General features: G+C 37.2%; 28 protein-coding genes and 1 long non-coding RNA gene across 83 annotated transcripts; 14 read left to right on the top strand and 15 right to left on the bottom strand.

Annotated features, from left to right (window-relative positions):
• Positions 1-3751: 3751 nt before the first annotated feature.
• Positions 3752-15627, bottom strand: LOC110845887 (guanine nucleotide-binding protein G(I)/G(S)/G(T) subunit beta-1). Of its 7 annotated transcripts, none has more exons than XM_035849742.1 (20): positions 15457-15627; positions 15282-15364; positions 11890-12288; positions 8980-9071; positions 8866-8905; positions 8732-8780; positions 8582-8638; positions 8375-8496; positions 8225-8273; positions 8075-8139; positions 7820-7882; positions 7607-7666; positions 7157-7239; positions 7006-7077; positions 6877-6894; positions 6728-6794; positions 6497-6537; positions 6334-6351; positions 6184-6256; positions 3752-6073 (listed from the first exon to the last, which is right to left on the bottom strand). In XM_035849742.1, the coding sequence occupies exons 4-20, from the start codon at positions 9034-9036 to the stop codon at positions 5967-5969; spliced, it is 1041 nt and encodes a 346-aa protein (XP_035705635.1). In that variant the 5' UTR covers positions 9037-9071; positions 11890-12288; positions 15282-15364; positions 15457-15627; the 3' UTR covers positions 3752-5966. The 7 variants fall into 7 exon arrangements, with proteins under 7 accessions (XP_035705635.1, XP_035705637.1, XP_035705634.1 ...); XM_035849744.1 differs by lacking the exon at positions 15457-15627 and having other exon boundaries at positions 11890-11991; positions 12092-12288; positions 15282-15437; XM_035849741.1 differs by lacking the exon at positions 15457-15627 and having other exon boundaries at positions 15282-15437.
• A 113-nt stretch (positions 15628-15740) lies between these two features.
• LOC110845884 (transcription initiation factor TFIID subunit 10b) lies at positions 15741-16929 on the top strand. Its single transcript, XM_022092424.2, has 3 exons — positions 15741-15887; positions 15996-16338; positions 16415-16929. The coding sequence occupies exons 2-3, from the start codon at positions 16003-16005 to the stop codon at positions 16682-16684; spliced, it is 606 nt and encodes a 201-aa protein (XP_021948116.1). The 5' UTR covers positions 15741-15887; positions 15996-16002; the 3' UTR covers positions 16685-16929.
• On the bottom strand, positions 16798-18888 carry LOC110846963 (cytochrome P450 2C15). The gene is made up of 7 exons (XM_022093799.2): positions 18769-18888; positions 18564-18687; positions 18351-18463; positions 18006-18282; positions 17663-17925; positions 17420-17597; positions 16798-17353 (listed from the first exon to the last, which is right to left on the bottom strand). The coding sequence occupies exons 1-7, from the start codon at positions 18866-18868 to the stop codon at positions 16906-16908; spliced, it is 1503 nt and encodes a 500-aa protein (XP_021949491.2). The 5' UTR covers positions 18869-18888; the 3' UTR covers positions 16798-16905.
• A 141-nt stretch (positions 18889-19029) lies between these two features.
• Positions 19030-20637, bottom strand: LOC110845921 (cytochrome c). Its single transcript, XM_022092478.2, has 2 exons — positions 19419-20637; positions 19030-19329 (listed from the first exon to the last, which is right to left on the bottom strand). The coding sequence occupies exons 1-2, from the start codon at positions 19567-19569 to the stop codon at positions 19160-19162; spliced, it is 321 nt and encodes a 106-aa protein (XP_021948170.1). The 5' UTR covers positions 19570-20637; the 3' UTR covers positions 19030-19159.
• Positions 20638-20926: 289 nt separating this feature from the next.
• LOC110846962 lies at positions 20927-23424 on the bottom strand. The gene is made up of 4 exons (XM_022093798.2): positions 22887-23424; positions 21442-22771; positions 21206-21339; positions 20927-21144 (listed from the first exon to the last, which is right to left on the bottom strand). The coding sequence occupies exons 1-4, from the start codon at positions 22917-22919 to the stop codon at positions 20962-20964; spliced, it is 1680 nt and encodes a 559-aa protein (XP_021949490.1). The 5' UTR covers positions 22920-23424; the 3' UTR covers positions 20927-20961.
• Positions 23425-23588: 164 nt separating this feature from the next.
• LOC110845930 (methionine synthase reductase) lies at positions 23589-27704 on the top strand. Its single transcript, XM_022092487.2, has 12 exons — positions 23589-23734; positions 24682-24878; positions 25007-25067; positions 25135-25227; positions 25320-25415; positions 25593-25609; positions 25691-26023; positions 26095-26325; positions 26420-27002; positions 27089-27291; positions 27362-27500; positions 27565-27704. Exons 2-12 carry the CDS (start codon positions 24714-24716, stop codon positions 27642-27644), a joined length of 2001 nt encoding a protein of 666 aa, XP_021948179.1. The 5' UTR covers positions 23589-23734; positions 24682-24713; the 3' UTR covers positions 27645-27704.
• Positions 27705-27872: 168 nt separating this feature from the next.
• LOC110845951 (DNA-directed RNA polymerase I subunit RPA2) lies at positions 27873-33510 on the top strand. 2 transcript variants are annotated; one of them, XM_022092509.2, is made up of 22 exons: positions 27873-28188; positions 28256-28393; positions 28485-28679; positions 28769-29008; positions 29105-29277; positions 29359-29511; positions 29589-29715; positions 29821-29947; positions 30014-30127; positions 30209-30337; positions 30408-30685; positions 30770-30964; positions 31079-31186; positions 31325-31501; positions 31579-31704; positions 31919-32025; positions 32097-32238; positions 32309-32367; positions 32488-32585; positions 32642-32767; positions 32849-32958; positions 33060-33510. In XM_022092509.2, exons 1-22 carry the CDS (start codon positions 28018-28020, stop codon positions 33462-33464), a joined length of 3498 nt encoding a protein of 1165 aa, XP_021948201.1. In that variant the 5' UTR covers positions 27873-28017; the 3' UTR covers positions 33465-33510. The 2 variants fall into 2 exon arrangements, with proteins under 2 accessions (XP_021948201.1, XP_035705824.1); XM_035849931.1 differs by lacking the exon at positions 30770-30964.
• On the bottom strand, positions 33511-36389 carry LOC110845955 (cytochrome c). The gene is made up of 5 exons (XM_022092515.2): positions 36251-36389; positions 35515-35611; positions 34278-34385; positions 34120-34182; positions 33511-33955 (listed from the first exon to the last, which is right to left on the bottom strand). The coding sequence occupies exons 2-5, from the start codon at positions 35585-35587 to the stop codon at positions 33873-33875; spliced, it is 327 nt and encodes a 108-aa protein (XP_021948207.1). The 5' UTR covers positions 35588-35611; positions 36251-36389; the 3' UTR covers positions 33511-33872.
• Positions 36390-36397: 8 nt separating this feature from the next.
• On the top strand, positions 36398-46153 carry LOC110845952 (methylmalonyl-CoA mutase, mitochondrial). The gene is made up of 22 exons (XM_022092510.2): positions 36398-36598; positions 36902-37062; positions 37133-37199; positions 37275-37460; positions 37539-37628; positions 37707-37728; positions 37799-37914; positions 37980-38002; positions 40416-40473; positions 40531-40680; positions 40755-40999; positions 41090-41169; positions 41239-41340; positions 41521-41592; positions 41670-41932; positions 42071-42166; positions 42237-42323; positions 42397-42425; positions 42524-42561; positions 42795-42893; positions 45695-45805; positions 45882-46153. Exons 1-22 carry the CDS (start codon positions 36542-36544, stop codon positions 45962-45964), a joined length of 2235 nt encoding a protein of 744 aa, XP_021948202.1. The 5' UTR covers positions 36398-36541; the 3' UTR covers positions 45965-46153.
• Positions 37933-40330, bottom strand: LOC110845954. Its single transcript, XM_022092514.2, has 5 exons — positions 40102-40330; positions 39681-40021; positions 39279-39608; positions 38862-39205; positions 37933-38793 (listed from the first exon to the last, which is right to left on the bottom strand). Exons 1-5 carry the CDS (start codon positions 40224-40226, stop codon positions 38041-38043), a joined length of 1893 nt encoding a protein of 630 aa, XP_021948206.1. The 5' UTR covers positions 40227-40330; the 3' UTR covers positions 37933-38040.
• LOC110845953 lies at positions 42163-45608 on the bottom strand. Its single transcript, XM_022092511.2, has 7 exons — positions 45359-45608; positions 45061-45299; positions 44870-44981; positions 44682-44809; positions 43785-44615; positions 43407-43717; positions 42163-43340 (listed from the first exon to the last, which is right to left on the bottom strand). The coding sequence occupies exons 1-7, from the start codon at positions 45483-45485 to the stop codon at positions 42938-42940; spliced, it is 2151 nt and encodes a 716-aa protein (XP_021948203.1). The 5' UTR covers positions 45486-45608; the 3' UTR covers positions 42163-42937.
• Positions 46154-46304: 151 nt separating the features above from the next.
• Positions 46305-51285, top strand: LOC110847945 (protein white). Of its 2 annotated transcripts, none has more exons than XM_022094995.2 (18): positions 46305-46872; positions 47452-47556; positions 47622-47751; positions 47817-47867; positions 47958-48097; positions 48171-48290; positions 48370-48453; positions 48691-48705; positions 48792-48863; positions 48931-49097; positions 49172-49322; positions 49404-49553; positions 49632-49661; positions 49747-49878; positions 49948-50176; positions 50243-50348; positions 50436-50607; positions 51055-51285. In XM_022094995.2, the coding sequence occupies exons 1-18, from the start codon at positions 46807-46809 to the stop codon at positions 51154-51156; spliced, it is 2022 nt and encodes a 673-aa protein (XP_021950687.1). In that variant the 5' UTR covers positions 46305-46806; the 3' UTR covers positions 51157-51285. The 2 variants fall into 2 exon arrangements, with proteins under 2 accessions (XP_021950687.1, XP_035705825.1); XM_035849932.1 differs by lacking the exon at positions 46305-46872 and adding an exon at positions 47112-47381.
• A 363-nt stretch (positions 51286-51648) lies between these two features.
• Positions 51649-55150, top strand: LOC110846961 (protein scarlet). 4 transcript variants are annotated; one of them, XM_035850604.1, is made up of 17 exons: positions 51649-52009; positions 52087-52258; positions 52327-52359; positions 52424-52489; positions 52568-52603; positions 52671-52771; positions 52845-52962; positions 53051-53079; positions 53150-53617; positions 53715-53749; positions 53808-53928; positions 54023-54169; positions 54232-54309; positions 54379-54601; positions 54665-54683; positions 54747-54847; positions 54912-55150. In XM_035850604.1, exons 1-17 carry the CDS (start codon positions 51923-51925, stop codon positions 55082-55084), a joined length of 2007 nt encoding a protein of 668 aa, XP_035706497.1. In that variant the 5' UTR covers positions 51649-51922; the 3' UTR covers positions 55085-55150. The 4 variants fall into 4 exon arrangements, with proteins under 4 accessions (XP_035706497.1, XP_035706499.1, XP_021949489.1 ...); XM_035850606.1 differs by having other exon boundaries at positions 51650-52009; positions 52111-52258; positions 53045-53079; XM_022093797.2 differs by having other exon boundaries at positions 51650-52009; positions 53045-53079.
• A 148-nt stretch (positions 55151-55298) lies between these two features.
• Positions 55299-56764, bottom strand: LOC110846958 (integumentary mucin A.1). Its single transcript, XM_022093796.2, has 4 exons — positions 56589-56764; positions 56407-56529; positions 56231-56342; positions 55299-56051 (listed from the first exon to the last, which is right to left on the bottom strand). The coding sequence occupies exons 1-4, from the start codon at positions 56604-56606 to the stop codon at positions 55369-55371; spliced, it is 936 nt and encodes a 311-aa protein (XP_021949488.2). The 5' UTR covers positions 56607-56764; the 3' UTR covers positions 55299-55368.
• A 110-nt stretch (positions 56765-56874) lies between these two features.
• Positions 56875-107420, bottom strand: LOC110847796 (basement membrane-specific heparan sulfate proteoglycan core protein). Of its 12 annotated transcripts, XM_035850594.1 has the most exons (114): positions 106083-107420; positions 90780-91326; positions 90549-90705; positions 90387-90456; positions 90216-90309; positions 89686-89811; positions 88884-89091; positions 88716-88780; positions 88066-88134; positions 87805-87849; positions 83713-83783; positions 83598-83649; positions 81415-81546; positions 81034-81189; positions 80311-80397; positions 80182-80220; positions 79787-79903; positions 79452-79571; positions 79025-79078; positions 78854-78916; positions 78709-78777; positions 78551-78588; positions 78421-78451; positions 77967-78167; positions 77670-77897; positions 77422-77547; positions 77120-77205; positions 77004-77050; positions 76914-76939; positions 76790-76832; positions 76706-76713; positions 76592-76627; positions 76422-76511; positions 76338-76361; positions 76238-76270; positions 76054-76142; positions 75933-75955; positions 75764-75857; positions 75662-75679; positions 75461-75599; positions 75229-75272; positions 75108-75152; positions 74752-75018; positions 74474-74679; positions 74263-74403; positions 74089-74129; positions 73906-74017; positions 73684-73823; positions 73548-73618; positions 73300-73335; positions 73114-73218; positions 72733-73028; positions 72450-72638; positions 72300-72372; positions 72195-72219; positions 72063-72122; positions 71935-72002; positions 71830-71872; positions 71601-71725; positions 71345-71535; positions 71133-71262; positions 70901-71056; positions 70672-70833; positions 70452-70508; positions 70153-70366; positions 69862-70062; positions 69738-69780; positions 69411-69659; positions 69071-69268; positions 68901-68958; positions 68687-68832; positions 68463-68607; positions 68327-68377; positions 68130-68260; positions 67925-68050; positions 67815-67834; positions 67684-67745; positions 67474-67619; positions 67310-67399; positions 67194-67239; positions 66992-67121; positions 66810-66906; positions 66626-66735; positions 66492-66515; positions 66287-66348; positions 66127-66208; positions 65984-66009; positions 65863-65908; positions 65741-65773; positions 65390-65602; positions 65260-65316; positions 64493-64690; positions 64311-64382; positions 64161-64226; positions 63979-64089; positions 63691-63900; positions 63566-63634; positions 61719-61982; positions 61511-61641; positions 61383-61431; positions 61228-61281; positions 60862-61161; positions 60733-60785; positions 60455-60649; positions 60328-60388; positions 59856-60042; positions 59721-59764; positions 59593-59645; positions 59262-59510; positions 59099-59188; positions 58993-59039; positions 58746-58877; positions 58439-58629; positions 58216-58292 (listed from the first exon to the last, which is right to left on the bottom strand). In XM_035850594.1, the coding sequence occupies exons 1-113, from the start codon at positions 106182-106184 to the stop codon at positions 58485-58487; spliced, it is 12192 nt and encodes a 4063-aa protein (XP_035706487.1). In that variant the 5' UTR covers positions 106185-107420; the 3' UTR covers positions 58216-58292; positions 58439-58484. The 12 variants fall into 12 exon arrangements, with proteins under 12 accessions (XP_035706495.1, XP_035706496.1, XP_035706484.1 ...); XM_035850591.1 differs by lacking the exon at positions 58439-58629 and having other exon boundaries at positions 56882-58292; positions 106083-107415; XM_035850593.1 differs by lacking the exons at positions 58439-58629; positions 73300-73335 and having other exon boundaries at positions 56882-58292; positions 106083-107415.
• On the bottom strand, positions 95647-96708 carry LOC118435146. The gene is made up of 2 exons (XR_004834532.1): positions 96445-96708; positions 95647-96320 (listed from the first exon to the last, which is right to left on the bottom strand). It is a non-coding gene; the product is annotated as an uncharacterized LOC118435146 (long non-coding RNA).
• Positions 107421-112725: 5305 nt separating the features above from the next.
• LOC110846957 (kazrin) lies at positions 112726-133284 on the top strand. Of its 9 annotated transcripts, none has more exons than XM_035849709.1 (28): positions 124190-124307; positions 125977-126340; positions 127068-127231; positions 127308-127415; positions 127527-127701; positions 127821-127994; positions 128071-128126; positions 128203-128226; positions 128318-128365; positions 128463-128621; positions 128721-128952; positions 129060-129216; positions 129323-129501; positions 129571-129735; positions 129828-129860; positions 129945-130103; positions 130178-130233; positions 130315-130399; positions 130469-130542; positions 130619-130733; positions 130802-130837; positions 130925-130954; positions 131026-131077; positions 131153-131179; positions 131258-131411; positions 131655-131681; positions 131901-131924; positions 132041-133284. In XM_035849709.1, exons 2-28 carry the CDS (start codon positions 126007-126009, stop codon positions 132629-132631), a joined length of 3438 nt encoding a protein of 1145 aa, XP_035705602.1. In that variant the 5' UTR covers positions 124190-124307; positions 125977-126006; the 3' UTR covers positions 132632-133284. The 9 variants fall into 9 exon arrangements, with proteins under 9 accessions (XP_035705605.1, XP_035705607.1, XP_035705606.1 ...); XM_035849708.1 differs by lacking the exon at positions 124190-124307 and adding an exon at positions 124539-125887; XM_035849712.1 differs by lacking the exons at positions 124190-124307; positions 125977-126340 and adding an exon at positions 112726-113528.
• A 403-nt stretch (positions 133285-133687) lies between these two features.
• LOC110846956 (protein SMG8) lies at positions 133688-138456 on the top strand. 2 transcript variants are annotated; one of them, XM_022093794.2, is made up of 11 exons: positions 133688-134315; positions 134405-134527; positions 134626-135023; positions 135108-135570; positions 135706-135846; positions 135926-135965; positions 136049-136067; positions 136290-136439; positions 136524-137147; positions 137228-137572; positions 138025-138456. In XM_022093794.2, exons 1-11 carry the CDS (start codon positions 133860-133862, stop codon positions 138350-138352), a joined length of 3087 nt encoding a protein of 1028 aa, XP_021949486.1. In that variant the 5' UTR covers positions 133688-133859; the 3' UTR covers positions 138353-138456. The 2 variants fall into 2 exon arrangements, with proteins under 2 accessions (XP_021949486.1, XP_035705609.1); XM_035849716.1 differs by lacking the exons at positions 134626-135023; positions 135108-135570 and having other exon boundaries at positions 133689-134315.
• Positions 138457-138460: 4 nt separating this feature from the next.
• LOC110846285 (RNA-binding protein 33) lies at positions 138461-143374 on the bottom strand. 3 transcript variants are annotated; one of them, XM_022092979.2, is made up of 8 exons: positions 143233-143374; positions 142847-143050; positions 142691-142776; positions 142240-142598; positions 140715-142144; positions 140547-140636; positions 140095-140445; positions 138461-139263 (listed from the first exon to the last, which is right to left on the bottom strand). In XM_022092979.2, exons 2-8 carry the CDS (start codon positions 142934-142936, stop codon positions 139213-139215), a joined length of 2457 nt encoding a protein of 818 aa, XP_021948671.1. In that variant the 5' UTR covers positions 142937-143050; positions 143233-143374; the 3' UTR covers positions 138461-139212. The 3 variants fall into 3 exon arrangements, with proteins under 3 accessions (XP_021948671.1, XP_035705610.1, XP_035705611.1); XM_035849717.1 differs by having other exon boundaries at positions 138461-140445; XM_035849718.1 differs by having other exon boundaries at positions 138461-140445; positions 143229-143369.
• Positions 143375-143383: 9 nt separating this feature from the next.
• On the top strand, positions 143384-148387 carry LOC110846287 (lysophospholipid acyltransferase 5). 2 transcript variants are annotated; one of them, XM_035849721.1, is made up of 14 exons: positions 143384-143515; positions 144834-144944; positions 145025-145060; positions 145154-145261; positions 145340-145462; positions 145532-145574; positions 145713-145785; positions 145863-146018; positions 146102-146230; positions 146347-146455; positions 146541-146685; positions 146787-146877; positions 146974-147199; positions 147276-148387. In XM_035849721.1, the coding sequence occupies exons 2-14, from the start codon at positions 144890-144892 to the stop codon at positions 147452-147454; spliced, it is 1473 nt and encodes a 490-aa protein (XP_035705614.1). In that variant the 5' UTR covers positions 143384-143515; positions 144834-144889; the 3' UTR covers positions 147455-148387. The 2 variants fall into 2 exon arrangements, with proteins under 2 accessions (XP_035705614.1, XP_021948676.1); XM_022092984.2 differs by having other exon boundaries at positions 143485-143792.
• Positions 148381-153309, bottom strand: LOC110846286 (putative sodium-coupled neutral amino acid transporter 11). Of its 2 annotated transcripts, none has more exons than XM_022092983.2 (11): positions 152484-153309; positions 150625-150801; positions 150426-150516; positions 150143-150276; positions 150005-150080; positions 149742-149923; positions 149585-149658; positions 149331-149511; positions 149206-149260; positions 148855-149105; positions 148381-148779 (listed from the first exon to the last, which is right to left on the bottom strand). In XM_022092983.2, the coding sequence occupies exons 1-11, from the start codon at positions 152658-152660 to the stop codon at positions 148474-148476; spliced, it is 1704 nt and encodes a 567-aa protein (XP_021948675.1). In that variant the 5' UTR covers positions 152661-153309; the 3' UTR covers positions 148381-148473. The 2 variants fall into 2 exon arrangements, with proteins under 2 accessions (XP_021948675.1, XP_035705613.1); XM_035849720.1 differs by lacking the exon at positions 152484-153309 and adding an exon at positions 150984-152116.
• A 1669-nt stretch (positions 153310-154978) lies between these two features.
• LOC110845942 (parafibromin) lies at positions 154979-158476 on the top strand. Its single transcript, XM_022092502.2, has 14 exons — positions 154979-155163; positions 155351-155568; positions 155630-155735; positions 155816-156041; positions 156122-156158; positions 156241-156344; positions 156418-156592; positions 156687-156823; positions 156916-157052; positions 157119-157261; positions 157339-157499; positions 157593-157649; positions 157718-157859; positions 157937-158476. The coding sequence occupies exons 2-14, from the start codon at positions 155438-155440 to the stop codon at positions 157971-157973; spliced, it is 1593 nt and encodes a 530-aa protein (XP_021948194.1). The 5' UTR covers positions 154979-155163; positions 155351-155437; the 3' UTR covers positions 157974-158476.
• A 581-nt stretch (positions 158477-159057) lies between these two features.
• LOC110845482 (PI-PLC X domain-containing protein 1) lies at positions 159058-163304 on the top strand. Its single transcript, XM_022091914.2, has 17 exons — positions 159058-159678; positions 159846-159893; positions 160275-160427; positions 160498-160519; positions 160764-160892; positions 161108-161164; positions 161238-161269; positions 161421-161445; positions 161517-161551; positions 161671-161813; positions 161898-161925; positions 162005-162043; positions 162124-162197; positions 162263-162349; positions 162414-162540; positions 162661-162765; positions 162937-163304. The coding sequence occupies exons 1-17, from the start codon at positions 159513-159515 to the stop codon at positions 163014-163016; spliced, it is 1350 nt and encodes a 449-aa protein (XP_021947606.1). The 5' UTR covers positions 159058-159512; the 3' UTR covers positions 163017-163304.
• On the bottom strand, positions 163081-170876 carry LOC110845481 (splicing factor 3B subunit 1). 2 transcript variants are annotated; one of them, XM_022091912.2, is made up of 25 exons: positions 170536-170876; positions 170291-170466; positions 170112-170207; positions 169890-170028; positions 168704-168783; positions 168454-168609; positions 167947-168385; positions 167725-167865; positions 167306-167619; positions 167055-167207; positions 166824-166969; positions 166624-166736; positions 166232-166476; positions 166002-166148; positions 165811-165905; positions 165452-165627; positions 165280-165356; positions 164976-165180; positions 164544-164822; positions 164408-164472; positions 164245-164323; positions 163985-164177; positions 163851-163918; positions 163699-163739; positions 163081-163601 (listed from the first exon to the last, which is right to left on the bottom strand). In XM_022091912.2, exons 1-25 carry the CDS (start codon positions 170558-170560, stop codon positions 163335-163337), a joined length of 3915 nt encoding a protein of 1304 aa, XP_021947604.1. In that variant the 5' UTR covers positions 170561-170876; the 3' UTR covers positions 163081-163334. The 2 variants fall into 2 exon arrangements, with proteins under 2 accessions (XP_021947604.1, XP_021947605.1); XM_022091913.2 differs by lacking the exons at positions 169890-170028; positions 170112-170207; positions 170291-170466; positions 170536-170876 and adding exons at positions 169337-169396; positions 169487-169538.
• A 124-nt stretch (positions 170877-171000) lies between these two features.
• On the top strand, positions 171001-173312 carry LOC110845957 (prohibitin-2). 2 transcript variants are annotated; one of them, XM_022092517.2, is made up of 8 exons: positions 171001-171150; positions 171248-171410; positions 171490-171691; positions 171874-172018; positions 172099-172246; positions 172326-172411; positions 172845-173005; positions 173092-173312. In XM_022092517.2, exons 2-8 carry the CDS (start codon positions 171281-171283, stop codon positions 173120-173122), a joined length of 903 nt encoding a protein of 300 aa, XP_021948209.1. In that variant the 5' UTR covers positions 171001-171150; positions 171248-171280; the 3' UTR covers positions 173123-173312. The 2 variants fall into 2 exon arrangements, with proteins under 2 accessions (XP_021948209.1, XP_021948210.1); XM_022092518.2 differs by having other exon boundaries at positions 171013-171150; positions 171260-171410.
• LOC110845956 (kelch-like protein 17) lies at positions 173311-183228 on the bottom strand. Its single transcript, XM_022092516.2, has 23 exons — positions 182711-183228; positions 180228-180606; positions 179688-179784; positions 179205-179326; positions 179000-179070; positions 178885-178928; positions 178709-178815; positions 177562-177636; positions 177450-177491; positions 177069-177209; positions 176923-176995; positions 176777-176828; positions 176594-176635; positions 176473-176523; positions 176327-176386; positions 176132-176172; positions 175937-176029; positions 175759-175842; positions 175446-175502; positions 175203-175380; positions 174664-174713; positions 174544-174583; positions 173311-174255 (listed from the first exon to the last, which is right to left on the bottom strand). Exons 2-23 carry the CDS (start codon positions 180492-180494, stop codon positions 174135-174137), a joined length of 1908 nt encoding a protein of 635 aa, XP_021948208.1. The 5' UTR covers positions 180495-180606; positions 182711-183228; the 3' UTR covers positions 173311-174134.
• Positions 183229-183922: 694 nt separating this feature from the next.
• Positions 183923-197863, bottom strand: LOC110845836 (band 4.1-like protein 5). Of its 4 annotated transcripts, none has more exons than XM_035850384.1 (16): positions 197749-197863; positions 195992-196652; positions 190249-190302; positions 190076-190169; positions 188500-188676; positions 188357-188407; positions 188120-188195; positions 187940-188027; positions 187770-187865; positions 187578-187640; positions 187479-187510; positions 187257-187394; positions 186565-187185; positions 186394-186490; positions 185485-186090; positions 183923-184976 (listed from the first exon to the last, which is right to left on the bottom strand). In XM_035850384.1, the coding sequence occupies exons 2-16, from the start codon at positions 196172-196174 to the stop codon at positions 184791-184793; spliced, it is 2562 nt and encodes an 853-aa protein (XP_035706277.1). In that variant the 5' UTR covers positions 196175-196652; positions 197749-197863; the 3' UTR covers positions 183923-184790. The 4 variants fall into 4 exon arrangements, with proteins under 4 accessions (XP_035706277.1, XP_021948045.1, XP_035706276.1 ...); XM_022092353.2 differs by lacking the exon at positions 197749-197863 and adding an exon at positions 197239-197727; XM_035850383.1 differs by lacking the exon at positions 197749-197863 and having other exon boundaries at positions 195992-197727.
• Positions 197864-198104: 241 nt separating this feature from the next.
• LOC110846653 (mucin-17) lies at positions 198105-205472 on the top strand. Of its 15 annotated transcripts, XM_022093472.2 has the most exons (21): positions 198105-199069; positions 199293-199470; positions 199629-199772; positions 199846-200037; positions 200107-200286; positions 200345-200536; positions 200611-200799; positions 200867-201100; positions 201174-201365; positions 201435-201614; positions 201682-201879; positions 201941-202132; positions 202199-202363; positions 202430-202621; positions 202691-202870; positions 202929-203114; positions 203172-203534; positions 203623-203700; positions 203803-204524; positions 204607-204685; positions 204759-205472. In XM_022093472.2, the coding sequence occupies exons 2-21, from the start codon at positions 199319-199321 to the stop codon at positions 204775-204777; spliced, it is 4029 nt and encodes a 1342-aa protein (XP_021949164.1). In that variant the 5' UTR covers positions 198105-199069; positions 199293-199318; the 3' UTR covers positions 204778-205472. The 15 variants fall into 15 exon arrangements, with proteins under 15 accessions (XP_021949164.1, XP_021949161.1, XP_035706265.1 ...); XM_022093469.2 differs by having other exon boundaries at positions 204607-205472; XM_035850372.1 differs by having other exon boundaries at positions 199273-199470; positions 204607-205472.
• Positions 205473-207297: 1825 nt separating this feature from the next.
• Positions 207298-211700, top strand: LOC110847498. Its single transcript, XM_022094446.2, has 5 exons — positions 207298-207618; positions 209504-210086; positions 210213-210430; positions 210514-210657; positions 210792-211700. Exons 2-5 carry the CDS (start codon positions 209993-209995, stop codon positions 210882-210884), a joined length of 549 nt encoding a protein of 182 aa, XP_021950138.1. The 5' UTR covers positions 207298-207618; positions 209504-209992; the 3' UTR covers positions 210885-211700.
• Positions 211701-214975: the final 3275 nt, after the last annotated feature.

The following is a 214975-nucleotide window of genomic DNA, read 5'->3' as shown; positions in this document are numbered from 1 at the left end:
GTTTGTGTAACCATTAAATGCGAGAGAGGATCCGATTGTTTTTCTTTTTATATATAATACTTTGATTTACTATATCTTATGGAACAGCATAATAAATAGCATCATCATTGTGTTGTGATGAATAGTAATAACAATAATAATAATACATGTAATAATATAATGCAATATACAACACTGTTGCTGCGGCTATGTACTGTACGACGAAGCTTAATAATAGCTTACAATAACCACAACGGTAAAGGAAAAATGTGCTGACTCAGGTCGTCAAGTTTTTTTAATGAACTCATGAGCTGATAAGTAAACTCAACCCTGGTAAAGGACTAAAAATAGTGATAATAGTAATAATTATATATATATATATGTTCCCCCAGGTCGATGTTTTGGGGTTTTTCACTGGATTGATTTCATAAATTGGATGAGGATGAGGAGTCTCAATTGCTTTCACTTTCACTCGAATTTACTTCTTGACTGCACTTGACTTGCACTACTCCACACACTCGCGTTCCTATTTTTAGTAAAACCACTCGAATATATATCATCCCGTTGTGTGCTGTTAATAGTCGTCAGTATTTTATTTACATAGCTACTAACCTTAGAGTAGTACATGTATGTATGAACGATTAGAGTAACAAAGTAACGTGTATATTTTTTAACTATAGCGTAAATTGCAAAATTTTGGCAGCATCGTTCTATACACAGTTAAACGTATAGATCTTACTTTCTAGTTGGATATATTTTAGCAGATGTATTTATTTTAGAGCTACATGTATGACCTAGTACAATTAACTATACGCCGTAGTCAGTAGGATAATTCTATATGCTAACCATATCCTTAGTCGTACATATTAAGACATTTTAATATACATAGTTGGGCTAGTAGATTGAATCCTTTACCAAATAGAATGTGTTATGTATATTACATATGTACTCTAATTGTGTATCATGCTACAATTAGTCACGTTGCTTACATATCCTACATAGAAATAAGTGGCAAAATCTTTTCTTAGTTGAATAATAATCTTATAGATTGATTGACAATCAAGCCGTCCATGTAGTAACAACAGTGTAGTTCTAGTAGTATCATAGTAGTCAGAGATGCCTGTTTTATAAAACCGTAAGTAGCATAACAATTAATTCATCAGTACACCACCTCCTCCATTTGTCTAGTAATGACAATCATAATAATATGGGAATTAATGTGCTCCGTCAACTCGACTTAATTGTCTGATAGTTTTTTCGAGCACATCTTTTTAACATCCACACATATTTTCCATCAGCTTGCGACATGCTTGTATATATGTAGCTTCGTTAGTACACTAGTTTTTCTTACTTGCTACGCATAGTATGCACAACTTTCACCCTCATAGTAATTCTCATGCACTCACTGCGTGTGTGTGTGGTAAGGGCTGGGTGCATATAGTTATATACTTACTAAGTAATGGCAATATAAGATTGGAGTTTTGTTTGTGCCTGTCTGCCTATAAATATACACATATCCTTAGATATATTTTTTATACGTACGTTATTATGATTCACTGTTTTAAACTTTCACCGAAACTTGAGATGGCCCTTGTAGGTTGAAGAAGGAAGGAACAAGCTTTTCACCATTCCACATTTGTTTAGACAGGAGAGTGTATAAATCATAGCTTGTTGACATATGCATTTATGTACGTTAAAACACTCGACAAGCAGTTCTGTAAGTGTTGTTTTACTTGCAGTCTGAAGCAGTAAATTAGTTGTTCTTGCTTTCTTTACATATTTCATTGATAATTTCAATAATTGGTAAACTAATTAATGGTGTTAATAATGTGATCACCTAACAATTGGTTGTTGTTGTTGTACAAGTAAGTCATACATTGAAGAACATAGATCTGCTGCTAGATTTATGGATGTAGAGTTAGCTATACTTTCTTAGTAGAAATTAGTTAGTGTACGTACAGTAGTAGTATGTATGTATATTTATAGAATATATATATAAGTTTGGACAAACGAGCAAGAGTTGTTCATAAGATCAAGTCTTTGAAGTTATAGTCATCTTTACACGCCAAAACAATTACCTGGGCCCTTGCATTAATGAATTTGACCGTAGAAGTAGGTTACAGGTTGCTTGTTCTGGCGTAAAGATTTCAACACGAATTTGGTTCTCTCTTTTTCTCTCCAGGACGGGAGAAGTCAAAGTTTTTAGCTTTTCAGAGTAAAAGTTATAATGGTTTACTTATACTGGCGCGTGTATGTATGTGCATGTACATCTGACGGTGTGCTTCAATTGCCGTGTTACAGGTGAACTCAAATTTCTCCTACAATAAAGAGACTTGAAACAAAAACTTGATACAATACGACCGACGAGTAATGGGGATGCTGTGAAAGATGACATTTTTACACAGAAACTTACATGATACTGGCACCTTTCTACAAGATATTTGTGTCATTCAATGTATAACAAAGGCTAAATAATAAGGCCGAAACATTTTCAACGTACTTTAAAACAATACTCTGATGGCAAGTTATCCAATACTTTCTTACATGTTGTCGTAGATTAAAGAAAAAGAACAGGGACGACCTAGATTGTTGACAACGTTGACTTGTTAAAAATTGGGAACTCCTATCCTTAAACGATTGAAAGGTGGCCATGAACTTTCTCCAAGCGTACATATAACCCATATAAACCAGCGGATGGGATGAGCCACGGATTAAAACAACAAATCTTATTTTTGCTTGCAGATTTTGATTTTAAAGTATTAGTTTCTTATTTTAGTTGAGATTGTGAGGATTTCTTGACTAAAAGAGGCTGATGCGAAATGGATTTGAAACTGTTCACGTCAGGATAAATGTGTGGATAGTTTGTTTCATAGGATTTTACATGCATATGTAGTTATAGTACATATATTCACACTTCTTGTAGCATACAAGGTGTGTATCATCTGCAATACAAAGTTTGAAATGTCACCTGCGTATCATTTTTTGAATGAACCCTACTTACATTTGTAGATATATGAATAATATGAATGTGTGCAACAGTAGAAATACTTGATTTTTGTATAATATCACCAATTCTTAAACACTGATATTGATAGCAAATCTGGTTTCCGTCTCTCATCCGAGTTCTCTCCCTAATAATCTTCCAACGTCTCATGTACCATAAGTCAATGCTATTATAAGGTTATCAGACCCTGCTTTCACAAACAAATAGCGACGGAGCAACGACGCGGTTGAATTTTTATGCATATATTCCTATAACGGGTGTGGAACCACAATAAGTAAGAATTTTTTGATGCAGTATTGTACTACAGTGGTGGTAATGGGTTGATAATAAAACCTAGAAACTCTGGAAAAGTTGAACGATCGAGTTTCTTCTCAAAATGATACGTGTAATAAATGGCTGACTAGTTTACTAAGCTGATGATGTCAAGAATTATTCATCATCATTTTCATACAAAGTCATAAAAACATTCATTCATACTACAAAGATTTAAACCAAGAATCCCCACAACTGAATCACATCATCACTGCATGGCTACTAGATACTACACCTTTTGGTCGATTTATGCTCAATAAACAACCTAGTTTCTCCCTTCGCTAATGACCGTGTTGCTCACAGTTATTACATATGTATACATAATTCCTTAGCCCTTTCGTCAAATAATTGCAACCTCATTCGCCTTAATTGTATTCATTGTTTGATTTTTTTTAAATATGATCGACACTCAAAAATTGTGTGAAAGTTCAGTCTTTCAAGCCAATCAATTATCAATTTCTGTTTCAAATCCAATTTCTAATAACCCATGTCGAATGTTTAAGTTATTCACGAATGAAAGCTTACACCAAAGCAAATGCATTACAAACATCTCGTGAGTGTAATCTCAAAGTCTGTGGCCATTACTTTACCAAAGAAGCAGAAGACTTATTATGAGCAGAGATAATGGCCGCATGCCTAGGAAGGAGGTATACAATTAAGTAGTTGAAACTTATAGTTACACCTCCTTACTATACAGAAGAAAGTCATACACAAAATTTCAGGAGAATGTTGGTCAGTTCGTACGTGAGGGGACCAAATATCAGATCAGAAAATAACAATGTCGACTTTTGAAAGATACACTATAATTCAGTCGTTTGAAACCGAACTACACAAATTCCAATGCAATATGCAATGCGTCCTATGGACATGCATGCCACTGACATGACTATCGTGAAGATACGCAATAAGGCTGGACTTCTAGTACCGTAGGTATGATTAATGGTATTATACATAATATAAATGTGGCAAAAAAATCACCAGTAAGCAACGCACGCATTTAAAAAATCTCCGCTCCTTAACCCACCCAACAACGATTAACGATTTATGTTAGGTAGGTGGAGGATATTAGAGTGAGAAAAGATCGTGCAGTTTTGCGGGGTGACCTCAAGGATAATTGGGAGCATATGAATTGGTAGGTAACACGACAACAATTCCAATACAACGGTAACGCATATGTTAATAAACTAATTTAATGCAGATATTGAAATCAAATAATATTTTACAATCTTATAGAAAAGCCCATCCACATGAAACGTTTTTAACAAAATAAAATAAAAATAAAAAAGACGCCATTTGTAGGCGATGCCCTTGTACATACAAATACATGCAAAGCTATTGAGTTGAGTATCACTACCTATTTTTTATATCAGGGAAATGGTTTGTCTGGTCCCAGATCAGCTCACAACAACAACATTAGATAATCATAATTAGAATTCCAATAATATCAACTACAAAAATCATGTTTAAAGTACGAACGAAATAACTCAAGAGCCCGTCAAATGGGGTATCAAATAAGAGTTATGAAATAAAGGACAAATAAAAATATGTAAGAAGTGGTAGTCAGTTAAACTTTATCAAATATTCGTAATTAATTTTCATACAGTACAAATCGTGCTCAATAGCGGAGTGTTTTGAGTTAAGAATAGAAGCAGAAATTGGAATTAAGTTTTTCCTTAACACATTGACATAAAACATAAAATACTATTAAACTCGGTTGAATACACGTATATCGTATATCTCGGCATTATAAACTCGCTGAATAAAGAATTGACATATAACCACCAGTATCATTACATAAAAGTTAATAAATCTAACCTGATAGCAATAAATACTTACCTGTTTAACAGAGCTTTTCTTTTCAACAAAAAACTGTAGCGCATTAAATATAATAATAATAGTAATAGTAATTCAGTCACACTAAAATGGATATTTACGTACACATTCAAAAGCAGTAAGCATCGGATGTTTCGTGCGTACATTGTTGTAGTTTGTAGTGGAAGAGGTTTTTGTGCTAATAAGCAAATGATAAATTGTGCTTCGTGTATGTATGTAGTAAATTTGAAAATTTCTAAACTTGGCAGTTTTAAATTGTAAGATGGACCTACATACCGGACCAACCTAAGGTTTTTTTGCTGACTGATTCTCGTGCAACCAACAACACCCCCATACTTATACATTTTAACAATAGTAACAACAATAATAATAATAACTCGTACAATTTCATAAGCTGTGTGTCATTTATGGAAAACCTTTCAATTGAAAGTTTCACTAATTACATATTATTAATAAAATGACTTGGAATTTGACCGTCAAAAAGAAATTACGGACAAGTCTCAAAGTCGAATAATTTGTTAAAACCAGACTGAATTGCAATCTTGCAACGAATATTAATGGGCAATTATGACTCTAATCAAGGAGAGTATCGTAACGTATCAAAAATTACTACTCAATGTTATCTTACATTACTAAAACACACCATTGTTCTTGAACAAGTAAAACAGAACTCGAAAGGCGGAACCGTAAATAAAACACTTTACAAAGGGGTAAATGGCAGATGACGTATCGAAGAAACACACATTCTTTTTCTCTCGGTGTTAATGACACCTTTTTGTTGTTGATCATAAGGTGATGTTGCTATGGTTGACGATTTTGTAAAGCTAGATGATAACATTTAATTCCATATTTTCAAAAAGCTATCCCAAGATCCCGTTGCTACAGCCATTCCGTCTTCTGTAACTCCTAAGCAACTCACTCGATTGTCGTGACCAGCTAAGACACCTAAAATTATGAAAATCATTCAAATCAATCAAATCAAATTGTGTTGAACGGTACAAGTTGATGACATTGGGCATAAACTTTTTATTAGAATGATGTTAACATCATCATACCAGCTCGCTCTGTCTTCATCGAGTCCCACACGTTACAATTGAAGTCATCATAGCCGGCAAGTAATAAGCGACCCTATACGATCAGTTTTTGCATTATTCTAAATATTCAGAATCTGGATGTATTTAACTTGACGTATTAAATTCACTTACCGACTTGGAAAAGGCCACCTAAAATTTAAAAAAAACAAGTAATTTTATTTGCCGTTCGCATATTTTACATGACTTAATATATTCATAGAATTACTAATTTGATTATATGCAATTCACATTTATGTATGACATAAAAACAGGCAATGATGATAAACATACTCACCGAGGTAATACCGCAAATGATGTTATCATGCGAATACATGGCTGGAAAGTAGATATACAACAATTGGAATATTAAATACCATGTTAATATGCACATATGGATATGTGCAATTTTGTAATCAAAGTGCGTAATTAATATGTGCAATTGGATAGGATTTTTATCACAATGTGATCGAGTCATCCTGGGTTCAGTACTGCCACTACTTTGTAATGTTTTCAAAAAGAAACGTACCCAATTCTTGATCTGCCCTCTTATCAAATAGTCGGCACGTCGCATCGTCCGAACCCGTGGCAAACGCCTGTAGAGTGCAATTATTAAATTGAATTATTATGTAGAAGAAAAAGAGACATCATTCATGCGAATAAGTGTATTTCATTTACCATTCCATTAGGGAAAAACTAGAATATATCAAGAATAAATTATCAGAATAGAATAATTGATGTTTTATGCATAAAATTGAGCCATACAATTTGTATTAACAAACAATCCAATTTTATAATGAAACTTACTCCAATAGCATTAATGTCGGACTCGTGTCCAGAAAATGTCTGGTGACATAACCCATCTCGGATATCCCAGAGCTAATTACATTACATAATTTAGTTTGGTTAGGTTGAATTATAATGATGGGAGTGGAAATTAAGATGAAAGTGGTGGTACCTTTGCAGATGCATCACATGCTCCAGAGACAAAGGTTCTCATGTCAGGAGATAAGGATAGAGACATTACATCCCCAGTGTGACCTGAAAGAAACAACACGTGAAGAGTCAGTTTATTCTTTAAGTAATAAATTTAAATCGTAGATTACAACACCAGGTTAATATTATCAAGAGGCAGTGTATCTCGTTTTTTTGCACGAAGATGAATGAAAAATAGAAAAAAAAATCATCCACAGGTGCATCAATAATTTCACATTTCTCGTCAAGAAGTCTTTTGGAGTTAACAATGGGTTGAACAAAAATGTTTCGTGTTATCGTCAGTCAAAGAGGAGCAGCTCATTCAACGAGTGATTAGAGTTTTATTTGTAAATTTTGTGTACTTGTTACTTTAGGGAATTGAGGACACACAGTTTGTATATTCTTATTTAAGTTAATAAAATAAAAAGCTCACCAGTGAAGGAAGTGCATTGTTGGCCAGTTTCGATGTCCCACAAAGCACAGGTCATATCACCTTTGGACACATAAAATTGACAATTGAGATTCAACCAGAGATTTTTGTAAACTTTATTTGTAATGGTTGTTTTCAACTCGTCAACCCATTCGGAAATGAAAGATTGAGATTAAGTGTTTTTCGTGACTTGCACATAACAGATATGTGTCTTACCTGAACTCGTGACAATTTGGTTGTCATCTAGGAACCGACAGCAACTCAAGTAGCCCGTGTGTCCTAGAATAATTAAATTTGTACCATTTTGTATTATTTTAATCTATTGCAAACTATATAGAATCCTGATAATTACAAATAGCTAGCTACAAATTTTATACCAGTTCAGTAAACCAATGGTTAATAGAATTGATCGAAGATGGGAGAAAATTTGCGTAATACCCAAAACAGTGAAATTGTGAAACGCTTGCTTACCAGGGAGCTCTCTGCTTACGCGGACATTGCCTTCCCTTGTCTTCAAGCTAAATATTCCACAAGCCCTTCATTTATTGAAACCAAAATCTGCCGCTATGTTATACCAAAAACAGAATGGTCACAACACCGAAAAAGGTGTGTTTCACATACCTATAGATCGAACAAATATTGTCCAATCCTCCACAAGCGACGAAGCTGCCTATAAAATGAATAATCAAAATATTGTAACCACGCTCAATATTGAGTTTCATTAGATCAAGCAACAGCTTGTGCATCAACATAAATTTTTATAAAACCTACCTGAGGGTGCATAGGCACAAGTCATAACCCAGCTCGAGCGCAGGGGGATGGCATGCACTTTGTTTGTCGTGTAAGAGTCCCAAACAATGAGCTTTCCATCTTGAGACGCTGATACTAGGTTCCTTTTTGAAAAATAATTAAGTGAATGTCAACTTTTTGCTGTCAAAATTAAAACTTTAGAAGGTAAATCACTAAACTAAACCTTACCTTGAGTCAGAACCCCAGTGCATAGCATAGATCTTCGCCAGGTGACCCCGCAGTGTCCTATAAAATAATGAATTAAGATTATGATGATAATCATTGGTTGTTATTATAAATAATAGCATCAGACTAATTTGTATCAAATGTGCTGCTTGCCTCCTCGTTCGCATTTGGATCCGGCCGATTGGGTCCATCGACGCCGTGGCTGTTTCGAATAATTTTTAGTAAATTGAGTAATGGCATGAGACCCTTTTACAGATGTTTAATTTTATTAAATATGTCTTTATTACCTTCGATAAGCGTGGTGTCGCATGCCGCTTTTCGAGCATCCTAAGTATTTACAATATTTAAAAAACGTTTATGAACGTAATGCTTGTGAAATTACCAGAGAAAGTTATACTTACTCGAATAGCATTCTTTAACGTTTCGGCTTCCTGGCGCAGGGAGTCTAACTCATTCATACTTGACTCTCGAAATGTGGGATGAGATCACAGTCCTTGTTGCAGAGATAAGAAGAATAATAAAATTAGCATATTGCATAAAGTGGATACAAGACTCATTTATTCAATATGTATTTTTGTTTTTATTTTTATGTTTTATGCAAACAGCGTCTCAACGTTATTTAGTATTTGGGGGTGTGTGCAAAAGTTTAGATTTCGATCCATATGAAAGCAACAGGCTCAACCTGCATTATATGCTGTGATATTAGATAGTATGTAATAGTACCAACTAATTTTCATGGCTAACAAGTATATTCAACAAGCATGGGGTGATAATAGTGACCATAATATTCAATCAGAAAATTGTTCAACGCATTTCAGTGAAATCCACAAGGAGAGAGAGGTAGAGGTAGTTACAAAGGGAGGGAGAAATAACTAGAGTCAAGTTACAACAATACTTGTGTACTACGGTAAAAGGCATCAGAAGTAGATCTCTCTTTCACGACCATTATTACAGCATGTGCTCTCACATTTTACCGAGTTGCTGCTGGATGATGATGATGAAGCCATGGCATGTATGTATTGGTAAGTAAGGTGCTACTGGAGAAGAGGAGTATTATTACGAATCTTGGAGAAAGTATAGCTAGTTGCAATGGGAGGTAGTGGTGGTGGTGGGTATAAGAAACGAGATATTCACATTAAGGTCAAGGGTCAGTCGTGACGTCAATGAGATTTTGAGATTTTGTACTTGACACCATCACTGCGTCGGTCCAAGATCAGTGTGGAAGCTGAGAGGAGCACTCGCACTACGCTACACTACCAAACGGTCGTACAACTGGCACTATTCGTGCTATCCCAAACTAACCAACCAACCAACAAACCTAGCCGATCACCGAGCCCAACTTTCTCCCCAGCGTTCGGACCTTTTCGGCTGTCCCAACTTCCTGCCCATGCCCAAAATCCCTCCCGTACTGTACTTCCTCTTACTGAGAGAGAATAAGGAGGCAGATAGATAAGCTACTAAAGTGGGTGAGGCTCCATCTCCATCATATTCTCTCTCTCTCTCTCTCGTGTTCTGGTCCACTCGGCAATAACACGCCGCAACAACCTTCCTACCCAACTTCAGCTACCGGCTTTAAAATGAATAACATTCTAGTCTAGCCAAATATCGATCTCAGAAGAAAACCGGAGTGTGCGAGAGAAGGGAGAGAGAGAGCAGCCACATTGGAGAGCTGACGTCTTTCTACCACCTTCTCTGCTAAGCAACCCTAAACGCCTTGCAGAACTCTCCTTGTCTCATTAGCTACACATAGGTTGACGCTTCTGCTAGCTAACCTAACCAAACGTTACCTAGAGATTCCCGTGTATTGGGTCCCTCTCTCTCTCTGCTCATTTTTCCCAAACTGTCGATCTCTCCAACCATCTTTCCCTTCCTGGAGAAAGGCTAGGCTACCATGAAGACGGTGAAGACCATCATCCAGAATGGTGATGATGATGATATGGTTCATGCCTCCAGCTTGTTAGAGTCTTACCACCTCGGGCAGGACGGGGAAAGTCGCCCAATTCCTACTTTCTCCCGTCCTCTCCAATTACTTTTCCCCATGTGACGGTACTATTATTACCCTTACTTGATTGTTCCATCCCCACTACTCATAATTACTCTTAAGAGTGATTACTCATCAACCTTCCTATGCTTGAACGGCATGTACATACAAATGCAATGCAATTACAGTACTTACATTATGCCACTACAATGTCTGTAATACATGCACTCTCTCCATTATGTTCTCTACTACAAACTTTGGACGACTTTCACTCGAGATCTTGTGGAACCACATTGCATGTCATCGCCACTCCTATGGGGCCATTACACAGACTGCTTCAAACTCTGTGGTGGTCATACTGTACTGAGGAAGCCGTTCACGCCTCACGCCACTACCTGTTGTTAGTAGAAACGAGTTGTCAAAACCCTGCCAAATAGCAAAATAGTGCTCCCGTACTGCTATGCATTTCGTCATCATGACAAAATTCATTTACCATAAGCGCAAACCATTATTGATGAACGTACATAAGACTGAGATGTGGCTCAATACTCAATATTACGAACATCTAACCAGTGCATGCATATATACTGCACGTTGTTTGTATCACATTACAAACATATTTACGTAATCCTGTAACCGCCTTCCTTCACGGTTCTTTCGAAATTTTCTAGTTCACCCACTGCAGCAAATAAATAACCAGTAAATTACTCCTGTTGTTGTACATGATTCTTAGTACCTGATGACAAGAGTTACTTATTCACCTTTCGTGTTGTAAACACTTTAAACAAGGAAAACACAGTAAAATAGTACGATGCAAAATTGATCCAACAATATTCTGTATTCTATAAAAATGTGCCAGTCTTTGTCTAAAGAAAGATTTGTTCAATAATGTATTGTGCATACACAATTCGAGCGCTCGTTAAATGAGAAATTGCTGAAATTGGTAGACTGGGATTCAATTATTATTTAATTATTTCAATCAATAATAACAATTGAGAGATAATTCGGCACAAACACGACCGAATATTGGCAACAGCAAGAAATTAATGACTAAATTGGAATGATTAGAAACCAGGAGTACCTAAACACATAAATTCGTACTAATGATGATAATCGTTGCGTTGAACCTTGAGCATGAGCTGAGCCATTGGGATTAATGTAGACATACGTATACAGTTATTCAGGGTTTTAACAAGAGATGCGATATTATGTCATATTTAAAGTATGTACGTTGTTGTCGTTATTTAGAGCGTTGTTGTAAGACCTTAGACGCCATACATTCGACAACATTTTAGAAATTTTCATAAGTAATAATCAAAAAAGGATTTACCTTTAAATATTATTCCAACTTGCTGATCTACCTGATGGATAAGTCAACTAATACTCTTGGGGAAGAGGTGGTTGGTCATGCGTCTTTCTCTTTCTCCAATTACTATGTATTTAGATTCACAGACAGTCACACCAATTAGATGAACACAGGTTAACAGGTCAACCGTATTTGTGTTCTACACAATGGAATCACGTCAAATCACCCAATCGTTGTCCACCAGTGAGTGTTCAGGCCCAACAACAACGTCCTCCTATCCGAACCTAACACCAAGTCGTCAGCTTCTAATATTCATATTCCGTTTTTCTCCGGACAATCTTCCAGCTTTCACCAAGAGGGCAAAATAAATTCACGTTTGGCCCGTGTATTGAAATTTTATGACTTCAGATTTCTTGCGATAACCTGTGTAAAAATAGAAGAAAACAATAATAAGTTTCGTGAGCAACATGAAAAAAATGGACCATCACACCATGTTTATACAAAAATTATTATATAAATGCAAGTAGTGCGAGAAGAGTACGGTGCAAGGGTAATTTGGTTATTTAAATTTGTTTTGCGTGCTTAACTATTTCTTTTACTTGAATTACGCAAGGCATAGCTAGACTATTCTCTATGTACATTTCGAATCCGAGATTTCAGTAAAGCATTTTCATTATGAGTATTATTACCGCTGATCTTGGCTGATCGCCTCATCTAATCCTAGGAAGAACAAACTAGAAAATTTTACAGCCTCAGCGTAATACAATACAACAACCTAGGTAGCGTTAATACTAATTGGAAGAATTATAATTTTTATGCAGTTTGACATAATTATGTATCTAAATTTGAGCTTGTTACACGTTCTAGTAACCCTCCTTCAGCTTGATTTGTGAGATTGACTAAAATTTAGTCATAAATTGACTTGACTCAACATGCATAAATCCTGAGACAGGCGAATCCTACTACACACACTGAAGAATTATATGTATGTGGTCATAACTTCCGGGAAAATATGATATATACCAACCAGTAAAAACCACAACACCAGCGTATGTATCTGTACCTCGTAATAATATTTTTCAATGTACATGTATGCTGTATTAGTGAATTCAGTCACGAGTATGGCTCCTATTTCCCATATTAACACGAATAAAAAGTAATTTTATAACTTTTACAGTGAAGGCGAAGAGTAACGAAAAGCACTGACCAAAACACAGAAATGTTTGTGATGGGTGCAACCATACATATGTACATAAGCATGGAAAAAGATTATTGTGTATATGGGAAGTGGAATGCTAAATAAATAAATAATTACTGTTCTCTCAGTCATGCACTGGCTATCTTGGTATTCTTGATAGGATATAGCAATCAGTAGCTACTATCTAATGACAAATAAGTCTAAAGGGTCCACGATGTCGTCAGCTTGCTATTAAGTAACTAAAGTTTAGTTACTAAACAACTAAACACTACTGTACAACTGACTTCTGCGCCAGTTACATACACATTACCATTCTTCATACTACAGCACGTCACATCACATCTTTACTAAATATTTTGCTCTTTTCATGAGGCGATGTGCATTACAGGATGGTGACTGATGCTCCTAGCTAACGCTCTGTCAATGTGTCAAAATGGCGGAACACATAATTGTTAAGAGGATCACAATTATGAACAAGTGACAGATTATGACTGCTCCTAGACTTCAAATCGACATTTGGATGTTTGAATGTTTGGCATGCATGATGAATTGTAGTCGTATGTAAATAACAATAGGAATAAGTAATTAAACACAAAATTATGATCGTCGTCGCTTTCGTTGTTTTGCACGTAATCATTACTAGTTAGCAATTAGTTATGAACAATTATATTTTTTATAAAATTCCAAATTCAACGCTCCTAGTTTATTGAATCTACCAAATGATAACTCTCTAGACGGAAGTAGTGCAAAGCTAAAATGTAGCACAAGATGGCTAATCGACGTTCGGAGACTTTGGTTTGAGTCTCTCGTCAACTTTCACCTGCACCTTCACCGGCTAGATATCGTTACCCTCACCCGCAATAACACACATTTTCGCCTTTCTCTCTCCTCTTCTGGTTCGCCTTAATTGCACACGTTCAGTAAATCAGTAACATCGTTTTGCCCATAAGTTTAAAACTGAACTACAAAGACAAAATCACTAAAATCCTGAGGTTTTTAATAAATTTTATAAACATTTTGTAAGGCGGAATGATTATCTTGGAACGCTATTTAAACCAAGTATAGGTTTTTCCACCTCAGCAACATCGGGTTCCAATCCAAAGCCATTAACAAAGTATCTCAAAATCGTATTGAATTTATGTGTTGTTAAATAAAATCTAAAATCTATGTCTAAAATCACGAAAAATCTTTGCTATTTCGATTAACGAACATGATCTACACATATGAATTCCATCGTTTTAATTATGTAACCTGCTACTACAGCTTTCTTCTCTTAATAAAATTCGGCAACTTGATTATTGCGACAAGTGAACAATGATAATTTCAGGTATTAAATTATGTCCCAAATTTCCTTGCCTTGGTATAAAAAAAGTGATGAGAGGAGGGAGACTTCAGCAGGGCTTCAAGCGACACTCTGAATAACTTGCGACAATCCTTTTTGCTTTCTTCGTCTTGTAATTAATAACAACCGAATGATTACCAAAAACCGGGTCGGATGTGAACACACTTAAACTAGTCAATAACACTGAGCTGCACAAATGCCATAAACTTGAGTACTTTGCCCTAATTGTAATTGTAGCACATTATCCAATCTTAAACATTAAGCATTATACAACTCCTCACTTATACATATACTGTATAATAGTTGCAAATGTTTTTGTGGGCAGTGACTCAAAAACCTATTATATAAATGGAAGTGACCAACTCTATACGAAGACGTCTTGTTTGGAAAAAGGACGTTAATGTCGACAGTGGAGAAATATTTATAAAAACGTTAATGATTATACTTTCACCACTTTGTGTGTAAAATCGCAAATGAGATTGGTCGTTGTCGTTGTCGTCTTCGCCGCCGCCGTGATGGTAGAATAACTACTTTCTCCAAGAAACAACCAACATAACAACCTCACGACAACAGCTCTATTGATTCCACACTTGATTTGGGTGGAATTGGGGTGCAGAGTTATTATAATTGGCAGTGAGAGAGGGTTAATAATAATTATGCTACTTTTTGAAGTAGAAGTGGAAAGTATATGCGAAGATGCTTTGTGCTTGACAAATTAAGATTGGATTGTAGTTGTTGGCTGGTTGGGTAGTGTGTAGAGTAGTAGGAAAAGTAGTAGGCTTGGTTTTCCTTACTTTTGTGGGATGGATGGATACCTTATTGGCTGAATGGTGGTGGAGTAAGCATTAAGTATGGAGAGTAAAAGGAACAACTCACCTCGCCCTTTCTTTCTGATGCTCCGGATCCAGACTCCAAAACTTGAACACACACCGAAAGAACCGAATTCTGCCCGACCAAATCTATGGAAAACAAAACTGTTTCACTCCTCTGCTGCTCTACCACCAATAATATCATACGGCTAAGCCACCACCAACGCATATATCCAACTTACTGCTGCATATACTATTAACCACTTTCCTCCTTCTTCAACTTTTTCACCATCCATTCAGGATGTTACGTGCTTTCCCTTTCATGACTTGACCCCTACTTTCACGACAGGCATCCTGAAAATGCATCCTTGAAGCACAGCAGAGGGGGTGTGGTTGACATGGTGGGTGGGTGGTGTGGGAATTCCGGTGGTGGTGGTGCAAATCTGGGGCGTGGCTGGGGCCCCTGTTCTTGACGTCACCGTCTCCACTGCCGCCAATTTCAACTCTGCTTCACCAGTTCCTCTCCGATTCTCAGAGAGGCGCTCGCTCCTCGCACTCACCATCTCATTAATAAACTCATTTTCACTCTTGTTTATTTGACTGGTGAAAACAGCCTGTTTGAACGAATCGTCGTTTTATCAATAAACATATACGAAAAATATTTTTTCTGAAGGTGAGTTTAAAATATTATTGTGGTAAAACGAAACAGTCAATTTCTTTCATTTATGGTTTTACAAGATTTTAGTATTGTGTACTATAAATCTTTTTTAAATTAAAACAGGCATAAAATGGACTCCGGTCATCAGCCAAACATGCAGTTTTCGGACACATCTCCAGCCGCAGTACAAGGGGGGTCAGTCGCTGCACCCACTATTGTTATTAGCGGCAGCCAACACGGAATTTACAATACGGCCTCAGGTGGTCAACAGATCGTTATTGGGGCGGCGACAGGGGCAAGTATACCAGAAGTGAAAACAGAACCAGATATTAACATGTTGTACGATAACGGGTATGGATCTAGTACTGGATCGTCAACGTCGTATACATATGGCAACTCAAATCCCGACAGTGCTGGTTTTGCTTTATCAGATTTCTTGGTCCAGTTGGAAGATTACACCCCAACGGTACCGTTTAGTTTTTAATTATTATGCCAAAACAATGAATATTACAAATAAATAACACTGTCCTCATGTACTGCAGATTCCTGATGCGGTGGCGAATTACTATCTCCACCAAGCTGGGTTCGAGTCGACCGACCCCCGTATATCTCGTATGATCTCCATTGCTTCTCAAAAGTTCATTTCCGATATTATCAACGAAGCATTTACACATTGTAAGCTTAAAGCAATGCCTCCCGCTGGTGGAAAGACAAAAGTTAAAGACAAAAAGTACACACTCACATTGGAAGACTTGATACCTATACTTAACGACTATGGAATTTCTGTAAAGAAACCACCCTACTACGTGTAATTATTGTACTATTTGTCTGGTCTTCTGTATTGACGTTGCCGATTACCTAGACGTATAATATATAATATATCACTTATTATCTTACTAATATTATGAATAAGTTAGAGTAAATGTACTATGAAAACGAATACTGGTTAGGTTTTATTTTCGAAAGAACGTACTGCTATATGTGTGTATACAATGTATCTATGAAAAAATTTGTAGTATAATAAAGATCAATGTCATTGGCGTTGATGAAATTCTAACAAGTGTGGCTTAGGAGTAGCGGAAACCCCTAATTTTGGTTTAAGACAATCCTCAATCTCAGATGGATCGATCGTAACTGAGAACTGATGAATAATTCCCACTAGGAAAAGAAATAACTCGTGCCTTGCTAATAACTCACCAGGACAGCGACGTTTTCCGAAGGAAAATGGGAGAAAGCTGTCATGCTGAAGGTGCTTGCTTCCGTCAGAAGAAATGAACCTTTCTGGGAAAAAGTGATGGGGACGTTCCCACTGCGACGGGTCGTGATGTGCAGCACAAATGTTTGCATGTAAAATTGTACCCTTTGGGATAAAGTATGTGCCACAGAGGTCAACATCATCCGTCGTGCAGTGAACCATGCCGAGAGGAGCGAGGGTGACATGTCGCATCGTCTCTGAGATGAAAGCTTCCGTCAGCAGCATTCTACAGTTTTTTTCAACGTATTATTAATAGTAAATATGCCTAATATTTTTTTGTTAATTAATTTACTTTCTCCTGTCACCCAAGGACGGTTTTCTGTCACCAACGACATGGCAAATTTCTTGATAAATATTTTCCTGATAATTTTGAAACACTGCGAGGTGTAGCATGAGCCAAGAAAGTGTGGCTGAAGTAGTTTCGGTTCCAGCAATGAATAAATCTTGCAAAGTTGAGGCTAGTGAAAGTTCTGAAAACGTTATAAAATATATAGCATATTTAATCATATATTTGTTTAAGTTTTGCTTAGTGCACCTCCTTTGTCTCCGAAAAAGCTTGATGTCAGTGACTTGCACTGTTTAACGTGCTGAATATACATGTCCACAAAGCAAGTTGGTCCATGCCCCTTGTCAGCCATTTCAAAAGATTTAATTCTGCGTTTAGCAAATTGTCGCCAAAACTTGAACACCTTATTAGCATCAGATAAATACGATGTCCATCCGACTAGATTTGGAAACCAATGTGCTAGCCATGGAATAAAAAATCCAACCATTGCACCACCCTGAAGTTCCATGTTTCTGAATTCATTTGAAATGTCTTATGGCTATTATATTGTATGCATTGTGCAGTAAATTAAAAGATGGCATGTTAATCCTACCTTGTGATAGATTCCACTAAATTATTCAAAGCTGGATCATCATGCCGATATCTGTCCCCACTGATAATCCCCCATAGAACATTGAGCGATGCCACATTAAACAAGTGACGAGTGGAGAGGGGCTGGCCCTTAGTTTGAACTAATGTTTCGATAACTGTGTCCACTTCTGAACTAATAACGCCCTCCATGCACTGTTTGCCTAGTCCCAAGTCTTTCAAGTGAGAGACGGTAAAACTCCGCTGTTCCTTAAAGTCCTGTCCCTCGTTGAATATTATTCCTGTACAGAATTTTAATCATATGCATATTCTTGCTATAATGACATATAGCGATTTTCGTGATTCTGACCTCCTAAAAACCCAGCAGTTCTGTCAACGATTCCTTGCATTTTTGGTCTTCCACAACAAGCAGGGTTGCTCCAGGCCTCGCGAATTACTTTATGATCATTTAGCCATAAACATCTTTTCATCAAATAATTGGATTAATTATTATGTAATTTAATTGTAATCAAACAACTGTACTTGTTTGTCTAAAAAATATTGAGAGTACATAAAAGCTTACTCGTACGACCCCAATTGAACAGCGCAAATTTTTCCTTTGTTTCTTAGGACATTGGTGAGTATTTTTTGATAGTCGTAGCTCTTTAGATGCATAAGTATTCCTAAAATGGGAACTCCCCAAATTTCTGAAAAATCATGTCAGATATAAAAATATATTTAAACACAAAATAAAGAACGCGTTAAAAGTTGAATTTCGGTTAACGAACTTGGTATGGCTTTGGAACGAAGTATGCACTTTCTATATGCAATTAAGATGCCTAGTGCTGTGAGCATCACTGCTGCAAGATATACTAAAATAATGGTCATTTTAATTTAAACGATTTAATAAGTCTTATGAATTCACTATGTATGTAACTGATTCAATGCTCAACAACTAATGCATAATGGTTTGCATTTTACAACTATTAAATAAGATATTATCATCACAAATGTAGAAGCCCACAATGTAGAGGCACACACTGCTTAACTCAGTTTGCTACAAATTTACTGTGAAATTTAGAGTGTACAGGCTTATAATACATACATTGTGATGGTAATTTGAGTATGAACGTATTGCTACAAGAAATTTGTCCACATATGTACAAAAAAAGTCAATATTTATGTCGCAGATTTCAGATAGGAGATCAGATCGGCTCGTTCTTGCTCCTTCTTGATTCCAGCAAAGATCATCTTTGTCCCCGGAATATATTTCTTTGGGTCAGCAAGGTACTCAAATAGGGTATCCTCGCTCCATGTGATTCCTTTGGATTTGTTGGCTTGAGAGTAGTCTGTGATATATAATTTCAGACAGTTAAAGAATTTTACCCGACACTATCTCGATTTGAGATGATGATTTTAAACAATATGGATGAATTACCGAACCCCGCAGCTTGGCCTGTTTTCCTCCCAAAGATTCCGTTGAGATTGGGCCCAACCTTGTGTTTTCCACCCTTCTCCAGGGTATGACACTGAGAACATCGCTGGACGAAGAGTTGCTTACCCTTTTCAACGTCTCCTGATATGCCCATCCTTCAGAGATCACTTGGAGTAGGTCAAAATTCGTCAACTTACGGGTTACACTAGCTCAAAAGGACCACCTTGAATTTTTATTGTTCTTGTGCATTTTATTTCGGCAAGTTACAAGCCTGCTTGTGATAGCTACCAAACACGTTGTCAAGGGAACAAAAAATATTTAAAAAAAACATTTCCAATTTTATTGGTGCTAACATTTTACTAATATAAGGTTAGGTAATCTAAGTTCGACAATCTAACTTAGATTGTCGAACTTTTTGTCAAGGGGACCCAACAAGTGACGGGGGACCCGACTGGTTTTCACACATTAAAACCTACAGTGCAGACTTGATATAGCCCGAGTCAGGCGTAAATCTGTTTTCAAATTAAAATTTTTAAAACTTCGAATTCTTCAATTAAGAGCCTTTACTAACCCATATACTAAAATTTATCCACTATCACTAAATTTTTGTTAGTGCACACATTTTTTTCCCTTGGTCACCAGTATAACTTTGAAACGAGTGTATATTTTTTCTTAAAACTTTCAGGATATTATGTTACCAACATTCAATGTAACATATATAAATTCCAGGTATGCGGGTGACTAGGGTCATATGCTTTTGTTCGTGCACAACACATATTTTTCTCCCTGGTCACCTTATTGGGTCGCCCAATAAGGTCCTCCAGGTGAAAATTTTGCTTATTTTACTTCATTAGGAGCTATTACCAACTTGTCTACCAAATTTCAGCTCAATTTGACGAATTTGAAAAATTGGTATAGGTCACCCCATAGGGTCTGTCCAGGTGAAAATGTGTCCAATTTCAATTCATATTCTTCTATTGGTAGTCATTAACAACCTATGTACCAAATTTCAGCTCGATTGGATAAGTTTTAATAATCGGTATGGGTCACCCCCTAGGGTCCCTCCACATGAAAATTTTTGGAATTTTGCTTTGCATTCCTTCATTAGAAACCATTATCAACCTCTGCGCCAAATTTCAGCTTTCTCCGGCAATTTTGAAATTTTGATGCAATACCCCACCCACCTATATGACCCCCACCGGTCAACCACTTGACCGATTTCGCCCATCTTCGAACTTAACTCCTCATTTGACCCATACTACATTTGTGCAAAATCTCAAGTCGATCGGATTAGTTTAACGGCAGTTATCGCAAACCAGACAGACAGACAGACGGACAGACAGACGGACATGACGGGTACATAAGCCCTGACTCGGGCTAAAAAAGCTGAATTATTCTGCCATGTATTGGGAAGAAACCGATGCACATTATCTGCAAATACGCTAAAATATAGGCTAGGTCGAGGGTCCCAACAGGGTGGTTTTAGAATTTAAGAAGAGACGAAAACGATGTCTGCACTGTAGTAGGTTTTTATTCAACAAATTAGTTAGCGCATGCAAACATAAAATGTATTGTATGATTCAAATTCATCAGTTACAGTTTCCAGTCTAATATCTGGACGAATTTCTTTAATTCCAGATATCAATGTTTCTGGGAACATTCGGGAATCCAGTTTCAAGTAAATTAATGGAAGCGTTTTACATAGTTGGAATATCGCAGTTTCTGTAATCTGTATGAAATATGAATTAAGCACAAATAATACCACGCTTTGCATATTAAGTTTATCATACCCATTTAAATTCGTAAAGTGACAAACTTGTCAAGTTTGTTAGTTGCATGAGACCAAAATACACTGAAACGTCACTAAAGTTGCTCCACTTCCAATCAGCCAAACACGCAGCATGCATCTCCAAACGTCTTAAATCTGCAATACAATTGTAATTGTAATTACAAAACAACTCAGCACAATAGCATCACCAGGTCGGTCGTCGTCACTTTCAATCAAAAAATAAGTTACGCAACCCACTTGCTAAATCTCCGATGAACGGTTGCGTGCGAGGAAAAGTATGAGCTTGCTGCATGATCTGATGGTAATTTCCCATGCGTTCCATTTGCTCACAGAGTTCAAGGGGGAAACCCGTGAGAGCGTCATCATCAACACAAACGACATTGATTGTCAGTTCTTCGAGGAATGGAAAGTTTTCAATCACAGTTCTGAGCTTCTCATTGTTAATATACCAAAAGTTAAGTATTCGAAGTTGAGGGAAGGTTTTCGCAATTGCACGAAACAAGTGGTTAGACACTGCGTATGAGCCGTAAAAGTTGAGAGAAAGCAATCCAAGGTGCTGATTGTTGGAAACTATGTTTTCCGGTGTGAGAAATTTTGCAGGCGAGTATTCACAAAGCCCCAAATGCCTCAAGTTGGGAAGGTTGTCCATAAACACTAATGAGCCTTCATAGTCATACAGTATCACTGAAGTCAAGGACGCCATGATTGGGCATCTCAGTTGGTCATGCACTCGGAGTTTCAGGGTGGTCAGAGTTTGCAACTTTTCCAGCAAATTAAACATGGTCCTGGTTTCCAGTTTACCAGTGGGGTGTAACTTTATAGATTTCAATAAAAACCCACAACCCACAAGCTTTAAACACTCCTCAGGGGTCCAGGCCCAATTTTGCGATCCAGATCCAGGATTATGTAAAAAGTACTGCAACGATTCCAACTCTCGGAGGTGAGCAGAACATGAAAATATTGCAGCGAGGATGGTTTTCTTAAAATCTTTTGGTTCGTCACCATATTCGACAAAGATTCGTTTTAGATGAACCATTGCTCGAAATAAGTTGGATATAAAGTTGAAATTGAACTCTTCGTCCGAGTAGAGCGTCAATGTTTGCAAGTTCCATAACAGGGGTTGAATGAATTTCAGTTCTCCTTCGGGTGGAAATATCCACTTTTGAGCGAGAATTATTGATGGTAACTGTCGTATGGAGAGTGATTTGAGATTGGGAAGATCATACAGCAAGAGATCTCGAAGGGTCCGAATGTTGAGCAGATTTTTTGACTCTTTTTCAAAATTGAGTGTCAAGTGATGAAAGTAAGGCCCACAGGTTGAGACATATTTCATTACTTGTTCATTGTCGAGGTCAATTGGAAAGGACCAAAGTTCAAATGCCCGAAATGGTTGCGTCGCATTACGATTTATGAGATCATAAAGTTGCCCTAATTTCGTCGCATCGTTGATGCAGATTAGTTTTCGCTCCCCGATAAACTGTGATGTTTCGAGATTCCACAACTTGCAGACTTTGCGACATTTTAGTAGCTCTTGAATGTCTAGAAACTGGAATATGGTACCCAGAATCTGCATACAAACAATATTAAATGTTATGTCTATGTCGCATGAAACATGTAAATTATTACTATGTAGTCATACTGCTTTACGTTTATTCCTTTTGAATATATGTATTGTCAATTACCTCAGGGAAAGTTAATGGATTTAAAAAATTCATTATTTACTGCGTATTGATGAGCGTATTTTAATTTAATCAAGCATGGTTTGGGTATTATTTATTGCATTCCGTAGTAATAATGCTACTGGTATTCACTGACCGTATATACACATGTAAATACTTTGGTATGTATATATGTTTATTTGTATACACCAAGCCAATATTGTCTGGTACACATGAAAAAGGAAATTACTACTTAACTGTCTTTAATTATTATAATATAATCGTAATCGTTTAGATGTAATTTCACTCTATTTACATTATCTGCGTCTTTGCCCACATATGCCGGATTATGCAGTAATTTGTATGAATGCATTAAGACCATCTGACTATTTTATCATCAGCTCAACCCTTTTCCATTCCATTCCAGCATTTTTTACCCGAGTTATTTAGCTGTTGACATTGGCCATATAATAAAATGCATTCCCAAACCGGGTTTATTACGTATAACATCATCAGCATATACACAACCCATCCAGTAAAGGTTCAAGATCGTGGTAAAAAGCACGTGGCAGTTTTGTTAGATAGTTCAGTTCTCGCAATAAATTTAAACAGAGCAAAAGGTATATTTAATTTTAATTTCCTTTATCATAAACATAAAAATCCTTATTGTTATTTCCTTGTATAGCTTTATAAAAGACGAGCTGCAAGCCGTCCTACATATATTCCTGTTATTCTTGCATGCAATTTAGTCTATAACTTTAGTATAGAGCAGCTCTTACATACTTTCTGCTAAATCAGTCAGTCCATTCCGTGTAATCCAATTCACGTTTCTCATAAGGAAAATTGAGATTGATCGATTTATTTGGCTCTCTGTTCATCTGATAAAAATTATAAAGAGGCAATTCACGCCCTCCTTCGTAACTACGTAAACAGCGTAAAATCCGTAAACTTACAAACGTTTACAAACTTTTACAAAAATTGCCAAGGAAAACCAGTTTACAAACTTTTGTAAACTTACGCAGCTCACAGGCGTCTTTTAATTTTGTAAAGTATTTTGTAAACTCAATTTGGGGAAGAAAAAAAATTGTTCGATGCAGAAACTTGGCAATATATGTTGCTAGTGACTCCTAATCAAAGAATACGAAGTGAAATTGGAAAATTTTTCAAGCAGAGGTACCCGAGGGGGTGACCCATACCGGACTTTCAAAATCATCCAATCGAGCTGAAATTTCGTATAGAAGCTGCTAAAGGCCCCTAATGGAAGAATATGAAGTGAAATCGGTAAAATTTTCACATCCGGGACCCGAGGGGGTCACCCATACCGATTTTCATAACTTGTCTCAAAAAGCTGAAATTCGGAACGGTGATACTTAATAGCTTCTCATCAAAGAATATGAAGTCAAAAATGAACAAAAAATAACCAGATGGACAATAAGGAAGGGGTACCCATACCGATTTCTAATAAATTATATATTCAGCTAAGATTTAGTGAGGAGTCGAAAAATAACTTAGGATTAGAATTTAGGAGGGTTGAAATTTTTATAGGAACAGCCTCCACTGTTCGTGGTATATATTATATCAATAAATGCAGCTCCACAAATTTCTTCCATTAATTTCCGTTTTCTGGAAATGATCAGCATTTTGTTTCAATTATCAGATAAATTTTTACGAAAATAATTGCAAAAGTGAATTCACGGGAAGCCGTTTGTAAACGTTTGTAAGTTTACGGATTTTACGCTGTTTACGTAGTTACCAAGGGTGCGTGAATACCCTCAATATCGGTAGTTCATCACAGAACAAAAACTATACAACTATTTAGATATAACAAATTGCAGCTTGATTTCAATAAAAATGACCAAAATCAGTTTAGTGGATTCTGTCAAAGAACTTTCATTCGTAGTGTTTTATGGGAGCCAGACAGGTCAAGCGGAGGCTATTGCGGAGTCCATTGTCCAGGCGGCTCCGACTTATGACTTTAAAACGCAAGCCTTTCCACTTAATGATATTCGAGATGTAGTAAGTGCATATATCTGCAATTTATGCATAATTTGTGCAAGTTAGAATATGTATTGGCATCGATTACCAAATAATATATTTTATAATTATAAATAATACGTTATTCCCCTTGTTATAATTTATTGCAGAAAGAACTGACGCTGTTCAACTCTCCGATAGTGATAGTTTCATCCACAACTGGAGACGGAGGTACGATTGATTTTTTTAAATGTGAGAAAAATATTAATACTCCCCCTGCTTCCTGATTTAATATTAGAACCACCTGAAAACGGGGACCGATTTTGGAGAAAAATTAGGAGAAAGGCACTCTTACCAGATTCGCTGGTTACAGTTCATTACACAGTATTAGGTAAAATATCTGACATGCATGCAACATGTATATCTATGTATTGTAATATTTCATGTATAAAGGTAATTCTTACATGGTCCTTCAATTCATAGGCCTTGGAGATACAAATTATAATCAATTTTGCAACTGCGGAAAAGAACTTAATAAACGGTTCCAGGAGCTTGGAGCCACTGCTTTTTACCCTCCTGGTTAGTGGTTTACTATTGCAACTTATTAGGTTTATCTTCACTCGTCGACCGTGTACTTACTTAATATTGAATGACGAGGTCAAAAATGTGTGATTGTTTGTCCTTATATCATGTATCCTTCAATTTATAAGTACGAAATTAGATTTGTGTATTTATGTGTGCATTTATGTATTTCAGGCTGGGCGGATGATGCTGTAAGGAGTGTTAATATTTGTAAAAAAAAGCTTTCTACGTCACATAGAATTGTTGCTAAATAAGAATGATGTTCCAAACAGGTTGGATTAGAGTTGGTTGTGGAAGATTGGATTGAAGATTTGTGGACCTCGCTTTCGAGACTTTTGAGGCCAGAAAGTGTTGACACTATGATGGCTACGAAAAACAAAGAAAGCGCCAGAGGAGGACTCCAACTCCCTGTTTGTCCCCCTGAATCGTTACTCTTGGAATTTGATAATAATTTAAAAGTGATGCCTGTGGATTTGGAAGATCCCATTCAGCCGTACCCACTCATTGAAGGGCTACCTGTCACTGCCCAAATTTCAAAGGCAAGATGTCTCACTCAGCCTGGAGCTGTCAAAACTGCGCTGGAGATAACCTTAAAATTCCAATCAGTATGCCGCATAATAATTCAATTTATATATCGCTTCAAAGCTGAATTTATATCTGAATACATAACTTTTAGCTGAAGTTTGACTTTGAACCTGGTGACGCCATCAGTGTCGTGTGTCCCAACGAAGCTGATGAAGTGGATCGATTAATCAAAAGACTAAATTTATCTGAAGTTGCAGACAAAATTGCAATTCTGAGCGTGAAACAAGGTGCCAAAGGAAAGATTCCGGTCTTTCTCCCCCCAGGAATTTCTATACGGCAAATATTCCTCTACTTTAGTGACATTCGAACTCCGCCAAAAAAGGTGCCTATTTATTTATGCATCGTTAATGCCTTACAATTTATAGCAATCACTATGTCCAACATAATATGTTATAAAAAATATTGTCTTTATATAGAACTTTTTACGACTTCTGTCCGAGTTTACTAGCGTCGAATCGGAAAAGAATAAGCTGCTAGAGCTATGCAGCAGACAAGGGGGGTCTTTATTTGAAAGCACGATCCGATTTCCAGGACTTTCTTTGCTGGACATTCTCCTGGAATATCCATCTTGCAATCCATCGCCACAAGCCCTAATTGAACATCTACCGCGACTCATTCCACGTGCCTATTCGATTTCTTCATCACCTCTTCAAAACAAAGACTCCTTCACTTTTGTTTTTAATGTGATTACATTCACAGAGGCGGAAGGGAGAAAGTATTCCAGAGTTGGAGTTTGTACAGGCTGGCTCTATAAACTTGTGCGGAAAATGTTGATTACTCATACAAATGATGATAATGCTTCTGCCATAAGTGACGAGGAAAGCTTGCTAAATTCAGACTTTGCAAAAATATCTATTCAAGGAGAGAGTAGAGATGATGCGATGTCTGACCAGCAGATTGTAATTTATCGACGTAAGAATCATAATTTCAGGCTTCCGACTGATTTGTCAAGTCCAATGATATTAGTGGGCCCAGGAACTGGAATTGCTCCTTTCGTTGGTAATACACTAGGCCTGTAAATACATTTACTTACCTGACATTGAAGTATAAACACACATAATAAGTAATGACGAAATTGGTCCCAGGATTTGCACAACATAGAAACGAGCAAAAAAAGATGGGCCACAATGAAGTGGGAGAGATGTTTGTCTACTTTGGTTGTCGACATCAAGCTTTGGATTACCTTTATGCAAATGAACTTGACACCTTAGTCAAAGAAAATGCCATAACTGGATTGTATACTTCATTTTCCCGTGATTCTGATGATCAAAAATATAAATATGTTCAGGTAAGTGATGGTGCAAGAGTTCATCGGGATATGTTTCAAACTTATGCCATTATATAACACTGTATTGCAGCATAACATGGAAAAGAACAAGGCAGAAGTAGTCAGCATACTATTTGAGAAAAACGGCTATCTGTACGTTTGTGGAGATGCGAAGAATATGGCAAAAAATGTTAGAGAAGTGTTGACACAGTGTGTCCAATCAATTAAAGGTACCAATGTAAATAATAAATTGTTCTATCATTTAGCCTAAAACCATTATTTAATTTTGTCTAGGTGTGTCTGAGGAGGAAGCAAAGACATTGGTGACCGAGTTAGTTTCTCAGAAAAGATATCTTCAAGATGTGTGGAGCTAATTTTTTCACATTTTTTGTGGTGAAGGTCCACCCTGAATAAAGACTAAGATTTCAAATGAGTTTGATGTATTTTAAAATTATATTGCTTTCTCCAGAAGTCAGTTGAAGAGTGATCAGATAGTAAAAGTGAGACAAATGCCATAAATGTCTCACCAAGATTTATCATATCGCATTGCACTCTGTTCATCTCAAGATTCCCCACCGGGACCATGTCACTTCTCAAACTCCAAGATCACTCTCGCACAACACTGCACGTGGGCTGCTTCTGCATTCTGGTTTGACTAATAATAAACCTTCATGTGTTTTTAATTTATGTTTCGGAACATGTTCAACAATCGTACCCGTTCTTGCATTTGGTGATATTTTAACAAAGATGAGACAAAGCAGTAGTGGATTTTCGTCGACAAGCACAAAGTCCCGACATCTCCCCAGTAAAGTAACTCCTCCCGTTGTATCGGAAAAATTGTGGGAGCGGATCCCAAAGCATCCGCGCTTAACACAGTTAAAACCAGAGTGGGGACGAGTTCCTAAAGTTTCAGAACCGGTATGTCCAGAAGGAAGAGAAATTTTTGATGATGTTTGATTTGAATTCAACAATACATTTTTTCTAGGCTTTGGATGACCTGGGAAGTCCACATATTCGTTCCTTTAACTGGGCGTGCAACGAGGGTCTAAAGAAAGTCATAAAAGAGCTGCCAGCAATTTCTTTCGAACTTCCGTCAAGAGATCGGATCACATTGAGTATCAGCGTACGTTTGCTTGGCATGCATTATCGAGTCTTATGACAATGGTGCATCGTTGTAATTTAATTGAAGCCCATATTGTTGTAATTTTATTCAGGATGCACGATTGACTTCCCCTAAAGTCCCTAATGGAGCTATTGGCTGTAAGGATTACAAGGTGTATCCAACTGAATGTAGACAGAGATATTCATCGTATAAAGGTGATTTCTACGCATATTTGACGTGGTGGATAAATGGGTCACAACAACCAACTGTAGAGAAATGTTTAGGTCCAATTCCTGTAATGGTGAAGGTGTGTCACATGTTGATACTTACTAATACTTACAGTTAACATCAATATGAGTAGGCCTGATTCTATAATTTTTCGTTTTGTTTCTGCAGTCGAAACTTTGTAACCTACATAATCTTGCTCCACCACAACTAGTAGAGAAGGGAGAGCATGAAACCGAGTGGGGTGGATACTTCATTGTTAAAGGACACGAGAAATTGATTCGAATGTTATTAATGACACGAGCAAATTATCCTATTTACTTGCTAAGATCATCGTGGGAATCTCGAGGGAAAGGGTTTACTGACAAAGGTGTACTAATTCGATGTGTTAGAGAAGACCGTAGTTATTTGGTAATTTGGACAACGATTACTTTATTTGGAACTCCTCAAATCATGCAAACCTTGTCTTAACCCAAATTATGATTTCTGATTATGCAATAATTCCAGAACAATGTATTACACTACTTGAGCGATGGTGGCGTAAAACTCATGTTCAATGTCGGACGAGAGCTGTTCTTTGTTCCTTTGATGATGATAATGAAGGCGTTGGTTGATGTGACGGATGAATTTATTTATAAACAGTGTGTAGCTGGATATGACGACAATTTATTCATGAAGGGGTATGTTTTTTGATAATAAGTACCATCAATAATGCAACCTTGAGCTATAGAGTTCATTAATTGACCTTAAATAAATTACAGGTGCATTATTGATATGCTACGTGATCTTCACCGACAGGGTGTACATTCTCATCACCAGGCGAAAGAATTTATTGGTGAAAAGTTCGAGTCTCGTATTCATCGAATAATTGGAGAGTGGAAAACAAGTGCCCAATGTTGTGAATACCTTTTAGAGTAAGGTTTCCATTATGCATATGTACGTGTATCTATGTGGAATGTCAATTGAATTAACTTCGTAACATTATTTGTAGGAAGAGCGTGGCAATACAGTGTGATGCTCCAATGGATAAGTTCCACTTCCTCGTATTTGCAATGCAGAAATTATATTGTGGTGTTCAAGATATGTCTTGTCCAGAGAGCCCAGATCATGTTATGACTGTAAGAAAAAGCCTTAATACTTAACAAGTTCTTATAATTTGTATGATTTTGTTTTTATTATTATCGAGTGTTTTTGTCAATGTATTTCTCTCATTTGCATTGCAGCAAGAAGTTTTACTTGGCGGCCATTTATATCTCCAAATTATTAAAGACAAATTATTAAATTGGCTGACGAGTATTCAATATGCTGTGTTAAAAAAATGCAGAGATCCAACATCTTCATTACAACCTAGTTAGTCCTTATTTTATGTTTGTTACCATTATTATTTGTATAAGTTTGAACTCGTTGTTGTGTTAGGTGAAATGGGTAGCATCGTTGCTAGTACTTTCCAGTTTGAAAGAAATTTTGAAGCATTCATAGCGACTGGAAATGTACCTTTAAACACTGGACAGGGACTACCTCAAGTAACAGGTACGAAATATGATTAATAATAATAATTTATATTGTAAATATATAACAAAATTTGTAAATTCCTTACTGTTATATTGCCAGGCCTTACGATTGTAGTAGAAAACCTCAACCGTCTTCGTTACTTGGCCCATTTTCGGTCAGTACACAGAGGTGCGTTTTTTCAAGAACTTCGAACAACGGATGCAAGACAGTTACAACCGGATGCTTGGGGTACATTGTAGAATAATAGAACAATCAAAATGAATAAGTAGTTAATTAGTTGGTTAAATTTGATTTTCAGGTTTTATATGTCCCGTACACACCCCTGACGGTGCTCCGTGTGGCCTTTTAAACCATTTAAGTGCGTTTTGTCGAATTGTGACAGAAACTCAAGACTCTACTCATATTCTTGGTTTGTTAATCTCATTTGGAATGACTCCTATTGGACAAGATTGTCCATGTCCTATCAAGGAATGCTACAAAGTGATATTAGATGGAAAAATCCTTGGTTATATTCCGGACGAGGTAGCAAAGAAAGTAGTAGACAAAATGAGACTAATGAAAATAAAGAATGACAAGGTGAGTCGGTATTATCAGTAACTGTCAGATAATATAAATTCGTACAACATATATCGTTTGATCATAAACTTTAAATTTATATAGATCCCAACATACACTGAAATTATTCTAATTCCAAAACGCCAAAAGGGCCAACACCCTGCTTTATATCTATATACTAGTCTAGCAAGAATGATGCGACCTGTAATTAACCTACAAGCAAATGAAATTGAATATATCGGTACTATGGAACAACTGTACCTCGACATTTGCATCATTCCAGAAGAAGCATACCCAGGCGTAGGAGCAATTTAGCAATATATCCAATATTCAATTTCTTTAAATTGAATATGCTACTAGTAGTAGTAGTAGTAGTTGCTGACGAGATTAATAAATACTTCAATTATTTTTTAGGTTACTACTCACCAAGAAATTAATGAACAGAGCTTTTTAAGTCACTTGGCAAATCTTATACCAATGCCTGATAATAACCAATCGCCTCGAAACATGTACCAGTGTCAGGTATGAAAATATACACAACAGATTTAGGATTAGTGGAATACAAATAATCATTGAAAATACAACGTTTGGTACCGATGGGTAGATAATAGATATAACGGAAATGTAATTGGGTCTCAAAAATTAACTTATTTCTTACAGATGGGGAAACAGACAATGGGAACTCCGTATCACACATATCACAGGTTTTCAGAAAACAAGTTATATCGTTTGTATTTTCCGGGAACCCCATTCTTCCGTCCTGCACATTACGATTATCTTAAACTTGACGATTATCCATCGGGAACAAATGCAATTGTCGCTGTCATATCCTATACAGTAATTATATTACATAGCTACAGAAATACAAATTGCAAGCAAAATTGTAATAACAATATTTATGTAAATATTATTAGGGATATGACATGGAAGATGCCATGATTATTAGTAAATCAGCATTTGAACGAGGATTTGGCCATGGCTGTATTTATAAATCTGAACATATCGACCTGAAATATGTTTTGAAGAATACAAAAACCCAGGTATGAATATTTGAATGAAAAATTCTGATAATTGTCTAATTTATATGATGGAGTCTTGTTGTCTGTTTTAAACGAAAACAATGATTTTTGAAAAATGTCGACCGAAGTGATCAATTAAGACTCAATTATTCCAAGTGTGGACTTAAATACATCCATAAATGTAGAGTACTTCTGTTAACTGTATTTATCCCCAATTGAAAAACTCCCTTAACAGAGCACATTCATGAGAGATCCGTTGGACACAGAAGTTGCAAACAAATTAGGACCAGACGGACTTCCATACATTGGCGTAGAGTTAGATAAAGGAGATCCATACTTTAGGTAACATACATATGCTAAAAATTATTAGGTACCAATTAGTTAATTATATTCGTTGAATCTGGCTGGTGTAGTTTTTTCAACGCAGAAGAAGGAAAGTATGTTGTGAAAAAATTCGGGGGGATGGAAAGAGTTTATGTGGATAATATCAAGCTGAAAGGCAACGATATGGGATCATTAGAGAAATCAAATGTCGTAATCGTCTTTCGTGTTCCCGTAAGTACTGCTGTCAACAATGAATCAAATATTTACAACTTGACTAATGAATGAAAATATATTGACGTAGAAAAACCCAAGAATGGGGGACAAATTTGCTAGTCGTGCTGGACAAAAAGGAATTTGTAGGTCGGTCAATTTGTGAATTTTCTTAAGTACAAATCCTCTATTTGGTGGTGCCTGATATCGGCACATTCGAGATTATCATGCATTTTCTTTTTGTTTTATCCTCAAATAATGTATTTGCAGTTACCTTTGGCCATCGGAAGATCTCCCATTTACAGAATCCGGTCTTATTCCTGATATTGTTTTCAATCCTCATGGCTTTCCATCTCGAATGACTATTGGTGAGAGATTAAATAACAATTTGGTAAAAAATGTGATTTAATTTGATATGTGATAGCCATGATGATCGAGATTCTGGCTGGTAAGGGAGGAGCGTTACATGGTTTGGTCCATGATGCCACTCCATTCAAATTTTCAGAAGACGATTCAGCTATTGATTATTTTGGAAAACTTTTAGAGAAAGGTAACACTTGATATTTCTTGTTGACTGGTGTTTTTGTGTCTGAAATATTTTTTACGGTATGGGTATAATTACCATTTCTAGCGGGGTACAACTACTATGGAACAGAGAGGATGTACAGTGGAACTGACGGCAGAGAACTAACAGTTGACATATTTTTCGGTATTGTTCACTATCAACGTCTTCGACACATGGTAAGTGGTGAAAATAGCGTACATGTATTGGATTATGGAAATTTAACATTATTTTAACGCGTGATTGTTCAAGTTATTAGTAATCATGATTTTAATTATAGGTCTCTGAGAAGTGGCAGGTGAGGTCCACTGGTCCAATTGACTCTGTTACACATCAGCCCAACAAAGGGAGGAGACGTGGTGGAGGGGTGCGTTTCGGTGAGATGGAGAAGGACTGCCTATTGTCCCATGGAGCGTCATACCTGTTACAGGACAGATTATTCTATGGATCCGACAGAACAACAACACAGATTTGCTTAGATTGTGGTTCTATCGTGTCACCAATTGTTATAATTCCACCAATGGCAACCGGGACCACATTGTTAGAAACACCAAAACCAATATGCTCATTATGCGGGAAACAAGACTCGATTGAAGTAATGGAGATCCCCTATGTTTTCAAGTATTTGACTGAACAGTTGGCGTCTGTAAATATTAAATTAAAACTAGATGTGCAGATTGTATAACTTAAGACTCAATGAATAAATATTGTATGAACTTGAGATTTCGGTATTTCAGTATGTTCAACAAAATCAGTTTTTATTTATTTTTAAAAGTATACTGTATTAAACTGAATCCTGCAGTTCTAATGTTTTTTTCTACTGACAAATTAAGTTATATATAGTATGCACTTATGCAATTCATAAATAATACACTTGAGGAGGATAACCAATTTTAAACTAAAGCTTTGTCCAGATTTCTTTGTAACATCAAAACCAATAAATCTTTGTGAACACAGTTCAAATCAAAAAAATGTCTACTCGTATAGTCTACGTTAATAATGTTACTGCATGAAGAACATCTTTTGATGGTTGTCATTCACTTTCTAACATTCCTTCTTTCATTAAGTTAACATTTATATCACTAATCATTTTTTACTTTGTAGCAGAGCGTAGATAGGCGATAAGGTCTGCACGTTCGTTGGGCTTCTTTAAACCAGCAAACACCATCTTAGTACCTAGTGGGGAGTTGAGAATGATTAAAATATGATTATATAAATACAGCGAAGGTGAAAGTACTATATCGCAGTGCATATCAGAATCTGGGATGTTCAGATCGAACATAATTTATAAACCCCTTTTACTCTACAAGCAATTAATTAACATGGTTGAAAATACATACCAGGAATATATTTCTTAGGGTTCTCCAAGTATTCAAACAAGGTATCGTCTCCCCAAGTAATACCTGCCAAAATAAATCAGTTATATGTCACACCAGAAATATATAGTATATGAAGGTACTTAGTAGAATATTGCAGAGATATATAACAGTAAACGTACCTTTCGATTTATTAGCGTCCGTGTACACGAACCCTGACGCTTGGCCGGTCTTCCTTCCGAAAAGACCACTCAAGTTTGGACCGGTCTTATGCTTGCCACCAGACTCGGCTAAAATAAGCGCAATATTTTAGTACTTATGTAGCTTACTAAAACTTGCATGATTTCGCTGTTAACCACTGCGAACCACCGGCAGCAGCATGCCTGATTACGATTTATACATTTTTAGCGTGTTTGACTGCTTTTGTCCTAAACAATTACGAAGACAAGCTCATTTTCTAATGCCGAGCTTTTGAGCGATTTAGAGTTATTTATTTGCAACGATTTAATCGGTAGTAGACAGAGATCCGTGATTAATTAATCGTGATTAACGGATTAAGGATTGGGATTAAGGATTAATAATCCTTAATGCTTAATCCCGACAAAAAATTGTATGCAATTAATCCTTAATCATTAATCCCGACGAAATATTTCCACGCCATTAATCCTTAATCCTTAATCCCGACAAAGCGTATCCAAATTATTAATTCTTAATCACGATTAGGATTAAGTCTCGCAAGAGAATAATCACTGAGAATGGAGTGAAGTAACACTAACATTACATATTCTCAAACATACGATATTTTTCCACTCTTTCTACTGTCCTCTCCCGAAATTAAGATGTGTTGAATTCTTTAACTTTAAATTGTTGCTTCCGTAAAAATACTGATTCAGTCGTTAATCATGGTTAACAGTGATCTGACTGAGCTGAAAAATTTGCCGTTCATCTTCACCGGCAGATTGTTTGATGTCGAACAAATTGACAAATTCAGCGGCTCTTTATAAGCCAGGCGCATAGCTTTTGCACCAATGTGTGCCATAATTGGTGTTAATATTAGGCCAACATCAAATTTTACTTCACATTTGACATGCAAAAGTCCTATACATTGTCTGTTTTGTATGTATTTGATGTTTCAATATTCCTATGTGCTACAATAAACAATTAAACTGCATTAAATGGAGTAATATAATAATAATATTAATCCTTAATCAAGAATTAATCAGGATTAATTAATCCTTAATCCTTAATCCCGAATCTCAGAGAATTTTGAATTAATCCTTAATCCTTAATCCCACCAAATTGAATTATTTAATTAATCCCGGATTAATCTAATCCCGGAATAACATTAATCCTTAATCCTTAATCCCAGAAAAAAATTCATTAATCACGGATCTCTGGTAGTAGATGACATGAACTTACTTGTGTGACACTGGGCGCACCTCTGAACAAAAAGTTTCTTTCCCTTTTCAACATCTCCGGCTGGAATTCCCATTGTTGAGTCGAGATTTTAGTGTACCTGTGTAATTACATTACATTACCTTATTATTACTCATCATTCTCATTTCGGTCTCTAGCTGGTATGATTTAATCAATTATAGTTAGAGGCCACCAACCAACAGCAACCTTGCCGTGATCGTGTGCCATTGCCATGCCTGATGACGTAACAAGTCCACTAGACTGTTAATTTATCAGTCGTTATGCAATCCCTATCACAGGGAATATGAGACGAAACCATGTGTCTAGCACTCGATTGTTCATGCACATGGTACATGAAACATTACATAATGGGGAGCAACAGGACAAAGTAAAAATGATGGTAAAAATTGACAGGGCGTACTGTCTGATCTGGCTATTAAAGAGCGAAAGTTTTTAGTTGATCACAGTTTTCAAAACAGGATGCGGAACTCCATTTGTCAAATTGTATATTTTTCTGTTCTAGATTCTTGCTTTCATACTTCAACCTAATTCAATGCTGTTCTAACCAATAATCGTAAGAGTATAACCCATATATTAACTAACCAACTCACTAAATATTATTACCGAAAACTTTTAAGAAGAACTTTCTACAGCAAGACCTTCGATAGGACAGCCGTACTTGGCTCTTTTCTCAGTCTAAATAGTGTTTTTCATTAAAATTGTGAAAATCAAGACTTACCTGGAATTGGGCCGATTTTATGGGAGGAGAGCGAGTGATCTGATGCAACCAAATTAGAATAGTGAGGAGAGCCCAGTTCTGAGTTAGCCGAGTGCCAAGATCGTGTGATGGAATAATTCGTGTTGGTGTGCTGCCAACTCCTTCTCCTCACAGAGAGTGCGTGAGTGAAGGGGTGAAAGCGTCTCACCTGCCCCCACTTCCCAAGGACGTCACATCAGCAGTTGCTTTAATAGTACGAGATTCCATCGGGGAAAGCTTTCTCCCACGGTGATGTGACATAACCCAGGGATCATGGTCCTCTCATCGTCCCACCTGCTTGGCAAAGGGCTCTTCTCCTCATGCAAAAAGGTACTTGACCACATAATAACTTGAACATGCAAGGGTTTTCAACAAAGTATTTGTTTATTGGGGGACAAACACGTGCGAACGATTTTAAAATTCTGGGTAAATATTATGTTTGTCATAACATAACTAGTTGTAAGAATTGATATTGCATCGTGACCTGCTGAAATTTTAATAATATGTACAAGTGCTGTTAATAGAATATGTATATGCGGAATAAAGTGAAAGTTGCTTTCTCCATTATGAAATTTGCAATTTCTGCCATATATTACTACTTAATTTATATTTTTGTGTTGGTGTGAATTTTAGCATGTTCGAATCCTCTCCAGAGCATACGCAGTGACTTTGGACCCTGAATGGTCGACCCTGGCAAAGAAACAGCTTAAGGGAAAGGACCCGGAGACGTTGCTTTGGTACACGTACGAGGATGTAGTTGTGAAGCCGCTCTACACCAAAGATGACACTAAAGAGTAATAAATTAATTAGAATGTAAACCCATTTAATCGGTATAATATATGGTGTTATCTTGGTATTTATTAGTTTGGGAAAAGAGCTTCCGGGAAAGTTTCCATTCACCAGAGGTCCATACCCCACCATGTACAGTCAGGTAGAAAGAATGAAAATCATAAGACAGTTAGTTGTCACTACTTGAAATGACAATTCTAGCAATTTTTATGTGCAGCGACCATGGACAATCCGACAATATGCTGGATTTTCAACTGTGGAAGAAAGTAATCGATTTTACAGGGAGAATATTAAAGCAGGACAGCAGGGATTGAGCGTTGCTTTTGACTTGGCTACCCATTGCGGCTACGACTCGGATAACCCTAGGGTGAAAGGCGACGTGGGAATGGCCGGCGTTGCGATTGTACGTTTTCGTTAGACAATTTGATAATTTATGTATTAAAGTCTGAGTATGCAAAAATAAGTGGCCACGGTATTGCAGGACTCGGTAGAAGATATGAAGACCTTATTTGACGGAATTCCCCTTGATAAGATGTCAGTTTCAATGACTATGAATGGTGCAGTTATTCCAGTAAGGAGACAAAGTTAAATGACACAATACTAATCCTAAGTCATAATAAAGTACTAATGGTGCTGTTATTTAAATAAGGTGCTGGCCATGTTTATCGTTGGTAAGTAATGGTGGATAGAATATTAATTTATTATAACGTATACATAAAATCTTCTCGTTTTACAATTTAGCTGCAGAAGAGCAAGGAGTGAAACCGGAACAACTAGCAGGAACAATCCAAAATGATATTCTTAAAGAATTTATGGTCCGAAACACGTATATATATCCACCAGAACCATCAATGAAAGTAAGTCGGTACTACATATTTTTAATTAATATAATTTTGTTGCAATCAACCATTAATTTTATTAGATTATTGGCGACATCTTTAGCTGGTAAATTATTCCGTATAATTTTTATTTAATAACATAATTCAATTTCTCTCATATTTTTTCAACATTGGTTCAAACCCCCAGAATAACTTGACAAATTCACAAATCTCGCCCCAAGAATTAGAATCAACTAAACTAATAAAAACACACTTATTAGTAGAATAACCTACATCAGAATTAGGACGAATAGGATTACGAAATCCCAACAAATATGCAACATATCCAGCTATTATCATCTTAGCTTCGATGGTCTTGGTCTTCATGGCCTTCTTATCATCATCCTCACAGTTGGCGAGAAGGTAGGGGGTCATGGTAGGAGCCTTAAGTGGGGGTGGATAGATACATAACTCCTCTGCTCTACCTAACTCTCTATCTCTTTGTTGCAGTCCCCCTATCTCTAACTCTCTATCTTTCTGTCTCTTCTCTGTAATGCGTTTGTACTCCCTAGCACCATCAGTCCCCCCTACTAACACTAAGCGATTCTTGAAATCGGGGGTGTTGGTCCAGCCAAAATACCACATATCGCAACTCATGATGGTATAAAAAAAGGTCTTCCCTTTCTCCGGTTGTTGGTTTGCTGCTGCTGCTCTTCCAAGAACATACTCTCCCGGAAATGGGTACTTGACCTTCTTTTTCTCCGCCAGTGTTAAGTGGCGACGAATCTTGAGCTCCATCCCCAACTCCTTTAGTCGCGCATCGATCTCACCCTCCATTCCGTAACACAAGGGGATGACATCATCCAAGTTGATGATGGGCTGAGATCCGGAGGCGAGTTTCATAAACATGCCAATGGTCTATAAATGCAAAATATTAATGATGAAATCATTACTCAAGACATTATGCTTCACACAATTTCACTAACCGATTCAAATGACAGCATCCTTAGAGCCTCGCTTTCGTTGTTAAAGTGGTGTCTAGATATAGATCTGGGGATTGGTCGAGTTTTTAGATCCTCCGTCGCACAATAATTTTTCCACGACGGTTGACCGGAGCATATGAGATTAATCTGCATTTCAGTCTCTTCATCTTTCTTCTGATTGGACGCATTTGACGCTACAGAACTTACGAACTTCAAGTGAAAAATCACCAACACGTCCCTTCGATTGTAATCAGTAACTTTCATCACGGTATAAATAGGATTGGGTTGATGTTGGATACACTTGGGGAATACATCACTTGAGAGAGTTTGGTTGTACTGGTAACATTCTGATTAATGAGAATGACACCTTATTTAAATATATATCACAGATAGAACACATTCCACCTTAACTATACTTACTTGGTTTCGTACAAAGTCTTATAGCTACATAGATCGATGCTCCTCTAGATTTATGAGCCATCTCCAAACACAAATGAATTAACCCGGTGGTGGGGGCCTTGTGAATAATTAAAAACCATCCCGGTTTGTCTTCGACATCAACACGACCTCCTCTGCGGAAAATCTCCTGGAAGAGAGTCTCCCTCTGTCCACTGGTCAATCCCTGTTCCTCTTGGCTCAAGACTAGTTGTGGGGACGCTTCAAAAACATCGAGGTCAGACGGAGTGGTTTCATCCGGAACTAGCCCAACTAACCGCAGAATCGTCTTTTTTATTTGATCGACCCCTTCACCTATATAACATGATCATATTATTATATAGTGTGCGCTAATCATTATCATGCAAGTGGTAATTATTATTTTACCTTTGACAGTTGTGCCAAGTCTCGCATTCGACGAACCCACGTACTTTATTTGGAACTCTTCAGCCAAATCCACATCTCTAGGAATAATCCCCCTCCCATCCCTGAGTCGCATTTCTTCCTCCCCCACTTCCATCTCCTCCTCATCAGAAATGTAAGACCACGGGACGGGTTGGAAAGTCTGGTCTTCACGAGCAGAACTTGTAGTGGTGACTGACTTTCTCTTCTCCTTATCCTCCGTTCCACGGGGATTTAATTCCCCTTCGGCACAGTCTGCGGCTCTCGTAGTCTCCACGACCAAATGTTTAGGCTCATCGGCGGGTGTAGCAGTTTTTCCGGTGTCACTAAAAACAAAGAAATAAAAATATTGAGTAAATATTAAATACAAAGTAGGGGGAGGAGGAGGAGGAAACTAAAAACTAACGGCTTAGATTTAGCAGCAGACTTAGTTGGACCAGCTTCCACTAATTTCGCCTTCTTCTTAACCACCTTTGGTTTCGTCCTCCGCGTTGGGACGTCTTTGTCCGAAAATGACTCGTCCCCCTCCATTGTTATCCAAACAAAACAAAAATACAAAGTGTTTAAAAAAATTAAGTTGTTGCTGCTGCTGTGTGAGAAGTAGTAAAAGAGGATTACATATGCAGTAAATTGTTGCAAAATTTTCACCGTGGGTGACTCGGGGAAATGTGAGTATTTCACCGTGATTAATGTGCGATTCTTTGTTCTCCCTTACTCTAGGGTATCAAAACACATGCCAAAGTTTAATTCAATCAGCATATCCGGATATCATATGCAGGTAAAACAAGTAGTTATTATGTATTAATTGAAGCCTGATTTCAATTCATCTATGCAGGAAGCTGGAGCCACTGCTACGCTGGAGATGGCATTTACCATTGCCGATGGATTAGAATACTGTAGAACTGGATTAAAAGCGGGGCTTACCATTGACGAATTTGCCCCAAGATTATCTTTCTTTTGGGGAATTGGAATGAACTTTTATATGGTATGTAAAGTTGTCTTGTCCCCTAGATAGGCTCAAATTACATTATTTTGAATATCAAATTATTTCCGTACTAGGAAATTGCTAAAATGAGAGCTGCTCGAAGATTATGGGCTGAACGCATCAGAGATAATTTTTCTCCAAAAAGTGATAAATCTACAATGCTCCGAACACATTGTCAAACTTCAGGATGGTCACTTACTGAGCAGGATCCTTATAACAATATTGTACGGACGACTGTTGAAGCTATGGCTGCTGTATTCGGTGGAACACAAAGCCTTCACACTAATGCATTTGATGAAGCGTTGGCACTCCCGTCCAAGTAAACCAATAATTAGACAACTTTGCAGTATTAGAATCAGTGTATTATTCTAGCAATTGTGTCCTTATGCCCTTGGTTATGTCTTCTCAGATTCTCGGCTAGAATTGCCAGAAATACTCAAATCATTCTGCAAGAAGAAACTGGAATTCCTGCAGTGATTGATCCTTGGGGTATACATATTTGTATAGTAATCACGTACGTTTTTAAATATATGCCGACTTCATAATCCTCTATTCTAGCTGGAAGTTTTATGATGGAATCTCTGACTGAAGAAGTATATCAAAAGGCTAAACAAATTGTGGACGAAGTCGAAGAAATGGGTGGCATGGCGAAGGCGGTGGGTGCGTACATTTTTTATTCAATAGCTATGTGTTGGTTAAATATTGTTAAATTCAAAGCTCTCGTGTGGTGAGCCATTGAGGCCAGCTTAGAGTCCAAAATACACATTCAATAATCGCCTGATTTTCTTGTTATGGAAAAGGTGGACCGAAAAATTACGATTAATAACGTTGCTTTTTCAGCGTCAGGATGGCCCAAATTAAAAATTGAAGAATGTGCAGCCAAACGACAAGCTATGATTGACTCTGGTCTAGGTATATACTTCATTCTGTAATTAATGAAAATTAGCTTGAGTAACCCTGATTCCAGTATTTATTATTCTATTCACCAGAGGTTATTGTTGGTGTCAACAAATATCAACTCAAAGATGAACAGCCAATTGATGTTAGAATGATCGACAACAATGAAGTTTTAAAATCTCAAGTTGCCAAGTTGGAAAAATTACGAAGTGTGAGAAATCAGGATGCCGTTAACGATTGTTTAAGGAAAATTCAAGAAATTTCAAAATCTGGCAATGGAAATTTACTTGCTGCGTCAGTTGATGCTTCACGAGCAAGATGCACTTTGGGTGAAATTAGTTCAGCGATGGAGAAGGTATACCAAGTTCCATTTATGAACTATTTATATTATACGTATCTAATCATAATCTGATCGAATCCTACAAATATAATTCCTCTTGGTTGGCCGATTATGGAGTTTAATATTACAATGAACATATTCAATTCTATTCAGGTATTTGGAAGACACGTTGCTTCAGGAAGTTTAGTTTCAGGCGCATACAAGTCGCAGCACGGCAATCATAAAGAACTAGAAACAGTTGCAAATCGGGTAAATAATTTTATTTGGCATATAATCCTAGGTATACATAGTATGAATTGGATTTCATTATGTTTTATAGATTGATGAGTTTCAAGATGTTGAAGGGAGACGTCCTAGAATCCTTGTTGCCAAAATGGGCCAAGACGGGCACGACCGAGGTGCTAAGGTACAGAAGTAAAATATACAAGTTTGTTATATTTGATATATTCATTACTATATTTAAGTCTTCCTATTTCTAGGTCATTGCAACTGGTTTTGCGGATTTAGGGTACTATTAAAATACTTTATTTAATTATAGCATTATAAATTTTACATATCATATTTGCAGAGGTTAAAATCATTATGGGTGTTTACGTTAACTTTTAGGTTTGATGTTGATATTGGTCCACTGTTTCAAACGCCAGGTAGTCCTAATGAAATCTGGGGGTTTATAAGCGGAAATTTAGACACCGTCAATGATGAGCTACTATTTGCATTCCTTTAATAATAACTTTAGGCCTAGTCCAGCAGATTAATTCGCTGGTTTTCTACTGATCCTTACAGAATCAATAGCTTTTCAACCTCCAAGCTTAAATTTTGTATATATTAACATATTCTTGTACACAGTATATTAATACTTTTATCTATGTACTTAAAGATGAAGTTGCTCAGCAAGCTGTAGACGCTGACGTACACGTGGTAGGCGTGTCAACTCTTGCTGCCGGTCATCGAACTCTTGTACCTGAACTTGTCCAAGGTATGTGATTTCATTTATTAACAATTCATAGAATAAGTACTGACTCAATTAATAAATTCATCATTGAAACTCAAATCATTTGAATTAGTAGTAGAAATAGAGAGTGCACGGCCTGTTAAGAATTTGAACACTTGTTGTATGTACAAAAGATCTCCCTCTTCTGCAGTATTGATATGCTCATAGTGTTGGTTGTTCCGAATAATAGAGATGCCATCACGGGATTCGCCTTTCATTTGTGCAATCAAAAGAGCTGTAATTCCTAATGCTTCCTTCCTCTTACAATCAGCCGCAACTTTTTCCCGAAGAGCCGGTTTCGCATCAACAAGTGTTACTTGTTGAGAGGTCCACGTATCTCGAGGAGTAGTAGGGGCGACGAAATCTGCAATTTCGACTTGAGTAGGGGTCAATGGAGTTTGGTACAGAATTCCGGCAGAGAAAGCATCGCTACTGTAATACAAAACTAGCAATTATTACTGTGCAATATGTAGCTTTGTTATATGAATTTGGTCTTACTGGGTATAATCACTTCCAACTGAACCACCAGTTGCAACTTTCAATCCGATACTGATTGTACTATCAGGCTCATTTCCACAATACACGTAGGGTAAACCCCAGGAGAAAACATCTTCATTCATCAATGGTGGTTGAGTTTCATCATCACTCACGGTAAAAGTAATGCCGTTTTCATTTAATGTTCGCTCAATCACATCCAAATTAGCAGACTTCATGTCGATTCGACTTTGAAGTAGTTCATGGGGTTGAATGAGGGTTACATCTTCTAATCTCTTCAAGTTACGGACGAGGCAGATTAAGGCAGTGGATAACTAGCAACATAACATTACACTCATTAAGTGTGTGCATAATAATAATGACTAATTAGAAACAACTCACTTTGACAGTATGTATTATTGGCAACCTTTCCAATGAAGATGTCGTAAGGGATTTGGCGTATTTCTCAGTGAAAAGAGTGTTAGGGTGAGTGTCCAAATATTTGAGTAAAAGTGTCATATTAGATGAAGTCCCAATTTTTCTTACTAAATCGTTTGTCCACTCCTGTTTATTCCGTAGCTGCTGTTGCATCATGACGGTGGTCACTGATGCATGATTATCTTGCAATACTGCAAAATGTAAATTGCTTGTACCAATGGTTTTGCAATGTCTTGTGTCCTGCCAACAATGTCGACATTTCGTTTGAGGAGGAAATGCTTGTTTTGGGCCTATTTTTCCAAACTTGATGGTTTCTCCGTCCCAGTAAAAAGGAATAAATTCATCCTGTTTCTCTTTTACTGGCGTCTTGGTGCCTTTCTTTGGAGTAGTTGTGGATGTAGCTTTTTTTTTCTTTGCTGGTTGAGGAATAAGGACGGGGAAGAACCTTTCTTCACCAACATTTGTCTCATAATGGCTCTTCCATTCATTCATGATGATGAGAAACATTGGATCCTTGTCCACATCTTCGTCCTTCAATTCTGCATGGTTATTTTGTAACTTTCTCCTCCTGATAATTTCTCCTTTGCAGTAGTTGAAGATTGCAAGTAGTGCCGATTTCTTTTGCGGCAACTTGAACTTGACGTTGCTGACATTTCCATCATATTCATCGTCATCATCATCCTCTGCAGTGGATGAAGCGTCATAATTTGACGATGGAGAAGGACTTGGTTGCATATGAGAAGTAGGAGAAGGTGGTGGGAGCATAAGTGGAATGTGTGGTTGTGGAATTATATTCTACAAAAAAATAGTTCATGAAAATGAGGTCATAAAATGAGAGGTTGCATTGTTTCTTTCACTCACGTTTGCTATAAGAGTGTCAACTATCTCCTTGCACATCGATGCAGTGCTTCTCCCGCTTGGTTTCAGATGGAGATCAGCAGATGTGGGGGCTTCGTAATTGGCATCAATAGGTGCACCAATGTTTAAACCTATGAAACAGAATGAAAATCACATATTGAAAGGAATGGCTCATTTACCATTTTACTTACCATTTCTCAATAATCCAGTTAATCTCTCGCATTCCTCTTTGGGACGATCCACAAAAACGTCGAGAAATGCCAAATTGGACTCTTGGTGGGAAAGTCGTGCTTTCTCTCTATCCTGCAAAATGATACAATTTGAACTTTTATGATTTGCACAAGTTTCATTCCACAAATTTATGAGCATATCATATATTTACTTGTGAAAGGGGAGCAACAATGCTAATTATAGTGATGAAGCCTTCCTCTGTAAATAATTTGGCAGCTTCACTGACCAAATGAACAAAAGAAGAACGATGGTGGGGTTGGCCCAAATCCAACTCTTTGCAGAGTCCACCTCTCATCTTTTTTCCGTCAAGTTGTTTGACAGGATTGCCACTGTTTTTTAGCATCTGGGTTAGCTCATTGGAAATTGAAGATTTTCCAGATTTTGCCAAACCTGCACAATTATTAATAATCAGTGTTACATAATAATAATATGCATGCATAAATACTTACCTGTGAGAAGAAGCGTACATCCTTTCCTTTGGGATTCCGTCCCACTTTGCACTTTTTTTCTTTTAATGGGTGGAGATGCAGATGGAGAAGGTGTGGTTTTACTGGATGAAGATGTGGCTGGTTTCATATTTAATTAATTATTTAAGAAATGCTTAACAAAACGGAAACTGTGAATTTGAACCTAGTGAATGACTTCGTACAAAGAAATAGCCGAGATTGCCATTCATTCTGCCACTTGCATATCATTATCTAAAGCTGCCCCATAAGTTGAAGTAATTGAACCATCACAGTGTTTTAGATAATGCAAATAATAATAATATATTTTTCAATTTACAGCCTTGAAACGTAAAGGCCGAGAGGACATTCTCGTCGTGTGTGGGGGAGTAATTCCACCCCAAGACTATGACATGCTATATAAAGCAGGCGTATGTTGTGTATTTGGACCAGGTTTGAATACTATATTTTATACTGATACTTATTAATTACAAATAGCTCCGTACATATAATTGTGTTATATTTATAGGAACTAAAATCCCAGTCGCTGCATTGCAAGTTGTCAATCTCATCATGGGAAAATTGGAGAAACAAGTTATGCATAATAAATAAATAAGTAGTAATACATACATATATGTAACTGCAGATCCGAAAATAACCAATCCGTAAGACTCGTGAAAGTTATATTAATGTAAAAACGAAATAGACTGTTCAAAATATGACATTCGAATTAACGAGAGCATTATATTTTATTATATATAAATGTAAATGGTAATAAAAAGCTAACCTATAATAATTAAAGTTATGCTTTTTATAGATCATGTTTTTTTCTTCCGGGCAATAGTTGACAGGTGGTTTGCTTAAGATTTTGCTGCAAACCTGTTCACATAACTAAACGCGTTTTCCTAGACTTCTATAGCTATCAATTTTGTAATCTGGATCTCAGACAGGCAGCAGAAAGTGTCATTTCATCAGTTTCAGAATTGCATAATAGAAAGGTATCACCAACAACTAGAGCTCTTACATTGAGATGACACAAAATAGATCAAATCAATACAACTGATCGAAGTGGCCAGGCTGTAATTGTTTTGTGACAAGATAGTTGGTATATGGAAACTCTTAAACCAAAGAAGTATGTATGTTTGGATAAGTTATGTTTACAGTTCGTTGAATCTCTTTCCATGAAAATTTAGTGCATGTAAACATCTCAGGGACAAACGAACCCTCATACAGTAGTTCTAGCAAGTAAATATTAGCTTGTGTTGAGTGATAAATTATGCTAAATAATAGTGCAGTGAGAAATTCATCAATTTAAAATTGCTACTGTTTAAGTATCAAACGCATAAGTATGTATTTATTTACTATGCATAAATTAAATCTACCCGTTGAACTCCAGTTTTAATTGTGAAGGCAAATCCTATAAACGATACATACGCACAGTACTGTTGATAAAAATGGACATCAATGAGAAAACGTGCTTATTGAATAAAGGCAAATTTACGGGATACACTTCAAATAAGGTAAAGTTGTAGGATCTCTATAATTAGTGTAATAAATGGGCTTATTGGTGATACTCACAGTAGTCTATAGTATGAATGTACTCACATTTATGAGTACATTTATACTATAGACCACGTCAGTGTCACGATAAATTGTAATCTTTTCACAGCCAATTAGCAAATTACTTTGTACTTTTGATAAAAAAGATAACCATTGCACATGACTAGATTATGCTACACGTTCTCGTGATTGCATTAGTGCTGCCGGGTTGGTGTGCGTGCGTATATAACCTTATTGAATATCGATTCTTTCATGGTTGTGAGTTACAACGTCCACCGAGTGATTTGCATGCAATTTTTCATACTACCACTTTTACATTGGTATTGCTACGTATATATAAATGTAGATCGCCACAATTTTCAATTTCTCGGACTGTTCGGTCTGTATTTCATATATCTGATAAAAATTGTCAAGATATTAAAATTTTCCAAAACAAGCATTTTATTTTACCATGTATCAGGAAGACAAGGTTTGGATTAGTTCTGCTAAAATATATATTAAGAGGTAAAAGTTGTCTAATTCTAAAAAATTTTCACCAGGACACGCTTAACCCTACAATTGTCCCGTTCTCTACAACCTTCTCTGGCAATCAAGGCGACGGGAAATTGACAATCACAGAGCCTATCACATACACCTGGAATAATGTAAAATTAGACCTCTTGATACAAAACGAGATCTAGAAGGACTTGGATTTTTATTATTTTTTTAGGTAAATGTGTGGGTAGGTTCGGGCAGTCAAAATGGGAATGAAAAAAATGATGTCGATATGGAAAGTGGTATCTTCAACTGTTTTAACAGGAAGAAGAACGGAGTGGTTTCAAAGCAAATTCTTAGAAATGGTTAGTTGTTCGTAAAGATAAGACTGTTGAAATGAGGATAAGAATTTAAAATTGGGTTTTTTTAGTAACTGGGATCGTTCGACCTGGTGAACTGTTGGCCATTATGGGCGCTTCAGGTGCATATTACCTTATAACTAGCAATAACTAACATACTGACAGCACTAAAATAGCCGAACCTTAAAGGATTTTGACCCCACATGATTCAGGTGCTGGAAAAACAACATTATTGAACCAATTGACCTTTAGAAACACTGGCAAGCTCAAAATGAGCGGAGAAATAAAGATCAATGGCGTGGCTGTGTCTCCAGACATAATCACATCCGTTTCCGCTTATGTGCAACAAGAAGTATACCATGTCCATTGTTATATTTGAATAAAAGTATCTGCGACAATAACTGGCTGTATCTATTATGATTCAGGATCTGTTTATCTCAACATTGACCGTGAGAGAGCACCTCGTGTTCACGGCTCTAGTCAGAATGGATAAACACCTGACCTACAAACAGAGGATGCAAAGGGTAGACAGCGTTATTCAAGAGGTAATCCTTCATGTGTGGCATTTATTATTGCAGAGAAGACTATGAAATATTAAACTAATAATTTCCAAACTTGTGGCAGTTGGGGCTTACAAAATGTGCTGAGACAATAATTGGTATGCCAGGACGAGTGAAAGGCATTTCCGGAGGAGAAATGAAAAGATTGGTATATTATCAAATTATACATAATTATAGTTTTACTAAACAAATTAGCATAATTATCGCACACTTTGGTAGTAATATTCTTTAGTCTATGAGACCCAACATCATTAATCTTCAAAGGGGGCGATAATCATCATAATGAATAATCACATTGATTATATTTACTAGTGATTATATTAGCAGTTCAAAGTAGTTAATTATAAACTGCGTAACCTTACTGGCTTATTTTATATTTTTTCAGGCCTTCGCATCTGAGGTAGCAACGTATATATATATCACATAAGTCGTCCTGGACTTCAGATGAATAAATTGTAGTATTCGACTGTTTTGATGGATTTCTAGGTATTAACAGACTGCCAATTATGGTTCTGTGATGAGGTTACCAGCGGGCTAGATTCTTATATGGCTTCGAATGTACTAAACTCCATTATTGATATATAATTTCATAACAACAATCCTATATGCAGATAAATTTAATTAGGTTATCGAATTACTGAAAGAAATGGCAAGTAAAGGAAAAACAATAATCTGCACAATCCATCAACCGTCATCTGAAGTGTACGCAATGTTTGACAGAGTTTTACTAATGGCGGAAGGCAGAAGTGCATTTTTAGGAGATGCCAAGGAAGCTGTTGAATTCTTTAAACTGTGGGTGAATACTGCGAAATGTTATAATAACGTTGATGCCAATTTTGGTCCTAAATTGCTGTCGTTTTTATTAGTCAAGGATATCCCTGCCCTCCAAATTATAATCCAGCAGATTTTTTTATTCAAACACTGGCGATTCAATCTGGAATCGAAGAGGAATGTTTAAAAAATGTGAGACAAATCTGCAACTCTTTCGATTCTAGTGATACTGCACGAGCAATTAAGGTAATGCATACGTATTTACATGTGGGTGTACATGCGTATATATTTTATTTATGTAGATACATAATTATTGTTACTCTACAGACTAGTGTAGAAGAAATTCCACCTCAAAACGTGGAGTTTTTTGAAATGCAAGCAGCCATGAAAAGTCGTTCTCCATATAAAGCATCTTGGGTGGCACAATTTCGAGCAGTTCTATGGCGTAGTTGGATGTCTATGATTAAGGAGCCAATGGTACTATTTAAATCATAGTCAAAATTATGAACAATTGATTGAAACGCCACTGACACTAATATTGCCGATTTTATATAGGTTATACGAGTACGGCTAATCCAGACTTTGGTATTTACAAATTTTAACTACATAACAAACAACCAGTGTTTTATCCATTTCTCAAACCCACTTTACTATGTACTTTGCAATTCAGGTAATTGCCCTCATTCTAGGTGCCATATATTTTGGCCAAGAATTGGATCAAAAAGGCGTAATGAATTTGAACGGTGCTCTTTTTCTTTTCCTCACAAACATGACTTTCCAAAATGTGTTTGCTGTGATTAACGTAAGCTGAATCCAAACTCAAATCAAATAAATAGATGTCCTCTGAAGCTCTGAATGATTTTGTTCGTAGGTGTTCTGTGTGGAGTTACCAATATTTTTACGTGAACATTTTAATGGCATGTATCGGACTGATGTCTACTTTTTGTCGAAAACGCTAGCGGAAGTGCCACTCTACATTCTCTTCCCTTTCGGCTTTATATCAATTACGTATTACATGGTGGGGTTTAATCCAGACTTCGACCGTTTCTTAATCGCCTGTCTCGTGGTAGTTCTCGTAGCAAATGTTGCATGTTCATTTGGTAAAAAACAATCTTGGCAGTGTATTTATTTTCACCCGATTTATCGCAACTTTTTTGACATTATAGGTTACATGATATCCTGCATCAGCGGCTCTGTGACGATGGCATTAAGTTTAGCCCCTCCATTAATTATCCCCTTCATGCTGTTTGGGGGATTCTTCTTAAACAAAGGGTAATTTATGTACATAATAAGTACATAAGTACAGGAATTATCAAGAACTACGATTACACGGAACTTTAAAATGTTTCTATTGAATAGTTCTATACCAGTATACTTTGTTTGGCTGAGATATCTAAGTTGGTTCAATTACGGAAATGAAGCTCTAGCCATAAACCAATGGAGAGGTGTGGATGACATTAAATGTGATGTTTCAAATTTAACGTGTCCGAGAAATGGAGATGTAATTTTGGAAACTCTGAACTTTGAGAAAGTAAGATTTTATACTCGTACAAGCCGTACAATGCATAGCAAACTTTGAAAATCAAGATTAAAATTGATTAAGTTAAAGTCGATGCCTGAAAACCAGTCAAATGTTTATAGACTGCATGATGGTTTAGCAGAGTGTCGATGATATCCTGTCATCAATTTTATAACTCTACCAGCTCAAAAGACAAGTTTTTTATAGTAGTTAATTAGAAGTTTAACACACTAGTTTATTCAATTTAACGGAGGTGAGACTGATGTACATGTGAATGTGATCAGATCAAAATATCCAGTTTCTTTGACTTGAACCTGCTAAACTGGAACCTGTCAAACGAAAAATATTTTTGTTTAAAGATGCTTGACTCACATAATTAATGGCGACAAAGTTTGCTCCATTCAATTAAAAACTTTCTATAATTTTTTCACATTTCTATATGATTACTTTATTTTCCAGGATAACTTGACAATAGACATTGTCAGTTTAGTCGCCTTGCTAATCGGTTACAGGGTCATTGCCTTCATCGCCCTATTGGCTAAGACTTACAGGAAGACCTGAATATTTATTATTTTGGTATATTATTTAAATGCCCCACTGTAAATTAATGCTCTCAATCATGGTGATTTTGGCAATCTTAAAAAGTTGTAAGTTGACAAAAATGAGAAATAATAAATGTGATTTTTAATACTTTCGTGTGATTTATATTTTCAAAAATCTCATATGAATCTCAAATGACCTAAAGTTATGCTTCTGATGTTACAAAATGTTTATATTACGTCTAAAACGCATTAGCTATGATATTCAAATTAACGAAGTATCTTTGATTTATTTATTCACGAAGAACTAATAAAGTTTAAACCAGACAGACGCAATTTAACTGTATTTGGCTATTCGAGAGAATGTCAGCAAACAATTCCAGACCAGTTTGACTTGGATGATGTTTTATGCTGTGATTAGGTCCTAAGTCATTGATTAACATACTCGCATATTAAACATGTAATAAATAGATCAACTGTGTTTGATGAAGAAGCAAGTCCATGTCCCTATGTTAGGTCCAGTTCTACAAAATCTCTACACACATGAATTCGTTTCGTGAAGTTGACATTTCCCATTTACATACGTATGCATATCACAAAATCACGGTATACAATTCCTAAGACCATTATTTTGACTCTGTCTCGATTTCGACAAACAGCGTTAAGATAGCACACACGTTTTTTTGTTTTGAATATAATAAATTAGTGAGGCATAAAAAAACTTGCGAATTTGGGTAAAATTGTGAATTATTTGAAATATAAGTATAGATTCCTAAAACTTGTACACGATGGGAATTCAGCGAATCGAGTCAACTGGAAGTTTTTATAGTAATAGATCCGGAAATACTTTGGAGCTTTCGCACAGAGATGATGATGTAAGAAACGTTCTCAAACTTTTAGTTTTAAAGCTCCACTAACGACTATGAATTAAGACGGATATATTGTTTTTGAGATTCCTATTTTGCTACCACTCAAGCTAAAAAATCCCTCCGAGTCAGACTCTGTTGGACTAAAAGGGGCTACACTTTCATGGCATGATCTCAGTGCTTATGTCCCTACCCCTCGCCAAGGAATCTTCCAGAGACGAAATGTCCACCAACCGTTCAAAAGAGTGCTTAACAATGGTAAAGGGGTTGGCATATACTTACTTGCTGAAAATGGTTAATAATTTGGAAATGTGATTCATTTAAAGTGACAGGCATAGTCCATCCTGGAACTATGATGGGTAAGAGGCCTTATTTATCATACTAGTCTCAACCTCAGTCTATAATAAATTTGAATAATTCTAGCCGTCCTAGGAGCATCAGGTGCAGGCAAAACGACACTTCTTAATGTTTTAGCAAAGCGTGTACAAGGTAAATTTAAGCCTAAAATAATACATCTAATCACACACTAAATATTTAGGATTAGTTAAATGAAATTTATATTTTCAGAAAATGTTGTAATTAATGGAGACATCCGAGTCAATGGTAAACAAAAGGATTTAACTACGTATTATTGATATTTGACAATGTCAGAATTTTACAAATACATTAGGACTGCCCATTGGAAAATTCATGAGAAAAATTTCTGGTTATGTATATCAAGAAGATCTATTTTTCTCAAGTTTAACGGTTTTGGAACACTTAAATTTCATGGTATGAAAATTTCATATTTTTGGCATCTTTTTTGTTCATATGATTATTTAAATGCTAATTTAATTCACGGAAGGCACGCATGAAGTTGGATCGTCGTTTGACAAAATGGGAACGAACACGACAAGTGGAAGAACTCTTAACAGGACTTGGTTTAAAGAAATGCGAACACACACGGATCGAGAGAATATCTGGTGAGTTGAAAATTATAACTTAAAAATACTTCTCCAAAAAACATTTAACTATTTTTTATCATTATCTTTTGAAATTTTATTGGTGGAGAAATGAAGCGACTTTCTTTCGCTTCTGAGGTATCATAACTTTTGATGTTGCAAATGCTAAAAAATCTGAGACAACTTGCATAAAATTATTTATTATTAGGCAATTTCAGGATGTCCAGTGCTCTTTGGCGACGAGTGTACCACAGGCCTCGATAGCTTTTCAGCTCAACGCATTGTTTCCGTGATGCAGAATTTGGCAAAGGAAAAAGGAAAAACAATCATGTGCACTATTCATCAGCCATCATCCCAAGTTTTTGCAATGTTTGACCAAGTGTGTCTACTTGTTGAGGGAAGGACGGCCTATCTTGGGGATACGAAGGGTGCCATGAATTTTTTCGCAAAACTTGGCCATATTTGTCCAGATCATTATAATCCGGCAGACTTTTACATACGCTCACTCGCAGTTTTACCAGGAATGGAGAAAGAAAGCAGACATAAGATTAGCTTGATTTGCGACACATTTGTTAACTCGGCAGAGTACAACGATATCCAAGATGAGATTGCTGAACAATTGGCTAAATACGATTTCTTCACTACATCAATATCTTCCTCTAAATCCTCGGATTTGGTATGACTAATACAATTTTTTAAAACCCTGTCAAAAGCTGCACGTGCAGTCTAGTGTTTATATGCAATGAGATAAAGTATCATGAAATTATTTGCAGACCTTCCTAGAAGAAACCCTCATTGGGAGCCACATGTATGTAGACGGACTTTACTGTGCAATAGATTATCATTATGCAAATAAACTTTTACAGATGCATTTATTCCAGTCGAAAACCTCACTGGCACACTGAATTGTTCTGGTTAACGTGGCGATCGCTGTTAGAATCGAATAGAAATCTAAACGTCCACGTAGTTCGAACGGTTCAAAAAATTGCAAGTATTTTTAAATTGGGTTTATGAATATAATGTCACTTTCTGTTGTTCTACTATCAGCAGATATTAGGTAAATAACAATAATGATGAACAGGTTATGGCATTGCTCATCGGGTTTTGCTTTTTTGGTGTCAATTTGGACCAGGATGGAATTCAAAATATTCAAGGAGCGATTTTTATTTTTATCACTGAAAATACTTTTCCATCAATGTATGGCGTTCTCCATGTATTTCCCCATGAAGTGAGTTGTTCTACATATATTAAAATCGAGACTAATCTTAACAAAACATATCATTATTCTAGCTGCCTTTATTTCTACGAGAAAACAAGAATGGAGTTTACCGAGTAGATACATACTATTTGGCAAAAATGATTAGTTTGGTAAAGCGGTGTCATTTATTTCTACTAATCCTAAATATTGGTTAAGTGGAATAATGTAATTTTTGCCAGGTCCCGGGATTTATAGCAGAACCTCTTCTTTTTGTGACCGTGGCCTACTGGTTGGTGGGACTTCGGGCAACAATGACGGCATTTTTGCAAACGTGTCTCGTAATTCTGTTAACTGCGAATACGGCAGCTGCTTGTGGATGCTTTTTCTCTGCTGTGTTTGACTCGGTCTCAGTTGCAATTACTTGTCTGATTCCATTTGATTACATGCTTATGATTACTGGAGGTATTTAAACTATCGATTTTGGTTGTTCCATGAACTGTTGTTGATTTTGATTTGGTTTGTTAGGAATCTTTATAAATCTGGAGTAAGGGAGTTTATGCAGTTTTTATGCGAGATATCGTGAGTTCATGTATGGCTTTTAATTTAGTTCTCTTCCTGGCTACCTGTCTTGGAGCAAATCCTTGAGTTGGTTCATGTATGCCAATGAAGCAATGTCAGTCAGTCAATGGGCGAATATCACCAATATATGTAAGAAACACGAAACGTAACAGTTTAGACCTGAAGTTGCATAAAGTCCGTTAATAAATTTCAGCGTGCAAATCTGACGTGACCATTCCATGCATTTCAACTGGTGCTGGAGTACTTAACGCCAACAACTTTGACGAGTCCAATTTGCATTTGGATTTCATCCTACTCATATGCTTATATTTTGTTTTTCATATTTTAGCTTTTTTAGGACTTCTCATTAAAAGTTACAGAAAATGATTTTACAAACTATCGAACATTTTAATTGTTACTAAATGTAATATAAAATAAAGTTTAAACCACGGATCAAATTAAAACAAACATTTCATTAACGACGAGAACATGCAGACAAAAATATAATACTAAATATTACACGATAGATTGTTGCATATATGTACGATGAAATAATTATAACGTAAAGAGTGTTATCTAAAGTTTAGTTTCTAAACGATCTTGTAACCCTGAGTTGTTGTTTAAGATCCCGTAGTTGTCGTCTCAGTCGTCTCAGGGGCCGTAGTTGTCGTCTAAGGGGCCGTAGTTGTCGTTTCAGGGGCCGTAGCTGTTGTCTCAGGGGCCGTAGTTGTCGTCTCAGGGGCCGTAGTTGTTGTCTCAGGGGCCGTAGTTGTCGTCTCAGGGGCCGTAGTTGTCGTCTCAGGGGCCGTAGTTGTCGTCTCAGGGGCAGTAGTTGTCGTCTCAGGCGCAGTAGTTGTCGTCTCAGGGGCAGTAGTTGTCGTCTCAGGGGCCGTAGTTGTTGTCTCAGGGGCCGTAGTTGTCGTCTCAGGGGCCGTAGTTGTCGTCTCAGGGGCCGTAGTTGTCGTCTCAGGGGCAGTAGTTGTCGTCTCAGGGGCCGTAGTTGTCGTCTCAGGGGCAGTAGTTGTCGTCTCAGGGGCAGTAGTTGTCGTCTCAGGGGCAGTAGTTGTCGTCTCAGGGGCCGTAGTTGTTTCAGGGGCCGTAGTTGTTGTCTCAGGGGCCGTAGTTGTCGTCTCAGGGGCAGTAGTTGTCGTCTCAGCTGCCGTAGTTGTTTCAGGGGCCCTAGTTGTTTCAGGGGCCGTAGTTGTTGTCTCAGGGGCCGTAGTTGTCGTCTCAGGGCCAGTAGTCGTGGTTGCAGATCCCTTAGTTGTCTCAGATCCTGTACTCGTCGGCAGGGTTGTTACAGTAGTCATTGTTGTAGTTGGAAAAAGGGTAATGGTAGTAGGGGCATCTGTAACTAAATTTTATGATATTGTCAAATATTAAGATCAATTATTATCATGGTCAGAGCTTAGCAAAATCAGTAGAACCGGAAGTTAGCGTCTAACGCACTAGTGCCTCTGTTCAGGCTATAACTATATCAAATAGTCCGACTGCAAAGACTCCGACATGCCAAAGCTCAAAATATGGTATTACTTGTTCCCTTCAAAACGCATTTTTTTGTTGCAGGATCGAATTGTGACTCGGGTTGTGGACAGGTGAATATGTACTGATACAACCTTCCTCGAATTCGAATGCACCTGATGTACTAAAATTGTAAATAGTGCTTTAAAATGAAACCTTCTACAGATGAGCAGAGTTGTACAATTTACCTGGATTTTAGAGGTGGGGTGAGGAAATGTCCCGGGCATTGTGCATGGTGCTTGTCGATGAAACCGTCGTTGCGATTCACTTTCTGGAATCCACACCCCAAAGGCAATGACCATACATAAGACCTAGAATCACATTTACTATCAACGCCTATACTAATTTTCTGAATATCCATCTTGCTTACCCATGTCAAATTCGTCATTATGGATTGTTGTGCCGAAATTAACCGTTGTTACTTGGAGCTTGTATAGAATGCACATTCTCTGAAGATGCTTTTATCTATTTTTTTCAAAGCGTGTTTTTAAAAATTACTAGAGTTATTTGTTCCATATTTTATGACAATGTCAGACTGTAAAATTTTTAAAAGTTTATGAGAGCGTCACATATAACAATTTCATACCAGTTATTTCTTAATGCTAAACAGTAATACGAATGCCTTTACACTTATGAAATTCATATATATGCATTTAGACATCATTATAACAAATCAATTTTATTACCATTTACATAAAGCATACAAGTATTGTAGGTCAGTTCATGATGAATTCATCCGTTGGACACGTTTTAACTTTTAATAATACCAATAATATCATTATTACCAGAAAACGACTTTGAATTGATCATTGTATGCAAATATAGTTATGTTTTTTTGAAACTAGAATACACAAAAAATGGCAGTACAATAATAAGTTGATGACAAATCTAATAAACGGCAGTGTTGAATAAACATGAGACAAATTATAGACAAATGTAACAAGTTGTATAACTTATCATATTGGTATACCTGTGAGTGTATATTAGGACATGTCAAATACATGAAATCAGTATTAATAATAAATTTAAGGTGAAGCACACAGATTTGTCAGTCGTGTAAAACAGCACCAAGAGGAAATATTAAACCCTATATTACGCAATATTTCATATTTCACTAATAAGTATTTTATTCATAATTGTATGACGTTCGTTAACCTAAATTAAGGCACAAAAATGACACACGGTGTCGAATACGTTGTCACATTCCTGGGATACTAGCTAACAGGTTCTGCAATATGTGTTATCAAATAAAAACGAAATGTCTGCTCTGTTCTTTTCACACTATTTTTGGTACAACTATGTATAATACAGATTTGAGTACAGAGTTTTTACTTTTTATTGTCACTCCAGCAATTTATTTTTGAAGGTTATTTACTCCTTGGCTCTAATTTCCTAAGTTTTAATAATGAGAAATCTCATTGCACTAAATTTACTATTACATATTTTATACAGCTATTATGGTAAATTGTATGTACATATAACATGCAAGAATAACACACTGCCGGATGCATACTGAATATGAGGTCGGTTTTAAGTAAAATTATTTTGAGAATTTATCATATTCGACTTGATTGGATTTCCTTATAAGTCTAATAGATCAAGCTCTGCGAACGACGACTTTTATGAATATGGGTCCACAACATTTGGCACATTTCAATTAATGGACTTTTCTTGTAATCTGAATAATAATATTCATGGAATTTTTGGCTGCATATTATTATCACTATACAAGTATCTATATACTCTTTATGGATGACTAAATTATTATCTGCAGTTGTATAGTCAATAATTATTGTGCATGAATATTGCTGTCATAAATAAAATATGTAAAACTATGTAAAATAACATAAAATTTAAGTAATTGAAAGATTATTTTGAGAGTCGGTGTCTCCCTTCGATGAAAGATTCTTCAGGATAATCATTATAATCAGTCGTCACTTCATTTTTGATTTTAGAATGCTTATTACGGTGGCCGTTCAGATTATGAGTTTGTCCAGCCGGCTTTTTATGCTTGTTATTATTTCGATGATTTGAGTGTTGATGGGGTCGGCGTAAGTCGAGCGTAGGCTTCTCCCTAAGCAAATCAAAAGAAATAAAGTTTTCGTTACAATATGCCATTCGATTAGCAGAAAATTTTCAGCAACAAAACCAAAAGTAAACCCAAAACAGTCATCATGAGAAACAAGCGTCAAAAGTAGTTCTAACATGGACACACGTTACCTTCGGGACTCTGATTATTTCGATCTATATTCGAAGACAATGTTCGTTATGTGTCGTAGTGAAGTAAAAATTGTGAACATACTAAAAATAAAATTAAAATTAAGTGGACAAAAGCAACAGGAGCAGTAGTGGTTATTGATGCCGAATCGTCAGAGTCAGTATGCGAAGCGAGAGCCTGCCACCATTTAACACTGCACACAAAACAGTTAACTTTGGGATTTAGTAATTTGTATGTAAATAGTAACAAGTTTTGTAATTATCACTCATCAGTCCAAACCAATATAAACTTTTTATACAAAGCACTTACTCGGAACAGGGACCGGTATTGACCGCAGAGATTGAATTTTCATTCAGGTTGATGGGTTCACCGTTTTGAATTTTTAAGGAATGGATGCATCCAATAAATCCATTATGGTACAGACCATGAGTCATTTGAAAGCTGGAAATTAATTTAAATGTCCGTCATTCGAAATACAATTGTTGTACATTTCCATGCAAAAATGCATGTGCATCACCACATTATATACAAAAGTATATGAATTAAAAAATCATACCAGTTTGGAGCACCACCGACGTATATGTTTCCGTGGGGATTGAGGGTCTGAGAAAATCCGAAAAATTATTGCCGAGAACGTAAAGGTTGAAATAAAGATAAAGTACCTCGACAGGCTCATTATTGATAGCAAACGACGGAATGTCCTCTCCATCCACCTGGATCGTCCCATCTCGACCTTGCCTTTTCACTACAACCTGAAGAAAGATCATATTTATTTATTTTACATGCCGTACTGCAAGTATTAAGATGCGTCTGGTTATAACATACCAAATGCTTTTCTCCGTCGTTTACGATGGAATTTGAGACAGCTTTAGCAACTCCTGATCCATAATCCCATTGAAGCTCAACTTTCCCTTCTCTATTTACAGCAATCGAAAAAAAGTCGTCTGGGTCAATTTCAGTGGGCGTGGGACCATGCCAAAATATTAGGCCTCCAGACGATGCCTTAGTCGAAATTTCTAACTCTACGGTCTCGGGAACGTATGGTCCACTTCGATACATGAACGATTTATTAATCTGCAATTTAATTGGAACATATTAACACGTTTTAAGCCTAAAATGCATGCAATCTGACTGGTACGAAACATTATTATTCTACCTCAATGTAACCTTCGCCTCGGAAAGCTACAGATTGACTCCATTCCCCCATTGCTAGTAAATTAATGCAAAAATTACCCAATGTATACTTCTAACGAATTGCCAAGTGTATGAAAATGCAGTATTTACCAGTCTCGCAGTTTTTCGAAAAAAATCCCTTAGGACACGAGCAACTGCAATAAAATCAATGATGTAAAATAGCTGAATGAATATGTCTTCCTCATCTCCTTAACTAATTAGCTAATTAATAATATCAAACCGTACCGGTAGGAGTTTTTCATGGAGAAACACGTTCCTCCATTAAGACAAGGTTTGAGACTGCACATATCTCGAGTCTCGCAAAACCTTCCTGAAAATCCACTCTGGCAAGAACAAGTTGTATTCTCTTGACACGTTCCTCCATTTCGGCATGGATTTTTCGTGCAAAATTGGGACCCTCCTTCACAGTTGTCTATATTACCAAAATAATTATTTAATTTACCAGTTTTCTAGAAATGGGTCCTGTACCAAGGCTATATTCTTATTTTTGTTGTTGGTGTCTATTTAGAGTAAGTATGCATTATTTTTTATGTAATTACTGTGCATATTTTTTAAATACAAATGCAGATATACGTATTTTCCTACATACGTATTTATGCAAACAAAAGTTACTGTGCAAATTTTTTTCAAGAAAACCTAAATTACTTACTTGTTTCCACATATAATTTTAATACAAATTGATCTCGTAATATCTTACCCACATTTGCACCTTCCTGTACGGATGTAATTAAGTCTAGTTCCATCCCATGAACATCCATCTGCAAAAAAACAATTTTCAATCATCCAAATCACTACATTAAGAAATCGCTTTAAGATCTTTTAACCTCCGACACACATCCGGAGAACCCTTTTACAACTCCGACGTTGCTATTCAGCTGGATTCGATGACGGTCATGACCTCCAATGTAGAGCGGAGTCTTCAAATTCAAACCTCGAGTTACCCCAGGAGACTTTCCTCTAATCAAGTCTCCACCATTAATTTTCAATTCCCCTTCTTGTTCTTTTCGTTCAATGGACACCTACACACGAATCAAAACTGAGGGTCAGCGGTATCCATTCGCTTAGTTACTCTTTACACAAAACCATGTTGTGTAGTCCTTACCGAGATCCATTCTCCTTTGGCAATTTCCTTCTTGCTTCTTATAACTGCAGGTCCTAGGTTTTACATGTCGAAAAATGGATGAAAAATGTATATTTCACAAATTAAATGACATTTGATCAATAGTTTTACCAGATCCGGTGTCATATTGAAATTCTAACCGCCTATCCTTAATAGCTAAAGATGTGTAGTCACCAAGACCGTCATCAGTTTGTGACGCATAAACTAGCAAACCGTCTTCATCGGAATCCGGCTTAATTTTCAAGTTAACTTTCAATGTCTTTAAGTCTTGTGGGGTTGGATATGCCATGTATGAATCATGGCCGTTAAACCGTGGTTCATAAATAACAACGTCGCGTTCACAACGAGGGCCAGGAACTTTTCCAAATGGACAATAACATTCGAAGCCTCCAGGAATATTGACACACTTTCCTGTTAAAGCAATAAAAAATATTAGTCATCCTTGTCAAGCAGACTATATTTTTTTTAAAGTAATACCTTCCCCACATGCTCCTGCATAGCATGATTGTCCAGAAATTTCACAATTTGCTCCTAAATGAAGATATTGATGCTTTATGCGTCTTGTCATATGTCTTTATTTCTTGGTTAACTTAGATTATTATTTATGCCAGCAAGATGCCAGATTGAATTACCTGAATTACCAGGAGGACATATGCAACTATATCCACGTTCGCTCAACCCCTAAAACAAATTTTAACATCATGCATACGTGTAAATACTAACTAATTCTATTAAATATGTACAAATTAAGCATTCGTACCTCCTGACATACACCTCCGTTTGTGCAATCATTAGAATCACACGTGTCACAAGACGACACACCTCGCGAGATTTGGGAGTCTTTAAAAAGTTGTGTGCGTTTGCCTCCAATTACTAATTCGCTGATGCATCCTACAAATCCAATGGTTAGTTTAGAGTAATTAAAATTATAGAATAGTTGTGTTAATTTCAATAAAATTTATGTTTACCAACAAATCCTTTGGTATGACCAACCAACTTGTGGACGTTATTAAAGTTGGGATGGCCTCCAACGTAAAGAGGTTCCATAAGATCGAGTCCTTGAAACGAACCATGAATTGTTCCAGTGAAGGTGTCTTCGTCATTAACAACCATTTCTCCGTTTGCTCTGCTTCGAGATAACCTAACTTTATGCCAAGTCCCAGTTTCGAGAACTCTACTGCCACGAATAACTGCAGGTCCGCTACCGACATCAAATCGAAATTCAGGATAACCTACATATTTCGCAAAATGATAATTGTTAATTTGGGAATGTCGTTTCATGTACTAGGTGGCCCAGGCAAACTGGTAGTAAAATGAAACGCTGTAGCTACCACAGTTTTTGTGTTACACGTTTCTAGTTAATTTTAGTGGAAAGCCAGTTAATTTTTGAGTAGAAAACAATTTTTATCTTTCGAAATTTCCTCCTCCTACATTAACGCAGTGCTGAAGAAGCGGCCTCGAGTCCTCGACTAAAGTGCGCACTGAATCCGTAGATTAATTGTCTAATTCCGTGGTCAAAGATTTTTTTAAAACCTTTGCACTTTTACCAGCCTTAGAACACATCTTTGCCTCTAAGTTTTACAATTTTTTATAGTTCGAGATTCAAATCCAAGGAGGGGAATAGCAATTCCGAATTGGAGATAAAATCCGGACTTTTATTTTTTAGCCTAGATCGTTTTTTGCACTATGAGCTAGTGCTGAGTCCCGCCGCAAGGTCCAGACGACCCCATTGAATATAATCTCATTGAGGGGATGTACCATGAACCCGGAAACATATTTTAAGAAATTTAATTCCCTCACCTTCCCCCGATTTTCAACAAAATGCATAAAAATTACCCCAATTAGCTCTAACCTATCCAAACCGTCACAAAACCTGGATAATCTGACCTTCTGACCTTTTGCCTATATTGAAGGATGTATTTAGCCGATTTGGCGTAGATTGGATCATTTTGTTTGTTAAAATATTTCTCTGACATGAAAATCTACTCATTTTAAAAAGAATCCTCTAAATTTTTTTCGGTGCGCACCGCTGCAAGAGAGTCCTGCATTTATTTAATCTGGTTTTCCTCTGGGGAATTTTCAGCATGCATAAAGTATAACGTTTCAAAGCCTGAAGTTCAAGGTTCAATTTGAGTACTCGATGGATAATTTGCATCAACCGTGTCAGCTGTGAGGCTAGTTTCCGTTAGAATTTCGAGAATTTCTTCGAATTCTAGACTTCAGCGCCTTCACGATGGGTGTGGTCTTTGTAGGTTTTGTAAAAATTCTTCTTCGACCGTCCTTAGTCGACCCAATCCCAATGAACGTTTTTATAGTTCGCTGGACTAAATTAAACTTCACTTTCGATTTCCTTAGTATTTTTCAAATTAACTATTTTTCTTCCGAGTTTTTTGGTGAAAAATTATCGCCGCCTGCGTCCTTTCACGATTTTCCCTACAGATATCCTTTGTTAGCTGCTAAAAGTTGATTGGTTTTACTTATGCAAAATCGCACGAGGAATCCAATGCACTTATCAAATCTTTATTATCTCCAGCGGTTATGAAATTAAGAGCTAATTTCAGCTTGCCTGGGCCCAGTAGGTAGTAAACATAAAAGTTTTGCCATTGGAAATTTATTACCAATATATTACATATATATATATTGGTAATACATTACAGTTCATTAAATAGTTTTAAATAAAATTAAATAGCTGTCTTGTTGTACTTGTCCAAACATTGTTTACACTTGATATGAACTTTAATCATTTTGAATAAACGGACCAACCCAGTGACTCTTCTGTAATTATTGTACGTAATAATAACATTTAAAAACATACCGTGGGAAATTCCAAATGACACAAAATCACCACTACCATCCTTCATTTGTCCGTTATAGAGTATGAGACCTGAGAGATGGGTTTTTTGAAGAAAACTATGATTCAATACATTATGCGGTACATACCATTTCGATCGTCGGGTTTAAAGGATATTTCAATATCAAACTTGAGGTAGGACTCTGGCAGCGTGGGCAAGGACATGTAGGACGACGGGTTTTGTGTAAAATGAGGAACTGCGCCTGTAACCACCAACACTGTGGTCACATCTACGGAGCTGTGTGGGTGTGATGAAGCAGCCATGCAAATATAGGTCCCCGCGTCCTCCGCAGTTGCATCTACAATACCACAAAGAAAGTTAAAGTATAATTTCATGCAATATTTACTAGTTTCATCGCTTCTGAAATCCACTTTACCTGATATCGTCAAACTTTGTCCACTGGCTAACGGTTGGTTAACTGATCCCCCTTGCTTACTCCAAGAGTAATCAATTCGGCCAGCAAGTTCGGTTTTGCAATCCATTGTAACTAATTTCGGAATTGGAAGCATTTATGACATAACAAATTAAGAATATGCATATAGTATACAATATGCTTACCAGTGCTTCCATATGGCACAGATCGTGTCTCAATCGGAGCAGAATTTTGAATTCTATCTGGATTTGCTATTTTATAGTAGTAAAGAGTAAATCATGTAAGTAAAATTTAGCAACGTATGGAAAACTCGAACGAATAAGCGCAGAAAATACCGTGAATTGTTAGCGCATAGTCTTCCTCGTGAATCCCACCAACCGTGTTTGCAGTACAGCGATAAACTCCTCCTAATCGATTAAATCCAATTTTGTTATTAATTCAGTGATGATAGATTAATCAAAAATTAATACAGTTCACTGTACTATATAAATTTGTATATTTATATTGCTTCAATTACCATTTTCATTTCTAACGTCTCGGATTTTTACTCTACTTCCCAAGATTTGCACATTATCTTGGAACTCCCCGTTGTGCATCTTGTTCCATCTGATTTGGGGTTGTGGGTCACCCTCTACGTCACAATTAAGTTCCACATTGTCCCCGATTCGTATTAGTTCTTGGCTTGGTATAATTCGAACATGGACATTTTGAACTCCTGAAATTCACCATAAATAATACATAATAATGTTATTCATAATCTGGTATTGAGTTATGTCTCAAACAAACACAGGTTACAAACTTTATGCTTACATTTATATATGGCACACATATGTATAACAAACCAAATGCATGACATGGAAAGCGTCAATCACAAATTAAGCGTTAATTTGAGTTAGAAAGTTATACCTCTAATTTGCCTATAACGTCTGCTACGAAACTCACAGGCAATCTCATCAGAATAATCAACACAATGAGGAATTGAATCACATTTCTGACGTAACGGAATGCACTGGTCTCCAGATAAGCAAGGTAATTCATTTGTGTCACATTGATATATTCCAAAACCTATATTAACAGGCTAAGTACATATGCATCGAGATAATTTTCCCAACTTTTTCGTCTTAACTGGTGATGCAAAATATTGGTTCGATTGAGTATGATGGACAAATATAAGTACAAAAAATAAGTAAGGTAGAATTGTTAGTAAAATTAAATTTAGCAAAATAAATACAAAATGTATGCCAAAATTTAAAAAGGCTAATTGAAAATCGAAACTTGAATTACCTTCAACGCTAAGATCGATGAAATCAGAACCCTGTTCACTCGTGCAAATGTAACGACCTAGAAATTACCATATTTGGTGAAAACACGGATTACAATAACTAGCATCATTGGTTCTGATAGAATTTCGAACCAGCATCTTGTTCTTGTAGGTTCAGCAGAGTCAGCGTTGGTCCGAACATGATGGACGTCCTTGGGAGTTCCTCGTCGTCCTTTCTCCAGTCGTACTGGTTCCCTCCGATGCCGCATCGAAGTTCAACCGTCGACCCCACGACCCCTTTCTGCTCTCGTCTTGCACCATGACCGGGACCAGCACTGCTACTTCCCGTGTTCACAGTGACCTCGGCTTTTATATTAAAAATTAAATACGTATTACAACTAACATCCTTTCACAAAATTAATTATCCAAATTATCCAACTTATTATCCAACTAATAAGCAAAGACAATAGACTCTCTCCCAGCACACTGCATAGTTTTAATTACCTATTGATTCAGAAGTGCCTCCAGTGTTCGTAGCTGGGCCAGAAGGAAAGCAAAATATTTATTCTTCGTTAGAAAAATTATAAAACAGAATTAGAAAGATTTCTAAAATATGTATTTCTCACCTTGACAAACGTAACGTCCAGTATCAGTCACTTCGATTCCTCTGAACTGTACATTTCCAATAATCGTTTAGAATAGTAATTTTTTTGTAAAAATGCTAAAAATTATATTATGAGATCATACCACAAGTTGTTGACCATTGACCAAAACTATAATAAAATATGACAAATTAGTTTCAGACGAGGCCAACAGTAAAAGTCAAGTTTAGACGGATTTGGTATTTTAATGTTCCGAATTGATATTTAAGTGTGAAATATGCAATTTACCGGAAGGTGGAAATGGTCGTCGATCCATTTTGTACCAATTGAGCGTAATTGGTTGATCTCCCGTTGCAAGACAGTTGATGGTCTACAAATTTAAAATTAGTTCAATTTTCTTCTATGATTAACGAATCTTAAAATTGTTGAATGTTTCCGTAATGCATACCACAGTATCTCCCCTTCTTACAGTCTGTCTCGCCGGTTCCAATTGAATTCTCGGAGGAGACGCTGCAGATGAAATAAGCATTTTCAGTAATACTCTATAAAATATGTGTATTTATATATCACAACATAACAGCCATAATTTAAATACGACTCAACAATTAAATATGGGGAAGGAAACATGTTGGAGAAAGCACTTGAACTTTCACCTGCGTAATTTGCACATTTTTCACCTTTTCCCAAAGTAGCATAAAGAATTGGCATTCATTACAATTAGTACGTGAAGATTTAAAGAATCATTGGCACAGAAAATGTAATTTTGAAGCAAAAACGTTGCACTTACTCCCAACGACCTCCAAACGAGCACTGATTGTGAATGCTCTTTCTCCTTGTCGGTTCGAAGCGAAACAACTGTACAAACCGGCATCTTCATGTGACAAGTCATTAATGTACCTGTTTGTGTCAAATATAAATGTGATTTTGTTTTCACTAGTTCACAAAAATTCATAAATAGGAAATTAACTTACAAAATTCCGTCCCTAATGTCATAATCCTTTGGCATGCGGCCTCCATCAGAGCGATTCCAGTCCAAATACAATCGGTCAAAAACATCCCCTTCAAATGCTGCATTCCGAAAAAAGGACTTACCATACACATATTCATGTACATATTCTAAAATACACGTAAATTTAAACATGTTAATAATAACCTTGAATACAACGAAGCTCAGCTCTGGATCCAACTGGGAAATAGTAAACTTCTTCCCTTGGTGGCCGTACTGTGGGCGGATATGGGTGAATGACGTTGTAGTCCGTTTCAGAAAATTCATCAACGAGCAACTGGTATAGTAATAAAATTCAATTTAATGTATTTATTCAATACTTCAAATTGTAGTTTATTTACAACATTACCTGGAATCTTTCTTCAGATTGTCCTGCTTCACTTTTAGCCATACAACTAATCGCGAAATTCACAAGGTTAAGGATAATTAACTATTATCAATTTCAATAATGTTTGTTGTTCGTACCTGTATGATCCTTCGTCACTCTTTGAAACACGGGCTATGTCATACATGGCACGGAATGGCGTCCCAACGCCGTGCAACCTTTCTCTGTCCCTACATACACACATTATCGAATTAACTCTAGTTTTTCTGAAAAAATGTAGAAAGAAAGTTGGAAAAAATCATACTCGATTTCTCTTCCGGTCTGCAATCTAGTCCACGAGACTGTAGGAATCGGTTCACCTTGTGCGTTGCATTCCAAACGAACGCTTTCTCCAGACCTCGCTCGATGTGGTGAATCCGGGGTGATTGTGATATTTGGTGGAATTTGAATCTGTAAATGAAGTTCCACATCGTTTATAAATTGGTTTTAAAGTAACAAAATATGTGTATCTTACATCAAGGGTAGCAATTGCTGTAGTTGTTCCAACTATATTTTCAGCCTTACAAATGTATTGTCCTAAATAGCAAACCAAGATTTGTTAGAAATTCTACCGTATAATTAGCATGCACAGTAGAAATTGTATACCTTTCTCTTCCCCAGTAACTCTGAAATACAGAAATTAAAAGTGTAGGGAAATGTGCAATTATTAATATCATTGTGATGCCTTCAAATAAATTAGATTAATTTTGACAAACCTGTTAAACCTCAACACTCCCCCTTCGATCTCCTCGACCGTTCTGGATAGCACACGCCCATCCCCCCTGGCCCATGAAACTATGGGGGATGGAATTCCAGCAGTTACTCGACATTGGAACAAAGCACTGAACAATGGAAATTATGAAAATTAATGATTATTTATCTAGATTTTACATCGTGACTTATTTACGCATGAGAACAAACCTTCCATCTCGGACCACTGTCTGGCGTCCAGAAGGATACATTTCAATCATTGGGCTTTCTCTGCGCTCAACTTCCACAATTGCAGATGCAAGACTTTTGCCACTTGAAGATTCCACTTGGCAAACATAGACCTACATTTACGTCAGTTATTTCAATATTGTACACATATATCATATATTATATGCAACTAAACCTACCCCACGGTCATTTACTTCTGCAGTGTCAATTCTAAGTAGTTCGGCATTCCGCTTTAAAAAAGAACAGAAATTTGTGAGGCAACGATTCGAGTAAGAGTCAGGTAGTAGGGCTACGTATTTACAAGCAGCAGATTACCTGAACACTTGACGGGAGTGAACCTCCCACTTTGCTCCATTCAATTTGTGGAGGAGGACTTCCGGTTGGAGTGCACAGAATTTCAATTGGGTTTCCTTGAGCTACTGTTTGTCTTTCTGGAGTGATTTTTGCTGACGGTGGAGATCTACATATAAACGACGAGAGATATTATTTTATACATATTTAGTAATCTCAATGGATAAAGTCATAGCTCGTCTTCTTACCCAATGAATGCTACTGACAGTCTAGCTTGTGCTTGCGTAGTTTGGCCTGATTCAGAAATGGCTGAACACACGTAGACGCCCATGTCGACATCTCTCACAGAATATAGTGTAAGTGACCCATCTGGGCCCTGTGTAGCTGTGTGGGGCTGTAAGTTGGTCGTAAGCTATGAGTCTCGGGTATTTATTTATCAGCTTGAGTATGAATTTAACATACCAAAACTCCAGACACTTTAGACCATTGCATTTGAGCATTCCTTGCAGACGTGTCGCATCTATATGTTAAAACCAAGCAGCTTAATATTCAATGTTATGAATGCAAATGTGTACGTGGGTACATACGTTGAACACATAATGTACAATTGATATAAGTAATAGTATTGTTACCTAAATCTAACAATTTCTCCTGGTCTCGCATCATAACTCGTTGGCGAAATCGAAACAACTAGTCCGACAGGAGGGAGGGTGGGGGCTTGACTTTCTTCGCCTTGCACGTATAAAATTGACCTAGCTGACTCTGTGCCTATGTTGTTGCGAGCAGTGCAGATATATTCAACCGCGTCTGATTTCCTTGCTGCCGGAATTCTTAATGAACAAAATTTTCAAATGTGCTTACAGTTAAGAAGATTAAGAAGCGGAAGAAGTCTCATGTATATGCTTATGAATTAATAAGTTCGTAGTACAGAATGCGTTACAATATGATAGATGCTATTTGGAACTTGCAGACCTTAATGAACTTCCAATGACGATTATGTGCGATGGCACTGGTCCACGAGAAGTACTCCAAGTGACGGAGGGAATGGGGACCCCTGCAGCGGCGCATTGGAATTGGACTGCCTCGTTGACTCTCACATTTGTATAACGTGGGGAAATTGAAACAGTAGGTTTAGTTCCAAAACTGGGTTGACCACCGGAAACAGTGAAAGCCGTAGTGGCGATACTGGTCACAGTTCCATCAGTCACGGAGCAAATGTAGCTGCACAATAGTTCGTTTTACATTCCAGTAACAAATGTGTACACCACCTCGTACCGAATTCTTTTGATTATGTATTACCTTCCACTGTCCTCTGGTCGGGCTTGACTAATCACCAAGAGTCCTGCAGGACAATGTCACAGTTTAGCTCCCGTATAAAATCATTCGTGGTTGTGTACATATGTATCTCAGCACAAGTAGTTACCTCGACCGTCATCGCGTGATCTTCCATAAGGAAGATCTCCGAATTCGCGACTCCATGTGATTCTCAATTGGGTGGTTGGAGACGGAGACCTTGCTGTACAGCGGAAAGATGCCGTGCTCCCCACGGGAATTGGAGTCTGACCAATAGATTCAGTAATGTGTACTTGGATTTCTCTATCGGGTATCAGAGGTGAAGTTCCAGCTGCAAGGGTTTTAAACAATTTGTTTTAACGAATATACTTGTATAATGCACACTACCTTTTGATATTGTACATATATATTATTAAATTACCTCTTTCGCAATTGTGACCGGTATACCCAGCTTTACAGACACACACTACACGACCTGATTCCACATTACAACCTTCAGATGAGTTGATATCACAGGGGCATGGAACACACGCTCCGGTAGGTCCACGAGACCGATTGTTTAAATCCCGGTAGAACCCTGTGCTGCATGACTCACAAGAAAGCCCAGAGTATCCAGTGCCGCACTTGCATTCTTCCTAAAATCGTAATCAATTTAATTATTGCAAGATTATGATAGTAATAAATTGATCAGAATAATATTCAATCCCGTTCTCCACTTACAACTTCAACCACTAGTCCGTTCGGGCTGTAATGCTTCTGAGCGTCATCCAAAGTGATCTAAAAGACATGGGGAAAAATATTGTCAGTTGTGATTAATCTAAAATTATTTGTTATTAATTACTGCATGCAGCTCACTCTTAGATATTTATTATATACAAGCGTGATACTAACGTGTGTGACTGTTCATGCAATACTGCACCCTAATCAAAATAGCACTTACGTCCTTAATGTAAGTCGCCTCCATGTCGTCAGTAAAAGATGCCCTGATCAAAATAACTTGCAAGTCAGCAAGAACCGTGAGTAGGTCATCACGAGTTGCAATTCTGCTAGCATGTTCCAGATGCTTCCAACCTGACGTTTCCTTCAAACTGACCTCGAGCGACTATAAAAGCACACATAAACTTATCAATTAATATTGTTAGCACGAACACCATAGAATATGAACTCACAACTTCTTGTCCTGCATTAATTCCATAAACCCAGAATAAGGACACACCGTTGTTGCCGACAATAATAACGTCGATGTCCTCAATAGGTGCATCTTCAGTTCCAGGTCTTACCAAGTAGCGACGCGTAGCACGCAGTTTTCCACCATATGAGGTCAGCTATAATTAAATAAAAGCGTTAGTATAAAAAGAAATTATTATAACCAACAAACTATTGCTAACTAATAAGTAATACCCGGTTTCCGGTGAATTTTGATGGCAGAGACCAAAACAATCTTTCCGATTTAGACCCGTATGGGTACGTGTACGAAAGTTCTCCGTTATTAATATCTGTTTCGATGTCATCAACCAGCAATGTTCTTGTGCTATTATAATTTGACATCGATAAATAAAATTTAAAAAAATGACTTTAAAAAATACACCTAAATACATAAATAATTTGGTTACCTATCAGTTAATGTAACTCCGTGTGGGCCTGTCAACAAATTCCAGGAAATAACAGATCGATATAATGTTGCTGAAGAACATTCGGTTGTAACGCCTCCGCAGAAACATTCCTGACACCCTTGTGGATTTGAAGATTGAAGAGCAAACGTTCCTCTTCTGCAAATGTTGCATGTATGGCCTTCAACATTACCCTGTTAGAGGTAACAGGATAGGTGGATTCAGGTTACGGTTTAATCTGTGTAACATGTATAATTACCTTGCAGACGCAATTTCTGCCATCCGGACAGTCTATTTGCACAGCACCTTTCGGATCGCATGAACATCTTCCGATTCCACTGGGTCTGCATCCACCAATTCGAGGATCCCCACTATAGCCGTCCTCTAAACAATTGAATCAAAATACCAGTAATTTAGCTCGCAATCCAACGCATTAATATTTTAATAGATCTAAATAGTTATCATGATAGATATTAATTGAAGCATACCGCAGAGTTCACAAAAATCTCCTGACGTATAATCTCGGCAGTTCTGAAATTATCCAGTGATTATCGAGTAATTATATTACTTGTTTTATACGAATAAGCGCTTACCCTACAAACTCCTGTTTTAGGATCACATTCATCAGAATGTCCATTGCAAGCACAGGGTTCGCATAAACCTAAAAAAGTGTATCAGCAATCAGCTCGAAATATAATTGATTGTTCGTAATCAGAAATACCAAGATATAGTCCTCGAAGGGACCTCGTAAAGCCAAAGGCACATTCCTCGCATGACAGACCTTCATGAGTGTTAAATATATTTTAAAAATCCATTTAAGAAATCCATATCATATTTATATTATTTTGTGTACCTTCATAACCTTCTGGACATGAGCACTGCAAATTTTATTTTGTGAAGCATCAGTAAAAACATTGCTAGTTCATTTCGTGCTAATTTTGTTGAAAATATAAATTACCTGTTCAACACCGTATGCTCGCTCCATTCCAGTATTTCGCTGAACAGCGTATTCCATTTTGATATTGCTGATACTGTCGAATCATAAAATTATCAAGTAAAAATAAGCATGAATTTCAAGGAAAAAATAATATTTGGCTGCTGTTCATACAATGCTTCTCTGGTGCTAGTGGTGAAAGTTGCTTTTACTAAAAGAGCATCCAAGTTCCCTAACGCCATCATTAGATGCTCTCTGTTAGCCAACTGGCCATCCTGTCTCTGCCAATTTGACTCGACAAATGGGACAGATATTTCAACTTGCTTATTTGCTGGTACTTGAATTTTTCTAAAGTACAATAATCTGAAACACAAAGGCGTCATATTTGTTGTAATCACTGACAGATAGTTCAGGCAAGGTCTTTGAATGCTTCCAGTTTATGCATGTATGCATTTACCGAATATCGTTGCCATTTATTTCCACATCTGCAGCCGTGTTAGGAGAATTTTGACCCCCTGGTGGAGGAACATATCGAACAGTGTAGTTTAAGTAACCCCCATACGAAGTGACCTTATTTCCTAGATAGTTGTAAGGCAATTGCCAATAGTAGATATCGGCAGGATAGCGGTTGAATTCCTTAAATCCAAGTTCTCTGGTATTTCGGTCAAATGCAAATCCATCTCGAATAGTGTTTCTTTGACTTTCGTCAACCAATGTGAATCCAAGAGGACTGTTGACAAATACTGAAGTCTCCTACAGATTCAGAACCCAAGATTCATTTAACGATGTCTTTATGAACAGCAAAGTATTTTAGTCACTGAACATTAATTCAACGAACCTGAGTTCGATACAAACTGCTAGATTGACACGAACTGGTGACGCCCATGCAGAAGCAGCTAATACAACCGTACTGATTTCGTTCGCTTAGAAAAAATGTTGCCTCCTATGTCAAATTAAGTATTATTTGCAAGTACCTAACTATGCATATTTAATATATGTATTTGTAAGCTGCATAAGTTTGTACCTTGCATTCGTTACATGATGTTCCAGTGGCATATTCCTAATATCAAACACCAATATTAGAACTATACACTCGTATCATCTTCTTTAATATTTTGTCCTCCATAATTTATTTATGGAGGACAATTCAATTAATCCATTCAAAACTTTGAAATCAAACGCTCATACCAGAAATGTCCATATTTTTGTGAGAGGCAATAGAAAGGTAAAATATTTAGAACAATGTAAAAGTAAAATATCTTTAAACTATACCTTGCAAACGCATCGTCCTGTACTGAGATCTGGGTAAGGCGACACTGCGCCGTCCGTATCGCATGTACTTCCTGGAAATGTTTAATTTCGTGTTTCTCAATCTTAAATATCATCCATTTTCAAATGACGTTATTACCTGAGGGTCGACAGTCATAGGGGAAAGTTGGGCTCTGTTGATATCCAGGACTGCATAGCTCACAGTTTCGTCCAACATGTCCTTCATTACACTCACATGTAACCTGATTATCGGTGTCTTTGTAACATGAAGTTCCATATCTGAAAATAATTTGAAGAAAATCTTGCATGCATATTTATATATTTAATTGTTAAATGCATAGAAATGAGTTTGTGTGTATACCGACGCCCCTCACTCGGGCATGGACATGGCTTGCATTGCTGTTGATCAGAGTACGTTCCTGCAGGACATCTCACTTGTGCACTAGATTTCATACAGCTTCCTAACCAAGAACCTTGTTGAGGAGAGTTGATAAAAAATGATCGATTAGAAAACCAATCAACAGGATCCTTCATACCCTTTTACCTTGTTGATGTCTTTGATATCCTGGAGCACAATCCTCACAACTTTAAAATTGAAATTATTATAATTATTATATTGTTATCGACTTATTGGAAAAATGGGTATTATTTAGGTAAAAAAATTACATCAACTAATTGGACGTGAAAACCCTGCATAGTATTTTAAATTCTTATGTACCTGAACCCTACGTAACCGATAGGACAACGACACTCTTCAACAAATACAGCAGTCCCAAGCCCAATATTGTTGGACGTGGCGACATCAAGTTTCACATCAGAGAGAGTTGTATCCAAAGATGGTGTTTGGTCATATTGAGCTCTATTTCATCGAAATATTTAAATTTCTACAACTTGAAATGTTGTCATTCATTGTTGCTGTTTTTTTTTACCGAATTAAGAAATATTCAACGTTCGCCAATGCCATTAGTATCTCTTCTCGAGTGGCAGGCTCGACACCGGCAGCAGGCTCATCGCCACCCGGCTTTCCAAGAACACGCTTGAACCATTCCCCAGCCCAAAATCTGACCGAGACAGCATTTTCTCTGGATGGATACATGGGCTGCTTCCCTACATGAAGTAAAGTAATGCCATTGCCCTGAAATTTAAAGAAAAATTGTTGTACATAAACGCATAACCGATGAAATAATAGTATTAAATGAAAATATACATTGATTATGACATCGGGAGCGCGCAGTGGTCGTCCAGAACCTCGATACCTTAAATTATATCTTAAATATCCTCCGAATCCTTTTAACAAATTTCCATTGTAGGATGGAGGAAGTGCAAAATATGGAATGATATCTTCAGGAATTGCAAGTGTTCGTATATTTGGAATCGTTGCTTGAATTCCCCTCGGGTTCACATTTCTTAAAACACTTGTTGGAATTACATAACTGTGGTCTTGGATTTCAATTTGACCACTACCAAGAAGATCCTGTGATACACATCACAAGAGGTAATTTGTAAGGAAGTAATTGTGATAGTTTTAATTGATCCTGTGATCACAGGTAATATTCACATTACCTGTGATACTCCAACCAATCGGAAATTGAACTCTGGTGGTGGCATCTAAAAACGCAAAAATTTTGCATTATAACACTTGCTTATTTAGGAATCGTTGGGACGTAGCAAAATACAAACTCACGGGAGAAATGTACAATTTGGTACTGCTGCAATCGGTTGTATGACCTGAATGGATGAAAAATAACTCAGGCATCGATACATATACATATATTTTGCATGCATACGTTTTATGTGAAGGAAACTTAGGAGATAGATAGATAGATATTTATTTAATCTCATTACCCTTTCGGGCTTTTCAACCCATAGAGTTACATAAAGTTAGGAGATGAAAAGAATAAAAACACGGGTCTAACCAAAACAGAAGCAGCTCAAACAATCTCTCGTTGTGTCTGCAAGGTCATTAAAGTAACTTGTGGGGCAAACGCTTGGAGGTCTTTCCACTACGAGAATACAATCCGGAATTGCAAAAGTGGACCCGAGTACGTTGATCGCCTAGATTAATAATTTTAGCATTAAACTTTCAGATTTTATTGATTAATTAATATGTCACTTACTTCACATGAGTATGCACCCTATTTATTAAACAAAAATAATCATGTTTGAGGTTTTTGTATTAACTGTGGACCATACATAATTTTCACGCATGCATTCCATACCTGGTCAGGAATTTGAGTATCTGGACAAGAAAGATATCCGATCCCGTCGGAACTATACGTGACGCACTTGGTTGGAATGTGTCCCCAATTTAATCTGGTTAAGCACATACATATTTATTATATTGCAACGTTCTTAATAAGTCGTATCTTGTGCACTTAAGTATGTTACCTCCAGACAATCTCCGGGACAGGCTGAGCAACGAAAAGATCAACACATTAATTTGATTAGAACCCCGTTCTGATCTGTGTGCATACGCACACATACATATATCGCAATGCCAAAGAAATACCTGTCCAACTGCGGTACATGAAACATTAAACCACTGACCAATTCCGACAGTAATCAGAGGGGGTGGTGGTCTGTTGATAACTGGAGCCACTGGAATGGTTAGATTAATATACGCAATCAATCATAAAAATGAATGTATAGTTATAACTAAATCAAGAGGTATCAAATCTTATGCTACAACTCACAGCAACCAAGCTCATCCGACCGATCCGCGCAATCTGACCCCAAAATTAATTTGTATGTTCATATCCGATATATTCATTGGCATAATTTATTATCAGTTACCTAATTCCTTGTCACAATGGAATGCTAAAAAAGTATGAAATTAATTTCATGAATAATAATACTACGATAAAATAGATGACATACCTTTAGGAATACACTGAATTCCTGAAGAGCACCGATACTCATTGTGACGACAGGGCGATCCCACAGGCTTCTGAACACACGTTTGTTCGTCTGTAAGAGTTTATATTACTCTCTTGTACTGAAATCAACCCTAAATTGAAACCACTTTGGCAAAAACTACTTATTCTTACCTGAATTATCACCACAATCGTCATCACCGTCGCATGCTTTTTTCAACATTTAATACATAAAATTAAAAATATCCTTACGTGTTTTCATAATTAAGTAATTATAATTTGACATACCCCAGGTTCTAAAAGAGTATTAAAATAATAAAATATTAAAATGCCTCAAATGTAATACAGTTTATGCATGGGAGTTTTTCTTACTTTGGAACACATCGTCGGTTACCGCATTGAAACTCGTTTGGTTCTAGTCATAGAAATGAGGTTATATGCACGTCAATGTAACTGATATTGCTTAATGATATACATAGCCCCAAATTTGTCTTACCACAGCCGTCTTTACCGTGATGACACCTGTCGAATTTCATAACCAAGTCATTAAAAAATTAGAAATGAGCAACTTTGAGAAATTGCATACCGCTGTTCATCACTACCATCGCTGCAGTCCAGATCTCCGTCACATATCTAGAATTCGACATATCATATGATAACACAATCATGTGCACATAACAAGAAAGGTATGTGTATTATTACCATTTGCTTGGAAATGCACTCCCCATTGTTGCATGTTGCTTGTAAAATACCGCACGCACTAGGAGGACGTGTGGGTGGGGCTTGATCTGAAATCAAAATGATTATATTTTCACGTCTCCCCAAGTTAAGTAAAAAACATGACAAAATTACGAGCAACTTAAAAGGTACTAAAACGCCTTCTTCACAATCAACAATCGAGCGAAAATAAGAGATTGATGAAGTAATCTATAAATCTATACCACACGAATTAAGAAGCAGAACTAATAATACTCATTAATAGAGCAGAGTGTGAGACACGCTACCAATATCTGTTGTGGGATATGTTAGTGGATCACTTTGGGGAAAATACACAGACTCCCATTGCCTGTTATCCCAAAAATCGTAATGAGACAATTCTGAAGGACTCCAGGGCGACTTTCCTCCAGCAGCTTGTTTTAATTGCAGTTTAGTAAATATAATTTTGGTTTATGTTTTTTAAAGAAGGTTTATCTATAGTGTCAATTTTACACTTTATATTTAATCCTAGGTCACAAGTTTACAAAACACTTACATTGGTCAACCCTTAGATAGACGGATACTCTGGATCCAGGGGTAGCAGCCGGATAACCAATTGCCTCACAAATATAAGTCCCTGTTGAGCTCACAGAAACGTTGGGCATTTCCAATCGTCCGTTAAAGTCTCTGGAGCCTGGTGGGAGCGCCTGGCCGTTCCCACTCATCCATCTAACTGGAACACGCAGTGGTCCTTCATCTCTGCATTGGAATACCACCTCGTGACCTGCATGTGTATGAACAATCAAAAATGACGAATCATGTTTAACCATCCCTTAGATCAGTTTAGACTGACCTTGTCGTATTGTCTGCTCAGCAGGGTATGTTTTCAAATTTATTCCCCCAGGAGAAACCAGATTATCGCATAGTTGCTCATCGCTAAAATCATTGCATTCAACAATTCCATTGCACACTCCAGAGCGAGGAATACATTGGTCCCTACTATGACATGTAAATTCATTTTGTGGGTTGCATTTGGGTGGTCTGGGAGTTGTTGCTGAAAATGCCGAAAATAAAATAAGATTAAGTATTTTTTAATGCATATTATTCAATTCAGGCTTTTGGTAATCATAATTTACAAATCTGGGCTTATGTGAAATTTGGTACTTTTGCAAACATTTTCAAGGTTTCATTGGACCAGACGCCACTTGACACGATGACAATACTTACATAAGATTGCATAAGTCTCAGATTCGTCTAATCAGATAATTTATAACCCAATAAGAAAATATATTGCTCTACCAACTTACCAACTGTACAATTGAGCTCGTCGGAACCGTCCTATTGAATTAATTCAGACAAGATTTATGAATTGAATGAGTTCTTTGTTTGCAAAAGTAAAACTGCGATAATATCAATAAAGAAAATAAACATTTTTACTTGGCAGTCAAAGTTATTGTCACATCTTGCTCGAACGTCTATAAAACCAGGAATCATTTGATTTACAAGTTTTTTTCAAAAATATCTTCATGAAATCTTTACGATGTTTTTCCAAATAGCTCTGACATCATCTAAAGTCAAAAAGATATTTATCTTACCAATGCAGTATGTCGACCCAGCGTGGCAAGTAAACTGGTTTCCAGTGCATTGCGGCTTTGGAGGTGGTGCTAAAAGTTTATTCGCATGTAAATATCTTCATAATTATCTTTATGATCATGAAAATAGACATATAATTAGGCTCACCCACGGTGCAATTGCCCTCGTCGGATTGGTCAGGACAGTCCACGTATTTGTCACATACATAACCTACAATTTAACAAAGTTTTGCATTTTTATATCATTTTTTTAAGTACGATCATATCTTGTAATGCATACGGCAAAATTATACTTTGCTTGATAAACAAAAAGTCTTACCAATTGGGATACAAGTGTTGTCCCCACAAGAAAACTGATCATGTTTGCATGTAACTGAGACAAATTTTAGAAATAAATATATTATTTTAAATGAAAATATTTTTTCTTGTGTATTGTCTCAATTAGAGAAAGTGGAGAAGCGAGGAGCTGAATTATTGATTGTAAATATTGTAAATAATTTCATTTTTATAAATAATACAAAGTACCACTATGTAACTTTTTGAGGTTTACGAGAAGGTTTGTTTTTAAAAAAATGTATGCAGCCGTTTAAAACTATACGTGATAACTTTTCAGGACTTTCTATTAAGTAAAAAGAAACAATATTTACGAGACAGCATAACATCACAAAGCATACATGACACAATAAGCAAAGGAAAGTTTTTTTCTCAAATTGGGCCACTTTAAGATCTGTAAAAAATGAACCTGCCTTGACAATTGGACTCGTCGGCAAAGGAGTCACAGTCAGGGATACCATCACACACAGCACTGCTCGGGATACAACCTCCTCCAGTAGCTGAACATCTGAATTGATCCGGTCGACACGGAACTATTATTGCCCAAACGGAAGCAACATCATAAATATAAAATAAAATAATAATGCAGCAACAAGGACACAAAAAAGTTTAGAAAAAGGGCAAACGAGGGAGAGAAAGCGAATGAATGATCGTGTCTCGGACTAGGACGCGACAGCTTATGTCAAGCCCAGAGGAAATATGAAAAGAGATTTCCCCCCTCGTTATTATGTAGTGAAAGCATTTTTACTTTGTCTACAATTCTCCTCATCACTGCGATCGCTGCAGTCACTTCTACCGTTGCACCGAAGTCCCCCACTGATACAGCTCGAATCTCCACAACGGAATTCGGACGAGGAACAAGCCCCTAGTAAAATATAGACCTTTACATAAGTACCTCGAGATACATTCATGCTACCAATATTACAATGCGACGAACCAAAGCGTTGACAAAAATAATAATAATAAAACATTTAAAGCAAGTAATATTTAAATATTTCGAAAGTGAAGAAAAATCGACACGATGTATATGGATTGCATATCATTACGAAATGGGATACTGGGAATCTGGTGAGTGATACGCATAGTTGTTGAATGTGTGCAACGTTCAGTTCATACAGTTTGAGAAGGCGAAAATAAACTTACCAGGCAACACTTTGCAATTTGGCCCTTCGTCGGAGCCGTCTGAAAACCATTTGAGAAAAAATATTGGTACAGGATTAGATAAACAGTGTTCAATGATCATTTGATTTGATGAGGCTTAGGCAGACATACCCCGGCAGTCCGGATAGCCATCGCAGATCAAACTCTTATCCACGCACGACGAATCCTTGCATTGAAATTCATAACTCGAACACGTCACTGAAATAGGAACCAAAGAAATGTGCCGTAGTATTATTTGTGGCTTATTGCATCCCTTCTAAATAGTATGTGTGTATCTACTACATAAACACGCATGAAGCCAAGGGTAGTAGGATTACACACACCCAGAGTCAAAATATGAACACAAATATTAGTTCATATTTAGTTCCTTGTTCATACTGAAAATATATAATGTTTATCATTGCTCAAGGCAGTTTGATTATGCCACAAGCGGTGGCACGATTCTCGGCAGAATTCGTGAATATATCAGACATGCACACATGTAATATAGCTTTAGAGTTTTTTGTAATGTTTGATTAACTTTTAGGCTGTTGTGATATGAAACAATCTCAACTCCATTTTCTACATAGATATTCACCATCAATGTTGACAATCTACCCATCCGACAGTTTCCCACACGCAAATACATTACTTTACAGAAATGAAAGGTTCAAGGAAAGTCAGCCTGGTTCAAGTAAGGCTAGATATTCCCGACGTCACCATGAGGTTTACAATAGATGCACCTACAATCTTTCTTGGAGTTTTGGTATGAGAAATCTGATTCTACAATAAATAAGAGCATTTGTTTTTGCTCCAAGAGAAATCGGATACAGAGAGACAAAGTTCAATATTTACCTGGTTCTGGAGGAGGGGGTCGAATTCCTGGACAATTCAGCTCATCTGAACCGTCAGCACAATCCCTTTTCCGGTTGCAAACGGAAGATCTTGGTACACAGAGTTCACCATCCACACATTTAAATTGGTTGCCCGAACATCTAATGGGTTGAACTGCTGCATGGGCCAGAGTAAACAAAAATCCATCCAGTTAACCACCAGCGATCATTATTACATACATCAGCTTAGTCTGAGCTGCACAAAGTATTTAATATTCACTGAATATTAGGTAAAGCCGAGGATGAAAACAGTTCACCAAAACCCCTTTTATTAAGTGCCACCCATAACCAGAGAAATTTTTCCAGCAGAGGAATAAGAATGGAGAAAGTGTCGGATTCTTACTCGTATTTTTGCTACTGCATGCTTTCACACTCTCATCACTCCCGTCGTTGCATTGTCTAAATCCATCACACTGATGAATCAAAGAGATGCAGAAACCAGAATCACATTGGTAATGTGTTCGAGGGTTGCATGCTATTAAAAATTTAAACTGAAATCAAAACTAAATAAACAATAATTGTAATAACGAAATATGCAAGAAGAAGCAAACATTAGTTGATTTCGCAGTCTATTAGTTCTTACAACCGGAGCGCAAACCGTGTTTAACTCGGGTGTTTCTCAAATTTCGATAGACCAACTGTGCGCAAAATTCAGCGACTTGTGAACCACAAGTTCGCGAAAATGCTTGACTTCTCAGACAGAAATTACGTTATTATATACCCTCACTTCTCCCTCTAATTCGCTCAATCCCATACCACGACAAGTCGGGTTTATGCCGACATCGGTATAAAACCAATTTACCTAAATTTTTGAAATAAAATATAAAAATTCTCTATAGCGCACTAAAAAAATAAGGCAAGTAAATAATTCTAAGAATACATGCTTTTGAATTTTCAACTTGCGCCAAAATTTAAAAAAATACAGAATTAAAATAAAGGAACGCATGTTTTTTTCGTGGGAGTGGGAGAATTGAAGTGAGAATAGTAAGACTCGTAAGAGTAATAACGCAGTTTTGCGTGAGAATGCAAGCGTTTTCGCGAACTTGTGGCGACCACAAGTCCCTGAATTTTGCATCGGCCCAAGTGCCGCACGAAATATGTAATTGGGTCTAGCAAACTACATGGGCCACAAAAAGATCTGAGTTGAACATGGTTTGCGTTTCCATTATTAGTAGCTGCTCAAAAGGGAACCTTAAGTACTGTCCCATCTCGATTTATTTCGATAGTCTTAATTGATAGATAATTTAGCGCAACTTAAACTTTGAACATACGGTGCAAAATTACGTTTTCGCAAAATATGTAGCGAAAGCTGTACCGAAAAGTGTAATTTTTCCAATGCTTTTAACATGGACAACCGCCTTCAGAAGGATGAAATGAAGTTTACAGAATATTGATATACTCCGTAATTTCATGCTGATCATCAGTGCGCAGAAAACTAAAAAAAGTCACACAAATATTTGCCAATTTTCCAAATTGCGAAAATCTGCAAAATTTTCTAAACTTGAATTTCGTTTTTTTTATTTCAACAAAATTTCAATTTAAAACTTCTTTTATTTTTTTAGCATTGCAAAAAAGCTTTCAAAAAATATACAAAAATGGGTGAAAATTTTCAAAAATTGTAACTCGCAACTTTTCATGAAAAAAGGTGTAACGACCAATGTTAGTCTACTTATTTTACTTATTTTTCAGAATTGTTGGCTATATTTATGTTTGCAATTAAATGTGGATTAAGTTGCACTAAATTATCTATCAATTAAGACTATCCGAAAGAAATCGAGATGAGACAGTACTTAAAGTTCCCTTGTCAGTATTAACATTCTTCAAGCCTTGCTAGCTTTTTAAACACGTTGCGTATATATTTCAGCTTTTTTGTTATTTTGCCGAGCAGCTTGAAAATAAAACCAAGAAAAGTCGTGACCATAAAATTAATAAAAAAAATGGTACGCGGACGTAGTTATATGCAGTGAGCAACCTAACCCATCATACATACATGAACACACGTAAGTACTACTAGTAGAAGCGTGTTGTTGTGAGTAGGTTTATGTAAGTTAAAATTAGATAAGGATTAGATAACTAAGATTATGCAGATTAAGTGCCTTGTTATGTTACCACCAACCAACCACCAAATGTTATTCGATTTACATACAACTCAAATTCATTCGTCTTATTTGCTGTTGTCAGTTGTGTAAGTTTGTTAGCCACTTCTAAGCAAATCTTTTTATTATGCATTTTATTTATTCCTAATTTCACCCATTTCGAATATGTCACTCATACAACCACATTATACGCCTAATACCCACCCCAAAAAGTACTACACATTAAGTTGATCAATTGATTCGCCCCTGAACTCCCCTTCACCATCTTATTTTCAACTTATTTTCACTATTGTTTCCTAAATACGTAAGGCATTTGCACATTCAGACTACTGAGGCACACGAATAACACATGAACGCGCATAAATAAATTTTAATATTAACATTGAACGCAGCTTTCAGAAGAAAATGCTGACGGGTAAAAAAAACATACGACAATCTTTTAGCTCGTCCTCATTAAGACTACAATGCTTTGTCCCATCACACTAAAAGATCAACAGTGAATTATTTCATAAATTATTCTAAAGTTACCAAATGTTTATTCTTACTTTGAATTTTAAATCAATGCAAGAATTATCATTGCACCGAAATTGATCCGATCTACATGTTGCTCCGGACTCTGTCAAAATTATGCAAGATATCACGAAATGAAGCAACCATGTTAAATTAAAAGGTTACAATGAGACTCTGCCTGAAAATATGTAGTCATAAACACATGTACAACGAATTCTAACGAGCTGAGCCCGTTGAATTATTGTTAATCCACACTGGGAATGAACCATATGTACCTCACTAACTCTCAAGAAATGTATGTGCACCCTACGCTGCACACGCTCGTGTCAGAAACCCTCCTGAAGTTTATGGATATTACAGTTTTTGCAGTGCAAAGTAATTTTAAACCAACACAGAAATACAATTCCACTCAAGACTTAAATCAAACACTCCCTGATTTTAGTTTACATCGACATTGACTTGATAGTTTTCGTTGCACGACAACCTCTCATGTACTATAACCACATTCGACGACGCATCGTGATGCACCCAGTTCATATTACATCATTTTTTAATTTAAAAACATTCATTCTTATGTGTTGATTATTTTCCAGTTCGAAATTGAAATGCTTATGTACATACATTCTGTATTGGTATACCATGGGCACATCTATACATGCACACTTATATTTGTTTATAGTCACTCTTCTTAATACGAGCCAATTTTCTAGAGAACTGTGCTGTTGAAGGATTTAATTTCGTCTGGGTAGCGAATAACTTTGCAAATATAAAAAAATGCATGACGAATGAATGAATGTACAATTTGATTTTTTTGTATTTTTGGCCACCAGTCAAAACTAAAATGCACCCTCATATATTTATAAAGCTACTTCTACTTGCATAATTCGAACAAAACCATGTAAAGGAAAGAGACATTTCGTTTTATGTATGCAGAAATTCTGTTGAGTGAAGAAAAGTGACCGTTCTCTACCCGACTACTTTCACTCCTCAACAGATGAATTGGGAGAAGATGCGAGAAGTTCAAAATGTCCAGATAGTAGTGCGAGTGAGTAGAATTTTAAACTGCGGTTGGATGTGGAATTTCACTACGTTCTCCATTATTAGAATTCTCTTTATTCTGAACAAAGCAATTTTATAATATAAAATCTGTGTTGAAAAGAGACATGGGAAAATTGACTAGATTTGTAATCTGTATTCCGACCAAGTCAGTTGGAGTACAACTGTTCCAGATTAAATGATCTCTCATGATGTTGATCTCAGGACGTAGAAAAAAACTGAGTAAAGGCTTTACTTTTCGTATGGTGTACTTACAACAAGCCGTCAGTTGCGTGGTTGTGTTGTTTAAACCCTTTGACGACTCAAAGATGATAAACCAATAAAAAAAGAGGATTGACTGACTGACTGACTCGACTCGTCTCTCTCATGACATGTTCCTCTAGACTCTGTAAATACTCTGTTAGGTTTGAAATTTGTTACACATTAACAAATTCTGCTAAACCATCCGAAACCCTCCGTTTTTCTAGCCATTTCTCACATAATTACATAAAGAGTTGTGGAACATGATCCCCTCAATGTGGTGATATGACATGTGAACAAGTCCACCATTTATGCATGCATACATGCGCTCAGCTCTTAAAATATATTTCGACGACAGATGCAATTCATTCATGAGACCACTGATACGCTGCCGAGTCCACCTTAATGACTTTGGCAACTGTTGAAATGTTGAAACACAGTCTAATTTGTCAAAATGAGAAATCCTTTGCTCTTCCGTGGAGGATATATCAGTCAACTAGCTCGGCGTTCTGAAAAATACACTTTCCAAAAGTAAGACAACAAACATACCTTCAACATCCCTTCTCAACTGCTTTTGCTGCTTCTGGGCAGATACGATGTTGTTCATGGGTAGGAAGAGCAGCAGCCCGAAAAGCACAATAATGCACTTTGGGGTTTTCACCCCAGATAGATTTCTGGGTGACATTTTTGGAAAGTTCTGAGCTAGCGTTTTCGGGCCATTTGTTGGGTTGGAGGGAGAAATTAAACAACAGTTTGACTCTCCGTACTTGGTCGTGTAAATGATGATAAACGAGGTGATCACCAGCGCAGGATGTCAATCACAAAGGGAGAGTTAAACACACGAGGGTTCTGACTTTTGTTCTTTCAAAAGCCAAGAGAGCGAAAAGTGGTTGAGAGCTGGGAGAGGAATCGTGGATTGAACCGAAAGAGAGGACCTCGCTTTTCACAATAATGCTCAGTTAACCAGTGTAAGTGATGTAATGTGAGTGATGTGGACCAAGCATGTACATAAGTTTGTGAGCTTTTTGGCTGAGATGGACCATGCATTTGAAAGAAACTCGGCAGTGTAAAATATAAATCCACGACCAGCCCACAAAAGAGCTCGCCATGGCACACACACTTTACGAACTGAATATCTTTCCACCACGAGTTAACCGTCAAGTTCCCTTTCTTATTCAATGGTTCATCTTATCGCAAATCCTTCATCAGCCAAAGAAGTGGTTACCAGCATCAGCAGCACCGACCGACCCAGGGACCGGGATAGACCCGATCAGCGATATCAAATAAGATACACACATGCACGAGTCGAGTGCATAATGCATTCTCGATTAATAACAAAATGTTTACTAGCTGGTCATGCACTCACATCTCACACTTGGAAATGGACGGAATGTTAAAGGCCGTGCGACAGTGGAGGAGTAGAGGATTCAGGAAGAAGAATATGCTTTCTTTGCTCAGCATGCACTTTTACTGTGGCATGATTATGGGGTTGGAAAATGCACAAAAGCTTCCGATGATGCATTCTAAGTATGTAGCTTGATCCGCATGAATGTGTTTGAAGGGTTAATCGAGTTGGTTGGTAATTCAAAGTGGGAGTGAATACTGATATTCATATATTATGCGTGCTGTATTATACAAATACACAAAAGTGTGGTCATTCCATTTTCCTCTCTCTCTCGTGATTCTCTATTATTAAGTCCGTCCGCCCCTGCATTTTGTATAATAGAGTTTAACTTTTTAGCTGACTGGTAGGTTCCTTTTCGTTTTTTTATGACAACGATCATTCACTCCAAACAACCAACGTTGTTTGTGACCAGTAATAATGAGTTAAATCCGTAAAAATGTCAATTATCCAATTAGCTCTGCTTTGCAAAGTCCGTCATCATTCCCAACTCTTTTTAACACCACGGATTTAGTTGTTTGCACGGTCTGAGCCAGTGCACTGAAAGTACGAGCACGAACGAGCTCCGTTATCATGTTTCGATTCCTGATTGTTTGGTGACATTTATTTCTCCGAAAACATAAAAGCACATGCATCATGTTTATCTATAAGTAACTTAATCGGTCGGTAGTTTGTGTTGAACATATGCGACGTGCCAAATCAAATTTCCCCCATGCCTTATATACGTATTAAGAGTCAATCCAAAGGTTTAATAAGATTTGGACATGTGGCCTGATTTGGCTACAATATTGTGTTGTCCGTAAAAAATGATAATTTCAATTAATGCAACTTCAATTAGGTGATGTAAATGGTCATACTATGATTTGTTGAATGGCCACCTGGGAGGCAGACTCATGTTCATGCGCTTTTAATAAAGAAAACTCTTCGCATTATGTATGTATTAATGGATGAATGTTGCACCTTAATCTCAGCCTCAGTTATTAAATTATGTATATTGTTTTTCCCCCAAACGAACTGAAATATCGTAACATTTTTCATAAAAAGAAATAATATCTGAAAACATGTCGAAAACATATCGTGGTGAAGATGTTTTGCTTAGTTTGATTAAAAGTTATTTGAATTTGTTACCGAAAACCAAAGGCATCAATTAGCAACCCACATGATTCCGTGCAAAAGTTTTGCAGTGGTTGTATTACATGTCGTAAATAATTAAAAACTGTAGCCCATTGTTCATACATACAACATTACGTGTTATCATTAAACTCACTCCAAAGCTTTTTAAGTCCAAAACTGAAAAAGGAATTATTATAGTTGCAGTTAAGTCAGTGCTTAAATGTGCATACATATTTTTATATGAGTAAATTACGACCAGAAATTTTGGTTATGCTACAGACAGGAAAATTAAGATAATCGCAAATCAATTACTTACCTTCACAATTTTGCTCGTCCGTCCTGTCCAAGCAGTCTAGCTTTCCTAAACAAAAACCAACCATACAATAAATGCGCGTACTTGTATACGCAGGCCATTTATCTCGCAAGTAATTATTGTAATTATTGATCCCACAATTCCCCTTGTCCGTCACATTTTACATGCATAGAAAATCATGACAAAATATTATGTAATTGTGAGTGCATAATTTCCTGACATGATAGTGCAGATTCTATATTTTAGCTGCTGCAACAAACGTACCATCGCATTTCTTAGAGTTGCTGATACATTTCAAGTCACATTGAAACTGGTGGGACGCACACCCATTCTCTGGAATATAAATTAGTCATCACGGATTATTGTTACCATTAAAGCAACGATGAAAATTTGTTATTTATTATTTTTATACGTTTTTTCACATCATAATGGTTTAAAATTTATGGAACAACTTCAGCTGTGCCCTGACCTCACCAAAAAAGTGTATTAGTTTCATTACCACAGTCTGGCACCTTCTCCATGTGTGCTCAGTAAGTGAGTGGAAAATTAATAGACATCACGAATTTCAGACGTGAATGGTGTAAATAAGTGTTATGGTGGCTATTTTAATTTACTTCGTATATTTCACCCTTTATATTAGTGAACGTTTGCCTAGAGGACTTTATGTCTTCATGGTTAATTCATTTCGCCAATAAAGTCATTACATTGATTATTGTGTGAAGAAGACAAGTGGTCAAAAAGCAGAAAGCAAAACGACAGCAACATGCCGTATTGAAGAGCTTGGAGTCTCAATTATCCTCCAGACATATTTATCTCAGCTTTGTTATCCATGCAATTTCAGTTGATAGCACGGACATGCATGTAGCAAATCAAGTACAAATCAAATACGTATATAGAAAAAAAGTGGAAAGTACCAGGGCATTGCGCTTCATCTTCGCCATTCGGGCAATGTTTAATTCCGTCACATTGTTCATCGGAGCTATATTTAGGAAATATTTAAATTTATGTGCACATTTGTACACAGAAAGCGCAATAAGCTCCCCGGAAATAAAACTTTAAGGAAATTAATAGAAAATGCAAACCAAATAAAAACTGGGGATCCATCGGAGCATCGAACTTGATCATCTGCACGACACCCATCTTTGCGAGAGGGGTGCGGCCCTGGATGAACAACGGAAGACCCATTCTCCGAGGTGGGATATCGGGGTGGAGGCGTTGGCCGGGCTGTAGTGGTCCTCGGCGTTGCAGTTGTCGACGTGGTCGTCGTTGTTGTTGGTGTCGTTGAGGGAGCTAAGTACATAAATCATACACGCTTTTAAAGTGCAACAAAAATTCACGCACACTTGGATGCAAAAAAATCATATGCGCATGTCAACTGTGCAAATCTAAAATATTCGAATTATAGTAAGCAGAATAAATAAACAATTATATGAAATTAGAAAATGTTGCTTTAAAAATGAAATAGTATTACGGAAACCGTAAATATTCAATTAGATATCTTCTTGACAAGGGACACGCAAATAAATACTCATGTAGCCTTATTAAAGAAATAACACTGTTTAATACAAAAAATATATTTTCAATATATTGACGAGGTCCATGAGTTTCCTTGCACCGCTGACAATTTTTGCAGGTTCTATCCCCACTACTTTCACTCGTAAGTTATATTTGTTCATGGTTTTGAGTTTGAGAATTTCTAAAAAAAATAATTGACAGTTCCAACACTAGATATTCACCAAATTAATATTTGACAATTTTGATTTGAATTCGTAGAAAACCTCAACTCACAACTTCAAAATTTAAATTCAGATGATATATGCGTCTATGTGCATAGTCATGGTATGAATGCGCGACACACAATGTAAGTATAGTATATTTGCTTACCACATCCTTGTTCATCGGTATTATCATCGGCCCCACAGTCATTTATTGAGTTGCATCGGCTAGAAATGTCGACACACACACCGTTTCGACATTGGAGTTGTCCGTCGGTACAAGCTTCATCAGGTACTAAAAAGCGCAAATTGCATTCAATAGCCATGCAAAACTAATAAGAATATATAATACACGATTGCCAATCTTCTAAACTCAACTACATGGCGGCGAAAAAAAACAATTTTGCGCTTTCATTCTTATCAATGCGGCAAACTCGAGTCGATATCGATCGACACATCGTCATCTATTTGCGTAAATCTGGATTCATCTAATTTTCCCAAAGTAGTTTATGACCGAAACTTGTTGATTGTGAAAAAGTTTAAGAACTCTTGGATAGCTTCTTATGCATGTCAATGCCATCCATGCATTTCAACTTCACAACCTTATCATTCGCGTAGTTAGATGCGTATGTAGCTGTACTATGTTCCAGTACTTTAGATAAGATTCGACAACGTCATTCAGCCAATCAATCCACTCACCTCCACCGACATCTCGTACAGTAAATCCATTACTCTGTACGCTAAGAGAGCCAATAGTTCCGACTTCCAAATACGTGAAAAACTCTTCTTCGACCTAGGACGGAATCACATTGAGTTATAGATTGCTGTCTGGAAACTCGGAATAGTGCGCTATAGTAAAAAAAATCTAACCTGGTCCTTTGTCATACCCACCAACCCAAGGTCAAATTCACACAAGACAAATGCAGGATTTTGAATATTTCTGCAACATAACCAATAATTTTTTAAATAAAATACATATACAAATATGTGTAATTATTATAACTGTTAGTTCGACGTAATTATATATCATACGTGAATTTTGTGACATAAAATCCCTCGATGTCAAAGCCCATAGAATTTTGAATTTGACCTTCTAACTCCTGTTGGTAGATTCTGAAAATGGACGATGTTTTTGACTCTAATGCGGGGCTCCAACTCTTTCCAATTGTGAGCGTAATGCGGTAGAATCCTGCATAATTGTTTTTTAAAAGAGCATTTTGAAAGATTTCCGTATATTTTAAAAATGCAAACAAATTTTCATACGTTTCTCAAAGCTTCCTAATGGAATATCTGAATCTGATCTACTTGTCGTGGCCGAAGGTTTTGGTCGGTAGTGGTAGATATCATTTCCTGGGGTCGGGAAGCCACCTGAGCCACCGTCTTCGTCCTCCCCTGAGAAAATGAGATCTTCGTCATCAGTTTCCGAGACTCGGGTCCTTCGACGTTTAGCACTTTCCGCGTCATGTGTCGAACGCCCAAGTGAGCTTTCACTTGTACTGGAAACGCTGGCCACCTTCCGTTGATTCAATTCCAGGGGACGACGATGGTGTTTATGCACCGGTGGTGAATGCAGTTGATGGTGGCGGGGCGACCATCCAAAGGAGTTCAAATCCTCCTGCACTTCTCGATTATGGTTGTTGTTGTCCACCCAGTGAAATCTACTTTTACTCGTGAAATTGCTCTTCCAATGTGCATTTTTGCTCGAGTGTGGTTTCACACCGACATTACGGCTGGACTTCTTAGGGTCTGATAATATTAAATTTAGTTCACTCCCATCATTTTCCTCGAAAACCAAGTCATTTTCCGGCTTCTGAAAAAAAACAAAGGTGAAAGTTTAGTTCATAAAAAATGATTAATCTAATTTATCGCTTGTGATTCAATTAAGCCATAAAATACGGGCGCATTTGTCTGAATGCCAACTTTGACATGAAATAAAATACATTTCGAGAGGAGCAGAGGATGAATTTATGTATGAAAGTTGTTGTCGGAGAAAGCGTGGAAGTGAATTTAGATTGTCGCTGCTTCATCAGGAGGATACGGCTGACTGACAGCTATAAGTTTATAAATTGTGACGAGTGGAGAAATTGGAAGAAGAGTGCATAGTCATCTTCATTTCGCTCAATAGTTAGTTCAAAAGCCAGGCACAATCATCACAATGAGCCTGCGAGGCAAACTTCTTCTGACTTTCCCGGAACATGGCTTTAGCTGAATTTGCTAAATTTAATTTGATGGATTCGAGTTGTGGATGTGAATTGTGAGAAAATGCACAGTTATACATAGTTCAAGCCAAAAAGAAGAATTGAAGCTACCAAAAAAAATCAAACCATTTTTCTCGGGAAATTGTTATTTTTCTCTATTGATCATGACTTCTTACACAAATGCATTAATCAGCTCGAGAAAGTGAATGCAGTGTGTCTGTCAATGTAATTTGTCACCTTCCGTTCTATGAAATCCGCTATCTATGCCACATTTCAGAAGAGAAACTCCCGGAAGAGACCCTGACTCTTTCGCCCGTCCACCTTTATTGGTTCAAAAGCTTTATACAAGTCGGAGAAAGGGGCATCATCATCCTGTCTACGTATTTATGTACATTCTCACTGCCTCCTCGTGCTCGCCAAACACAATTGCCTATCACATTAAGTAATTATTTTCATGGTATGGACAAACTGTGTCATCATATTTTAGCTTAAATGCGTCCAATCTATTTATTGTTTCTCGCCCCACACTCTGTTGAAATCGGATTATGCAACTATTCTGCCTATAGCGTCACCTTGTATCCACTGATAATTAGTGTTGACTTCTCCCTTGTTTGGTAAATGGTTGGAGAAATCTCAGAGTTAAAGTGCATAGAGTATGTACTGCTTAATACATTATCAATTACTTTGCTATATATGTATGCACTATGGATGTAGATAGGAAATACAGGTCTACAAAGTCTCAAAAGGGGAGAAAGCATATTATACTTGTAAATTGATGCTGTTAACTTGATTATAATCCTTAAATCTTTAGCGAGAGCAGCACACCTTTCCCACCACTTAACAGGGCCAGGCAGGAACCAGTGCAGCTTCGATTGGTCCATCGAAGTGAATGATATAAAATCCTCCAAGTTTGTAATAAAGTTTTGACACATTTTTTTTAATCGGATCAAACTTGTCAGCAAACCATTAACTGATAATGAATGAATAATGAGATGACACTGCATTATGATTCAAGACATGAGTTGCGAAATAACACCAACAATTATAATTTATTTCTTAAAATACGAACCAGTCATCAAATTTGCTTCGCCGTGTAGTAAATTATCTACAACACGTAATATACATGCATATCCACTTAAAACATGTTCGCCTTGCATACTAACCTTACAAAATTTTCAGTATTCATGACTAAACATAAGTTAGTTGCGTTTGATAGATTAAACTTTTGAAAACTCAATGTCCGTCTCACTAAATAGTAATTCACGGCTTTACTCATGCTGTAAATAAATGGGACAGAAGCTGTGGGGAAAAGGGTATACGCAATTTAAAGTTGTATATTCCGGACCATGTCATTGTGTTTCCCGTGATAATCAGACATGGACGACGACGACGAGAACGACGACGTGTAGTACTAGTGAGTAAAAGATCCCATCAGCCCCAAATTGTCAGCCAAGAAAGCGAGGTTGTTGAGAGAGGCGAGGCGAGACAGGTAAATCCTTTTAATGAATTGACGCATTGCCTCTCGTCCTCTCTGCATGCCGCGTGTCCCTCTCGGAGACGTCAAGCCTTCCCATCCGACCGACTAACCACCACTTCTGGCTGAGAATCTACATGAGTGAGGCTGAGATGTTCACAAGGAGATTTAGTTACAAAAGCCACTCTAATGGGTTTCCTCAATTTTTCTCACATTTCTCCACTCATTACGAATTCTCAGCATCGCATGAACATCCAGTAGTTTTGATCAGGTTATCAGGAATGAGTCCAAGATTTTGAATTTAAATTTGCGACCATATTGTCATTCGAGGCAGAGAGTGGAATAGCTTTGTCCGCTTAGCGAGCCATCTTCTTCTCCAGAAACAGCAAGCTAGCAGGTCATCAACAATATGAACACACCTCTTCATGCTTTCCTAGCTCTAAAGGATCGCTGCTTATGCAAACGACATAAAAATCCCTACCAATGAAAAGAAATGAAGCTCCCAAAATATGCCAACTACCAAACTTTCATATTTTTCATCGTTGCTTCAATTGTGGCTGTGGGTAAGGTTTCGAACGCTCTTTTTTATAACCTGAAAGTCCTCCTTCCTACTCATTCGTCTCACTCATGATCATTCTTAAGTGGATTTAACCGAAGGATTCAGTCCAAAGTTATTTAGACCACCACCGTTGTGGTTAGATAACCGCTTTCTCTTCAGAAAAATAGTAACCAAGTCAAGAGAAAGTATATGGTTAGAAGTCGTCTCATCGTCAAAACTGCATACATAATATGAATAATAATATGTGCGTCTGATTTGCCGATTAATTGTATATCTGCTGCGTATTTATTCTATAGTAAATACATGTAAGCATATGTTACATGTTTTATGAATGAATTATACGTAAAAAGTGCAAATCTGCGTTTGCATGTATCACGACGTGTCCTTGTGTGTAATCGAATATAAATATATCGAATTGCAATGTATCTTTCTTATTATGCATGTACAAATGCATGGATGGCTTTTAGACAACTTGGAAACCATGAGAGATTGGTGATGTTGTGTGTGTGAGCAAGTGAGCTTTTGGTGAAAGCAGTTAGAAATTGTTTCCTGATCTCATCCATCTTCTCTTGACTTGTTGACTGGAGAGTTTTTAGCTGATTTCATGCCTTCAAGGGAGCAAAACAGAAACATAGGAAATGGAAGCACAAAGGAAGGCGTCATGAATTTGGATGCGTTGGCGAGTTGCTTGACGAGGAATCGGTGATCTCGTAATAATTTGACAAACTTCAGACTTGCACTTAGCGTCGCCTAATCTAAATATAGAGGAATGAGATGAGAACTCTGCCTGTTGTCAAAAGTCGAGAACTGTGCGAGATGGGTTGGTTTTGAGATCCCATGAGAGAGTGAGGCTGGAATCGCTTGGTTGAGTCATAAAAGGGACCGCATTATTGCCAACTCAATGGAATTCGTCGTCTTTCTTCAGCCTTCCAAGAAGTTTGTTGTGCGACTAGCGAGTGTTAAATTGGAAAGTGGATAAAAGTGGTAGGTATGTATAAATATACCACTTTTTGAGTGCTACAAAATCTATGCTTAGTTTTTGCTGCAAATGCCATAAAATTGAATTCATGAAAATTTTTACGTATACAAAGAATAACATTGGGCGATTTCGTATGTATGCTTTTCCTCTGTGATATATGACGTTTATAATGGGGCTGCTTTTTCCGAAATGGGGTTCCAGTTCCAGTTGTTAACCTTAATACGCAGCAGACAAAGTGTTCGCCGATTCCCCCACTACTAACTTGTCCTAGTTTGTCGGAAAAAAAATGCTGCTACTTTGTTTTTGTGTTGTGGGTTCATGAATGCAAAGTCTGTTTTTGTGTTGTGGGTTCATGAATGCAAAGTCTGTCCTTTAGTCTGTATGACATTCGTGTCCACAATCAACATACAGCTAAATTTCATCTCTAACTAGCGGGAATGTTAACGCCTCGAAGTACAAGTAAAAACGGATTAACCATTGACACTTTATGATGCTCGATTTCCATCAACGAGTTGGCATAATGAATTGCAAAGTAAATAAACGCGACGATTTTTCAAAGAGAGATGAGACAGACAGGAAAAAAGATCCGGAACAAATCAGGCCAAGAGATTCTTGCTTAATGATAGCAGAACTTTATGTTATTCGCCTTTTCGCTGCAACGTGCGGTGGTGGAAGTTGTCCTGATGATGAGATATTTAGAATCGATAGATTTTATACTCGATCAAGACTCATCCGTTTTCCATTCCAACACACAACTAAATACGTACATATAACAAACCACCTGGACATGTGCTCGTCGTACTTAAATGTTAAATGCAGTAAATTATCTGACAACATTTGGTTTGGCACATGTTTTATTTGATAAAGAGCCAGAAGCAGTAGAGTGGTTTGATTTTAGCATTGACTTTATACTTTGTACATACATAAACACATTTTATTGCAGTAACCTGGTTTAAATGCATCGTACAGAATGTAAATGCTCGTAAATAATTAATTTTTATGTAATTGATTTAAAAGTTTTAAATTAAAACTTAATTACGCACATAGCACAACGAGTTCTGTGATCTAAATATTTGCTGCAATTGTTATCAAAGAATTCCACAGAATATTCATCAGATTTGTCATGAGCGAAAGGTATGTGTATTTATACTCATGTTGGGAAATCTCAGAATTTCAAGTGTCGGCTGTATGCGTGTTGGTATTTATTTACCTCACCCAGGACGAGTCACCACATATTTTCCTGATTGAATGGAAGAAGTGTGAAGTGAATGCACGATAAGGAGGATAAAGTAACAAGTACAGATAAGAAGATGATGTAATAAGCCTTAAAAGGTTGCAGGATATATTTCGTTCTTTCTTGGCGTCGGGAATTCCTTCAACTCTTCCAAGCAGCTTTTATGCGACAAATCTTTTTTGAACGTACACTTGGTCCATAAGCAAGCGCAGCGCAGTTTCTTTTCTGTTCTGAGACAGCTTTTATCAGAGAATAAGTTAAATATTGGCAATAGAGATTAATTCCATAGGATAGAGGGAACTAAGAACTGGAGAAGAACGTGCGTGATGAAATTGTCTTGTTCAATTATCTGTATTTCCGCTGCACAGAAAACGAAAATACACTTGTAACAAACATGAGAGCATTTCTCGGGAGACGGTCTCCAATGAAATGCATCAGATGAGACGCAGTATTTTACCAGATTTGGACTACTCCTTTTACTTACTTGATTTGGAATTGCCAGATTACTCTCAAAGTACAGGACTGTTCTCTAAAGTGGAATATATTCAAGTTTGGCCATCAATTCATCTATCGGGAATTGGAGAATGCAGAAGAGGTTGCTCTCCCGTTGGCTACCTTGTGAAGATGAGGCAACTGTTGTTGTGAGTGTGAAGTGGAAAGCAGGAAACCAAAGTTAAAGAGACACTTTTCGAGAGATAACAACAACAACAACTAAACTAAAGCAACACTTTTTCTATCCACTCCAATATCAACTATGTGTGCTGAAAGCCTGGCTGGATAGCAGCAGTAAATATGCAGTCGAACCAACCAAACTACTCTCTTTTCATGAGATCTCGCTCAGCTTTTAGCATATTACGGTGCACACTCATCCATCCACTAAATAAACTTTTTCATCCGTTTGCAAACTCTCTCCTTATCTGCATATTGCTTATTTCCTAAATCTGATGAAGAGTGTGAATTGAAATGGAATGTTATTACAAATATTATTATTACAAATAGATATCTCCCAAAGTTGCTTAAAAATAGAGTTGGAGGACGTTTTGTAAAATTGGCTATAGGTTTTGTCTGAGTATAATTAAGAAGCGCCATAGGTGTCAGTTAGACTATCTACTTAAACACCTTCGTCACATCTTATAAAGAAAGTGGACCAAATGGAGATGAAGCAGGACTGCACCAAGTGAAAGTGACAACTTGTGCCAGGCAGCGTGTGTGCTATTGTCCGTTTTTTGCACACCGATGGCAAAATCTGATGGCTACATATATTTATACGTCGCTGACTTGTATCGAACTGTGCTGGAGATCACGATAATGATACTTTTTGGAAGCATCATATCTTCAACACAAAGCTTTATTGTGTATTCAACTAAAAAAAACTCCGTGAACATATTTCTGCCGAGTGAGGCAATAAGCACGCTGACTAAAACCACTTTTGAATTTAAAATGACGTTTGAGAGATGAGTAGTAAATTGCACGTGACAACTAAGCAGTTCCAATGCGTGATTATGTAGTTCAATTCCGGCATTTTGATCTGCACTCACATTATGATTCCAGATTTCAGTGAGATAATATGCGTAACATGCAATGCCAGTTGTTTTATCTGGAATTGAACAGATTAATTGCGAATTAATGGCCCATTGCACACATTCGACGATAATGAATACAAATATCGTCATACGTATTTTGTAGAGGGGACACCAAAAAATAATTTATATAAGTTTTGTGTATTGGTTTTTTGTATGGATCAAATGACATCATTTCGCAAATTAAAAAATAGTGTTGCATAAATGGTTGTAATCTTGTTTCCTTTGCTAAAAGTTGGGGCTAGACATACTTTTCTTAACAGCATGCAAGGTTGTTCTTTCAGTAGCCAAGCAGTTAAGCAAGAATTAGATTCATGGGCATGAACACATACATGCATGCATAGATTTATGGTGAGTTAAGTACAATGATCCAACCAGGGAGTCAAGCTAACCATAAACCAGGTTTCTGAATTGAAAGTGCAGTCAACACTGACTGACTCACTACATTTTACTGATGTGAATTGGTGGTAGAAGGCAGTTTTCGTATTGCTTTGGTCCCAAACAACTCTGTCTCCCAACAAGCGAGCCATTATACCAAGAAACTCCAATTGTTTGTCTCTATGTGTTCCAATATCTTTTAGAGTCTGCCACACAGACAGCCAGCCAGCCATTGGAGAGATGCCAATTTGGGTAAAAAATTGTCGGATTCGCGATTATTTTAAGTCATAAAAGGAGCAAGGAACTCAAATTGTGATCAATGAACATGAAAACATGAATTGCCATTTTGCCATTAATGACACACAAATACATGAAATGCGCGCACCCAAAGAACCACCAGCAGTGGACAATAAACCACGGAGATAACGGAGTAAGGTCTCTGCCAGAAAGTCAATCAGCCAGGTCCACGCAAAGTGTATAGCTAATAAATATCTGTATGGGGTGTATGACAGTATTAACCAGAAAATAACTTGTCATTTCTTAATCGGCGGCTATTCTTTGACGGGTCGAAATTGACGACTGTCAAAACATGGAGCGTTTATTTGACTGCTAAAAAAACGTGCCGATTCATCAAGATCCAGTTAAATGAAGAATAAAAAATGTCCTGCATATAATATGATGCATTGTTGAAACTTAGCATCCCCAAGTCTATGAAATACAATACAATTTCCATGCCAGGGAAATCCCAAACATTCCGGAACTCCCCGAATTTCTGTCGTTATATAAAGCTTGAACTTTTCATTTAAAACTTTATTCGCAATGGAAAAGAAGATTGATTCCAGTTGGCAATTTCGCTAATGTTGACTCTTGGATGGGTTGTTGACTAACACATCAAGATTCCGTTTTTGTACTACCTACCTACTTACTACACATAGCCTTGTCTCGTACTATGTCTGTTTTTGTATAACTGCATGTTCACCAAGTTTATGTTGAGTAATGTGCTCTTCTCCTGGTAAGGAAGTGATGAGCTCATTTGATACATGTCTTGCCCGATAAGAAATTTAAGGAAGGCGATGACAACTTAATGATTCATTGAATGAACCATTGTATCCAATATGGTTACTAAAGATTTCGTCTACACGACCGAATGCACGACTTAATGGCCCCACTACATGGACCTAATTGAGTGACAACCAGTTGTTGAACTCTTTACTAATTACGCCGAAAATATTATATGCAGTTGTCTCAAAATACCGATCCCCATACAAGCAATTCATCTTTTTTAACGGGATGTATCGTTCGTTGTATGTAACAAAGATATTTTGCTCATTTCTCATCCGAGACGGGACGGCCTAAGTTAACAATAATAAACAACAAATAAAAAGTAAGCAAAAAGTTGGTTCCGTTTTTTGTGTTTGCCAAAAGTGAACCACAACAATTTATACACTTATCTATCCAGCATAAACCTCCAGGATAAACATGAAATTTTCCAGTGATGATGGTCTTTTTGGCTGCTTGTGTGAAGAAAGTGACTAATCCGAGTTGAGTCATAAGATGAAAGCCATTATTAAGTGCAGTCACTCAAGAATGGTTCATTTCTTTGCTAGCATGAACGTATAGTAAATGTACCAAGTGTTGAGATATTGGTCGTTTCACAGAAATCCAGTCAGAGAACAGTTTTGCATTGGAGTTGTTGGTTTCATCGGAAAGTTTTGGATAAGTTTGGTGGTGCTTGGACCTCCCCCATCGCACTATATTACTTCCATATCCATCTCTCCTTCCGCTCCCCAACTCCCACTTCCACCCTTTGATACGTAGCGTAAGATACCAAATAAAAAAAATAGCCGCCAGTGTGGCGCCGAAAATATCGACAAAGTAAGTCGGAGTCTGCGAATTGGGACAGATATACATTACAACATTAGATTTCACCAACTTGACGCTGGTTTGGCTGGTGCCCCTCTCTGCCTCCGAATCTCCTGGAGAAGTGGAACGGGAAGACTCCACTAACCAATGCAACACAATGGCCAACTTTCCTGCTCCAACTCGCTGTGCAGTTCCCTTTTGAGTGTGCTGGATTACTCCAACACCCAAACGGAGACTTTTCGGGGATAAAGATTGAATTTATCACCATGTAAAGAAGGATCAGAGGACACAATGGTTGCATCCCCAAATTCACCCTGCTTGCTCCCCTTTGCTCCACGCTTTCGGTTCGCAACATTACAATACTTCCGAAATGAGATGCTGACTTCCCATTAAACTACAAATAAATACATTTATTACCTATATTTAACTATGCGCTTTACACACTTGGCCCCCATGCTCCTCTTCATAATGTTGTTTCACGGATGCACAAATAAGTGACCTGATCTTGTCTCATTCAACGCATTTCAAAAGTAGCAGAATGAGTAGCAGATAAATTAGTAGCGTTTTGGTGTAGTAAATATACATTTTAAAGAGGGGGTTCTGATACTTAATCAATTTAACTTATCCTGAAATAGTACATTTGGTCTGCAATAATTACCCTATTAACCAACAATTAGGGCCGCCGAGGTCAAACAAAACTAGGTCGCATGATCTTGTGTACAACGAAATGAAGACAGGTTTGAAATTTCTTTGCAACCAATACACACATTGACCGGTGAAACCCTGGAATCTCGCACGAACAACAAATTGACCAGAAGTGATAAAGTTTTGGATGCTCATCATCCTCCTAATTCCATTCCATCTAGGAAAGAATGGAAGGAGTAAATCACTTGGCCGAACCCCGTGACCAAATATGCACTTCAATTTTACATAAAAGACATTTTAGCCCGAGGAAAGATCAAAACGAAATCAAAGTTTAAGCCAAGACTGTGTTCTTGAGGGAATAGTTCTATAATGGAATACGGCCAATACAGCAGCAGGTGAACAAACCAGAGACGCACCTATATTTACCCTTTCAGAGTATCCTCCTCTCTTCAAATTCATCATACTTTTTAAAAAGCATCGTATCATGTTACCTGGCTTATTATTATCTCGTCTTTGTCTAAGAGTGGAGATTTCATCCTACCATTTCAAATACGTACACTTACGTAAGTAATGTCTACATACATACGTAGATCTATGCGTATCTGTCTCGGCCAAAAATGTGTGACTCCACTCAAACCTACGTCAAACATTAAATCTTAATTTTAGTGGCCTGATTGACCTTGTCGCACGTAGAAACAAATAGACTTTACAAATGTTCTTATTAGATTTCACTCTTTTTTGTATCAACGACTTCCTTTACCGGTGCGACTTCCTCCTCTTATTATTGCTTATTATTGTGTCTACAAAAGAAACTAAAACATTTTTGCTGCTTTAAAAATGATCATTCATGCGTTTCGGCTGCTTATGCAACTGTAATAATACACTGTCCAGAACATTAACACCCCTTCATCAACACAACATAAATTGTGTAATGTCTGATATTTAGTTGGCCATTTACTACAAAACCAAAACTAAGCCATGCAAGAAATAAAAACTCGTTATGCTACTGGAAGGTATCAAGTCGTTTGTTCCATATTTTGTTCCGTCGTTCGTGTCAAGTTCGATTTAATTTTGGGAGAATAACTTGCACGACATCCTTAATTGCATATATATATATTTGTACATATGTTGTAGTTATTATAAATGGGATGAAATTATAGTTGGAATATCTCTGCTGTCGGAAGGTGAAGATTGTGATTACTGTGCAGTTTCATGGATGGATAATAGATGTTGGTCGGGCCAAAAGCCTCAAGACGTGAGGAGAGACAAACCAAGTGCAAAGTCTCATGTTCGCACGAATAAGCTAATTACGAGAACGACGAGGAGTGTGCCATGTCACCCCATGTCGGATGGAGATACTCGTCGACTCTCTCTGTGAGACAAAGATCAAAGATTTAGCTGACGAGAACTCAAAGAGGAAACAAAATGGAAAGACGAGATTCTGATCTGGCGCAGCAGGGAACTAAATTGGCGATGGCGATGATGACTTGATTGCTGTAAAATTCGCCAACATCCTATGAAAGTGAGACGCGATCATGAAACACTTTTCTTTTTATGAATGTTTCAACATTTTTTCAGCTGAAATGGCTAAAAGGTTCACGAGGTGAACGTTATACATTACGAATTAAAAACATTATGTCCGCCAACATACTCAACGTGCATCATAAATTTTAATTCCATTTAATTTTATTAATTAATAATTCTGGTGTGATGATGAAAATGTTGAGTACAGAATCACGATTTTTAAAGAAATATGTTTTTATATTCTGAAAACATTTGTAATTGCACTGCGTAAATTTTAAAGGAGCAGCAATTTATTGAACATGACGTAATTTCGCATTGAAGATGATTTATTGTTATTTTCACTCAGAAGAGTAGTACGCTTCACTACTGGAACAAGAACTGTCGACAAAAGCAAGCTAACAGGTCACAGTCGTCATACTTTGCAAAGTTTGAAGGAAAGTTGATGCCATTAGAGACGAACCGATACAACTGCGTTATTTCCATCAAAACAAATTCATGTTCACTTCCATACGTACAATCGACGGTGTCTGTGGTAATAAAGTACGAATCAATAGACGCCAGCGAAAAGACAGCTACATGGATATGTCTATGGGGTGCTTTATTTTAGACCCCAATAATTTCCAGTGCCATCAAATAATTGCAACTACTGGAGTGGAATTAGCTATCTGCGAACACAATTCAGCGCAATTTTGATGAGAACATGCAAGAAGGGGTTGATGTAGTATAGTAACCCAAGCCTTTGCAGACGATCCAGTTGTTATTGGCTCGTTTGTTCGCCGTTTTGCGGATATTTGCAAGCATCTGGAACAGTTTACATTTATTTTGTTAATGGTTTGAGTGTAGTGATTCTCCGAGTTGTCTCCCATACTGTATTGGTTGGGCTGAAACGGTTATAATTTCTTGCAACTGATTGTGAGCAAAAATTCGCCAGCTTCGTCTCTAGGTTGGACTAAAATCAAAAAGTAATGTGAACGTTTTTATGAGGAGCATTAAAAAACGGATGATTCACATCCAGCCAGATCCAAATGCTGTCATGTAATGTTCATGTTCCCTTTTCTTGGATTTCCGGTATTCCCAAAGTTTTATTGCTATTTCCACCTCGTTCCTCCCCGCATAATTTATTAGAAGTCTTTAACCCATGACGAATCTAGTCTGTCTCTGAGCTATGTAGCCAGCCAACTCGGCAACAACTTTGTGAGCTGGATGCTTGTGTTGTGCCTCTAAAAGTGTGCGTGGATGCATATACATAGCCAAACTATGCATAATCCCTCGAAGAAGAAAGGTTTCAAACATTGTAGAAGTTGAGCTATTTTGAATGCAGTCATTTTGTCTCATGTCAACTCATCCATTGGTTTGTTGACATTTCACACCCCTCTGATTTGCCTTTAAAATATATTTGGACAAATAACGACACCACACAACATACAAATGGAGATGAGAGAGACTTTTCCATGGATGAATATTCCTTCTATGAAACAACTCACTAAAAACTCCCACTCAAAACATCCTCTTCATAAACTCGGTCGTCGCATGGAAAGAGTCACACAAACTTGGAAATCTAAACTAAAATTTAGTGGAAACTCTCTGGATAATTTTAGAGCACGAACTTTTGACTCTGAGTAGAAAGAAATTCTAAAACTGTGGACCAATTGGGTATTTATGCATGCGTAAGTATGCACTTTTTCTGGGGCGTCAGTTCAGCTACAAGCCACAGTATTTCCCGCATATCTTAACAACTAACCTGCTGGTTTACGACCAACAATTTATTATTCTACTGCAATTTCAAATATCTCTTTTCTTAGCACATGCGACGGAAATTGGTTTCTTGCACAGGGATTTAATGAATTGCCCACCCACCCACCACAACTTACTACCACGGGTTTGGTTAAGTTGACAGTGAGTTACGAAGATTCTTGCTGATGATGCTGTTTTAATTTAACAAAAACTGAGATGGATCTATAGTCACGAACCGTCAATCAGTGGATGCGCATTAGACGTTTCCTTTAAAATTGATTTAGCGTACAAGTGCTCGATTTAATTGGTGGCTGCTGACTGAATAATTAAAGCTTCTTGATTAAAATAAATGACTGCCAACTTTGTGTGGTTAGACCTCGTCGCGTATCACTCCACCAGCATTAGATCATCATCATCAACAATATATAAAATACACATAATACTATAAAAATCATTGTGTTCATATTTAATTAGACATAGCAGACTGGTCTATTTTCTTTACTGGATGCACAGTACGAGGTAAAACTGAAGCTGGTAATTTATCACTCTTTGTTGTGTTGGTTGTATGTACGAGGGCGAAAATTATATATGCGAGTGATCCAAGATGCACATATAACACAATTAGATGATAATATTTGATAAGATCATAAGACAGTGGAGATAGCAGGGGAATGACTGCATAAATACTGCCCTTAAAAGGAAACTGCAAGCAGCTTTTGAAAGTACATTTTTTCCATTTCTTGCGCTGCGTACATTTTGTACGATAGATAAGTCTTCTTCCTTTGTCATCCTTTATTACACATCCATTGTGAAAAGATGATGCAACCTGAAATTGAGTACCTCATCTGACTTTAAACTCTTCTTGTCTCAAAAACTTTGCACATTATGTAACAATAATACACGCATAGACGCTGACTATAGACGTGCTTCAAATAATGCGAGTGCCAATGTCTGACGCAACGCACAGACTGGACAGAGATTTCATGTTGGAAAATGTCAATTCTTACATATTGAAACTTTGTCTGGCCTTTCTTCAGTGTGCTTCTGTGCAGGAATTAATAGGGGTGAACAAAGGAGATACAGTTGCTAAACTTGTAGATGGACCGAGTATTGTGTTGCAATGTGCGAGTTTTATGGCAATTTATCCAAGTTTTGTAATAGTGAAATATTCCAATTTATGCACATGAATAACTGCATTAAATATGATCAGACTCGTGTATACATATTTGGAAAAATGTGCCATGTGTTAATTGCATGTTCATTGATGTGGAAAATACATATACAAAGTGAAAAAAGTATCCTAGACAGGATCAAACACACCTGCATCAGTTGGGGTGCTGTGCAATTTATCTATTAGATCGCATCATATAAGTACATTGTTATTAGACCACGCATTTCGCATTGTTTTAATTTCATGGCATTATAAATAAAACGATCCAAGGTTCATATCATAAGATCGAAAGATCAAACCAGAATAGTGTCCAGTGAAAATGAAATGAATCTTATTTTAAGCATCCATTGTGTCATCCATTCAAAGGCGGCATATATTTGTATGGAAGGCATTCACCTCTTTTGATACACAAGATAAGTGCATCTACTGCCCAACTATGAGGGAGGAGATTAGCTCCATACCACATAAATAGACAAAAGCATTCCAAACACATTAACTAAAATTAATCCTTCCCCTTGTATGTATTCGGACTATTTTTATTTGATCTGCTACAGATCACCCACCAACCATCACATGAAATCTGTACCAAAGAAATTATCTCATCAGTCCCAGTACATGTAAACTTGTGCTTTTCTCACTTATCCACATCGGCTGGCTCATCGCTCGTCTTCCTTACATATTTACTACTAGTTCTTGTACGTACAAAAATTCCCATTTCCATACATATGTACAAATGTAAATCTTCATGCATAGCCAATGGTACATGCATACATATACCTTGGTCGATGACGCTTCTTTATTTTTACGCCGAGTCAATAGTTAGCAAGTTTGATTATGAAGCAATATGAGCTTCTGCTGGTGCAAAGTGACCTCAGCTTTGCTAGCCCGTGGTCTAAAATGCATAATAATTTACATTGCTTTTCAACAGAAGTCTGTTCTTTTTACGATGTTCCAGCAGCAACAGACTATTCGATCATGGAAATTCTGCATCAGTCAACAACACACTTGAATTTAATCGCTCAGAAATTAAGAGTTACGCATCTGTCCATCCAAAGGAATAACAAAGTTAAGTACTGGAGTTACTCGTTAGCAGTTCACCCTTTTCATTAACGATTTGATCATTGAGACAAAAAAGATGATTTGTCTGCAGGTTTATACATACATAAGAAACATCCATACAAGAAGAATGAAAAGTTAATTAGTTGTCTTCTCTAAACGTGTACTGACCTTCGTGCGGGGGTTGGTGTGGGCTAAGGTGAAGAGCACGAAAAGGCAGAGGAACGACAGAAGGGTCGACCCCTTCAAGCCGTTCTTCTTCGTCCAGCTCATTTCGTTTGTCCGCACCTTCCGCTTATCCCCCTGTCTTCACAGCCCTTGCTGACAGCCGTCTTCCGTGACCACCACCACTTTAAACTTGTACTTATTTAGCTCAACACCATCCGATTTTCCACCACTCAAGTACTTCTTCGCATTACTTAACAGAGTTTGCTTTTGCTTACACAACAATGTGGTCTTTCTTCGTCCTGGACTTGTTTCCGGATCAAATTACAAGAACTAGTCGAAGCCATCCAGCAACCAACCCTGCTTAAACTTTTAACGCCAACTACTAATCTAAAGAGTCTGCTGCCTGTTACGTCTCTTCATTTGGGCAACAAAGAGATTTTCCTTCTCAAGGAATCAATCACTTGTTCTCTAGTTTTTGTACCAATTTCTTGTTTTAACTACTTCACTTGAGCACACATTGCATCTGCATCTACATCCTTCTATGCATGCTTTATTTACAAACCAACAATGACTGTTGACACCGTCATCAATCAATCAGTCCTCGACAACTTTTAATGCAAATTGTAACTGGAGAGTTGCACTTGTGGGCTTCCAGCAAATGCATTTATTCCTTATCCGAAAATACACACGCAGATACACACACGTGCAATTGTTTATGTACCACTCCTCCTTTCCTCCACAAGTATACGTAATAGTGGACAAACTACAATATCCTCACTGATATTTGTGTTTAACTTGCCTTTGGCTTGTGGAATATGAAGGAGTTAAATGTACACTTATTATTTATTAAAAGATTTATACACTACTGTTCTCTGTGTCTGTGGTGGACAGACATGAGTCAAAGATGAGAATAGAACCAGGGCGAACTAAACTAAACTAACTATAGCAGCGTGAGTGTGAGGAATGTCTCAAATTGAGAAGATTTGATTCTAGTTCAAGAAGTCCATATAGGGAAGACGAGACTAAATAGTTATGTGTGAGCAACCTGGTCTTGTCACTTGCTCACTCGTCCTCTCTCTCTCTGTGCAGCTATTATTATTATTATTATTGTGGTTTTACTAGCACTGAGAATGGGCAAATTTGTCGTTTTTATGAAATTTGTCTCACTTCGTCCTCGCGAAAGGTGAGCAGTTGAGGATAATCTGAGAAGGGAAACTGTGACTTGCTTACAATCCGGCAAGCAGAGCAAGCCGACTGATCGAGGTTGAGAGTTCTCTCTCCCCTTCGTAACTCGGGCTGCTGCTGCTTCCTCCTTCCTTCTCGGGCAGTGATTCACAGCCAAACGCAAATTCACGACTTTACCTTCTTCTTCCTTACAACAACCCAAGTGAGATCAACGCGAAGCTGGAACACCTTCCACGAGAGATGAGAGCTCCAACCAATCTTGGAGTCAGTCAGAAACTCCATAACGTGTGTATTTACTCTGCTGTGTACATCATCATCATGTTCAGATTCTTCTTCACAAGCACAAATGCATCCGATAATAATATATACGAACGAACCACGAATCAAACAACATAATACACACACTAGACAAACTTTATGTGTGCACTAACTTTATGTAACTTACGCCCAGTTATTTCCTCGTTCGTATGAAATGAATTTTATTACGCGTCTCATACATGTAAATACAGACAACATTGTGGCTACGTACATAATATTGAACCACAGTTAAGCCTTTATTATTGCTAATAAATTTCGGTATATTTCTCGCCACTCGTAAAAAAATCAATCCATGTGCATATCGGAGGTAGAAAGGACAAGATTTATAAAAAAATGATGATACAACTTGATATAACGAGGCAAAAATTATTTCTACTCGTCGGTGCATATGCATATGTTAACGTATGCATGTGTTGGATGGAATCTAAAAAACCACCCAGAGCTTGGGTTGAATGTAAGCGATGCGGAATTTAAATTCAGAGTAATTACGCATGTATCTTATGAAAGTGTCAAATTAACCCCAATTATCATAAAATAATCGCGTCCTGCAACTAGAAACCGGCCACCATTCATTTACTCATTCAAGAATTTACATTCTTTTTATGCAGCACGCAGCTGCTGAATCATTGTTTTGTTATCTTTGTCTATCTACAGCGAGACAGACCTTTAGCATGCCTGCGGGATACTTTGCTCATTCGAGATGAAATTTCAAAAAATCTGACGGTACAAAATTGTTAATAGACGATAATACTTGGTTCTCCCTTTTATTTCCTGCATACCTACTTCAATACGACTAGTGTGTACAAAAACACGCAAACCCACCCACACACACACACACAGGTGAAGATGAGGTTTTCATATGTACTTTTTTGACGATGTGGTGTGATGTGGGCCTGAACTCCTGCACTTACACACTCTCACGGTGTCGTCACCATTAAGTTAGGTCTCAGGTGAATTCCATCCAAATCTAAATCTAATATTGAACATTGAGTTTCTTCCTGTTCGCATGTAGTGAAACCAACCCGACAAACCCAAATAACTCGTTTTTTAACTCGAGTACTGTCATAGACTGTCTCCCAGCAAATGATGACAAAGGAATGGACAGAGAGAGAAGTTGTCGAGAGTGTAAAATGTAATTTAATATTTGTTCGAATCCTTAATGCCGTCTCTATTTCTGAATTTTATTGTCGCTCTCTTTCTGTATTAGTCGATCCCCTGTATTTTTCGTCCCAATGCGGTTGGTGAATTCATAAAACTGCAAAATACAATATATGTGTGTGTTTGTACATACGAGTAGCATCCATCCATCCATCCACCAGCCAGATGACAGTGCATCTTGTGACGGAAGCTAATATGTTGTGCAAAACAACGGTGTCATACACTCCATAAAGTTGTGGTCAGACGTGAGGGTTATTAATAAGTATGTATGCATATACTTTATGACAAACTTGTATGAAATGACTTGTAGACATGTCACCCTTTCAGTTTTGTACATAAGTTTAGCCTACTTAAAAGCTTACTAAATAGCTACATCACTTGACTAATTGCACACCAAAAAAATAAACAAATACGGCTTCCTTCAACTTGCAGTTCACCGTTTAATAATCATCTGCCTACGATCTTCACAGTTTCAATTCGTACATCCACTACCCCACACAGCAGGTATCTCAACATTGAATAGCGTCATCCTACCGTTTAGCCAAAATTGTATGTCTGTAATACTTTGTTTTGACGAGAGGGAGACCAATGAAATCCATTCAACTTGAATTTGCACAATACTTAACTAGTTTTAACAAAAGTCTTAAAATTAGGAGATAATAGTTAGCAATCCGTTACAAAGCCCAACCCTCGTGACAGGTATCACCTCACCAGAGTCGCAGCATTTAATTTAAACTACAAAAGGTTTAATTATTTCGACTCGATGACTTTAGTGCTAACATGACAAATGTGCATCCCCTCCCCAAATGGACAACCCTTGTCAACTGTGTGCAAATTCGGTTGTATACAAACTCAAAGTGGTAGATAATTTATATAAGTTAGATATTCACATTTAGCTATGTGAACAAATGTTTTAGAATACGGTGACCTAATGCCGATTGAAATGAGTTTTTTGTAGGAGTGAAAGTCGTGGGCAGCGTGGTTTATTGCCTGTGACTGAAAATTTGGTTGTACAGGTTTTTGTGGCACATAGACAATCTGGGACTATGAATCATCCAGTGTCAAGAAAATAAGACATCATCTGAGCAACAACCTAAACGAGTTTTGGGTTCAGACTTATTTAGTGTCTAAACACCACAAATGGTGACCGAATAAGAGAAAATGTCAGAAGTACACTTTAGGGCAAATTTAACTGAAACACATAATTGGCGTGTATAACCCCGTATGATATATCTTTAATTATGTGCATTGCTCGTAGCTTGCGTATGCATGTATTTATTACTAGGGTTTGTCCCAGATGAAGTTTTCCAAATAGTTCTTTGGATGCAGTATCGCACTCAAAATTGGACATGATCTTATGTTCATGCATTCACTATTCAGCTTGAAGATTTTAACCCTCTCATGAAACTGATAGAATTTATAAAATTTACACAAAAAAACTTTCAAAAACTAAAAATCATTAAGTGAGTTCAGCCTCAAAGGGATTGACGAATTTATGGACTGCCAGATTATATTTAACTACGATTTTTAAAGCAAGATTTAATAAACAAATATAGAAAGCTGGAGGCACTTGCAATCGCTAATTGGACTCACTCCCATTCTCGTAAATCTTAATTTGTGCAAATAGTGAAGGCAGGAGAGGGAAATTACACGAGGGTTGAGCAGCTAGAGATGATGATATGTCTTATCAGCTCCACAAAAATTTACTTTCGTTTATTATCATGACGTGGATTAGCGAGTTTGTTATAACGAGTTGAAATTACATTTTAATTTTTCCATTTTAGCAAATTATCATTTTCCACTTTGAATTGTTCTTGAGTGCATATGCAAACTTCCTCGGTTGAAGCGAGCAGCTCCATTATTATACAAACATGAAGGCTCGTATTGTCTGTCTGTGCTAAATTACGTATCTGTGTGTGCGTCAATACACACCAACATGGAATGCACATAAATGGACAGATCAGTTGCATGTCTTGTCTGTCCAACAAACTACAACTGTCTGTCTAGTCGGTCCTAATAGAGGGGCAAGAGACGAAGTGCAATTAGGACCTGTCAATGGAATTTCAGGATCCTCTCTCAGATTGACCACAACTTCTGACTGATTGCTAAAAAGTAAAACCATTATCTCCCAATTCAATAGCAATATCGAACCCAAATTATTTGCACCACAGTTTTTATCATATACACAGCAAATAAACTTGGTCTGGGAGACCTGGTACATGTTGAGGCAATTTGAGACAGATGACGCAATTTTATAATTTACTTGAATATTAGTATGAGCCGTTGTAAGCCTTTGAATGATCGCATATATGTACGTTTATACGAGTTTTCATTCTTTCCAATTTATAAAAGTGCAAATTTTCATCTGCGAATCCACAAATTTTATAAGTTCGCAACTGATTAAATGATAATTTCATGATATGATATTGCATATTGTGCAAAGGAGTTGGAGAATGAAACTCTGTGAGGGAAGTTCGCTCTATATCTTCGCATTAGAGTTGCACCCGCTCAAGTTTTCACTTTTGACGCGAGAAAGCGTTCCTGGGCCGAATCTCGATTTTAAGTTCTTTGCACATCACCCTGCTTTCTCTTTTTCCTCGTTTTCTTTCTACAAATGGGGAAAAATACTTCCTTCCAAGACTAAGCGTTTTGTATCGTTCTTACAAACTTTGTTCATGTAGATGTGAACACACGCAATATGCAAACGAGAAAACTTCATATGAGAACTTGTGAACATGTTCATGATCCATTTTTTGTTAATAGAACATAATACACGATAAAAAAGGTATGATAAACTGTTACCCCGTTATTACCTAACATCCAAAGTCAGCCTTATTGAACCAGTGTGTTGAATTCATTTCTACCATGAAATAAAGTAGTCATCAATCACCCAGAAGGCGCTCAGTGACAAGAAAATGACCCGAATTCCTACATGGAAATCATGAATGAAAATTAGATAATAATGGTTTTGATATCGAGACGTGAGGGTTTAAGATATTTCGGCAAACACACTAAGCTTGAGATTCCAGAGCTTTCCTCACAGCAGTTTAGCTGAACCGAGCTTCTTCTTAGTTCATTCTTGCGAACACAATAATAACCTCGTAGGAGACCATTTGCAACGTGAGAGAATAGGAGATTGAAATTGCGATGGAGGAATTGTTTCTGCATATCATCACGGGCGTGGAATGTCAAGGAGTTGAATTCGCCCAAAATTCTGCGCAAAGCTCATCACACGTTTTCCTTCAAACGAGTTGGAACCATTTGGACGATACCTCTTTGGATTGGACTGCGAACAGGTAAAGTGGCGGATTGTGCGATCATCCACGATTCTGAATCTGGAATTGCTATTGCAACACCGATTTACGACACAATGAAATGTCTTGAAAGGGGCCAAAGGTTGTCAAGTTTAAAGCATCACGTAGCTATGAATTGTGCCCAAGACCGTATCGGGCTACCCAAATATTCTACTAATATTTACAAATGAACGTAATTTCATTAAATATTTTTAAAATGAAGAGCACAAACATTTGAGATTTAATCAACGAATAGAAACATGAATATATGTGTTCTACGTGCAAGTTAAAGAGAAATTATGTACTTTATCACAATTCCGTATGTCCGGGATTGCAGCACAATCTTATTTAAATCAAATTATGAGATGGGATTATGACATAAATGATGAAAGTCTTTGATCATGAAACAAAAGACGGGCTGAGGTAGCAATGGCTCGAGGTTATTCTGTTTGGGTGTGCAGTGTTCTGGAGAAAACAACCCTCACTCCGACATCCCATTCCGTATTTTGATGGGAAAGCGCACACTCACTTCCTCACTTTCCTCGTTCTACAACCACCCCAGGAGCAGGCTGAGCGAGTCAGAAGAAAGGGCCAACTGCTACATACTTCGAATGTACAATAACCGACTGCAAATATCTCTCGTCCTTTCCCAAACTCGTGTCCTTCAGCCTCATATACGTTTGAAGGGCAGTTTGGTTTACTCTATGGACGGATGCAAACGGGTAGTTCTCGCTTCTCGGCTCCCCGAATTTTTATATATTCAGCCCTGTAATACTTTCCTCTCCACTCTTTTGGCCTCGTCCTGTCGGCCCTAATTCACGGTTCACACTGCTGCTCACTATTCCTACCACCACCACTGCCGCTTCCTTGTGGAAAGCACAAGTTTCTGGAGAAAGATGCTCACTTGCTATCCAGCCAGCTACATAAGCTCCGTTTGACATTTCTTCCTGACTCGGTACTGGATTTCGTGCTTGGATTCAGACAGCAATAATCAACTTCATTAACCTTAATGCGGCCATTGTTTGCAGTGAGTTTGGTGATCGGGTTGGTGGGAATCAAGTGCAGATGAAAGATTAAAAGTCGAGAGAAATACACTCGTTCTTGTTGATAATGTTGGTGATAGTGACAAAGTATTGCAAGTAAGGTAATTGAATTAAGGGAAAGTTCGCAGTGAGCAGAAGATACATCTTCGCCGAGTATTTAAAGAGTATTTTAATGATAATATTGAAACATCCAGGCCTGGAAAAGTGAAAGGTGCATGATTGATTGGGTCTTGCGGTGGTTTCACGTCAGGGTTTGTTTGGTGCGTGTTATTGTTCGTAGCTAACAAGACTGTCAGTGACGCAGTAGTGTTTTCCATTGGATTGTCTCATTTGCTGTATCTGCAGTCTCTAAAATAATAAATGTCAAGCCGAACTGCAAATCTTCCAACATCGCTTTCTCGACCGAACTGAAGGAAAATCCCGGTTTGCAGGATTGGATTCAACTTGGAAAGGTAAATTATTCCGCATTTCACTCATTTCGTTCGTTCAGCTACTCACTTGGTTTGGCTCGGTCGGTGGTGGCCTCCGTTAAAAATTCATGAAATGACACAATCTGCTTGTCTACCTTACAGCTACATAATTCAATAAGGTTAGTTGAGCTCGGAAATGATTTTGTCCGTGTCATTGCATAGAAAACCAATCTTGCTTAAAACTGTGTTCATGGCGTGTTTACACCCTTTCTTTATAAACCCAAGACGACAGGCGTTCAACAACTTGATGGCGATCATTCAGAATAAAACCGTTCATCATACATGCCATCAGTTTTTGTGCAGTTCTGTCAAGTTTCTTGACTAAAAATAATTTCCTTTTTCCATAATGTGAGTAAAAAAATGTCCACGGAGTTAGTTTTATGACATCCTCTGGGAGAAAGTCTATAAGAACGCTGTATAACTATACCATCGACATGTACCATATCTAGCCTCACTCTCAATGTGTAATTGAAAAGGTAGCTCATCTTTGTTCAGGAAAATATTGACATAAAACACTCGTGGCTGACATACTGGTTGTAACCCCCAGAGTAGCTCGACAAAATTGAATCGTTGGGTTGCTCCCTCCTTTCAGAGCTCACGTTATCTGCATGTGTGCATAAAATTTTGTTAAATGGAGTTCAAATAGCTGTATTTAGTCATTTGCCCAAATTGCTAGAGTAGAAATATTGATTTAGGGTCTCCAATGCGAATGAGTGAGTGAGGGAGCCAATTGGTTGAATGATTTCGTGTAGAATTTGCACTTACACGCTCCATTTCAATTGGGTTAGTTATGACGGAGTTCTATTGACAATGGGACTGACAACAAATTTTTCTTGTTTCTGCAGCACAATGGAATTCCCATTGTACAAGTCTCCTCTTAAGTGACCCCTTCTTGTTCCTCCATTTATTTGAATTACGTGCTTGAGAGCTCCCATTACGTCATTCTCATGCAGTTTTCTTTAGCCTCTTACACATATATATTTACCAATGTTAGATATGCCAATTATCATGGGACACACAAACAGTAGACCACGGACAGTCTGCAGTGAGACGAAAATCATTCTACTTACATGCTGAGCAAGTCGACCGTTTTTGAGAAAGCCAGAGACTCACACGACACACGAGAGAAAGGGGAAGAGAAATGACAGACGAACTGTACAGGTTTTCTGGCAATGACAGAATATGTTCACACATGTGTAGTCCTTTTATGCACTTTGCTTATTTTCGCAAACCGTAGCTTAAAACGTTAAAGCAAGAGGGACCGTTTAATAAAATAAATGGTTGTCGAAAATTTCAGAGGTATGGATGAGCCTTGGAGTGCTAGCTTTATCATTCCAAAGCACATATGCGAGTCGCATGATGCGACAAAATAAAACTGCAACAGGAAACCACAGGAAAGAACAACTCGTTTTCTAGTGCCAGCTTAGAAAGTCACGAGATTTCGTACATCCTTCCGCTCGTCATTCCTGTTCCCGAAACTTTGATCCTCTCCCAAACCTACGCTGCCATTTACACTCATTCAAAATTCAAGAAGAATCCGTCAGTAAAAGTTTGTAAAGTTATCCCGGATATGAGTTTCGTTAGATGTGTACTTATAAAATGAGGACACACATTGTGTATGTGTGTGTATATATTTTACATACGCGGCGGTTGAAGTTGGTTGGATTCATGAAAAATACTTTTGTCGAGTGCCTGTCAGAAGCTGAAAGATCTTGTGCATAATAAAAAATGGGTTTAGCCCTTTTCACTGCCAAATTAATCTCCTTTCCAGGAGAAGCTTGAAACTCGAGAATGAAACTCAAGTTTCAGGATTTACCTGGGTTAAGGTAAAAGCATGTGTCATCGTAAACTGACTCCTAGATTAAAATTAAGGGTTATACATTTCCCGACTCCAGACAGAAGAGTGAGATCTGAATTGTACATATACAATATGGGCTCACTCATCTACTTACTAGTGCAATAATTGCTACGTAGTTTAAATGAGCGCAGGAATAAAATGAATTCCATCATACAAATAGATGTAGTTAAGTATAAGGTACGTACATATATGTATGAATGATCCAAGAATAAGTTACCACTCAAGCCAGGATATGTTTCTATCCTTGAATGGCAAAATTCAGTTTGATGGTGATGGGAAAATGTTTTGATGGTCCTGTGTTGTGGAATAAACAGTCTGAGGTCTCATTACGACGCGATCCGGTTTATGAAGATTTCCGTCCTTTACTTTACATAGCTTCGTTTAATCCATCGTACTCCCTGAGCTTTTATATGATGAGATGTGTGCAAGTCGAACAACAGGAGTTATAGGGCTTTCGTTTCTCCTAGAATAATAATAATTATCTTTATTTTATCAGTCGTGATGATGATGAGCACTAGTTTCTGATGCAGCTTTTGAGTGTAGAAAGGATGATAAAGGGCCTGGGTTGCCTCACTCGTTTATTCTGGATCTCTCACCAACAAACATGGATATCTATGCTCGTATGCATTCGTAATAGAATAAATTGTTATAGAACCAGCTTTAATATTCCGTTATTGGAGCACTTAAGCTAATAATAATCAGTAAACACAGGGAACATCCTTCCACCCATTTCATCCTTTTAACAAGTTGAGTTATGTCATCCTCAATTATAAGAAACAAATGCGTGTAGTAGATGGTGCTTTCTTAATTTTGATCACAGACGAGCTGAATATTCCAATAGTGTCACTCTCTCACAATTTTCAAATACAGTAGCAAAAGAACTACATATAATAAAATATATATATATATATAATTTCACTTTGCCAGCTACTCTACAAGGTTAGATAAGTACTTGGCTTTACACGTCATATTTTATCCTAATACAGTTTCGAACCAATTTGACAAACTGTGAGTGGCAGGACATCGTTTTGACTTGATCCAATTATGGAGAATTTCTCTGAATAATAGAGTCGTAGACGGGATTTGGAATCTAGGAGAACAAAAAAGCCTAAAAAGGTTAGGCAGGGAGTGAGTGTGAGACTACATTTATCTAATTGCAACCTTTCCTAGATTTTGGAAAACAGCAACACGATACGACAGTGTTGCAATGCATAGTGTCATGTTCTTCTAAATACTACCAACGATGTTCTACGTGGATATCTATATATTTTAACCTACTTTCATCAACGCTTGTCTCCAGTGAAAGGTAAGTGAGGAGCCAGACAATAATGCATGTAAAAATCCCGACCGATTTATGCCAGGCATCTAGGCTTACTGATATGAAATATTCTAGTTTTTCCATCCCAGAAGTAACATACATACATAAATATGCATGCAGCTCTCTACAGGGCGGTGACCGTGATGTGAAAAGATTTGAGTGCATTGCTCTGTTGTAATAAACTCAAGTTTATTCGAGCAAAAAATAAGACAGCGTATGTATCAACTTGATAGTACCAAATTCCTAGAACTACGGTCACAAGAAAAGGTTTCCTTATTACAGGGAAACTTTTGTAATTGAGGCTGACGATGATTATTATCAAATCACTCCAGTGAAAGTTCTGATCCTTTTTTGGTGGGTCGATGCCGTTATCAACAACCATCATGCAAATTGAAATAAAAGTCAAACAATCAGATGGAGAGAAAGAGAGAGGAAAAGGAGCAAGAAGTGACCCCCTCCAGTGGGCACGTTAAAAATGTAATTTCCCTCAAACAAGAGGCTTTCTTTTCACATAAAATTACATTTTCATCGTTTTTATTGGACTTGAACACGCAATTTCTTGAACAACGCTCCCAATAGGGTGCGATGTAAAAAACGCCTCTCGAAAATATTCTTTTGTCATAAAATGGATTCTGTCATAAAAGGAGCTTGACACTAGTTGACAGTCCGAGCTTATAGAACCGTTATGACCGTCTATGGCTCACTAGCGTACGAATCACTGGTCCGATCGGTTGTAAAATTCGGTGAATGAGATTTTGTGGTTTCTTGCGTTAAAATGAAAATTAGCAGATCATGTTTGGTTGACAAGTTCATCGGGTACAAAAAATTAATATAAGATATGAATGAGTATATATTTACATGAAAAACATGTTTTGCAACTAAGTTGAGAATAAGAATTGATATTTTAATCTGAAGGTATTTTAATTGTGAGACATAGAACACAGTGGTAGGAACCCTGCTCTCAATATTCTCAAGTTGTAATTCCTCAGCCTGTGTGGCTAGGAACCAGACTTCATTATGCAACATTTTACTGAAAGTCAAGCAATCATTATGTACCTCCGGCAATAAAGCAGTATTTTTGTATGAAGTGAGATACCAATGCATTGGAGTGCATTGGTATTTCACTTCATGAAAACTATTTAGGTAGTTTGAATGCACGAATATATGAAGATGCAGACACAGATAACTGAGTAGGATGGAATAAACCTCTGGATACTCGAGTAATGGTTTCATCCAGAACAGGCGAACAATAAATGAAATATATCAAGGAAAATGGCATATGTCTTGTTCAGATTCCAGATCACTTCTTCCATGATTCTTGATCGGTCGGTCTGGTGATCATTGGAACAAAAATTTGGATCGGACAAGTTTCTGCATGAAATGTTTTGTTATTCTGTACGCATATGATTTCAGAGCAGAAAGTTGGACGATTAGTTGAACGAGGACGAATTTTGGTGGAGAGTTCCAAGAGATTTTACATTGGTGCGAGTGTGACTCCCTCCCTCTCTCTCCATGCATAAGGATAACGTCGGGAGCACACTTTCTCCACGGCAGGAGACTCAGCCAAGTGATTCCCCCGTGCGAGGGGGAGTTTTCTCAGGATTTTATGTAGAATTATCTCAAAAGTTCTCTACGCCACGAGTCGGAGCGGTCGATACTTGCTGAGCGTGCTGGTGTATTTATGCTGCATACGTATGTATGAACATAAGACTCTGCCGGTCCGGATGCCTGGGTGAGTCATCACCAGCCTCTAATTGGATCCGTTATTATCATGACACCGCTCCTCCACACCGGCTTCTTTTTTGGCTTCAATTTTGCTCCAGTTCTCGTCCATTCATTTGTAGATTCAAGTCCTCAAGCAGTATACAAAACAATACGCACGGAGTTTGTATTCTCATCGTAAGCGTTACTCTTTGTGACGGTAATTCTTTTAAACGGGCTTTATTATGAAGCTCGTCTGGAATTTCCACTTTATAAACTTTCTACAACAATCGGGTGAAATTCCAGTGTCGCAAGAGTCCAAAAACAAATTTTAAACTTTCACCACCACATTTGTTTAGCTCAGTGTCAACATGATGATTTTAAGCAATTCATTATAATGTTTCCTGGTGTGCTCTTTCACTTTTAATATTTTCCAGAACTTGAACTTTGATAAAGAAATGGTATAGAAGTGGGTCCATTAATACTCAATTTTATGGAACATATATAGCGTCGTATAGGTAGAAAAAGAATGATTGTCTGCAATTCACTCTCATTCAAATGGTTTGCGAATCGATTTGGTTCGGTGTGCTTTTCAAATTTGAATGCACCCGGACCCAACTTTTCCTGCTGATTGATTACTTGTCAAACATTGTAATGGAGTTATGCTTATGGGCATGATGATGATGACGGTGACAGGTCCAAGGAGCTGGGCGTTTTTCCCTCTGTCCATTGCCCCCAATGAAATAAGAGTGAAAACCATTTCCTTGAGTGAGAATATTTCACAATGGCGTAAAAAGTTTCGATTTCAATTCTAAACGGAAGTTACTTTTCGCTCCACTTTCACTACGGGAGTTGGAAAACGACGCTCGCTCAGTTGTGCTGTACTTCTGCATGGGCTGTGGAAAATAGGTTTTAGAGTGTTGACTACCACTCACACATTCAGCGATCCTCGAGTAGCAACAAAATAATCCAAATAATGGTAATCGTAAGCAAAAGCAGTCGGGGCAATTGGTTTTCTCTCTTCTCTGCAAACTTTGACCATAAAGAAGAAGGAATGAACATTTGCTTTATCAGACGTATTTCCAATACTATTTCCATCACTATGTCGCGGGGATTACGAACCTATTTAATTTTGGTACGTATTTTCATAAACGAAATATATATTGAATTTCTAAGAAATAATTTAGAGATGTATCGGATGCGTTGTTTTGCGTATTATCGGGGGCTTGAAACGATTGTGAGAAGTTCTAGTAGTATTTACTTGTAGGATGTGCATACCGCATGCACTTTGGCTCAAGGCCTACAGAGTCTGTAGTACAGACTGAAGTTTAGGATTGACTATGCCAATTCAGCTTTGAAATCACTTTATTGTGATCTGAAATGGAGTGCATTTCAAGGTCTGGAATCAACTTTGTGTGGAAGGAGTAAAGATCATTTTTCTTTACGGAAGTTGGAATGCACATCCAGTCATCCATCCTTTGTCGTACGTATTGGTGCAGGAGTGGTGATGGTTGTTTCAGCTCTATCAGCTTTATCTGTACAAACTCCTCTGTGAAGCCACCCTGTTCTTATTCCCTTCAATTTTACTTTCTTCTCACTCCATGCGTTGTAAAACTAAGCCTGAGCCTTCCCTGCTGATCCTTGATAGCAATTTTTATCGATTTTCATTCCCTCTCCATCATTGTATTCGAGAATGGGAAGAAGAATGGTGAATGGTTGTGTGCCCAACATATCACACACTTTCCCTCATACGACCACTATGTAGCATCCCATTTCACTGTTTACGATGAAGTTGGACCCTTCTGTTCACTTCCACCCTCATCCCTCGTCGTCCGTACTGGTGAGGTTCTGTCAAATACGATTACATTCATAGCACAATCCTGTGGCACCAAGTGCAACTCCGTCCTTTTCCCTCTTTCTTCTCCCATATTGAGCTGACCGTGGGGCCATAAATAGTCCGATGCACTTGAACATTCTCCTCTTTCACGGTACTTCCCGTCCCTGTGTCAATTCACAACATTTTGTGTGCTGTACACGAGATTTCTTTATTGGAATTTCATGCCTTGCTTTCTCTTAAAACCAATGACTGAGACGAATAGCGCAATGAAAGTTTCAATACCGGGTTGAATTCCAATGTGCAAGCTCCTTGTCATACTGATGCAGTTTCTTCACATCCTCAGAGAGATGCACCAAGAGTTATCCCAAAGATGCATGGGATAGGTATCGTATGTGCTTACTGAGCTTCTTCACAGCGTTCATGTTATCAACGGCTGAGCTAGTAGCTTGGCAAATAAATCTATCCCGATTGAGTTGGGGTGTGGTGGGTGCTTGAAGTGAAGCTGGTGTTTATGAGAATGGTGGTAGTACCGCATTGTTTTGGCATTAACATCACTTATTCAAAATTCCATTCTAGCTCTGCCTTTATTATTCGTACAGAGGGGTGTTCGGGAAGAGGACGCAAACGAGATTAACCTAACGATACAATCTTATGCAATTTACACACATTTTTTGCTTCCTGACCAACACGCGCTGCATTATTAGCATTATTTGTTATATCTTCTAAATAGCTTATTGTGGGGGAAATATGAGTGCTGCAGTGGAATATGTATTAATGCTATCTATTTTATTTTTTACTATTACTACTGCTAACATATGCGCTTTTGAGTGGGTCTTCTCACTGAGATTAGAAAAGGTTCAGTGCGATACTTACATTATGTAATGTACCACTTTTCACCCTGCTCAATACATTTATATGTCTGTTGCTTCCTCCGTCCCGCAATTTCTCTGGAACCGGCTTCCGCTTGTCACCGATTAATTATTTATGAGAATTGTTTACGTTCAACGTTCCCAAGTCAGAGTAGGTCTCACACCCGCAGAATCAAAATGAAGATGAAGTACACATTTGTGGATTATTTATAAATATCCGTGTTCCAATGACAAGCCAAGGTTAACAGAGTTACTTATATTTCCTACATTCCGTTCGTTCCATGGCTTGAAGAGGGCTGAAAACAAATGCATATTCACTGGGACATTGCGCATATGTAGTTGGTTTAATATACATGTGAATAGGAAAGGGAAAGTGGGTTTGTCGCGAAGTGCATCTGATTTAGGATATCTCTACATCTCATCAGATACATAATTTGAGAGCATTTCCCTTCCCAACAAGTATTTATTTTTGACATTTGTTCTGGGTTTGAACAGCCCCCCTCATTTTATTTTATGTATATACAGATTGATGATGATAAGCAGAATAGAAATAGCTGTAAATTGGTCGTCATTCATCGCAATGAAATGTTTCGTTTTCTCTCTGATTATACATTTGGCATTGAGTGACTTGTCGTGAATTGAACATGGCCAATCACATGTATCGTTAGTGTGGATATGTGTGCATAAGTATATATTTACAATGTTTCACTCATCTGTGATTTATTTGTACACTGTGACAGGGTTACACTCAAGTAAACTCTGGTTTGGTTGGCTTGAATCAATGTTAGTAGTGAGTTAAACCACGAAAATTGAGGTGAGGGGAGAGAGGTTGACAGGATTATAATTTCACAAATGTAAAAATCCTGCATTCGTCGTCGCCAAAAACGCTTCCCACAAATTCAACTATTCGAGATCCATCCCATAAATGCACGGTGATTATGCATTTAGTCGACTCCGGATCCGATGCTTGGCACATCTGCAAATAATGGATACAACGTCTTCCTTTGTTGTTGATTCATGTGATTACTAAGCATTAAGGCAAATACAGGTCTATGCAAATATGCAACAGCAAAGTAGCATTAATGAGCAGTAAGGAAAACGCATTGCTCTCAAGTCCTAAAGATATCGGAAGTTAGTCAACTTTGAGTGACAAAGTTGCATATAGCGAGTTAGCATGTACAGTACTTTCACATATGGCATCACATAAAATTTTAAATCATTCGGATTATAAAGAATTCGGAATTTGGACATCAGACCCAACTACTTAAATGCAGCCATATCAACCCATTGACTCAAAGATTGACAAGTGTGAGCTTTTATACCAAAGAACAAATTCTGCGATTAGCAAAATAAGCTCAGCCCAATGCAAACCCTTGACATTAATTTTTTAGAACATGTACCAATAACCTTTCAGTCCAGTTTATTTCAAAAATAGTAATGCATAATTTATAATGCTAAATCGAATTATGAGCAATTGTAATCAAGTATTCCACCTATACTCATGTTTCAAGAATGTAAGTAGACATAGAATAATAATGTTTTTAAAGGGCGGAGGGACGTAAGAAATTGTCACATTTATTAAACCAATTATTACTCCTAAGATAACATTTTTTAACTTCTTTATTGGATTAGGAATGTATTTTGAAATTTCACTTTAGATTAGTTAGTATTTTTTTGGGAAAGTACGCGTTAGAAAGTAATACCACTCGAATTGAATAAAAATGATTGGGGTAGCATTTAGAGTTAATTTCCATATTTATTAAGCAAATGGCTTATCTCGTGTTTCACACCCTACAAAAAAAACCATTCTTATTAAGAATAAAAGAGAGATTTGTACGAAAAGCCAAGAAGTAGGCGAAGACACGTTCTAATGGTTCCAACTCCTTTAGCTCCTTGTCTGAAGAGCCGTTTAAATGTCTCAACAGGAAGGAAGAAGAGGTGGCTGGAAGTAATCAGTTCCAATCCAAAGTGGAGTTTCTAGAAGTGAGCAGCGTCGTATAAGGGAGAAGTACATGAGTGGCACTACGTAAGGGAAGTTGATATGGCCTGGAGGGAGAAAGGTAAAAGAAGATGCTTGTGCTCTCCCTCTAAAACACAGTCCCTATCAAAACCAGATGGTCCTTTTACCACAAAAAGCTGTACATAAGTTGTTGTAGAGCAGGCTCAGCTTCAGGCAGTGGTAGTCCTCCCTTCCTATATGCACTCGATGCTTCGGTGCCGAAGAGTTGGGGCTTCAGACTATGAGACAGCACGGGAACCATATTCAATCCCCTGTATTTGCTATGGGATGAGATGCATAGGTAATAATAATGAGCTGAGTACCTATATATTTATTTGGGATGAATACAAATGCTTGCTCATAACCGCAAACCAACTTTTTAACATTTTTTGTCAGCCAACTTCCATATGTGTACTAAATGGAAGTGTCAAGAACAGTTTCAAATCTGACTGACAGTATTATTCAATTGAAATATTCACCTTAAGCCGTGAAATATTCACCTTAAGCCCTGTTCAGCAAAAAAAGTGTACCGTACTTATTACTACATCTTATTGCATCACTCCGAGCCATTATACACGTTTAATTACACATATTTACCTATGTACATAGTTGCGGTTGAATATAGTCACAATTACACACAATTTTTAAAACCTACCTACGATTACGATGCTACATTGCATCGCCTTGGAACAAATTTGTCTACCTCCATCATTCACTTTTATCTTTACATCCGTCCATGAAACATTTGAAACCGTGACAGTTTCATGTTCGAAAGTGCAACTCTACGTAAACAAATGTGCGCACAAGAAATTCAGGCGTTGTTAAAAAAGAATTGCCATTTGAACCAAGCAGTGTGTTTGTGTGTGTTTACGACAAGACTGCTCCTATCTTATTACAGTTGTTGCCTTTTTTGGCGTGGCAAGTGCTTTATGGAGACAGTTACGCTTCCTAAAACTATGAACCCTATATTTATATTCGGTTCTGCATTGCACCACGTTTGCATGTGTTTGGGCTGACTAATCTGGATCAGAGAATACATGGTGAGCACAAGTACATAAAGCCACCAACTTATGTACTACAGTAGTGACTTTTTAAAGAGAATAAATGCTTCAAATACTTTTGGCCAGTGTGCTACCCACATTTTGTTCACCCTTTGAATGTGTGTGTGAATATTTCTGAGTAAGTTGGAAAAAAATGTACCAATATTTAAAGATTTCTATAAAGGCTGGAGATACCGAATGCGAAAGTAGTTGGCACACGTGCATTTAGGATAAGAAGGAAACTAGCCAATCTCGAGGTTGATATAGTTTATAATTGTATATGATAACCATTTCCTATTCATGTTGCGAATTTTATGATGAACAGAGAGCGGATGAAGTCAGTCGGTAAAACTGTGTTGGGTGGGAAGGGAATACATACATACAAATGTACATAGTCAGTCATTGCACTAAATCCTGTTATGCCACGGAAGTATGTATATTGGCCTAATATTTTCCATTTATCTTAAAAAAGACTCTTCTACAATTTAGTGCAAGTAATAACGAAAAATATCAGCATAAAGCATCGGCAAACTTTTTATCCTTGATCATGGCATGAACATGTCATGGCGTGAACCCAAATTGGCAGAGATACGCCAACGAAATACCGTCAACTACAAGTCGGTACTAGTTGTATTTTTCTCCTGCATATTACACAATAACTCTTTATATCCGATATCCAAGACATAAGAAAACTTCCGAGAAGCATGGTCTGAGAATTTCAAACGGAAAGTAAGTAGCAATCCCATTTCGTTTCTGTGTATATGCTTATTTACACTTAATCTTGGGGAACATCCCAGTTTATCTCCTACAAAGTTGTCCCACCATCCAACTCCCGACTTTGTCCCCACACTATGTCCTCTGTGTTAGATTAGAGCGAATATTCCATGACATTTATTCTTGGCCGCATTATTACTAGAGTGAATCGCTGTTTCTTAACTGCGAGGCCAGGTGCAGCAGTTGTGAGAAATATAGTGTCTCACTGCTCATCATCATTCTCACTTATCAAATTGTACAACAAACAAATAGGTTTCCTCTCTCGCCTTTGCAATGGAGTTTTTTAGAGGGCAATTTGTGAACAGTGGAATAAAATAATCAGTCCGCACTTCACTAGCAACACGCAATTAGTAAAGGACGTGATGACGAAACGGTGCTGTTTTTAATCTATCTTTGAAAATAAAAAGTCCCGTTGAATATTGAAGGAAGGAGGGCAATCCCCTCTAGGCGACGATTCAATAAAATCATCAAGTTCATACTATGATGTGACCGACTAGGGAGGTTTTTAGCATACCAAGAGCTAAGAAGGCAGTGGGATTAATATGTAAGGGGAAGAAGAAAATCATAATAGGCTTCCAAAAGTGGTGAGGTAACATTTTCCCAATCTAAAAGGCAAAAGCTTAAAATGAAAATAAGCCAGCAAGTGATAACGGTGTGACACCATCATTCTTCCGCACATACATCCCACAACAAATCTCAAACGCCTTTCCGAATTTGCATACAATGAACTGTGAGTAATATTCAAGAGTAGTGTGATCCCTGTACCTACGTATTCTGCAGTTCTGTTGTACTTAATCGGTATTATTAGATTGAAACTTGAAAGTGTGCGTGCAATTTAAGGAAAATATAAGTTCCAAAAAGAGGCGTACGTCAGAAACCATTGTTCACCAAAAATAAATATGTAACATTCTTTTGTCAAGTGTAAGAGTTAAGTAGTGTTAACATGTATGTACTAAATACGCTATTGTTTCAGTTCCACTTTTGTTCTTTGTGAAGTTTTACTTATTCTCAGCCAGGATATATATTTTGCATAGGATGTGAATACAAGTAAAGGCGCTTTCACTATGAAGGACTTTACGCATTCGGATCTGAATACAAGTGTCGAAGTAGCCAATAGTGCTGTATCTGAGGAGCAGCACATTCCGGTCATTGGGGAACTTGAGGATCGTAGTAATGGGAATAAGTGTGAAATTGAGAACGGTGCCAGTAATGTGAGTCCATCACTTACTGATGCTACGATCAGTGCTGATAACAGCATTTGCACCTACAAATCAGAGTCAGATGAAGATGCCGAGACAACCGAACCAACTATGTCGGCACATCAAGGCAAAATTAATTGCAAAATTGTGACAGCTTTCACCAGGGCATTTGCTAAACAAAATATTCATTTTGAAAATGGTAAGAACTTTAATTAGTTTTGAGGATCAGTTAATTGATTGTTCATTCAGCAATTTTCATGAGTTTTGACTACCATGAACTAATATATGAATGGGTAAAGCCAATTGGATTTAATGGCGTGCCTTATACATATAAACATATGTATGTATGTGTTATATAGCTGATAAGTGTATAAATGGAATACGGATAATTAGCAGAGCAGCGATGAAATGTCGTTCGTGTTGCACTGCTGGAAATTCTTGGCAAAATAGCCGGCGTTCCTGAAACATACATACATATAAAATCAACATTCGTAACACCTCATTAGTCGGCAATTAGCGTGCAGTGTGCCACCGCCGTGGTTCGGGTTTGCTATTAATTTAATAAGATTCCGACCACCCACAAAGTATAACACAATTCATTAGGTCACGATTACATGCTAATTTAATTTGACAGGCAAATCAGACAATCAGAATTCGACTAACTATGGGGGCTCTAGTTGAGTAAATTGCATCATGTATTTATCTAAATGTCACTAAATACGAAAATGTGAAAATGGCACAATCATGATTGGTGGCTAATTTTAACGTGTAGCTTGTTGACTATTTTGATTCTGAATAGTTGAACAAGCCTGGCAAATACTTTACATAAGCATTACAAGTTATAATTCTCATGAATTTTTGGAGTGTCTCACCACATGAAATGCTAAACTCTAAATTAACCATAATCATGCTCATTTTTATTTCAGCTATTCAGTCCTTGAGTGCATTGAACGAACAAATACTTATCTGTGCATTTCCGAATGAAAACACTGAAAAAATTCAAATCGAAGACAAAAATGGTGACGGGATATATCGCGACGCTGTCAAGGTCTCCTTAGGCCTGATGAGAGGACTTTTATTAGATGCGCAGGTATGTACATTTTGTACAATTATTGCAACAGTTACCACCATGAAACATTTTCAATTTAAACTCATATTCTCTTCAGGGGAAATTTCGTAAAATGGTTGAAGAGAACAAATCAATTGCTTACAAACTGGATGGTGACTTACAAATTGCTCATAGCGAAATGGCACTTCTTCGAGCCGAATTGCATGTAAGTAAAAACCATTTTAGCTGTTGAGTACATACATACATCAACTAATGGAAAGAAATTGAAAATTCAACCAGAAAGTCTTAGATGAAATTTAAAATGAATATTTTTCAGGACACGAATAAAAGAATATCACAACTCAACTCCCCACCGTCTACGCCCTCCACTCCCAATCATGACACCTCCACCTCGGGAAATATGACTTTTTCAAATACTAACCATTCAGATGAGAAAGATTCCATACAAGTTAACGGGCTTTCCACCAGCAATGGAGACCACAATAATCACGGTACGCGTGTAGCCTTTATTATTACCACAATATCTACAATCATAATGGTGGAAATTTCAATTATGTTTCAATTATGCTGGAAAAAGTCAGACACTTCTATGTACCTAATTTGCTTACAGATGATTCTGAACAATTATTAGACCTAGAAAATCTATCTCTCTCTGAATGCAAAGAGGAATGCAAACGATTGGTTGCAAAGAACCAAAGTTTACAGAAGGAAATGTGGGAGCTCAATAAGGCGAAAGACATTCCCGAGCTGACTGAACTTCGTCATGCCAAAGAAGCATTACTAGGTAAATGCCTTATTTCTAGTTTCTGGAAAAATTTTTGAAATTTGATGTGACATTGCGATTTGATTTTATCTCGCAGCATTAAAAGGAGATAGGAAACGGTTAAAAGCAGAAAAATTTGAGTTATTAAATCAGGTAGGCTATCAGTAAGCATTATAATAATTGTAAACCTTATCTAAGATGTGTATTTAACTGTGCTATAATATTTCAGATGAAGCAACTCTACTCGACGCTGGTAAGCAAAAATACGACATATTATTTAATTCGAAACATTTGTCACTTTTGTATTAAATGCCTAAAAAATTGTACGAATTGTATATATGTAGGAAGACAAAGAGAAAGAACTTCGAGATTTTATCAGAAATTATGAGCAGGTACATAAATTCTGCACATATTTATTCGACTAAAACTTGACGTAATTTTACAATCACTAGATTAAGAAGGTACTAAATATGACTATATTTCCTTTAGAATCTTCAGCGTTTAACAGTCGAACGAGACGAGGCGGAGCGAGAACGTTGGAGCATTTTGCGACATGCTAGGGACGAGGCTGAAAGGGGTCTGGCACTCGCAGCCCAGCTAAACGTTCGAGAATCTCAAGTACAACAAATGCAGCAGGAGGTGCACGAGGTAATAGTTCTGATAGCAACTAACCACGGGATTGATTAGTCATGAAAATTAGAATTGCATCCTAACGATGATGAGTGATTTAATGGATGACTTTTGTAGGCAAGAAGACAATTAGCACAGTATGGAATCTACTCGGAGGCAGATCGAACAGATCGTAGCAGTACAACGGCAAATTCCCATTATTCGCTCGTCTCATCTCTAACTGCCACCTACGCCACGGTTGGTGGGGATCGTGGAAGTTCTGCGGATTCGGGAGTGCGACTCAGTTCAGATCGAGACTCTGGGGCTGGAGGAGTAGCTACCGGAAACCTATCTGACTCAGCAAATGAGGGTGAATTACTTAATATTATTACAAAATATAACCATGCGATTTTATGAAATTATTTATGTATAACGTGTGTCAATGGACTAACGGTACCTTGTTCATTGGTGGCACAGCAATCAGCTTGGACCTTGGGGATGGTTCAGGGGATGGGGACTCCATGTCTGTAATATCAACAGCCACTCTTCCACAACTATTTACAACTCCGAGGGACAGCCCTGGACTCACTTTCGCCTCACTCACGAGGTCACTAGATACAAATCCTTTGTCCAGGTATTGGAAGCGCATCCAAGAAAAACAGTTACAAATTATAACGCAATCAACGTCTTAATGTCATGATCCCACCTGTACATCTATGTATTTTCCTGCATTCGGGTAGATCGGCGGAACAGCTTTTAGCGGCAGAGGCGGCTGAAGCTAGAAGAAAAAACAGCAGGCGGAGCGGAAATGATTTTGCAGGACGAGCTTCCACAGGGGCAAAAGGTGCATGGGGCAGCATTTCACGAGTTTTCGCCCGAAATAAACATAGGAGAACGTTAGACTCTTCATTATTTGAAGGTTAGAATAACATTTACAATATACTTTTTTTTTGCAGTTAAAATAATTTTTCTTAATGCATGTACGTAGGTCTAGCGGCAAATCAAAGGACGAGTTGGTCCCCCCAAGGATCTGTTTCTCAATCCCCTTTGACTGAACAGGAAAGTTATGCTGACAAACTTGCTGCTTTGGAGGAAGCAGCTACACTTCCTATGGAATTATGGAGAGCGTGCATGGTTCAAGCATGGATAGAAGGTATGTAGTATATACTGTACATATGCATACAATTTTTTAATTGCATTGAAAAAATTGTAATGATTTTTTTATTATTAATTATTCTAATAAAGTAAGCCTTGGAATGCCTCAATATGGTTCCAGATGTAAGCACACTCTTCATTCAAAATTAATGATGTGTAGTATAATAGTTGAGGTGATCAAACTGCTTAATATTAAAAACATCACAGGCGCTGACAATGTCAAAAGTGGAAAAGTGCTTTTGGAACTAGCTGATGTTGAATTGGAAACTGAGCTAGGAATTTTGCATCCACTGCATCGCAAGAAATTACGGTTAGCTATTGAAGAACACCGGAACCCAGCCCTGGTTCGGTTTCCGTGTATTGCTGGTTAGTAACTTCTAATAATTCTGCTTTAGGAATGTGAACTTTTTCTAAGTTTATGTGAAATATTTAATTTGCAGAACTCTCGCATGTGTGGGTGAGCTCAGAGTGGTTGCCAGATATCGGGCTTCCTCAGGTAACAACGACTATAATTCCTCTCAGCAATTCAAAATTATTCGCATGCAATTTGATAACGCAAGTATTATATTCTTTATAGTATGCGGAAACATTTGCTGGCTGTCTAGTCGATGCTAGGTTGCTAGATCACATGAGCAAAAAGGATTTGGAGAAATTTTTGGGTGGTAAGAAGTTTCAATAAACGGAATAATAGTAAATAATTTAATATATATTGTTAACTCCTTTCTTTGTAGTCACCAAAAAGTTTCATATGGCTTCCATTGCACACGGTGTTCATTTACTTCGAATAGTCGGTTATGATCGTCAGGTACTAATAAGGCGTTAAAAATGCATTACTACATAGTTATATTTCTGCTATAATATAACTCGATATTAATATGCAGGCACTAGCTGAACGGAGAAGGCACGCTGACAATGATCCAATTGTTTGGACAAATCAGCATTTTGTCCAATGGGCGAGAAGTATAGACTTGGGAGAATACTCTGAGAATCTCAAAGGTGCGAGAACAATATACATATTTGGAAATTTTAGTGAATTAAGATGGAGAAAAATAATTCAATTTCAGGAAGTGGAGTGCATGGAGCAATATGTGTGCTAGAACGTAAAAAGATATACATGATTGAATTATGACATACAGGTGGTCGTGTACTAAATTCGTGTATGATTTTATGATTTCTCTTACTTTCAGCATCATTCAACGGAGAAACTTTAGCGTCAGGTATGTACACATGCGGTGCATTCATATTTTAACACATGGACCATACTTTGACCGTATGTTTTCTTTTTTAGCTATGGGAATTCCTCCGAATAAACAAATAATAAGAAGACACCTTTGCGCCGAGTAAGTGGTCGAATAAATTTGATTATTCATAACAATAAGCTTACACAGAATTTCTTCTTTCCTCCCCAATTTAAGGTTGGAAGCAATGTTATCACCCGCAAGGTATGCATTGCTTGAAAAATATTTCTTCTGTCGTTTACGTTTAAGATGAGCGTATTAAAATAAATGATGAAATTTCAGAGCCAAGATAACTCAGCAGTATCGGATGACAAAGTCCCGAGCTCAGCACATGCTGGACAAGCAACGCTCCGACTCTTTGGGCCGTTCCGCCGCACTAACCTCGGAGGCATTTCGTCGCAGCACTGAAGACAATAGGAGGAGGACTAGCTTACGAGTAAGACAGGCAAAAATTACGCTCCCTTAAGAACACTAATTAAATAGAGCATTATATATATAACAGAGTTTTGAACTAAAAAAGATGATAGTGATGTTGGAGATATATTGCACTGACATACATAATTATATGTACATATTATAATATACATATTTGTTGTTTTCTTCCTTTCTACACCCCTCCCCACCCAACCTGATAATAATGGTACTAATGTGGTTTTTGCCCATGTCCGGAAAATGGCAGAGTTACAGTCATCTATTTGCCCAAAAGGTGCAGGCTAATACTAGTAACAATTACAATTGCTAATCATAATAAAAATCTATCCGCTTTCGTGAATCGTGACAAATTGTCTCGTATCGTGATCGTGACTTATTGCATTGTTATTCTCTCTGCTCTGCTGCTGAACTTTCTCGTTCTACATTAGCATTTCATAAATTTGTACCAAAGCACTAACTACTAACAACTACTTTTTATCTTTGCACCTCATAGTTTTCTACTTGGAGGAGCTCACAGGTTAGCAGCTACACACACGATCTCACTTGATTAACATTTGTCGTTTTTTTGAAGTACAAAATACACATGAATATTGATTTGTCTTATTGAATCATTTGTATTTCTATCTGGTTCAGGGTTCTTTGAGCCGAGCACTGGGCATCAAAATCAAGCAAGACTTACTTCATCGTCGAGAGGACGAGAAGCGGAAATCCGAGGACAGAGATCAAATTGGCATCAGCAACAGCAAAACTTTGGGACCTGTTGGTGGCACTCATTCCGTCGCTGCCCACTTTTTCTCTCCACCCGCTCCACCCCTTCCAGCCAAGTTCATCCGCGAGTCGCACCCTGCACACACCCTCAACTTTGACCACTCCAAGTTCATGTCCACCGTGGCGTCCTCCTCCTCTAATCATCACCCAAGGGAGAGACCCCACTCGGTCCTCACCATGTCGACGACCACTCCCACCGGACGGGATGAGCTGAGCGAGAGGGACAGCGAGAGTGAGAGCAGAGACAGCAGCAGCAACAGCATGAGTCAGAGCAACAGCGAAAGTCACGCCTCCAACAATGTCGCTACGAACGCCACAACAACGACGACGACCATCCAGATCACACAACCACCACCTGAATCACTTAATGAGGAGGAAACCAACGGCAAGCCTCGTAGAATTAAATCCACAACAGATAATAATGTGGAAACTGTGTCAATTCATACTCCTGTCTAACCTATCATGCAAGTGGTTTATATAATCCAGAAAGTCATATCATGCATGTAGTTAGTACACTCATATGCCGCATTTACTATGCTTTTCTACTCACGAGAGGATAATACTTATACGATTATTAATTTGACAAGTGAACGAAAAAGAAAGTGAATTGTGATCTATTATATTTATTAGACTATTGTTGTTGACTATTTTTTTGCTAGAAGATTTCTGTATTTCATCGATATTTTTCAGAGAGAATGTTTTATTTTACTCTAACTTTATTTTATGTATGTAAGAACTGACTGTTTAATCGATTAATTGATGCAATCAGCATTGTAGAAATCAAGTCAAATAGCAACAAAAGTAGAATACGTGAATATATATATTATTTAAATTAGTTAGGATGACGTATCTGTAGTAAATTCTGTACATATGTATTAAGCTTTAGGAGGAAATTGAACAAAGCAACCTCTGCAAAGTGCAAAATAGCTCAATCTAATTTATTTGTATGTATATATTTATTCATATATACATGTATACAATAAGTAGGTATTTATGAATTAGGTGAAATATTAGTCACTCCTCATGAATACTGCTCCTTCCTCTGCCTAATAAATAAAAACTGCTCTTCTTCACTATTATGATGACCACACGCAAAATATCGCTGTCGACTACCCCTAATTACGATTTTGCTGAGTGGTCAGACTGAGACTGCTCATCATAAATAAGTCCTAGTTGGTACATGGTAGCACATTCAAGGCCAATTGCCAAGTACTATTTCTATATAAGAAGCAGTCGCATCTAATGAAAAAATAACCAAAAATTAGAGAATATACATGTATGTAATAATACATTAAAAATGTTGTATGCATGTGAAAACAGAAATTGAAATAAATAAAATGATGATTTCATGAATTGAACACTGGCATCCTTCCATTCCACTAGCACCCTGACATATAGTAAAAGTCTGGTCAGAAAACAGGAAATAGCAATAATTTGGTTGTTTGTAGGAGAAAGTAGGAGAAAGTTGTCTGAATTTTGTCCCATTGCCCCAAAATGATGTGGGAGCCAATAATACCCGGACTTTTTCCACCACACGGTGATCATGCTAGTTTGTTATTTATAATATAAAATAATTACGACGTATAATAAAATAGTTAGTAACCACACATTTTACAAGTATGGATCATGTCGTGGCTTCATTCTAATTGGACAATATCTGAGTGTATCCTCCGCATAGGTCTCAATGTTCAACCTCGAGCCGGAACTTGATTTGTCAAATCTGGAACCACCGGAGGTGATTGAAGTGATTCGCAAAAATCAACCACAGACCGTAATTCCTCCAGAACTGGAAGATGAAAAAATCGCTGTTGTCGCCGTGATCGGATCTGGAATCACAAATTACACCGGATTCAAACGAGCTTTCAGACTTGCGATTGACGCATTTGGGAATGTTCGCATCTTGGGTAAAAAGTCGAAACAACAAGAACGCAGCAGTAGGGACAATGAAGAGACCGAAAAGTCGGAAGAAATACTTCAAGTCGTAGAAAATGTGGGGTCAGAAGATCAACAAGTTGAAACCGGCGATGGGGTTTGGAACACGGACGAGGAGAAAGTGGATAAAGATCAGACAAAGCCATCCAAAGTAAAAGCTGCTCCTACAATCAATGATGATAAGAATAGAGACTTATTACTGAACACGGTATGCCAATTCCCTTGAATAGTTCAAATATGACAAATAGTTGTAGTTGTATTATAATGTTTCTGATTTTTTATTTAACTTCTAACTAGTGTGAAATTGACGCATTTTTTGCAAAATCAGAAGCGATTCTATTCCTTAACCTAAGTGGTGCAGATGACCCGTTAAAATTACTTGATGCAGCAGAAGAGCTGCAACAAAGTATTCAAAAATCGGTAATAATACATGATGTTTAGATATCTACAATTATTGTTTGTATAGTTATTAATTATTAATTATAAGGTTTGGATTTGTATTGATTATCATTTCACAGGGTTTACTTCCAGTTTGGTCAACTATGAAGTCCATTTACTGTCGATACTTGCTCCTCATCTTTTCTCTCTCGCATGTTATATTCTTCTCCGAGAGTAGAAGCTCCTTTAATACTAATTATTTACACCTTTTTCGAATTCTTGATTCTGTAAGATTATTAATTAAGCCAACAATGAGTAAAGTGTTGGAGAAAGTTGGAACGCTAACTAAGGATTGGAGTTACCATGCAAGAATTTGTTCACCACGGATGCTGTTTCTTTTCGAGGTTGATCCAGGCAGTTCGGCCTATGACCTCACGGCAAAAAATTTTCATTTTGGAGAATCTGATAAAAAGCAGGCTCAACTGGAAAGTCAGATCTACAACATATTTAGAAAATGCAGACTTGTAACAAATATTAGGTATTATTAATAGTTTCTTCACGCGAGGGAAATCATGTATGAATGAGGAAATACTTCGTATGATTTTCTTTCTTTCATTCACAGTGCCAACTCATTATTTGCCATTCCTTCCGAAGAAGACTATATCTTTCTTTTCGACAAGACGGCTGAAAAAGTGTCCTGTCTCGACACATCACCTCAAGAAATATATAAAGAAACAATTGCTCAGGCATGTAATATGGAAACAACGGGTGACAATCTACTCACATCGCTCTTCCCAACATGCAAAAGTGCATCGGGGACAAGTATTCAATATTTATCTGGGGCATCGCTTCAAGGGCAGTCCCTTTATCCAGTATCTTACCATACAATTCTCAATCAGTTCAAAGAATTCATTTTGCATCATACTCGTATGGCACTGGAGAAAGGATTTGATGACGACAGTCGAAGAGTTGCAGAGCACAAGCACTTTTTCGTTGTTCCTACTCTGGGCGAGTGGAAGATTGGTTTTCAGATTTTATACGACGTTCTTCTTAACCCAGGCAATAAAATGAAGAGAGTGACGGAAGTAATAGACACAAATTTTTATTATAATGTTTTCATAAATATATATATATATATAAATACGCTAAATGTGTAATACTTGTAATTAGTATGTAAAGAACTTAATTGCTTATTACTGTTATTTTCTGTTTATTTTTAGGGGTTCGACAAACTCATGAGGTACATTAATGTGGACTCGGAATACCTTCATAGTCAGTGCTCAACAATTTTCCCCAAGATATTCGCTGTGTACCAAAGGGGACTTCCGGAATTTTATTCTGAACATACTCATCGACGTCGGGTATTGGCTTAAAACTTGTGTAACTTATGTGTAAAATGGACATGTATCCAATTATTTTTATTTATAATACTCGTATTAGTTAACCCATGCTATGAATGCATACCTGACCATATCGCGAGGTACGAATAGTTTAAACTATAACCGTTAACCTTGGCTTATTTAATTGTTCTCCATTTTTATCTTCCATAATACAACCATCCAGGACATGGAATACTACCCTGGTAATTTTGCCTCATTTTACTCACATCACAAATTTTGTAATCGAGAAGAAAGTTTTCAGCCATAAATATTGTTCATTGACAGACAGAATTGATCCATAAATTATGTAACGTAAAAACCACCTTCTAAGACCCCTACTTAACTTGACAAAATCTGTTTCCCAAATTCAGTGCTGGGAATGAAAACCTGAGCAACTTTAACAAGCTTGTTCCCTTAAATTCCAGGTTAAATAAATTGGCTGAGAAGTGCGAGCAATATTGGAGAAGAGGTCGACAACAGTGTGAAATCTTGAGTCTGTTTAACCACCCTTGTGTTAATCCTCTACATCGGGTTCCTCCTGATGACAGCTTAGAAATCTATCCAGCTCCTGAACTGTATGGGAATCAATTCAACTAACTCATAGTCATAAGCACTTGTACATTATTCATTATTAATATGAATGTTTGGTTTGTTACTAGCGATTCAAGTCTTCAAGAAATGAAACATAATGCTGGCGGTAGAATAAACTCTCATTGCAACTGTGGGAGAAAAGAAGGGTATAGAGATGAGCCGTTTACTATACGTGAAGCAAACTTTGGCTTTTATCAAAGAATTGGGAAAGATTGTTGTGATCGACTAGAATGCATCCAATTTCCTGTCTTTACACCCACAGCTAAATCCGAGTTATCGTTGGAAGACATGCTGAAAATTTTGAAATTAAAATCTGATGCTCAACAAAATGATCTCAACAACAAAGTTTGCGTAGAAGATAAACATTCGTATGCATCCCAACTAATGGAAATCGACTTACGACAAGACGAGAATGAAATGGGCGATGAATGCGACGACCCTTCAGACGTTAGTCAGGAGAGTCAAGAAATGAACGAAGTGTCTGAAGAAATACAAAACGATTCGACTTCAAAATATGATGATTCAGAGAGTGCTTCTACTGCTGGTACACTTGTGTTTGAGAATGCTGAGCAGGCTTCACACAACTACTCTGACCAATCTGAATATCTCCCTGGAATGATACATTCAAAATCACCGATTGGATTACTTCCAAAATTCTCATCTTGGTCTCTTCTCAGACTGGGGATGTCAAGGTATGGATAAACTAAACAATTTAATAAGGTATGCCCAACGAGATAACCTAACCTTAGAATATACCCAATTTTTTCTCAAGTTTGTACAATCACTCATCTGGTATTTCGCCAAGGACTGGATTCCTATCCGGAACGCATTATCTCTTACCTTGGGATGTTCAAGTGAAAGCTGAGGCAGGCGTTTCAAAACCAGTTCCTCGGATTATTCGGGGTCGGAGACATTCTACCAAACCCAAGCCAATTTCAGATGAATTCAACGTCAAAGTATTTTTTGGTTACGAGTATGAATGTCATCGAGGACATCGCTTCATGGCAAATGATGTAGACAAAATTGTAAATTTCAATATTGGGAATGTAGGACTGCGAGAATCTGCAGCTAAAATTGCAGGGTCAGACTTGCCATTATACTTTAACTGTCCTTGCAAGTAAGTTGAAATACGGAGGAGAACGTACGACCTTCCAATGGCAGATTTTGATGTCCTTTGAATACGTTGTACCAGTAATGGTGAGTGTCGCAAAAGTGAAGAAGACCAGGTCGATGGCTGCCCCCTCCACTCAAAGACTGAAAATGGCAAAAAACTTGAAAAATAATTTTCAAAATCTGATAAAAATTGTATTTTGGGGGAAGGTTTGAACGAGTACCAACAGTACCAACAGGGCTTTTTCGACTTTGCTGCCCCTTTAAGTGGGTGCGGCAGGCGTTAGAGTAGCTGTGGACCCTCCTTCATTTTTCTTACGCTCACCTATTACTACAACATATCCAAAGGCTATCAATCTGGCGTTGAAAAGGACCTATGTTCTCCTCCTATGTAGATATATTCACAAGTTTCCTATAAAAATTAATGTTAATACATTTTTTAAATGTATTTATTCACAGAGAAAGTCGCGACGGACGAACAATGATTGCTCAACTACTTCGAGTTCATATTGTTACCCCAAAGGCCCCCGTCCATTGCATGATTTTTCCCAAAGTCCAACCAGCCAGTTCGCCTTGTCCTGTATTCACTCCTGGAATTTCCGATCCAGTCAAACTTGCTCCTTCGTCATACTGGGTTTTAAGACTACCATATTGCTATGTTGGGGATCATCAGATTTATAGCCCCACAACGGACGATAGGTCAAATTCAAAACTGCTCAAGGAACTAATAAGTGTAAAGTCAATGACTAAAGCAGAAACAAAACTTTGGGAAAATGATAATTTGTAAGCCGAAAATTGTTCGTTTTTATATTGTATTTTTATTAAACTCTTTGCAATAAATCATTACATTTCTATTAATATGCTAAAAAGTTAATAAAAGTTGAGTCACTATAAACAATTTGTTGAAAACGTCTTTAACAATTTTAACAAAAAATTGGAAAAAAATAAATATAAATACACAGTACAGTTCAAAATAGCTTGCACAGTACAAGTCGTACTGTGACAAATATTTCATTATATTACGTTCAGTTTTCACGTAGAACTCCAACGAAGAGGGATTAGAAACGGTTTCCAACTGCAATCCAAATCCGAATACGAGCTGCTTCCATCGACGAATTAATTAATTAATTAAATAATATGCTACATAAAATTATTTCCTATCTGTCTCGTTATTTTTTATTGGGAAATTTAACGCGACTAATATACCTAATTAAAAACCCTAACCACTACCTTTAAAGCAAGACAAATCTGGTCAATTTTTATATTTGTTAAATAAAATTATTAGCTGCCCATGTATGTACGTACAAGATATTAACTGATTTAAAAACTGTAATGTCCGATAAAGCTATACATATAGTTTAGAAAACAAAATAGGAAAAAGTCGTCTAACGAACAGTGGATAGCCATGATATTACGTACGCCTATATATATATATATATATAGCACAATAGTGCAGAAAAAAATTAGTTATGTCATAATTAATTACGTCAAAAATGTTTTGCTTTTACATCATAATAGTAGAGATAAATTATAATCATGTTTAAATACCTATTAACTATACATATGTATATAAGACTAAAATCGTAATGTTGCGCTGCACTTTTTGCTTCCTTTTTGTTTCTGAGTTTTGCTAATCAAATGATTAGTTTAGGCAGATGTGGTACGAGCGTCTTGATGCTGCTTTGGCACAACTATCACCTGAGACATTCATGAAAATTACAATCATCACATTACAATACACAACCAATATTAACGTGCTGACAACAATTAAAACTAAAATATCACAGATCACTCATTAATATTGGCATTGACATATCTGACCCCGTAATTCCAACGAGACTAGTAATAGATACTAGATCAAGTAGTATGTAGCTAGTACTTTTAACTTGAGAATTAATGGTAACAACAAACAATATTTGTAGTGCGCCACCTCAGTTATGTAATCGATAGGTCAACCAAAATCTTTCGTTATTAAGAAGAATTAATTCAGGGACGATAAATTAAATTGAAATATCCCACCGTTACAGTTTATCGTATACACGCATTACGCGTATATAAGAAACCTGATACAGTGATATATTTCAAACTTTAATTGTAATATAGTTATAACAGCTATCATCATATCGACCACTATGTGGTTATAGATATGTGTGTCGTTTCCATTTCGTGGTCCCACTGGTTGGTTGGGGAGTTGGTTTGATTGTAGGCGTTCAATTTTGGATTTATCGTTGAAGCAGATTTCTTCTGGGACCGGTTCACAGTAAGCTGCAAAACTACTCTAGAACCCACTATCCACATTTTACTTGACATAAATGTGTCTCATTTTAATCAATACTTCAATTAATGATGGCAACAAGAACGTAGATAAATGAGACCATACGACGAATAAAAATATGTAAGATCTTTGAGAGAGATTCAAAGTAGTAATTTCACTACAAACAATCTGGTGACAACAGGTTTACAACAGAATGACGACATCAAGGTAATAAAATTAATGATTATAATAATTAAACAATTCAACCACTTTACCTTACTCTTTGAGATAATATTCCCGTATTTGTCCTTCACAATTTTCAATACCTTGCGGGGCTTTGTAGTTATCCCAGCCGAGTTCGTATACAGGTGCATGGATTTCGCACTTTCACTCTCTGCTCCATCCAGCGGATTCAAGTCTCCTGTAAAAGCTTTGGGGTTAATATAAATCGATGACCTAGAAGAGGCCTTTTGACGAATTGTATCATGTTGTGCCGTGACTGTGTCAGGTTCGTCAGAACCGGTGAGCTTTTTCCGAGAAGCTGCTTTTTTGCGCAATATTTCCTCTCGCAACTTTGCTTGAGCTTCCAATTTCCTTATATATTCATCGTCAAGCCCAATTGTTTTCTAAAAAAATACGTTAAATTCAAATAATAACAATTTTAAATGACATTTAGTTTTTGACAACTAAATTTAAAACGTGATATTAGAGATAATAGATTGATCACCTTTGCTTCTTCGCGAATTTTTAGTAATTCGTCAGTCTTGGGATCTGTTGGTGGAGGAGAGGGGAGCCTCTCACAGCGACTTTTTGGCAACTAAAAAAATATTTCGTTAAAAAATAGATGCTACACATCATTCAAGTTGCTCACAAATACTTAGAAAATCGTGCTTACTTTGTCGTAACTGCGATGTGGAGATTCTTCGTCATATTTTCTTTTAATCGGATACCTATCGTGACTTCGTGAGTACTCATTTCTATCAGCATAGCTTCTGCGATCATATGAACTGGCTTCAGACTTCCTATCATGGTCAGATCGTGATGTATGACGATCTTGTTTTTGCCCGTGAGCACGACTATCCAGCTCCGATGATGATTGCTCGCGCTGATAGTTATCATGAGTTAGCTGATTCATTCGGTAATTCTGAGTTTCATCTGTCCGTGACCCACCAGAGTGAAGATTATGATCAACCATTTGAAGTTGTTGTTGCTGTTGATGTACAAAGACATCGTTATTCTGGTTCGGATTGGTTCCCATGTGTGCTGGTAGATTATAATTTGAAGGCATAGTTGGACCATGAGGTGGAGTAGCTGGCCAAGAATTAGCTTGTGGTTCAGGCCATCGATTCAAATGTTGACTATATTGTACATGCTCCCGTGGTGGCGGTTGTTGTTGTTGAAAGAATGGGTTTTGTTGTTGGGGGACATTATTATTATTAGTATTATTATTATGAGGATACATCTCATGAGGGGGAGTGACCATCAAAGATAATCCATGCTGGCCTTGTTGTTGCCCACCAGGAAAGCCAACTTGTTGTGGTTGAGGGAAGGGCTGAATTGGTTGTCCGGTAAATGGGTTAAACTGGACACCAGGCATTTGAGGTGGTGGCATTTCAGGTCGAATAAGTCCTTGTTCCATAAATAAATGTGCTTCTTGAGGGGAAAACATGTTAGGACCAGGAGGGCCTGGCATATAATTCATGTTGTTATTGTTGTTGATGTTAGGCTGTCCAAGAAGGCCCGGATTCATTGGCATTCTTGGAAATTGATTTTGCCCTTGTGGTAGCCTTTGATTTCTCCATTGATTAGGGGGCATATGAGGACGGGACATGTTTGTTCCTCCACCACGAGGTCGAATTATTGGTCGCGGCTGGCGCATTTGCATAGGTAATCTTGGATTGTTTTGTCCCATTCCCTGTGCGTTTAACATATTTGCTGGAGATGGACCTTGCATTCTTGGCCTTGGCGGCGTTTGGTTAGGAAATGGGTGGTGAGGACCTTGTTCCATAATTTGTGGTGGGCAATGAGGATTTGGAATGCGAGGAGGTTGGTTGTAGCCTGCGAAACCACGCCCCCCTTGAAACTGTGGAATGGGAGGCCGGAGTCCAAGTCCATCCATTCGAACGCCAATCCCACGTGGGCGATGGAATTGATTAAAATTTTGATTTCCACGAGGTCGATCTCCAAGTAATGAATTCCTCATTCCGTGAAACCTTGGACGAGGAAATTGACTAGGTTGATGCTGTTGTCCATGGTTGGGGTTGCGACCCCAATTTCTTTGATTATTATTATGATTATCAGCAGGTGCGGCTTGTTTTCCACTTCCTAATAAAAAAACAAAGCTTAAATTCTAACTCTAAGTAAATATTAAATTTTAAAACATTATTGGAATGCTTTTTTTGTGAATCCATATCTAATACCCAGTGTCTGAATTGGAAAGGAATTTGGCTTGATCTGTTGCGAACTTGTGATCATATCTTCTGTATTTCTCTCACTATGAAATCGTGTTCTAGTGTTTCTATCGCCGTCATCATCGTCGTCTTCATCGAACCGGCCGCTATCTTCGTAATCATCGGTGTAATCTTCATAGTTTTCTGGCATTTGATGCTGATAACCATCTGTATTCGGTGCTACTACATTATTTCTTAATGAGTCACTAGCGTTTGAAATGGTAACTACTCGAACGGGTGCAACTTTTTCGCTATTAGAAGGACACATGGGAGGATCATCAGCAAATTCTAATCCGTCGTCTTCGTTCAGTTCTAGATCCAAAACGTCACTAGTAGCAAGATAAAGTAAAAATTAAATAATTATTCATTGATTTTGTAGGTGAGGAAATTCAATACTGCTCTGTGAAATGTTCCTTCTTACCCGTCTTCGGCAACAGTATGTTCCTCATCCTCAAAACCTTGAGGATTAGCAGAACTTTCGCTAAATTTCGAATAACGAGGTTGAACCTACAGATAAACAAAACTTAGTTGGAAGAAGTTCACCAACAAAACTTGTACCACAAATAAATACAATTACAATTCCAGCATCCTCATCATCAGATCCTAGAAGTGCATTTTCGTCCAGTTCATAATCTCCTTCCCCATCAGATCCATCAGATAGATCCATTTTGTATGAATAACAATCAGAAAAGTCAATTCCTTCTCATTGTTGTATTGTATGGTTAACAGAAATAAGCATCATTGTGTCCGCAGCTCTTCTTATCGATTTTATTGTCAAAACCTACATACATTAGAGTATTAGTCAAACAAAAATTGTGTTGTTCTACTTTGCGCACAAACCACAATTCTACTCAGGATCAATAAATCAATCCCATATCACTAGCAATATCAAATCACAAATAATGCGACGTAGATTTAGACTGGAGTCAATTTACAATTCACAACCGTGCTTGTATTACCTACCAGTGCAGCCCAACAACACACAGCAACAGCACACTAGTTTAATATCTGTCCAGCTCTGCGTCTGATAAACCAAACATCAACTATATTGACAGAGGTCAAAACAATTAACTTTTCAAAAACGTCGAGTTCACTATATTTTAGCAGTTAAGTAAAATTGGGGTTATAAGGTAACGGCATCATAGTTGTTGGCGAAAGTTTGAGCTGTGGCGGTTGGGTTGAAAGTCACAAAATTCCCCCAAAAGCGCCATCCACAGTCCTTCTTTGCCGTGTCATCCAACTTCCGGTAAGTTTATCTGTTGTTCTTGGTCGACATTGTCCCACAAAAGTGAAAGTTTGTCAAATATGTCGCCATCCGCCTAAAACAGTCATGTATTGTGCCATAAACAGTGCTAGTTAGCAGATTGCACTACTGACTCACTAATACTGGAGGTTCAACTAGAACAAGTTGAACAAGTGCAATTGCAAGCAAAGCTACAAAAGCTAGTTTTGTGCAGTGGAGGTATTTTTGTGCTTGAGAATATTATTAGTCCGTCTGGTGAACAGGAATAGTGAACATATTGGTAAGTGTTTCATCGTAAGACATAAGAATATGTTAATGCACACATACAAGTAAAATTACGGATTGTCATTCATCATTTAATTGCGTACACTACTGCGGCAAGTGCAGTCAGACTATAGTATGGGCTGATGTGGTATTGTGGCGTTAATGACGAAATTAACAAGAGGCTTAACTGAGATCTATGGGTAATTCATATCAGCATCATCATCGCCACCCATGATTTGGATTGCATGATTGTGCCATTGCAATACCAAGAAATATGTATTTTTTGTGGAAGATTATGCGTATCGTTCAGTTTGAGTTAACGACGGCGTGTAATATGTTCAACAATTGAGAAATGAAGTAATAAAAGAAAATCAAATGATTATGGAATTCCCAGGCAGTAAGACATACTGTTGTATAGAATTTAACCGACGAGGCAGTTGTTGGGCATAAAAAGTTCATTTCATAGTTTAAAATTTATTGAAGACACTGCTTTTTTGGTTGTTATTTGTTCTAGCTGTAACAGGAAAATCCTTAAAGGAGAAAAAACTGCATATTATTCATCCCCGTGTCATGAGATAGGTTCGAGAATTAAATATTCTTTCATTTTATTACGATTTAGTTCAACACAACAAGTATACATTAATGATGGCGTGGGTGGGTGATTCACGACTGATTAAGAAATTTTATTTGACAAGTGTCTCGGAATTGTAATGAAGAGGAGATAATTTTAAAATAGTAAATAGTTCTGCAAGTCATGAATCGCGTATTCTGTGCAATACTGCCTAAAAGTTACTCATGAATGATATCAGGTTGTTGACTGTTTGTCGTTGGTCAGCAAGATCAATCGAAATGTAAGATTTACTTGGGATGTGATTTAATAATGATGAGAGTTGTGCTGGATTCATGAATGAACTTGATTTTGTATACATATGTAGAGTTTTACTCCCTTGTAAGCAGTAAAGATAAACCTTAAATGCTAAGACTGTTAAAAGTAATTGTGTGTGTGTTCAAAAGAAAAAGTTACAGATAATGATTAGTATTTGCCTTATTTCTACAGGAGGAAGTTCATGACTTGAATTTTCACTCCCTTCCTTCGCACATTTTGAATAAGTCATGGCAGTTTATGGGGATTGGGTAGATGCCTTGGGGGAGCGCATAGGGGCACCAGGTGAGTTCATGAAACTGGAAAAATATTCTCTTATTGCTTATTTCGGTTCGATAATTCATAAACTAAATTAAACGTCATAGGTGCTGCCCTTCGCCTTCTTATCTCCTTACTAATGGGTATAAAATATTATTATAATAAATATTAAAATATTATATGTCTTGACTTGGTGCCTTTAAACAATTATTATATTTTACTATAATGGTGTATAGCTTACCCAATGGCATTTTTTCATCGAAAGTTCATGTATGGAAAGTATCATAATTTACAACACATTTTATTCATCTTGTGTGGATCGTATATTGGATACTTCAATTATGGTGAGTTTGTTTCAAGCAAAATGTCAAATTCTATATACTTAATGTAGTAGTAAGTTTAATTAATGTTTCTACATAAAGGTTGGCAGCTAATGCATGCATATGTCTGCATACTCATCCAATACGTTGTGGTTTGGGTTTCCCGTGGAACATTGTTTTCGGTAGTATTTGCCTTTGTGTTTCAAATGGGGTATTTATTGGCAGGTAATATTAAATCATTCAAGTGAAACAAATATCATAATGTATCTAAAAAAAATTATAATTTTCTCATAGAATATTATCTTACGGAAAGTGAAAAGTACGACATCAAATGGACGTAAGTTTATTACAACGTTCCATTGAGTATGTACATACAAGTTGTTCCTCGACATGACTCCTACCCAAGTCATTTTGCACACATGAAAGTTTAATTAGAATTCGATAATTTAATAATGACACTTTTATTCCTTTTCAGAATTCCTCACTGTGTGCTGACTCTAAGATTAATTGGGCAAGCCTTTGACGTATACGATGGCCACCGTGATTTCGTAAGCTAATGATCATGTTATTCTTTTAAATACAAACATGGCTGGACTGTATATGAGGTATATATTTGTTATTATAGGATGACCTATCTAAAGACCAAAAACAGCAAGCTCTTAAGACAATGCCTTCGCTACTTGCGTCCGCTGCACATATATTCTACCCGGGTAGTTTCATGATCGGTCCGCAATATCCGATGAAAAGATATTTGGATTTCGTCGAAGGAAAATTTAGTGAGGTAATACTTATCGACTATTAATACACTTTTTATAATTGAAAAAATTTATTAATAACACGAAGGCATATAATAATATTTTGTAGAACGGAAAGCCTTTTGATAGCATTGGACCGGCAATGAAAAGACTCGCTCTTGGATTGTTCTATGTGGGCATATTCCAGATTGGGAATATTTATGTAAATTCCGAACTCTTGTTCTCTTCAACTTTCAAGGTATGTTAATGTGATGACCTAAAAATCAAATTCAGGGGTGTATTATGTATTTAATACTATCTAGTAATTCATATATTATTTGCATAGTTCTAGTATTGACTCTATATTTGTTACAGAATCTCAACTTCATTATGAAAATGCTGGTCGTGGGAATTTATGGGAAAATTGTGCTTTACAAGTACGTAAGCTGCTGGATTGTTGCAGAGGGAAGTTGCATATATTCAGGTATTGCGATTACATAATATTCTATAAACTTGCTAATAAGTAATACAATTAATAAAACACATAATTAACGTTTTTTATTACATAGGAATCTCGTATAACGGGAAGAATGACAAAGGTGTCATACAATGGACTGGCTGTGAAAACATTGACATATATTTGTTTGAAAAGTCATACAAATTTGGTCATATGGTTGGATCATTCAACAAATGCACAAATACCTGGGTTGCTCAGTAAGAGTATAATATGCAACTTATAATGCTCATATTACATTTATGTATATCTTTCGGAACAAGTTCCTCATATGATAACTAGATTATATATATTTTTTTAGAAATGTGTACAAACGGTTAAAATTCTTGGGGAATCGACAAATCTCTCAAACTGCAGCATTAGTATTTTTGGCCGTGTGGCATGGATTACACGTAAGCGCGCAGAATATTACATATTTTTAGACATTCTGCAGAATATGTAAGAATATTCAGAACAAAATTAAATTGAATTTCTTATTTAATTTGCAGAGTGGGTACTATGTATGCTTCTTTATGGAGTTCCTCATTATGAATGCTGAGAAACAGTTTGAATCTATAATTACTAAAAATTCTGCTCTAATGAGATGGCATAATAGCACTATTGGATTTTGGATCAACGTTGTTATACTCAAAACATTCGTCATGTGCTATTTTGGTTTCTGCATGGTTCCTTTCACCTTATTGAAGTATCGACAGTGGGGACCCATATATAAAGGTATTTTTATTTGTACATTGTAAATAATGAGGTCATAATACATACAACAATAATGAGGTTTCTCATTATTTTACAGATCTTTACTACAGTGGTTTACTAATCTTTGGAGCATTTCCAGCATATGCACCAATAATCAAGTGGCTTGTAAAAGATGGAGGAAGCAAACCACCGCGACGCACCGAAGGAGGGTTGGAGAATGGATCTGGGCCATCTAATACGATTCCTCAAGAAAAAGCAAGCGTAAAATCTGAATGATTGAATGAAAAAGAAACTACTAATAATAAGACAATGCAATTAGAACTTAATTTGATTGTTAGACTGACTGTTATAGCGCCCTACTCTGGGCTGATACAAAGAATATGAACGTAGGAAATAGTAAGAATCAAACACGACATAGGTTTATTGGTACATAGAATAAGTATTTGCCTGTTGACGCTGTCCTAGAGTTTAAGGTGCCTTGAATTGAATTAAATGTGACTTAGATTTTAGGTGAAATCAAGTGTCACGAACCTATTTAGGCTTGATACAGGAATGTTATATGATGGGTAGTGTTGATTAGAAATAATCTGCTCCTCAAAGATTTTTAATTCAATATCGAGATAGCAGTCTTGGTTATTATAAGTTTACAATAGGAAATAATATATTCACGACTAACCGAGTATAACAGAGTAAAAATAATAAATGTTAAGTAGCTTCATGTTCGTTAGGAGATGAAGAGAAATGTGAATGGACATCAAAGTGTCTACAGATCTCAGACCATTATTGCATCATATAGCTTGGACAAACAGTCCAAAGCTTCTTTGTTTATTAGACATGTTAATTTCGACAATTATGTTAGCAGTTTGCAATAAACTTGAATCAAAATAATATGCCCTAGTCAAATGCAGAAATATCTACGAAAGTACCACGTGTTTACGTTGCAGCTATATTATTTAGTTTAATTCGTATTTGCGTATTGTGCACAGACTAAATACGAAGTCAAAATACTTTTACAATTATAACTTATTCAGGATGACTCTGCTACCTCGCCAGTTAAATCGTTTGGTTAATACTATATAGCCATATACCCATATAAATAACTATCTCTTGTAGTTTTTAAATGGTTGTAGCTCATATATGTAAGTGCCGTATATGTAATTTATATCGCAACTTGTAGGATAGTTAATAAAAAATAATCATAATTGATTATTATGACGTGTTTTATTTATTTATTCTACTTAGAGTGTAAGCGGGTACTTTTTGGTAACAATAGTTGCTTCATGTATAATAATTGGTCATTGAATTGGACTTGGTAGTGACTCTAACATTGAAGAACGAACTCCTGTCAAAGCTGCTGCCTGTATGCTTGAATTGAGACTGGGACCTTTTGTGCAGTATGCCATTTGCTGACCGTGGCTGCAATGCTCGGTCGACGGTCCGTTGACAAGGAGTATTATGAGTCCTGTTATAGAAACTAAAGTTCCAAATATTGCAGTGGCAATCGCTGGTAACTTGTGCTTGCTGAGGAAAGGAGATGGGTCCAAACGGATGTAGCAAAGAGCAGGTAAAATATATGCCAATGGCATTGCAGCCAGTATTCCCTACAACAATATTATTCCACAGTTAAAATTAGCCAGCTTAAAAATCAAATCGCAGTCCAATGGCAAAGTACGTACATTCAGTTCCAACACGACTCCCAAGCAGTCCGTGGATATTGAAATTACATAGCACAATAGCACGATCAATAGAGTGATGCCAAAGTGTCGAGTTGCGGTTGGGGGTTGTTTTCCAGAAAAGAATACATTTTCAATGACATCTCTCGCCACGAAGCATTCCAAAGGAAATGTGAGTAAAATGGTGAGGCAGAACAAAGTCCGAGCCAAGTTGATCAAGTCATCGTTCCAACAATAGTTCTCCAAAAGGTCACCTATGCACGAATACATATGTATATTTTTGACCAGCAAGTAAGTTTGCATCCCTTCCTACAAATTGTTATCATCATCAACATTATATTGCATAAAACGAACCTTGAACTTGTCCGGTGAAAGTGGCGTAACCAACCATGCTGAAGACCACGCTTACCTATGGGAAATATCCAGTTGACATACATAAGAGAAACGATGCAGGAGAAATAACTATGTGCTATACGAACCAGGAATGAGGATCCAACAGAGATATGAGTCACTGTTCCCCATTTTGCTTCCGTAGAATTTTTAAGCGATCCATAAAGCATAAACGTGTTGTGGTGACACATGAATGCAAATGCAAAAACTCCGATTGCTGAAATCACTCCCCCAGGTTTTATGAATGACCATGCATCTGGAGTTGGAGGTCTGAAGAGTCAAAGAGATAATTATAAAATCTACTTGTATGCAAATGAGGATACAAAACACTGATGATGATTACATGTGCATGGTTCCAAGTCTCACAATGATCGCGAGAAGAATAATAGCGATGGACACCAGCGAGAGAAAAGAAACCTGGATAATTTATAATTTAGGTTAACGACGAACGGTGTGACCCATATTTATGCAAAAGGGCTGCACCGAACCGAATAACTCACCTTGGATAAGTTAGCAACATTTCGGTACAATGAGAGTGGAAGCGTGCAAAAAAGCGTGGCTAATAGCACCACACTCTCTCTTTGAAACTCAAGTTCATCCGTATTTTCTTCCTTGGCCGAGGAGAAATAAATTAACACTTTTGTCAAGGTGTCTCCCACAATTATGTTATAACTAATCATTGCTATATTCGGATTACAAAAGAGTATTCAAATTTTACGACAATAAAAGTCAAATGCTATCTTCCTTTTGATTTTTGGTATACCTATGACTGGATACATGAACTGAATTACGGAAAGAATGTAGAAGCCAGGTCTCCCAAATGCAGATTCCATCATTCCCTAAATATGACATGGAGGAAAAATTACATGTGAAATAATCGCCTTTCCCCTGGTCAGCATACCTGATACGTAAATGATCCTGCCAGATGTCCGGCTCTGACCATTATCAACAACGAATAATCGGTAATCACTGCCACTAATGCCATTAGACCCAGTCCTGCAAATAATCCAGCTTGGTGTAGCGCGTATGGCATTCCTACATGAAATCAATTCCAAAAGAAATCATTAGTGCGTTCAAGTGTGTGGCTAAATTGAGTGAAAGTATTATGAACTGAACTATGACCAGGTACATATATACATATCTATATCTATATTATGGATAAATACTTCTCTTGGATAACTCACCAATCACACCACTGCCCAGGATTGAGTTGATGTAATTGTAGCTTGCATGGGCAATACTACTCTTTCGCTCAGTTTCCTCATCCATGTCCATCTATAAGCACGCAGGGAGAGCAATTTATTTCCAGGAAATGTTACATTTTCCATGAAAAAGGCAGAAAAATTCTATGAGGACAGAAGAGGAGCGTCTTCCTCCACCCACCTGCTGAACGAGTTGGCTCATATCATTCTCGTTCACGATGGAGGCTGGGCTCGTTGGAGATGAAACGTTGCTTCTTCCATTCTCAGGATTTCCGGGTGCCTGGCTTTTTCGCCCTGGTCCTGGTCTCCCTTGGTTGGTCGTGGTTCTTCCCGTCGTCGTCTTTTTCGAACCACTCTTCTGCAAAAAAATGTCAAATTGCTGAAAAGTATGATCTCATTTGTAATATTTTTGCCTATATGTAAGTATATAGACTAGGGAACCATCGCTAGAAATGAAATCGTACCCTATTCCTCATTTCTGAATAGCGTTTATAATTAATTAGACGAAAAATTATGTTCAGAAATAGTTTTAATACGTACTTAAACGTTTTAAAATGCCCTTCACGTACAAATCCAGGTTTCTCCGCATTCCATGGTCTGCTAATATCTTAAATTCCTATACATATGCGGACATAGAGCCCATCGAAGAAAGAGGCGAGAGGGTGAAAAGCATGGAATTTCTTTCTGGTAAAGTCAGGAATTCAATAAAAGGAATTTCCTTTTCTCACCAGCACACCACCATTTGTTCATCTCAATAACGAGAAGCTATAGTTCCATCCAGCAGCAGCAGCAGCAGCGTAATAATGGACGAGGTAGATCATCGAGATCGAGCACTTCATTAAATTGCTTTCTCCTTCATTTCCCCTCCAAAAGACTGAATAAAGAGCATGGAGCAGACAACCGTTGGAGAAATCTCACAACAGAACTCGTCCACAATCAGCCGTCAAGTCTACTTACATTAACATTAACATTACACAATATTCCTTTAAAAAGCCATGGTCTTAAGATCCCCAAAGCCTTTGATTTTTTTATCCATCAACCATCACTGCAGTGATTTTTCACTGGACTTTCACTTTCCTTACTTTCCCTAAGCAATAAAGTTTCCTACTGGATGGATGAAGTATGGATGTAGACATTTCGTCGCTAACGAAAAGCCGTCCTTTCTAACCTAAATGTGGATGAACTTCGACTAAATTAAATCAGGTGTATGGTAAAATACGCCGACTAGCCACCGCTGGAAATGGGTGACATGTTATCACTCTGAAAGCTCTATAATGTTATTATACCTCGCTCCATAATTTGATCACGGAGGTCTATTATACTTTCTTGCGTATGTAAACCGTTTCAATTAACTGAGCTCAAGGAGAATTAGGTCAACATCGGTAACCACTCGCGAAAGGATGTTAAATATGTGCCATATTTCTTTTATACGGCCGGAAAATCTGGATGCTTGCAAACCTAAACCTAATTCCGGGTTCTTTACACAATTCCTTTTCCAATTACTTATACATTCAAAGAGAGGGATGATAGAATAATGGTACGCAGGTAGATTTGAGATCCGCCGAGTCCTCCTGGTCTAACCAGATTTATAAACCAAGGAAATTGATTTCATAGTGTGCACGGCCTATTTCGTGAGCCAGCTCAAAGACTTTCTTCCATTACATTCGGTTGTCGCTACTCTTTGCTCTTCCGCTACACGGTTCTTCCATCTTCATATTTTACGAAAATGCAAATACCAAGCCAAAATTAGAACCGACTCTCTTTCACCCACTCACTCCAGAAAAGTGAAGCAAGAGTCCTTTATAAGCTGACTGACAACGTTCAAAAAGATGGTGAAAGGGTTGAAAGGTTAAGCGTAAAATGTACATATTTATTATTATTTGAAAGGAACAAAGAGTTCGGTTTGGACGTTGCTGATGACTCACACGTGCTACTAATCCAAAGTAATAACTGAATAGCAGACTACTTGGCGGCCAACAGGTGAATCAAGCTGTTATTCTCTTATGTACATCCTATGACGTAAAATCATACTCGTCTCACCTGTTGAGGTTTCCCATTAGTTCCTCCTCCTGCAATCGTGGTCAAAGTGGTTGAGACCTGTTGATTGACTTTAGCTGCACTTGCTGGTCTCGTACTCACACTCGGGGTCGAATTGAGAATATGACTTTTCTCCGTAGGTTTTGAAACCTTCTTATTGCTGGCGTTGTTATCACTCATTTCGCAAATCGTCTACCAATTGGTGGGTAAAACAGACTGTTTTAAACAGTTTTTGACGAAAGTAGCAGCTGTTTTACTTCCATTAACGCCGTTTGAAAGAGTTTTATTATTCTGATTTTGGGTATATCAACTTTAATTCACATTCTTTATCCAATCTCATTGTTGCACAACACATTTTCAGCATGTCGACTCCCTTTCACAAATCATAGCCGCTTGTAATTCAACCATGGCTGCAGCACATAGGCCCAAAAAAATATAATGCGACTCTTATTATGTATATTGCACCTTTCGATTAACCACAATTCAGAGGGGTATGACAGCACGACTAAAATAAACTCGCCACCACACCGTGCTCGACAATGCAATAGTATCAGAACGGATGCATAAATTTACACAACTTTTCAAAACTTAGGATTTAAACGTGATTCTTCTGGGAAATCAAGAAAAATATAAAAATGCAACACAAAATTTGCCAATGCGTACAGGAAGAGCAACAGTTGGGCTGTATGCAATGCAATAATGCAGCCACGTAGTTGTAAACAACGGTTCTTTTGCTAAAACAAAGTGGTTGGAGGAAACGGATCAAGTTGATAGCTAGCAGAGCAGAATTTTGCGATCCGTCCTGACTCTCCTCACTACTGCCAAGTTTCGATGAGATGCAATGCCTAAAAAGATGAGCAAGAAAGCTTCGGGTTTCTACAGACTTGCGAAGTTGAGGGTGGGTTTGGGGTGGTTACTTGCTTGTCGTGGTGTGGGTGGCAGTGGAGCAGAAATAGGAAAGATTCGCTTGGTTCATCATTATCATCTCGCTTCAGGTAAATACGTATGTGCAGCACTCTGCAGTAATGATTCAATGCAACATTTGATACCGGATTGACCATCTTTTTTCCACTTGTCGTTAGTGAGCGAGGAAATCTACCGTAATAGCGCTCTTTGTAATGCATCTCTGAAAAGTAAGCTATATATTCAGCAGAAATAGCGCAGCAAAGCCTATTTCCTTGTTCTATTCTGCTGCTCCAAAATGCACAAACTTACTCGAGCTGCTATCAGAAATTGAGTTGCCTTTCCACGCTAACTCTACCAAAACGCGAGCTACCAGTAATGACTGATATACGTTATGTAGTATATTTGAGTCAATTTGAGATTTACTAATACCATTGTTTTAAAAAATATTGAAAGCGAATAATACTGAGCTCAATAACCTCATCAAAATCTCATACAAACCTTCTAAAATAACTTAATTATTTGTCACAATCACTTCAGTAGTTCTCATGTCCCATCTTTTGATTTCGATATTTTCGATCTTGTTGTACCTATCTGGACATTATTAATTATTTATTGTTTCATTTATTATTTATGTAAATGTGCATGTTGTACATATGGATAACTTATAATTTCTATTTTTTGAAAAGTTTTTCATCACATTTTATTCCAAGATGTCGACTAAGGTAGACAACGGTTTTTATTCAAAGGAGTATATACTTTATATTTAATCAATGGTTTGGGTCAATAAAAACGTAAATAGATTTTTACCCCCCCCCCCCCCCAAAAAAAAAAAAAAGTTTCAAAAGAAATGCAAAACGGTGAAAACAAATGGGATGTAACAATCGTCAAAACAAAAATTTCAAAATTCTCAACATTTGACCTCAGGTCATTTGATTACAGGATCATCGAAATTGATTTCTTAAATCCTCGTCGCTCGTTAAAAAGTTTTAACCGATCATGAGTGAGGGCTTTTAATAAAATTCATGTGTATGATTCATACCCATGAATTTTATTCATACCGTATGAATGGTACCTTGCGAGATCATGTATATAGATCAGGCTTGTGCTGGCAGTAACATGCGACGTTGAATTTTGCATAACAATTTGGTAATCGAGTTAAGGGCCATCTGAGAAAAATTTAGAAGCGGACTCTGACCGTGACTAAATCAAATCTGCGCACTGTAGATTTTTATAACAATATAATTAATTTAAGAGTTTCGAAAAATTATATATCGTCATATACCTTCAACCTACTTTGACAACATTATAAAAGTTCAGAGAATAAATTCTTTGTTTGCTCTTATTTTATCTTAGTTTTTTTAACTCACAATAGATGTGTTTTAATTACACAGTAATCATTAATCAGCACTAAGTAATTATAATTATAATAATTTTTTCTGTTTTCATTAATTTTGAGATTATGGATTTTCAATGAAATCCATAATCCGTTTTCATGATTTCCTACTGACTATGTTTTAGTGAGATTGAGTATGTCTTAGGATTGTCGGGCATTGTGTTGCATCAAACCCCGACTCAGCCATGTCATGTCGCAAGTCTTAAACACGGAGCTAGGATGCATCGCACTCAAACTCAATTGAGATAAAATGAGATTAGGATACGTTTTTTAACGCCTAAAAAATACAGCATATTTCAGTCCTACACTAAATAAAGTTGCTATTACAAAAAGTGTTATATTTCAACCCCTTATCATCGTATCCAATAATACTACCAGGTCACGGTAAGTGTTCTAACTAAATTACAATGAAGTAAAATATCAAGTTTGCTCCTTAATAACTCTTTACTCCATTATTTTAGTCTCAATTAGCAATTTATAAGTTATTAAAATGAAGTTTAGTTTTTGAATATATGGTGACATGTGAAAAGATTTGTCGAAATACACTAATTGAGAATTTATTAATTTGTAGAAATTCGATTCGGCACCGAACCGGCTTAAAAACAATATTATTAATCGGAACAAAGGAATATTGTTAAAATCATTTGGATTTTAAGAAATGGCAGACCCACTCAGCTTACTTCGACAATACCACGTCAATCAAAAGGAAATTGTTGAGAAGGATTTAAAAATCCTTTTCGGCGAGTTTGCATGGCCCAAGAATGTCAAGACAAATTACATGATTTGGGGGTATGAATTAATAAAGTAGTTATTTTGTAACAACTGTTAATGATTTTTTAATCAATCTCAGTTCGGGAAAAGATGGACAAGCAAAGGAATATTATACATTGGAGTGCCTGCTGTTCTTATTAAAAAACATTAATTTGAGCCATCCTGTTTACGTTCGTCACGCTGCTGTAAGTTTTCAGATGTACACCAATTCTAAATTCCTAAAACTATTTATATGCTGCTTCCGATTCTAATTTTTTTCTTGTAGGCTGAAAATATTCCGGTGGTAACTCGGCCGGACAGAAAAGATGTTTTGGCTTATCTTAAAGGCGAGACGGCTGCATCGGCGAGCATCGATAAGTCTGCACCTTTGGAAATTCCGACACAAATCAAAAGAACAGCAGAAGATTCTCACGAATCTGCTGCTAAAAAGCCAAGATATGAGGAAATGCAGTTTCAAAAAGTGAAGGAGACGTTGGCTGCTCGTCTTGACGGTGAGTAGGCTATAAAGTATTACAAGATTTTGTACAAGGTTCAATAATGGTTTTTTATCTGCGTGTTTAATCTTTTTTAGCCCCCCGTGAAACTATTGTCACCATTAATAATATCAAGTACGTTATTTTCCTACTTTGATGGTTTCCCCTGATTGTTTCAGAGTTGTTAATTTTTATTTGTTTTTTAAAATAAAAACAGGTCTCTCTCGGAGGCCATGTCAGTTGAAAAAATTGCTGAAATAAAAGCCAAGCGTCTTTCAAAGAAACGAACCACAATTAAGGGACATGATGATATCGAAATGGGTATGGTTTCGAATACCTCAAATTCTTAAATATGGGAACGTGCTACATCTTGCTTTTTCATATTTTTCTTCAGGTTCCGAAGTTCGAGCTATGTTGGATTACGATTTGGATGTTACAAAAGACATCGTCTCTAGAGAACGACAATGGAGAACACGTACAACAATTCTTCAGAGTAATGGCAAGCAGTTTGCGAAAAGTATTTTTGCAATTTTACAATCCGTTAAAGCAAGAGAAGAAGGGAAATCGAGGTAATATTATACATACATATACAGCACGAATACGATTATTAGTAGATGACAACATGGGGAAGCAAATTTCTAGTAATACTTTATTCATTATTAGGCCGATGACTATGTCCGTTCAGGCAATAACTCCCAGACCTACGATACCTGTAAAATCTGCGCCGCCGGTTGAACGATACAACAGATATAATCAACCGGGATATAATAGATACGATCAAGAAAGGCTACATAAAGATGGTATATTGCATATCAAAATTATAATTATTAAAGTCAATGACGTTTGTTTTGCTCTTTCTAAGTAAATGAGGATACTACTTTTTGTTTTGCAGAAACCGAAGGGTTCAAAATTGATCTCCTTGGATCTTACAGTGGGCTGTCCCTAAAAAGTGTTACAGACGGCACTCTAAATAAAAATAAATCTACTCCTCCGACACCCAGCACTCCTGTCATTTCGTCATCAATCAACGTAAGTTTAAACTTTGTTTTTAAATTTTAGGTATAATAATAATACTATAATGATTTATCCATTTAGCAAACCCCTGGAAAAAGTCCAATAATAACCCCACAAAATAAAAGAGTTTCACGAACACCCATAATTATTATTCCTGCTGCAAATACATCTTTAATAACAATGTTCAACGCCAAGGAGGTATTGCAAGATTTAAGATACATTGGGTGAGTTTTTGGTCTCAAGGAGATGAAACTTTTAGTCTGGTCAAAAGTATATATTTACGTATTGCACTATTTTGCAGGAATGAAGAAAAGAAGGCTCAAGGAGGTAAAAGGGATAACGAAATACTAATCCATCGAATGAGAAATGGAGAGTCAGTACCGTACAGGGTGATTGACAATCCCCAAAAATTAAGTCCTGTAGACTGGGAACGTGTTGTCGCTGTATTTGTGATGGGTCCAGGTGAGTGAGTGGCGAGATACATTGGTTACAACTCAAAAATCAAATCATGCTGCATAAGAAAAACGAAGGACTGACTTTGTATGATTTTTATAGCTTGGCAGTTTAAGGGTTGGCCGTGGGATGGGAATCCGGTTGAAATTTTTTCTAAAAGTAGGTAATTATTTATTTCAAGAATTGTTGGACCTGATATACAAGGTATATTTTTGTTCAATTTATAGTCTGCGCGTTTCATTTGAAATATTCCGATATGAAACTTGACGCTAACGTCGCTAAGTGGGCAGTTAACGTCATCCAACTATCTAAAATTAAAAGACATTTGGATCGCGCTGCTTTAATGACCTTCTGGGAGAAACTTGATTTGTAAGAGTTTAGCTTAACTTAAAATACAAAAATACGGTCAAAAAGGTCTGATATATATACTATTTTTTACTTTTCAGATACATCGCAAAAAGCAAACCGTTTCTTCGATATTAATTTTTTAACAATTCCCTCAATCAATATAGGTATACAATACATATATTGGTATTATTGTATCTCGAAAACTATTCTCGTAGATTTTAGAGTTTTATTTTAGACTTATTTTTATTTTCTTCTTTTTTATCTACATACATTTAGACAGGAATCACGGATTAAACCGTTACGAGAATAAATTTATCATGATCGTCCACCGAAATAAAATATGTAGGAATAGAGTTTAAAGTGAAAATTTTAGTTTATATTCAATAATGAAACCTTATATTTTGACACCTAACATTTTGAAACCAAAAATTAAAAATATTATTGGTCCAGTTTTCATATTGAACATATATATATATATAAGTAATTCTGTTAGTTCTAGGTCTGTTTCATAGACGTTAATTTACTCTTGGGATAGCAGCGTTAGTGCATTAGTCCTGGAAGAGAAAATGAACTATAATTAATGCATCCTGGTTTGTTGTGAGAATAAAATGATGGAGTGATATCATATCAGAACTTTATGTGCGACCTCCTGTCCGAAATTCCAATTTGTTGTCGCTACACACCATTTTTCTCATCCGTCGTCGTCAATTCAACCATGCATTCATTTTATTGTCTTTAAAGGTTACCACATTGTAAGGTTTGGTTCAGGGATGTTGCGTGGAATTACAATTTCGTGCACATGGATGACTACATATGTCTAGATGCTCATTTTTCATTCCAACCCCTACTTGCCATAAAATGAACAGATTGGTGGGTGACAGAGTGACACACCATCATCAAATATTATGTAGTGCTTAGTATTAGTGAGTGAGTGACACAAAAGTTCAGGGCTGAGTCTAAACTTTCCATCAGTCTAAATCTTCTGCACTTGATACGACGACGATCACAGAGAAAAAGGAGAATATTGCTTTCGTTGTACGCATTAGGTGCATAAGTACATGAGCAGATCTGTATCACACATGTATTCGAATTTGATGAGATTTCTGTGAGAAATGAACAAAGGTTGATTTGTTGGAGTAATTCGTTTGAGTAAACGCTCTATGCATACTAACATCTTATTGCATCTAATTAATCTTGTGCACGGTCGTGTAAATGTATGTACATATATGTATGCATATACTTTTAACGAAGTGGTTCAAATTTCTCAACTCGCTTCATGGAATGAAGTCATCCTTGCCATAAGTAGCTTGAATAACATCGCGTCAAGTGTTTTCTCGGGTAACGGAGCAGAAGTGTGAGAAAAAATAGTAGTGCGGTGCTCCCCATAGTTGGTGGAATCCTGAAGTGATCCACTTTCACCCGATCGATCTCCGTCCTCATCTGGAAAGTGCAACACAAACACGATGCGAAAAGATCTGTGATCTTAAAAGTCAAAAGTCAAAGCTGGGTGCAAGAGTCGCATGGATTCATAACTCGTAGAACTTATCCCCTCCGCTATTATTATACTCACCTTGAATCCGTCTGAAAGAGATTGGATAAAGTACATTATACTCCATTGTGGAGCAATTAGTGAATTAATAAACGTGGGATCGTGGTACTTTTTGCAGTGCAGTTATGCATGGAAGAAAGACGAAAATGAGGTTTTATACAACCAATACGTCTTCCATACTCAAGTGTTCAAATTCTTTCATCTCAGCGTTGCTGTGTTTGCAGTTACTACTTGTAGATTTTACACAAGGAAGCACACTCCACATTCCCATTCAGCTTCAAAAACATTTAAGTAAGGACCAACCATTTTAGTAGTATTCCTATTATTTCCATCATAGATCATGTAGTACATGATCCATTGCTCCAGCCATCCTGATGTAACATATTTGGACGACTACATAATTGGCAAAGGGAATTGATGTTGATGCAGTTGACTGATTTTTTTCTCTCATAACATAGGCTGTTTTGATGGATTAACCGTATTTCTCAGTGTGAGTGCAATTGCAGGTAATTAAAATAATCGTATTTATAATAAATATATGCACTAAATATTGCACATAATTCCAGCATGGTATTATCTTCAGGAGAGTTCTTTAGAGATGTCTCCTGCAAAGATAGATACCACGACATAAGGTTGACGACAAGAATTTCCACTTTCTGTCTTTTCTGTTTCTACAAAATGCTGCTCTGATAAACTACTAAATATCTAAACTATCTAGTTTTTCATACTTGACATACTTCAATCACCAAAAAATATTTAGCAATTGGAATGTGAATTGAATATAATTACACGTTAATAACGAGATACTTAATAAGCGTATACTGTAAATGCAATGTATGTAAGTATTTAATTCATGCACCACTCAACTCCTAAATTCTAAATTTCAGGATCTAAGAATGGAGTATTGCAAGATCGTTTGATTGAGATAAACTGGAATCATGCAGACCCGGAAGCACAAGACTGGGTAGGATTATTTGATCATGATCCCGGACAAGGAATCTCCGATCCACTGGAAGCTGTAAATGTCACATTAACCCGAGGTATCGTCTAATAATGACAATCTGCATATGAGATGAGACCTAAAGTTAGACGAAACAAATTTTGTCTCAGGGTACATCAAGACTGATTTTAGGTAACAATTTTATTTACTTTATATCTAATTGTGACACTTTATTGTTAATTATATTCAGAATTTGGCCGTTCATATTCTTTATTTGAAATGGTTCATTTTCAAAATGAGGGCCTTGGTAGTCTCCTCTAATTATTTTTCTTTTTTCCGTTCTGTTGTACATATATGTAATGTTTGGTCACATTTCGTGTCGCTTCTGTAATTTACCAAAAAGGAGGCTATTTGTGATTTTCGTTTCTGATTTTAGATTGGATAGACCTTCTCTAAACACGTCCTCCAGTATTTGTGTGGGTTATTGGATCGCGTATATACGAAAAAGCCAAATCTTGCAAATTAATTGTTTATCAACATATCCGAAATGGATGTATGAAATGAGGTGGGTGTCATATGTAACGCATGAAGATGGGGATCTATAAAATTCAAATGATAAATATCATGACACTTGCTGAAATGGAGGTCATGAAAATCGGGTTGAGCATTTTTGCGTTACATTTAATTTATGGACAACAACCCCAAAGGGGCTTAATTCACGGAAAGGGGGTCAATCACTTACAAAGTTTTCATTATCTGCAACTTTTGTACTTTTCTCAGGAACACAATCGGAGATACGCCACTCCACTCGTTGATGATACCAGGAACACATAATAGGTTAGTTAATGTTCCTGTATGTTTTCAGTAGCAATCACATAACATGAATATTATGACGAATTCAACATTTCAGTGGATCGTGGAAAGAATTCGAAGGAGAGACAGGTAGGTTATCTTTCACTGCTTTTATAACTGAATTGAAGAAGCGGCTAATTTTGCATGGAAAGTAAGTTTAGAAGGAGCCACTTCTTATAATACTCTAACCATAGTTATTTAATGTTCATCAACCACTCAACATGTTAATGACCTTTTTCAGACGTGTTTCAGAGATACTTGGTGAAGTAAGTCACATTCTTAATTTATGTACTTACCTTGCATACCAATGGCAATACCCAATTGTTCTTTTGTGCAGTCAAGATGAGTCAGTGTATAGTCAACTGGTGTACGGTGGGTTATTTTACTTACTTATGTGCATGCATTTATATGTGCACGTATGTATATGTACATAATAATTATCATTACAAATTTGTATATTTCATTCTGGCTGTTATTATTTATTCTTGAAGGAATTCGCTACCTTGATATTCGCGTAGGATATTATCCTTCATACCCAGAAAAGCTTTGGGTGAATCATAATTTTTATAGGATGAGACCTTTGTCTGAGATCGTAAAGGATGTCGCAAGATTTGTGGAAGAAACTAATGAAATTGTGAGCTATTTAAGAAATTGGTAGAACTTCTAATAATTTGGCAAAAATAAGTAAATGAAATCATTATTGATTGTATGTGAATAGGTGGTGATGGACTTTCACCGATTTCCTGGTAATTATGTTGTAATATGTATAATACATTATAAAGCAATTAGTATAGTCTAATTAAAATCTCTTTAAATTGATTATAGTCGGCTTTACAAGTCAGGATAGGCATGCCAAATTGGCAGGTTGATGAATCTTTAACAACCCTTTAAACATTGAAAGCTTGCTTTCCTCGCTAATTGAATGAATCTTGTGGTGGTCGCAGAATTTTTAGTTTCTGAACTAGGGAAACACATTGCTCCCAGAACTCTGTCCCCAAATGCGACGCCAAACGATTTGGTATTAAACATTAAGAAGTATTTATTAGTAAGAATTTAAATATATTCATACAAATATTTAAACAGTGGTCAATTGGTCGTACTGTAATCATTGCATATTCGGAACTCAAAGTCGTCCACTCTTACAACTTTTTGTGGCCACCACTGCCCCAGGTAGGAGTTCTTTCAAAGTTCCATGATAGGCAACGAGCGAGTTGAGATATGTCAATATTTTTAGGAATGGGGGGACAAACGACGGCTGCCTGATTTAAAGGGATTTTTAAGTGACGCATTACAACGACGATCCAAACGTGGGCAAATGTGGAGTGCGATGGCAGAATTTACCCCAAAAACAATCGACATAGGCAAATTTTTTGCAAGGTTTGCAAAATTTGCAAGGTTGCGAACCTTGCAAACCTTGCGAACCTTGGTTTCATTATTTAAATTTTCTTTAATTAGCAATTAAATTACTTCTATTGATATAGTGTTAAGGCCAACTTCTGGGCTTCGCAACCTTGCACAAGTAGTTAACATACCAATGACGTATTGGTTTCAAGAGAAAGACTGGTACCCGAAAACAAGTATTGTAGGTACGTAAATACAAGCACTTTTCTAAAAAAATTTCAAATTTTCTAAAACTCGATCACATGGTTAATGCATGCATAGATTCCTTGTTATTTCCTTCTGTTTTACCTTAGGATTACAAATAGTACATTACTGAAAGGAGAAAAATGACTAATAAAACTTTATTTGCTTTACAGCAACAGACTTTTTCATGGGGAATAATATAATTCAGACAAGTATTATCTCTAATTTCAAGGGTAATAATTGTACAACCTAGATTGATTAATGCCTAAATAATTAATATATGCGGAAATTATGTTGTCTTTCGAACCTAATATATGTACTGATTAATGATCCAAATCTTTTATTATCGGTAATTTTTAAATAATGATCACGAGTATACAATATAATAGCAACTTAGTTTTACTCACACTTTTTAGTTTAATGACAAAGAAAGAATCGTAAGTATGTATGTCGTCTGAAATAATATTACGAGTCATGCTCGAGTAAGTCCGGCTAAGTGAAATAATTTTTTATAATAATAAAGATACTTGTTATTCAATCAGCAACTACTGCACATTTAAGCACATGGTTTCTAAAGAACGTAATCCAGTTCGCATCGAGTGTACTGGTTTTTTGGATCATCTGATACTCTCGGATAACCAGCAACAAGAGCATCCTGTCCACCAATGTAAAGCGAGTTATAAATTTTCCAATAAACTTCACGAACTTTCCTAGCCGGATGAAATAGCCCCTGCAATGTGTACTGTAAGATTTTTATGGGACCAAGAGACACCCTCATTCCTTCTACAGCATCCATAAACGCTTGAACCAAATGTGGGGATGTTTCAAATATGTTGGGCTAAAAACAAACGTTTTACTTATTACATTCTAATCCATGTAGTAATCTGTGTAAATCTATGTAGCAATTCTGCACGTTGCATATGTGATGTACTTACCCAGACATAGTTTAGCAGATGGATTAAGGCGTCTTCGCAACCTGCCAAAAACAAATAAATAAATCTGATTAGAAAGTTATGTATCTTCTCGATCTCTCTAAACCAGTCATGGAAAATATTTTTACGTTAATTTTGGAAATAAAAAAACATACCGAAACCGTATACACCCAGAGCCAAATGTTTTATAGCAGCACACGACGTTTGACGATGCACAAGATCCCTAGTGAATACAACAGTTTTTATTTTATTTTATCTAGTTCATAAATGAACAAAAGAAAATCAGTACCTGTCCATAAGTGCATCTTCAAAGAGTGGGGTTACTGCATACACATAATCTTTTCCCATTTCACCAATATACTCGAACAAAAATGACAAGGATTTCAGTACTCCATTTTGGACATTCAACTCGGGAACTCGGTATTCATTCATCAATGCCGGGAGAACCGTAAACGGAGAACACGTTTCAGCAACAATAGCAACTGGTTTGAGAATCAAACATTAAATTAATTTTTGTATTAAACGTATAAATAATGTTCCATAACTTACTTGCAACAGTCGTACAAACACGATTTTGACGCTCCTGGACCCTCAAGTTAGCCAACAGCACATGGTTTACATCACTCGGCTATGAGTATAAAGTAATACAAATTATGAGCGTCATTAATATAATAACTAAAAAAAACAAGCAAAAAATAGTGAAATCACTTACTCCAATAGCTTTTGCAATGTAACCAAATGTATTTACAGTCGCTCGTCGAATGGCTTTCTTGTGCGCTTTAGCAAAAAGGAAAAAAAAGTTTAGATTAGAAACTGCATCGCGTTTGCATTTTACTTTAACCGTTTACCTTTCAATAATTCCAAAAGTTCAAAACAGATTCTCATCCATTCTCTGGCAGATACGAATTCGGGACCACGATCGGCTATTCTTCCCACCAAATCAATACAATTTTCTTGTACCTTTTCGTGCCTATTCTTAAGGATCGGAGTTAATCTAGGAAGCAAATCTTTAATCGGTGGGGTCATTTTCGTCATTCCAATGACATTGACAATGGCCTTCAATGCACCCAAAATACTTCCCAAGACTTCAGGATACTCTTCTCCCAAGTACTCGTACAACACAACTCCTGGAATGGTTGAACAATAAAATTATATTAGATTTATTGCTGGTGTTGGTAGAAATTGGGTTCTAGGGGTTATCGAATGGCAATGACTTGACTACTATTATCCAGTTTGGCAGCCATAGTAAGTAGACCAATAACATATGTAATTTAACTTACCTAAGTGTCCCATGAGTTTTTCTTCACTGCATGTTTTCATTACGGCTGCAATTTTAGAGATTAAATCCGCAGCTTGTTGTCGAACTTTTGCGGCCTTGTTGTTTAGCCTCCATAATATTGTTCCACAAATTTGGGGAAGATAAGGTTTGACGCGCTTGCCTAGTTGATTAACTATTGTTCCAAATCCATTCAGCAATACAACGTCCTACACAACCAAGTGATAAAAGAAAAAAAGTTGTATTTTGTCATTCTATAATTTAAATCAACCCGTATAAACAACCAGCCATATGGATTATTATCTTACCTCAGTCGTTTGTTCCTGAAATGCGTACAATATTCCATCAATGAGTTGTTCCTCCAACCGGGAATCTATGTCTGCAGCTATAAAAGGAGGGAGTACATTAGTTTTTCAAATGTTAGCATAAATATTTAAATGTTTCATATAAAAAATTTCTGCCATTGTACATTGTACTTACCCCCCAAGTTCGCCATGATCTTTTCAATGGTCTCGACAACCATTTTTCGATACGTTTCATTTTCATCTTTCAAATCGTCAACAATCCTGTTAACTATTTCTGAAGCGCCCACTTTGTTCGCGATTTCAACGGTAGTATCTACTAGTTGTCTGTAATTTCTTTTATCCAAAGCCATTCTGAAATAGAATAAATCATACATGGGTTAGCCTAGATACGTCTGAGGGGACAGATTTCTTAGAAAGTTCTAGAATATCAGGTTATTAACATGTTTTGGGAAGAATCAAAGAAATGATTCACAAAAATGAAGTCAGAAGTGGAGGCAAAGATGACTATTTTGAAGGACAAAGTAAAAATAATACCTGTGATTCCAAAAATGTTTGAAAAAATGTGGCAAGATTTCGTCCTTAATATATTGAGGTTCTACACCATCAGTTGCGCAACATTGTTTTACAACCTATATATATATACAAATATTATCGATTATTACTTGCGTATTTCAAAATAGTTTTCAGAAATATAGATGCTGGAAAGTGATTAACAATTGTCAAACCTTTAAAACAATCTTTTTCATTTCCTCATCAGGCGATTGGAACTCTCGAATTAAAATCAACATGACCTCCCTGGTGTAATAGTTTGCATATTCTGCGTCCATCAGAGGAATGAGGTAGCCAATAGCTTTCAAAAAAGCAGCCAAACCCTACATAACAAGTTATATTTTAACAGATTATAAATCGATATATTTTTTAATTACGATCATGCTGCTTTAAACAACATTTTTACCTTTCCTCGGTGGGAACGAATCCCTTTCCATAACGGTTTCAGAACTGAATCAAAACTTTCAATGCCGTACGGTGTGGCTGCTTCTGCTAGGGCCGCAATTGCCAGTGCCGTAATAGTTCGTACTTTTTGCTGTTCATCAACTAGACCATGCTCAATAATTTCCACTAAACTTTTAAGATGGGGTAAAATAGCGCATCCCATCAGGATGGATATCTGTTGCACAATCTTAATTCCAGTGTGACGAGCTAGAAAATAAATATTGATTAATATTTCTGAGCCATGTACATGTTGCTTTCACTCTCAAAAATAATGTCACTTTTACAAAATAGTGATTTTCCCTATTATATGATAATATCATTTATGTTAAATACTTGTGTGACATTTGTACTAACCTTGCCATGATTTCTTGCTTTTGCAGACAGCTTTCAAAAATGGTAACAGGGAGGGGATACCCAATGCAGATGCGACGACAGCAAATGCTCGGGCAGTTGTATTTCGCACGAACCTAAAAGTCAGTTATTAACAACCAGACATTAACAAGTGAATATACAATAATCATATTTAGTGCTATATCTTAAATTAATATGCTTACTCATCAATGTTGTCGATATCCGGTCTCATGGTTGAAATCATAGTAGCTAACCCTGCAGCTTTCGCCAAATTGGAAATAATTTCTCTGCCTTCAACACGAGCATAATAATCTTCGTCAATTAACAGTGGTTCAATAACGACCAAAATCTAAAAGAAAATGCATTTATATATCAAATATTGTTATACAAGTTCGTACTTTTTAAATAAATAACAGCTTAACGGGTTATAGTACCTTGTGGACGTAAGGTCGCACTAAATCATCAAGTTTATACAAGACACGATCTATGACCTTGACAAGCAAATGGCGCTCTTGATCTTCCAAAGTAGGAGACATCAACAAGGGCAAAATTTGATTAAACAAAGGTCCAGCCCCAAATTCTCGAGCCTAACAGTAACATGTTTTTTTAAATTAAAAAATGGATAATTTATGTCAATTATTTAAGCGTTTGCCTGTTAAAAATAGTAAATGTTGCGTACACGTACCTTGTCGGTAATTTGGCGTAAAGCTGATTTCCTCATTGGCGGCGTCCCATTCTTAATTTTAAGTAAAAGTTTCATGATTTTTCGTTCCTTTTGCTCTTCGGGGCTCAACGTATCCTCATCAACATCTATCAAAAGTTTATCAAAATATTGGGCATCTTCTGGCTTCAAAAATGGCAAATTCCCATCTTTTGGTTGGGCTTCTTGAAATTTTCCACTTTTTTCTTCAGTCTGAATAAAAAATCCTTGTGGAGTCCCAGCGATAGGAGTTGGTGTGGCAGACAGTTTTCTGGCAGGCGTTCTTATGGGTATGTACCCTTTAGAATTAATTCAAAAGACAGTTATGTATATGCTTATTATTTGCAGTAGCTTATTACTAATTTAGTTAATCAAAAATCAGTTTCACTACAAATCGTACGCACCTGCAGGTGGGGGTAGGACTTTATAACCAGGAGGAAACATTTGGTCCAACTCCTCGTCTGACAACGGTCGGTTTCGTTCATCAATTTCCTTTTCCCATCTATATGCTTGCAATTGTTCTGGCGTCATTTGAGCTAACTGACCTGAAAAACAGCAAAAAATTATGACTCAAATAAATATGCATTGATGGCACACCTATAAAAATATATATTTATAAAACATACTTGGCGAAGGTGTAGCCATTGCCATTGCCTTCGGACCCATGGGGGTTGCTCCACTGGGCGTCATCATGCTTGGCGTGTGAGGGGTCATTGGGGTGGCAGGAGTAGATGGTGTCATTGCAACAGCAGGCGTTTCATCCCATCTGCTTCTCCGTTTACTTGCAGAAGGAGTGGGTGTATTTTCAATCATGTCCACGCCACTTCTATCAACTTTGGGAGTTTCTGCCCAGCCGCTATTATTACCAGGAGTTTCTCGCTCGGTTCTGGGCGTTTCATCCCAACGATTACGGCGTACTGACGCATGTCCTGGCGTGGCATGTCCGTGTTCAGGTGTCTTATGGGCTGGAGTTGCATCCCACACATGATGTGAGGGAACCGCGCCAGGAGTTTCTCCTCCGCTAGGTCTCCCCGGCGTTTCTGCCCACCCAATATGCCCAGGCGTCTGTGACGAAATAACAAAAAAAATTAAGATACAAAAATAATACTACGCATTCAGAGTGAAGTGCTTACTTCTGCTTCCCACGTTGCAACCTTCTTGGTAGGGACTGTATTCTCATCCGCACCAGTTTGATCCCAGCGGCCCCTCTTCTTGGCAGATGTTTTTGTTGCACTTCCATTAGAGACTGGAACCAGGTCCCTTCCCTTTTCTTGAATCCTCTTATGAAGCTAAAGAAACAATTTTGTTAAGATTAATTGAATTATTCATTAATGCTAACGTGTATGCTAATGGATATTCGGACTTTTCAAGACAATAACTTACGTCTCGTTCTTGAGCTTTCAGTTCATTTTCAAGCATAACATCCTTGAAACCTCGTGATCCGACATCCGGAGTTTTTCCACCTGAACACACGAAAAGTTGACACGTTTAGTTTACTTTGAATTTAAAACTACAAAAGAAACGCGAGGTAAGATGATCACCATAAAAGCGTTGCAAATTTTGGCAGAATGACTTACTCAAACGCCTAATTAATTTCACCGCATACGTTTACTTAATATTTGTTATATAATCAAATTAACAAAATGTACCAGTTCACTGATTATTATTTATCAGAAAGCAATCAGTATTGCACAAGAGACTTTCAAATTTTCTTGTGTACTATACAAAAGTATGCGTTGAAATATGGGATGATCCAATGATCCTAGTCCCGAAAGCCTCCTCCTCACCGGCTCGGCGGCACAGGACAATGAGGAGTTGGGTAATTAAACCTAATAAAAACATTCTCTGGCTTTTAGTTAAATGGTGTAGTTTAGTGCACATTCGCTCAACTTTCACTCATTCGTTCTATAAGGACGGCATCTACTACAGTGCAACCTTGTTACGAGAATTCATTCAAGATAGGGTGGATATGTGGACGAGACGACGATGATTATTTTCCGGCGTTCTGTGACTTACCTTTTTCTTATCATCATCATCATCGACATCATCATCATTGCAAATCCGCCACTTTATCATCTGAAAAGGATTACCCATATTTCTGTTTAGAAATGTTGTCCATCCCACCAGCCTACTATCGAACGATGCCGAACAATGGTTGCTACTTACATCGGGCTGAGGATGACTCAAATTATGTTCGTCTTCCCTTTTCACAAAATTCCAATGCAATGTGTGGTGGGGCATATTTGTCACCTAATTCAATACCGGTTCTCAGTCTGGTGCAACAACGTACCGTACATATATATATACATATTACAAGCAGAACGAATGAAAAATTCTAACGATCGATACCACAACATATACATTTTTGTTTGCAATCATGAAATGTAATAATGAAGTACCATTTTGTACGCGTCCTTGACAATTTCAATTCACACCAAGCTATGCCATATTCTCACAACTTGCAAATAATACATCGATCAAGCACAACCAACCCTACGACGTGTAATCTACATGGAGATTAATGTAGTGACCATACAAATAGGAGAAAGAAAATAACAAAAGTACACACCGTCTGCAAAGGGATCAATTCGGTCCGGCGACAGCATTCGTTTCTGTTGGTTGGCTTTCTCCAAATATGAATTATTTTTCTGTCGATCTCGAATAGTGGGTCGCTTGTGTTCAGCAAAGGGATCAAAATCTTGATCCGACTATCAAAATAAAGCACAGTACGTAATTTGTTAGCAACATGTAGATAATCAAGTAGAATGTAAAATTTCAAATAATAAGCTACCTGTGGTATTTCATTAATAATTGACAATGGGGCGTTGTAGTTAATCCTAGATCTTCCGCCACCAGAAACCACAGGGGCTGCATCAACATCGTCGTCCTAAGTTAAGCAATATGCGAAAAATGAATAAAATGTTACTGGTATATTTCATTTTAAAGTTAAACGATCAAAAAATAACTTACATCTGCTTCTTCATTGGGTGCAATTGAATCGTAGTATCCTTCAAACTTATTGCTGGCTCCAAAAATTTCGGAATCAAACCCACCAAGCTTTCCAAGACCCACCTTATCTTCTTCGGAGACTACTGTATTTTCAGCCTTCTTTTGCCTTTGCAGTTCCAAAGCATGAGCTTCGATGTCTACAAGAAATACAATGTTTAAAAGTTGCTTATTTACAAGACAAAGTTTAAAATGGTCTGATATCTTACCTTCCTTCGTCCGTGGGGCCGACATGTTATCAAGTAGCTCCTCAAAGGGAGAAGTAACCCTACTCTATTATTTATTCTTGACTCCAATTATTTATCACAATAAAAAACAAATACAAATAACAGACTTTCACCGAAATAACTGCGAAAACGACAACAAACCTCAGGTGAAGAAGTCAGTTGTTTTCGCTTTACGTCGGCCCAAAAACACGGAGACAGATAACCTTCAGATTAAATTAGCCGTGTTGCGTACTGCTACACCACAAGTTTGAGGTTTCAAAAATTAGAATTGGCATAAATTGACAACTGTGTGAAAATTTCCGAGACGAAATTATGCAGCCGACGGGATAGCGAGAGTCGGAGGTGGCGACGACGGCGGATAGAGAGCGGTGTCAGTCAACCGCGCGAAACCAAATCTGGACGATCTTTACTCTGCCCAACCTCCTCGTCGTGCCGGAAAGTTGCATCACATTCACGGAATGAAAGGAGAAGTACTAATTCTCTGCTGAATGAATTGTGAAAAGTTTCTTAAAATTAATTAGTTATCCGAAACAGGGGAAAGAAAACAAATCCAGTGCAGTGTTTTGATTGAGTAGAAATTTGCAACTTATTTAAGAGGTGAGCCGTGTAGCTATTTCTTATTTCGTTTCATTTCACATTTGTAAATACTGGTTTTGTGTGATGTAATGTATGACACAGCATTTTAATTTTTAAGAATCAATCACAGTAACCTTTGGATTGAATAACAATGGCTCAAAGTAAATTAAACGATTTGGCTGGTCGGCTGGGGAAAAACCCGAGGGGCTTGGGACTTGGTCTTAAATTACTAGCCGTGGCAGGAGCAGGAGTGTATGGAATCAGTCAAGCAATGTACACCGGTAAGTATTAGGGCAAAATGATGAAAGGTTCGTAATCTGATGAAATGTATAATATTTTTTTAACCATTCGTGTTTTCAGTTGAGGGTGGTCAACGTGCAATCATTTTCAATCGAATCGGTGGGGTTGGTAATGACATTATGACTGAAGGTCTGCATTTCCGAGTTCCTTGGTTCCAGTACCCAATCATATATGACATTCGATCCAGACCAAGGAAAATTTCATCTCCAACAGGAAGCAAAGACTTACAAATGGTCAACATTTCCCTTCGTGTTCTCTCCAGGTAAGGTGGCTTCTTACCCAGTCAGTTATTTAGCTAAAGTTGAGCAGTTTACTGTGCTAAACAATATCTAGTCAAATAATTAGTAAAACTTCTTTCAGTGCTAGAGATAAGGCATGTGGCCAAAAATAATAGTTCTATATCATCATATTTGATTTATTTTTTGCATTACTTTTGTTCTCTAGACCGGATGCTTTTGCACTTCCAACGGTGTATAAACAATTGGGCTTGGATTATGATGAGAAAGTCCTGCCTTCAATTTGTAATGAAGTGCTGAAAAGCGTCGTTGCCAAATTCAACGCATCCCAGTTGATTACTCAGCGTCAGCAGGTAGGAATGGGTCCTAGAAACTTTGAAGCTTATAGTTGTTGATATACTCTTGAAATAACGTTTATTTTATCAATGTGTAGGTCTCCCTTTTGATAAGAAGAGAGCTGACAGAACGTGCTAAGGATTTCAATATCATTTTGGATGATGTGTCCATTACAGAACTGAGCTTTGGCAAAGAATATACGGCTGCTGTTGAGGCTAAGCAAGTTGCTCAGCAAGAAGCGCAACGTAGGTTTCATTATGTCTGGAGAAATATAAGACGAGAAGACTAATCTTATTATGAGAGACTTGTTTTTGATATATTAAGGTGCTGCATTCGTGGTGGATCGTGCCATTCAGGAAAAACAGCAAAAGATTGTCCATGCGGAAGGAGAAGCTGAAGCTGCGAAATTGATATCCTTTTTCATACAACGTTTTATTTTACTATATGTTTACTTGAGAGAGAACTTCGTTGGCCGTTCTTGAACGGCAGAAATTGTGAATGATGAGAAAATTAGCTGATTGTTCAGGTACTCCCCGTAGAAATCTTGGCGAGAGTGATATAGAACAAGTCCTCTCGTTGTAAAATCGACGGGACATGACCAGATCGATGGTTTAATTTAATTAAACCTTTGATTGATGATATTCGATATACGCATGACAATGTAAATGAACAACTTTCTTCTCAGAATAATGAAGCAAGTTATAGTCATTGTTATGCTAAATAACATTGGGGTATCTGAACTATGATGGCGTTCTTTAGTAATCTGACACAAATGGTGAAAACACGATAAAGAATAATTGTGGCAAATCAGTATTCCGATATTTTCCTTAATGGTATGTTTACTTGGGTGAGGCGATTGGTCAAAATCCAGGTTACTTGAAACTGAGGAAGATCCGTGCATCCCAGGCTATTGCAAGAACAGTGTCCCAGTCTCCCAACAAGCTCTACCTTAGTGGAAACAGTCTCATGCTAAACATCAACGATCATCAATTTGATGAACCTTTGTAAACACATTAATTTCAAATTAGTCTAGTTTAACTTATGATCCCTTGAATGCAAAGTAATTTCATATGTTGTTTATTTATTTTAGGGAGAAGTTGGACAAAAGAAAGAAGTTTTGAATCCATTATACAAGCAAAGTTCACCTCTGATGATGATAATGATGGAGACGACGCCGCTCTTACATCAAGTCATAAAATTTTTGATTAATTGTAGTACTTCATTTTTAAGACTAGTGTCTATGGTTGAATGAAACATTATAATATAATAACATTGTACCAGTGAGTCAAATAAAGATTCAAAAGTTGTATACATTTTTTGATGTTGGTAGAACAGTTAAGCATTTATTTCAGATTTAGGCAGTGACACTTGTAACTTTGTTATCATTTGTGTGTTATCAACTCATATGAGTTTGTCATAGGTAAAGTTATTAAACTGGCAGTCATCAAGTTGCTGTTGAATATTTGATTTGGTCTGAATCAGAAGAGTTGGATTCGGAATGTAATTTTTGGAACTTTTGTTTTTGTCACGTATATAGTATGAGAGAGCGCTGTTATAAATAATATATATGCATCTGGCTGTCTATCTGTCAGATGTTCAAAATGACCCAATATTAGTCACCACTAATTGTACTTTGTATTGTAAGACATCACCAACAACGGACATAACGACAAGCAGTAATTACTCAACGTATACAATAATTATTATGTTCTTAGTCTATGTTTTAATAACTTGCATGTCATGTTGTCTATCACCGATCTGACCGATCGTCTTGCATTTTTTAACTACCACATTTCATTTCGAAATAACCTTTCTCTCTCACATTCTTTTTTATATGAACCAGAAATTGCAAAAATATCTTAAAAGATTTTGCATGTATACAAACGCTTGAAAATTAACTCTGGTTTTGCATATGAATAATATCTTCCTCAGTCTCCAGCATACCATATTCTTCTTCTGTCATAAACTAGTCATGTATAACTGAAATAAATTGCTTTAAGGTTTAAAAATTGCATCATTTAACTTGAATGAGTAGGATTTAGTAGATGATATTAATCTGCTGAATCTCTGTCAAACTCTGAGTTGCTATTATCCATTAGGTGGGGAGTAGACAGAGTCGAACATGGTTAAAGGTCAGCAGGGTCTGGCTATGATTCTGTCCATGGGCAAACAATCCAGCACCGCACATCCCAAACTGCTTCGTCGAGTCAGCATTGGACTTACTAAACTCCACTTGTTCAGTCGATAATCGTACCTGCAACAGTACAGTCGCCATTTAAAATGTACCCAAGTGCGTCAGACATGGCGTGGCATGCTTATTAGGTTGCATTGCACCACCAACCAGTCATGACTTTCTCCGTATGAAAGAGAAAGCGAGAGACACGTATATATTACACAAGACAAGACTTCATGCGGTGAAATTGATGCATGGTTTTAGTCTTGACTTGATGGGAGTGTAAAATGCTACCAACCAACCACACCGAGGAACAAATGCAAAGAAAGAGCAAATGTCAAGAAAATAGAATAGCATTATGTGCGATACCTTTCCACGGTGCTCAGAGCTGCTGAAGATCCGTCGTTTCCTGTAAAAATATTGGATGGTTAGCTTGCTCAAGCCGATGATATTAAGATAAATAGGTCATTGATTTTTCTGTATCATTACCACCAATGGCGTACAAGTTCCCGTCCACAGCCACCAACTCATGGGTGGACCTAAGGCGTACAAAATACTTGAAATATGTACATATATGCAAAATGATCGGAATTTGATAATTTCATTGCGTTAATTTACACATTCCGAATGAAAAATACATTTGTTAAGTTAGCCCAGATTTGTAATTTATAAATAAATTATCAATGGATGCTAATCTTTTTTTCCTATACTGCGTCTTGCATTAAAGTAAATAGGTAGTTTTTAATTCATAAATTCAGAGCCTGCATCGTCCTCAGTGTGTGCAATCTACGAAACTGTCTAAATTGTTTATCGGACGTAGCATTACATTGCATGTGTTGACCTAGTCAGACAAAGAAAATGATGGTTGACCTTTGTCAATAAACCCGGTCATCATTTCGTTATCGGGATAATGACTGGCATTTCAAGAATCGTTTGGTATTTTTCAGATTTTTGTACTTGATTATATTAATGGTATACACAACAATAATGCACAACAATGCAATTTTGCTGTAGTGCATGACTTTTACCGTCTGGAATGCATGGATGCCACGGTTTCCCATCTCAACTTTCGAGGGTCGAATTTCTCGCACGATGAGAGGATTGAGCTCCCGTCACTCCCACCCACGCAGTACAAATGACCATCAAGGGAAGCAAGTCCCGTCGAGCTTCGTCGTTGCGATAGCGCTGGCACCGACTGCCACTTTCCTGAAATTTTTATTTTTATTATTTTCAAGGGAGGTTAGAATGGAGAAAGTCCGAAAGTTTGGCACCTTCTCTGGGGTCTAGTCTTTCCACGTTTCCCAGAGTCGCACTGGAATCAACTCCTCCTGATTTCCAACATAAAAAATATCGTTAAATTAAATTAAGTGTATCTCAAGATATTATGTAGATTAAGCCCAAATGGATGAAAATGAACTAATAATTTATAAACACTATAGGTTTATGACATTTTCAAAGCAAATCATGCACATTACACTATTATGCTCAAATAGAACACGGAAAAGAACCAGAATCTCAAACAAAATAATTGGTTCTCCTGTACAAACTAAATGCGTACTACTCCAAAATAGTAGATTTGCTTACCCACGGCCCAAATGCTGTTATCCATTGCTGCCAATTTGCAATACCTCCGCCTTTGAGACAGTGCAGGACAGCAACTCCAAATACCTGAAAGACAAGGATACATAAATGCAATGAAATCAGTCGACCATGGCTGGCGTAACACAATGATTGGAAATGTTATTTCAATTGTGTTAATTACCAGTGAGAGGATCATATCGTTCACAGCTCTGGAGCACAGAAACGCCGTCATATCCAGCAGCAACGTATATGATGCCGTTCAATGTGCACATTCCTGCAGGAAATAAATTAATTGGGGAAATGTAGTTTTCCCAACACATGTAGCTATGCTATAAAATGGAATGCCGCAATGCTTTTCAAGGCTTGAGAAACGTACCCAAGCAGCTTCGTCTTGTCCCCATTGAAGCAATCGGAGACCTGGTGAACGAGTAGACAGACATATTAATTAATCCGAGCAGTAACATTACCCGTCCTCCAGTTCCTCGCTCCCAAACCAAACGAGTGAAAGAAGATTTATGCACTTTCTCTATAGTGTTATACTAGCTACGTGTATGTGTATGTATGTAGTTACCATTTGTTAAGGCGGCTGTTCCAACATTCGCCACTCGAGAGGTCTGAAGTCCCATCATATCTGCACGTGATCAAAAATAGAATTCGCTTCATAAAGTGTCTTCCTCTCCCGTATAGATAATGCCAATCTCTATTCACGGAAATTACCCTCCAACTGCAAAAATAAATTTCCCCTCTCCAGCCACACCGCATCTTGATCTATACACACACACATGTACATACCAAAGGTTAAAGGGGACCATGAAATGCATAGAATTTAGGAAAGTACCTTCTCGTCAATAAAGGGCTAACTGAAGACCATCGATCCGTTCTATCCAATGAAAATATAGTATCATTAAAACCCATTGCGAAATGAAGAAAAACAACAAGTACTACACATATGTACATACATATCAGTATGTACATATTATGTAGTATGAATAATATTTCGAGATCATATACATATACATACCTCGGGTTGTAGCATTCGCTTTCACTATGAATAGCAAAAAGACTACCTCCACCTGCAAGAGCAACCCAAACATAAATGCAAAATAAAAAATACCTCATAAACCCGATGAGGCATAATCATAGATTCTGTATATTGGCATAATTTACCAATAGCAAAAATATAGGGGCGAATTCCATCGGGCTTTCTTTCCTGTGTTCGGTCGGAAGACAGGGAAGCTCTCTGTTGTCAAATTAATTGGGTTGAAATACGATTGAAGTAAGTCTTATGTATGTAAATATATCTGCATGTGTACCTGTTCAGGGAGCAAGTGATATCTCATAGCTTCCAATAACAACTCTTTGCATCCAGGATCTCCTTTTATTAATTCTTCAGAGTCCACCGACGTCATTAGGAATTTTCTTCCCAAGAGCGGAAGTCGCACTTTGGATAATAGCTGTCATTGAGAATTAATGGTACATCATCATCATTTATCATCATATAGTCTGACAGAACCATTGAAGCAGTATGATTGGAATCAGAAGAGGTGAAATTCTTTGAGAGGTGAGAAGGGGAAAGGTCGCAGTTCTCAGAGAATCAATTCAAGGAGAATAACGGTAAGGATAAAGAGAAATGGTGGGTGGAATGTGGAAATATTTCAAAATGTAAAAGCCTTATTGTAAATATGTGCACGTACTCGAGATAAAAATTGTCTGCGATTTTCGATATCATGTTTCACCTAAAATTAATAAAATATATTTATAGATATTGCTATATGTTGTTTTGTATATCATGTTTATGTTGCATACCCAAGCCATCGCCGCCTCATAGGTTGTTTCTTCGCTGGGAACATTCAATCTTCCAGACCCCAAAAGTTCCTCGACCTGTAAACAGTATCATAATAATATATGCACGCATATGTCGTAACGTATTGGCGATGCTTGTTGATAGTGCAATAGGTGCTTAGAACACACGAATATTAATTTGGGACAACAATGTCTCAAATTACCCTTATGTTTCATGTATGCACACAGCTTTCTATTATTGAGAGCCTTGTAGACAGTTCATTGATTTTTGCATTAACTTACTACTCCAATGCTGTGTTGAAAATCAAGGTTGGAGTGGAAATCATGTACTTTTTATAACCCTTATAACGCTGAACATGTCATAACGAAACTAAAACCATAATGCCTCAGAATAGAATCTTGGATGATGAATGGTTATTTTCTTTCTCTAAGAATTGACCACTCATCTCATTTCCCATCATGAAACTACTTATTACAGTCGTGTTTCCAGCTCAGAATAACATTTTCCTTCATAAAGTAGGAAAAAGTGTTCCTTCCCCACATACAAATCCTGTGGTAAATACAGAGGTCGGTTACGCAGAGTTTGGAAAGCTAAAGCTGGAAAGGGATAGCAAGCAAGCAGGAAGTTGAGACAATTCGTGTGCCGACCAAGTGAAAAGGTGGACGTGTGTGTGGCAGAGCAATCACGGAAGGAAGACGAGAACGTCTTTTTGTGGCTCTGGTGGTGAGCCTTTCTCGTGTTTCCAGGTTTTCTCCTTCATCTCAACCGTTCCGTAATATCCTTTCAGCAAAATAAATTGTCAAATGCGTGCTACCTTATTACTCAACCTCGGCTATTACATAGAAGTATACGAAAAATGTCTTACAAGGTTCAGACAGAGTCAATTTGAGCTTTACTATTACGTCATCCGAGCATACCATACCATACCATCCGACGATGCGAATGGATAATGTTATGATAAAGATTTACTCTTACGCAGGTCGAAACTTGGTGAAATCACAATTTATGAAACGTATGAAACATACTTATATAAATGACCATGAGAGAGGATGAAGATAAAACCGCTGTTTATGGTCACAGGGGAAACCCTAATATAATTTCTAGTTGGAACCTACAGTGGCAAAACTGGGACGTATTTTATTTATTTACCTCTTCCAACGGAAGTAGAACAAATTCCTCCGTGTTCATCACGTCGGGGAAGTTTTGGAGAACAAAATGGTGTGATTTTGTCTGGAGTTCTTTACAAGCATGAGCATCTGCAAAATTTAATACAAATAATCAGCTAAACCAAGAAATATTCATAAGAAAAATTAAAATTTACCAACCTGCAAAATTCCTTATGCCCAGGCAGTTAGAGGGATGCAATTGGCTAATTATAATAATTATAATAATTATATAGTAATTATAATGATTATAATTAATTATATGTAATTGGATTACCGCAGAAGGAATTTACAGCACGCTTCCCTCACCATTGACATTTGGAGAAGGCTTGACGCTGGAAGCAGTGCCTGCAAAGTATGATTTCGGGATATTGTATAAATAAGCACTGCATGGCAATACACAAAGAGAAAGAAATGAACTAAACTTTGATCTGGAAGGAAGGAAGCACTTGTAAATTTTGGCCGAGTAACAAACTACTTACTTGGACATTGTCTTCTGTAATAATCATACTGCCGACATAACTGTACTCAACAAGCTGTTGCATTGCATCTGGCTCTATTTCGTGGATGGTTACTGTCGTCTGATTCTTTTCCGCCATGTCATCTGCCACAAAATATTTCAGAGTGAACTGGTAGTAGGATTCTTGTTACAAAGAATGGAGACATTTTATTGCGAGAGAAAGCAGCAAGTTTTAAGAGATAAAGAAGCAGTCGGAGACAACTGGAGTCCGCCTTCGGAATGGCAATGATTTGGAGGAGGATCTACAAAGCCAGCTAAACATCTGACACTGATGGCAAAGAAGGGAAGGGAGAGAAAGTTTCCAGCTCCGACTGTTCCTATACATATATTTCCTTACTGTGAAAATATATGATTTCTCGGTGACATGCTCTAAAAGTGAATTCTACTTAAGGAGCATAAAGAGGAGACATATTATTTACTGTCACCATCCACATTTCGCTTTTACCGTTGAACATGCAGTGAAAGTATGGGCTACTTGCAGCCAGCACAGCTTTGTGAGCTAGGATGGAGACATTCGCCACTACGATGGAGACATCACAGAGCTAGAATCCAGAAAAAGACACGAGATACACCCTCATTCCCTTATCTCGTCGTAAAGTTGGATAGTTGGTCCACGGCCTTGACTCACTACGTATACTTACTTTCCCCACTGTAACAATTTGTTTGTTATGTCGTTGCGAAAGTAATGAAAACGAAAGAAATGTCGGTCAAGGGAAATTGCAAAATGAGACAACGTACTGGTAGACTATACACCAACTAAGATGTAATTGCATCTCTACTAATGTGGAAAGTTTTGTCATGTTTTAGGAACTTGGATATTACACTTAATTTCTTTCATTCACGACCTTTAGTTATGTAAAAGGTAGCCTTTGTTCCATTAAAAATTTCTCATCTCGCAAAAGTGTTTATAATTATTACAACTAACTTGGACGAATTTTTCTGTTATGAAGGTGTAAAACTAATTAATAAAAGTTGGTTGTCTGACCTCATTGTTGGCTCTCATCTGGTTCAGAGCGGAGAAGGCGTCGTTGGCGTGGCTGGGATTCCTGTGGGTGAATGGGGTTGACATGGAATCCGTGGTGACGAGGAGGCCCGTGGTGGACGTGGAGGTTGGTGACGATGGAGTGCCGACGGAGTGGTATAGCGTCGCCCGGGCATCACGGTCCTTCACGGGCAGTTTGAGAGAAAGTCGCCCTGGAGTGTGTGGCAGGGTGGCCGACTTTCGCTCTACATCCGTCGTCTCTAGCCCCATCTTTATACTGATTCTGACTTCTTCCTCCAGTTAATTCTAAACCACTCGGTTCACGAGGACGATTCGACGGTTTTTGGCTAATAATTAATAGCCCAGACAGTACAAAAGAGATCTGCGAACCAAAAATTCACATAGTTTTTGATGTTCTCACTTGTAAATTCCATGTTATCTTATTTTAAACCAACGTAGCATTGGAGTTTTTACAAGTTTTCAAATAGTGCATTTGAGACGTGTGATACAAATCAGCTATATTATCTAATCATCTATTTGTCAGAGATGTAGACAATTATTTACACTTAATCTGTTATTCCTACAGAGCATTCCTTTAGTATTTGCTATTTATTGGTTGTTTGTACAAGTATTTCCCCCTCAGGAGAAATCCAATCTAAGCCTCTCTAGGATTTGTTGCTGCTCCCCTCTCTCAAATAAATCTCAAGTCAACTATGTATGAGTGAATCCCCATTGTATTCCATCCAACTGACAACTTTTCTTCCTCCGACAGAAAAGTCTCGACAAAAGAGTGTATTTATTTTGCACATATCTTGCATCGTGACTCTCTTTCCCCATTGAGTTGGAAATATTTCTTATTACAATTCATATTGGTAGTAATGTTGAATTTAGTTTTGTAGTGAACTTACAATTTCTAAAATATTTATTATCGAATTAAGCTATATGTGCTATGAGCCATTCAAAGTTTGAATTTCAAACCTCACTACAGTACTACTTCATACTTTAAGATTACATCATGAGTATACACAAAGGTCTGCTTATAATTTATTCTGGATTGCTTCAAGCGTTAAGGAAAAAAGTCGTAAAAAGTCGAATCTCCGAAAGGGATCAAAGCGACAAGAAGAAGACATTTTCAGATTGACCTCAAGAGCAATGCAATAAGGGGATATAAACAAGTATATATCTCTATTTGGATAGTGGGATGAAATGAAACCCTGTAGTCTCATCCGTAGTTGCATCCTAAATCCCTTCAAGCAATCATTACTTTCATTACTTTTTTGCATTTCGTCTGGAGTAGGGAAAGGAAAACTCGGAGCTGCTGAAGAAAGGACAACCAAGTCAATGTGTGAACAAGAAGGATTGGCTTTGAAATTAGATTTGGAGAGAGCATAAAAACACTCCGGTTTGTGAACGAAATGAACCGTGCAAGAAGAAGCCAAAACAGACTGAGGGCACATATGTAGAAGAAATTCTCATTATAATGTATTTGTTTCGACTCACCACACCAGTCGACAAGGCAAAATGCTATTGACTTTCTCCATGTAGTGAGGCCCCATGTTGAATTTACGAGCTATGGGCCACTACCATCATCATTCTCTGCAACGGATACTGACACTGTTCTTTATTTTATGATAAGATAGTCTTTGGACTGTGCTACGCTGGTGCATTTTTACATCCATGTTAATTTAAGGACTAATTCTACATATTCCGCATAACTATTTATAGAACTGATGCATGCACATATGCACTATCATCGTATAACTAATGCATATACACAAGTATGCCCTACTAATAACAATTGGAAGTGAATGTCAGTTCACAATGGATAAAAACCTTGAGTTTGTTTATACATACACAAAGACAAGACAATTTTCCGTGCCTGATTCATTAGCGAAACATTTTTCATATGGTGTGTGTGTAACATCAAAAAGTAATGATAAGCTGAAAGGACAGCTTAATAATAAGTTGGAAAACCTCCTGTTCTAATTCGAGTTTAAGAACCTGTGCATGTTTCGACAAAGCAATTTCTCCAGATTTATTACAGCGAAAACCATGCCCTTATCATGTTGTGTCGTTCAATGTGAATGAACTTGGCAAGTTACGCTTTACGAGAAATCAATTATATGTAGCATAAGCAATACATATGAAGTTTTGGGCTTTCCTCATTTGGACAGGTGTGTGTGCATGTATGGTACCCTGCCTCTGACTATTTCAGTTTTATTGATCAATGAATACAAGCCTCTGATGTCATTGCCACCACACAACACTCGAAATTATAGTTCCGCGTTGAATACCCTCCTTTGACAAGCAAATTATTAAGATTGGCCTAGCGCCTTATCCTACTTACGTAAGACTGAAGTATATTATATGAAACGTGTTATCTAATTAAGCTATTACTTACTCAAGTATCTTTAGACAACAATACGGTCAGTTATAAGTATGAGATGTCAATAAGTGAGAAATAATAAGTACGCACAGCTCCTCACCTTTATTCACCAAATCCTTGCCGAGGAATTGAGCACGACGCTCTGTGGTCACCACTCACGGAATATTTACTTTATCAAACGAGGCCACGAGTTGTGAAGTTGATGGGAATTGGCTGAGAAGGCGGATGAGATAGTGCTTTCTTGGAGAATTAATTGAAATCTAAGCAACACGTTGTCAGGTGCAGTGAGGAAAGAGAAGCCCGGGCAGTGTCCGACCGATCCGACCTCACGAGACGAAGTCTGATCCTCGACTCGACAGCACCAGCGTCTTCCCAGGATGCGAGGAGTGTGTGGTGGGAGAGAGGAGAAAGCACGTCTGGGTTGCTGGGGTTGGTCGGGGAAAGTAGCAACCTGCCAAATGGAAAGGGCTTTGAACCTCTCTCGATAGACTCCTCATCGGATAAGGAACACCCATATCCAACCAACCCTGGCACTAGTATCTGCTGCTACCCATACTGAGAATCGTCTCAATCTTCTCCCACCAATCTATAGCCCATAGGAACGGCACACACACCGGATGTTCTCCATTTCAACGTGGTCTTTTCCTCCCTGTATTTATCATCCGTTCGCACCACACATGTCCAAAATTCTTATGAGAAATAGTTTGGAATAAAATTTAATTCATTTGAGTAGTTAAATATGCTTTTGAATATTTTTTGTGGTTGGACAAGACATTATTTATGAATGATTTTCCGGCCTTGCCTCCCTCGTCGATTTTATGCATACGCCATTCACCTACCTCTTCCGCAGTTTGGCTGGATGTCTGTACAATGTTTGCAAGGAGAAAGCTACTCCACAAGTAACCCGCAGAAGAAGAAACTCCAGACACTCTCCAGACACGAGAAGCTCCAGGATTTCCATTGCACCGCTTATGACCTGCCTTGTGTAATACTTAATAAGAGTTGGAGGCTGAAGTATCGCCGGTATTGCATTTCCTAACGTTGTACTGATCGTGAGCTACACTTTGGAGAAAGTTTTGGTCTTTTTTCTTCTTCAAATGGGATGTGACATAACATGGGGAGAAAGTAGGGTAAGCATGAATGTGTAGGTACAACTATTTGCTGCAACTGCAGCGACTGGCTACTGCTAATGGCCATAAAATGTCATGTACCATAGTCTACAATGTCTGGTCCGCCATGGAGCCTAATCAAAGTATGATGATGTGAAGTAAATACCATTTACGAGATATGCATATTAAATCGCATTGCACACTTTGGTTACAACAATTTTATTTTTACAACAAAAATTAAAAACAATTTGAATGGATAGAGGTGTGGACACGCGAAATGTGGTTTTTAGTGATGTATTATTAGTGTAAAACACGTATCACATAAAACTCGTTTATTCTCCAATGTAGAATTAACAACTAACACGCATTTACAAGTAATGGTCCTACTCAGAATAAGGCCGCATGATTTTAAATAGAAGGCCAACTATACTTTGTTTTGCAACAATCAATCCAACATTTGTGTATATTAGAATTATATACATCATAGCACGTTGAGAGAAAGGCATGGTTGGTGAAAGCACTTATTTGACGACGCAGTATTTAAACAGTACATTACTTTTCCTACATTTCTAAAATAGTTGTTTCATTTTGACTTCGCACACGGTCAGTGCGTAGATATCAATTATGACAGGGTTTGGTAGCAATGATAAAATTATATTGTTATTCGAGTTTCGTTGCAATACGGTAGTAAAAAATTTCTGAGGTATTTCTTAAATAACTTATCTTGTTAATGTTTTGATATATAATGGCACTTGAGTATGCGCCATCCTACTAGATTTTTATACAATTATGTGTACACATATTCCCTCTCTCATTCAGCATAAATTTCTGCCTAGACTCGTGTTTCTGCTGGGTCATTTCAGATGGGAATGGCACTATTCGATTTCTATTGTTATCCACAAATTTCTGGCGAATGTGTAACAACATTAAAAGCCCCTGCCGCAGTAATAAGCTAAATAGACTAAATATGAACAATTTCATTGCATAAGTCTTTTTCCTGTCCAACAAAGAATGTAAATAAGAAATAAACAAATAATCCTCCTTCTCCTTGACCGTAAATAGTTCTATTTTTTATATTTCCGTTGTGATAACAGTACGTCTTTGTATTGTGGGCTTTTCTTTGGTTTTAGTTCCTCCATTTGTCCACATATCGTCGTTTTGGGTGTTGGCCACATTGTTTTGCTGCACTAAAGTTCTAGGCTTGGGCTTAGGAATTGGCGTGGGTGTTGTAGGCTTTTTTGGGACACCGTTACCCTCCTGAAACGCATAATTTCATAAAGACTGTGAATACAGGTTATAAATTAAAACGCAGAATAATTTTTAGTCAGTTTAGCTCGTCAACATATTTTGTCATGTCACAATCAAATCGCACAATGCCATGCAAGTGTCGTCTCACGGGTTGTGCAAACGATTGTAAAACTCTGCAGGTAATCAAGCGAACATGCAAAGAGAGAATTTTTAGCATAGTATTTAATAGGAGCGAGAGAAGAGGGGAAGATGAGGTTTGTTAATTCCAGATTTTCGAAACCCATGCATGCAAGAAGTATTGAGTAGGAGGAGAGGGGTTGAAATTCCGGTCGTTGTTAGTTGGTTGGTACAATCTCCGCAACCATTTTCGAGACGCGTGGAGTATATTTAGCTCAAAAAAGATATACATTTTTGTATAGGAAGAGAAATAATGTTGTAGAGATCCGAAGTCAACTGTCAGAAGAAGAAATTTGGCTCGGCTTCGTCCTCAAAAGAAAACTATCCCATCAACACTTACACTTTCACCATGAGATTTCAACTCGGACTCATCAGTTCTTGTAGCCTCTGGCCCTCCCTGTACCTCTACTTCAGTAGGCATCAAAAATGGATTGTGGAAAGGATTGGTGGAGGTGATCAAAATACTCGTAATTTGATCATAATCGTCAAAGGGATTTCTATCATTCCTATCTGCTCTTGTTTCTCCTTTTGATTCTAATATGTTGGTGAAGGGATTTGTGCTCGTGTTTAGAGTTGATCCCATTAATGGAGCATGAACAATCATGATCTCTTTGTCAACCTCGTTCGTTTGCCCTTTCTGATTTTTTAGCAAATTATTCTCAGCTTTCTCTCTACTACTAACTGTCGCAATAATCTTTCCTGCTGCTGAAGGCGAGGCTGACGTTACGCTGGACGACTCTGAGCTAAGCTGGACCAATTCCATCTTTCCTTTCGAGGACAAATGAGTGACAGTGACGGGCAAAGGATTGTCATCTGGAGCAATGAGCGGCGTAGAGTCGTCATCACCACCACCCCCACTCGTGTTGTGATCTAATAACCCTGTGTCCCTATCATTATTGGAATGTACCTCCTGAGTAGAAAGGGACAGGGTCAACTTATCACCACCCTACGCCAAATAATAAAACAATTGGTTTATATTTCAACACACAAACACACAATATGTCGTAGTTCCTGCAGCCTGCCGTCCTCTACACAAGAACGCTAGAATAATTTTAAAAAGCAGGAGGGAGACAAAAAACCAAGAGTAACTTGTGTAAAACTAGTAAAAAAACAAACAAACGGACTAGTAAATGTAAGTATGGTACATTTTACAGAAAAGTTATTATATACATTTGGAAACCGAACTACCTGTATTAAAGATTATTACGCATGTACTTGTTTCACGATGCCAAATCTTATTATTTCTTACCACAGATATGAATGTAGCCGAATCCTTATTTTGCTTAGCATTTTGCACAGTGTTTTCTCTTTTCTTTGCAGGAGTTGGAAGGGTTGAGAATGTTTCTCTGTTATAATTTGGAAGAAGTGACCATGAGTTGCATTCTAAGTTACTCACGAGAAGACTAATCTTATATCTTACCCATTGGCAATAGAAGCAGTTCCATTGGATTCTGATGAAAGGGAAGACTTTTTCAAATCTTCTTCCACCTTGGCCTTTAGTATGTTGCACTTTAGTTTGTCTGGCGGAATTGGTCGCGGTAATGAGACATACTTGGAGTGATTATTTGGAACTACATTGATATCCAATTCTAATGAAGACGGTTGAGAGTGTATGTCAACGGTGTGACATGCACCATTTTCTTTTGCAATACTTTTAATTAAATTGTCTAAGGGGTCCTCTGCCGGAGAGGAAGTGGTGGATTCTGCGTTGGACGTAGGACTAGGTGTGGATCTCGATGTGGGGGTAATGGGAGGTGATAATGAGGTTCGCGTTTCTGACGAGGACGATGCTTGTTGGATTCTGGTAGGCCTATTGAACGTTGACGATTCTTTTAATTCTGCAGTTCTTGTGGCGTCAACTTTCACTCCGCTTTCCACCGCTTTCGAAGGCTCTGAAGTTTCAAGGTCCCCTCTTCCTCCTCTCTGCCTTTCTCTCAAGATGTGAGATTGACGCCTTGCATAACGTTGACTTGGTCTCCTTTCAAACTGCACCGTTCGTCTAGATTTGTTTTGGACAATTGTTTGGACTTCAGTTCGACCACTGCATCAACATAAATTTAAGGTCAGAATGAAAGATTTTAAATGAGTAAATGTGATAAATCTAAACCCTGCCTGTATCTGAAACGTGACCCCATTCGGAAAAAGTTCTGTCGAGCATTTGGTGCCTTAGAAGCCGCTTTTAGCCGGAAAAATGAATGATGCTCAACTGCACACTTCCAGAGGTGTTTTGCAGCTTTCTCATTATGGAGCCTGGATTTGAAAGACAAGGAAAATAAGTTAGATTTAGATTGCAACAATATTTCGAATCTACACAATATTGGTAATAAATTTCACCTGAATACAAATGTGTGTTCCCGTTCTCGCCCCTGTAACATAACAGCGGTGATTTAAAATTTTGCATTAGCGTTAATTTCGCATAACGATTAGCCATACCTCGTCGTCATCTTCGACAACAATCAGACATAACTTTTTCTTCTTAAAGTCCAAACGGCTTATCTGTAATTTTTATTTCGCATCCCATGCATTATAAGCATTATCATATAACGAAGTATTTTGTGAATATTACATGTCTTTTGTTTGAATGAATTCTGTAACTTTCAATTTAAAATATATCAACGAATTTACCTTTGGCCAGAAGAAAAGACCAATTTTTTGTGCCCCTTCAAATACTAGGATTCCAGTGGGCGTTAATCCCAATTTGTATTCACAAGTATCTTTGCCCTGTGAAATTTCATGGTGTTCTTAGAATTTAAATTTGCAAGTTTCTCATGATGATTATCATGATGTCAACATACCATGACGATGTGTGAATCTACGCCATACATTTCCAACCACTTGGCCTTGTTGAGGTAATTCATTTCTGCTTGTGCAGGTGTTAGTCCCCTGAAAAATAGCGTTGCATAAAATTCATACGGAAACTGTTGCTGTTGAGGAAAAGGAATAGAGGACAATGGGATTTTAATGAGCATACTTACTTGAGTTTTTTAAACTCTTCCAAAATGGTAATTTCCATATCTTCCGTCTGTTGATGAGCAGAGGTAAACCGGAATTCTATATAAAACGGATATGAAAGTTGTACATAAATGCATTGGAGGCACATTTTCATTAAAAAATGTAAACTAAATTAAGTTGATTAAATTATTTTCAGCGAAATCACATATTTTAGACATGAGAAAAAAATAAATACGCATTTAAGTGCTAAGAATGCATACCGGATACAAAAGCTGGGGTATGAATTTCTTCATCGTAATCACCAACCTCAGCTACGGAAATACAAATTGTTTTTTAATTACAATTACGTATTGAAAACTGTCAATTAATGAACAATCGCTTATACATGATAATAGTTGCTTACACTGTAAAACTAAAGCTGACAATTCAATCAGAGTTTCTGGTGGGGGTTTTAACTTTTCAGTCAAAATGTCCTGTTTAAGCTGCAGGAAAAACTGATAGCGTGTCAGTTCTTCCCGGAGATTGTGGGGTTCGGACGAATAGAATTTAACTTTGAGTCGAAATGTGTAAGGGGGTCCAACTATAAAAATACAAAGTGTTGTGAACATTTATTAACTTTGTAATGATCAATAATGGGACATGATTAGAAGGCTGAATAAAATAATTCAATTTCCTCTGCATACATATATATTTAGGTCTATGATGGTCTATGATGGTTAGTTTTTGTTTGTATTAGGGGGGTGGTAATTTTCATGTCAGAGTTGAAGCTCCAGACCGTCTCATAATGCCAACATAAATTATCCAAAGTGTACATTTTCAGAACGAACTGATTAATGCTCGGGATCTTAATAAGGATTATGAACGCATTTTGTCCAACAAATTCACCTTTGGCTCCACTGTTCTTCAACAAATACAAGTGAAAGAGATATTCTTGCCACAGTTGCAAATTATGCGTTTATTATTGCTGCATGAGGGCATTAAAGTAACATTAGGCTCTCTAAGCCCACAGCAGATAAATAGGGTCAGTTGCATTGTTCAGCCAACAATAAGCAGTGATAAAGGGAATTCATCCGTAACGTTGGAGCAGCGCAGCATAGCATGATAGCAAAACTAATGCTCATTTAAAATGGTTAATGGAATGGACTCATTTAAGGTAATTGTTGTGCTTCCCTTAAATAGATAGCTTATTTTATTCAACTTATAGCTTGGCTGCTCCTTACATGCATACATACACACGTACACTCTGACTTGTTGGAATTGAGAATCCCATACCGTTTAATTATCCATCCAAAGACTGCATGACACTGCAGTTACATCTGATTTCACATCTCTCATTTCTCTCCTCCCTCATCGTCTCTCTTCTCAATCAAAATCTGATGTACCACTTTTCAATACTGAGTTTTGAAACTGTTATTACTTTTGTGGGCTACAGCTAGCAAAGTCTTTCTTTCTTATTTTATTGCAACATCCGATTTGGGCCAAGAGTATAGTAGTTCATCAACCATCGTTGCATTGGCATTGAATGTGGTTGTGGTTCTGTCATTTTATTATGACTATTTATTTAGTAATGCAGTCCAACATAATCCAATGTGCTGAGAAAAATCTATAAAATAAATATATCACCACAGTCTACAACTGTGGTGACTAATTGAATCTTTCAATACGTTACTTAATACTTGATGTCCATCACGTGCTACAATACACACGTATATGTACGTCATGTATGTACATATGCACATGTACAGGTACATATGCAACAGCATTCTGTGAATTCTTGGTAAAGTTTGTTTTATGAGAAAAAATAAGATTCTGTAATACACCCACACAAATTATGCAAAGTACTTCAAAGGGTATAATTTTACACAACCATTTTATGGACTGATTTCGTATTGTACACATATGCGCCATGGTTAGTTGGAATAAGGAACATATGGAGGTTGCCTATTATATTTCATGCATATCATTACGCCGCAACTCACTTTTAATTTGTTTTTTCAAAGGCTTGGTAGCATCCAACCAATGTTGAACATGATTCGAATCCGTAAAATTTAATCCGAAATAGTCCTTTTCGATCTAAAAAGATTGAACGTAGTTCTTTAAAACATTTGCATATGTGTGATGCAATAATAGATTCATACGACTTTGTACTTACCAGATCTAGATTGTAGAAAACTTGCTCGTACAGCTCACTGCCAAGGGCTTTTTTCTGAAACAAATCAAGTAGAACATGAGTTAATGAGATGGAGCTTAAAATTCGGCTTGCATCAAATGTGTTACAATTAGCAATTATTTTCAATTATTAATGAGTTTCCATTTGACTGATTGAGACTGGAACAAATTATATATTGCAAATTATATAATGGTCCAAACAATTTCAATATTGAGATCGCAAATAACTTCACTGCACGCAACTCGAATTATTGTTGAATATGAATAATTTGATATATTTGCAAGTTCTGCCCTTTTGCAATAATGTGACAACTATGGAGGCTTTTAATGCTTAAGGGCCGGGTCAAATTATTCTTATACCTTCAAGAATGTTGATTTTATGTTGAAAACTTGATCGCTTTATTTAAAAAATTCTGCTGCAAATATAAGTTCATTTTAAATGCTGAAATAAATTTCCAAATCGGTACCTAAGTCTGTATTAACAACTAAAACATGCACATGGTACTAAAATAAGTGTATTGGGTTGCAGTTTTTTATACAGATATGTTTATCATTACTAAAAGAAATAATGCGAAAACTCTTAATTTTATTGGAAAACAATACTTATTTAAGTCTCGTACAAAGTCATTTAACAAAATGAAGAAGCCATTGTTGCTGATCTTATTGTTGTTTCTATTTAAACAGTACAATTTAGTTCGTTGTGTGACTGAAATAATTTATCCTGTCGGAGAATAGTGAATAAAAGTAAGTCAAATAACAAGAACGGAAGCATGTCTCATTGACCGGAATGTGAGCAAATTAAATTCTTGGCGTATTTCTTTGCCTGGGATAATCCTTTCAAAGTGCATATGTACATACATATGTGACTGAAAATATACTTATTTTGCATATATAGATGTACATGCCATGTTATGAGCTTTATTATGGTTTCAATAATTAGCAACAGCAATAGTTGATAGCTTCAATTAGTTGAATCGTGTTATTATCCTTTGGCATGCACTTTATGGAAATGTTGACTATTTTATATTGAAGAATATACATAATACTGCATATGTCGAATTTGAACAAATGGTTCACTTCTCAAGGCATGTAATTTCACAGGATGTTAAAATTTCAATTGTTCATCCCACCCTGGTTTCCTTCTGGTAGTGAAATCAAACGGAACAAATTTCATTTGAAATATTGTAACATTAAGTTTCTAAACTTTGCTTGAAATTGAGGTTACGGTCAGACAGTATGGTATATAATCTAGTATATTCTACTTGATTGTGAGCCTTTTGCCAACCTTGTTCACTAGTCCATCAAGTATACACGATAGCGATTAATTTATTAATTAGGAAAGCAGAAACCTATTTTGAGTTAGCTGAATCCTTTATTCGATGATATTCGATGGTAGATAGACACGGAGAAGCAAAAATGTGAGAAGAGGAAAGTTGCATACTTTATGTATGTGTATCATTTGTTGAATTATCTGTATGAAAATGTTAGAAATCTGTGAATTTTTAGATTTTTTCTTTCAACATTTGTAAAAATTCTTTTCCAACGTATATCAAGATTAGCGAAGGAATGACATTTAGAAATGTTTAATAATATCATGATTGCAATTTTATACAGATTACGAACGTCGAGCCAGTTGTTTGCAATGCATGATTATACCCTAACCACAAAAGGACATTGACTAATTAGTTTACATCAACATTAACAACACTTTTCTGTAGTCATGATTAAAATTTAATGGGATGCTGTACCAGTTGTTGGTAATTAAAGGACACATAAATCATATTCGATGACCAAAAATTTGCAAATAATTTGCACCACCCGTCACACTGACATTTTCCAATATTAAATTCGACACTAGCATCGGAATGACCGGAGAACAGTTGTTTGCTGTTGATAAACTTGAAATGCAGATTTCAATTCACTTCCTGATTTTTTCGGCTCTTTTAAATCCAACCTTTACTGCATTATACAGCTGACAAACTACTCATTATAATTTTACAATGCATTCCTACCTGAATATCTCATTAACCAAATATTCATGCAGAGATTTATCCCAATATTATGACAAGAGTCGAGAGAGGAACAACACATGCTAAGGTTCTCTAAAGGTTTGGTGTTGCTGCATAAAAGAAGCTTTTTATGTAGGTTTAATAAATAAATGTCCAAGTTGGTGGCAGTGGATGGTTTCAAGATTTTGAATCGGATTGCATACGTACATGCTATTTCCATCACAGTTGCTCTAGATCATTGCAACAACACATCATCCACCTACATACAGCTCAATACAGCATAGCAATATCGGAGGAGCCATTTTAATAAGCTATGGCCAAAACTTATGTACATACAGATATAACCGGATTGTTGTATCATGAACAAGAATAAGACGACATGTTGGCGAAATAAAATTCCTCTTCACCCCCTCTCACACCGATCTCTTTTCTCAGTTGATTCGACACACACAATCAATTGTGTGCCTTTCAACATGACGACGGTGACGACGACGATAATGATAATGCGAAGAAACCAAAATATGTACTCCAAGTGCAATTTAAATGTGTTGGAGTTCAAAAACAACGTCGCAGATTAGATTTTTTCCAAGCTTCTCACAAATGCATTTTGCATATCACTCATTCTACTTACGAGGAGGGAAGGGAGCTTCACTACTTACCAATAACTGATTGCGATGCCCGTCGAACTACAATGATCGATGGACGTATCTCATAAGTGGCTCAACCCCCGGAGTGTTTTGACTCTATGGCCACATTTGTGCCCGTCACACCCACTCAAAGGGGCCAAAAACACATTTAAACCTCTTCCATAAATTCAATTATGAAAATTCTGATTTTGAAAATTCTTGTATCATTTTTGTGATTTTTTCGAAGGTCAGGAAATTTTCGAAAGTGTTCAAAAAATGAAAATGACAGATTTTGGTGTCAGATGTCATAATATAAAACAACTATCTGGAACTACAATGGTAGAAGAATGTTCAAAATATCGTCAAACTTGAATTTTTGGCGCATCATCATCCTCAAAGTTGAGTGGGTATATTGGGCGCAAATGTGATCATAGGGTTTTTATGCTACAACGTATTCAAATGACACTTAAATCTGTTATTAGCAAGTAGTGAAGCTTTCCTCCTTAGTAATTTTACGACGGGAAATACTACGCAGAGTTATAATGCGACAATGGCATAGAAAGAGCTTATCCACGCTCTTCATTCTGTTGTCGATTGTTAAAAATTCTTGGTACGTTGTGAAAAAAGATGAGATACATGGTTGTCATTAAGAAGTTAGTTTCCTTCAGCTCATTCACGCCAAATTGCGAGTCGTGGTCGTGATGAAGTGTCAAAAAACAAAACAGAAAAGGCATTGGAGAGTAATGAAAAGCAGAAAAGCTAGGGATGAGGTGGTGCAGGGTGGATAGATAGATGCACATATCGCTAACCATCCAGCCAGGATTTGGCACAGCGATCACAATTTTGCGGTTTCATTATTACTGAGGAGTCGAGAATATCAATATTTCTTCTAATGCGATTTTAGTTTTATAACTTGGTGTTCATAAATATCTGTATGTAGTCCTGCCCACTCTAAATGTACACCCAACCGCTGACCAGACCAGTCATTCATTATGCCCACAGACACAAACTTGAACTAATGACCGTCACGCAGTCCATTTAAAAATAATAAATGGCAAGATTTATGCAGAACCTCGATTTCGTCTTACTGCCATAACATCACAGTTAAGCCAATATTTGAACAGGGATGCAATTCAATTCCAAAAGCGCATCGTCAAAAAACAAACGAACCAACGCGGAAGAAAAGGAGGACGTTGATTCTTTTTATTCGGTTTTTAATGGTGAACTGAAATAATGTACGACCGACGACGAAGCGTATGCCCCTAGGGTGAAGATAATGCTATACTAAATACATTCGAACAAATGAACATGTTATGGCTTGAGCTCCGCGACATTGCTCCTTTTTAAAGACGAATCCTAATCTTTGTGCACTATTAGAATAGTGGAAATATTTAAACAATATTTCAAATAAAATCTGTTCAACTAATTCCAAAATTTTACAAATCATCCTCCTATTATGTTTAACGCAAGTATAACTTTAGGTGTTCATTCTTTGCATAAATATAAACCTGTACTGTTATTTAAACAATTTTTGGCGATCTTTGTTATTTTATGTCAAAAATATGCCTTCACCTGAGGATGAGTACGGTACAATAACAGAGATGTTATATTGTATTTAATCGATTAAATGGACCATGCAATTGCGCTAAACCTTGTTTCCGCTGTTGATACATATGTAAATGACGAACGACCAATTGACGGTGCATACTATTGATAAAACTTTATCGTAGCTTTATCGTATTGTCATTTTCCAGTGTCAGGCTTCGTATAGCCCAAGCCAGGTTTAGATTAAGTTGTTTGAGCAAACAAAGCTCTATCCGCGAGCGTGTCACAGACGGTCAGACGGACACGACGGTTATATATATAAGCCCTGGCTCAAGTTAAAAATTTGTAATTTGGAACATATGTAACTGATCCGGATGATGCCCAAGGTTTTTCTAAGGTTTACCTTGCTTCAAGTAAATATGTGTATGTGCAGAGATTTTAGAGATAAGTCATTAATTAAATTTGACACGCATTTGTTACAGTTACTGAATCAACTTTTGTCACTTTATCTGCCGCCGGTAAACTACATGACATTGACAAAATATATATCACATTGGAGGAATAATTACACCCAAGATGAGACAATGAAAGTCAGATATAACTACAAATGAGCATATTTAGGATAATTATCACGAAATAATTGTATAATCAACGGTATTTTTAGTCAACGATAGATTGCAGATGTTCTCTATAAAATGCGGCTTATGGAGACTTGCAAAGTTTAAATAATAAATCCTTACATTATTGCACGAGATTACTGTTTAATGTTAGTTGTCTAACTTACTCACAACACAATTTTATCAAGAGTTATTAAGCAACGTTATCAGGTCGTGCAACAATCAAAATACAATTCATATCCAATCTTTAGAAAAATGACACTAGGAGAATAGCATAATGTTTCAAACCATAATGATGTGCAAATTACATATTGGGAATCTTTATTAATTCCCTGGCTCTCTCTCTCTCTCTCTCTCTCTCTACGTTATTCACTCACACTAACAGCAACTTTAAGCTTTACAAAATAATGAAAAAACATACTTTATAATATAATTCTCTACGTTAAGAAGATGCATTTAATTTGAAGAGCAGGCTTATAATAATCATCATCCGAGTGATTTGACGTGATGATGACAAGAGGGCTAGAGATGGATTATGTGGTTTTGCGCATATGTATTTTATGTATGTAGCCGAAAGAAACAATTATGCCTTTATATGTACGGTTACTCAAGACCAGAAATTATAATTAAGATTTAGCCACGATACCCCACAACAACAAATCTCCTCATATCGTTTTCAGAATCCACGACTTCACTTATGTGTAATATGGGTGAGTCTGATAATATGTAATAATCATAATCTGAGTAAATCGAGTTCCCTTCCTCATTTGACTGAATTTTCATATTCGTTTTACTAGCTATGTACGTCCCCCCAAAAAGTAAGAAGTGCGATAGTTTGAAGCATCAAATCAACTAAATTTGCATGGTCTCGTTCATAAAGAAATCAGAAAAGAGCAGCAAGTTGTCAATTATATTTGATGATGACTTACAGGCAATTCGATCGACAAATCCGTTCCATCCAAGACAATTACTTTACACAAGATGCAATTTTTGTAGGGTTTCACGCTTTTCTGTGGGTGGAATTGCGAGCCTCCCCCCTGAGCACCCTGCTTCTGTCCGCCGACCTCATTCTTATTCCCTTTCCCTCGACGACCACTCAGGAATCTCAACATTTTTTTCTTCTCTGTTGCAGTCCTCAGTTGTGTCCACACTTTGTCATTTATTATTTCTCTTCATAATTTTAGTAATATCCACAAATAATGACCATTACAAAACCCAAAGTGTCTGAACCGCAATGCAACAAGTGACGGACGGAGAATTTGCAGTAGTGCGGATGGAGGACGAGACCATAAAGGCAGGAACCAGTCCTTCTTATTACTACGGTTTTTTTATATTTTGATGATCAATCTCGTTTTTTGATGAGTAGTGTGTAATATGGCCAGAGAGCCAAGTAAGATGGCTAATTTTCTGTGCAGTCTTCTTCTCACTTGTTGTTCTTTTCTCGCACAAGAAGTGGTGTTGTGTTTTGTAACGCTGATTGTTGCCAAAATCCAAGTTTTTACTTTGCCTTCATATATTCACAAGAATAATGGGAGAGCTTGTCGGTTGAGAGGTGGTTGCTGTCATAATAACAATATTGCTTCGTTGCACCTGCAATAAAATGGAATGAGGTGTTCAGTTCAAGGATTTATTTTATCAGCACTAATCACTATGATGAATCTCTGGATATGACGAATAAAAATGTGTTTCCGTTCAGTCAAAGCATTGACAATAATTGAATATGTAAGTCTGCTCATTGACACATGCCCATGATTTTATATCACATCGTGAATAATGAAATGCACTGCACGATTATAACTTTATGGCAGAGTCAAAACATATTTTTTTTAAATGGGTATTGTTTTGAAGCAATCAGAAATAAAACGACTTAAACAAGGCGAATAATAAATGTTTTGGCATTCAAAAAATGCATTTTTGCATTCCAACTCATTCCAACTGTGTAGGTTGCACATGAAGTTACTTGATAACAACGGGCTGTCTCACTTTATTCGGCATGTGGTGATGACGATATGCATAATATGTATATGATTCAAATAATCAGAAATCGTTCCAATTTTGAGATTGACAATGCGATGAGTGTCACAGCAGTGGCAGTGCTATTTTTTCTCTTTATATGTAGAAATCTTAGAATACTTTCACTTTGTCCATAGCTTCGCAACAACGTTGGTGTACTTACATTTAGGAAAGCAATACAGTTCCAAATATAAGAATACGATGTGTGGAGACACTTTGTTGAAGAATTCACCTGCTTCACTTGAGACTTGCATAACACTGGCACTCGGAATGTTAAAATGTGTAAACCACCAGAATAAGTAGATCATGCAAGTCCGTTAGTGACTGCCAGGTTGTTAAAATTAATACAAACTTGCCGAGTTTTAGTTACAATAAACTAAACACCCGAGGCAGAAGAAGGTAACTGCTGCTGAAGAGTTCAGTAAAGTTTAGTTCAGGTTGGAATAATATGGTTGCATCTGATTTGTCTCGTAATACTTATAAGTCATCCTCGAATGGGAAGAAGTTGGCTTTGGGATATGCTGTGGTAGGATGTTATACAAATAATGGTGAATACAAATCGGTCGTCGGTGTGTGGTGGTGGAAAAAGTTGGTTGGTTGGGGAAAGGGCAGGTAACTACATGACAAAAGAGGTACTAGGCACAGACCAGGTAAGAAATCCAACCCTACTTACATGAGATTCTCGGTTCTTGCGCTTTTGCCCATGTGTATATTGTGTGGTTGGATTTGTACTACGTTCACATTTTACGTTGGAAAGCCAGAGTACATTCTGGTAATAGTTTGGTTTGGTGATAAAGGATGATGAATACGTGTAAGCGTTTAAGCTGGCAATGGTAAAACGCTGCAAAGGCAAAAAGGGTTGAACTCACTTTCTGATAAACGCCTCACTCGCTGTAAGCAAGAGGTGTAAAAAGGTAAGCAATATGAAATGGGATAGGATCGAGCAGGCAGAGAGCAAGTTAATCAGGTTCCTCATAGGGATGTAGTAGCATAGAATGTTGCAGCAATAGTGACTCATAATAATATGCGATATTTTATCTGTATAAACTCCCCCAATGAACCAACATAACGTAACACCAGACCCATGCATAACAATGACTTAGCACCAGCAAACCATCATCATCTCCAAAATGAGAATCACTCGCCAATAGAAGAATACAACCGCATGTGAGGAGGGCAGGCAACAATATTCATAATTATATCCACTACCTGGGTCTGTATAGATATATGAGACGACGATGTTGTTTTTTATTACAGAGAAAAGTGGTTGTTGCTGAAGATGAGATACTGAACCCACCGTGGGGCAATATCCTCTTACGTTCATTACTTTTATGACAGGCAGCTCGGCGTACATACTTTTAGGACGGTTAAACTGAACCAGGAATAAGGCAGCAGGTAAGGTTTAGAGAGACTGCAAATGAAAATCTTTACATTTTTCTCCATCCCTGACTAAATTGGCACAAGAAATAAATTGGCTCCACACTACAACTCATCTTATTCAGTATTCGTAGATGCTTAAATTCTATGTACACAATATGTACAATTACAACTTTTCAGAGATGAACTTTTGCTACATCGATCCTGAATCTCATTAAGTTCTGTCTCCGTTATGTCATTTAATTTACTTTAACAAATACCATCATTTCGTCAATGGATAATATGCAACTCGTCACTCCTTTACACGTGCGAATGACAAATCCCTTGAATAATTTTATGCCAAAAAATCCGGGAAATATGTCAGAGTAAAACCCGGGTAACAAGGATGATGCGGTGTTTCTAACCAGAAAGGGTTGCAAAAATCAAGTTGAGACTTGTAAAATCTCATTCACATGGGAACCAAACGAGCGAGCGAGCGAGTGTTGTGAGAAAATCCCAACCGCCAACTGCTCTCGCTCCCTCTCAAAAATAATGTAACGGTCGCACGCTTCATTCCTCTTATGTCAAAGCAAAGAGCTGGAGTACCGAAGATTCGACTTGGACATCAAAACAATAAGGTAAGAATATAGACAAATTTCAAACTTTGTGCAATTTTGGTTACTGAATGTTGACCTCCACACACCCCACCAAATTTTGACTTTCCATCTCAACTATGTCATAAGAGAAAATCTTGCAACCAAGATACACTTTATAAAATTGTGGGTTCTATTTTCATTCAAAGTGGAAGCACCGATTGTGTATATAAATAATGTGTGTATAGTATTTCTTTTAATTTTCCAGGTAGGTAATTGAACTGGGGTGCAGAAATGGAAGCTTTGTTAAAAGAAGACACGAAGGGGAAGGTAGATGGGGAAGAATTCGAAATTTGCTCAGGAGAGTTCACCCAAGAGGAGAGGGATTACTTGGTGAAAACTGGACAGATGATTGAGAAGGATGGACAATTTTTGGACATTTCAACGTAAGTATTCGTTTCGACTGTATTGTACTGGATGGGTTAAAAACGGATGTTGATTTTTGTGACTTAATTGCTCGCATTACAGCTGTGCATTATTAATGCATGTGTATGCTACACGTAAATAATATTTTCATCATTCATATATGTCTTTGATAATTTAGTTTAACCGAAAGCGGATTTGAACAAGATCTAGACGAATCACTGAAAGAAAATGTCCCTGAAGCAGAAGTTTCAATACTTTGTGATCCGAGCATGAAATTAGGAACGCCATTGGCTGCCGTCAGTACCCCAGTTACTCGTGGAAGGTAATAAACAAACAATTTTGAGATGACCAGATATTGACAAATATATGATTTAACCTTGATTTATGATTTATAGTGTACGAAAAGCCCTGATGGAGGCACCGATCGTAGTTACCCCAGCACCACAACCAATTGCACATAATGATTGCAACACTCTTAGCGAAAATCCATTGTCGTGCATGGAAGTTTCAATGCTGAATATGAATTCAGGAATGACTCCTGTAGCAGTACAAAAACCTGCTGTAAATACTCCAGTTACTCGTGGAAGGTAATAAATCATGTGCGAATCATCTCAATATTTGACTTTTTACGATTATGCATTGTATTTCATGTCCAGTCTTCGAAAGAAACTCTTGGAAAATTCGGTTCGTTCTTGTGGAGTTACAATGGACCCTTCACAAGATGAATCAATGCAAGATAACCCGATAGCGTCTCTTGAAGTAACAATGCTAAACGAGAATTCGGGGATGACCCCAGTGCAAAAATCTGCCGTCAACACCCCAGTTACTCGTGGAAGGTAACAATAATTTTTGGGTCCGATACGATATGATTTAACATGGATTTATGATTTCTAGTACAAGAAAGATGCTAAGAGAAAATTCAATTATTGGCACACCAGCAATTGCTGATTCAAACGATCCTAAAATTCCACTTTTAGCTGAAAATCCATTGGCGTGCATGGAAGTTTCAATGTTGAATATGAATTCTGGAATGACGCCGGTAGCGCTGGAAAAATCTGCTGTAAACACTCCAGTGACTCGTGGAAGGTAATAAGCAGCCAAAATTTTGACATGGCCAGGTATTGACTGATATATGATTTAACATGGGGTTTATAATTTAGTGTGCGAAAGGCCATGAACGAAGCATCTTTCGTTGTAACCCCCGGACTACAACAAATTTCAAAGGATGATTGCAACTTTCATGGCGAAAATCCATTGGCGTCCATGGAAGTGTCAATGTTGAACATAAGTTCAGTGACTCCGATGGCACTGCAAAAATCTGCTGTAAACACTCCAGTGACTCGTGGAAGGTAAAGAATCATATGTGCATATCTCGATATTAGACTTGTTTATAGATTATGCGTATTTTATATCCAGTCTTCGAAAGAAACTGCTGGAAAACTCGGTTCGTTCTTGTGGAGTTACAATGAACAGTGCACAAGTGGAATCCATGCAAGATAACCCAATGGCGTCTCTTGAACTAACGATGCTAAATGAGAATTCGGGGATGACCCCAGTGCAAAAATCTGCCGTTAACACCCCAATGCAAAAATCTGCCGTCAACACTCCAGTGCAAATCTTTGCCATCAACGCCCCAATGACTCGTGGAAGGTAATAAAAAAACACAATTCTGATATGAACAGATCTTGACAAATATGATTTAACCTTGATTTATGATTTACAGTATGCGAAAAGCCCTGATGGAGGCACCGATCGTAGTTACCCCAGCACCACAACCAATTGCACATAATGATTGCAACACTCTTAGCGAAAATCCATTGTCGTGCATGGAAGTTTCAATGCTGAATATGAATTCAGGAATGACTCCTGTAGCAGTACAAAAACCTGCTGTAAATACTCCAGTTACTCGTGGAAGGTAATAAATCATGTGCGAATCATCTCAATATTTGACTTTTTACGATTATGCATTGTATTTCATGTCCAGTCTTCGAAAGAAACTCTTGGAAAATTCGGTTCGTTCTTGTGGAGTTACAATGGACCCTTCACAAGATGAATCAATGCAAGATAACCCGATAGCGTCTCTTGAAGTGTCGATGCTAAACGAGAATTCGGGGATGACCCCAGTGCAAAAATCTGTCGTCAACACTCCAGTGACTCGTGCAAGGTAACTACCGAATACAGTTTAACATGACCAGATATTACAAACATAGATTTATGAATATAATTTCTAGTTCCAGAAAAATTCTAAGGGAAAATTCAACCATAGGCACACCAGCTTCGGCAATAGTTGAGTCAAACGATCCTAAGACTCCACTTTTAGCTGAAAATACACTATCATGCATGGAAGTGTCAATGCTGAATATGAATTCAGGAATGACACCGGTAGCACTGGAAAAACCTCCTGTAAACACTCCAGTGACTCGAGCAAGGTAATGAACAAACAGTTTGAAATAACCAAATGTTACATATATGAAGTAACATGATTTTTAGTGTGAGAAAAGCCTTGATGGAGGCAACGATCGTCGTCACACCCACAGCAGAACGAATTGCACCGAATGATTGTAACACTCCTAGTGATAATCCATTGGAGTCCATAGAAGTATCACTGTTGAACGTGAATTCGGGAATGACTCCGACGGCATTACAAAAATCTGCTGTAAACACTCCAGTGACTCGTGGAAGGTAAAGAATCATATGTGCATCATCTCGATATTAGATTAAGTATAGATTATGGTATTTTATGTCTAGTCTTCGAAAGAAACTCTTGGAAAATTCGATTCGCTCTAGTGGAGTAACAATGGATCGTGTGCAGGACAACCCAATGGCGTCTCTTGAAGTAACGATGCTAAATGAGAATTCGGGAATGACCCCAGTGCAAAAATCTGCCGTCAACACCCCAGTTACTCGTGGAAGGTAATATAGGAACACAATTTGGACATGACCAGATATTGTATGATTTAACATTGCTTTATAATTTAGTGTGCGAAAGGTCATGAACGAAGCATCTTTCGTTGTAACCCCTACACCACAACCAACTTCTTCTACTGTTTGCACCACTCCTAGCGAAAATCCATTGGCGTCCATGGAAGTGTCAATGTTGAACATAAGTTCAGGAATGACTCCGGTAGCAGTACAAAAACCTGTTGTAAATACTGCAGTTACTCGTGGAAGGTAATAAATCATGTATGAATCATCTCAATATTTGAAGGTTTACGACTATGCATGGTATTTTATGCCTAGTCTTCGAAAGAAACTCTTGGAAAACTCCGTTCGTTCTTGTGGAGTGACAATGGACAGTGCACAAGTGGAATCCATGCAAGATAACCCAATGGCGTCTCTTGAAGTAACAATGCTAAACGAGAATTCGGGGATGACCCCAGTGCAACAATCTGCCGTCAACACCCCAGTTACTCGTGGAAGGTAATAATAATTTTTGGATCCGATACGATATGATTTAACATGGATTTATGATTTCTAGTGCAAGAAAGATGCTAAGAGAAAATTCAATTATTGGCACACCAGCTTCGGCAATAATTGAGTCAAACGATCCCAAGACTCCACTTTTAGCTGAAAGTACACTATCATGCATGGAAGTGTCAATGCTGAATATGAATTCAGGAATGACACCGGTAGCAGTGGAAAACACTCCAGTGACTCATGGAAGGTAATGAACAAACACAGTTTAAAATGATCAGAAATTATATCTATGTATGCTTTATAGTGTGCGAAAAGTCTTGATGGATACAACGGTCGTAGTCACCCCTACACCAGAGCGAATTGCACAGACTCATAACACTCCTGGTGAAAATTCATTGGCGTGCATGGAAGTATCAATGTTGAACAAAAGTTCAGGAATTCTACAGGAATCATTTGTCCATACTCCAATGACTGAAATCAAAGAAAAATCCGAAATGTTGCTTGAGCCATCGCCTGCGCCATTTATTGAATTTTCAACTCCGCTCGCATCTACTATTCCAAGAATTCGATCGAAAACGTTCTCTGGACCCAGAAAATCAGACGTGTACAACAAGAGTCAAAACATATCTGTGGATTTGCTAAAGTTTGATGATAGCGTCATTATAAGGTTTATTTCATTTCAGCTCATAAATGATTTATTTTTTAATATCCTTGCTATTAAAAAATTATTAATGTAAATTTCTTGTAATTTAAAGTGAAGCTTCACAGGAGCCAAAATCCACCAACTTAATTACGCTTGATGACAGCGAGAAGTGCTCGCAAAAAAATAGCACGTGCGTTTTAATGATTCAAAATTAATTTTGTGTCTATAATATTTATGTCTTGTGTTTAAGGATGTACATCCTTAGTTATTCATTCGCTTTACTTATATACAGGAAAGGAACGGAAGACTTAGAAACTACATTGGATGAAATGACCCGGTACTTGGCTTTGGATGAAAAATTGGAAGCAGAAGAATTGAACAACACGGACATTGTGAAAGAAACGCCCGTCAAACTCGCTTCAGGTCAGTCAGATACACCGTCTCAATTAAAAGACAAGCGATTGTTGCAGCTGACCGGAGGAAGAGACATGCTATTCTCTCCCAGCCCACCAAGACCCACTTCAACTTCTGGGACAACTCCAGTATTTAAGACACCAATAAACCGCCCAAAAAGTGTTACACCGAAATTTAGCGGCTCGCCTTCTCGCTATGCACATATCCAAGCTAAAGTAGACAGTGGTCTACGAAGACCTTCATCCGGTGGCTTCTCAATGGGATTGGATTCACCTGTTGCTAATTACATTCACTCAAAAGCTGTCCCATCCGCGTTCCAAAGAATTGCCGGAATTCCTAATAAATTCCCCATGTCTGCTGGCAAAACTGTTAATGCAAAGCAAGTTGGAACAATAACAATGATTCCTCGTCCGTCATTGCCATCTCTCACTGGCTCTTCAAAATTCAACGCACATATCGCTTCACAGACTGGATCACAGACTACGGACGCGAACAAGTTTAAGCAACATCAATACACTGGACCGAAATCTACGATTTTGAACAACTTTTCCTTTACGGAAAAGCATCAAAAGGAAAATTACTTGGCAGAAAGGCACACTGGTAAATATTCAGTTTTTGCTAGTTTAGTCGGTTTTGAATAATTCCATTGCTAAACAATTCGAAAAATTAATCTTTATTTTAGGAATTCGAGCTAAAGAAGAAAACGTGGATGTCTCAATCGTTCAAGGAGCGGTTATCCAGAAAAAGTTTATTCAGTCCAAGTTAGCTACTCCCCGTAGTTATGTCAAGTAAAATTATCTTGGTTTACAATTGTTGTTTGACCCTTGTTTGTAGGTCTGAGAATGATCCATGATCACCTCGAATGCTGCAATCTTAATTCATAAGAAGAACGTTTTTTGTATTTTTGATATATTTAACAATGCTAATTATAGTATGTTCACATGTTCCAATATGGGATGTGTGGGTTCACAAACCCTGTTATGTTTGAATTAGAATTGAATTGCCAGGAAATGTAATTGTAATTGTGTAATTGAGTAATATGAGGGGCCAACTAATTAGATTAGAACAACCATTATGCAAACCATTTTTCATGATTGAATGTAGCAGCTCATGTATTTTTCAATGAAAAATTTAAAAAAAATATAAAAAATGGAGGTAACTTTGAAAGTTAAACTGCGAGAAATGTTTTTTTCATTATTATTAGCATTATTCATCTTTGCTTCGCACTTGGAATATCGTTACAGCAGAAAAAGAAAAAGCAGTTAGGCAGCAATGGAATTTCATTGTACAAAGCTAGTTCTCAAAATAGATTTGTTTTATAAACAACGCTCTATAAGCATTAATAGGAACTCGGTTTTACAAACAATTGCAATAAATCAGAGTCGACTTTAAGGATTAATGTAATTTAACACCTGAAGTAGTACATACAATAGTCTATAATTTTGGACCTTTAAGATTTCAAAGAAAAATGTAACAAATTACTTTTCTGTGCATGTTGTACGTAGTAATTTTACAGACTGATTGTGAGAATAAAATAATCTGTTATAAGCAAATCGCATGAAATTTGAGGATGCATATTGCATTACAAGCGAATTTATGATTTAAAGTCAGTAAGCACATGTCGGAAGGAGCGCTTGTAATATGATTTTCTCTTGGCTCATTCATCGTAGTTTATATTTCTGTAGACTAGTTTACTTTCAAAGTCGTATGTCGCATGAATTTCAACTTTTGACTGGACTCAATTTCAGCTTTAAATAAGGATCAAGCAGACACGAGGATTGTTCAGGGACAAGGTGCAAAGTACATGGACCTCAATGTTGGTCCTACACTGTGTTGCTGCGTGACACTGCGTCAATGGACGTATGAACCTCGTAGCAGACTGCGTGATCAGTTCACTCATCAAAGTGCTGCATATTTTGACTGAAAATGAACGAATGAACTTTGAGACACATAAAATGAAATATTTACTTGTGCTTTTGGATGACCGAGTCCTTCTTGTTGCCTGCATGCTGTCCTTTAGTGCTGAGTGTATTGACCACCACGCAGGGAGAGAATGATCTGTATTTATGTCATCCACTTGTTGTGTACCCTGTAGAAATATGAGGAATATTTATGTAAGTAGTAAATAGTCTCTCCTAAGTATTACATCATTCATTACTATGCACTTATCGTAAGCTTCCCTCTCGCAGTCTCAACAGCAATGTAATTTATTAAGTTCCAACTTGCTGGGTAATGTTGAGATTACTTATCGGTGTTACTTAGTAGGACCCTCCACATTAAAGAGGAAGCATGTTAAGCACATACATATATACTGTAGCTGTCTAATACCTTCAAACTTGTATGTAACTAGCACGTTATCAGTGAGTTATTTATAAAATGAGAGAATTAATAGCTCTATAGCTGAAATGCAGCTTGCTTGACCAGTAATGACCAAGAACTGAATCCAGTACTTACTGCATTTTCATACATCTTATAGAGAGCGAATTTATTACCGGCAGCAAGACTAAAGATGTGCGAAGTTTATCAACTTGTCGCGTGTGCAGAGAGTGATCTTGTGCAATGGTTGTCATTATTACCACATATTACTCAACTCAAATACCTCTAATCTAATGGATTGATGTCCAAAAGACAAACTCCGAGAACGGAGTATGAAAGGGTGGGATTTCTGAAGAAATAGGTCACAACGTTGCCTTTGGAACTTGCATGTAGGAGGCACATGTTCAATAAGTCTCTACTTCAATTCATACCCATTATCGGATGTGATATTGTGAACTAACAACTCGTTTGTAAATCGTGTTGACTGCATGGAATTGAGAATAATAATAATATGTATGATATAGGAAGTAAATGCTGTGGTAGCTCATGCCTGTTGATGATTTCCACCCCATTGTTCCAATCCCATTCAAGTTCAGAAGGACGATGATTCACCTTATCATCTACATATTGATAAGTAAAATGGTAATGCAGCTTCATTATTGAGTATCATGCACAGTGGTAAATAATGTAAGAGGAACCACGTTGGTAAAAAAGAGGCAATTGCTGATATCTGTTGCTGCATGCATCCATAGTACAAAGATTCACAGAATAAATTTACTTTATCTTCCTACAAGGCACTCCATCCACTAACTGAACCAACCACCATCGTCTCTTTACGTTACTTACATACATACATATACATTTGTACCAAGTTAATCATATATTCGTTTACCCAAACTCATGAGCTCTACCCATGATGCACTATGAGAGATCATCTTGCTATGCTTGACAGCTAAAACTAGTTATGCTATTTACTAAAGACAGAATTGAATTCATGTAAGAATTCCGCCTGTACGTTTCTGTGAGGAGTGTAAGGAAGGATGCATTTTAGTTACGTTGATCTGTTTGCTTTGGTCACTTAACATGACTACAAACCTGCCTCAGGCTTCATAACTAAGTTAGCCTTGGTCCTTACCACTTCTCATCAAGAGGGGCTTCGGAAGACTTTGTTCAAATATTAATTTATTTGCCAAGTAGTTCCTCACAAAAGTATTTTCCTACAATACATAAATCAAACGGAGCGTGGTTCTGCTGACGTGAGACACGGAAGACGAAGGGTTGTTGCAATTTAGAAATTACAGAGACAAAACAATTCCCCGTATTCAATAAGAACCGGCCGGATTTATATTTGCGAAGCCTGGCATCAGTTTCATACTTGGTAAGTTTCCATCTTATAAACATTTACGTTAGGAATAATATGTACCCTAGTTCGTGAGGTGTGTTGATTTTAAATGCAAATTTACAACCAGTTGTTATTTACTTGACTACATGTAAAACGTTAACTGGGTTATAGTTTTTACCACAGCGTAGTTTTGAATCGGATATGAAATATTCAGACCATAGCAGTTTGAGAGAATTGTTTATCCCCAACACCGAGACATATCAAGAAGCGTGATCAACAGGTTTTATTGCATGTTACACAGCGTATAGCAAAGCGAGCACAAGATGAGGGACCTAAGACGTCACAATTATGCAGCTTGAAGCCAAAGTATTGTCCATTGTGCAAAAGCAGGTTCTGACACTCGTAGAAGCACGTAGTATTTATCTCGATCGTGGATACTTCTGATGGATCACGTTGATCAATTCTTTTACTTATTGCGGTTTACTGAGAATCATGAAAGATCCGACCATTTTGCGGATTTTGATCAATTGAGTACAATATCTGTTTGATCGCAATTACATGTCCTTCAAATGGGCTGGGATTTGTACTGGAATTATAATCTTATTATTGTAAACATAATAGATTCGCCAACCTCTGTTTTTATTGTCGAATTATATACATACATATACACCTACGCTATCATCAATATAGGTAAAACTGGGTTTCTCCACGAAAAGTGATGATTCATTCACGGGTCCTTTGTCAACTTATGGGTTTCTCCCACCTAGACTTTTATCACTGAAAAGACGCTGGAATTCCTCTTGTATCCATTTTTTTAGTTGATTATGTTTTTTTGAATGCCTTTATTGTGTTTCAGTGAATGAACTTTGCGTATTGTATGAGTAAATATTACACAATCCAAATGTTCAAAGTAGGCAGGTTTGCAAAAAAAGTGAGAAAAAAGATCTCAGCATGAACACGGGTGTTATAATTCGACTGTAGATAAAGATTCCATAATAATAAAAAGCGTCATAAATTCGCGAATGAAGAGATAACTTGCACATGAAGTTGGGTTGATACCCTCTCCTCTTCCAGTTTATTTTAGTGATCAAAGTGGTTGATAATTAGTTACAAATGAACTTGGGAGAGATGTGGAAGGTGACCTTAGGCTGATATGTAACTCCAGTCGTATTTGCAATATATCTATGTATGTACAATCTTGGAAGTTGATTTCCTCACTTTTGTACAAAATTGCCCAATTGCACATCTCAGTTTAGTATCTTTCCCTTTCATCGGTATCAAACTGATAACTCTTGAACTCTTGAGCTGGGAATATAATCTAGTTTTTTTAGTAGTTTAATTTAAATCTGACTCTCGAGTTCAATGGGTCATCATTCGCTGTAATTTCGAAACAGGTGCTTCTAGACATCGCTATCCTTTAACAGTTAACCAACTCAGAAACGAATCTAGGAGAATCCTTGAATTAATTCGATGATCTTTGACTTGCAGCAGCTATATGTTTAGCGTTGCAACCTACATATAGTTAATGGCAATCATTTGAAAGTAAGGTTTTGTCCTTGCGTGGATTATATTTTGCATAAAAATTAGCATACTGCAATTGGAAAACACTCAAAAAGGCACGTTTGAAGTATGGGATTAGGATTTGAAGTGTTTTCAACGTTTCGACCAAAGTTCTCCCTCAATAAAGATAGCAGAATACAACAATATGCAACTTTATGATTTTACAATGCACAAATTCTTTAAACTAGCAGAACTTAGGTTTATATGTACATATGTGTTGTATGTGTAGAGACATCATAAATTATGTAGCTTTGACTTTGTCATCGTTATTAACTATGACGAGTTAGTTACGCATGTACAAGACTACATAGAAATTAACCCCAAGCGACATTATAAATCACACTTTTTTGTATTTCTCCAGGTTAAAAATACACCTTCGACATTCATCATAAAGTAGCTGGATTCTAGTAGTTTGCAAATAAACCACACACTAGAAGAAGACCTCTTGACAGCAGCATATATTATTCAAGGGTTGTTCCTGCCCAACAAGTTTAGTTTAGTGGATTGCATTGAAGTGAATTTGGATTAGCAAACGACTGCTATACCACAATTTTGGGGACAACTTGTGAAGAGCAATCGATACTTGATTGGACTGCTGCTGCTGGAACTCAACTATTTCAATGTCCATCAGAAGGACGGAGCAGAATAGAAACTTGACTTATTGAACAGGCACATTTTCTCACAGTCCTGTTGTTGGAGTAGAGCTGTCACTGTCCCCGTTACACAAGTTGCGAATTCCCTTGCCTTGCAACCCAACCGGAGGAGTAATATCTCATTTCTCCATTTGCCAACCTTGCAACATCCCAAAAGGGAAGTTTAAGGGCACCACTTTTCAGCAGAAAAAGGAGAAATGTCTTTCACTGAGACCCAAGTTATTCACAACCTTAGCCAATCGCCGTCCAGGAGCATTGTCGGGTCCTTCATCTTAGGGAACACTAAGACTGGTAAGAATCTGCCTAAATATTTTACGTAATATCACCAAGAACGAGCAATTATGTGCGTGGACGTTATTTACTCCTCTTTTCAATCGTCTAGAACAGTTTACAATATGCTTTTCCCTTTGTTTAAAGGAATTGAGGGAGATGATAAAGGACTGATTATGACACTTGACAGTAAGCTGGGAGACGTAATTAAACCGATTAACGTGCTCCCACCACCACCTCCCAGCAGGATTCCAGTAGTCACCTCCCACCAGTTTTGCGGCCTTTCTTCCCTCTCTGGATGGCTGTTGCGAGCCTTGTCTTATTTCCAGAATGCTCACTTAGCCATTGTCTCATTTACAAATAATGTAAGCACTCACATTCATGAGCTTCAACTTGAAAGAGTGTCAAGAAGTAATCTAATTTTCCTTTTGAACATTCTTGGGTGCAGATGGATGAGACCATTCAGAAGAAAGTTGCTCACATTTTGCCCCTCTTCCTGTATTTGAGTCTCCTGGTTCTGGCAGTTCAAGGCGTCGTGATCATGGTTCTCTTAGCCCAATCTCTCCTCCCCCTGGGAATGTGGTTTCTCATGGTAAGTGTTCCCACTCGTGGGCGTCTGTAAACTTGTGCAGTTCTTGAAATGCCATTTAATCTAATAGAACAAAAGCATACATACACTTGAAATGTACCTTGAGCCTAATTAGACTGATTTTAATTTATTTCCAGACGTGCATCTCTTGCATGGGGGGCATTTTCTGCTCAACGTCTGTCATAACGGAGTATGACAAACCTTATGCAAAAAGGACTCACATCGAATAAATTATATATTTAGTTAACATTCACAATATCACTTTACTATTTTGTATCCTACGCGTAATTACTTATAATCATTATATAAAGTTGTCTAAGCGCCATTTAGATTTATATGCTATTGAATGAACAACCAGCAAATCCGGCGGTTGTAGATTTGTACTATTGTTATAAATGTACCAAATGAACGAATTTTCTCAGATTTATTTAATTAACTAATTTATCCAGTACATTCACACAAAGTTACCCCGCATCTACGAGCAAGTTTAAATTACTTATTTGAAGCAATACTATACCTACGAATGCTTGACACTTTCATTAAAACATCATTTGGTTTGAACTAAACAATTGCCGATTTACTCTGTTGGAGACATTTTGGAGATAATTGGAAAACAGATTTAAAGAACATAATTAAATATATACCCAAAAGACTCTTGTATCGTTTTTTGTATAATTTTTTAGGGTAAAGTGTGTGCTCCTAATTTCTATACGTTGCAAAATACCAAATGTTTAGAGGCAGTATAATATGAAGGATATTTAAGGCCACAAATTTCTGAAATGCTGTATCACAACTAATATGTATTATATATAATGTTGGTGGTCTGATTGATTTCTAGTGCTTTGTGTGTATAAATCTCTGTGATAATAATATGCAAATGTAATAGATGTTCCTATAATTTATCGGTAAGGTAAAAACCACAAATCAAGTCCAAATTTTCATTTGTAAATGAAAACTTTTTCAATACACAAATATAAGGTTAGCAAGTGTAAAAGGAGGTCAATTGAGAATATGCGAACAATAAATGACGAAGAATTTCAAGCTGAGCTAGTACAACAGTTTTTTTTCATATATTTAACATATTGCATTCTTTCACGGGTAAAACTATATAAAACACATGGACCACTAAACCAAAGGATTACTACTTTGAGGATGTTAATTATTATATTTAAGCATGTAAATATGTGTGGTAATTGGCAGTAGATTAGAGTAGGGCCACAGTTGGCATGTCGTCGAGAGCAGTGTGGCACAAATGGATTTCGACGTGAAGAGATTTCTCTCAACCTGCCAGAGAGTAAACTCGAAACTCCACTTACTGGTCTATGTTATAAAGAAGCCGTAAACATGAAAAATGGCAACGGTGAAAGTTGGTGAAAGTCCTCCTGATACATCTCCACTATTTGTTCAAAACCACTCTGGTCGAGTTTGGTGAAATGAGATGTTGGATGTTTGGGTTGTGTAGAAACTGGCAGGAGGAATAACCACTTATTCATTTTTAGAATTTTTTGCGCTGCGTCACTTTTGTGGCTGTTGTCTCAGAGAGAAGGGGGAAAATAATGCGTGAAGTAACGTTCATGACACAGTTAATATGTTTCAGGACAAACGGGGTAAAATTGAATGGCCAAAATACTGCAAACTGCAATAATTGCCCACATATTTCTTATTATTTATGTCATCATATTTTTAGGGCGTGACCATTAAACGATCAATATATTTTATTATGATTAATTTGTCTAATGAGATGAGTCATGAGATAAGAGTGACTGATGATATTCAACTAATTGTCCAAAAATAGTCTCGAGACTTGCTACACATTATTACAAATATGTATGTAAGTTTACATATATGCCATCAATCTAAACTAGACATCAGACTCTTATCTGGATATTTACATACCAGAGAAGGGTTTATAAAAATAAAACGAGACAAATCATAGATATTGTTGTGTAACATCAAATCTCAAAGCGAGACTTCAAATAATTTATATCAAAGTCCGTGTTTCCAGAAATATGAAAGCATTTACAGTATTAACAAAGTTCTGAGCCAGGCGTTGAGATTGATTGAAGTGTAGATGGTACAAAAGAGATTGTAAACAAGGCATTATTATTTATTTCCTTGCACGAAAATCTTTGAAAGTTTGATCCCTCTGATAGTTCAAGTACGAATAAGGACAGCAAAGCATATTTTTCCGGAGCTCTTTTCATAAAATAAATACATATTATTTCATTGGACTCATAACGCAAGGAAGGAATAGACAAGGCCGTCTGAAAATATATTTGTGTCCAACTATAACTGGGGAATTTCTGATCTAATCTGAAGAGACTACTGCTTACATATTTGCCAACAAATAAACATGAATACCGTATTTACTTTTTCGAACACAAAAGAAAATTCAGATGAGTTCCATCCCAGTTGATCCAAACAAGAGAATTTATTTTGGGTTCCCTCTTTTGATGCAATTTTTCTTCACTCAGGTATTAAGCTACAAAGTAAAAGAAAAAGAGGAAATGTTTAGAGCTTACTTAAAGGAAATTCAACAACAAAGCCAATACAGCTGTGCAATATCTATAAATCTGAAAATCTTTATGCTTGGAACTTATTTATTATTAGTGTGCTCTACACAAACTTTACATGCAGATGTATAATCTAATGTGCATGGAGGCAATATGCACAGTGCTTTCCCTACTTTCTCAACGATTAAACGACTTCAAATCAAGTTCATTATCATTTTTAAAACTTCAGTGTTTGCAGTCGCAGATGAAATGAAACAATGAACAGGTTACATATGTATTTAGATATACATACGTATGTAGATGTATGCTTGAAATCGTGTTGAAAACCAGTGAACAGCAATCCTGTGGTGGTTATTCGTATCTACGTGCTGTTTACATAGGTTTCCATTTTGTTGACTGTCGTCATCATGCAAAATATTATGTTTGCATCCATCCTTTCAGACTTCCGGACAGGGGCTGAAGGCACTTATCTTCAATAGTGAACTACACAAAGAGTATTTGAACACCAACCAACCAACCCCGTAAAATACGTACAGTGTGGAATTCAAATACACGTGGGTACACATCCAACTAAAATCATTTGAGTAGTTCGTCGTCCTTATCTGTAAAATGTCAACCTTTTATCCAAACACGTCAAGTTACCCAAGCTGGTTTTCATCCAGCATGATCCACAATGCAGAGCACAGGTTTCCTTGTGATTAGTCTGTCATGCTCGTGGCACAACAAATTACGAGACCTTGATTTAATCTTCTCCACCTTTATTAAATCCTCTCCCCATCACTTATTTAATAATTGTGCCCTTGGTCCAGACTAGGAGGACTCGGTGGAAAAAAAATTGAGTACTAGTGGTTCACAATAATGGCTCCGCTTGTCTAGCCCATTGATTTCTAAATAAGTTCGTCCCTTGCAGTCAAATACATAACAAACAACTGCAATAGCTGCGAGGTGGATTTGTATGTAGAAAGCACTTGAAACGTCGGAGGAATGCATCCATTTAATGATTTTGGACGGCGCAATCTACCAACGAGGACACTTCATCCTCGAGAGAGTATTAAATTTTTTGCGATCTTCCGGTCGACAGAATGCAACGAGCAGCGTCGTCTGGATTAGTTATGTCGTGTATATATGTATGTACTATACTGTACATAAATATATACGTACATATATCTGTATGATGCTCCATTTCAGTGCCACTCTCAAGCCCCCAGGACTTGTTTGCAGCGAATAAATATGACATCTTGGACATGAAATATTAGGACAGATAGTGCATTTCACTGTAATACAAAAATATATCGAACCAGTAATCGTTGGGTCTTTTTCGGCATCCACTCTGATAGTATTTATTTTAGCACTTGGATCTCAGGATCTGTTTTAGAGATGTATTAAATTGTGGAGCATTATTGCTGATAGAATTAAGCCAACCGTTATAGCGATTGTTACAAAATAGGTATACAATACCACAGGACCAAAAGCGTTCATTACGACCGAGGAGGATTATCTATCTTTGCTCTCCTGGTATTTATTTACAAACAAATCCGCAGAAGAGGAGTAGTAGTTGACCCAACCAAAGTATTCACCAAAGAAGTAGCCTGGCTCGTTCTTCTTCAATGCATATTGCTACCCACCACCACTTCTCGAATCTTTCTGTGTAAATAGTGAAAATATTTCCTCTTTGGGGTTGGATTGTGGCGTTTGTGTTTAACTCTCGGCGCAAGAATGTTGACGTGGATCACAGCGGTCGATTTCATCCCAACATCCTAACCGAATTTCAAGTTGGATCTAAGAATGGAATTGCTTACAGGGAATAA

Source organism: Folsomia candida, unplaced genomic scaffold (genome assembly GCF_002217175.1).
Source record: "Folsomia candida strain VU population unplaced genomic scaffold, ASM221717v1 Fcan01_Sc003, whole genome shotgun sequence".
Classification (NCBI taxonomy): domain Eukaryota; kingdom Metazoa; phylum Arthropoda; class Collembola; order Entomobryomorpha; family Isotomidae; genus Folsomia; species Folsomia candida.
Note: the sequence above shows the minus strand (reverse complement) of the source record. Positions and strands in the feature narration are given on the sequence as shown.

Excerpts from the sequence above, each read along its gene's own strand:
- LOC110845957 (XM_022092517.2), top strand. The coding sequence starts at position 171,281 with ATGGCTCAAAGTAAATTAAACGATTTGGCTGGTCGGCTGGGGAAAAAC. Across the intron at positions 171,411-171,489 it reads CAGTCAAGCAATGTACACCG|TTGAGGGTGGTCAACGTGCA; the intron begins GTAAGTATTAGG and ends TCGTGTTTTCAG. Across the intron at positions 172,412-172,844 it reads AAGCTGAAGCTGCGAAATTG|TTGGGTGAGGCGATTGGTCA; the intron begins ATATCCTTTTTC and ends TGGTATGTTTAC.
- LOC110847796 (XM_035850591.1), bottom strand. The coding sequence starts at position 106,184 with ATGAGCTGGACGAAGAAGAACGGCTTGAAGGGGTCGACCCTTCTGTCG. Across the intron at positions 74,130-74,262 it reads ATCGGTTACGTAGGGTTCAG|TTGTGAGGATTGTGCTCCAG; the intron begins GTACATAAGAAT and ends TCAATTTTAAAG. Across the intron at positions 69,781-69,861 it reads ATCACGCGATGACGGTCGAG|GACTCTTGGTGATTAGTCAA; the intron begins GTAACTACTTGT and ends ATTGTCCTGCAG.
- LOC110845887 (XM_035849742.1), bottom strand. The coding sequence starts at position 9,036 with ATGAATGAGTTAGACTCCCTGCGCCAGGAAGCCGAAACGTTAAAGAAT. Across the intron at positions 7,883-8,074 it reads CGTAAGCAGAGAGCTCCCTG|GACACACGGGCTACTTGAGT; the intron begins GTAAGCAAGCGT and ends TAATTATTCTAG. Across the intron at positions 7,078-7,156 it reads CATGTGATGCATCTGCAAAG|CTCTGGGATATCCGAGATGG; the intron begins GTACCACCACTT and ends TAATGTAATTAG.
- LOC110846286 (XM_022092983.2), bottom strand. The coding sequence starts at position 152,660 with ATGAGTGATAACAACGCCAGCAATAAGAAGGTTTCAAAACCTACGGAG. Across the intron at positions 150,517-150,624 it reads TGAGCCAACTCGTTCAGCAG|ATGGACATGGATGAGGAAAC; the intron begins GTGGGTGGAGGA and ends GCGTGCTTATAG. Across the intron at positions 148,780-148,854 it reads GAGTCGTGTTGGAACTGAAT|GGAATACTGGCTGCAATGCC; the intron begins GTACGTACTTTG and ends ATATTGTTGTAG.
- LOC110845954 (XM_022092514.2), bottom strand. The coding sequence starts at position 40,226 with ATGGAGGGGGACGAGTCATTTTCGGACAAAGACGTCCCAACGCGGAGG. Across the intron at positions 39,609-39,680 it reads ACTTGGCACAACTGTCAAAG|GTGAAGGGGTCGATCAAATA; the intron begins GTAAAATAATAA and ends CATGTTATATAG. Across the intron at positions 38,794-38,861 it reads GGATGCTGTCATTTGAATCG|ACCATTGGCATGTTTATGAA; the intron begins GTTAGTGAAATT and ends TTGCATTTATAG.
- LOC110845930 (XM_022092487.2), top strand. The coding sequence starts at position 24,714 with ATGACCAAAATCAGTTTAGTGGATTCTGTCAAAGAACTTTCATTCGTA. Across the intron at positions 25,228-25,319 it reads AGTTCATTACACAGTATTAG|GCCTTGGAGATACAAATTAT; the intron begins GTAAAATATCTG and ends TTCAATTCATAG. Across the intron at positions 27,292-27,361 it reads AAAAATATAAATATGTTCAG|CATAACATGGAAAAGAACAA; the intron begins GTAAGTGATGGT and ends ACTGTATTGCAG.
- LOC110846653 (XM_022093469.2), top strand. The coding sequence starts at position 199,319 with ATGGAAGCTTTGTTAAAAGAAGACACGAAGGGGAAGGTAGATGGGGAA. Across the intron at positions 199,471-199,628 it reads CAATTTTTGGACATTTCAAC|TTTAACCGAAAGCGGATTTG; the intron begins GTAAGTATTCGT and ends TTGATAATTTAG. Across the intron at positions 201,101-201,173 it reads GCCCCAATGACTCGTGGAAG|TATGCGAAAAGCCCTGATGG; the intron begins GTAATAAAAAAA and ends TATGATTTACAG.
- LOC110845956 (XM_022092516.2), bottom strand. The coding sequence starts at position 180,494 with ATGGGGCTAGAGACGACGGATGTAGAGCGAAAGTCGGCCACCCTGCCA. Across the intron at positions 179,327-179,687 it reads CTTTCACTGCATGTTCAACG|ATGACATGGCGGAAAAGAAT; the intron begins GTAAAAGCGAAA and ends ATTTTGTGGCAG. Across the intron at positions 177,210-177,449 it reads GCAGACAATTTTTATCTCGA|CTATTATCCAAAGTGCGACT; the intron begins GTACGTGCACAT and ends TCTCAATGACAG.
- LOC110845953 (XM_022092511.2), bottom strand. The coding sequence starts at position 45,485 with ATGAAACCAGCCACATCTTCATCCAGTAAAACCACACCTTCTCCATCT. Across the intron at positions 44,982-45,060 it reads TTGTTGCTCCCCTTTCACAA|GATAGAGAGAAAGCACGACT; the intron begins GTAAATATATGA and ends ATCATTTTGCAG. Across the intron at positions 44,616-44,681 it reads TTGACACTCTTATAGCAAAC|AATATAATTCCACAACCACA; the intron begins GTGAGTGAAAGA and ends ATTTTTTTGTAG.
- LOC110845921 (XM_022092478.2), bottom strand. The coding sequence starts at position 19,569 with ATGGGCATATCAGGAGACGTTGAAAAGGGTAAGCAACTCTTCGTCCAG. Across the intron at positions 19,330-19,418 it reads AGGCCAAGCTGCGGGGTTCG|ACTACTCTCAAGCCAACAAA; the intron begins GTAATTCATCCA and ends TATATATCACAG.
- LOC110846963 (XM_022093799.2), bottom strand. The coding sequence starts at position 18,868 with ATGACCATTATTTTAGTATATCTTGCAGCAGTGATGCTCACAGCACTA. Across the intron at positions 18,283-18,350 it reads AACTGCTGGGTTTTTAGGAG|GAATAATATTCAACGAGGGA; the intron begins GTCAGAATCACG and ends AATTCTGTACAG. Across the intron at positions 17,926-18,005 it reads TTAGTGGAATCTATCACAAG|AAACATGGAACTTCAGGGTG; the intron begins GTAGGATTAACA and ends AAATGAATTCAG.
- LOC110846956 (XM_022093794.2), top strand. The coding sequence starts at position 133,860 with ATGTTCAACCTCGAGCCGGAACTTGATTTGTCAAATCTGGAACCACCG. Across the intron at positions 135,847-135,925 it reads AACATACTCATCGACGTCGG|TTAACCCATGCTATGAATGC; the intron begins GTATTGGCTTAA and ends TACTCGTATTAG. Across the intron at positions 136,440-136,523 it reads ATCTATCCAGCTCCTGAACT|CGATTCAAGTCTTCAAGAAA; the intron begins GTATGGGAATCA and ends GTTTGTTACTAG.
- LOC110846287 (XM_035849721.1), top strand. The coding sequence starts at position 144,890 with ATGGCAGTTTATGGGGATTGGGTAGATGCCTTGGGGGAGCGCATAGGG. Across the intron at positions 145,262-145,339 it reads TATTGGATACTTCAATTATG|GTTGGCAGCTAATGCATGCA; the intron begins GTGAGTTTGTTT and ends TTCTACATAAAG. Across the intron at positions 147,200-147,275 it reads GTGGGGACCCATATATAAAG|ATCTTTACTACAGTGGTTTA; the intron begins GTATTTTTATTT and ends ATTATTTTACAG.
- LOC110846285 (XM_035849717.1), bottom strand. The coding sequence starts at position 142,936 with ATGGATCTATCTGATGGATCTGATGGGGAAGGAGATTATGAACTGGAC. Across the intron at positions 142,777-142,846 it reads ATGATGAGGATGCTGGAATT|GTTCAACCTCGTTATTCGAA; the intron begins GTAATTGTATTT and ends GTTTATCTGTAG. Across the intron at positions 140,637-140,714 it reads CACATCGCAGTTACGACAAA|TTGCCAAAAAGTCGCTGTGA; the intron begins GTAAGCACGATT and ends ATATTTTTTTAG.
- LOC110845836 (XM_035850384.1), bottom strand. The coding sequence starts at position 196,174 with ATGTTGAGATTCCTGAGTGGTCGTCGAGGGAAAGGGAATAAGAATGAG. Across the intron at positions 188,196-188,356 it reads TACCCCAGCTTTTGTATCCG|AATTCCGGTTTACCTCTGCT; the intron begins GTATGCATTCTT and ends CGTTTTATATAG. Across the intron at positions 184,977-185,484 it reads TGAAATCTCATGGTGAAAGT|GAGGGTAACGGTGTCCCAAA; the intron begins GTAAGTGTTGAT and ends TATGCGTTTCAG.
- LOC110845482 (XM_022091914.2), top strand. The coding sequence starts at position 159,513 with ATGCATGGAAGAAAGACGAAAATGAGGTTTTATACAACCAATACGTCT. Across the intron at positions 160,520-160,763 it reads TACATCAAGACTGATTTTAG|ATTGGATAGACCTTCTCTAA; the intron begins GTAACAATTTTA and ends TTCTGATTTTAG. Across the intron at positions 161,926-162,004 it reads GGACTTTCACCGATTTCCTG|TCGGCTTTACAAGTCAGGAT; the intron begins GTAATTATGTTG and ends AATTGATTATAG.
- LOC110845955 (XM_022092515.2), bottom strand. The coding sequence starts at position 35,587 with ATGGGAATTCCAGCCGGAGATGTTGAAAAGGGAAAGAAACTTTTTGTT. Across the intron at positions 34,386-35,514 it reads GTGCGCCCAGTGTCACACAA|CCGAGTCTGGTGGCAAGCAT; the intron begins GTAAGTTCATGT and ends CGCTTATTTTAG. Across the intron at positions 34,183-34,277 it reads GGACGCTAATAAATCGAAAG|GTATTACTTGGGGAGACGAT; the intron begins GTACGTTTACTG and ends TTATTTTGGCAG.
- LOC110847498 (XM_022094446.2), top strand. The coding sequence starts at position 209,993 with ATGTCTTTCACTGAGACCCAAGTTATTCACAACCTTAGCCAATCGCCG. Across the intron at positions 210,087-210,212 it reads CTTAGGGAACACTAAGACTG|GAATTGAGGGAGATGATAAA; the intron begins GTAAGAATCTGC and ends CTTTGTTTAAAG. Across the intron at positions 210,658-210,791 it reads TGGGAATGTGGTTTCTCATG|ACGTGCATCTCTTGCATGGG; the intron begins GTAAGTGTTCCC and ends ATTTATTTCCAG.
- LOC110845951 (XM_022092509.2), top strand. The coding sequence starts at position 28,018 with ATGAGACAAAGCAGTAGTGGATTTTCGTCGACAAGCACAAAGTCCCGA. Across the intron at positions 28,680-28,768 it reads CAATTCCTGTAATGGTGAAG|TCGAAACTTTGTAACCTACA; the intron begins GTGTGTCACATG and ends TTGTTTCTGCAG. Across the intron at positions 30,686-30,769 it reads TGAAAATAAAGAATGACAAG|ATCCCAACATACACTGAAAT; the intron begins GTGAGTCGGTAT and ends AAATTTATATAG.
- LOC110846958 (XM_022093796.2), bottom strand. Across the intron at positions 56,343-56,406 it reads ACCCCACCTCTAAAATCCAG|TACATCAGGTGCATTCGAAT; the intron begins GTAAATTGTACA and ends TTACAATTTTAG. Across the intron at positions 56,052-56,230 it reads ATGCGTTTTGAAGGGAACAA|TTACAGATGCCCCTACTACC; the intron begins GTAATACCATAT and ends CATAAAATTTAG.
- LOC110845942 (XM_022092502.2), top strand. The coding sequence starts at position 155,438 with ATGGCAGACCCACTCAGCTTACTTCGACAATACCACGTCAATCAAAAG. Across the intron at positions 155,569-155,629 it reads ACAAATTACATGATTTGGGG|TTCGGGAAAAGATGGACAAG; the intron begins GTATGAATTAAT and ends AATCAATCTCAG. Across the intron at positions 157,860-157,936 it reads TTCTGGGAGAAACTTGATTT|ATACATCGCAAAAAGCAAAC; the intron begins GTAAGAGTTTAG and ends TTTACTTTTCAG.
- LOC110845952 (XM_022092510.2), top strand. The coding sequence starts at position 36,542 with ATGGTCCTCTCATCGTCCCACCTGCTTGGCAAAGGGCTCTTCTCCTCA. Across the intron at positions 37,629-37,706 it reads TGAATGGTGCAGTTATTCCA|GTGCTGGCCATGTTTATCGT; the intron begins GTAAGGAGACAA and ends TATTTAAATAAG. Across the intron at positions 42,167-42,236 it reads TAGAAACAGTTGCAAATCGG|ATTGATGAGTTTCAAGATGT; the intron begins GTAAATAATTTT and ends TATGTTTTATAG.
- LOC110845481 (XM_022091912.2), bottom strand. The coding sequence starts at position 170,560 with ATGTCGGCCCCACGGACGAAGGAAG. Across the intron at positions 168,784-169,889 it reads AATTGATCCCTTTGCAGACG|GTGGAAAAACTCCGGATGTC; the intron begins GTGTGTACTTTT and ends TCGTGTGTTCAG. Across the intron at positions 167,866-167,946 it reads AATGGCTACACCTTCGCCAA|GTCAGTTAGCTCAAATGACG; the intron begins GTATGTTTTATA and ends GCTGTTTTTCAG.
- LOC110847945 (XM_022094995.2), top strand. The coding sequence starts at position 46,807 with ATGGACATCAATGAGAAAACGTGCTTATTGAATAAAGGCAAATTTACG. Across the intron at positions 47,868-47,957 it reads GGCCATTATGGGCGCTTCAG|GTGCTGGAAAAACAACATTA; the intron begins GTGCATATTACC and ends CACATGATTCAG. Across the intron at positions 49,662-49,746 it reads TACGGCTAATCCAGACTTTG|GTAATTGCCCTCATTCTAGG; the intron begins GTATTTACAAAT and ends TTTGCAATTCAG.
- LOC110845884 (XM_022092424.2), top strand. The coding sequence starts at position 16,003 with ATGGACTCCGGTCATCAGCCAAACATGCAGTTTTCGGACACATCTCCA. Across the intron at positions 16,339-16,414 it reads TGGAAGATTACACCCCAACG|ATTCCTGATGCGGTGGCGAA; the intron begins GTACCGTTTAGT and ends CATGTACTGCAG.
- LOC110846961 (XM_022093797.2), top strand. The coding sequence starts at position 51,923 with ATGGGAATTCAGCGAATCGAGTCAACTGGAAGTTTTTATAGTAATAGA. Across the intron at positions 52,963-53,044 it reads ACGGATCGAGAGAATATCTG|GTGGAGAAATGAAGCGACTT; the intron begins GTGAGTTGAAAA and ends GAAATTTTATTG. Across the intron at positions 54,848-54,911 it reads GGCGAATATCACCAATATAT|CGTGCAAATCTGACGTGACC; the intron begins GTAAGAAACACG and ends AATAAATTTCAG.
- LOC110846962 (XM_022093798.2), bottom strand. The coding sequence starts at position 22,919 with ATGAATTTTTTAAATCCATTAACTTTCCCTGAG. Across the intron at positions 21,340-21,441 it reads GTTCATCGGAGATTTAGCAA|ATTTAAGACGTTTGGAGATG; the intron begins GTGGGTTGCGTA and ends ATTGTATTGCAG. Across the intron at positions 21,145-21,205 it reads CACTTTACGAATTTAAATGG|ATTACAGAAACTGCGATATT; the intron begins GTATGATAAACT and ends TATTTCATACAG.
- LOC110846957 (XM_035849709.1), top strand. The coding sequence starts at position 126,007 with ATGAAGGACTTTACGCATTCGGATCTGAATACAAGTGTCGAAGTAGCC. Across the intron at positions 130,104-130,177 it reads TCGGTTTCCGTGTATTGCTG|AACTCTCGCATGTGTGGGTG; the intron begins GTTAGTAACTTC and ends TTTAATTTGCAG. Across the intron at positions 131,682-131,900 it reads GTCATCTATTTGCCCAAAAG|TTTTCTACTTGGAGGAGCTC; the intron begins GTGCAGGCTAAT and ends TGCACCTCATAG.